Source organism: Trachypithecus francoisi, unplaced genomic scaffold (assembly GCF_009764315.1).
Source record: "Trachypithecus francoisi isolate TF-2019V2 unplaced genomic scaffold, Tfra_2.0 Lachesis_group21, whole genome shotgun sequence".
NCBI classification, from domain to species: domain Eukaryota; kingdom Metazoa; phylum Chordata; class Mammalia; order Primates; family Cercopithecidae; genus Trachypithecus; species Trachypithecus francoisi.
In genome coordinates, this window is record NW_022681467.1 from 15,166,212 (window position 1) to 15,454,569 (window position 288,358).

The 288,358-nt window shown below is 38.7% G+C and overlaps 1 long non-coding RNA gene across 1 annotated transcript; it reads right to left on the reverse strand.

Moving 5' to 3' along the window:
- Positions 1-18,170: 18,170 nt before the first annotated feature.
- LOC117068456 lies at positions 18,171-224,365 on the reverse strand. The gene is made up of 6 exons (XR_004431131.1): positions 223,982-224,365; positions 96,808-97,046; positions 93,110-93,191; positions 24,126-24,164; positions 19,745-19,768; positions 18,171-18,325 (listed from the first exon to the last, which is right to left on the reverse strand). It is a non-coding gene; the product is annotated as an uncharacterized LOC117068456 (long non-coding RNA).
- Positions 224,366-288,358: the final 63,993 nt, after the last annotated feature.

The window sequence follows — 288,358 nt, forward strand, 5'->3', positions numbered from 1 at the left end:
CAGGAACACGGAAACACAACAATATAAAATAATTGATTGGTTAGCATCAGGTTACTTCAGGTTACCTTGTGTTTTAAGGATTAAAACAGAAGGAACTTCATTATCATGCCAATTGAAGTTTGAAATTGACTTACTAGCTGGATGCGGTGGCTCACACCTGTAATCCCAGCACTTTGGGAGTCCAGGGCAGGTGGATCATGAGGTCAGGAGATTGAGATCATCCTGGCCAACATAGTGAAACCCTGTCTCTACTAAAAAGATACAAAAAATTAACCAGGCATGGGGGCACGTGTCTGTAGTCCCAGCTACTCAGGAGGCTGAGGCAGGAGAATAGCTTGGACCTGGGAGGTGGAGGTTGCAGTGAGCTGAGATTGCACTATTGCACTCCAGCCTGGGCGACAGAGCGAGACTCCCCAAAAAAAAAAAAAAAAAAAAAAAAAAAAAGAAAAGAAAACAAAAGAAATCGACTTATTGAGTAATTGGTAATCATCTCTCCTGATTTCTGGGAATATCAGATAACTTAGTTTCAGTTTAGTGACATGGAACTTTAGCATAGGTGACTCCATTTTGATTTTAGTATGATTTGTTGGAACCTAGTGCAGGAGCTTAGTCCAAAACAATGGCCTCCTATAACTTTCATTTAACAATACTTTTGATATGATGTAATGAGATGGGGACTTTATTTCTCTATTTTCATCCTCCCCAAAACCCATAACCCCAGTGTAATCATTAGGAAAACATCACAGAAACTCTTATAAGAGATGTTCTACCTCAGCAGTACTACTCAATGCCTCAGCAATACTTCTCAAAGGGGTCAAGATGATCAAAAAGAAGGAAAGTTTGATAAATTCTCACAGCCAAAGCAGCCAAGGAAACATGAAGACTAAATGTAAAGTGGTATTCTGGATGGGATCCAGGAATATAAATAAGACACCAGATGAAAATTAAGGAAATCTAAATAAAATAGAGACTTTGGTTAATAATATTGTATCATTATTGGCTCATTAGTTATTAAAAAGTATCATATTAATATAAAATATTAATAATAGAAGAACCTGAGTATGGAGTACATGAGGACTCTAGTAACTTTGTAAATCTAAAACTATTCTAAAATAAAAGTATCAAAACAATTCTAAAATGGTAAAAATGTATTTAGCAGAGACAATAAAGAAAACTGGGGTAAAAATCAATAAACCTTGATTACAGATAATATCTCTTTGTTTCAAGTAGGAGATTCTTTGGGGTTTTTAGATCTCACTCCAGTATTTATCATAGCTATGTAAGGTATTAGTAATAGTGGAAACTGGGTATTTAGGAACTCTCTATAAATGTTTTTAGATCCATTTTTATTTTCTGTACATGTAAAACTATTTTAAAATAAAATGTATTTAACAATAAATAAAGCTAGGAGCAAACATATTTTTAACAATGAGCATGCATTTGCTCTCCTACTGGAAGGTCTGAAGGTTGACTGAGATGATTCTGCTTTAGTTTCAGGTTTGCAAATCAGCTGGAGCAGCTTGGATCAACCTGGCTCATTTGGAGCCCTGGTTACCCAGCATATGCTCTTCTCATGGCAATGTCAGAAATACAAGAGAAAGAAGCCAACTAAATAAGCACGTCTGAAGCCTTTGCTCATCTCATATCTGCCAATGTTCTATCAACAAAATCAAGTCAACAGTCGACCCAAAGTCAAGAATATACCTGGCAGGCATCTGGCTATGGTAAATATATAGCTGTATAGTACAACTACAAAAGGAGGAAGAACAGGGACAAGTAATTAAATCAACTATAAGCCACAAATTAAATTGACTATAAACCAAAAATACCCACAGCAATCTTTATCAAGGAGAAGAAATCTGGAGAATTTACACTATTCGTTATCAAGACATATAATAAAGCTATAAATAGTAAAACAGTGTCATGTTGGCATGAGAACAAATAAGTATTTTACTTGAATAGAATAAAATGTTCGGAAAGAGAGTCACTTATTATAGCAAAGGTGACACCAGAGGATTCAAGACATCATATAAGATTCACAATTACAGGTGAATTATAGATCTAAATATAAAAGATAAATTAATGAACTTTCCAGAAGATACTATATGCCCAAATGATCTTTATGATCATTTGTTATGCAAAAGATTTATTAAATAGGGCTCCAGAAGCATAAAACTTTAAATTTGAATATAGTGAGAGTGTGGCATTGTGGCTTAGCATTAACATTTACTACTTAAGTAGTTAAAATTAAATATGATTAAACATTTAAAAAGCTAGAGGTCAAATACATTGACTCTATACATTCCAATTCTCCATTTAGTTCATAGTGTTTAAAATTGTGACTCTCATCTGAGAGTTGTTTTTGTTTGTTTGTTTGCTGTTTTTTTTTTTTTTTTTTTTTTTTGCTAATGGATTCATCACTTTAATTTTAGAAAAGATAGCCAAAGGCGGGAAAGATACAGAGGCATTCCAGCAGCACAGTAAAAGCAATCAAGTTAGCCATCCAAAACACTGAATCGAAAACAATGCCGACCAGCTTTCACATACACACAGGTAAGGTTTCACTGTGTAACAGCACATAAATGAAAATCCTAAATCCTAGAGAGAAGAATACATAGCACTTTGTGCTTTTCCTTGGCAGGTGAACTACATAGGCTTGGAGACATCGTCTCATCATGACCTTTCCTCCTCTAACACAGGGCTAGTTGGTTTCACCTGCAGGCAGTATTAGTTCAGGTCTTGTAGAGGGGATGGCTGTGCTGCAGTTCACTTGGGTGACAATAAAGCACTTTGATATGCTTAGCAGTCCCCCTACATCTTCCAAGAAAGAGATCAAGGTCTCCCTGGTTTTCCACATGGGCAAACCTAAGGTCCAGGTTGTAAATATACACGGTGTGGTTATGCGTTTGACATGTCAACTTGGTGTAAATTTTAGTCAATGTCAGAAAGAGTTTTGTTAAATTTTGAAAAATAAATTAGTAATAATAAAATAGGGAAATTTTAGCTACATAATATATGTCAGGACATTCTTGAAGTCTATGGGATGGTGGATAACTTTTAGTTGGTCAAAGGATAGCGTTTGGAGCTACCATGTGACACAGAATCCTCAGAACACTGTCCGCTTTGACTCTGTTGTGACATTTCCCATAGTCTCAGAAATGTAGATGTCAAAAATTTCTGTGATGTTTTTCATTTCTTTAGATAATGCCAATTTCTGATTTCCTAGGAAACAACTCCCTATCTTACTTGAAAAACCACAGTGCAATGTTTTATAAGCATAATGAGGTCTCCATAGCAAAAGTTTCACTGCTAATAAATCTTTGTTCAGAAGGAACCAGACTGCCAAAATTCAGAGACAAGAGAATTATAGTATTGGATTTCTAGATTAGCAAAAATGACATTGTTCTTTTACTTTTCTCCCTATATGAGCAGCTCCAGTTTAGTAAGTTAAGTTTTGCTATTATTATTATTGATTTTATATTCATTTCCCATCTCACTAGTAGAACATGAATGTTAAAAAAAAAGCAGTAAAAGTTTATTGAATCACATTCTTCATTACCATTGGCAGCCCTGTCTTCAAATCCACTAAACATCTGACCCTAAGGCAGTCTCCTAAACTAGAAAGGCCTGAGAAGTCATAGGCTGATACCCACCACCAAGGCTATGAAAAAGTAAAGACATCATGACTATCTAATGACTCAGTTTTTTTTCTCATCTGATATTCATTTGAAAATAAAGATTTTTAGGCCGGGCGCGGTGGCTCAAGCCTGTAATCCCAGCACTTGGGAGGCCGAGACGGGCGGATCACGAGGTCAGGAGATCGAGACCATCCTGGCGAACACAGTGAAACCCCGTCTCTACTAAAAATACAAAAAACTAGCCGGGCGAGGTGGCGGGCGCCTGTAGTCCCAGCTACTCGGGAGGCTGAGGCAGGAGAATGGCGTAAACCCGGGAGGCGGAGCTTGCAGTGAGCTGAGATCCGGCCACTGCACTCCAGCCTGGGCGACAGAGCAAGACTCCGTCTCAACAAAAAAAAAAAAAAAAAAGAAAATAAAGATTTTATGTCCTTTACAATGGTCGTGATAAAACATCTCTATCATACTCCTGAGATTGAAAAGTTTTGTCATAGTGCAAGTTCTTAGATTATAGTAACCCATGTAATGAAATCATAATACTTACTATGTGTTCACACAGGTAACTATTTAAGTGAGGGTCTATAATTAATAAAGGATAATAGAAGTACAATATCAAACTTAGTTACATAGACTTCACCTTCTAGTGTATAAAGGTTGGTAAAAAATCAACATAGTTAACTTTAAAGTCAATGGCAAATGTAATTCCACTTTTTATAACTTTATAGTTATCTCCACTAATAATGTATTAATTTCCCATCTCACTAGTAGAACATGAATGTTAAAAAGGCGGTAAAAGTTTGTTGAATCTTTTCAATAAACTTTTATTTATATGTGATAGATACTGTTAGTGCCCACCTATATGCAGTTCTCTTTTTCCTGGGTACAAGAAATACTGTTCTACCAACTTCCCTTGCAGAGAGTTGGCCATATGTCTAGTTCTAGCCAGCGAAATGTGAACAAATAGTGATGCATGGCACTTCTGGGCTAAGGGCGTGGATTTTTTATTGCTGTACAGCAAATTAACCATAAACATAGCAGCTTAAAACAATATGTGTGTATCATCACATGGTTTCTGGGGTTCAGGATTCTGGCCATAGCTTAACTGGATCCTGCGCTTCAGAGTCACAGGGCTGTAATCAAGGTGCTAGCTTGAAAAGCCCAGACAAGATCCTCCTCCAAGTTCACATGATTGTTGGCAGCATTCAGTTCCTTGCCAGCTGCCAGACTGTGAGCCTCAGTTTCTTGCTGGTTACCAGCCAGAGGCTCTCTCAGCAACTTGCTGTACAATTCTCTCCATATGTAGCTTATGATATGGGAGCTTACCTCTTCTAAGCCAGAGAGTCTTCTAGCAAGGCAGTTTCAACATCTTATGAAATGTAATGACGCAAAATGATGTGCATTTCCTCGCCTTTGCCATGTTCTAATGGTTAGAAGCAAATCCCTGGCTCTCCTGCACTCAGGGGGGAAGAATTGTGAAGCCCGGAGACAGGGATCACGGGGCAACCCTAGACACTGATCAACGTAAACAGTAAAGTCCACTGAGGGACTTTCAGTCTCTCTCTTCTCTTTTCCTGCATGATGGATGACAAAATGGCAAAGACAAAGGTGCAGGCAGACTGGATTCCCAAATCACCACCTGGAACAAGATTATCTTGATTCTCCTGAGTAGTCAGCTCACCCACAATCTCAAGGGCATGAAATTTGAGGGCTTTTGCAGTCAATATGATAGATAAACAGAGAGAGAGAGAGAGAGAAAGTGACATCCTTGAAACAAAAGGAAAAGAATCAAGACACAGGCAACTAAAATGAGTTGTTTTGTTTAAAGATAAAAGACAGATGGAAAGTATGAAGATGGACAAACATTGAGTCCAAAAAGTTGAGAGCTGATAGAGGGAAAAATGAGGCTGACTGAATGCAATGAGACAGAATGAATATCAGGACAAAAATGAAAAAGCTTGAGGTAATGAAATCCCATATATTATATCTTTCAATATAAAGAATTAATAAAAGAACCTAAGAAATCAGCTAAAAGGAGTAACATTAATAACATGAAAAGAAGTATCCATGGTGAATTTTATACTTTTATATCAAGGTCAAAGTCAATCTTTATTATTTCTTCTGCTCAAAAGCCATTGCCTAATATCCAGAACAAAGGATATGGATGTTCTGGACTGGGGTAAGGCAGAAATAAATAAATCCAAAGCCTAATGTTCAGAATACAATAGAATAAGAATAAATGTTTTAATTCAAAAATATAACCTTGGTATAAGGTTATATTTTTGCATTGTGGTCACTACTTCATTTAATGGTGATACAGAAATACTCAACTCCTTTTATTTACTTATTTTTTTTGAGACAGAGCCTTGCTCTGTTGCCCAGGCTGGAGTGCTGTGGTGTGATCTTGGCTCACTGCAACCTCCACCTCCCGGATTCAAGCAATTCTCCTGCCTCAGCCTCCCAAGTAGCTGGGATTACAGGCGCCTGCCACCACGTCCAGCTAATTTCTGTCTATTTTGTAGAGACGGCATTTCACCACGTTGACCAGGCTGGTCTTGAACTTCTGACCTCAGGTAATCCACCCTCCTCAGCCTCCCAAAGGGCTGGGATTACAGGTGTGAACCACCACACCTGGCAGGCCTCCCTTTATTCTTAATGATGAAAAAGCATTGAAAAACTACCATAAACCAGTAGTTTACAAACTTTTACTCATCAACTTTACCTGGAGAAGTAGAAAACATGCAAATTCCTGGGTTCCATGCTCAGGGATTCCGATTCAGCAGGACTGGTTTAGGGTCTTATATTCTAACCTTTCTAACAAGCCCCCAAGTGGTACTAAAGCTTCTGGTCCACAGTCTGCCCACACTTGGAGTATTGCTGCTGAAATGTTATGAAGAGGCTGAAATACCTTCTTCTGGCACGTTGACTCATTAAGTTAAAGACACTTGTATAGCAGCAGGTGATAAAAGATGACTTTGGCCTTCATGCTGTTTCCTAAGGGCAAAAGATGTAACTCCTGTGTGAGACATTCTCCCTATACCCAAAGAAAAGGCAAGATGTTTGTCTTCAAGAATGAGAAGCTGGGACTGAAAGAAAATGACACAGATCTTATTAGAATAACTTCTCTTTACCTGTCCCCCACATAGTTTAGCCACATTTTCACAGTTTACTATTCTTTGTTCAATCCAGTATATAAGTAATATATTGTAATTGCTTTTGGAGGTCTTTATTTCTTTATGAGGGTCCCCATGACGCATAAAACTTGTTAAATAAATTTGTATGCTTTTATCTATGTATGTCAATTTAATTCTTAGGCTCTGCTGGAACCCTAAGAGGAGGAAGTTGAAACATTTTTTCCCTCTACAGTTACATATGTCAGTTGGTTAGTGACTAAATTTCTTCTATATTTATCCCTAAGGAAAGACTAGTTAGAATTTATGCCAGAATGTCTAGTATGGTTCAAGGGACATTGACAAAAAAATAAATAAATTGTGGCTTATTTCCTAGCCATACATGTTCAAAAATAATGTCCCAAAATAAAGGAATCTAGCATTTCACTTCTGATTATAACATAAAATTGTAAGATCTAAGATGACAGGTGAAAGAGCCTAACACATTTAAGGCACTCATAAATATTTGTTAATACATATATGAACGCAAGTCAGAAATTATGGCTTAGAAATAAAAGCATATCAAGAATTGTCATGAAAAGATAATCTGACCTATTCTGGATCATCTTAAAATAGTGTGTTAGTTGTTTACAAAAATATCTCCAATGCTTCATGCCTGTGCAATATGACTTTGGAACTCTTACCTATAGGAAATGAAATCTATTTTCACTTACTCCACTTCCCTCCAACCCCCTACATACCCAACTCTACTTGTGTCTAGTCTAGTTTGGTGATTTGCCTTGGCCAACAGAATGTGGAGGAAGGGATAATGTTTTATTTGTGATTCTAGGCCTTTGGAATGCTGTGTACTTCCACTCTCTCCTTTAACCCATGTAACACCATGTGAACAAGCCCAGACCAGCAGTGCTAGAACATAAGAGGAGGGGTGGGACAGAGCCCAATTGTCTCAGATAAGGCCATCCTAGACCAGCCTATAGCCAGGCAATGTCAAAAATGTGATAGATTCCAGCCAAAATCAGCAGAGCTGCCTCCCCTCACAGAGTCTGCAGACGTATGAGTGAGACCAGAAGCTTCTGCCTGTGACAGAGACATGACCATAATTAATGCCTGTTGTTTTGTTTCTGAGTCTTCTTTATTACCTCTGGTAAACCTGTCTTTGTTGAATTATCTTTTTAAAAATAACTTTTATTTCAGAGTATTTTTAGATTTACAATGTTTCAAAGCTAGGGCAGAGTTCCCTTATTTCTCATACCCAATTTCTTCTATTGTTGACATCTTATACTAACATAGTACATTTGTTTAAATGAATGCACAATAATAATGCAGTATTATTAGCTTAAGTTTATACTTTATTCAGATATTCTTAATTTTTACCTAATGTCTTATTTCTGGTATAGGATCCCATTCAGGATAACACATTGCGTTTAGTCTTCATATTCTTTAGACTTCTTTTGTCTGTGACAGCTTCTTGGACTCTTCTTGGTTTTGATGACCTTGACAGCAGTAAAGAGTACTGCTGAAGTATTTCACGTAAAGGTTCTTATTGGGATTTGTCTCCTGTTTCTTATAATTTGACTTGAGTTCTAGGTTTTGGGGAGGAAGATCACCGATGTAAAGTGTCATATCCATCATAATATCAAAAGTACATAAATATCAAAAGTGATGTCATAGTATCAATATAACATCAGTATTGATATTAATCTCAATTATCTGCCTGAGGTAGTTTTTGTCAAGTTTCTCCACTGTAAACTTACTTTTCACCTCCTTTCCATATTGTACTTTTGGAAAGAAGTCACTATAGACAGCCCACACTTAAGGAGTGGAAGAGTTATGTTCCAACTCCTTGAGGGTATTTATATAAATTAGTTGCAATTATTCTGCACAACAGTTTAGTATGTTCTCTTCTATTTATTTATGTTAGTATGAAATTATAGATATTTATTTTATACTTTGGGTTACAATTCAGTGCTACATCATGTATTGTGTTGCTCAGATTGTTCTAACTTGGCCATTTGGGGCTCTTTCAGTTAGCTTCCATATCCCACTTACATACCCCATTATTTTTTGTGTGTGTGCGTATGTGTGTGTGTGTGCTTCCTCACTTTTTTGGCATTTCAAGATGCTTCAGACTTATATATTTTCTGCTTTAGTCCAAGAATCAGCCATTTTCCCAAGGTTTTGTTATCTGTTTTTTATTTTTTTTTTTGTTTTGGAGAATGGTATCAAAAACCAAGATCTGGATGTTAGATGTGTTCATTGTCAATGGGGTGTGATTGCTTCTCAGCCTTCCCAGCTGACAGAGTTAGAAAATATATGTAAGCATACTAACTTGTGTGTCTATATGCATGTCTATTACTATTTTCCAGCTAATGATCTATATCCACATTCATTTAAAGATGAATTCATGCTGCAGTCTCAAATTCCAATCCATTAACACATGTAGCCTATTCCACTTTCTTCTGTTTTCTCTCTCACTCCAACAATGAGAAACGTGGCTCTCGCCATTTGTCATCCGTTTACTTAATTGATCAGTTACAGTGTACATTCATAGTGGCTTCAGAATTATTAGCCTATACTCTGTGGGAAACAACTTTATCCACTGAGGTATAGTGTTTGTGCACAGCTCCTTTTGCATTTGGTATTACAGTCCTCACTCATTTTGAAAATTACATAAGTTAGCATTCCCCCGTTTACCATGCTTATTGCTTTTAATCACCATCTTAGTTCATTTTCTGCTGCTATAACAGAATATCACAGACTATGTAATTTATAATGAACATAATTTTTTGGCTTACAATTCTGGATGATGGGAAGTACAAGATTGAGGAACCAGCACCTGGTGAGGACATTCTTGCTGTGTTATTCCATAGTGGAAAGGCAAGAGAATGTGAAAGAGAGTGAGAGGGGGGCCTGAACTTGTCCTTTGATAGCCACTCCCACAATAATGAACTCACTTCCACAATAATGGCATTAATGCTTCTATGAGGCTAGAGGCCTCTAATCACCTCTTAAAGGTCTCACTTCTTCACACTATTGCATTGGGGATTAACTTGCCAACACATGAACCTTGAAGGATGCATTCAAACTATAGCAGTCATTGAGTTAAAGTGATTTGTCAGTCTGTGAATAGCTAACTAACACAGAGAAGGAAGAGGTAAACATATTTGCAAGTTAGTTGTATGAAAGTAGTCTGATATAAAAAATATGGTTAAAATATAATTAAGCTATAACTAAGTGAAAATACAACATTCTATAGAAGAATGTAAAATGTGTATTTAAATAATTTATAAAATTGCAGAAAGACCCTTAAATCTGTCATAATTTTGAAAGCATGTTAGATTGGGATTCTTTTTGGACCTGAGAAAAATGTCAAGTGTTAGAAGTCTATGAAGGGGAAAGGAAAATAAACATATTTTCTCCCTGAGGTTCATGGCTGAGGCTTCATTAACAAAAGACGTTAAGAAGAGAAAAGCAAATCGATGTATTTAATATAAGGTTTACATAACACTGAAGTCTTTGTGAGGAAATGAAGACACAAAGAAATAGATAAATGTGTGTATTGTTATGCCTAGGTTTGATGAAGAGTGGATAGTTATGGAGAAATATGATTGGAGGGAAAGAGAATAATAATGGTAATAAACGAGGGAAAACTTAGCAAGGCTTGTTTGTTCATACTCTTCTCTTCCCTGTGTCATAAGAGAGAAGAATGATTTTTTCCTCTGGGCATAGGGAGGGTCCCTCTCAAATGAGAGTTTTATGACTTGGTTTAGGGGAACCGCTGAAGGGACTGTGAGAGTGACTTTCCTCCTTCTACCATTTTATCAGCTACCGACGTACCATTTTTTGGGGTAGTGTATTCTGAACTCCATCACCCCGTACTCTCAGGTACCTATTTTTTACAAATAGAGGTAATTTAAATAGTAAACAACACTGTGATGTAAGTAAGTTAGTACAGATAATTGTTCAATTTATCAACAAAGAAATTTAGATGAAAGAGATTAAGAGCAAAGTATATAATTAAAATATTTCACAGATAAAGCTGAGTCTTCAAACATTAAAATTATCAAGGATGTGTTTGGGCTATAACCAACCAGTATCTAAAACCTAGCAATTATGTTATCAATTCGTGATTGAAACAAATCCCAGCTCTCCAATGTCATTCCCATCTATGGAGGAAGTAATTTGGTGATTCAACCATCTTAATTTCCTTGTTCTCCTTCATATTTTCTTTACCTCAAGATCCCTAACTCTTACCATACTCGGCACAAAATAAACAATCATTCTGTCATTATGATTCATAAACTGATTTTCTTTCTCTAAAAACATGTTGATCTTGAAAAAATTTAATCGGTAAATTAAATGCAAACTGAATTTAAAAAATGATTAGTGATATGTTATTTTTGATTGATTAAAAGAACAAGAAAAGTAGGGAGTCATCAAGTTTACCTACTCAGTGCAAAGTTAATAAACAGCCAAATATAATATTCATTTTATCTTACATACTAATAATCTTAAAATATCTTTAATTTTATAAGAAATAAAAATTCTAAAAAAGAAAAGTACAATGACCAAATTTAAGAACACAGTGAATGAGTTTAACAGATGCTAAAACATAGATCAATAGGGAATTAGCAAAATGAAAGTTACGTCAACACACACACACACACCACACACACACACACACACACAATTCAAAAATGTAACAGGGAGGGAAAAAGTTTTGTAAATAAAAAAAGATTAAGAGATAAAGAGTGTATGTAAGAAAACCTAAATAATATTTAATTGAAATTTTAGAACTAAAAGAATGAGAGAATGGGTTATAGATATTTTTTTTAAGAGATAGTGGTTGAAAATTTAAAATATCAGTCCATTCAAGAAATTTAACAAATTACAGCAAGATACTGAGAATAATCTCCTCTTATATATTTCATAAAATAAAACAAACAAACAACCACTTTCATGCACGTCCGTGTGAAGAGACCACCAAACAGGCTTTGTGTGAGCAACAAGGCTGTTTATTTCACCTGGGTGCAGGCGGACTGAGTCCAAAAAGAGAGTCAGTGAAGGGAGATAGGGGTGGGGCCGTTTTATAGGATTCGGGTAGGTAAAGGAAAATTACAGTCAAACGGGGTTGTACTCTGGTGGGCAGGGATGGGGATCACAAGGTGCTCAGTAGGGGAGATTTTGAGCCAGGATGAGCCAGGAAAAGGAATTTCACAAGGTAATGTCATCAGTTAAGGCAGGAACAGGCCATTTTCATTTATTTTGTGGTGGAATGTCATCACTTAAGGCAGGAACCGGCCATCTGGATGGGTAGGCTTGACATTCCTGTCTTCTTATATTAATAAGAAAAATAAAACAAAGTAGTGTTGAAGTGTTGGGGTGGTGAAAATTTTTTGGAGGGTGGTATGGAGAGATAATGAGCAATGTCTCTCAGGGCTGCTTCAAGCAGGATTAGGGGCAGCGTGGGAACTTAGAGTGGGAGAGATTAAGCTGAAGGAAGATTTTGTGGTAAGAGGCGATATTGTGAGGTTGTTAGAAGGAGCATTTGTCGTATAGAATGATTGGTGATGGCCTGGATGCAGTTTTGCATGAATTGAAAAACTAAACGGAAGACAAAAGGTCTGAATAAGAGAAGGAGAAAAGCAGGTATTAAAGGACTAAGAATTGAGAGGACCTAGGACATCCAATTAGAGAGTGCCTAAGGAGGTTCAGCATAGCATTACCAGCAAAGATTATTTATTTACTTTAAGAGGGAGTGAAGAGTGGCGGTTTAGGATAGCACCAGGAGATATCAGCTATGATGGCTTGGAGAAACAGTGTAAACTGGCAGTATAAACAAGAGCAGGGCATTTATGAGTAGTTGAGAATGGTGAATAGGAGTATGACTAGACAGAAGATAGTAGGGATGACAAGTTTTTCTGGGCACAGTCCAAGTTGGTCTGGTGTCTGGAATGAGACTGGGGCTTAATAAAAAGGAGTGTCTATACAGGAGCTTAAATGGGCTGTACCCTGTAGCATTCTGAGGACAGGCCTGAATTCTGAGAAAGCAAGTGGTAAAAGTATTGTCCAGTCCTTTTTAAGTTGGTGGCTGAGCTTGGCTGGTGAGGTGTGGTTTTTTTTTTTTTTTTTTTGAGACGGAGTCTTGTTCTGTCCCCCAGGCTGGAGTGCAGTGGCCAGATCTCACTGCAAGCTCCGCCTCCCGGGTTCACGCCATTCTCCTGTCTCAGCCTCCTGAGTAGCTGGGACTACAGGTGCCCACCACCACGCCCAGCTAGTTTTTTCTATTTTTTAGTAGAGACGGGGTTTCACCGTGTTAGCCAGGATGGTCTCGATCTGCTGACCTTGTGATCCGCCCGTCTCGGCCTCCCAAAGTGCTGGGATTACAGGCTTGAGCCACCGCGCCCGGCTGGTGAGGTATGTTTTTAAGACTATTAATCTATTCTACTTTTCTTGAAGATTGAGGACTGTAAGGGGTATGAAGGTTTTACTGAATACTAAGAGCCTGAGAAACTACTTGGGTGATTTGACTCGTAAAAGCTGGTCAGTTAGCAGACTGTATAGAGGTGGGAAGGCCAAACCGAGGAATTATGTCTGACAGAAGGGAAGAAATGACTGTGGTGGCCTTCTCAGACCCTGTGGGAAAGGTCTCTACCCATCCAGTGAAAGTGTCTACCTAGACCAAGAGGTATTTCAGTTTTCTGACTCGGGGCATGTGAGTAAAGTCAATTTGCCAGTCCTGGGCAGGGGCAAATCCTCGAGCTTGGTGTGTAGGAAAGGGAGGGGGTCTGAACAACCCCTGAGGGGTAGTAGAATAGCAGATGGAACACTGAGAAGTGATTTCCTTGAGGATACATGTCCAAGATGGAAAGGAAATGAGAAGTTCTAAGAGGTGGACTAGTGGCTTGTAACTTACATGGAAGAGGTTATGAAATGATGACAGAATAGAATGGGCCTGTGAAGCTGGAAGGAAATATTTTCCTTGGTCTAAGAACCATTTGCCTTGTGTGGGAAGAGATTGATAGGTGGAAGTTTCAGCAGGGGAGTAGGTGGGTGTGGCCAGATGAGAAGGAGAAAAACTGCCGTGAACTATAGAGAAGTTGGTTAGAGAAGTTGCAATGCTAACTGCTTTTTTAGCTACCTTATCAGCATAAGCATTGTCCTGAGCAATGGGATCTGATACCTTTTGATGGCTGCTTTTTTAGCTACCTTATCAGCGTAAGTGTTGTCTTGAGCCATGGGATCTGATGCCTTTTGATGGCCTTTGCAGTGAATGACTCCAGCTTCCTTTGGAATTAAAGCAACTTTGAGAAGCATTTTTATTAAGTAGGCATTAATGATGGAGGACCTTTGCATAGTGAGGAAATCTCTTTCAGCTTATATAACAGCATGGTGGTGGAGAATATGGAAGGCATATTTAGAGTCAATATAAATATTGACGCATAGTCCTTTTACAAGAGTGAGGGCCTGAGTTAAAGCAACTAATTCAGCTTGCTGAGAGGTAGTGGAGGGTGGCAGAGTGGTAGCCTTAATGATAGGTATGGAAGATGCTATAGCATAGCCTGCCTTTGCTGGTGAGTGGCGATTAGGCCTGGTGGAACTGCTGTCAATAAACTAAGTGTGTTCAGGGTGAGGAACACGAAAGAATATGGGGAAATGGAGTGAATGTCAGGTGGATCAGAGAGATACAGTCATGGGGGTCAGGTGTGGTATCAGGAATAATGTGGGAGGCTGGATTGAAGCCCGGGCCAGGAACAATGGTAATTGTGGGAGACTCAAAGAGTGAGTATAGCTGAAGGAGCGGGGGAGCAGAAAGTATATGCGTCAGGTGGGAGGAAGAAAATAGATTTTGGAAGTTATGAGAACTGTAGAGAGTGAGTTGAGCATAGTTTGTGATTTTTAGGGCCTCTAAAAGTATTAAGGCAGTGGCACCCATTGCACGCAGACATAAGGGCTAGGCTAAAACAGTAAGGTCAAGTTGTTTGGACAGAAAGGCTACAGGACACGGTCCTGGCTCTTATGTAAGAATTCTGATCCTACTTACTATGCCTAGGAAGGAAAGGAGTTGTTGTTTTTTAGAAGGGATTGGGGTTTGGGAGATTAGCCGGACATGATCAGCAGGGAAAGCACATGTGTTTTTATAAGAATTATGCCGAGATAGGTAACAGATGAGGAAGAAATTTGGGTTTGACTGAAGTAATGGGGGCTGTCTGTGAATCCTTGCGGCAGCAAAGCCTAAGTAAGTTGCTGAGCCTGATGGGTATCAGGGTCAGTCCAAGTGAAAGCGAAGAGAGGCTGAGGTGAAAGGTGCAAAGGAATAGTAAAGAAAGCATGTTTGAGATCCAGAACAGAATAATGGGTTGTGGAGGGAGATATTGAGGATAGGAGAGTATATGGGTTTGGCACCATGGGGTGGATAGGCAAAACAATTTGGTTGATAAGACACAGATCCTGAACTAACTTGCAAGGCTTGTCTGGTTTTAGGACAGGTAAAATGGGGGAATTGTAAGGAGAGTTTATAGGCTTTAAAAGGCCATGTTATAACAGGCGAATGATAACAGGATTTAATCCTTTTAAAGTGTGCTGTGGGATGGGATATTGGCGTTGAGCGGAGTAAGGGTGATTCGGTTTTTTTTTGTTGTTGTTGAGACGGAGTCTCGCTCTGTCGCCCAGGCTGGAGTGCAGTGGCCGGATCTCAGTTCACTGCAAGCTCTGCCTCCTGGGTTTACGCCATTCTCCTGCCTCAGCCTCCCGAGTAGCTGGGACTACAGGCGCCCGCCACCTCGCCCGGCTAGTTTTTTGTATTTTTTAGTAGAGACGGGGTTTCACCGTGTTAGCCAGGATGGTCTCGATCTCCTGACCTCGTGATCCGCCCGTCTCGGCCTCCCAAAGTGCTGGGATTACAGGCTTGAGCCACCGCGCCCGGCCGGGTGATTCGGTTTTAATGAGATGGTAAGGGGTGCATGATCAGTCACCAAGGAGGGAGTAGAGGTGTCCTATACTTGTGGGTTAAGGTGGGGAGATACAAGGGGAGGATGTGAAGGAGGCTTTGAACTGGAGGGAAAGGTGGCAATGAGGTGTGGCTGTAGCCTAGGAATAGTCAGGGAAGCAGATAATTTAGTTAAAATGTCTTAGTCTAATAAGGGAACTGGGCAGGTGGTGATAACTAAAAAGGAGTGCATAAAAGAATGTTGTCCAAGTTGGTACCAGAGTTGGGGAGTTTTAAGAAGTATAGAAGCTTGGCTGTCAATACTTACAACAGTTATGGAGGCAAAGGAAAAGGGCCTTTGAAAAGAAGGTAATGTGGAGTTGGTAGCCTCCATATTAATTAAGAAGGGGACGGACTTACCCTCCACTGTAAAGCGTCTGTGATGGTCTAGGAGGCTTCCAAGGCAGTAGGGCAGTGTCAGTCTTCAGCCGCTAAGCTGAGAAGATCTGGGAAGGAGTCAGTCAGAGCCTTGGGCCAGCCAGTTGGACAGTCTAATTTCCACTGGGGTCCCGCCCAGATGGGACACGGCTTAGGAGGAATCCTGGGCTGCGGGCATTCCTTGGCCCAGTGGCCAGATTTCTGGCACTTGAAGCAAGCTCCTGGGGGAGGAAGTCCTGGAGGAACCCCTGGCAGACAGGTTCAGATGTTTGGAAGTTCTGGTGTGCTGGAGATGTGGCTGAGGTTTGTCTCAAGGTGGAGGTAAGGAATTGCAACTCAGAAATACATGCTACTTGGCTGCCTCTACTCTATCACTGTACACCTTGAAGGCGAGGTTAATTAATTAAGTCCTGTTGTGGGGTTTGAGGGCTGGAATCTAATTTTTGGAGCTTTTTCTAATGTCAGGAGCTGACTGGGTGATAAAATGCATATTAAGAATAAGGCAGCCTTCTGTCCCCTCTGGGTCTAGGGCGGTAAACTGTCTAAGGGTTGCTGCTAAGTGGGCCATGAACTGAGCTGGGTTTTATATTTGATGAAAAAGAGTCTAAATGCTAACTGATTTGGGAGAGGTAGGATAAAGCAAAAAGAAGCATTAACCTTGACTATGCTTTTAGCTTCAGCCACCTCTTTAAGAGGAAATTGTTGGGCAGGTGGGGGAGGGCTAGTCACAGAACGAAACTGTAAACCAGACCTGGTGTGAGGAGAGGAGGTGATAGAAAAATTATAGGGTAGGGGAGCAGAGTCTGAGGAAGAATTGGGGTCTGGCTCGGCCTGGAGAGGAGCAGCCTAGGCAGAAGGAGAGAGGTCAGACGGGTCTGTAGAAAAGGAAGATTAGAAAGACTCAGCGACGCTTGGGGTTGGGACACAGGGGACAGGCGGGCAGGAAAGAAGGAGGATTTGGGACGAGTTGCATTGGGAACAGAGATTAGGGAGGCAACAATGTGTAAAAGAATGCCTGGAAGTCAGGCACCTCAGACCGTTTGCCTATTTTACGACAAGAATTATCTGGATCTTTTAGGATGGAAAAATCGAAAGTGCCATTTTCTGGCTATTTGGAATCACTGTTGAGTTTGTATTGGGGTCAAGCGGTGTTGCAGAAGAAAATAAGACACTTAGATTTTAGGTAAGGCAAGAGTTGAAGAGGTTTTAAGTTCTTGAGAGTGTAGGCTAAGGGAGAAGAGGGAGGAATGGAGGGTGGAAGTTTGCCTATAGTGAAGAGGCAAGTTTAAAGAGAAGGGTAGAGACACGGAGAAGTGGGTGGGGAGCAGCCCTGGGCTGCAACCTGGGTGAACAGCCAAAGCAGGCATCCCCGCAATTGACTTGCCACCAAGGGAATGTAGGTGAATGACCAAGGCAGGCGTCCCTGCGGAGATCAGACACCAACGGAACGTGGGTGAATAATCAGAGAAGCGTCCCCGCAACGATTAAACACCAAGGGAAGATTGTCTTCCTGAGTCCGCGACTGGCGCCCGAGTTTTGGGTCCATGGATAAAATGCGTCTCCTTTGTCTCTACCAGAAAAGGAAAGGAACTGAAATTAAGAGAAGGGAGAGATTGAAGTGTGGTTGAGGGATAGTGAGAGAGGTTGGAGAAGAGAGTAAAAAGAGACCGCTTACCCAATTTAAAATTGGTGAGATGTTCGCGGGATGTTCCTTGGGCTGGCGGGTCTGAGGACCCGAGGTCGTAGGTGGATCTTTCTCACAGAGCAAAAAGCAAGAGGACAGGGGATTGATCTCCCAAGGGAGGTCCCCCGACCCGAGTCACGGCACCAAATTTCATGAGCGTTCGTGTGAAGAGACCACCAAATAGGCTTTGTGTGAGCAAAAACGCTATTTATTTCACCAGTGTGCAGGCGGACTGAGTCTGAAAAGAGAGTCAACAAGGGAGATAGCGGTGGGACCATTTTATATAGGATTTGGGTAGGTAAAGGAAAATTACAGTCAAAGGGAGTTGTTCTCTGGCGGGCAGGGGTGGGGGGTCACAAGGTGCTTAGTCAGGGAGTTTTTGAGCCAGGATGAGCCAGGAAAAGGAATTTCACAAGGTAATGTCATCAGTTAAGGCAGGAACAGACCATTTTCACTTCTTTTGTGGTGGAATATCATCACTTAAGGCAGGAACGGCCATCTCGATATGTACCTGCAGGTCACAGGGGATATGATAGCTTAGCCTTGGCTCAGCGGCCGGACAACAGCAACCAAGAAACAAAAGTAAAACACTAGAATAAAGTAGAGGGAGGGAGGGAGTAGATTACTTTAAAAGTCAACAGGCTTTCCAATGATTCTTCAATACATCTGTGTAGCCAGAAGACAAGAAAATGACTGTCAAGCTAGAACTCAATATTTAACCAAAGTACCCATCAAGAAGTAAAGAAATATGAAAACATTTTAGACAACCTAAGAGAGTTTCTTTCCAGCAGATCTTTTTAAGACATTGCAATACCTTAATACCTTGTAGGAAGAAAGAAAATGATCCCAGAGAGAAGAAAATAAAAGTAAAGAAAGTGTTAAATATTCAGATAAATCTAAATGAATATTGACTCTTGAAAACAATAATGATAGAGAAGTTAATATATATTTAGATGTAAGTAAAGTTCACAGTAATAATAGCATGTAAGTTGTAAGAGTATCCAAAGTGCTCTGACTCCCTTATATTTTCTGAATGAGGGTAAAGGTGTTAATAAAAATTAAATTTGTTAAGTTAAAGATATATGCCTTAATTTTTAGGGTAACTACTGAAAAAATTAAGAAAATAAAAGAAACAGTGTGTGTCAGTTATTCATCATAGTATAACTACATTTCCACAAAGTTGGTTGCCTAAAATGATATATATTATTTTATCTCATATTTAATGTGTCAAGAATCCAGGCATAGTATAGATATGTTCTCTGCTTCAAAAAGAATAGGCAGTCTGGATTTTTAAAGAATAATTAGAAAACAGTAATCTACTGTTTTCGGGAGAGATTTCTAATATATGAGAATACACCCACATACACACACACAAATGAAAACCAAAGATGTAGAGTATACCATGCATATAATCATTAAGAAAATATTTGTTGGTGTAGCTCTATTCATGCTTTGTAAAATGGACTTTAAGACCACACAGCATTTTTGGAAATTAAGAGAATATATCTGAATAGCAAAAATATTCAATTCGTCAAGAAGATAAAATAATTCCAAACCAAGAATAAGATATTGCTTTTTGAGTAATTCATCAAAGCAGCAGCAAAGATATCAGTAATAATCTGAAAGATTGACACAAAAGAATTAACAAACTTGTCCTCATAAATGCAGAATGCTGTACTCAATTACTGCAGAATGCTTATTTTCTGGCATAAATGGAATATTTACACAAATTTACTGTATGTTAAGGCACAAAACAAATCTCAACAATACCAAAGCATATACTTTGAAGAATGTTCTCTAACAGGAGTAGAGTTCAGCAAGAAACAAATCACAGAACATAAATAGAAAATGATTCAAAAAGTGATTCAACGTGTGTAGGTAAGAAAAAAATCTACATTTTTACTTTCACCAGTTTCTGACTAAAACTCACCATTTCTCTTGGTTTGGGATGGGGCTACAAAAAAAAAAAAAAAGAGTTTGCACTATACATGACTGCAAAATAGAATCACAGGTATTAGAAATAGAAATCACAGGTATTTTATTGTCATATTACTTGTTCCAAATCTCTCCAAGTATTCTTTATACTCATCACTACTTTGAAATGATGAATGAATTAAACGTAGCCTTGATTCTGTTACTGTAGGTATTGATAAAAAAGCACATGCATGACTCTATTGGCCAGGGTTTATGTATACATATGGAAAAATTTAATTTGTAAGTTAGTATTTATTTGTATTTATATATAGAAATCTAAATACTAATATACTATACTACAGTAATAGTATATAATATACTAATATAGTATATATTAAATACTAATATACTCTACTAATACTATATGAATTAGTTCTGTTTAAATATATAAAATTAAATATTTCTAATATATAATTGACATATAAAATCATTAGATAAAATATTATATATATTTATTATTAACCTCATATTATTTATATATATATATTTATCTATTTATTTATTTTTTTTGTGAGACAAAGTCTTGCTGTGTCACCCAGGCTGGAATGCAGTGGCAGGATCTTGGCTCACTATAACCTCCACCTTCTGGGTTCAAGTGATTCTCCTGTGTCGGCCTCCTGAGTAGCTAAGACTACAGGCAGGCACCACCATGCTCAGCTACTTTTTGTATTTTTTGTTTTTGTTTTTGAGATGGAGTCTCACTCTGTCACCCTGGCTGGAGTGCAGTGGCGTGATATCAGCTCACTGCAAGCTCCACCTCCCGGGTTCATGCCATTTTCCTGCCTCAGCCACCCGAGTAGCTGGGACTACAGGCGCCCACCACCATGGCTGGCTAATTTTTGTATTTTTAGTAGAGACGGGTTTCACCATGTTAGCCAGGATGGTCTCAATCTCCTGACTTCGTGATCTGCCTGCCTCGGCCTCCCGAAGTGCTGGGATTACAGACGTCAGCCACCGCGCCCAGCGTATTTTTCTGTATTTTTTAGTAGAGGCAGAGTTTCACCGTGTTGGTCAGGTTGGTCTTAAACTCCTGATTAGCCTCCCAAAATGCTGGGATTACAGGTGTGAAACATCATACCTGGCCTATTGTATGTTATTTATATATTATTAGATACAATTATATATTAGATGAAATTAAGTATATAGAAATACATTTTTTATGAGGGATTGGCTCATGGATTATGGGGGCTGAGAAGTTCCATGATCTTCCTCCCACAACCTGGAGGCCCAGGAAAGTCAGTGGTGGTGTTTTTATCCAGTCCTAGAAGCCTGAGAAGCAAGAGGCTAACAGTGTAAGTCCTGATCCAAGTCCAAAGGCCCAAGAACCAGGAATGCTGATGTCTAAGAGCAGGAGAAGAGGAATGTCCCAGTTCCAACAGAGAGGGCAAATTCACCTTTCCCTGGCTTTTTTTTTTTTTTTTTCAGTTGGGGGTGTCCTCAAAGGATTGAATGATGCCCACATTAGAGAAATGAATCTTTTTGACTCTGTCTACCCATCAAACTGTTAATTTCTTCTGGAAACTTCCTCGTAAAAATACCACTAAATAATGTTTCACCAGCTATCTGGGCATCCCATAACCCAGTCAATTGGACACATAAAACTAACCATCACAATGGCTTTATCTCAAACTTGTTATTTTTCATGTCTTGGGGTAACTGTGTTCCAATGTAATTAGTTTTGCTTATAATTTTATCTATTTTTCTTTATAAAATTATCCTTCAGTATGTGTAGGAGATTGGTTCTGGAATGCTTCTTGGATGCCAAAGTACATGAGCACTCAAGTTCCCAATATAAAATGGCACAATATTTCCATATAACCTATGTACATCCTCCCATATGCTTTAAATAAGCTCTAGATTGCTTATAGTATTTAACAATGTAAATGTTATATAAATACTTTTACTGTGTTGTTTAGGGAATAATGACAAGAGAAAAAAGTCTTTACATGTTCAGTACAGATGCCATTTCTTTTGTGAATATTTTCAATCTGTGGTTGAATCCACAGATGTGGAATGCACAGATGCTAAGGGCTGACTGTACATTGAAGAATTCTGAAAATGGGTCCATCCACCGGGTTCATGGCCTATACAAGATCAATAACCTTTTTATGTGAATGAGTTTTTATGTTTTTCCTTGTGGAATCTGCTCCTTCTTTGCTGTCTGCTCCTTCTAGAGGGGCCGTATATTGAAATACAGTTACTCAAATACATAAAAAATAACAAATTTGAGATATCTCATAACACAATAGAGGAAGTTCTTGTACAATATTAAAGAAGTCTCCATTCTTAAGAAAAACAGGCAGAAGGGGGCAAGGGGAGAGAAGAGGAGAGAGAGTGAGAGAGACAGAGAATCTCCTCAGGGACTTAGATTCACCAGAAGTCAGTATGAAGTCTAAGTCAGCATGAAGGTTTTCAGAAAGTGGCATATGGGGATATCGGGTGCAGCACCTAAGGGAAAACAACTGCACAAAAGGTCCTTTATGAGTGTGTGTGTGTATGTGTGTGTGTGTGACAATGAGGTTAAAAAAACTGTGATTTTTCCTTTAGATACCTCATATTACTGACAGAAATACCGGGTGCGGTAACTCAGGCTGGGTGCGGTGGCTCTTGCCTGTAATCCCATCATTTTGAGAGGCTGAGGTGGGCAGATCACAAGTTCAGGAGTTTGAGAACAGCCTGGCCAACATGGTGAAATCCCATCTCTACTAAAAATACAAAAAATTAGCCGGGTGTGGTGGCAGGCACTTGTAATCCCAGCTTCTCGGGAGGCTGAGGCAGGAAAATTGCTTGAACCCAGGAGGTGGAGGTTACAATGAGCCGAGACCACATCACTGCACTCCAGCCTGGGCAACAGAGCGAGACTCCTTCTCAAAAGAAAAAAAAATACCCACAATATCACAATACTGGGTGTGGCTGCACTTCCCCAGGATTCTGGCAAGAAGTGGCTGTTGCAGCAGGCCAGTGTGCTAAGGGGGGCCACGCAGCATGTATTGTATGGGAGCAGAGACCCCGAGGACAGAGCTGGCCTTGACTACATTATTTAATTTGGGTTTTGAGATCAATCAACCTTTATCTCCAAGAGTCCGAGAAAGTCCTAAGCAACATGCTTCAAATGTAAAATACAGAGAAGAAAGTTACGTACTCAGCAGTAAAATAGATAAATTAACTGTGGAATAGTCACACAATGGGAGATTATATATAATGAGACTGGACAGACTATAACTCCACACAGGAGTATGGATGGCTCTCAGAAACACAATGTTGAGCAAAAAATAACAGACATAGAAGAGCACAAACTATATGGTTTCATCTATCAAAAGGCCCAAATCAGACAGTTCTCATCATAAGTGATACTATTCAAGATAGAGTTTATCCTTGGAGAGGACCCAAAGGTAGTTTTGGAAACAGGTAATGGCTGGCATGTAGCTACCCATGTGTGTTCAGAATGTGAGCATTCATTGAGTTGTATGCTCTGCTATATCATCTTTTAATCACTTAATCTTCAGTTAATATATTAAATATATAGAGGACAGATGATTTTTTTTTTTTTTTTGGCTGATGAAATCAATGGATAAAAGCCTTGCTTCATTTATCTGCCTCAGTTTTTTTATGTTTTTCAATGTTCTGGAGATAAGGGAAGGTTAGGGCAACTTAGGGGAATAAAATGCAGAGAAGAAAGCTACCTAGTCAACAGTAGAATGGATAAATTAGCTGTGGTATAGTCACACAATGGAATGTTATGTACAACTAGAGCAGAGAAGAGTTCTCTGAAAAAAAATGATAGATTTATTACCTTTAAGAAAAATAGTAGTTATGGCTTGAATATTTGTGTCCCCTCCAAAATTCAGAAGTTAAAACCTAATCCTCAGTGTGACAATATTAAAAGGTGGGTCACTTAAGAGGTAATCAAGTCATGAGAACAGAGGCCTCATGGATGATCCCATCCAACATAGCTTATAAAAACTTGAGATTGAAGATAAATGTCTTTCTTGCTGTTTTTTCTTCTTGTACTTTTCTTTGCCACATGAGAAACAGTGTAACTCACTTTGGAGGATATAGCATTCAAGACACCATGGAAAGCAGAGACCAGCCACCAACCATGCTCATAGTTTGATCTTGAGCTTCTCAGCCTCCAAAACCCTGAAAAAATCAATTTCTGTTTGTTATAAATTACCCAAGCTCAAATATTCTGTCAGAGCAGCACAAAACAGACTAAAACAATGGTCAACGTGCACAATGTAGTTAAATAAGACAGATATTTATTGAGGCTTACTAAATGCAGGCATTGTTCTAGATACTTGGGATAAGTCAAGGAATAAATATGACAAAGTTCCTACCTTCATGGAGTTTACACTCTAATGGAGGAGGGACAGACTCTGGAAAATAAAACAAACATGCAAATGTTATTGTAGGTAGAAGATAATCAGTGCTTTGGAAAAAAAACATACAGCTGGAAAGGGTGATCAAGAGTACCAAAAGTGAACTGGTTGTACATTTTAAGAGGTGAAAAAAGATTAAGGAAGGTACTAAAAGATCTGTATCCCTCCTGCTATCTGATTATCATGGGAAAAAATATTTTCTGACCTTTGAAAATGCTTATGGCCCTTCCTCCAGTCCCAGAATGATCAATGCATAAAACTGAATCAGCTTTACAATATCACCTAAGCATATGTGGGGCAAATCCCTGGTGTTGCAACAATAATAAAATTGGCTAAGATGTAGAGCCTTGTCATTTTATTTGCTTTATCTGCTTTTCATGTCTGTTTTGTTTGTTTGTTTGTTTGTTTCTTTGTTTTGAGACGGAGTCTTGCTCTGTCACTGAGGCTGGAGTGCAGTGGCGCGATCTCAGCTCACTGTAAGCTCTGCCTCCCAGGCTCACGCCATTCTCCTGCCTCAGTCTCCCAAGTAGCTGGGACTACAGGCGCCCGCCACCGTGCCTGGATAATTTTTTGCATTTTTAGTAGAGACAGGGTCTCACCATGTTAGCCAGGATGGTCTCGATCTCCTGACCTCGTGATCTGCCCTCCTCGGCCTCCCAAAGTATTGGGATTACAAGCGTAAGCCAAGGTGCCTGACCTCATGCCTGCTTTTATCATTGAGTCCTCTGAAGTATTTTTAAGATATGACAAAGCAGAATGAGAATTTTATTAAGTGTTTTTCAGTATAGCTTTTGCTCTTTATTAATGAGTTGCTAGTTTTATGGAACAGTTCAAATAGTGAATAACAAAAAGAAATAGATAATCAATTTTCTAGAGTTTCTAAGGTTTCAGAGATTATTTCAATCTTAACATATTAATTGACTCTATATAACAATTTGTTGATTGATTGGCTGAATTTACCACTAATCTTAAAACTCATTGCTTTAAACTTGATTTGACATAAAGAAGCATGTGCGTGCTTCAGAGTTATCAAGATGTTAAATTGGAGCTTTCAACTGAAGCACCAAGACATGATAGACATCAGATTCCAATCAGATGCTGAACCATGAGCAAAAGGAAATGGTTGGGAACCATTTTGATAACTTCTGAATTTGTCACAAAAGGATAAAAGGTCAGTGATTGAATACTAGAGAGAAGATTTCTTTAGTGATGAGTTGTGCTATGAGTTCCAGGTCCTATTCTAGAAAGGTGAGGAGACATTTTTTCTGCCCCTCAAGTTTACTGAGAGTGGCTTTGCCAGGACCACTTGAAGAACTTGGAAAATGTTGTCCTCATGGCAAGAAGATCACAGTGACTCGCGTCTGTTCTCCACCTGAGTATTCTAAGGTAAAAGTCTACAACTTTCAGCTCTAGAGGGCAGGACAAGAAGAAGTGAGAGTTGAGGATCAAATTTAGGAAGTAATCACAGTTCCAACAACAGTGGGACAAGAGATGCATTGGTGTCCTATGACCTGTATGTTGGTCAAATGGAAAGGTAGGAACCTAAAGCCACCTTGATTCTTGCCCAAAATGACCATTTGGTAGGCTGTTGGAAATCCGGTTGTGTATGTTGAATGAGTACCCAGAAAACTAGTGGCTGAGGGCAGAGTGAGAGTTAGAGGAAGAGAACACATCATCCACATCACAGGAGGTAGGTTAGCAGAGCCCAGCACGAGAACCAATAAAAACCTTTGAAAGTGTCCATAAAAGTGTGATTTCAACCTCCACCAAAACCAGAGAATGTGAAACTATTTCATGGTAGTGTCTGATAAGTAAGGATTGTCTGCTCTCCATTCCTTCTCTCCTGCCTCCTTCACTTATTGAAGGAGATGTTATTAATATAGCTATTGAGTGGTGGAGAGAAAAGGGAAAAAGAGAAACGTAATGATAGCTTCTCTCCAAAAGCAAGGAGCCAGCCTGTAGCCAGTCCCAGCTAGGGAGAAAATAATGTTAATGTTAGATCTGGTTCAGAGTTTTGATTATTTTCTAGAGGTAGATATTTTAAGTGTTTAATTGTGACTAAGTGGCTTGAAATGATATGCGACTTTCTTGTTATCATTGTTTTTAAGAGATGGGATCTCACTATGCTGCCCAGGTTGGTCATGAATTCCTGGGCTCAAGTGATTCTCTCACATGGCTAAGACTATAGCCATGCACCCACCCCATCTGGCTGATATACTACTTTCTATTAATTTAAAGGTAACTATAAGACCATAATGACTGCCTAGATTTTTGTCTGAAAGTAGAGGAGGTAGCCACTTTGGCTTCCCACCAAACTGGTTTGAAGGGACAGTGAGAGAGAAAAACAAATCTCCCTTTGTGATCACACTCTATGAGTCACACACAATTGACATGTTGACCCGTGAGTAAGGCTTGAAGTACTGACACATGAAGACCAATGTGTGGTGGGTGAGGTGGCAACATTAGCCCATGTTTGAGTACGTGAGACCAATAACCTAACTCACATTGTTTTACCCTGTGATGTTGGACCAGATCCCCAGAGCTGCCTGAGCAGGTGTTCACCAAACCAATACGAGACCGAATACTTTTAATAACTGTGCGTAAGAGTCAATACTTGATTTTTCAAACGTGAAGATTTCCAGGCCTCACCCAAGATATTCTGATTCATAAGGTTCAGAGTAGATTATTAGCATCTCAAGTTGTTATGATGTAGGTAGTCTGGCATCTCTCTTGGGAACCTTAGCTTTAGGGCAGTGCTCCTCAAACTTTAATGGACATATGTATCACCAGGACATGTGGTTAAAGTGCATTTTGTTTCATGGGTCTGGAATGTGTGAGATGCCGTGTTTCTTACAATCTTCTAGGTGATGTTGGTTCAAGCACCTACCATTTGAGTAACAATGGTTAGGACACTGCTTCTCAAACCCACCTTCTTTGTCTTAAGAATACAGATAGAGGCCGGGCGCGGTGGCTCAAGCCTGTAATCCCAGCACTTTGGGAGGCCGAGACGGGCGGATCACGAGGTCAGGAGATAGAGACCATCCTGGCTAACACGGTGAAACCCCGTCTCTACTAAAAATACAAAAACTAGCCGGGCGAGGTGGCGGGCGCCTGTAGTCCCAGCTACTCGGGAGGCTGAGGCAGGAGAATGGCGTAAACCCGGGAGGCGGAGCTTGCAGTGAGCTGAGATCTGGCCACTGCACTCCAGTCTGGGCGACAGAGCGAGACTCCGCCTCAAAAAAAAAAAAAAAAAAAAGAATACAGATAGAACCTACTGAAAACACAGGTTTCAGGTGAGGTCTCCAACCTCAACTTTTTGACTCACAGTCTTCTAGTGAGACATCTAGGTAATGAGGAGAGCACCTTCAAGACCTAGCCGGAGCCTAGATCCATCCTAAAGCCGTGTCTGATGGAAGATATCAGGGACAGCCTCAGACAGTATGAACAAAGGAGCTATGCCTGATGAGTAGGCAATATAGGGAAATAGAGAAAAAATCCAAAGCCACTAGTTCTTCTTCAATCTTCCTGGACCATGGGAGAAAATTCTAAATGTCTCTCTGGGTGGCTCATTACCCAAGTTCACCTCACACAAAGACTCTCACTCTAGCTTGGTGGTTTTCAATCATGAGTGCACACCAGAACTATCTGGAGACTTAAAAAATTATCAATGCTGGCTGGGTACAGTGGCTCATGCCTGTACTCCCAGCATTTTGGGAGGCTGAGGTGGGTGGATCACTTGAGATCAGGAGCTTGGGTTATTGGTCTCACGTACTCAACATGGTGAAATACCCTCTCTAATAAAATACAAAAATTACCCAGGCATGGTGACGGGTGCCTATAATCCCAGCTATTTAGGAGGCTGAGGCAGGAGAATCACTTGATCCCTGGAGGCGGAGGTTGCAGTGAGCCAAGATCGTGCCACTACACTCCAGCCTGGTGACAGAGTGAGACTACTTCTCAAAAACAAACAAACAAACAAAAAAATCAGTGCTGATCCCTAATCCCTAGAGAGTCTGATTTAATGGGCCTAGGTATTGACATTCTGATTTAACTGGCCTAGGTGCTGGAATTCTTAGAAGTTCCTCTCAGTAATGAGCAGTAAAAGTTAAGTACCAGAAGATGTGGTCTGAAAGAGTCCTGCATGAAAAAAATCTTACCCCATTATTTTGTAACTGTGGCTAAAATCCTTTACTTGTAGACATTTGAGGTTAATGTATTGCTTCCAAAAGTTTTCTGTCAAAAACTCTCTTGCCCAAAATTATATCATATGGTCAGTTTTACACCCATTAAAATACTGGCAAGGTTGAGGCCCTTGAAAACCCCGACAACCACTAGCGAAAAACTTGATGCTATTTTTGTGTTATAATAACTACTGGTATGAATTCCATTGCATCATGCTTTCCATTTGTACATATTATCTATTTTTACAATGGTCTTTAAGTGATATTTTATTATTGCTACAAGAAGATGAAGATGCGATAACCCAGGGAGGTTAACTGATCTCTCTTTCAAGCTCTAGTCCTACAGATTGAATTGACTTAGTTAAAACTAAGGATGTTAAAGGAACTTAAAATGCAACATGACTGTAAACAAATCAAAATCTTCTCCATCAACCTGGACCTCTTCCAGCACCTTGTCTCCATTAATGTAGGGGCTTTTGCTCCAGTTTTGCAATCCAGAATCTTAGAATTATCTTTGAAACCACTGTCTCCTCTCCATCATCTCCCATATCCAGTCCTTCACCAAACCCATTTGATTTTACCTCTTGACATCTGCTAAATGTACTGATTGTCGTCATATTCTCTACCACCACCTACTTGAGTTCCTGTTTAATAATCTTTCTTGCATTCAATCCTTCTCATCAGTCTACTTGAATCAATCTCCCTTACCTCTTTCCTGCCCATTTTCTCTTTTCAGACCATATTCTTTGGAAACCCCAAGTCTCTTAGGATAAAGACAAGTCTATTTCTGTTATAATAAAAACAAACATGGCTGACTGTGATTGCTCACACCTGCGGTCACAGTGCTTTGGGTGGCCAAGTTAGGAGGATTGCTTGAGGCCAGGAGTTCAAGACCAGCCTGGGCAATATAGTGAGACTCTGTTTCCACAAAAACACTAAAGAAAAAGAAACATAGCTAGGCATGGTGGCTCCTGCCTCTTGTCTCTAGCTACTCAGGAGACTGAGGCAGGAGAATCATTTGAGCCCAAGAGTTTGGGTTAGTGAGTTATGATCGTGTAAGTGCACTCCAGCCTGGGTGACAGAGAGAAACCCTATCTCTAAAAATAAAAGACAAACTCTTTAACATTACAAACAAAGCCTTCCATGATCTTGGCCTTGCTCCTCTACAGCATCAGCTCTGCCCTCCCTTACATTTTCTTTATTTCAGCCACATGGACCTTCACTCAGTTTTTCACATCGCTGTGCTCTCATCTGCCAAGGTGTATGTATAAGGTGTATATACATCCACCTTACATCGAACACAATTCCTCCTTGTAGTCATTCAGTTAACTTCTACTTATCCTCTGATTCTCAAACTCTTCATCACTTTCTCAGGAAGGCCTTCTTGCTTCTACATTATAAGATAAACTACCTCAGTTACAATGGCATCAAGAATCACCAGCTTGTCACATTTAGTGCAGTTGCAATTTGGCATTTAGTTATGATTAGTTGACTAATGTTTATGTGCTCCATGGGATGACAAGCTCCAGAACAAAAAGAGCCATAAATCTTCCCAATAAATCTCCTGCCTAGAACACTGCCTGGCACATAGTAGGCACAATTAAAAAAAAAAAAAAAGCTGAATGAATGAATTAATGAAATACAAGAACTGAGTGTAATAGAAAAAAATCATGTTATGCAAAGAGTTTACCTGTGGTTTTAGAACATTTAGACATATGAACTCTGTCTAAGTAAAATCTTGTGTTGAGCCAAACCGTATAAGGCAGATAGAAGCTGAGCGAGACTTTGGTTAAACTGAGAGTGAGGGCCTCAAAGACTGACACACAGCTTCCCAGACCCTTGCACCAGCCTCTGGTGGGTATATCCACCCCGTCTTTTCCAAAACTCTAGGGCTTCTTAGGTCACTGTTTACCAAACACTGGTCTAGACTAAGCTATGCATTTATTAGAGGAAGAAGCTGAGTGTAAGACAGGTTAAGGACTTGCTCTGGTAACCAGCTAGCTTTGAATCTGATTGTTCTTTACTCTGCTTGCTCTTTGGATCATGAGGCACCATATTTCATGCTGATATCTCTCCTTTACATTCTATACTCCCATCTCTGAAAACTTCTCCATGTTCTTGAACATACCTTAAAACATCCATACATCTGGACACAGTTTCCTCTCCTTGGAATTCCCTTTTGGCATTTTTTCAGAGAGCCATGCTTAAACTGCCAAATACCTATATTTTCTAAGACCTCACCAAGTACTATCCCCTTCAGTCGGTCTTCCATAACTCCCTGGGATAGACTTGGTGCATCACCCTCATTGTTCCAGTAGCACTTTGCCCAAACCTCTATGTGATGGGCAGAATTCTAAGACGATTTCCAAGATCCCAGCCTCCTGGTGTACTTATCATGCACAAGTTTTTCCAAGACTGTAAATATAATGGGTTTTACTCCAGTGATTAGGTAATAGCACAGTTAACTTTAAGAAAGAGAGATTACCCAGGTGGGCCTGATGTATGTCATGAGTCCTTTAAGTCTGGGTCTAGGATCAGAAAACAGAGGAAGTCAAAGATGGGTAAGCATGAGAAGAACTTAACACACAGGGAATTCTGAAGATGGCGGACCCACATAAGAAGAATCTGAGAGTGGATTGTAGGAGGTGAGATTGCCCCAGCTACTATTCAGGAAGATTATAAGGACCTCAGTTTTATAATCCCAAGGAAATGAATTGTCCCAACAACCTGAATAAGCTTGGGAAAAAAGTCTAAACTCCAAATGAGAACATAGCCCAGTTGACATCTGGATGGCAGCCTTGTGAGGCCTTCTGCAGATGACCCTGCCCAGCCCACCTGGACCCCTGACCTAGAGAATTGCGGGATAATAAAGGGTGTTGTTTTAAGCCCACTTTTATAGGCAATTCGCTACAGCAACAACAGAAAACAAAAACACTGCCTCATCTCTCTCAATTTGTTGTGCTTTCATTTATTTCATATTTACATTTCCCAACAGATTGCAAACCCTTTCAGATCTTGTCATTTATTATTTTAATCTTTATACCTTAGCATATGTTTGACTTTCTCTTTCCACGTTGTTTTTTGCTACTGAAAGTATGGTCATCGGCCAGAAACATTTCAATGACCTGAGAGCTTGGTGGAAATGCAGAATCTCAACCGTAATGAGTATCTACTCAATCAGAAATGCCACTTGAGGGTCCTGTAATTTGTGTTTTAGCAAGTCTTCCAGCTATTTTTTTACATGCTAAGGTTTGAAAAGCCATGGTATGGGGTAATATTGATGCCTGAAAAACTAATGTGTATGTGGAGTCGAGGAGAGAAAGAGAACAAGAGTAAGCTTGGAATTCTTTCTATACTTCTCATTATTAGCTACAAATTCTATTTTTAGGCCGATAATTGATGTTATTACTCAAATAAAGAGGTTCCTTGGTTAAAGCAGCTCAATTGAGAGAGATATTGATGGATTGAAATAAAATAATATATTAATTACATCATCAATGCACTTCTATTATTGTGAAAAGTACAGATTATCAATACGAAAATTTAACAGAATTAATCATTTAAATGTGATCAGCTAGGGTAGAGCAAAATTTATTTTCAACTGTAAGTTAATGTTTGGATGGGTGGACTCTTATTCCAGAGACTGGAGAAGTCAAAGAAATCCAGACTTTTAAACCCATCACCTCATAAGCACTTCAAGTGGAACTGCATAGGAAGAGCTAGAGGAAGGATAAGACTCATCACAACCAAGCGTAATGCAGACATGTTGCAAACATAGTCAACTAGTTGATTTCTAAGACTCCTTCCAAAACATAAATGTCCAGTTTTATGGATCATAGTGGAGAGATATAATTTTAGAAGGCCCACAGATTGCTTTATTTCAAAAATTGCTTCCATTCCTTATGTCTGGCAGGAGGAAATTGCCATTCAAAACGTTCCTTGCAGAGGATTCCATGGCACAGCCACACTGAGAACAAGGTTCCTGGTCCCCATGCTGTGCCAAAGGGAAAAAAAAAAAAAACCACAACAATGTAATTTGTTCCTATTAGTAAATAAATAAGTGCTTGAAGCTGTAGAAAACATTTTGGTGTCTTTGAAATGGCCCATCATTGTCTCCATTTAAAGAGTCTAATCTGTCTGTCAGATGAAGCCTCCCAATTAGAAACACCCAAAGGAGAGCCTTCTTGGCATTGAAGCTGCCTATGGGTAGCTCTGGCATGAAGTTAGATGAGTCATTTAGTAAGGTGGGCCGTCAATTTCGTCATCTATTTTTTTCTTAAAGGAGTGGGGAGAGGAAAATATCCCAATCAACTACAAAGAAAAACTTAACACTTTGAAATAAGCACAAGAGATTACTGGATATTCTTTTAATAAAATGCTACAGTCTCCTGAGATTATCTAGTCCCATGGAATACCCTCTGTATCTTTGACTAGGCCATTGTGCAACTCAGCAGAGATCAAAGTTAGCATGTAGAGAACAGAGTGCAATGCAAATTATTCTTGACTATAAGCATGCAAATGAATTCTGTCTGAGGCAGGGTAAAGGGGCAAATCTTCCTCTGAAAAAGGCGACTTTGTGTCCATTTTAAGTTTTTAATATTCCTGATTTAGAAACATATGTGTTTTTGGATTTTTTTTCTTTGAGCCAGTTTTAACATCTTTTTCAGTTTCTCATTTAATTAATGGATTAAATAAAATATCTGACACATGTTCACTTTATATTTCTGAATGAGAGTCATAGTGTTACCTTTTCATGAAAGTCTTCTTTAAAAGCTACAAATCAGGTAGAGTTAGCAGCTGGCAGGATCCAAAGAAAAGTCACTGTATCAATGATGGCCTAACTAAGCCCATGGGCCAACTCCAACTGGGTGCCTATTTTGGCAGAGCACAAAACTTCTGCAAAAAAGAAATTGTTTTTAATTTTTTTAATGTTTGAAATAAATGCTTTAAAATAATTTTTAAAGTTTTAAAAAAATTTTATTTGAAATTTTTTTTAAATGTTTAAGAGGTAATAAGAATATTTCACAACACATTTCAAGTTTTCATTTTATTTCAAATTTCAAATTCAAATTTTAGTGTCTGTAAGTTTTTGCTAAAAAAATACAGCAAGTCACCGATAGGTTCTTTGAAAATGTAACTTTAAGCAAAACCGCTTATTAAAAAACATGTTTTTTCTCATCATTAGGCTTTGAAAAAAGAAATGTTATTTGAGGACCTGCTGTATGTTGTTTCACTTAAAGTCATAGTGATATGGTTAGACTTTGTGTCCCCACCCAAATCTCATCTTGAATTGTCATTCCCATCATCCCTCCCTGTCATGGGAGGGACCAGGCAGAGAGAACTGAACCATGGGGCTGTTTCCCCCATCCTGTTCTCATGATAGTGAATAAGTCTCGTGAGATCTGATGGTTTTATAAAGGGCAGTTCTGCTGCACACGTTCTCTTGCCTGCCACCATGTAAGACATGCCTTTGCATCTCATTCACCTTCTGCCATGATTGTGAGAAGTCTCCCCAGACACGTGGAACTGTGAGTCAATTAAACCTCTTTCCTTTATAAATTACCCACTCTCACGTATGTCTTTATTAACAGCATGAGAACAGGCATAGTTTCCAAGAATTTATTGACGATGTTAAGTAAGGACTTAAACTCTATGCCATTTATGCATTGTCTTTGGATACTTTCTCCTAAAAGGGCTGAATTGAAAAGTTGTGACAAAGAACCTATCACTCACAAAGCTGAAAATGTTTGTTATTGGGCTCTTTATAAAAAAAGTTTGGTAAAATCTGCTCAAGATTATCTTAAAGCAGTTCTTTCAAATGTTAAAAAGAATATGAGCCTGAGCACAGTGACTCACTCTTATAATCCCAGCACTTTGGGAGGCCAAGGCAGGTGAATGGCTTGAGGTCAGGAATTTGAGACCAGCCTGGCCAACATGGTGAAACCCTGTCTCTACTAAATATACAAAAATTAGCTGGAGGTAGTGGCATGTGCCTGTAATTCCAGCTACTCGGGAGGTTGAGGTAGGAGAATCGCTTGAACCCAGGAGTCAGAGGTTGCAGTGAGTCGAGATTGTGCCACTGCACTCCAGCCTGAGTGACAAAGTGGGATTCCGTCAAAAAAAAAAAAAAAAAAAAAGAATATGAATCATGATGTAGGATCTGGTAACCCGCATATTCTGTTTCAGTTACCTGGGATGAAGTTTGAGATTTTGCATTCCTAACAAACTCCAGATGACCTGAATGTTCTGACTCATGGTCCACACTTTGCAAAAGACTCTTTTACTTTTAAAAGAAGAAAAGAATATGCCTGACAAAGACTGCCTCAGCCAGGTTACCAAGGTCAACATCAACAATGAATAAATCATGTTGATACTGTGTAACCTTGATGTGATGCAACATTTTCTCCTTAAGTTCTTTCTCCCAAAAAACTAATAACCCCAGTCTAATCATGAGGAAAACACCCTACAAATGCCAATAGGAGATATTCTACAAAATTCCCTGAGCTGTACTCTCCAAAACTGTCAAGGAAGGACAGTCTGGGAATTGTCATGATAACTAAATGTAATGTGGTATCCCAGATCCGATCCTGGAACAGAAAACGGACATTAGGTAAGATCTGAGGAAATCTGAATAAATTAACAACCTAAATTAACAATATGGGTCAATATAGTTTCATTGGTTGTGACAAATATGCCATATTAATATAAGCTGTTAATAATAAGGAAAATGATGCAAAGCCCATTGCAATTCTATCTTTTCAAGTTTTCTGTTAATCTAAAACTGTTATTTAAAAAGTAGTCTATCCTTATTTTATCAAATACTAAATAGCAAATTCTAACCAAAAATTTTATAAACGGTTAACTCCAATCTTACAAAAACTCTCAGAATACAGAAAAGGAGGAAACATCCTACAGCTAATTTCTTGAGATTAGGGTAAGCTCAATATCAAAATCAGACAAGGACAGTATTAAAAAAACTTATTGTCTAGTGTCACTTATAAACACAGATATAAAAATATTAAATAGTATCTGTCAAATCAAATTCTGTAATACATTAAAAGTAAATTTTTTTAGGCTGGGCGTGGTGGCTCACGCCTGTAATCCCAACACTTTGGGAGGTTGAGGTGGGCAGATCACTTGATATCAAGAGTTTGAGACCAGCTTGGCCAACATGGTGAAACCCCATCTCTACTGAAAATACAAAAACTAGCTGGGAGTGGTGGCACATGTCTGTAATCACAGCTCCTTGGGAGGAGAATCGCTTAAACCTGGCAGGCAGATGTTGCAGTGAGACAAGGTCACACCATTACACTCTAGCCTGGGCAACAGAGTGAGACTCTGTCTCAAAAAATATAAAAATAAAAAGTAAATAATTTTTGGTTAAGTTGGGTTTATCCCAGGAATACAATAAGTTTAACATTAGAAAGTAAGATTATACTATCTACTTTATTAACATATTAAAAGAAAAAACCTATATGAGTATCTAAGTAGATACGAAAAAGTGATTGGATAAAATTTAACATTCACTTGTGGCTAAGTATATTATATATATGTAAATATACATATAGAGATAGCTTTAGCAATAATAGGAAAAACACAATTTCCTTAACCAGATAAACAATACCCTCAAAAATTTTGGCAAACCTCATGCTTAATTGTAAAAATTTTGAAGATCAAAAAAAAAAAGAGGCTCATTATCATTACATCTGTTTCTCACTGTATTATATGTCTTTGATGTTGTAATTATATCAGAAAAGTAAATAAAAAATAAGGACTTGGAATTTTTTAAAAGTGTCATTATCTTAAGATAGTATATTATATATGCCTACCTAGATAAGGAAATTTAAAAGTTTAAGGGCCCATTTTTAGAATAAATAAGCAAGTTTGGCATTATTGTTGGTTACCAAATCAATATCAAAAGCCAATTGCACTTTTATATACCAGTGACAATCATTTAAAATATAATTTAAAAATTATACCATATAAAATGGCAATATATCTACTGGAGTATGGTTAATATGGATGTTATCATTTGTCATAACTGAATAAATTGTACACTTATATTTTTGAATCTTTACAGTATGTATATTTTAACTCAAAAATAAACTGTAGACAAATATTTAAAACATAAAAATCTTTTTTATAAAAGAGTGTGGCTGGTCTTTAAGTGTCTGGGACACTTGCTGTGTTTATAAGTGAGCATTAGTTTGGGGATGCTAAGCATCATATATAGTTGGTCAGGAGTGGTAGCTGTATCTATTTTGTGTTTTATTTAATATTGTTGTTTTTTGAAATTGTAAGCCCCTTGGCTATTTATGGTCAGGAGTTCGAATCTTGATGGAAGTGTCTGACACCTTGACAAGTTGTTGTACCCTCACTCTGCCTGATCCATTGAGCAGCTGTCATGGAGAAACTGCTGGGATGGGGCAAGGAGGGGAAATAAGCATCAGTAGAATATGAACAAACCTCAGTCAAGATAGCTAGAGGAGATAACAGGAGGTCATTAGCTTACGTTCATCCACGACTATCATCTTGGAATACTTAGGTTTTATGGGCCCACTTCAGTGTTCCTCCAAAGTGGAACAGAATGGTTGTCAGTGAGCCTGTTACCCAAGGGTGTCTTTAGAGCGACAGATGGCTTTACAATTAAAGCATTTTAACAGATGCTTTTAATCTGAGGATGAAAACTTAGTTTCATCTCACACAATATATTGAACATGATTCCTTTCCAAGCATGCTCCTTGCAGTTAAGAAAACATTATTTAAGTGTATCAATATTACAGTATCCAATGGTACTTTTTCTTCAAGTTAGTTCAGCTATAATATACAATAAACCACATAATCAAATGGCACTATGTCATATGTTTGACAAATGTATACACCCTTGAAACCACCATCACACTCAAAATTTAGGTCAGGCCAATCATACTTAAAAGTTTCCTGTGTCCCTTTGCATAAAAAATCTTGCATTATACTTTAATTAGCAGCAGTTTTTCCTAAGTGGTACATAAACAGACAATTTTATAGTTAAACTCATCTTAGATACTGTGAAGTGTGGAAATGCAGTTGTAACAACTGGACCAGGGTGGTACAGGGAGAGGCACAGCGAGGTGTGGCATCTCTCTCTGAAATGGAATTACACAGTGCTCTTAGCCCTTCCTTTAGTTTGGGGTAGTGTAGGGTCTAGGGAGGAGATGAGAAATACATGGAAAACAGGACAATGTAAAGGAGGGCTTCTGAGCTTAACAATGATCTCCACACCTTCTACTAATTATTGTTCATTTGGATTGGCACATTCTCCATCTAATATGAAGAGACCCTCCTGGATGCATTAAATTGCTCAGCCATTCAAAATTTAGGCAATATTTCAGTAAAGTAATTGACACTGGATGCTAGCAGGGATAATCCAACTGGAGAGAACAGAGTTTCTGTGAGAAGAGGTAGAAGATAGAGGGCACAGATATTGCATCATGGGGGAAAACTTTTACAGAGGATTATATAATTAAAGGACACTACAAGGACATCAGGCACTAGGAAAAGGAAAGAGGAAGAGAGTGTCAAGCAAGGGAGGCAGGGAAACACCTCTGCATGATTGTGGCATTAGTATAAGTAATGCTTATCAAATGTGGCCCTGAACTTCCTTGACATTCCTCCCCACAAGACAGCTTATTTATGCCCCCTCTTTCTAAATCTGCATGGGTTTATGACTGCCTCAACCAATCAAGCAATGGGTGTTATGCTAATGTGATTTCTGAGGATAGATGGTAAAAGACCCCACAACTTCCTTCCAGTTTTCTTGGAATGCTTTCTCTTTGGATGCTTCTTAGAGTGCTCCCTCGTGGATCCATCTTGCATGCTATAAGAAGACATGTCAAGTGAAGAAGCCATGTGTAGATACTTCAGCAGACAGCTCTGGCTGAGCCCTGGCCAGAACTTCCAATACCACGTAAGATAGGAGTGGTGAGAGAGGGCCTCCTTGTCTTGTACTGGTTTTCAAAGGGAATGCTTCCAACTTTTGCCCATTCAATATGATATTGATTGTGGGTTTGTCAGAAATAGCTCTTATTATTTTGAGATATGTTTCATCAATGTCTACTTTATTGAGAGTTTTTAACATGAAGGGATGTTGAATTATATCAAAGGCCTTTTTCTGCATCTATTGAGATAATCATGTGGTTTCTGTTTTTGGTTCTGTTCATGTGATGGATTATGTTTATTGATTTGCATATGTTGAACCAGCCTTGCCTCCTAGGGATGAAGCCTACTTGATCATGGTGGATAAATTTTTTGATGTGCTGCTGGATTCGGTTTGCCAGTATTTTATGATTTTTACATTGATGTTCATCAGGGATATTGACCTGAAGTTTTCTTTTTTTGTTGTGTCTCTGCCAGGTTTTGATATCAGGATGATGGTGGCTTCATAAAATGAGTTAGGGAGGAGTCCCTTTTTTTCAATTGTTTAGAATAGTTTTAGAAGGAATGGTACCAGCTCCTCTTTGTAACTGCTAGAATTCAGCTGTGAATCTGTCTGGTCCTGGGCTTTTATTGGTTAGTAGGCTATTAATTACTGCTTCAATTTCAGAATTTGTTTTTTGCCTTTTCAGGGATTTGACTTCTTCCTGGTTTAGTCCTGGGAGGGTGTATGTGTCCAGAAATTTATCCATCAATTCTATATTTTCGAGTTTATTTGCGTAGAGGTGTTTATAAAATTCTCTAATGGTAGTTTGTATTTCTGTGGGGTCAGTAGTGATATCCCCTTTATCATTTTTTCTTGTGTCTATTTGATTCCTCTCTCTTTTCTTCCTTATTAGTCTAGATAGTGGTCTACCTACTTTGTTAATTTTTTCAAAAAATCAGCTCCTAGATTCATTGATTTTTTGGTGGGTTTTTTATGTCTCTGTCTCCTTCAATTTTGCTTTAATCTTAATTACTTCTTGTCTTTTGCTAGCTTTTAACACTGCTTTAGTTGTTTCTCAAAGATTCTGGTACACTGTCTCTGTTCTAATTGGTTTCTAAGAACTTCTTGATTTCTGCCTTAATTTCATTATTTACCCCAGAGTCATTCAGGAGCAGGTTGTTCAATTGCCATGAAATTGTGTGGTTTTGAGTGAGTTTCTTAATCCTGAGTTCTAATTTGATTGCATTGTGGTCTGACAGACTGTTATGATTTCCATTCTTTTGCACTCGCTGAGTAGTGTTTTACTTCCAATTATGTGTTCCATTTTAGAATAAGTGCCATGTGGCACTGAGAAAAATGTATATTCTGTTGATCTGGCGTAGACAGTTCTGTCAGCGTCTACTGGATCCACTTGATCCAGAACTGAGTTCAAGTCCTGAATATCCTTGTTAATTTTCTGTCTCCTTCATCTGTCTAATATTGACAGTGGGGTGTTAAAGTCTCCCACCATTATTGTGTGAGAGTCTAAGTCCAATCTTAGTTTTAAGAACTTGTTTTGTGAATCTGGGTGCTCCTGTATTGGGTGCAGTGATAGTGAGCTCTTGTTGAATTTTTCCCTTTACCATTATGTAATACCTTTCTTTGTCTATTTTGATCTTTGTTGGTTTAAAATCTGTTTTCTTTGAGACTAGGATGGCAAACCCTGCATTTTTTTTGTTTTTGTTTTTGTTTTTGTTTTTTTGCTTTCCATTTTCTTGGTAAAATTTCCTCCAACCCTTTATTTTGAGCCCACGTGTGTGTCTTTGCACATGAGATGGGTCTCCTGGATGCAGCATGCTAATGGGTCTTGAAACTTTATCCAATTTGCCAGTCTGTGTCTTTTACTTTGGGCATTGAGCCCATTTACATGTAAGTTTATTATTGTTATGTGTGACTTTGATCCTGTCATCGTGATATTACCTCGTCATTCTGCACACAAGTTGATGCAGTTTCTTCATAGTATCATTGGTGTTTATATTTTGGTGTGATCTGCAGTGACTGGTACCAGCTTTTCCTTTCCATATTTAGTGGGTGTTTTTAGGAGCTCTTGTAAGGCAGACCTGATGGTAACAAAATCACTCAGCATTTCCTTGTCTGAAAGGATTTTATTTCTCCTTCACTTATGAAGCTTAGTTTGGCTGGATATAAAATTCTAGGTTGAAAGTTTTTTTTTTTTTTTTTTTAAGAATGTTAATACTGGCCCCCAATCTCTTCTGGCTTGTAGAGTTTCCGCTGAGAGGTCTGCTGTGAGTCTGATGGGCTTCCCTTTGTAGGTGACCTGGCCTTTCTCTCTGGCTGTCTTTAACCGTTTGTTCTTCATTTTGACCTTGGAGAATCTGATGATTATGCGTTCCAGTCTGATCTTCTCATGGAATATCTTAATGGTGTTCTCTGTATTTCCTGAATTTGCATCTTTGACTTTCTTGCTAGTTTGGGGATGTTCTCTTGGATAACTCTGTTCTCTTGGATCCTGAACTGTGTTTTCCAGCTTGTTTCCATTCTCCGTGTCTCCTCTGGTACTCCAATTAATTGTAGGTTCAGTCTTTTTATGAAGTCCTATATTTCTTGGAGGCTTTGTTCATTCCTTTTTGTTCTTTTTTCTCTAGTTTTGTCTGCATGCCTTATTTCAGCAAAGTGGTCTTCAAACTCTGATATCCTTTCTTCCTCTTGGTTGATTCAACTATTGATACTTATGTATGCTTCACAAAGTTCTTGTGCTGTGTTTTTCAGCTCTGTCAGGTCGTTTATGTTCCTCTCTAAACTGGTTTTTCTAGTTAGCAATTCCTCAAACTTTTTTTAACGATGTTCTTAGTTTCTTTGCATTGGGTTAGGATATTCTCCTTTAGCTCTGCATAGTTTTTTATTGCCCATCTTCTAAAGCCTACTTTTGTCAATGTGTCTATCTCATCCTCTGTCCTGTTCTGTGCCCTTGATGAAGAGATGTTGTGATCATTTACAAGAGAAGAGGCACTCTGGCCTTTTGGGTTTTCACCATTTTTTGGTTGATTCTTTCTCATCTTCATGAGTTTGTCTAGTTTTAGTCTTTGAGGCTGCTGACCCTTGGATGGGGTTTTTGTGGGTACTTTTTGTTGTTGTTTTTGTTGTGGTTGATGCTCCCCTTGTTGCTTTCTGTTTTTTTGTTTTGTTTTTTTTTTTTTTCCAGTGGTCATGTCCCTCTTCTGTAGGGCTGCTGCAGTTTGCTGGAGGTTCACTTCAGGCCCTATTCATCTGATTCACTCCTGTGCCTAGAGATGTCACTCAAGGAGACTGGAAAACAGCAAAGATGGGTGCCTGCTCCTTCTTCTGGGATCTCTGACCTAGAGGGGCACCAACCTGATGCCAGCAGGATCTCTCCTGTATAGGGTGTCTGACAACCCTGATTGATGGGTCTCACCCAGTTGGGTGGCACAGGGAACTGGACCCATTTAATGAAGCACTTTGTCCCTTAGTGGAGAGGGTATGATTCACTGGAGGAGATCCAAATTTTGTCCCTGAACCTCTGGCTGGGGTTATTGGAGTTCCTGCAGGGAAGCCCTACCCAATGAGGAAGGATGAGTCAGGGTTAAGCCTGAAGAGACACTCTGGCCAGGGACTACCACAGCTGCTGTGTTGGGCTGTGGAGGACAAGTCTTAGGACCAAGTCCAGCTTCTCTAGCTCCAGCAGAGGAAACACATAGCCTGGGGCTACAGAGATGGGTGCTGCCCTTCCCCTACCTAGGGAGCTTAGTGTGTAGGGCAGTTGCCAGTCCCAGTGGTGGCTGCTGCCCCTCCCGCAAGGAGCTCAAAGTGCTTAGACAGCAAGCAGTGGAAGCACGGTGCTGGTGGCCTCTCCCTCTGGGAGTTCCAGAGGCTTAAGCAGATCCCAGCTGAGTGGCTGTTAAGAGTCTGTGCATTCTGGAGTTGGGACGCTGGTCCCCAGTGGCATGGATTCGCAAGTGAGATCTTCTGATCTGTGAGTTGCATAGTTCTGTGGAAAAAGCAGTTTCCTCAGCTGGGTAGCATGCTCACTCACCTCCTCCCTTGGCTGCGAGCAGGAGGTTCCCCTTCCCCGTGTAGCTCTCAGGTGGGCCACTGTACCACACTGTTCTTGCTTCTTCCTGTGGGTCACGCCAGCCTCCTAATCAGTTCTGATGAGAGAACCTGGATACCTTGGTTGCTGGTGAAGGATTCACATGCTGATTATGTTTTCTTTCGATGGAGCCAACGAACACTGCTGTTTCTAGTAGGCCATCTTGGCCCTGCCCCCCAAGAAATGTTTACATCTAATAACAATTTATAGTTTTATTAAAAAAAGGCAAAAATTACTTCTTCCAAAAGATAATGCAGTTATTAATATTAAGTAAGGTAATCAATAATATATCGTCTAAACTGGGACATTTCAGAGAGTGAAAGGAGATGCTATTAATAATTATGCCCAGGGAACGGGCATAAAGTAGCACTGTCCCAGGCAAATCTGGAATATGATCTCCTTAATTTGATGGAGAGTGATCCTTTCAAAGGTAACTAAATCTGGATTAGCCTCTAAGCCCATCCAGAAACAAGGACAACTCTTAAAATATTATATTACAAATTGAAATGGAAACTATAGAAGGGAGGAAACATTGGTAGACATGGCACCATTAGACTCCTATCTTAAAATACAGTTGTAAATTCTGGTATTTGTGGGGAACCGTTTCTAGGAAATTTAAACAGAGTGGCCAACAGAACACTCAAATCATAAGCAAGGTCAAAATAAGTATCACATGAGCTTTTGTTGTATAGCTCACCCATATTAATAACTGAACACTCAATACACATATGCCTCACCTTTATGCCTAGGAAAACAACCCTGACAATTTACTTCATTCTTACGAGTACTTGTGTGTGAATGTGTAGGTGATTGCGAGGTAGGAGGCACAACCCTGGAGGTGGGGCTCAGATAGGGTACCAAATTGAGGACTGGCTGAAACAGGTGAGGGGGGTAAGCACCTCCTCATAAGACATGGCACACTCCTCAAGTGTGCCATGCCAGTTTACTGTTGCCATGGCAACACGAGAAGTTACCACCCCTTTCTTTCCATGGCAATGACCTGACAGCCTGGAAGTTAGCACCTTCATCCTAGGAATTTCTGCATAAACTGCCCTTTAATTTGCATATCATCAAAAGTGGGTATGAATATGAGTGCAGAACTGCCTCTGTAGCTGCTGCTCTGGGCACAGTGCCTGTGGGGTAGAGCTGCTGAACAGAGAACAGCTCCTGTGCTGCTGCTGTACCCAACTGCTTCAGTAAAAGTTGTTGTTTAACACCAACAGCTCACCTTTGAATTCTTTTCTGGACAAAGCCATGAACCATCCTGGGCTAAGCCCCAATTTGGGGGCTTGCCTGACCTGCATCAATTGTACCAAGTAATCAATAGTTGATGTCAATTTTGGCTGCCCCTAAACCAGGACCAGTGCTTCTCAAACGTTAGCTTGCATAGGAATCACAAATAATTTGTCAGAATATAGTTTACAGCCCCCATGTTCCATCTATAGATCCTGACTCAACAGTTCAGAGGTAGGATCTGAGATTCTCATTTTCTAACAAGCTCCTGAGTGATGCTGCTGGTGGTCTACAGACTGCTCTTGGAAAAGCACTGCAGAGCAGTAATTTTCAATCTGCACCACACATTGTAATCATCTGGGGAGCATCCAAAAACACTGATGCTCAGAACCTAACCACAAAGATTTTGATTTAATTGGTTTGTGATGGGACTCACCATTGGTATATTTTACATTTTTCCCAGATGATCCTAATGTACTGTCAGGATTGAGATCCACTGACTTTTTCTTTCTCTTTCATTTCAACATAAATAATTTGAAATATCTATCATTTCCAATAGACTGTAAGATCCCTGAGGATGAGTACAATTTCTGTTGGTTTTCCTACTTTATTCCTAGAATAGCTATCTCAAATCTCATTGGTATCCATTGCATATTTGTCATTAATGATCAATGCTCCTCTATGGTACCCTCATACACATGATAAGGATGTTGATGTCTTCACTTGCTTACCTTTGTGGATGTTGCAGTGATCCAGAAACAATATCTTTCTTAAATATTTGTATCCGCAACATACTAATGTATAACAAACTACCTCACAACTCAGGCACTCAGAACAATGAGTATCTTTCATTGCTCATGCATTTCCATGCATCAGGTGGTTCTGCTGGCCTTAGACAAGCTCACTCATGCATCTGTGGACAGCTGTGGGTTGGGAGGCAGCTATGCTGATGTTGGCTGGGCTCCCTCACATGTTTAGGGGTCTAGACTGGTTTATATTGTTCTTGGCTGAGGCTGCTAAAGTCTCCATGTGCCTCTCAACTTCCAACAGGCTGGCCTGGGCTGGTTCACGTGGTAGCTGTGGAAGCTTCTATGAGAGATAGGAAAAGCACGAAGTTCTCTTGAAGCCTAGAAAAGACCTCCCATTATTTCTGCCACATTCTGTTGGCAAAAACAAGTCACAAGGCAGTCCAGATTCAAACAGTGAGGAAAATGGGCTTCAATTCTTTGTGAGAAGAGTTTCAGAGTCTTAGTGCAAAAGGTTTGGATAGAGAAAGTCATGAATCGGACTAGAAATGGCATCAATCTACCACAGCCTCTAAGGCAAACCCCCCAAATCCCAGACCTCTTCTCTCATTCCAGTCTTAGAAGAATTGCCAATATGTCTAATGGAAAAGCAAGTTGATTTCAGCTCAGTTTGCTGGCTTAAGCTATTTAGTAAATGAAAGGCTCATAGGATTTAGTTTCTAATATTTGAAAGCTGAGGAGGTGAAAATGTCTAAAGAAAAATAAAGTTGCAGTTGATATTTATTTTTATTTAAGAATAGGTTGTAAATTATTGGTGGGAAACTTGGATCAGTGAACATGATGAATGACTCATTGCCAAATGTAGCAAAGATTACAACATGAAAAAGATTAAAATCTAGGAAATTAAAAGAAAATGTACTGTGAAAGTTAACTGTAGTTAAATAAGTGGACATTTATTCTCATTAGTTCCTACCTTTCTTGTAACTGTATAATAAGCAGGGATTGCAGTAGGGACCTGAAGAGAAAAGCCCTCCTAATATCCAAAGATAAAGATTCAATGTAAACATGAGACCAAATCCCTGGGTTTCTTTTTAAATGATCCTGACTGGTGTGCTTTCTTTGGGAGGTGGAATGCCCACCTTCACTGCTAAAGACCTCTCTTGACTGCCAAGAGTTGCGAGAAACCTGTGGTTAAGAAACTAAGAATCTGTGTTCCTGGAGGAAATAATTTCTGTGACACGTGAGAGCAAACCACATAAGTTCAAAGGTTCTTCCTTATACAGTAATAAACATTTGATCAACTGGTTTTAAAAGACAGATCCCATTCTCCCCTGGGGTTTCTCATGACTAGACTTTTTGGCTTCAAGGTCCCAAGCCTTTGCTAAATTTAAAGTGCTTTGTCCTTATTACTTATATCTCAACCTGTTTTAAAATTGTCTGTTAAAGATGTCATTTATTTTTTAAAACTACTCCCTCTTCCTACTCCCCATCCCCCATGATCCACACTCACAACGACACACACAGATGCAGGCATAAAGCCAAGGGCGACTTCTAAGAGGTAGAGACAGGAGTTAACCTGAGGGTGAGAGTTTTCTTCTCATGAAGGGGCCTGAGATAGCAACTGGAGCTGACCAAAATCCCTCTTTCAAGGAAGCCCGTTTATTCCTTACCAAAGATGTTGTTTATGTAACTCTTTAATTATAGCATTATCAAATCACAAGTATTTTGCCATGGGAATATGTAAAGTCATTAAGCAACCTAAATACCACCCCACCCTTTTCAGGCAGACAACACAGCCATTAAGCAATTAATGCATGTTAAGACATTTTCAATTTTTTTGGCACTAATGCCAGTTCAATCATTTGGGACTGGAGAGCATAGGTGAAACCTACTCATTACACTTCTTGATGGGAAGTGGTTTCTTTTTAAAATAGAATTCCAATCTCCAACCCCCACAAGGCCCAGAGCTTTAACCTGATTGCAAAACAAGCTTGGATACTGTTTGACACAGCCCAGCATTTCCAATAGGTGTATGAGTCAGATTTGAAGTTTAATTTCTGTTAATTGGGTGTCTTCTTGAGCTTGTAGATTTTAGGCCTTCTAAATCCTTACATTCTGCTGACGTATTGGGCTGTGGTCTGTTGTGGGTGCTAAAGAATGGACAACTTAATCAACTTCTATTTGTAAAACAAAATAGTGACCTCTTATATGGACTTGTGAAGATGTGGCCAGAGTTGGTAAAAGCAAGATACACTCTCTTAGTGTTAGCAGTAAACTTATGGGCACATATAAAGACAAAGAGTAATCAGGGATTGTTGTATAATTCTTTCATTGAAAATGCCATTAAAAATCTTATACTGTTACTATCCTCATTTGCTCAAAAATCAACACCTTCAATTTAGTCATGGACTGGGGGTACTTATTTTTTTAGATAAAATGATGTTATATCCATGAAAAGCAAGAATAAAACCACTGGTTGAAGAAATTGTAATTGAAATTACCATGTGCCAGGCACTGGTCATTCTGGGGGTACATCAATGAATGAGAAGCATGAAGTCCCTAGCACATTCTTTCGGAGAAGGACAGGTGACAAAGAAGTGAACACATAAATAAACAAGACACTTTAACATAGCAAAAATGTTCAGAAAAGCTAAAATCCAGTAATGTGATAGATCTTAGTAGGCTATTATAAACTGGCTTGTCAGGGAAGGCTTCAATGAAGAACTGACACTTAACTGAGACCCAGATACTCCATGAAGCTGCCTGAATGTAGAGTCCTCTAGGCAGAAAGAGCATCTAATGGAAAGGTGAAGCTTAATGGTTTGTCACTAAATTAATAGTAGAGACTATATACATATATATAAGCCTATATTTTATATATAAGCCTATATTTTATATATATACATAAAATGTATATAATAGCCTACTAAGATTTATCACATTACTGCATTTTTGTTTTTCTAAATGTTTTGCTGTATTATATTATCTCGTTTATGTGTCCATTTCTTTGTAGTCTGTCCTCCACAAGAATGTGCTTTAGGGGAGATTAGGGACTTCATGCTTCTTATTCATTGTCATATCTCTGTCATGACCAGTGGCTGGCACATGGTAATTTTTTTTTTTGTCTTTTTTTTTTTTTTTTTTCCTTTTTGTGGAGAACGGGGTCTCGCTGTATTACCCAGGCAGGTCTCGAACTCCTGGGCTCAAGCTATCCTCCCGCCTCTGCCTCCCTGGGAGCTGGGATTACAGGCGTGAGCCACCGCGCCCGGCCGGCACATGGTAATTTTTGATTACAATTTCTTCAACCGTTGGTTTTATTCTTGCTTCATTTTATACACACATACACACACATATAGTTTTCTTTACCTTAAAATGCTATCAGTATATATTTATATGTGGGTCCTTGCAGATTTATTATTTCTGTTTGAAAACCAAGTTGTTAATTTTATGTTTGTTTTCTTAGTGTTTGGTGAAGTGTCATAGAATTATCATAAAGTTTTTCTTTCTTTGCATTGTTCTCTCTCTTTTCAGATTGAGGTTTACGGACAAAACTGAGATATTCTGGCTTTGAATAAAGGAAGGAAAAAAGGAAATCCTACCATAGAATTAGTTGGCTTAATTCCTAATAACAGGTGAATCAGTTAACTTTTACCGTACAACAAACCACTCTCAAATGTGGTGGGTTAAAACATCAAACGTGTATATATAGTCCATGCATCGGCAGGTTGGCAATTTGTGCTGTGCTCAGCTGGGCCTTTCTTTTGATCTTGATCAGGCTCATTCATGCACCTGTGGTCAGTGGCGGTTTAGAAGTCAAATCTGCTTTGGGAGATTGTCTGACTGTTGGCTAAGGCAATGGGGCAACCTGGGCTGTGTGTCTCCCATCATCCAGAAGGCTAGTCTAAGCTTATTCAGAGTCAGGATGCTAAGGGAGCAAGTGAAAGTCTGAAAAGAAGTCTCAGCTCAGGGTGGATACAGTGTCACTTCCTTGGCATTCTAGGTCAAAATAGCTCTCAGGCCAACACAGATGCAGTGACTGGTTAAAACTGGCTCCATGCCCGGGTGAGGGGAGGTGCAGTCACGTTGAAAATGAGACAGATATAGGGAGGAGTGAAGAACTGGAGACATTTTTCAAATTGATTAGCACAGTAGGCAAATGCTAAAATGACAGCATGAAAATGCCTATATTACAGGGATTGGCAACTATTTTTTTTTTTTTTTTTTGTAACTGACCAGATAGACAACATTTTTGGCTTTGCAGGCCAGTCAGTCTCTTTCACAACTATTCAACTCTGTCGCTGTAGTGCAAAAGCAGCCATTGACAATAAGTAAATGAAAAGGCATGGCTATGTTCCAACGAAACTTGATTTACAAAACAGTAAGTGGGCTGCATTTGGCCCACAGAACCGTAGTTTACTGACCACTTGTCTATTTTCCTAGAGTGAGATAATTTTGCTACGAAAGCCTTTGCATTTCAAACAGGCTGGAATAGAACATAGCCTCTAGTGGCATCTATCAGACACCAACAAAGTCTGAAGAAAGTTGAATCACTCATCAGACCCCAGGCCGACACATGGATGATGTTTTGTTCTAGCAGTAGAGGGAGGGCATTCTTTCAGCTTTTAACACAGCATTTGTTTACTGAGCTACTTGCATAAACCAAGATCTCTATCATTGGTAGCGCTTGTTTGCTGCCTGGGTGTAATAATCATTTATTTCCCTTTGTTTGTTGTGGTTAGTTCACTTTCAAGGAAGAAAGACAAAAATTTCTAAGTAGAACAAATGCTGAGAGGCAGGGGAAGAGAAAGAGTAAGACAATTAGAGAGCTCCTCCAGGGCAGGGATGGGGCCCAGTCCAGGAAGTCAAATTCTCCATCTGGAATTGATCCTGGACTTCTGTATGCTTGTTTTCAGCCTTGAGTGCACATCAGATTCACCTGGGGAGTTTTGAAAATCCTGATGCACAAGCCACACCCCAGGGCAACTAAATCAGACACACCAGAGTTGGGATGCAGGCATCAGTATTTTTTAAACCTCTCCATGTGAGTCCAAAATGCAGTCAACTTTGTAAACCAGGGCTTTACAGTGTTGGTAGCTCTTAGTGACTCCATCTGTTGTCTGGACCATTCCACAAATGCATGTCTCCCACTCACCTAGACTGTAACCTCCCAAGAATCCATCAGTCCCAGGTCGGTCGATCCCAGAAACTCAATAAAAATGTAATTACTTGTTAATCTCTCTGAATTCTTAAACAGCCCTGGACCCTGAAGTTCACCAATATTTGTCGACTTGAAAATTATCCCCTTTTTACAAAATCTCATTTATCTTTTCAGCACTCAGAAACATGTTTATGATCTATACTCAGACTATTCTATTTTTGAAAATCAAGACCATTTTCAACCTAAGAGTCCATTCTGTTCAGGATGAAAAAATGAATAGTCAGAATTGTCTTCAAGCAGACTTCAAAAATATCCATATTCAATTTTCAAATAAAGAAAATAATTTTATATTAAGTGTCCTCTGGACATGCCACCTAAGTTATTATTTTATTAGTTGTCCTTTAAACTGCTCACAGTGGCATGGCAAACAGCTTTAGCAACTTTAATGAATTAGTCATGTTCCCCTGTTACATCGCTTAGGTGATGGGGTCGGGGCAATTTAAGTTAAAAATAGTTTAGAGGTTGGCCGGGCGCGGTGGCTCAAGCCTGTAATCCCAGCACTTTGGGAGGCCGAGACGGGCGGATCACGAGGTCAGGAGATCGAGACCATCCTGGCTAACATGGTGAAACCCCGTCTCTACTAAAAAATACAAAAAAAAAAACTAGCCGGGCGACATGGCGGGTGCCTGTAGTCCCAGCTGCTTGGGAGGCTGAGGCAGGAGAATGGCGTAAACCCAGGAGGCGGAGCTTGCAGTGAGCTGAGACCCGGCCACTGCACTCCAGCCTGGGCGGCAGAGCGAGACTCCGTCTCAAAAAAAAAAAAAAAAAAAAAAAAAAATAGTTTAGAGGTCTATTTTTCTACTAGAAAAAGTATGTTTTCCCACAAAACCCCAATATGTTACTCAACAAAACTAACAATCCTTTAATAATATCTTACACACCACAGTCCACTGTTAAATTTCTCCAGTTGTTTTCAAATATTTTTAACACTGATATTTTCAAATCCAGATTCAATCAAGGAGCACATTTTGGATTGTGATGTTATGAACGGACAAGTACTCCCTCCTTTGTTGAACTGTGAGGGGTAGAGACTGTGGGGTCCCACATCAGTCAAGGAAGACTCTAGATTTGGGGGAGAAATAAAGGACAGATGTTTTTCCGGTAAGGTCGAAGTCATAGACAACTAGGAAGAGATTTCCAAGTAGATATAGCAGGAATGACAATACATGAGTTGGGAGGAGTCAGTGGATCCGTCTAGAAATATTGATATAAATTATTTTCACATATATCCTGCAGGAAGCAAGTGGTCAGAAAACCAAGCCCTGGATATTTCATAGTTTGAGAGGAAAAGGACACAAAGAGGAAAGAGATGATGTTGGAAATGAGACTGAGGAATTAGAACAGTGTGATCTTTCTAGAAAGCCAAGAGAGGGCAGAGTCCCAGGACGTCTCAAAGCCAAAAGCTGCAGAGAAAGGAAGCCTGAAAGTGCTGCACAGATCTGCTCAGAGCGCACCGGATCAGCATAGCTCATCAGAAATGCAGGTTTTTGGGGTCCCACCTTAGACCCACTCATTTAAAATATCCCAAGATGAAGGCCTGGGTATCGACATTCACATGTTCTCCCAGGGATTCTTATGCTTGCTCAAATGTGAGATGCACTGCTGTCCAAAACATCATGTCAAGGTTTTGTCTCATAGCATATCCTGCTTCATCATCAGCATCTTTGGTGCTTCCTCTTGCTTTCTGTCCATAGCACAGATATTTTTCTCTTCTTAAAATCAGGAGAAAGCAAGAAGATAAGGAAAAAAGACAAAAACCAAACCAAAATAATAATAATTTTAAAACTTCCTGTTTTTCACCTTTAACACTTTATTATTTTAAATGTTTCAAATTATGTATAACCTACAATCATGTCATTCATAGTCTCACAAAATACCCTGTGTAGGACCTGAAATCCACCTTCTACAGAACCCCTCCTCCACCACTTTAAGCAAGAGCATACGCTAAAATCATCAAAAGGCCCGATAAGCAGGAATTCTCCATCCTTTTTCTTCTTGCCTATTAGCAATATTCTTGAAACTTGACTCTTTGGGATTCTTAATATGATACCCACTTAATTTCTCAAATCCTGTTTCTCAGACCCTCCTAGTCCACCTTTTCACTAAACAAGTGCATTTCCCCAGATTCACTCCTTGGTGTGTTCTCTCTACTTCCTTATTCTCGCTCCTCCAGAGGTAACATCTGATGTTTCCATTTTGGCAGTTGCCTGAGCAAATGATCCTGATATGTAGGTGTTATTGGCCTCCTGTCCCACACATCAACTTACCTATCGTGGAAAACTAGTTAGATGGTTTCCTGTCACCTGCCATCTTCTCCAAATCCTCAATCCCTTCCAATAAGTTCCTTTCTAACTTCCTTTATCTGTGAACGCTCTTCCCAAACTCCTCAGCCTTAAACCCCATGTCATCCTAGCATACCACTGCTCTACTATATTCCACGATTTACATTATATATGCATGTATTTTTCTTAGTTTTGCTTCCTTACACCTATCAAAATATTAAGTATCTAGTCATAGTACTACTTTTTTAAAGGGACTCGAATAAATATCTAAGAAAAATTCCCTGGTTAGGATGTGGAGACTTGAGTTTAAATTATTAGTCTCCCTCTCAGAGGCTCAGTTTCCTTGGCCATATATTAGTGATAAGAGTGCTGCTTACTTCATAGAGCTGTTGCAGAGAACACAGACTTAATATTCATGAAATTTGCAATACATTTCCTGGCATATATCCAGTGCTTTGTTGCGTTGGTTATTACTGTCGATCCTAGTCCTTCCCTACATGATTCCTGCTTCTCCTTTAGATTGGTATACTAAACAGCAGAGCTGAGGTCTGCGGAAAATTGTGAAATAGACCAAGTCAGCTTCTCCTGTCACTGAGCCCCTAGAGTATTTTTCCGCTCATCAAAGCTATGAAGGTCTCATTATTGGCAGGGCGACAAGAACCAATCTTAGCCACATGGAACTTTAGACATGGGTTTCATGTGTGTGTGTGATAGTGTATGTGTGTGTGTGAGTATATGTGTGTGTGTGTGACAGTGTGTGTGTGTTTATGCATGTATGTGTGTGACAGTGCATATGTATATGTGTGTGTGTGACAGTGCATGTGTGTATATGTATTTGAGTGTGTGTATGTGTGTATGTGTGTGACAGTGCATGTATGTGTAAGTATATGTCTACATGCATGACAGTGTATGTGTGTGTATATGTGTGTATTTGAGTATGTGTATGTGTGTATTTGAGTATGTGTATGTGTGTGTGTATGTGTGTATATGTGCTTGTGTGTATGTGTGTATATGTGCATATTTGAGTGTATGTATGTGTGTGTATGTGCATGTGTGTATATGTGCATGTGTGTATATGTGTATACGTGCGTATTTGAGTGTGTGTATGTGTGAATAGGTGACAGTGCATGTATGTGTTTGTGTGTGCAGTGCATGTGTGTATGTGTGTGTATTTGAGTATGTGTATGTGTGTGCATATGTGCATGTGTGTATATGTGTGTATTTGAATGTGTGTATGTGTTTATATGTGACAGTGCCTGTATGTGTTTGTGTGTGCAGTGCATGTGTGTATGTGTGTGTGTGTATTTGAGTATGTATATGTATGCATGTGACAGTGCAAGTATGTGTAAGTATATGTCTGTTTGCATGTGTGACAGTTCATGTGTGTACGTATGTATATGTGTGTATTTGAGTGTGTGTATGTGTGTATATGTGACAGTGCATGTGTTTGTGCAGTGCATGTGTGTATGTGTGTATGTGCATTTGAGTATGTGTATGCGTGTATGTGTGTGACAGTGCATGTGTGTGTTCGTGTGTGACAGTGTATGCGTGTATGTGTGTGACAGTGAATGTGTATGTGAGTATATATCTGTATGCGTGTGTGACAGTGCATATGTGTATATGGGCATGAATGTGTGTGCGAATGTGTGACGGTGTATGTTCATGTACATGTGAGTATTGCCACAGAGAACAGCTTTGGGGAGCAACCAACTCTCCCAGCATCTCTGAAATTACTTCTAAACCTCTTTCTCTTTCTTCCAGTTCCTAATGAGGTGGCTCCAAAGTTCTTGAAAACAAGGAAAGGAAACGAGTTGGGATTTCCCGTGGTCTCCTCTTACCCATGGGTGCTATGCCTCTGCTTCCGGTACAGTCAGAAGCCAGGACAGGCTGTTCCTGCATATTTCACTCATTTATGCCTCAGGATAATTTTGAAGCAGCTCATTGCTGAGGGATGAATGCTTCTAAGTCCTTAAATTAGGCAAAGTAAGGCTTTGTACTATTTTATTTATTTGTTAAAGTAGTAACTTTACTGCTGTAAAGTCCCTTGAGGAATTTATTGCTCTAAAAGATGGTATAATTTCTTTAAGTTTAGATATGCAGTAACAGCAAAAGAATCAGCAGAAATAAAAGAAAGGAACTAAGCACCATCCATGATGGTAGAATGACATATGAAGTTATAACCCATTTAAGATAGAACATCCAGGACTTGTAATATGCACACTCATAAGTAATAAGATAGGAAGAAGTTAGAAGTTTTTTTCGGAAGCAACATTCAGAATGTGATTTCATGCAATATTGTAAGAAAAGCACTATACTGTGCACATCTAGGAGAGTAAATGCAACTTCTTCCACAGCAAGGAGGAGGAGGAACTAACATTTATTGGGCACAGAGAGCTTTACATATATCTTAAAATGTAATCCTCATAAAGATCATTATAATATTAAATTATTGCCATTGTGCAGCTGAAGAAATTGGTACTCAGAGAAGTCAAGAATGTTCTCCAAGGACACAGAGGAGAACTAGATTTGAATTCAGGTTTATTTCCTCTCTATCACTTTTTCTTAACACCATTTTATTCATGCATATAATTCATACCAAAAACTATGGTAATTTTACTTGTAAAATTCTGCAATTTTTACCTCACAAGCACTTCGTGTAAGCAGCCTCCAGATCAAAAAACATTACCAGCACCCTAGAAGCCTCTTTTGTTCCTGCCCTGACACTTATCTTCCACAGAAAACCACTCTACTTGTTTTTAATACAACGAATTCGTTTTGCCAGTATAATAGCTTAAATAAATGGAATCATATAGCATGTCTTCTTTGGACTTCTTTGGTTTTACCTTATGTTTGTGAAATTTATCATACTGTTATAAAGAGTTGTAAATCTTTGATTTTTACTGCTATATAGTATTTCATCACAAGACTATAAAATAATATATTTACCCATTCTATGATAGACAAACCCATGAGGCATTTCCTGCTTGTCACTATTACAAAAAATCCTATATGTACATTCTTGGTGAACTTGTTTAACATTTCTGCTAGGTCTGTACCTAGAAGAGGAATTTCTGGTTCATGAAACGTACATTCCTCAACTGTATTGAATAATTCCAAACAGTTTTACAAAGTGGTGGTACTGATCTACCTTCCCACCATCAGTGCATGTGAGTTCCAATTATTCTACATCCTTTGGCAATACATGACAATTGTCTGTTGTTGTTGTTTTTTTATTTTCATTTAACACATTTTAGGCATATATTGCTATCTCACTGAGATTTTAATTTAGATGAAAAGTATGCTGTCTCTTAACTGCTTTTTTCCACAGCCTTTATTATATTTGATGGTTTGCATTTTTAAATTAGTCAACTAGAGCACCTAAATTAATGCGATGGCCCCAAATGCATCTAGCCAGGAGAAGCAGTCAGTCCATGAACAACAAAATGGAATTAAGACCAAGGTACTAATAACTGTTTTAAAAAAGAACCAATGGGAGGCAATTAGTAAGAACACAACAGATTGCAAACATGGTCTCAATTCTCCGCCCTCCCTGTTATCATATCCTTAGACAATGTGAACTTTCTTCTCCTCCAATCAAAAAGTAGAGTTTATTTTTCCAGCCTTTAAATACACACTGGTATTTTGATTTGCTTTGGTTAGTAAAATGCAGCTGAAGTAACAATCCATCAGTTCAGCTTAGGCCTCAAGATGTTGTGCGTGCTTATGCTCATTTTCTTGGAATCTTACTGAGCCACAAAATGAACAAGCCTGGGCTAGCTTATAGGAGGATGAGAGATACATGGACCAGAGCAGAGATACCTCAACTGAGATCATCCTGGTGATCTGAAAGGAGATTCATGAGAGCACCTTATCAGGATCAGCTGAGCCTGAGCTAGATTCACAGAACCACTGGTCACCTGCAGATTTGTGAAGAAATAATAAATGACTCTTCTTTCAACTCACCAAATAGAAGGAGGCTGGCAGAGTTGTCTAAAGTTGTCCAAAGTTGTCCAAAACCGTTTGGGGGAAATGGTTCCTATTTCAGTCAGATGCTAAATTTCTCTGCCACATATTATCTCTTCTTAGGCCGAGACAGGCGGATCACGAGGTCAGGAGATCGAGACCATCCTGGCTAACACGGTGAAACCCTGTCTCTACTAAAAAAAATACAAAAACTAGCCGGGCGAGGTGGCGGGCGCCTGTAGTCCCAGCTACTCGGGAGGCTGAGCCAGGAGAATGGCGTGAACCTGGGAGGCAGAGCTTGCAGTGAGCTGAGATCCGGCCACTGCACTCCAGTCCGGGCGACAGAGCGAGACTCCACCTCAAAAAAATAAAAATAAAAAATAAGAAAAGAAACTGGAGGCCAGGCACAGTGGCTCATGCCTGTAATCCTAGTGCTTTGGGAGGCCAAGATGGGTGGATCATCTGAGGTCAAGAGTTTGAGACTAGCCTGGCCAACTTGGTGAAACCCTTTCCTTGCTAAAAAAAAAATACAAAAATTAGCCAGGCATGGTGGTGTGCGCCTGTAACCCCAACTACTTGGGAGGCTGAGGCAGGAAAATCACTTGAACCTGGGAGGTGAAGGTTGCAGTGAGCTGAGATCGCGCTACTGCACTCCAGCCTGGGTGACAGAGTGAGACTGTGTCTCAAAAAAAAAAAAAAAAAGAAAAGAAAAGAAACTTGAATCTTCAGTGTTCCCAAAAAGCCAAGTGAGATATGATTCTTCTCTTTCTTAATCTAACTCTACCATCTTGAAGACCCTTGCAGATGTTGGGCCTTCATCCTTAGTAAAAAGCGACCCTAGGAAAGCAAGCCCTGCTGTCTGACCTAATTTACTCCTGGATGATGGCTACACATCATTTCCCAAGTCCAACCCAAGAGAGCTAGGAATTGCTTGTGTGTGTGTCAGCACATGTAGCTCCCCCTGAACTCTGATGTGCTGCCAAACAGTCCTCCTCCCAAAGCAATCAAACCATCCCTTTGCTGGTGATGAAAATGACTGCCTTTGATGTCTTACTGGATCTGAGCTAAAGTATTTCCAATAAAGAAAATGACTCTGCAAAAATACTTTCTTGGTAAGGAGGCAATGTGTCAGAGTGTGCCCAAGCAGTGCTCTAAAATACACAGTGATCACCCAGGATCTTGTTAAAATCAGAATCTGATCAAATAGTTCAGGCATGGAACCTGACATGTAGCATTTCTAACTGTCTCCTAGGTGACGCTGATGCTGCACTTAAGTGTCTCAAAAAAAGGTGGGGGGATCTTACTCTGTCTTTGTGCCTCCTAAAAAAAAAGGAGAAAAAAATAGAATGACTCTGCCTCAAGCAAAAATATTCAGCAGGTTTTCCAAATCTACTTTCCCCTACAAATCAAATTAATAACAAAAAGAGTTAGGGTTTATGATACTTTTCTCATCAGCTCACTAATGGACCTCTATTAGATATGTTCACTAAAGCTTTGCTACTCAAAGGGATAAGAAGCATTGGCATCACCTGGGAGCTTATTAGAAATGCAAAATCAGAACTCTGATCTCCGTGGGCCTGAGCCCCTACGGGGAGAGGTGGTTGCAGGCTCTGTGGACCAGCAGAACTTAGCCTTTCCTCCTGGTATTTCTGAGGAGTCTGGGCAGCCCAGACGAGTGGGTTTCCCCCCATCAAAGCACACTCCCTTCCTCGAGGGACAGTCAAAGTGCCTCATAAAACAGGTCCTGTTCCCCGTGCTGCCAACAGAGTGAGACCTTCCAATGGGAGTTGTCAGATACTCGATACGGGAGCAATCTTACTGGCATCAGGTTGGTGCCCCTTGTGGTCAGAGGTCCCAGAAGAAGGAACAGGCACCCATCTCTGCTGTTCTCCTTCTCCTTGAGTGACATCTCCAGGCAAGGAAGTGAACCAGGTGAATAGGGCCTGAAGTGAACACCCAGCAAACAGCAGCAGCCCTACAGAAGAGGGATCTGATCATTGAAAGAAAAACAAACAGAAAGTAACAATAGCAGCGGCATCAACAACAACAAAAAGCCCCCACAAAAACCTCATCCAAGGGTCAGCAGCCTCAAAGGTTAAAACTAGACAAACTCATGAAAATGAAAACCCAAAAGGCCAGAGTGCCTCTTCTCCTCCAAAGGATCACAACATCTCCCCCAGGAGGGTATAGAACTGGACGGATGTGGAAATGGATGAATTGACAGAAGTCGGCTTCAGAAGACAGATAACAAAAAACTCCGCTGGGCTAAAGGAGCATGTTCTAACCCAATGCAAAGAAGATAAGAATCCTGATAAAAAGTTAGAGGAACTGGTAACCAGAATAACCAGTTTAGAGAGGACCATAAATTACCTGATGGAGCTGAAAAACACAGCACAAGAACTTCATGAAGCATACACAAGTATCAATAGCCAAATTCATGAAGTGGAAGAAAGAATATCAGAGTTTGAAGACCACCTTGCTGAAACAAGGCATGCAGACAAGACTAGAGAAAAAAGAATAAAAAGGAGTGAACAAAGCCTCTATGAAATATGGGACTAAGTAAAAAGACTGAACCTATTATTGATTGGAGTAACTGAAGGAGAAGGAGAGAATAGAAAGAAGCTGGAATTATCCAGGAGAACTACCCCAATCTAGCAAGACAGGCCAAGATGCAAATTCAGGAAATACGAACATCATTAAGATACTCCATGAGAAGATTAACCCCAAGGTACATAATCATCAGATTCTCTAAGGTCGAAATGAAGGAAAAAGGGTTAAGAGCAGCCAGAGAGAAATGGCAGGTCACCTACAAAGGGAAGCCATTCAAACTAACAGCAGACCTCTCGGCAGAAACTCTACAAGCCAGGAGAGGTGGGGGCCAACATTCAACTTTTTTTTTTTTTTTTTTTTTTTGAGACCGAGTCTTGCTCTGTTGCCCAGACTGGAATGCACTGGCAGAATCTCGGCTCACTGAAAGCTCTGTCTCTCGGGTTCACACCATTCCCCTGCCTCAGCCTCCTGAGTAGCTGGAACTACAGGCGCCTGCCACCACGCATGGCTAAATTTTTTTTCTTTTTTGTATTTTTAGTAGAGATGGAGTTTCACCGTGTTAGCCAGGATGGTCTCAATCTCCTGACCTCAACATTCTTGAAGGAATTTTCAACCCAGAATTTCATATTCAGCCAAACTAAGCTTCATAAATGAAGGAGAAATAAAATCTTTTCCAGACAAGCAAATGCTGAGGGGTTTCATCACCACCAGGCCTGCCTTGCAAGAGGCCCTGCAGAAAGCACTAAATTTGGAAATGAAAAACTAGTACCAGCCACTGCAAAAACAGACCAAAATATAAAGACCAATGACATCATAAAGAAACTGCATCAACCAGTGTGCAAAATGATCAGATAGCATCATGATGACAGGATCAAATTCACACATAACAATACTAACTTTAAATGTAAATGGGGTAAATCCCCCATCTAAAAGACACAGACTGGCAAATTGGATAGAGAGTCAAGACCCATTGGTGTGATAGGCAGGAGACCCATCTCACATGCAAAGACACACATAAGCTCAAAATAAAGGGATGGAGGAATATTTACCAAGCAAATGGAAGGCGAAAACAACAACAACAACAACAACCAAACAAACAAAAAACTCAGAGATTTCAAACCTAGCCTAGGACAAAACAGACTTTATTTTTTATTTTTTATTTTTTTCTTTTTTCTTTTTTTTTTTATTATACTTTAAGTTCTAGGGTACATGTGCATAACGTTTATATCATGTATAACTCCCCAATGCAATCCCTCCCTCCTCCCCCCTCCCCCTGATAGGCCCCAGTGTATGATGTTCCCCTTCCCGAGTCCAAGTGATCTCATTGTTCAGTTCCCACCTATAAGTGAGAACATGCGGTGTTTGGTTTTCTCTTCTTGTGATAGTTTGCTAAGAATGATGGTTTCCAGCTGCATCCATGTCCCTACAAAGGACGCAAACTCATCCTTTTTTATGGCTGCATAGTATTCCATGGTGTATATGTGCCACATTTTCTTAATCCAGTCTGTCACAGATGGACATTGGGTTGATTCCAGGTCTTTGCTGTTGTGAATAGTGCCGCAATAAACATACGTGTGCATGTGTCTTTGTAGTAGAGTAATTTATAATCCTTTGGGTATATACCCAGTAGTGGGATGGCTGGGTCATATGTACATCTAGTTCTAGATCCTTGAGGAATCGCCATACTGTTTTCCATAATGGTTGAACTAGTTTACAATCCCACCAACAGTGTAAAAGTGTTCCTATTTCTCCACATCCTCTCCAACATCTGTTGTTTCCTGACTTCTTAATGATTGCCATTCTAACTGGTGTGAGATGGTATCTCATTGTGGTTTTGATTTGCATTTCTCTGATGGCAAGTGATGATGAGCATTTTTTCATGTGTCTGTTGGCTGTATGGATGTCTTCTTTTGAGAAATGTCTGTTCATATCCTTTCCCCACTTTTTGATGGGGTTGTTTGTTTTTTCTTGTATATTTGTTTGAGTTCTTTGTAGATTCTGGATATTAGCCCTTTGTCAGGTGAGTAGGTTGCAAAAATTTTCTCCCATTCTGTAGGTTGCCTGTTCACTCTGATGGTAGTTTCTTTTGCTGTGCAAAAGCTCTTTAGTTTAATGAGATCCCATTTGTCAATTTTGGCTTTTGCTGCCGTTGCTTTTGGTGTTTTAGACATGAAGTCCTTGCCCATGCCTATGTCCTGAATGGTACTACCTAGATTTTCTTCTAGGGTTTTTATGGTATTAGGTCTAACATTTAAGTCTCTAATCCATCTTGAATTAATTTTCGTATAAGGGGTAAGGAAAGGATCCAGTTTCAGCTTTCTACTTATGGCTAGCCAATTTTCCCAGCACCATTTATTAAATAGGGAATCCTTTCCCCATTTCTTGTTTCTCTCAGGTTTGTCAAAGATCAGATGGCTGTAGATGTGTGGTATTATTTCTGAGGACTCTGTTCTGTTCCATTGGTCTATTTCTCTGTTGTGGTACCTATAGCCTTGTAGTATAGTTTGGTTACTATAGCTGTTTTGGTTACTATAGCCTTGTAGTATAGTTTGAAGTCAGGTAGCGTGACGCCTCCAGCTTTGTCCTTTTGACCTAGGATTGTCTTGGCAATGCGGGCTCTTTTTTGGTTCCATATGAACTTTAAAGCTGTTTTTTCCAATTCTGTGAAGAAAGTCATTGGTAGCTTGATGGGGATGGCATTGAATCTATAAATAACCTTGGGCAGAATGGCCATTTTCACGATATTGATTCTTCCTATCCATGAGCATGGTATGTTCTTCCATTTGTTTGTGTCCTCTTTGATTTCACTGAGCAGTGGTTTGTAGTTCTCCTTGAAGAGGTCCTTTACATCCCTTGTAAGCTGGATTCCTAGGTATTTTATTCTCTTTGAAGCAATTGTGAATGGAAGTTGATTCCTGATTTGGCTCTCTGCTTGTCTGTTACTGGTGTATAAGAATGCTTGTGATTTTTGCATGTTAATTTTGTATCCTGAGACTTTGCTGAAGTTGCTTATCAGCTTAAGGAGATTTTGGGCTGAGACGATGGGGTTTTCTAAATATACAATCATGTCATCTGCAAACAGGGACAATTTGACTTCTTCTTTTCCTAACTGGATACCCTTGATTTCTTTCTCTTGCCTGATTGCCCTAGCCAGAACTTCCAACACTATGTTGAATAGGAGTGGTGAGAGAGGGCATCCCTGTCTTGTGCCAGTTTTCAAAGGGATTTTTCCAGTTTTTGCCCATTCAGTATGATATAGCTGTGGGTTTGTCGTACATAGCTCTTATTATTTTGAGGTACGTTCCATCAATACCAAATTTATTGAGCGTTTTTAGCATAAAGGGCTGTTGAATTTTGTCAAAAGCCTTTTCTGCATCTATTGAGATAATCATGTGGTTCTTGTCTTTGGTTCTGTTTATATGCTGCATTACGTTTATTGATTTGCGAATGTTGAACCAGCCTTGCATCCCAGGGATGAAGCCCACTTGATGATGGTGGATAAGCTTTTTGATGTGCTGCTGAATCCGGTTTGCCAGTATTTTATTGAGAATTTTTGCATCGATGTTCATCAGGGATATTGGTCTAAAATTCTCTTTTTTTGTTGTGTCTCTGCCAGGCTTTGGTATCAGGATGATGTTGGCCTCATAAAATGAGTTAGGGAGGATTCCCTCTTTTTCTATTGATTGGAATAGTTTCAGAAGGAATGGTACCAGCTCCTCCTTGTACCTCTGGTAGAATTCAGCTGTGAATCCATCTGGTCCTGGACTTTTTTTGGTGGGTAGGCTATTAATTGTTGCCTCAATTTCAGAGCCTGCTATTGGTCTATTCAGGGATTCAACTTCTTCCTGGTTCAGTCTTGGGAGAGTGTAAGTGCCCAGGAAATTATCCATTTCTTCTAGATTTTCTAGTTGATTTGCGTAGAGGCATTTATAGTATTCTCTGATGGTTGTTTGTATTTCTGTGGTGGTGGTGATATCCCCTTTATCATTTTTTATTGCGTCTATTTGATTCCTCTCTCTTTTCTTCTTTAGTAGTCTTGCTAGTGGTCTGTCAATTTTGTTGATCTTTTCAAAGAACCAACTCCTGGATTCATTGATTTTTTGGAGGGTTTTTTGTGTCTCTATCTCCTTCAGTTCTGCTCTGATCTTAGTTATTTCTTGCCTTCTGCTAGCTTTTGAATGTGTTTGCTCTTGCCTCTCTAGTTCTTTTAATTGTGATGTTAGAGTGTCAATTTTAGATCTTTCCTGCTTTCTCTTGTGGGCATTTAGTGCTATAAATTTCCCTCTACACACTGCTTTAAATGTGTCCCAGAGATTCTGGTATGTTGTATCTTTGTTCTCATTGGTTTCAAAGAACATCTTTATTTCTGCTTTCATTTCGTTATGTACCCAGTAGTCATTCAGGAGCAGGTTGTTCAGTTTCCATGTAGTTGAGCGGTTTGGATTGAGTTTCTTAGTCCTGAGTTCTAGTTTGATTGCACTGTGGTCTGAGAGACAGTTTGTTATAATTTCTGTTCTTGTACATTTGCTGAGGAGTGCTTTACTTCCAATTATGTGGTCAATTTTGGAATAAGTGCGATGTGGTGCTGAGAAGAATGTATATTCTGTTGATTTGGGGTGGAGAGTTCTATAGATGTCTATTAGGTCTGCTTGGTGCAGAGATGAGTTCAATTCCTGGATATCCTTGTTAACTTTCTGTCTCGTTGATCTGTCTAATGTTGACAGTGGAGTGTTGAAGTCTTCCATTATTATTGTATGGGAGTCTAAGTCTCTTTGTAGGTCTCTAAGGACTTGCTTTATGAATCTGGGTGCTCCTGTATTGGGTGCATATATATTTAGGAGAGTTAGCTCTTCCTGTTGAATTGATCCCTTTACCATTATGTAATGGCCTTCTTTGTCTCTTTTGATCTTTGATGGTTTAAAGTCTGTTTTATCAGAGACTAGGATTGCAACCCCTGCTTTTTTTTGTTCTCCATTTGCTTGGTAGATCTTCCTCCATCCCTTTATTTTGAGCCTATGTATGTCTCTGCATGTGAGATGGGTCTCCTGAATACAGCAGACTGATGGGTCTTGACTCTTTATCCAGTTTGCCAGTCTGTGTCTTTTAATTGGAGCATTTAGTCCATTTACATTTAAGGTTAATATTGTTATGTGTGAACTTGATCCTGTCATTATGATATTAACTGGTTATTTTGCTCATTAGTTGATGCAGTTTCTTCCTAGCCTCGATGGTCTTTACATTTTGGCATGTTTTTGCAATGGCTGGTACCGGTTGTCCCTTTCCATGTTTAGGGCTTCCTTCAGGGTCTCTTGTAAGGCAGGCCTGGTGGTGACAAAATCTCTAAGCATTTGCTTATCTGTAAAGGATTTTCTTTCTCCTTCACTGATGAAACTTAGTTTGGCTGGATATGAAATTCTGGGTTGAAAATTCTTTTCTTTAAGAACGTTGAATATTGGCCCCCACTCTCTTCTGGCTTGTAGAGTTTCTGCCGAGAGATCTGCTGTTAGTCTGATGGGCTTCCCTTTGTGGGTAACCCGACCTTTCTCTCTGACTGCCCTTAAGATTTTTTCCTTCATTTCAACTTTGGTGAATCTGGCAATTATGTGTCTTGGAGTTGCTCTTCTGGAGGAGTATCTTTGTGGCGTTCTCTGTATTTCTTGAATTTGAATGTTGGCCTGCCCTACTAGGTTGGGGAAGTTCTCCTGGATGATATCCTGAAGTGTGTTTTCCAACTTGGTTCCATTTTCCCCCTCACTTTCAGGCACCCCAATCAGACGTAGATTTGGTCTTTTTACATAATCCCATACTTCTTGCAGGCTTTGTTCATTTCTTTTTCTTCTTTTTTCTTTTGGTTTCTCTTCTCGCTTCATTTCATTCATTTGATCCTCAATCGCTGATACTCTTTCTTCCAGTTGATCGAGTCGGTTACTGAAGCTTGTGCATTTGTCACGTATTTCTCATGTCATGGTTTTCATCTCTGTCATTTCGTTTATGATCTTCTCTGCATTAATTAGTCTAGCTGTCAATTCTTCCACTCTTTTTTCAAGATTTTTAGTTTCTTTGCGCTGGGTACGTAATTCCTCCTTTAGCTCTGAGAAGTTTGATGGACTGAAGCCTTCTCCTCTCATCTCGTCAAAGTCATTCTCTGACCAGCTTTGATCCATTGCTGGTGATGGGCTGCGCTCCTTTGCAGGGGGAGATGCGCTCTTATTTTTTGAATTTCCAGCTTTTCTGCCCTGCTTCTTCCCCATCTTTGTGGTTTTATCAGTCTCTGATCTTTGATGACGGTGATGTACTGATGGGGTTTTGGTATAGGTGTCCTTCCTGTTTGATAGTTTTCCGTCTGACAGTCAGAAGGACTGTGTATTGGTCTGTTGGAGATTGCTTGAGGTCCACTCCAGACCCTGTTTGCCTGGGTATCAGCAGCAGAGGTTGCCGAAGATAGAATATTGCTGAACAGCGAGTGTACCTGTCTGATTCTTCCTTTGGAAGTTTCCTCTCAGGGATGACTCCACCCTGTGAGGTGTGGGGTGTCAGACTGTCCCTAGTGGGGGATGTCTCCCAGCTAGGCTACTCAGGGTTCAGGGACCCACCTGAGCAGGCAGTCTGTCCGTTCTCAGATCTCAACCTCCGTGTTGGGAGATCCAGGGCTCTCCCCAAAGCTGTCAGACAGAGTCGTTCGCGTCTGCACTGCCCCCGCTGCTTCCCCTATTGGACCTCAGCTGTGGGCTGTCCCCAGAGGTGGAGTCTACAGAGACAGGCAGGCTTCCTTGAGCTGCTGTGAGCTCCACCCAGTTCGAGCTTCCTAGCGGCTTTGTTTACCTACTTAAGCCTCAGCAATGGCGGGCGCCCCTCCCCCAGCCTCGCTGCTGTCTTGCGGATAGATCGCCGCAGACTGCTGTGTTAGCAGTGAGGGAGGCTCCGTGGGTGTGGGACCCTCCCCGCTAGGTGTGGGATATATTCTCCTGGTGTGCCTGTTTCCTTAAAGCGCAGTATTGGGGTGGGAGTTACCCGATTTTCCAGGTGTTGTGTGTCTCAGTTCCCCTGGCTAGGAAAACGGATTTCCTTCCCCCTTGCACTTCCAGGTGAGGCGATGCCTCGCCCTGGTTCAGCTCACGCTGGTCAGGCTGCAGCAGCTGACCAGCACCGATTGTCCGACACTCCCTAGAGAGATGACCCCAGTACCTCAGTTGAAAATGCAGAAATCACCGGTCTTCTGTGTCGCTCGCGCTGGGAGTTGGAGACTGGAGCTGTTCCTATTCGGCCATCTTGCTCCGCCCCCTAGTTTGTTTCCAAAACAGACTTTAAACCAATAAAAATTTAAAAAGACAAAGAAGGGCATTACATAATTGTAAAAGGATCAATTCAACAAGAAGAGTTAACTATCCTAAATATACATGCACCCAATACGGGAGCATCCAGATTCAGAAAACAAGTTCTTAGAGACCCACAAAGAGACTTAGACTCCAACACAATAATAGTGGGATACTTTAACACCCCATTGTCAATATTGGACAGACCAAGGAGACAGAAAATTAACAAGGATATTCAGGACTTAAACTCGGCTCTGGATCAAGTGGACCTAATAGACACCTACAGAACTTCCCACCTCAAATCAACAGAATATACATTCTCAGTGCCACACGACACTTATTCTAAACTTGACCACATAATTGGAAGTAAAATACTTCTCAGCAAATGCTAAAGAACTGTAATTATAAGAAACAGTCTCTCAGACCCCAGTGCAATCAAATTAGAACTCAGGATAAGGAGCCTTACTCAAAACCAAGCACATGGAAATTGAACAACCTGCTCCTGAATGAGTCTGGGGTAAATAATGAAATTAAGGCAGAAATCAAGGAGTTCTTAGAAACCAATGAGGAAAAAGAGACAATGTACTAGAATCTCTGGGACACAGCTAAAGCACTGTTAAGAGGAAATTTATAGCACTAAATGTGCACATCAGAAAGCTAGAAAGCTCTCAAATTGACATGCTGATGTCACAATTAAAAGGGCTAGAGAGGCAAGAGCAAACTAATACAAAAGCTAGCAGAAGACAAGAAATAACTAAGATTAGAGAAGAATTGAAGGAGATAGAAACATGAAAAACCCACCAAAAAATCAACGAATCCAGGAGCTGATTTTGTTTTGAAAAAAATTAACAAAATGGATAGACAGCTAGACTAATAAAAAAGAAAATAGAAAAGAATCAAATGGACACGATAAAAAATGATAAAGGGGATATCACCATGAACCCCACAGAAATACAAACTACCATCAGAGAATCCTATAAACACCTCTATGCAAATAAACTAGAAAATCTAGAAGAAATGGATAAATTCCTGGACACCTACACTCTCCCAAGACTAAATCAGGAAGAAGTCCAGTCCCTGAATAGACCAATAACAAGTTCTGAACTTGAGGCATTAATAGCCTACCAACCAAAAAAAGCCCAGGACCAGACAGATTCACAGCTGAATTCCACCAGTTACAATGAAGAGCTTGTACCATTCCTTCTGAAACTATTTCAAACAATTGAAAAGGAGGGACTCCTTCCTAACTCATTTTATGAAGCACCATCACCCTGATACCAAAACTGGGAAGAGACACAACAAAAAAAGGAAACTTCAGGCCAATATCCCTGATGAACATCAATGCAAAAATCATCAAATACTGGCAAACCAAATCCAGCAGCACATCAAAAAACTTATCTACCACGATCAAGTCAGCTTCATCCCTGGGATGCAAGGCTGGTTCAACATATGCAAACAAGAAATGTAATCCATCACATAAACAAAACAAAAGACTAAAACCACATGATTATCTCAATAGATGCAGAAAAGGCCTTTGATAAAATTCAACACCCCTTCATGTCAAAAACTCTCAATAAACTAGATATTGATGGAACATATCTCAAAATAATAAAAGCTCTTTCTGACAAACACACAGCCAATATAATGTTGAATGGGCAAAAGCTGGAACATTCCCTTTGAAAACTGGTAGAAGACAAGGATGCCCTCTCTCACCACTCCTATTCAACATAGTATTGGAAGTTCTGGCTAGGGCAATCAGGCAAGAGAAAGAAATAAAGGGTGTTCAAATAGGAAGAGAGGAAGTTCAGTTGTCTCTGTTTGCAGATGACATGATTCTATGTTTAGAAAACCCCTCATCTCAACTCAACAACTCATTAAACTGATCAGCAACTTCAGCATGTCTCAGGATACAAAATCAATGTGCAAAAATCACAAGTATTCCTTTACACCAACAATAGACAAGCAGAGAGTGAAAGCATGAATAAACTCCCATTAACAACTGCTACAAAGAGAATAAAATACCTTGGAATACAGCTAACAAGGAATTTAAGGATCTCTTCAAGGAGAACTACAAACCACTGCTCAAAGAAATAAGAGAGAACACAAACAAACAGAAAAACATTTCATCCTCACGGATGGGAAGAATCAACATCATGAAAATGGCCATACTGCCCAAAGTAATTCATAGATTCAATGTTATTCCCATCAAACAATCACTGACATTCTTCACAGAATTAGAAAAAAACTATTTTAAATTTTGTATAGAACCAAAGAAGACCCTGTATAGCCAAGACAATCCTAAGCAAAAAGAACAAAGCTGGAAGCATCATGCTACCTGACTTCAAACTATACTACAGGGTTATGGAAACCAAAAGAACATGGTACTGGTACCAAGACATATAGACCAATAGAGCAGAACAGAGACCTCAGAAATAACACTACACATCTACAACCATCTGATCTTCGACCAACCTGGCAAAAACAAGCAATGGGGAAAGAATCTCCTATTCAGTAAATGGTGCTGGAAAAACTGTCTAGTCATATGCAGAAAACTGAAACTGGACCCTTTCCTTACACCTTATACAAAACTTAACTCAAGATGAATTAAAGACTTAAATATAAAACCCAAAACCATAGAAACCCCAGAAAAAAACCTAGGCAATACCATTCAGGACATAGGCATGGGCAAAGACTTCGTGACAAAAACACCAAAAGCAATAGCAATGAAGTTAAAATTGGCAAATGGGATCCTATTAAACTAAAGAGCCTCTGCACAGCAAAAGAAGCTATCATCAGAGTGAACAGGCAACCTACAGAATGGGAGAAAATTTTTGCAATCTACCCATTTGACAGAGATCTAGCATCCAGAATTTATAAGGGACTTAAACAAATTTACAAGAGAAAAACAACCCCATCAAAAAGTGGGCAAAGGATATAAACAAACACTTCTTAAAAGAAGACATTTATGTGGCCAAAAAACATATGCAAAAAAGCTCAACGTCACTGATCATCAGAGAGATGCAAATCAAAACCAACATGAGATAACATCTCACACCAGTCAGAATGGTGATTATTAAAAAGTCAAGAAACAATAGATGCTGGTGAGGCTGTGGAGAAGTAGGAATGCTTTCCCACTGCTGGTGGGAATGTAAACTAGTTCAACCATTGTCGAAGACAGTATGGCGATTCGTTAAGAATCTAGAACCAGGAATACCATTTGAACCAGCAATCCCATTACTGGGTATATACCCAAAGGAATATAAATCATTCTACTATAAAGACACATGCACAGTTATGTTTATTGCAGCACTATTTACAATAACAAAGACATGGAACCAACCCAAATGTCCATCAATAATAGACTGGATAAAGAAAATGTAGCACATATACACCATGGAATACTATGCAGCCATAGAAAAAAATGAGATCATGTCCTTTGCAGGGACATAGATGAAGCTGGAAGCCATCATCCTCAGCAAACTAACAGAGGAACAGAAAACCAAATGCTCTCACTCATAAGTGGGAGTTGAACAATAAGAAAACATGGACACAGAGAGGGGAATATTACACATCAGGGACTTGTTGGGGGGTGGGGGATGAGGGGAGGAAACTTAGAGGACGGGTCATTAGGTGCAGCACACCACCATGGCACACATATACCTGTGTAACAAACCTGCACATTCTGCACATGTATACCAGAACCTAAAGTAAAATAATAAAAAAGAAATTTTATAAGCCTCCAAGTTATCAAATTAAACTCATCAATTACAAAAAAAAGAAATGCAAAATCTTGAGTTTCACCTCAGCACTCCTGAATCAGTACCTCTGGTGTGAGGTCCAGGAATCTATTTTTTAATAACCTCTCCAGGTGATTGGGAGACATGCTAAAGTTTGAGAAGCATGGCTTTAGGGCCTCAGCTTAACACCTCGGTTTGGTCCCCTCCCAACTTGTTAGAAAAGCAAGAACTTAGTCCCTAACCAATGACCTATGGAACTAGAATCTGTATTTTAACAAGATCCTCAGTAGTTCAGTATGCTTATTAAAATTTGGGAAATGATGCTCAAGTCTACAGCATAGCTTTGATCCAATCTACTCTAACAGGAACTGATTAGATAGAATAGAGAGCTAGGCAAAATATAAATAAATCATTGGAAAATTGGGAAAGCCAAGTAGTGCTGCTTTTACATTGGATTGAAGCAAGTAAAGAATGAAAGCTTCAGGATTTAATACTCTGCCATTTATAGGGCTGCTTAATAAAGGCTTGGGAATGCACCAGGCTGAAGTGAACTGAGTTATAGACAGTGTTCTTGCTGGAAGACAATTGGAATCAATTCTCATCTTGGCAACAGCTGTGAGGAAAAAGAAGCATAATGATTTCCCTGCTCCTACTCTGTTCAGTTTGGATCAGCAGCTGAGACCAGCAGGAAGGGGGAGAAAGTTTTGTCCTTTGGGTGTGGGTGAGGTATTCCTTCCCAAATTTCTACTCAGGGCCCTGGATTTAAAACAATTTATTTCTGCCACTTCTGCTTTCCTTCAGGCTGTAGGTATAGAACGAGATTTCTGTGATACAAAAGCAATTTGGACAAGATGCTTCCGTGGGCCACGTCTTCCATTGTCTTTTCTTGTTCCCTACTTGCATGGTACAGATTTGGTGTATCAGCCTGGGTCAGCGGCTGTGCCTAGGCTCTTGGAGTCTTTGTAATTTGAGGATAAATATGGGAAGAGCAGGCGCTTATTGGTATCTGACCAAGACCTCAGAGTAGAACCATCATCAGAATATACAATAATCTTTAAAATTGATTTTTAGTATCAAAGTTACTATATCAAAGGATATATACATATAGCGGGCTGCTGACTTAAATATATAAAACTCATCTGCTTCCTGCCAGTTCCTCCAAGAAGACCAAGATGCTATTAACCATGCAAAGATTTTATTAGAATAAATATCTTGAGAAAAATACAGTGAGTCGGGGAAGGCTGGGAGAACTGATAGATTGAGATGCAGGCTGGAATCCCATGAGGCAGAGAAAGAAAGAAAAAAGATTATATGGAAGCATCCAAGACAACTGTGTAATCTAAGGAAAGTTTGGCAAGCTTGGCAAAGAGGTCCTGAGCCAAAGTTGGCTGTCAGAGGAGCCCCATGTCTTCCAGAAACTGGCCTCCCTTAGTATTCCTGCCATGCTCAGTTATTCGTGGGGAGTAGCTTCAGTGCAAAGAAAGTGATGGATGTCAGTCTACAGCAGTTGACATCCTTGGTCAATGACTCTCCCTATAGTCAAAGGTGTGCAAGGCACAATCTCAAGGCCATAACTTTCCTCCTTACCAAAAATATACAGTGGATGCTTAGTGTTCAAAGAGCCATATACCAGTCTACTTGAGATCTCATGGAGCATTTCATGAATATGACATACAGCATATATATACACATACACTGAATACATATATATATACGTTCACCTTAGGCATTCTGCACTCTCAGAGCAATTGTCAACTGTGTGTTTACAGGAAGGCTCTATGTTTCCTTTGGAGAAATATCGGGGCAATGGGGCCTTTGACATTGTTAGGTGAAACTTGGAAAATGGTATTGTGATTTGCAACTGAAGTGTTGAGTGTTGTTGAATAGCCTTCAAGAAGGCAAGAGCTCAGTGTGGTATAGAGAGAGTGAAGTGATATGTACCCTGCCTTGAAACATCAACAAACTGCTGACAGCAGGACTTTTTGAGCAGTTCTGTGAGGCTCCAAATTCTCCTCTGACATAATCCCCAAGATGATTGGTGCAAATTTTTCAGTACTGAAAATTGAGAGACATACTATGTGTAGCCTACTAAAAATGTTCCAAATCATTTTTTTTAAACCCCAAAGTTCTTAGGACTTAGTAGTGAGAGAACTAAGCTTAAATGTTATTATCTTGTTGTATGACCTTAAGCAAGTCACTTTATCTCCCTTCAAAGCTATACATTTATTCCTCATGAAATGATAATAATAGTAATAATTGACTGCAAGTCCCTTAACAGATTGATTTTGTTTGTGAAATGGCAATACTATTATTTTTAGAAAATAAAATGCCATACAAAGGAAAGGTGACTGGGTGAACTGAACTCAAGTCCTCTTAAGGAAAACAGAGTTTAAGGACATGAATGCATTGGAACTGGAAACAGAAAGTGCCAAAGTACAGAGTAGAACCATGGATTGCTTATTATCTCTCTCTAGGTTTTCCTTTCATGTTCTTCAGACTCACAGATTCCCCTCTCCCTCATATTTTCAGTTTAAATCCTGGTCCAGCAAAGAGAAGGGCCCTGGACCTGAGATCATCCATCATCAACAACCTCTCTGCCAAGAAAAGTCCAAGGCTACTTCCTTAGGAAGGGTCTTTGGACCAGGGCATTTCAGTAAGAAGGGGAAAATTGGACATGACTGGCACTTAAACAAACCCAACAGGTGCAGACTGTAAATTGGCAAAGTGACATCATCAATAGAAAATCAGACTGCAGAAATCGAGAAACTTGGCATAGCCCTTCTCTTTCCAGTCCACTTGACCTGGTGCTAACCACACAACTGCCTTAAGCCTTAATTTTCTCATGGAGATGGAAATGGGTTATTGGGAAATTCAAATCAGATAATTTATGTGAAAATATGTCATAATCTCTGAGATGTAAAGCATGACCACCAGAGTTTAAAAAGAACAGAAGCAAGAAAACAAGCTGAGTCCCTAACTTGCAGGGGAAATGAACACACTCCAGGAAAGAAATTCACTCAATGGTGAGTAGAAAATGTACCATGTTTAAGGCTTTTTTTATTATAACATCCAACATCTTTGACAAATTACAAATAGAACACAGTGGTTGATTAAATAAGCGGTGCTATGGTGATGGTAAAAGCTATCCACTAATCTTTTCATAAAAGACAAATGGCAAAGTGGGGATTTCTTTTAACAAAGAATCAAGGGGACCTTTAGAAACTGAAGAATCAGATTGTAAAGTCGGAAGCATTGGTCTCTGTAACTGTAATCTCCCTTTTTAAAGCTATGTTTTCAAAGTCTTGCTGGTTGGCAGACAAGCAAAACTCAGAGCATATTCATGAAAGAACAGACTGAGGACTTGCAAAGACTTTGGAGACAGGAGACCTGTGTCCTGTTCTGCTCCTGACTGGCAGGGTGATATAATGGTACTTGTTTCCCCTCTCTATGCCTCCATTTTCTCAGTCAAAATTCTGTCTATAGTTGAGGACTAATTCTAATGTCCTGCTCTCTTTAAAAGACTCTAATCCTAAGGAACTTAATCTAATCACGGCCTCAAAGACCACTTTTCTCTTTAGAAAGGTGAAATAACATTGAAAATGTTAAAATATGACAACATTGGTTTAGCAGTCATCTATAGTCATAATAATCTTGTAACAAATTACTCCAAACTTTGTTGCTTAAAATCAGCACTACTTACCATTTTCACAAATCTAGAAGTACACTAGACAATTTGGCTGATATTGGCTGGGCTTTGTTGAACTTGACTGGATTCACTCACATGCCTGTCGTAAACCTGTGTATAGCTGGGGGATGGCTGGTCTGTGTGGGACTCAGCTGGGACAGGTAGAATGGCTCGGGGTCTTTCTCCAATGCCTAGAGCTTTTCCTCTTCCAGAGGCTAGTGCAGACTTGTCCACGTTTCTCTAAAAGAATGGAAGTACACAAAGCCATTTGGGCCTCGGTTCAGAACTGGCACATCATTGCTTCCAATGAATTATACTGCATGCTTACATTTACAAAGTAAATCATAAGGTCAATTTATAGGTGTGGATATAGACATCAATTTTTGCTACAAAATCATATTGCAGAGGTGTATGGAAACTGGCAGCAATGAAAAAATAGGGGAAATTTTGGCCATTAGTCAAGACAACCAGATGATTAGATAAGTCTACATGATTCTCTCTGAAATGTTCTCAAATGTATTTTTTAAGTTAGATGATTTAAAGCTTCACTCATTAAGTTAGACAATTTAAAACCTCATAGCCAGGTAAATCATAAGCAGTACACAAATATTGATATTTTTTAAATGGAAAATCCTCAGAACAAACACAAGAACAGGGACGTTACATTTGTCTAAGAACTAGCAAGTTACTAGATGGTTTACATGTTATCCAATGAACTGTTAGTTTCACAGATGACCCTAAAGATTCTTTGCTCTTTTTCCCAGTTCATAAGTGATAATGAAACAAGAGAGTTCCCTGATTCTTCTCAAATTCTAGCGACAGGGGTGTGGCTCGAAACTCCTTGAGGGACGGGGGACCATGCAGACAGGCAGGTGCAGAGGCTTAGGCAAGCACTTCGGGCTCCAGCTCCAGCTCCAAGGTAGTGTTTAAGAGTGGGTACCTGCAACTCCAGCGTTGCAAAGCTCTTTCAGCTTTGCTGGCCACAGACGGCTTGAGTGTTAACCGTCTCAATAGACCCTCTGCCTTTTCACAAAAGCAGAGGGCCAGTGTAATAGCTTTCCGTATCCTGAGCTCTTGTCCAGAGTTCCAGAAAAATTGGGTCACACACGGACCCGAAGGATGAATATGAGGTTTTATTAAGTGATGGAGGAGGCTTTCAGCAGGAAGGATGGGGATCCGGAAATGGGAGATGGAAGGGGAGGGTGATCTTCCTCTGGAGTTGGGCCGCCCAGCAGCTGGACTCCTCTCTGACCAACCCCAGCCGAATTCCCCTCGGAGTTCAGATGTTCCTCCTCTTCTCCCTTTCTCTGCCGCATCATTCTGCCATCTGTCTGGTAGTCTGCTGGCTTTCTGGTCTGCTCTGGAGCTTGGGGTTCAGGGTTTCTGTGGGTGCAGGATAGGGGGCATGGCGGGCCAAAGGGCCATGAAAACAGAAATGCCTATCCTCATTTAGGGCCACGGGTTTTCAGGCTTGAGGGTGGGATGTTTGCTGGGGAACTGCCCTTTTCTACCCAGTATTTCCTTGTCTCCTGTATGTATCAATAACCTAGAATTTTTTTCTAGTGCCATCTTCCTGAAAGCTATGACAGATGCAATCTGTTTGGCAGAACGGTAGCTAAGATATTACCATTATGCAGAATTATCCAAACAGAAGCCCTGAAGCTCCCCTTTTCATGTTAGAGTTGAGTGATTAACATGCACTAGAGATGAGGCTCTCACTCCTCCTCCAGCTTTCCAGACCCACCAGCCTCATTTCAGGTGCTCCACAGGCACAAGTGGTCAGTGCACACATAGCACATCTCTGCCAACACCAAAAGTCCTGATGGAGGAGGTGACTTCGAGAATGTCCACAGATATCCAGAGAGGGATGGTCCTAGGGAACATAGGCCAACTCCAGGACATAGGTGAAGAACTAGGTGCCTGGAAAAAGGAGATTGTTATCCAGTATGAACAGCTTGACTCATGTAACGCGTTGCTAGTTATCCTAGCTACTAATTTACTGAGTGACTTTGGGAAATTTGTTTCATTCTTATTATTCAGGGAAAAAAGAGATTAGAATAGATCAGGGCCTCTCAAATTCTCATGTGCACACGAATTACTTGGAGATCCCGTTACAATGCAAATTTTGATGTAGCAGGTGGAAGTGAGGCCTAAGATGTTGCATTTCTAATCTATTCTCATATGGTGCCTGGGATGCTGATGTTTCTGGTGTATGGACTACTATACTCTTCGAGTAGCAAAGGGTTAGGTCAGAGAGTCATGGAATATTGGCTTAAAAAAAGCCCTTAGGAATTCCCTATCCAGTCCTGTCTCTAAAGTCCTATTCAGCTCCTAGAATCCTTGAGGTTTGGGGGGAAAAAGGGCCCATTCACATTCCTCAGGGGGCTTTGGTGCTCATAGCTCTGTAAGAATTTAATGGCCATTTGACTTGTTCTATAAAACAACAAATATGACTTCAGAATAACGCCACAGTTTCCTTATAAGGAAAGGCTTAATTCTTGCCTAATGGCCTGCAGTTAAGTGAAGAGATCTTTTAGCTCCTATTTTCAACTCAGTAGAGGCAGGATGATCTTTACATCTGCTTTAATTGACCTCCTCAAGCCACTCTCATCAAGTGTTAATTCTGTGTAGCAAAACATGGCTGGTCCTAATAACTGCTGTTACATAAAACAGGAAAAAAGAATATCAGTGGGGCATCAGAGAATCATACACTGAGTTGAAAAACTTTCTAGCTTTTTTCATGTGGGTGCATACGGTGGCTGGTGGAAAAATACTACATATTACCACAAATATGCTATACTATATATATAGTTTATATAGATAGATATATTACAATATATTACTTTCTTGCACATCTCCATGAAGCTCCACAGTGTGCTCTGAAGTTCACAGATTCTTAGTTTCGAATACAAGACCTGATACTTTCTTATGAACCAGGCGATGAGTGCATTTAGTGAGCTGTACCACCAGACACGGTGCTGCCCTCTACAATTGGAGTCATTCAGTTTGTCCTAAATGGGTGGGCATGTTTTCTGCATTTGCAATTTGGATTTCAAGACTGGGAATACTAGAGCTGAGGAAGCCAGAGTATAAAAGGAAAGAATAAAAGGGCAAAGGACTAAAACCAACAGAGAAAGGCAATTACAAGGTGTATAAATATACACTGTGCAGAGGTAAGGATTTATTACACTGTGCGTGTGTGTGTGTGTGTGTGTGTGTGTGTGTTTGTGTGTTTTGCATGAAAGGTAAGGGAAAAAAGCTGACATTTGTTAGGCGGAATTCGATAAGTGCAGTTGCAAAGAATAAAGGGAGCTTTCAGAAAGCAGGCAGCTGCGGTGGAGCCTGAAGCCATGGTACTTGATACTGCAATATACTCTCTCAATGATTCTAGGCAGCTTTTGAGAACAGCAGGGAGGCATTCAGGGTGGAAGACAATGGCAAATGTCAAGAATGAAAGAAAGAATCTAGAGTTTAAAAGACTGTTGAGTGACAAGAAGGCCAGATCAAAGAAAGAAATTTATCAAGTATTTATTATTATAATGCTAATAGAGATCAATAATCATAAAGAGAAACCATAGCAAAAAATTAAAAAAAAAATAAGCCAATGACTTTCAATCTTAAAAACAAATTCCCTCAACAAAAATACAGTAGATGAAGGAATTGGTGGAAGATACAAACATTCACCTTTTCATCCATTCTGATTTTTCATTTTACATTTTGTTACTCAAGTCATCAATGAAAAGAAAGTGTCTTAAGCTAGTTTGAATTTCTTTGTTTTGAAAATTATATAGTGAAAAGATTTTTAGAGAAGCACAAGATGGGGCTGGTGTATAATCCACTGCAAATTGAGCCACAGAGACCATGTCTAAGCAAGAAATTTTGATCCACAGGAAATATTTTGGGAGAGGCAACATTCTGAAAACATATCACCTGGGTCCTCTGGGCTTGTTTTCAACTTCCTTCTCACTTCCATGCTTGCCCCACACAGGTGTGCATATGCAGAGCTCTCTCATGGCAGATTGGGAGGTCAGGCTTGAAGGAAAAACCCTGTGTTTGGAAACTTGCTTGGGCTTGCTAAGGACCAGGGTGGTTTAGAAGCCCAGGGAGAAATGTTGAAATCAGTCATTGCAAAATCACTTTTGCAATAAGTAATGAATAAAGACTGAAGAAAAATCTCTTTCCTCCCCAAAGTAAAAACCTACCACTTAACTTGTCTAAACAGCTTGTCATAATAGAAGCTTAAAGGCAACATGAAGTGCTTCCCACAGCCAAGGCCAGAACCTCCAGCCATCATTGATTGATTGGTTCATTCAGTAAATATCTGTCAAGAAACAGTATATGGCAAGTACAGTCCTGGACATTGCACCGAAGAACAGAAACATGACAACTCCCTTTATAGCTGTCAGCCATCAAACCAAGACATCACCTCCTCAGAGAGCTCACTGTCTGGCACTTTATCTCCCCTGGCTTCACCTCAATTATTCTCTATGTTGTGGCTCTGATTATTTATATCATAGTCCTTGATACATCTGAATTCTGTTATACTTAAAAAACCAGGGTCTGTCTCCACCCACTACAATATCACTGCAAAGACCTATTCTGAATTGTTCACTGTTGCATACCTAGCTTTTAGAACAATGCCCCATATGTAGTAGTAGCTCAAAAAAAATGTTTCTTAAGGGAACAAGTGAAGATGATGTAAACCATCTGACAACCCCGCTAGACAGAGACAACGTCATACACAAAGAGAAAACTTCAAAGCAGTAAGTGAAAGATCTATAAGAAAAATCAACACATTTCTATTGAAGTTAAATTTTAAAAGATCACTTCTAAAAAAGTCCATTGGAGGAAACTCCTAAAATTTTCCATTTGGTTTTGGATCCAAATCAGCATTTAAAAAAAAATCCCGTAGTAACTCATTCATTTTTTTTTAAATGACATCCTGGCAATAACATGTTCTGATCAATACAACATAATGGAGTTCAGAAATTATGCAAAATGCACACAGGAGTTGAACGTATATCAAAGGCAGCATTTGAAATCAGTAATGTTGTATTGTTTAAGAAAAATCTGGTTTGTCTTCTCAAAATAATTTAAAGTTGGATCTTATTATTTATCTCAATATAAATTGCACATTAAATTACTCTTTAATGTAATTAAACATAAAGTTCTAGAAAAGAATCTTGGTAATGTGTAACATAACTTGTAGTGAGAAATGTATAAAACTTTCTAATTGTTTTAGGCTACTCTTGCATCGCTATAAAGAAATACCTGAGACTGGGTAATTTATAAATAAAAGAGGTTTAATTGGCTCACAGTTCTGCAAGCTCTACAGGAAGCATGGTGCTGGCATCTGCTCTGCATCTGGGGAGGCCTCAGGGAGCTTTTACTCATGGCAAAAGGCAAAATAGGAGCAGGTACATTACTTGGTGAGAGCAGGAGCAAGAGAGAACAAGGAGAAGATGCCACACCCTTTTAAACAATCAGATCTTACGAGAATTCACTCACTGTCACCAAGGACAGCACCAAGGGAATGGTACCACTCCATTCATGTGAAATACACTTCCATGATCCAATCACCTCCTACCAGGCCCCACCTCCAACACTGGGGATTATCAATCAGCATGAGAGTTGGAGGGGATGTCTAAACTATATCACTGATAAAAAAAAAATTATACCTAAAGAACAAAGTCAGAAGAGAGGTGATAACAAGCAAGGGAAATATTCATAATACATATTACAAATACCCTCAATTTGTAAAAAGGTTTCATAAATCAATAAGAAAAAGTGAGCAAGGATTTAAACAATAAAAATAATGCAAAGATTTACAATAAATGGATCAATGTTGAATATTATACAGAATTTTAAAATCCAAAATAAAATAGCAATATGACATAATTTCCTACCTTAAAAATGAAGAACATATTTTAAGTATATTTTTTACGCCATGTTGGTAACATTGTGATAAAAATATATTCAAACACTAAAGGTAAAAATAAATTGCTATAATATTTTTGAAGGGCAATTTGGCAATGTCTTCGAAAATTAAAGCGTGTGCCCTTAGTCCCACTAAATTGCTCTAGATTTTTTTAGATATACTTTCATATATACAAAAGCATGACAATGGAGAAAGAGAAGGAGAATGAGAGAACAAGAGAGTGAAAAAAAGAAGGAAGAGAAGGGGAAGGAGAAGGAGAAGGAGGAGAAGGAGAAGCAGCAGCTGCCAGGTGCTCACTTACAGAGCTGTTTATCCAGATAATGGAATAAACTGCAACAAAGAAAAGAAGTAGATCTGGGTTGATTCAGAAAAGTCTTTAAAATACCAGCAAAAGACAAGGAGGGAATATTGTGATATTAAAACAAACAAATATAAGAAAATAAAATGCCCGTATACTCTGGAAGAAGGTACAAGAAATTGTGCCCAGTATGAAGCAATTGTCTCTGAGCTGGAAACTTACCCTTTCATGCTCTGCTTTGATGCTGGAGTTGGAACTCCACAAACCATGTTTCTCCTTGGCCATGTGACTTCCTGTTAAGGTTTGGTGATAGATTATGGATAGATTATGGATATCTTTTCACTGTCCTAAAAATCCTCTACACTCTGCCTTTCAGAAATAGGCCCTTTAATATGTAATGCATAGGTGGTTGGATAATGTAACGGTATAATGTGTGTAGAGTCTGTAACCTGCTTGGCTCATGGTTAGCAGCAGCAATCCACTTTTTCATTCACTGAACAAAGATTTATTAAAGGAAAAAAATGTGGCTCCCATCCTCATATACTTTGTCTTCTTGCTGTGCAGGCAGTAGGTTGAAAGCTGTAATTTGATTATGCTGCCAGGACATAGTGCAAGGCAAATTCACTGTAGCTTTTTATAATTTGTCACACACACACAAACATTGAGGCCCCTGTTGGCATGCAGACAGGAAAGAGTAAACCAGGTAAACAGGAGAAGCCATTTGTCATGGAGTCTGATTCTATTAGTCAAGTGGTTTTCAATCAGAGATGATTTTGTCCTACTGGAGATTTTAGGCAATGTTTGGAGACATAAGTGGGGGGATTGCTACTGGCACCTTGTTGGCAAAGGAAAGACGTTGCAAAACATTCTACAACACACAGGACAGACCCTCACAACCAAGAATTATCTGGCTCCAAGTGTCAATCGTGGCAAGGTAAGGAATGCCTGGGTTCTGAGAACTGAACCACTGTGATTATCGGGGGACAGGGATGTCTCCAGGAGTCTTGGTGTGAGAGTCATTCTCACCTGCTTAGGCAAGTCCCCAGAACTCCCAGTTTCAATTTCCTCATCTGCAAAATGAGTATAATAGAATCTTCCCACCTCCATAATTGGTCGTGATGTGCAAATCAATCCAAAGATGAAAAGATTTAAGAAGTAGACCAGGTGGACAATTTAAAACGGGTACCTTTCTGTTATTATTACTGGCCTTTTCATAAAATAAAAAATTGCCAGCAAACTTCAAAGATTCTGTTAATTAAAAGAGACTTATCAAAACCAACATTGGTATAATTATGGCACCAGCACCCAATTTTCATCACTAGGAATATGGCTCATTTCGGGGGCTTGCATTATAACATCACAGGTTCAAAAGGGAATGAAAATTAAATGAGTTTCTTAATAGTGCCAACATTCCAAACATTTGATGTAAAAATAAACAAAGAATATATTATGGCTGCACATTATTCATTCTGTTTATAGATACTTCTCCTTTCAATACTGTCCCAGGCACAGGGAGCCAATAATACAAGCCTTGCCAAAAATCACAAATTGTGTCTTGCTTGGTACTTGACAAGTTTTCCAAAGTTATCAAGGTTCATTTAATAACCAACTTGCCAGTAGCTGTTAAGGAGCATGAGGAGATGAGTCAATGGTTTATTTTCTCTTGTGAGTTAGCACCTCAATCGTGGTCCTTAGCTTAGAGGACCATTTCTCTTGTAGCTTTATTCCTTAGGCTGGCTCGCTCATCTTCTTTCTAACTCCAGCATGTATGGATTATGTATCTATTATGAGTCCAGCGGGTGAAGACCTTGTCTCATCCATATTGTAGCTTTGCAAAAAGTGAGTGTGCAATGTAATCAAGTAAGTTAAGTTCTATTAACATTTCTCAAGGGAATTCTCCTTATGTCTCAGTCTTCCATTGCATCTGCAGAGATTCCTGGTGAACATTTACTGAAGGACATGAACGTGATCTTTCATGTTACAATCAGTAAGCTGAAAACTGCTACTTGATCGTGCCATCGGATCATAACGAAAATCAAGTTTACCACAGCTTTGTACAATTTCTGAAAAGAGGACCCTATTAGCCTATTCACTACAACACAGCAGCATCAACACAAACCCCACAAGGCAGAGAAGTTCGAGTGATTTCCTAAATCTCATTGCTGTGGGAAGAACAGGGCCTCATGCTAGGGGTCTGTGGCCTCACCAATTGCATAGACTAGGATGGTGGTGAGGAGAAACTAAGGTAAGAGTTGATGAATATATGACTTTCAAAAGCTACATAAGCCAAGAGACAGTATACTTAGTAGAGTTTAGCTGTTCTTTGAGACCCTTTCAAAAAATCTGATTAAAATATAAACAAGGAGAGCGTTGATCAACAGAGCCAAGCTTTCCTTCAGTGTTTACCAAGCACTAAGTCCTGCAGTCTGGTGAATTCTGGAATTATGGAGATGAATAAAACTGAACCCCTTTACTCAAAGAACTCATGGACTATTTGATGATTCAAGGGTGTCTACAAAACAATGATCTAAGGTGGGTTTTTTATTCAGGAAGCTGAAAAGATAGCAGACATTAAGACAGAGTGAGGCTATCAAAAACAGACAACCATCTTTCAGAACAAAAAAATTCCTGCTGAGAGACACTGGCAAGGAGAAGCTCCTGCAGTAATACAGGAACATTGGTTGGGGCTTCAAGACACCAAAAAAGGACACTGAGGGCACCTAGACTGACAAGAAATTTCCCTTCGCTGGTAGCATCTCCACTTGAGAGAGGATTCTGTCTGGCATGGTGAACAAAATGAACAGTCAGAGAACCATTGTCATCTGCCCAGACTATCTGCACTACACGTCCAAGTATAATTGTGTTGAGAAGTGCCATGAGAATATGCCTGTTCACCTATTCTCCCACTCAGGGACATCCAGATTGGTGACACTGTCATAGTGGGTGAGTGCCAGCCCCTGGGCAAGACTGTACACTTCAACATGCTCAAGGTCACCAAGGTGTCCAACACCAAGAAACAATTTCAGAAGTTCTGAGTATGGACATCTTCTCATTCACCAAAAGGAAGTACAGTTATTTTTCTCATCCACACATACACAAAGATCTAAAGTGGTATCAATGTTTATAGGAGAATATGAATGCATTGGCTGTGTCTGAAAAATATCAGGCATGGCATCCTCAACCAGGAGATACTCGATAAGAGTATCTTAAAGGGAAGATGGAACAAAGAGTCTTAAAGGGAAAATGGAACAAGGTGTAGGGCATGACTGGAACATGGGCATATGTTAGTGAACTGCAGTGACACAAACTGAGAAGTAAGACTCATACTGGGGGTGTCCATAGATAACCCTGGAGATATTGGCCAGGTCAGAGCTTGAAGAACCATGTGATGATTCTGGCTGTGATCACAGCTACCCTGGCTGTGATGTTTATATTTTACAGGATGCATCAGTAGTTCCCAAATTTTGACATTTCATTCACCAAAAAATTATCCCTAAATGAGTGGAGTGCTCACATAGGATGTTAATTTTTTTCTATCATCATAACATGGCATTAAGGAACAAATCTCTGCAGCAGAGATTCCCAGTGAAAAATATTTTATATCTCAAGCATCCCTTCCTGGACCAACTTAAAACTACACTTTTCTCTCCTTGACTTTACCTCGGGTCACAAGACTTGCTGCGGCCAGTAGTCTGATAAATTGTTCTCTCAGCTTGGAAGATCTTCTCCTTCTTTGGATATCTTCATTTTCATGTACACACACTACGTGTGAAGCTCTGCCTCATCTTTGCCATTTCACTCTCAGTGGCTCAACTTCCAACGTGTCAGCACTTGCCTCTCTTTGTCTGCGGCCTTTCTCTGGCCAAGGAAGCCAATTCTGACCTTGCACAGGCAAGCAGAAAATGCCAGAGAATTAACACCCTCCTCCCCCAGGAGCAAACTCAACCTATGGGTGTCAGGAATAATGCATAAAAACCACAGCTTTTTCATTGTTTGAAGATAATTCTTCTAAAGTGCTTGCTCAACAACCCTTCCCAGGGCTTCCCATAAGGACTTAAGTTACCCACTATAGTAACTTTCTTCATATTTGAGCCTGAGACTCATTGACTGTTCTCCCTTGGTCTCACTTCTCTAACTCTCTATTGGTGTTTGACTCCTTATTTCACAGTCTGCTTCTGGGGAAACCCAAACTAACACACACACACACACACACACCCAGAGATACCTTAATTACAACTTCTGAAAGGAAGGTTCCTCTGATGAATCATGCAAAAGATGATCTCTCCACCATCTTAATTCCCAAAGCACAGGATCTGTACCTTTCTACTAGACATTTCACGCTTTTGTGTCTATGCCAACTTCTCTTAAGGGCAGCAAACTCCTAAAGGGCATTGTCCACACTATTTCTAAAGTGTGTTTTCTATAACATCTGTCTCCATGTTGGCAAAGAAAAATTCGATAAGTCTTGACTTTGAAATTTGAAATATAAACCCTACCCATATTGCCGTTGAAACTCAGTTGGCAAAGAATGACCATTCCGAACAAAAACAAATCTAGTATTTTTAAGAGAGTTCTTTCTAAAGGCAATGCATCTTGATTTCTGCAAGGTATTTGACATTATGCACAATTTAATTATGGAGGATTTAGGGAAATCTGGACCAGGTGATGTCACAGGTACATGAAAGTATAGTGAGTTGAACAATCACAACATACTGGGAAGAGGTTTAGTGACGACCTGAGTGAAACTTCCTGAGGATGTGTCAGGTCCCTGACATTGATCTTTGACTGTTAAAAGACATTTTTAGTGAGAAAAAAAATTCTGTTTCTCACTCACTATGGATTTGCTTAAGTTTGGCTGATGTTATCTGGGCTTGATGAAATTTGGCTCTAAGCTGAGGTCTCCTGTATTTTATATCAAGAAATAATACAAAGATTGATAAGTATATTTATTAGATTTATAAATATAAAAGATGGAAGAGAGAACTAAAATATTTTCTGGTAGAATCATGAGTTAAAATATTCTTCATAAATTGGAATAACTGGCTAAAATCAACTAGATTTAAGAAAGGCCAATGTAATATGTGTGACTGAGATCAGGTAATTTATATTAAGGTAGAATAGCCATAACAGACTTCATGTCTAATCATACTAATAAAGACTTGCATGGTTAATGGAGTTAATATTATTCTATAAGAACCAAAACATAGAAGTTAAAAATAAAACCTAATACAATCTTAGAAGGCACTGATAGACATGAAACTTATTTTTTTGAGAACCAGATTCTGGATATTAATAAAACATGCATTCCTTGAGCTCTTCCCAGTTTTTCCAAACTCTGCACAAATAGTTCTGGGGGTCCTCAGGGAGAGTCTCATAAGCTCTCAAGCAGGAGGTGGAATCTGCTCTTTCCATTGCTCCTTCACAATCCACCAGTACTGCTCCATGTTTCCTGGAGATTCTGCCTTATATCCCAACAATGCCTGCATAGTCAGGTACCTAAGCCCTCTCGTGTTTCTTTTCTTCTCCAGATGTAGCTCTCCCAGAGCACAGCTCAGAGAATTACATCAGTGCTATGCTTCCACTGCACCCCACAGGAAGAAAGGGCTCTGTGTGCTTGGTTACAGAGACCATACAACAAAGCTACTTCATACCCTGGGTGCCTTAGCGAAATCATAGCCCCTGCACAACATCACTACTCACTTTGAAGAGAATGGACCAGAGTTCATGGGTGGCAGACTGTTGTCTAAAATGCTAACATCTGACACTGCCTCTTGTTCTTGCGTGAAATTTTATATAATCATCTCTTCCTGTACGATGTCCCGTGTAGATAGATCCATCATAGGTGCTTCCTCAGACCTGGCCAGGAGGCCTGAATTCTAGATTAGGCATAGCTAAGACTCAAACTGGGACTGTATGCTGGAGTCAACCACAGTTAGTTTAAATCGTAGCTCCAGAAATTAGTTAATTACTCTCTTTGGGTGAAGTTGATTTATCTTTCAAAGCCTAAGCTCTCTTATCTGTAAAATGAAGATATCAGTACCTATTTCAGAGATATTAAGTGACTTTTTAGGAGGACTGAAGTGATACACAGAAAATACTTAGCACAGCACTGGACACATACTGTTTTATCAAAGGATAATCACTGCTATTATTATTATAATTATTATAATTATACTTCGATAGATTATGCTGCATGTACTGACCATGGAAGAGTCTGCTAACCACAAAAACTCCACATTTAAGAACATTGATCTATAGGATGATTTCTGTACCAGTCACCCGAGAGTCTTTGCTGGCAGATAATTTAGGGCATACACTTTCCAGAGCAATCTTCGTTGGCTATGAGGAGAAATAGGAACAGGACAACAAAAGATCTCTAAATACCTCTACTGAATAAAATTTAGTAAATTCTGGAGTTTAGTAACATAATTAAAAATGGAAACAGTACATTTATGAAGCACTATTGAGTAAAAAAATTTTAAATAGCTCATTTTTTAAAAGTTAGCATTTTATTAAAACTATTTTTAGATAAAAATGATTGATGTTATTATTATGAAGACGGCCATCACTCTCTCTGCTCTGTGAGTCAGTACAGACTACCAAATTGTCTCTAGAACCATTTAAGAGGCCATGATGAGGTAGAAAGGATTTTATAGAAGTAAGTGAAGATAGCTGCAGTTGGCAGATTCGGAGATGTAGAAATCACAGGGGAAAATTGCTAATACATTAGCTTGTCTAATGATAGAAGGGACAAATGAATATCCTTTAGACTTCAAAGGAACCTTGTAATCAACACAATTTGTTTGCAGTCCAGGAAATGAATCTAGGCGGGTTAAATGATATTCAGTTCTTCTTAGGAAATATCAGAGGCAGAACGAGTACCAAATCTCCTGACTCTCTGTCTAGTGATCTGCCACAACCTAAGCTTACTCCTCTGCCCCAGAGTCACCTCCCTGGCAAGAGAGTTACATCGCTGTAACAGGGCTTCTCAGATTCTGTGTTGAGGAATGAGTTTTCTTTCCAAATCCCTCATGAGCCAATATTTTTGTTCTATACCCAGTTAATGAGATGAATCCATTGAACATGCACTTGGATGTCAAGTAATATCAAATTTCTTAAGGTCTGTTTTCAATTTCTGTACTTACCTCATGCAGATGGCTAGCAGTTTCTTTCTTTATTTTAATTCACTGAGGGTCTACACATTGGATGTCATGCTAACCCAAGTTCAGTGCATCCTAGAGTTATTTTTTTAAAATTTTAAGAGGTATATTTGATTGATTGTGCTTCAGAATGGTCCTACTAATTTTTCTTCAAAAATGTTTTTAATTCTTCTATGAGGTAGGCAGCCTCTAAGAAGGCTCAGATGGTCCTTACCTACTGTCATCAAGCTCTGTACAGCTCCTCTCTCCTAGAGTGTGGGCTAGAATTATTAACTCACTTCTAATGAATAGAAGATAGCAGACCTGAAGAGATGTCAATTATGCAATTAGGTTATAAAAATACTTTGGCTTCTGTCATGGGTTCAGGTTCTCTCTCTGTTTTGTTTCTCTCTGTGTGTGTCAGGATCTCTCTCTCTCTCTCCACTGTCTTTTTCTTCTCTCTCTTTTTCTCTCTATTCCTCTCTTTCTCTTTCTTCTCTGTTTCTACTCTCTCTCTTTCTTGTCTTTCTCTCTCTCTTTCTCTCCCTGTCTCCCTTTCTCATCTTTTCCCTCTCTCTCTTTCTCTTCTCTCTGTTTCTTTTCTATCTCTTCTCTCTCTCTTCCTTCCTGTCACCCTCCTTCCCTTCCTCCTTTCTTCCTTTCTTCAGATTCCAGCTCTGGCAGCAGCTAGCTGCCAAGCTGTTAGCAATCCTGTGGATGAAGCCACATAGCAAGCAAGCGATTGTTGCTTGTCCAGCAACAGCCAGTGAAGACCTAAGACCTCCTACCAGCACCCACGTGAGGGAGCTTGGAAGCAAATCCTCTTCAGTCAAGTCTTGAGATGACGGCAGCCCCAGCTGACATCTTGATTGCAGCCTCATGAGATCCTGAGTCAGAGGCACTCAGCTTAAGCTATAGCCTGGATTCCTGACTCAGAGAAACTAAGATAATAAGTGTTTGTTGTCTTATGCCATTTAGTTTCAGGTAATTCATTATACAGCCATAGATAACTAATAGGTCCTGCTATGAACATAGCCAGAGAAATCTTCAATCAACATCAACAATGAGCATAAATAAGTACACTTTCTTTTTCTTAATAGTTACATAGTTGAAATGCAGTTGAGGAAATGTGAAGCCCTATCTACATCAATTGAGTATAGCAGATGCTCTTCAAGGGTAGCATACCCATTCTCCAGGTGCTGGAAACAGTGAATACTGATGGCTCAGCGCTTCTTCCCTTATTGGAATTTCTCCTGACTTTAAGGAACTATCTCTTCCAAGATTACACTGTCTTCCAGGGGATAGCTGTGGACATGACTGATTAATGTAAAAACACAGGAGTCTGGCCCCCTTGTCTCAACTGCAACAGCTCAGAAGACCATCCCAGTCCCAAGCTCCCTGAGGGGTCAGCTGAGACCCCCATCATAATGGCACTGGGGTCAGCTTTTCTGTTTGCCCAATATTGCTCATCACTTCCTTACAGGTTCACCTCCTAAGAGCATCCCTTAGTAAATCTTCTACATACAACTACTGATATATTCTGGAGAATCCAGTTTAAGACATTTGTGTTTCTGGTAAAATTCTTCTCCCAGGACATTGTGTGATAAAATCTTTCTAAGTAAATATTTTTCTCCCAATAAGCTTATTGGCTTTTATTATTTTCCCAGGATAGATCCCAGTTCAACCTTCTTTATCACCATTAGCATGACTTCTTCCTTGCATGCCTACAGCTCAAGCTTGACACTGACAGGTGAACATCACACAGTTGGGGAAATAAAGAGGGCTAGTGGCCTCAGCCACTTGTTTGTAAAAATCACTGAGCCTTTTCAGTCTCCAGAGATGTTCTTATAGTTCAAGTCACATCTGGCAAATGAAGTAAAGACATAGCTCACTCCATGCTTGTCTTGGCTGTGCCAGAGAAGCCCCAGACCAGATCGAACATCCCAGCAGGACTTTTATCACACTAAGAAAAAAATAATGTGGGCAATTGTTCTTTTCTCCTTGAGCCTCCTGCTGTTTAAGTCAGTCGATCTCTGCCTCTAACTTAGGCAAGCAGCTTTATTTTCTCAAGCCGATTTTGTTCCACACAATATGAAATCATCTCTCACCTTTTTGAATGAGAATAAGAATACAATGAAAGTTGGAAAGAATAAATATTTTTTGAATACTAACCCACTGAATGCTTACAATACTCCAAAGATCTCTAAAAATGATCGCTATTCAGCAAGTGAGGAAACTGAAGTATAAGTAGCTTGGATAAGGTCTATGAACTATACGTGATCTGAGAAAAATGATTCAATATTCAGATATAATGTAAATAGTCAATGTACCTTTTCAAAGCACTACCTGAACATTGTCTAATAGGCCCACCCAAGATTATTTAATTTTCTAAGGTAAGCTAGAGCACACTAGCCAAATCTGAACTTTAACATGTTTTGTAAACAAAATTTTATTGGAACACAGTCACATTCGTTTATGTATTTTCTGTGGCCACTTTTGTGCTGCAATGGTAGACTTGAGTGTTTGCAACAGAGAACATATAGCCCACCAAGTCTTAGATATTAACTATCTGGCTCTTTATGGAAAAGCTTTGATGTCCTCTGCTTGAGTTAGTATTTGCTACTGACTATGGACCAGTCTCAAAGATACCTGTACAGGATTTGCGTGGAAAAAAAAAAAGAACTCCAAAAGTTTCAGTCTTTTTGCCTGTGGAACATTAACCAGGGTTCAATCAAAGCTAGGATTTTTATCTCAGAATCATTTTAGTGCCTATATATATGTTTAGTCTCTTAAATTCTCTTTCAACCACTTTTACCACCTTGCTGATTCCTTTGTTAGTAAATTAAATAAATTTTTGACTCATGCACACTATTTTCTATTTATTTATTTATTTGAGACAGGGTCTTGTTCTGTCATCCAGGCTGGAGTGCAGTGGCACCATCTTGGCTTATTGCAACCCGGACCTCAAGCCATCCTCCCCCTTAAGCCTCCCAAATAGCTGTGATCACAGAAGCATACCACCACACCTGGCTAATTTTTTGTAAGACTTTTTTTGCATAGCTGGGATTCTCACTATGTTGCCCATGTTCATCTTGGACTCCTGGGCTCAAGTGATCCTCCTGCATCAGTCTACCAAAGTGCTGGGATTACAGTTGTCAGCTACTATGCCTGGTCCTCACTATTTGTATCAGATAAGTATTCTTAAGTTTGTGAAAAGTGTACCTTGACATAGACCTGTGCTTTGAAAAAAAATAGAGTATATGATTTTTTAAAACCTCTTTGTATTCTGTTGCTTCTTCATCTGTGGAAATTAAAAAGTAGACATGTTGATGAGCCTTTCACTGTAACGTTAAAATGAAAGAGCCAGAGATCATGAAGATTTTTCCCCCTTCCACTGAGTGTGAGTTCTTTGGGCAAGAACTCTTATGTAAGTCTAATAAACACATCTTAACAAATAGCTTCATTCAATGATGGCAAAAAATAATAAGCATGTTTCCATTCAAGCCCTAGCAAGCAGGAATTGATTTGGAAGAGAAATTGAATGGCTCAGCTCTTTTTGTTGTTGTTTTATTTTCTATACTCAGAATACTACCAGGTTCACTGTGATGCGGAAAAAAAAGCCTTTTGAAGAAAGAAGATCACTTTCATGCAAGCAACTTGTCATTGAACAACGTCAGGAGTTTAGGAGACAGGAGGTCAGATGATTCTTCTCACAGCAAAGTCTCTTTTTAATTTACCTTTGACCAGCATCAGATGAGATGTAATTGTCCTCTTTTGCAAAATTAGTATTATAACCCTTTCTTTGAAAATCTTTGAAAAACCTAAATGATATATTCACATTGCCTATAGTTTAGTAGGTGTTCAATAACGATCAGTACTGCATATTCTTTCCCAATCCCCCTGCTCTTAATCGGGTTATGTCATGTATACAAGTATATATCGTCTTAGTACATTTCATCAGAATAGGAGCAAATATAAGTTTAGTAGGAGTTCTGAAATACACTTTAACAGAGAACTTGGGGGGCAAGCAGAAGTTTCTCCTATTCTGCCAGGAAGATCTCTTAGGCTGTAGCATTCTTGTTCTATTAATTCTAAAATAGCATGCATGCCTTAGCACAGTGATGGCTTCCTGACCAATTAAAGTCTTAAGATGGATCATGAAAACACTCCCATTCTCTCCTTTCATTCATAGAGTGAATTTATATATACTCTGTTGGCAAGAATGAATCTATCAAAGTTGTCATCCTGAAGTCATCCACAGAATAAAAATGATTCCAAACCACCATAAACTCTCAGCACATGTTCACCTGTATTTTACCAAAATGCAAAAGTATATAAAACCTTTTCTTCTTGTCCCAGGCCTTTTTTTTTTTTTTTTGCATATATTGTTGGCTCTTCAATTGCTAAAAGGACTTTCTGGCATCTACTTTCTACTTGACAGGAACATATGAGCCAGTGTAATATAGAGCTATTTCTATGTGGTTCTTTTAATCCATTTCAGCTTTTGTCTCAAATGCACTGTGCTAATATGTAATCTAACTCTGCAATCCCATTTCTTTGCACCATACATCAGGAGACCAAAAGTCTCAGAGATTTCTTGCTAAGCCATGTTCTCAAGGCCCTGTGAGAGGTGAAGCTGTCTAAATGCCTAGAATGCATATTCTCACTGAGTGGGTGTTTTTACTCTCTAAAAGCTCTTGACCTAACCTTCTATCCCTAGGGCTAGTAAAATCACATCCCAGGAAAAATCCTGGTGATTCCCATCTTGAAATTGCTCCTCAGTGAGAGTGGGGGAAGGGAGTTAAGTTTTCTTGATTACCTGCCAGTTGTTTAACACATGTTATCTCATTTTATCTCCACACATCCCTGTGAAGCAAGTCATTATTGTCTCAGGTTTGTAGGACAAGCAACAAAAACTCAGAAGGTTTAAGGAACTTATCCTGAATCCTAGCTGCTAGGAGGCAGGGATACTAAACTATGTTGCTTTAGCAAATATACTTTCAACAATCTTATAGCTGCTTCCAAATCTCAGAATTGAATCCTTAAACTTCCATAATTTGAGTTGTATTTAATTGCAAACTCAGTAGGGTGAATACCCATTAAGGAATATGAATATTGCCAAGTCACTTGATGTAATATTAATAACAATATTCTAAAATTTGCAGAAACTTTAGGGATTATCTAATTCAACCTCTTTGTGTTACATAAAAGCATCCATGACATGTTCAAGTGTATTGAAAAAATAAATTTTCTGATTCAATAAAGTTGTCAGGAACACAACTAATGACCGTTTTCAAGTCAACTGTTTCTCGCCAACTGAATTCTTCTAAAACCAGAGCAGAGTAATTTGCTCCAGATTGTGATTAGAGCCCAGCTTGTATAATAGTAGTCCTGGAAAATAGATGTTTGTGAATTCAGCCTTTCCATTCATATATCAAGCAGAGAACATGTGTGGCCTGAGATGTAATTTTTTTCAGAAATTGGTCATGGAATCTCTTTGACTGGCATGTGTGGGAAGAGGCAGGTGTGTGCATCCACACAAGCTGTAGGGAATTTTATTATGTTTGTTCTGAACCTAGTCCAGAGATCCTGCCTCAGTCAGAATTTCTCATCAATAAAATTTACTTTAAATCTTAATACTTTAAATAAATATTTATTTTTATTTATTTATAAAAATTTGTTTTTATTTATAAAATACTAAAATAAAATTTGTATTTATTTATAAATACTAAAATAAAATAAATAAAAGTAATTATTACTTTAAATTTTTAAGTCTCATTAATGAAATTACATCAATATAACCCTGCCCAAACCCTGTTTTTCATTTGCCCCATTCCCTCTGCTCTTTCTCTTGCCTTCTGAATTATATCCAAACACATCCAAAAAGATTTATTCGTATTTCTTTATTTTCAAATTCAGTATAAGCAACTTTTTTTTTTTCATGGATAAGCTAATTTAATAGACTTCACTCTTTTTGGTTGCCCAAGTTCCACATTAATACTCTACTCTTGGTAGTTCTCTTCCAGGAATTTGGAGACTGGATGCTGTAGGGGTCTGATCTGAGTTATCTAACTGGGAATAGAGAGTGAGTCTAAATAAAAGGAGAGTGAGCCTAAATAAAAGGGAGAGTGAGTCTAAATAAAAGGTTAGTGAGGTGGATTACCAAATATCTAAAACTGAGGGGATGCTTTGAACCAGAGTATAGAGGGGTTGGGCCTCGGGAGGTTTTCTAGGATGCCAGTAATCATTGAGGATAGGAAGGAGATTGCGAAGTCTGCTTGACTGTTTTGGACACAGAGAGAAATAAAACGTAATTTTGCAATGAAATGGCAGCGTTACACCCAGGGACAAATTATGATTACAAGATAATCACTAAGACATTTGTAACAGTGGTAGCCTTGAAGTAGAACTAGGAGATGAGGGATTTGGAGTAAGAAGGATGCTTATTTCTACTGTAAAACTTTGGGAAATGATTTGTGTTTTTAATATATAAATATATTACCTTTTTCAATAAAGAAAAACCAAAGTTTTATTTTTACAGAAGAATAACCACAGTTATAATAGTATGAGATGTGAGAGTGAATACAAATAGACAGCAAAAGAAACATCACTGGTTACAAATGAAAAGTAAATGACTGAAGGGTGATACTCACAGTCTTCCAAGCCTTCACAGCATCTTAAAATTTGCCTTGTTGGAGCACACCATACCCAGGGTTACCAGCATCTATGATTGAACTTTAAGCATGTATGAGGCACTCTAAGGCATTGAAATATTAATTTAAGTTTTAGAAAACATGACACATTCTCATTACAAAATGATATTCGGAAATATGTGAGACTTCTGTAAGTCAGAGAAAAGGGAGCTCAAATCTAAGAGGGGAGTCCCATAATGTTTGTGAAACCACAGAGACAGAATTTAAATAAGCCCTTGAGGGCTGGTGAAGTAAGAGCATGTGGGTGGAAGGAAGCCAGCGTTTGAGGGCATGAACCCTACACCAAGATGTGTAAGAACAAGATGGTAATGTCGATTCCTATTGGGCTATTTTGGAATAGATTGATTTATAAAGTCAAAAATACTTCTTGGGGCTAAATTTGGAGTTTTGGAGAGGGAACTGAATGTCAGTGATGGCATTTGAATAAAACCATGCATAGATTGGGTCATGGGAGAAATGTGACCACAGTTGTATCATTAGTTTGATTATGTTGTCTCCCATGTGTAGGAGAGCTTGGAGAAAAAGCAAGTGGAAGCTTGGAGGGAAATTCCTCTTTCTGGAGGAATAATTGGGGTTCAGTTACTTAAGGGGGCATTTGGGGAAGATGAAGGAAGAGAGGTAGAGTTCCAGGCCCCTAAATCCTGTCTCAATAACAGCAGCAGTGATTATTTGACTTGTCAAATATATTGGATTTCCTCCTGATATGTCATTTATGGAAAGCATTGTGTCCCTAAAGGTGTTAATAGCTCCATCATCTAAGTATGAGCCCAGCACTGTCTGACCTAAGCTGGAAAGAGATAGGTTTGGAACACATTGAGGAAATGTGAAAACTCAGCAGGAATTTGTGACTGACTGGACATACAGTACAGGAAAAGAAACCATAAAATATGACACTGAGGATTGTATTAAGGTCATTTGGTAGCCATTTTGATCTGTATAAAATTTATGTGGTGTTAGAACATCCAGCATAAATGTCTTCCACAAATTTGAGAACATGAAAAGAAGCCGGGAAGACACCTGTGGGCAAAAGACATAATTTAGAAATCTTGAGTAGGAAAGATCAGGAATACATGGGAAATGGTTTTCAGAGAGAGAGGAATGAGAAGATCACAATAATGGCCATAGTTGAAATACACTGAACACATATATGCCAAACATACATGGATAATTTCATTTGATATTATTATCATTATCCATATTATAACTAGGATATGCATATTGTTATCCGTTTTTATTTTATAGCTGAGAGGCTGTGGCACAAGAGAGGTAAAAGGATAATGCCCATAGTAACAGAGACATCATAAGATTAAATCTAGGCAGTCTAGCTCCAGAGCTTGTATTTTCTCAGAGGGGAGGTGTGATAAGCATTTTTAAATGGCATAAAATAAAGTGGCCAAAAAAGTCCAAGAATCTGGACACTACCAGTGAGGTGGAGGGCACTCCAGGTGTCTGTTACGGAGTTGAGGCTTTCATGGCAGTGTAGTTTACTATAATAAGAAATTGGACACAAACTAAGTGTCTGTCAGCTAGAAGACTGACAAAATAAAATGTGACTCATACATTCAATGGAGTATCACATCACCATAATAAAAAAGATGAGGCATGTCTGTATTATTGAACCGGATCGGGACACTTGGCCTGCTGATAAGTGAGAGCAAGAGACACATCATCTCACTTTTTAAATAATACCATTTATGTAAATCATATAGATGTTCTTTCTTTAACGACTAGAAAAGTATCTTGGAAGATGATCTTTAAAATGTTGAAAATGATGACCTGGTTACTTAAGGGGGAAAGGGATGATGATTAGAGGAATTTTGATGGTTCTTACTTTCTTTTTTATTTTTTTCCTGTATTGTATGAATTTTCTAAAATCACTACGAATTTGCTAAGTAACAAAAAACTTAACAAAGCTGTTTGTGCTTTAAAACAAGAATGGTCAAGTGCATTAAATGTTGCGGAGACATCAAGAAACATGAAGACTGAGGGAAAAATTAAATTTGCTTTCAATTTAGACAGTGTTCCTCCTTCTCCAGTGAGATGGAACAAGTCAATTAGCCATTTGTTCCCTTACTGTCCAATTCTTTTTCTGTGAAAAACAGCAATAAAATTTAGAACACAATTCTATTCATGGGAAGGCCAAGACGCAAATGATCTCAGCACTTTGTAGACGACACTTATGACAGAATCCAGGAGTTAGAGAATGTTTCTTCTAGGGTCCTCATTCAGATAATTTAATTCCCCAGGTGTATTCTTCTGTCTGGTTGGTTTGTTTTGTGTATGTGTGTGTGTGTGTGTGTGTGTGTGTTGACTTGTTATGCCCCTCTGGTCACAGTGCAAAGCTATTTGATCATCAGACATTAGACAAAGTGGAAGGATTTTCAGCAGATCACAAATCCATCAATTGTTTTGAAGGATCTCCCATCATCTTGTTCTTATCAAATATGCCTTCTTGACTTAAAATCAACTTTGCCAGCTCTGTTTACCAAAATAAATCAGTGTGTCTAGGGTGTTCCCACATTTTACTTCTGAGCCAAATGCTGTCTTATTCTTAGATTCCCATTTAAATTACAGTTTAGGACTATAAAATGTGTCGATTAACATCATTAGAGAAAATCTTAAAGAGCTCCATTAACTGTGATACATGCCAGAAGATATACACAAAATAAAGTGTGGACTCCTTTAAGCCCATTCACTACTGCTCCAGATAAAAAAGACTCATGTAGAAGTTGTAGATTATTAGATAAAAGCTCTTATACCTCAAGGGAATGTTGCCATTGCAATCTAGAACCAAATGACATACTACCATTACAGGGAAATGCCCTTTTTTAGGGACTAATGAATCACTTTTGATTTTACTTTTCTTATTGTTATATTATAATTTCAAAAGCTATTATTACCAGTTCAACTAAAGTTATTTGATAAGCAACATTTGTGGGAGCTGGTTCAAACACAGATAGATTTGTAATCAGCTTTCTAGGTTGAGAAGGGGCTGTCGTGTTAGAGCTTAGAGAAATATTTCTCACAGATGGGAAAATATTTGAGTCTGATATTCTTAGCCCAAAAAGTGGAAGAATTTTCCAGAGATCCCATATCCATCAATTGTTTTGAAGGGTTTCATGAGTATGAGAAAGAGATTCATCTACTAGGGTCGCAGCCTTACATGACAATCATCCTCTATGTTTGACACATATTTTATAATATAAATTTTCCATTATTTATGCATTAGCTAGGTTGTAGCTCCCAGAGAGTAGACTGATTTTTTTTTTTCTTTTATGTAACCTGATTCCTAGAGTCTTTTCTTTTCTTCTAGGCTTGTTGAGATTTGAGAACACATTAATAGAACCTGTAGGAGTGGCAGTTAGGCTGACAAGCTTGACTGAGTCATCCAATAGTTCATCTCACATCATTAACACCATGAAGTAAAGTCTCTGTTTATACTTACACATTGGCTTTTGTCTTTATATTTTTGGTGCTCCATTCGTATTTTTTAAAGTTGGCTATCCCTGAGCATATTCGGAATACCACTGAAAAATAGCAAGGCATACCCATGCTATCATTTTTAAGGCACTTATGTGGAATTTGGCATTGGAATTGACGTTACAGAATGAAATGGTCATATTGTGCATGATACTTACATGTGGTTACCTGGTAAAATATGTCCCGTGTAGCTCATGATGTTTCAGACCCCATGTTCCGCGCCTCTTTGGTTTAACATTGTTAACTTGCCTCTCTTGGTTTCAGTAAGCACAAGTCTTTCTGGGTGTGGTGACAGAGGTACAGATTCTCTCACTCTCAGCCAAGGGCTGCCACCGTGCCTTCCTTGTTCTGCTCGACTGCCAAACAACACTGGGGATTTCCGTGATTTTCCTGGTACCTCAAGGAAATGGGTCAAATAACACTTTTTCAATGTCTCTTCTTTATTTATGCACATTTTCATTCCAGATTCTACTCTGAATGGGCAAACACACACTCACATACACACACTCACATGCTCATAGTCCATGAACCTCTCCTAAGTGATTAATTCTTTTATCATACTTTGGTATTTAAACTTTACTAATTTAAGGCTAATGACATGTTAAGCCATTGCTAATACTTTTGTAGTGATTTTCAAACAACAAGATCGTTTTTCATTTTCTGAAATATACTGTGAACCAGGCTTTATATATATTTCTTGTTTAATTCTTAGGCAGGCAGCGAATGTTAGGTGTTTGCTGTGGTTCAGAGAGATGTGGTTCCAGAGTATGTAGCTCAAGATTGATAGAACCAGAACTGTGGGTCTCCAGACCCTTGATCACTGACACTTGCTTACAGTATGGTTTATCTCTATATTGTGTTTTTAAATTTTGAAAAATAAACTCTTGCTCAGGGAGGAATAAAGAACTGGATGCTTCTGATCACCAGTCCCCTTACCATGTTATCCAACACTTGATTCATTTCTCCCTTTCAACCTTCCTCCATCAGCCCCTACTTTCCCCACTCCAAACCTCCCTCTTTTCTTTCCTCTCCTTCCAATCCTCTTTCCTTTTCTTTTCCCCTCCCCTCCATCCCTCCATTCATCTCTTTTCCTTCTTTTCATCCTCTATCCTTCCCTCCCTCCCTCATTCATCTTTCCACCCTTAATGTCCCATATCTCCAATGCTCCATGCAACACTATTCACACACACACACACACACACACACACACACACACACCATTTACAGGGGACTGAAAATATGCCAAGTAGTGTGCTATGCTCATTATATGAGAAAATTTATTTAATTATCATAGCACCTTTTTCTATGTTACCTGTATGGAATTTGACCTTAAAGATTAGGTAACATCACAAAGCCAAGTAGTGTGTAGGCGGTAGTGCCAGAATTTGAACACCAAAAATTTGACTCTTGATCCTTCAATCTGAATGTTGTAGTATACTCTAAAATTTTTACTAAGCAGAAATAAAGTAAATGTAAATTAAAATGGCATGATATTGGTTTCTCAACACCATCTCCCCACTCCAGTTAAATAAGCATAGGTTGAAAAAAAACATAGTATTTGATACTGGTGAATGTGCAATGATTCAGAAATCTTTACATTACGGGGAGTGCAGCTGGTGCAGTATTCTTAGAAACTATTTTAATGCTGTATCAAGAACACTTTAAAACTCCATATGGTTTGGCCCAGTCTTTTCTCTTTCAGGAATCTATTCTAAGAAACAAGTTAAAGAATACACATGAAGATTTGTCTACTGAAACACTATTTTGAGCAGGAAAAACAAGAGGAGGCAATGTAAATATTTATCAATGAGGTAAATCGTTAAGTAAAATGCAGCCATTAAAATAATATCGTTTTAATTTTTTTGTTATTACATGTGGCGTACTTACAGAAAAGTCCACAAAAACTGAAGGTACAACTTAATGATTTATTGTAAAGACAATACTCATGTTTCTACTATGCAGATCAAGAAATGGACCAACACCCCAGAAGTCCCCCACCTTTCTGATCAGAGCTTCTTCTGAACTTGTTATCATTAGTTCCTTGCCTTCTGACTATGGATGCAATCTTAAACAAGGTAGTTTTATTTTTTCTTGTTTTTGAGCCCTATGTAAATGAAATCCAATCTGCATGTATTGTATTGTGTCTGCCTGTTTTTAGTTACTATTTATTTGTCCATTCCATTGTTGATTCAATTTGGGAAATATGCAAGTTTTGAACTATTAAAAACAAAACAATGCCACTGTGAATATTCACGAACTTCTGTCCTAGTGCACTTGAGCACACAGTTTTGTATCTGTATTGCTATCTATTGCTATGCCATTACTTGGTCATAGCTATATCTTCAACTAGACTACATGCTGACAATCTATTTTTCAAAGCAGCTGCATCAGTTTATTCTCCTACCAGCAAGATTGTAAAGTTCCTATAACTCAAATCTCTTGCCAAATCTGTGTACTGTTATTAAGGGTCTATTTAAGTCTTTTGGTTTCTTGGGCTGGTTTTCTTTTCTTTATTAATCTGTGGGTGTTCTTTACACATTCTTAAGGCAAGTCGTTTTGGCTCTATGTATTGAAACATCTTCCAGATGTGATTTGCCTTTCCTCTCTCTTAACAGTGACTTTTGATTAATCAAAATGGATTATTTTGATGTAGTGTATTTATCAGTTTTTTTCATTTCTCTTATGTTAAAAACCATTTTCCTCCTATATTATTAGGAAAAAATGTTACTTATATTATCTTCTAAAATATCTGTATTTTTCTTCAATTTACAACTATGCTCCAACTTAAATTAATTTTTAAGGATACTGAGAGGTAGGAATTCCAAATCGTTTTTTCCCATGTAGATACCCACCTGTCCAATGGCCTCCACTAAAAAGATAGCCACTTTCTTACTCCCTAGAGTGCCACTTTTATAAAGTGTGTTTTCAGATTTTCTCTTTTGCATCATTAGTTTGTCTATCCAAATCTTAATGCTAATAATATCCTTAACTCTATTAATTCTATAAAATGCTATCCAACCCTAACCCAATTATGAAACCTAGTCCTAACCCTAACTTTAATCCTAATCCCAACATGAATTCTCACCATTAACCTAATAATCATTCTAGTACTAACCTTAGCACTAAAACTAACACTAGTCTTAAAACAAGCAAAATGAGAACTGCAGTCTTAAATCTACCCTAATCTGAATTAGATATATTCTAAATACAAACCCTACATCTAAAGCTAACCTCAACCTAAAGATAGTGGTAGACCCAATTCCTTACTTCCAGTCTAAACCTAACAGTTACCTTAACTCTATACATAACTATAAAACTAAGTCCAACTTTTTGAAATTGTTGAAACTTTATAGTCCTGTATAAGGTCAATTTTTATAAATTTTCCATGAAATTGAAACAAAAGTATATTTTGCAATTGTTGGGTATTGTGTTCCACATATGGCTATTGGGTCAAATTTCTGAAATATATTGTTCAAATCTTCTCACTAATAATATGATTAAATATTAATTGTATTGTTCAATTTTTTTATCTTTGTCTAGTTTTTCTACCTGAGAAATATGTATTAAAATGTATGATTTTAGCTCTGAAGTATCCACTTTACTTATCCTATGTTGAGTAAAAATTTGCTATTTGACCCTCTGACATTTTCAGTGTGTGTGTGTGTGTGTGTGTGTGTGCGCGCATGTGCATTTTGGAGGAAGGAGAAATAGAGCTGAGGATGGAAGAGCTGCTTATTCTTTCAGAACTGCCAGTCCCCATGTGAACAAGCGTGGCCTAATCAAATGATGATGAGACCATGTGGGGACAAAGCAGAGGCTATCCATGACCAGCCAGCACCCAGCCAGACACCAAACAGGGAGCAAGCCGAATTAATATCAGCAGAATTGTTTTCCTAGCCCATGGCTGACTACACATGCAGGAGGAAGCCCAGGAGAGGTCATCCCAGATTGGCAATCCACTGAATTACGAGCAATGATAAATGCTTATTGTTTTTAGCCACAGGATTTTGTGATGGTTTATGATGCAGTATTGGCTAACTGATACAATAATACTATCACAATGAGCTTTTGTGGTCTTTTGAAATAGAACTCACATTTCAATGGATGCATAGTGTCTTAGTCAGTTCAGGCCTCTAGAGCAGAATACCAGAGACTGGATGGCTTAAACAACAAGCATTTATTTTTATGACAGTTCTGGAGCCTAGAAATCTAAGATCTGGGTGCCATTATGGTCAGGTTCTTGGTAAGGGCCCTTCTGGTTCACAGAAAACCATCTTCTCCTTATATCTTCACATGGCAGAGAGAATGAGCAAGACACAGAGAGAAAGAGAAAGAAAGAGAGAGATCACCTGCCTGTTCTTTTAAAGGCACTAATTTTATCATAAAGGCTCCCAAGGGCTCCATCTTTAAATTCCATCACACTGGGAATTATGGTTTCAACAATGATTTTGAGGGGACACGAACATTCAGTTTATAGCAGGTAAGTTCCTCACGAATATACTTACATTTGCAAATCTGCCTGCCTCACAACACTTGCATCAATGACTTGACTTTCACCTCTCTCACTCTGAAAATTTAAGGCCATTCAACTATCCACTTCAGAAAACAAGTCATCCAGTTAGTTCGGTCATGGTTACTATGCCACCAAATGCTATTCCAAGTCCTAACTTAGAAATTCCCATTTCACAGAGTAAGAATTGAAGGTTATTTTCCACAGACTTCAAAATCCTTGGAGAACTTAGTTTTAAATTTCAGGTTTCACCTGTGTCATATTCTAAAGTTGCATGTGTTTTTTGGTGACTAATTTCTCCCTTTTAAACTAATGAAAGACTCCAACAAATCAGGAGCCATATGCCTTATTGGGTGGTAGTAACATTTTAAAATATGTTAATAAAAAATACGAAGAAAAAGAATAAAAAAGAAACTCAGTTAAATACTTAATGTCACTTCTAACAATTGTTTCCATTTCTTGGAAAAACTCCTAGTATAATAAATGAAGCAAACATTTTCATCATAAATGCATTTATTATTTCCACATGGCATGCGTATGTAAAGTATGTGGAATTATGTTTGCTTTCAAATTAGAAATGCTTTAAATCTCACACAAGGAGTCATTTCTCTTTCATCAGGGGGCCCTGCCAGCCAAGATTTTCTCACGGAAACTAGAGAGACCCAAAGCAGCCCTACAACTGTGCTCCTTGGAGAATTAGGGTCAGATCTTTGGTACTTTCATAGTTTCTTCTATTTTTTTAAACCGTGAAGGAATGTGTCTGTATCTGATTCAGTAGATTTCCATATCCATACCCATCCACCTTACTTTCTGTTTTCCAAGTTGCCTTAGTCCTTCAAGGATATTTCTCTTTCCCTAGTATGTCTACCTATGGAGAATCTATTTGTGCCAGGTTCCTTTAGACACAGCATCGATGGTCTTGCCAGAATAAATGGCATTACCTCATGCCCTTGCCTCTGAGTAAACAGAGTGATGGATCACCACCCTGAGGAAGTAGGCTAAGGACCATCACTCCACAGCTACACTTGAATTCAGGAGCACACTGGCTTCGAGTTCCAGAGATTGTCATTTGGACCCTTGTGACCTTGGAGTTCTTCAAGTGGATTTTCGTATTTTTCAAAGAAGGGTAATGCCTGCATGGCAAGATTGTTCTGAGAATGAAAAGTAATACTTTTTAACTGATATAGAAATTAATAAAATATGATTATTTTTAATTAGTAATAGTTTTGTTGATGTAGAGAGATTTATTTTATATGTCTTTTACCGAAAAGAACTATGTTTCCTGGGCTACACTTTGAAATCTGTGACTTTGCTAAGTTGGCTAACACTCCAGCTGGAGAATGGAAGTGTTTTCTAGAGGTGACTGGCAACACACCTAGGGTTCTGGATAAATTACATCATTCTAGAAACCCTCTTTTTCATGCCTTCACCAAGCTCCTCACCAGTGGTATCTGCTCTTCAATCCACTATTCTTCCACCTTCTATTCATTCTGTAGTTGCGTGTCTCCACTGAGCCCCTGAACTTGCAAAATTATGATGTAATCCACATCTCCAAGTCCAATGGATGGGTTTTATTTTCCAACCTAAGTTTTCCTATTTGACAGTTGGTCATTATTTTTGAAACCATTTTTAGGCATAGGGTTCAGTGGACTAAGTACGTTCACATTATTATGCAACCATGACCATCATCCATATCCAGAATTTTTTTCACTTCACAAAACTGGAGCACTGTACCCATTAAACAGTAGCTCCTTACTCACCCTTCCCCTAAGCTCCTGGCAACCACCATTCTTCTTTCTGTCTCCATAAATTTGACTATCCTAGGTACCCTATAAGTAGAATCATGCAACGTTTGTCTTTTTGCAACTATCTTATATAACTAATGATAATGTCTTCAAAATTCATCCATGCTGTAGCATGTGTCAGAATTTCCTTTCTTTTAAAGGTTGATTAATATCTTAAACTACTTCGATTTTGTTCCTTGTGCGTTTGATGTCATATCCAAGAAATCATTGCTGAAACCAATATCATAAAGTTTTCCGTATGTTTTCTTCTCAGAGATTTACAATTTGAGGGAGGGTTTATTTCTTAAGTCTTTATTCCATTTTATTGTTTGATATGCCTGTCTTAATGTCATTGCCACACTTTTTTGATTACTGTAATTTTATAGTAAGCTTTGAAATCAAGAGGAATTAGACTTCCAACCTTGCTGTTCTTTTTTTTTTTTTTTTTTAATTATTTGGCTCTTTGGGATCTCTTGAAGTCCCATAAATATTTTAGGCTGATTTTTTCCATTCTTCAAAATGTGTCATTGGAATTTTCGTAGTGATTGCATTGAGTTTGTGGATCACTTTGGGTAGTATTGCCATCTTACCAAGATTAAGTCTTCCAAGCCATGTCCATGTGATGTCTGTCCATATATTGGTGTCTTTAACTTCTTTCAACCAACATTTTATAGCTTTCTGTATACACATCTTTTTCTTCCTTAGATAAGTTTATTCTAAAAACTAATTTTTGTTCTATTATAAATAAAATTGTTTTCTTAATATTTTTCAGATTGTTTATTAGTGTATAAAAACACAAATAACTTTTGTGTGTTGATTATGTACCCCGCAACCTTGCTGAATTATTTTATTAGTTCTAACATTGTTGTGTGTAAAATTTTCAGAGTTTTCTACATTAAATATTATGTTATCTAAAGATCATTCTAATTCTTTCTTTCCTATTTGGATTCCTTTTATTTCTTTTTCTTGTGTAATAGCTCTATGACTTTCAGTACTATGTTCAATAGAAGAGGTGAAAGCAGATATCCTTCTTTCATTCATGATCTTAAAGGAAAAGCTTTCAGTCTGTCATCTGTGGGCTTTTCATGCAGATAGCTTTTTAAAAACACCTAGTTCATTGCAATTTTTTTTTTTAATAATGAAAAGGTGTTGAATTTTGTCAAATGCTTTTTCTGCATCAACTGAGGTGGTCGTATGTGTGCATGTCTGTTTTCTCTTCCTTCTGTTAATGTTGTGTGTTACATTCATTGATTTTCACATGTTGAGCCACCCTCACATTCCAGAGATAAATTCTACTTTGTCATAATGTATAATCCTTTTAATAGGTTGTAGAATTCTGTTTGATAGTATTTTATTGAAAAATTTTCTATCACTATTCTTCAGAATTATTGGCTTGTGGTGGTCTTTTCTTGTAGTGTCTTTGTCTGGCTTTGATATGATAATACTGACTTCATAGAATTAATTAAGAAATATTCCCTCCACTTCACATTTTTAGAAGAGGTTTAGAAGCATTGGTGTTAATTCTTCTTTAAATGATTGTTACAATTTACAAGTGAAGCCATCTAGTGCTTGGCTTTTCTTTGTTGCAAAGTTTTGATTACTGATTCAATCTCCTTACTAGTTGTAGGTCTGCAAAGATTTTCTGTTTTGTCATGGTTCAGTGTGGTAGGTTGTTTTTCTTGAAATTCATCTTATATATTTTTGTACCTCTTTTATTCCTTGTCTTATTGTCCTCTTTTATGTTTAGTATTTTTTTATAGTGACATATTTTGATTCCCTTCTCATTTCCATTTGTATATCCTATAGATATTTTCTTTATGGTTACTTAAGTGATTACATACATCCTAAAGTTATAACAATCTATTTTAAATTGATAGAAATGTAGCTTCAATTGCATACAAAGCTCCAATCCTGTGTAGCTTCACCTTTACACTTCATAATATTGAGATCACAACTTATATTTTTATATATTGTGTATGCTTTAACTTATACAATTATTTTTATGCTTTGCCTTTTAAATCCTATAAAAGAATTAAAAAGCCAAGTACAAATCATGGCAATAATACTAGCTTTTATATTTGTTTATGTGTTTACTGTTACTGGAAAACTTTATATTTTCTTATGGCTTTGAATTATTATCTAACATTCATTTATTTCAAATTGAAGAAATCCTTTCTGTTTGAGACACAACAGAAGTTAGGAAACTTATACAATGTTGAATACCTCATAAGTGTCAGACAGTATTTGACGCCTTCCTTTTACCTCAACGAACATACTTCTGTGAGTTCACATAGCCTACTATTTTATACCTTTCTGCCTATGCTCAAATCTAGATTTCCCTCTTTCATATTTACTTGCCAGATCAACATTTATTTTTTATTCAATACATGGAATATGGAAAAACATTACTAGTAAGGACAGTAGTAGTAATAATAGTAACAATGGAAATAATTTTAAACAATGATAATGGTTAATGATTGTCAGATACGTGTAACACATGCTTCTAAGTACTTCAATGGCATATTTGTTAATTCTAAATATATATTCCTCTTACAGCAAACTCGTTATTCTTAAAAATATCTTCTCTAAATCTCATTGATATTGCATTAAAATATATGATGCACTAGGCTTCCAAATGTGAAAACATTATGAAATTGAAATATTAAAAATTATCTTATATATCTTTCTTGAATTGAGATTACAAACTCCTTGTGAGTGGAAATTATCTTAATCATCTTGTGTTTCCAATAGTGCCTTATATGTATTTTAATAAAAAAATTGTCTTTGTGTCTCATTGAATAAATAGAGATAATGAGACATGAAAGTGTAATGTCCAAAAAGTTAGGTCTTTGCTAGTCACATAGTATTATTTCCTTAAAATTGTCAGCAAAGATGTTTAGAAGTAATTTTCAGCTTTTAAATGATAAAATACCAGTTAATCTTCTCAAAGAGAGAAAAATAAATCTATGAAATGGAGGTTATGAAAAATAGTATTGCAAGCTGAAATGAGCATCAGATTGGCTGTTCTCATCTGACCATCACTGCATTGGAAACCTAATATCCAGATTCCTTTAAAATCTAAAATACAATGATGATGATGATCAAGATGATAAGGAGAGTGACAAAAACAATAAAGAATACCTTGATTATTATGGCCAAGTCCATCATATAAGATATATCTTACTTTCAGCAGCTTTCTTTTCTGATATTTTTCTCACTTATTATTGGGAAAAATGTAACTTTTGTCCACTAATGCAGAGTTAAGAAAGGAAGATATTTGCCAGCCAAATTATTTTAGCAAGTTTAACATTTAGAAACCTAAGACTGGTAGATTGTAAGTCAAATAAAAGCTTAATAATTGTTCAAGTGTTAGGTCCATCATATCTAGGGATGTTGCTCAAGTCCATGACTTTCAAGTCATACTTGACCCTCTTTTTTTTATAACTTGTATCCAATCAATCAGGGAACCCTATGGATTTTATCTTAAAATTAGACTTAAAATCTAACCACTTTTCACCACTGCCATCTGTACCACTCTGGTTCAAGCCTCAATATTCTCTCATCCAGGGTTCTTTTTTAAAGAAATAGTTTCATTGAAGTGTAATTAATATATACTATGCTGCATATATTTAATTTATACAATTTGATGAGTTTGAACATATGCACAAACCCATGAAATCATCACTACAGTCAACGTAATAAACATATCCATCACCTCCAAAAGCTTTCCCTGCTTCCATGTGTGTATGCTGGGGGCTGGGTGGGAAAGGAGGGCGTTGGTAAGAACACTTGAGATCTACTCTCTTAAATTTTTGAGTGTACCATACCATATTATTAACTATAGGCACTATGTGGTTCAGTAGATCTCTAAATTTTCATCTTGTATTACTGAAGCTTTATAACCATTAAACAACTCCCTATTTCTCCCTTCCCCCCAGCCCCAGGCAGTCACTATTCTATTCCGTTTCTATGAGTTTGACTATTTTAGATAGCTCATCTGAGTGGGATCCTGCAGTATTCGTCCTTCTGTGACAGGCTTATTTTACTTAGCATAATATATTCAAGATCCATTCATGTTGTTACATATAGCAGTATTTCCATTTTTTTTTAAAGCTGAATAACATTCGTGTGTGTGCGTGTGTATTTCTTTCCATTCATCTACTCATATACATTTATATATTGGTTTTTATGAATAATGCTTCAATGAACCTGGGAGTACAGATATCTCTTCAAGATCCTGATTTCAATTACTTTGGATAAATACCCAGAAGTGAGTGGAATTGATAGATCATATGGTAGTTCTATTTTTAACTTTTTGAGGAACCTCCCTACTGACTTCTATAATGCTGTACTGATTTACATTCCTATCAACAGTATACAAGAGTTCTGATTTCTCTGCATCAGTGCCAACACTCATTATCTTTTTTTTAATAATAACCACACTAACATATGTGAGGTGCTATCTCATTTTAGTTTGGATTTGCATTTCCCTGGTGATTAGTGATGTTTACTGCAGCACAATTCACTATTGCAAAAATATGGAACCCACCCAGATACCCATCAATCAATGAGTGGATAAAGAAATTGTGATTGCATATACATATATATGTGTGTGTGTGTATATATACATACATATACACACATATATATACCATGGAATACTATTCAGCCATAAAAAGGAGCAAAATAATGGAATTTGCAACAAATAGATGGAATTCAAGACCGTTATTCTAAGTGAAGTGACTAGGAAATGAAAAATCAAACATCGTATGTTGTCAGTCATAAGTGAGAGTTAAACTGTGAGGATGCAAAGGCATAAGAATGATACGATGGACCTTGGGGACTTGGGGAAAGGGTGGGAGGAGGGCATGGGATAAAAGACTACAAATTGGATACAGTGTATACTGTACACTGTGAGATTTTGGTGAACCTGTCACCAAAATCTCACAAATCTCCACTAAAGAACTTACTTAACTCATGTAACCAACCACCACCTGTTCCCCAAAAAAACTTATGAAAAAAAAGGAAATGATCCACCCCCAAAAAAGAGCATAAAATAAAAAGTCTCTGAACAGCCAAACTAATCTTGGACAAGAAAAATAAAGCCAGATGCCTCACACTTTCTAATTTCAAAATGTATTACAAAATTACAGTAATTAAAACAGTATAGTACTGGCATAAAGACAGATATACAGACCAATTAAATGAAGTAGAAAGCCCAGAAATAAACCCACGTTAATATGGTCAACTGATCTTCAACGAGGGTGGCAAACATACACAATGAGGAAAGGATAGTCTCTTTAACAAATGGTGCTGGGAAAACTGGATGTTCACAAGCAAAAGAATAAAACTTAGACCATTACACTTTATAGAAAATCAGCTCAAAATGGAATAAAGACTTAAATGTAAGACTTGTAATTCTAAAACTCCTAGAAAAAAAATGTAGGGGAAAATCTTCTTAGTATTGGTCTTGGCAATGATTTCTTTGATATGGCATCAAAAGCACAGGCAACAAAAGCAAAAATAGACAAGTGGGACAACAGTAAACTAAAGCTTCTGCACAACAAAGGAAGCAATCAACAGAGTGAAAAAGCAACTATGGAAAAGAACTGCGAAAAGAACTGCAAACCATATATGTGAGAAGAGCTTAATATCCAAAATATGTAAGGAACTACTACAACTCATTTGAAAAAGACACAAGTAGCCAAAATGAACAAAGGACTTGAACAGATATTTCTTCAAAGAAGATACACAATTGACCACCAGGTTTATGCAAAAGTATTCTCTCATTTAGGTTTCTAAGACAACCTTTTGAGTGAGTGAATTGCTTCCATTTTTATCTACTCTCATCAAAATGGCCTAAATAGTTCTCGTAGGTCATCAGTCAAATGATGTCACTGTTCAAAATGTTCAAAACCTTCCAGTGGATTCATGTTCCAGTTGGAGCAAAAATGAAAGGCCTTAACTTCTTCTGCCTACTCTCCTCCTATAATTATTCCTCTGAACACTTCTCTTATTCGTCTCCTTCTCATCCTTTCTATTCCTGTCACACTGGCCTCTTTTCTGTCCTTGAAAAAAGTAAACATGTCCCCTGACATACTTTGTAGGCACTGGCTGTTTAGCTAGCAATGTCTTCTCCAGATATCTACACAGCTAACTCCCTCCTCTTCTCCATGTCTCTGCCCAAAATCCAACTGCTCCATGAGGCCCACTATTTAAAGTTGAAATCTACATCTTCCCAGATCTCCTGCCTAATATTCCTTTAGTCATTGTTTTTCTTTCATTTATGGCACCACATTCTAACATCATACATCAGAACTACCCAATGTGTAGTTCCCTCACCAGCATCATCAGCATCACCTGGGAGCTTGTTAGAAATGCAAACTCTGGGACTCCAGCCTAGACCTGCTGAATCAGTATCACCAGAGTGGAGCACAGGGATCTGTATTTTCACACACCTAGTTTCTCATATACAGTAATGTCTGTAGAAGCACTGTTTTCTGTTCTTCACTTATTTATCACATTTATTACTCACTGCCTCTCCTGATGGAATGCAAGCTCCACAAGGACAGAGTTTTTGTGTATTTTGTTCACTGTTTTTTAAGCACTTAGAGCCAGATCTGGCACATAGTAGGCACTCAATAAATGTTTGTTAAATGAACAAATTCTCTAGTACTTCATTTGGGAACAAATAATTTCCTGTTAACATTTCGAAAGTCACGATTTGAGACATAATTTACATAGAGTAAAATTTAGTCTAATGGGATAGTTCTATGATGTAGAGCAGTTCATCACCTCCAGATATTCCCTTTGTAGCCAAACACCCCACACAACATGATGATTTTAGTTAATAACAATGCATTGTGTAGTTGAAACCTGATAAGAATAGATTTTTTTTTTGAAACGGAGTCTTGCTCTGTCACCCACACTGGAGCGCAGTGGCACGATCTCGGCCTCACTGCAAGCTCCGCCTCCTGGGTTCACGCCATTCTCCTGCCTCAGCTTCCCGAGTAGCTGGGACTACAGGCGCCCGCCACCTCGCCCGGCTAATTTTTTTTTTTTTTTTTTTGTATTTTTAGTAGAGACGGGGTTTCACCTTGTTAGCCAAGAGGGTCTCGATCTCCTGACCTCGTGATCCGCCAGCCTCGGCCTCCCAGAGTGCTGGGATTTCAGGCGTGAGCCACCGCGCCCGGCCAAGATAGTAGATTTGTTGTGTTCTTACCACAAATAAATGCTAAGTATCTGAGCAAAACAAACAAAACACCCCATACACATACCCAGCTCCTGGTAACCACTGATAGTTTCTGTTTCTATAGTTTTCCTTTTTCCAGAATGTTATATAAATGGACTAATGTAGGAAGTAGCCCTTTGGTTCTGACTTTGCTCACTTAGCATACTGCATCTGTGATTCCCTATGTTGTTGCATATATTAATAATTCCTTTTTTTATTATCGAGTAGCATTCCATTGTAGGGCTAGGACACAGTTTAGTTAAATATAACACAGTTTGGTTAAACGTTCACCAGTTGAAAGACTTTTGTGCTGTTTCCAGTTTTTGAAGATTTAAAGTATAAACATGTATAAATAGGTATTTTTGTGAACATAGATTTTGATTTCTCTTGGGTAAGTACCTAAAAGACAGATTGATTATATAAAAAGTGTACGGTTAACTTTGTAGGAAACTGCCAAACTACTTTCCAGAGGGGCTGTACCATTTTGCATTCCCACCAGCAGTGTTCATATGCATAGGAATGTATGTATGTGAAAAATAATGATGATGGTGATGATGATAATGTTGATGACAACTTTAGCTATTCTAACAGATGTGTATTGTTAGTTCTTTTTAATTTGTATTCCTAATGGCTAATGATACTTGGCATTTTTTGTAACTAGGTCATCCATATATCTTGTTTGTTGAGTGTGTATTCAGACCTTTTGCCCATTTTTAAAAAATTGGATTATTTCTTTGTTTTATTTACTTTTTATTGTTGAATTTTGAGAGTTCTGTATTCTGACTATAAGTACTTTATCAGATATGTACTATGCAGATATGTTCTCCTGGTCCGTGGCCTGGTTTTTCATTTCTTTAAAAATGTCTTTTGAAGAGTAAAGGTTTTTAATTTGGATTGAGTCTAATTTATTATTTTCTGGATTGCACATTTGTGTAATATATAAGAAATCTTTGCTTATCCCAAAGTCATATAATTTTCTATTTTTCTATGTTTTCTTCTAGAGTTTTTATTGTTTTAGGTTATAAGTTTAGGTCAGGATCCATTAAAAAAAATTTTTTTTGCATATAAATGGGCATCCAAATATTTTAGAATGATTTTCTTAAAATGCTATTAGTGTTTTAAAACTCAGGTGCCGTGAGAAATTTCAATAGGTATACATAGACTTTTTAAATAGATTCATTGAACAGAATTAAATATATGTGTTCAGCATACCAAATAAAATGTAAACATGATCCTACTGTCCCAGTGTTAAATGAGGTTTTGATAAAACTTCAAGAGATGAGTAAGAGACTTTTGAGAAAAGAGCAAAGTGTGGAGAACAATTCTTGAGAAATCATAAAATTAACATTATTAAAAAGGAAATGAAAATTTTAGAAATGAAACATCAGTCAAAGCTCTTGGTGGCAAAACAAAAAATGATCTTTTTTTAACTTAAGTAGGAAGTAAATGTAACAACGTATTCTCAAAAACATTCAGTAACCCTGGAAAGGAGACTTAAAGAGGTATCAAGAGGAGCAAGGGCTTAGCCAAGACCTGGTCTTGACAAGTGGTCCAGGAAGGACCGCTTGTACCATCATGGTATTTGTACCATCATCTCTGGGCAGTTCAGCTGCACTACTGCACTATATATTTGTCCCTGTGCTGCTAAGTCACCATTCCCAGACACACAGTTCAATATAACTGAACTATCAACTCTACGATGGCTATCACAATGACTTTCTGACCCTGTGCCATTCTATCACATCCTTACAATTCACAGTCCCAAGTGGGAGTCAGTCTCTGATTGATCACATTCCAGTGTTAAGCATAGTCTCCAGCAGACATGAAGTGATGAAAAAAATATCCAGGTACCTTTGACATTCATAGCAGTGGGATTCCTTCTGAATATAAAGCCATTTGGTCAATTTGAAACTGAAACCCCAAATTTCCACCATGATAATTTTGGCAAATGCCCTAATTTTGCAAGAAAATTGCATTAAAAAACAAACCCCTTTGAGACTCTATAATAAGAGAAGGCTTACCTAAAATAAATTCAATATAGCTAAAGTATAGCCCATTTGACCCAATCCCCATCAAATGTTACTCTGGGAAGAGACTAGCTTGGTGTTTTCCACCAAAGCATTGCCAGTTGCTCAAATTGGCAGTCAGGCTGATCTACCTTGTGTGGCAACCTATGAGGTATTGGGAGGAACTAGAGGCCAACATTTTGAGAAGAGCTCTATGAAAATACCCCCTGGAATGTAATATTCTCAGTGTGCCTATAAAAATTTGTTCTGGCATTGGTCAGCTAGAAGCAAGCACAGCTACCCTTCTTTCCAGGTAATTGTCGTCTTTGGCCAAAGTCTGAGAGAAAGAAATGCCAGACATGAATACTTTCTTGCCAATTGTACATATCTGAAAAAAAGGAGAAGACGAAAACAATGTCTGGGGTTACTGCAGCTGTTGCATAATTTAGTTTTTTCTATAAGACTATAGCTCACGGCTGTGTGTCTCACTAATTCTGTTTTTTTGTTTGTTTACTGATGGATGGATGTGGCAGTTGATGTGGAAAGCTGCAGACAAGTCTTCACAACTATGACTTCTTAGACATTTGCTTTGCTGAAGACTGGACACCTTTGCTAATCGAAGCAATTTTTTTTTCCTTAGGAGGAACCTTGGAACAGTAAGGCATTCAGCTTCATATATCAGAGAAGAAATAAAGTTCAAGAGGGCCAGCATTCTACCTTCAGGCAAGAAGATTTTATTCCCATTTGGCAGATGGAATACCTGAGGTCTAGGGAAGTTAAATATCTTGGTTAAAATCTCCAGTCACGTAAATGGCAGAAGTTTTTGTTTTTGTTTTTTTTTTTTTTTTATTCCGTACTATCACATATAACATACTACATGGCTGGTATCATCAGTCAGACTAGCCCCAAATTTCAATGTCTTACATCAGTAAAGGTTTTCTATTTGTAGCCCATTCTACCTCATCCAGAGCTGTGCGTTTGTTTTAGATGTTTTTATTCACAGGTGCAGACTGATTGAGATACATCTATTACTGGTTCCACTGCAGAAGAATAAAGAAATTATGAAAAGATATATGTTGGTTCCCAAGCCTTTGTTAGGAAATTACACATATCACTGCTGCCCATTTCATGGCCAAAGCAACATGCATGACCAAGCCTGATATCATAGGGTGGGGAAAGGATAATTCATCCCACAGAGGAGAAGCACATTGTGAAGAATAATATAATCTCCCAACTTGCCCTTTAAAGTGGGGTCTATGGGGTCTATAGACCAAGAAATCAATATCGCCTGGGAGCTTAAATGCATATTCTGAGAACTCACCCCATACCTGATAATCAGATAATGCATTTTAGTAAGATATCCAGGTGATTCATATACCATTAGACTTAGAGAAACACTGGTTTAATACACTGTTCAAATGTTACTGTTACATATTCAAAAACATTGGTATTTTTAGTTTTGCTAATTTCTCATTCTACTTCTCTTTCCAGCATGAACTTATAGGAAAGGTGAATGCAGAACTGGATCCCCAGCCTAGTCTATATATTTACCTTGAACCCTTAATTTAAAGTTTCATACACACTATAAAACCTCACACTTGACAGACTTTGTGAAGTATGCTTTGGGTGGATTTTTACTACAGAAATTGTGCTAAGCCTCTGTTTATTTCAGCAAAAACATGCAGCCTCCAAAATGATAACTGCTTTACAACTGATGCTCTGCAAAGGAAAGATAATAGGGCATTCTGAGTTGCAGAGTTCCAAGCCTTGTGCTTTGTTATTTTGTTATTCTTGAATCATTGGTAAAAGCAGAGGCCAGACTTACAGCTCTGAGAAAGTCTCTGAAAATACACATATGGATATTGGCAGAAACTCTTGAGTGAAAAAGACATACCTTATTGGGGGAAAGGTCCTGAAGATGAGAAAGAATTATTGTAAACACTTATTTCTAATATTTGTTTTATCACCTAGAGGAAAACTAATAGTCTCCGGAGTACTCAGAAGGCCCATCAGCCCTTCAATTTATGGTGAAGAGGCTCCAAGCAAAGAAGATAGAGCATCAGTTTAGTGTCCAGAACAGAGGAGGTCCAGCCTTCAAACTTTGGCCAGCCATTTAACCTTTAACAAAAAATTCACTTTTCTGGGCTCAGAAGCATAAAAACTTTCATGTTCCAATTGGTTCTGTTACCTTCAGAATACAAACTTTGAATGAATTTCAAAAAGAATTCCTTATTTTCTCTCAGTTTTATCAATTGGCTTCTGCTTAAGATTTCCTTCACACAAAATATTCTACAGCTGGACAAAAACAAGACCTCCATGTTCTCACGTTAATAGTCTAAGAATCCGTGATTTTCCATCAGCATGAAGGGTCACATTGTGGTAATGGCGAAGATGATGTTCTCATCCGCCGGATGTAGTGGGAGAAAATAGAAGTCAGCTTAACAATTAAGAGTATTATTTATCTCCAAAAAGTATGCAGAACCACTTTTTCCAAATATTCAGCTTCTACATAGGGTAAGAACAGCAGGAGAAATAAAGCAATTATATAAATAGCATCAATAGTCGTCCAAGTATGGGTTCAGACTGAGTCCTGGCTGTGCTGTTTACTAGCTAGTGACTCTAGCTAATCCCATTATATTTTTATTTTGAGTTTTATTTCTTATACAATGCAAATATAATAGTTCTTAACTTATAAGGCTGTTGTGAGGAATAAGCAGGGTACTGCACATAAATTACTTAACAAAGTTTCTGGCCCGTAATATGCACTCAATGCATGTTATTGTAATTATTATTTTAACTGCTACTAGTAAAATTATAATCTTGCTAGCATTGTGGTTACTACATGCTATGGACTGAATTGTGTTCCTTCTCCCCCAACTGAAAGATACGTGACTTTGTGTAGAAATAGGCTTATTGTAGATGCAATTCATAAAGATTGGTCCTACCCGAGTAGGGTGAGTTCCTAATCCAGTGTGTGGTCATTCTTACGAGAAGACAGTTATGTGAAGACATGGAGACACACAGAAAGATTGCCATGTGACCAAAAGCAGAGACTGAAGTTATGCAGCTACAAGTCAAGGAATGTCAAATATTTCTAGCAAATTGCTACAAGCTAGCAGGAGGCAAGGAGGGATTCCCCTACTGGTTTCAGAGGGATCATGGTACTGGTGACACCCTGATTTTAGACTTCTAGCCTCCAGAATTGTGAAAGAATAAATTTCTGATGTTTCATGATACCTAATTTGTGGTACTTTAAGAAACTAATGCTCTGTATTTATGTATTCATCATCAGCTTTCTATGCAAAATATAAACTTGATGTTTTCAGTCAGAAGACCTCAGTTTTGTTCTTGGTTGCTCAGACTCACTGGTTGTGAAAACTTGGACATACATAATAACTCCAGTGAGTCTCAACTGTCACACACACACACACACACACACACGATGCTCTCTCTCTCTCCATATATATATAAATGAAATGAGATATAAATATGATATGGGATATATGGATAATTTATACATAAAAAAGAAGAAATAAATACAATTCAATTCTAAAACAATAAGACTAGGCCTTGAAACAATTGTGGATCACATGCCTGTGGTAGACCATTACATGAATAACCCCCATAGAACCACAACTCTCTGTGTCCATGCCCTTGTGTGGTCCTTTCTCATAATGATTCTGGGATTGACCTTGTTGATATTTTGGCCAATGTAATGGCAAGTAACATGTTGCAAGCAGAAGTGTGCATCCAGGGCTCATACTCTTAGAATGCTGTTGCCATGTGAAAAAGGCCAGACTGGCTGTTGGAGCACCAACATAGACTCACTAGGCTCGTAGGTCTAGTCAGCACCAAACACTGGACCCTAGATTCTTCATCTCAGATCATCTGGCAGCCAACGGCAGCCACATGAGCGACTCCAGGTGTGACTAGCAGAATTGCTTAGCAGAGCTCAGTTCTTTTTTTTTTTTTTATTGTCAAGTGCTATTTATTACTTTTTAAAAAACAGATACATATTTTGCAATTTTAATAGATTATAGTAAAGTTTGGCATTTGGGTGTACGTTTCACAAGTATAACATCAAGGTCTGAAGTTCACTGTCCAGTAGTGTCTTATACATAGTAGATAGTCAAAACAACACAATTGCAACTTCATGCTTTACTTTGAATAAGAAGTAGGGTAGTTTGAAAAAATAACTTTGAACTCTTCAAAGACACTACTCATATTTTTAAAGCAGTTCTCTTTTTTTTTTATTATTATACTTTAAGTTCTAGGGTACATGTGCATAATGTGCAGGTTTGTTACATATGTATACCTGTGCCATGCTGGTGTGCTGTACCCAACTCATCAGCACCCATCAATTCATCATTTATATCAGGTATAATTCCCAATGCAATCCTTCCCCCGTCCCCGCTCCCCATGATAGGCCCCGGTGTGTGATGTTCCCCTTCCCGAGTCCAAGAGATCTCATTGTTCAGTTCCCACCTATGAGTGAGAACATGCGGTGTTTGGTTTTCTGTTCTTGTGACAGTTTGCTAAGAATGATGGTTTCCAGCTGCATCCATGTCCCTACAAAGGACACAAACTCATCCTTTTTTATGGCTGCATAGTATTCCATGGTGTATATGTGCCACATTTTCTTAATCCAGTCTGTCACAGATGGACATTTGGGTTGATTCCAAGTCTTTGCTGTTGTGAATAGTGCCACAATAAACATGTGTGTGCATGTGTCTTTATAGCAGCATGATTTATAATCCTTTGGGTATATACCCAGGAGTGGGATGGCTGGGTCGTATGGTACATCTAGTTCTAGATCCTTGAGGAATTGCCATACTCTTTTCCATAATGGTTGAACTAGTTTACAATCCCACCAACAGTGTAAAAGTGTTCCTATTTCTCCACATCCTCTCCAACACCTGTTGTTTCCTGACTTTTTAATGATTGCCATTCTAACTGGTGTGAGATGGTATCTCACTGTGGTTTTGATTTGCATTTCTCTGATGGCGAGTGATGATGAGCATTTTTTCATGTGTCTGTTGGCTGTATGAATGTCTTCTTTTGAGAAATGTCTGTTCATATCCTTTCCCCAATTTTGATGGGGTTGTTTGTTTTTTTCTTGTATATTTGTTTGAGTTCTTTGTAGATTCTGGATATTAGCCCTTTGTCGGATGAGTAGGTTGCAAAAATTTTCTCCCATTCTTTAGGTTGCCTGTTCACTCTGATGGTAGTTTCTTTTGCTGTGCAGAAGCTCTTTAGTTTAATTAGATCCCATTTGTCAATTTTGGCTTTTGCTGCCATTGCTTTTGGTGTTTTAGACATGAAGTCCTTGCCCATGCCTATGTCCTGAATGGTATTACCTAGGTTTTCTTCTAGGGTTTTTATGGTATTAGGTCTAACATTTAAGTCTCTAATCCATCTTGAATTAATCTTCGTATAAGGAGTAAGGAAAGGATCCAGTTTCAGCTTTCTACTTCTGGCTAGCCAATTTTCCCAGCACCATTTATGAAATAGGGAATCCTTTCCCCATTTCTTGTTTCTCTCAGGTTTGTCAAAGATCAGATGGCTGTAGATGTGTGGTATTATTTCTGAGGACTCTGTTCTGTTCCATTGGTCTATATCTCTGTTTTGGTACCAGTACCATGCTGTTTTGGTTACTACAGCCTTGTAGTATAGTTTGAAGTCAGGTAGCATGACGCCTCCAGCTTTGTCCTTTTGACTTAGGATTGTCTTGGCAATGCGGGCTCTTTTTTGGTTCCATATGAACTTTAAAGCTGTTTTTTCCAATTCTGTGAAGAAAGTCATTGGTAGCTTGATGGGGATGGCATTGAATCTATAAATAACCTTGGGCAGTATGGCCATTTTCACGATATTGATTCTTCCTATCCATGAGCATGGTATGTTCTTCCATTTGTTTGTGTCCTCTTTGATTTCACTGAGCAGTGGTTTGTAGTTCTCCTTGAAGAGGTCCTTTACATCCCTTGTAAGTTGGATTCCTAGGTATTTTATTCTCTTTGAAGCAATTGTGAATGGAAGTTCATTCATGATTTGGCTCTCTGTTTGTCTGTTACTGATGTATAAGAATGCTTGTGATTTTTGCATTTTAATTTTGTATCCTGAGACTTTGCTGAAGTTGCTTATCAGCTTAAGGAGATTTTGGGCTGAGACGATGGGGTTTTCTAAATATACAATCATGTCATCTGCAAACAGGGACAATTTGACTTCTTCTTTTCCTAACTGGATACCCTTGATTTCTTTCTCTTGCCTGATTGCCCTAGCCAGAACTTCCAACACTATGTTGAATAGGAGTGGTGAGAGAGGGCATCCCTGTCTTGTGCCAGTTTTCAAAGGGAATTTTTCCAGTTTTTGCCCATTCAGTATGATATTGGCTGTGAGTTTGTCATAAATAGCTCTTATTATTTTGAGGTACGTTCCATCAATACCAAATTTATTGAGCGTTTTTAGCATGAAGGGCTGTTGAATTTTGTCAAAAGCCTTTCCTGCATCTATTGAGATAATCATGTGGTTCTTGTCTTTGGTTCTGTTTATATGCTGGATTACATTTATTGATTTGCGAATGTTGAACCAGCCTTGCATCCCAGGGATGAAGCCCACTTGATCATGGTGGATAAGCTTTTTGATGTGCTGCTGAATCCGATTTGCCAGTATTTTATTGAGGATTTTTGCATCGATGTTCATCAGGGATATTGGTCTAAAATTTTCTTTTTTTGTTGTGTCTCTGCCAGGCTTCGGTATCAGGATGATGTTGGCCTCATAAAATGAGTTAGGGAGGATTCCCTCTTTTTCTATTGATTGGAATAGTTTCAGAAGGAATGGTACCAGCTCCTCCTTGTACCTCTGGTAGAATTCAGCTGTGAATCCATCTGGTCCTGGAATTTTTTTGGTTGGTAGGCTATTAATTATTGCCTCAATTTCAGAGCCTGCTATTGGTCTATTCAGGGATTCAACTTCTTCCTGGTTTAGTCTTGGAAGAGTGTAAGTGTCCAGGAAATTATCCATTTCTTCTAGATTTTCTAGTTGATTTGCATAGAGGTGTTATAGTATTCTCTGATGGTAGTTTGTATTTCTGTGGGGTCCGTGGTGATATCCCCTTTATCATTTTTTATTGCGTCTATTTGATTCCTCTCTCTTTTCTTCTTTATTAGTCTTGCTAGCGGTCTGTCAATTTTGTTGATCTTTTCAAAAAACCAAGTCCTGGATTCATGGATTTTTTGGAGGGTTTTTTGTGTCTCTATCTCCTTCAGTTCTGCTCTGATCTAAGTTATTTCTTGCCTTCTGCTAGCTTTTGAATGTGTTTGCTCTTGCCTCTCTAGTTCTTTTAATTGTGATGTTAGAGTGTCAATTTTAGATCTTTCCTGCTTTCTCTTGTGGGCATTTAGTGCTATAAATTTCCCTCTACACACTGCTTTAAATGTGTCCCAGAGATTCTGGTATGTTGTATCTTTGTTCTCAGTGGTTTCAAAGAATATCTTTGTTTCTGCCTTCATTTCACTATGTACCCAGTAGTCATTCAGGAGCAGGTTGTTCAGTTTCCATGTAATTGAGCAGTTTTGATTGAGTTTCTTAGTCCTGAGTTCTAGTTTGATTGCACTGTGGTCTGAGAGACAGTTTGTTATAACTTCTGTTCTTTTACATTTGCTAAGGAGTGCTTTACTTCCAATTATGTGGTCAATTTTGGAATAAGTGTGATGTGGTGCTGAGAAGAATATATATTCTGTTGATTTGGGGTGGAGAGTTCTATAGATGTCTATTAGGTCCACTTGGTGCAGAGATGAGTTCAATTCCTGGATATCCTTGTTAACTTTCTGTCTCGTTGATCTGTCTAATGTGACAGTGGAGTGTTGAAGTCTCCCATTATATTGTATGGGAGTCTAAATCTCTTTGTAAATCTCTAAGGACTTGCTTTATGAATCTGGGTGCTCCTGTATTGGGTGCATATATATTTAGGAGAGTTAGCTCTTCCTGTTGAATTGATCCCTTTACCATTATGTAATGGCCTTCTTTGTCTCTTTTGATCTTTGATGGTTTAAAGTCTGTTTTATCAGAGACTAGTATTGCAACTCCTGCTTTTTTTTTGTTCTCCATTTGCTTGGTAGATCTTCCTCCATCCCTTTATTTTGAGCCTATGTATGTCAGCAGAGCTCAGTTCTAATTGCTGCCCCACAAAGTCTTGAACAAGTAAAACGGTTGCTGTTTTAAGCCACTAAGTTTTGGTATGGTTTGTTAAAAAACAATAGTAACTAACACACAGGCAAAAACAGACAAATAAAGCCCAATCACTTACATAGCCTTCAACCTTCTGAGCAGTGTTGATTTTATGACTGAGTTTGTAAAGGGTTTTCTCCTGCTTCAAAGGGATAAGGACTAAGTAACTGCATAGAGTAGTACAAAGTAGGCCTTAATGCCAAATTCAGTCATTCTCATCCCTTTTTCTTTATTGTTGCAATGGGCTTTATGCTTATGGAATTTTAACATATATTTTTTGATTTGGTATTGATAATATTCCTATAAAATGTATAATTTTCTCCCTTACAATGAAGACAGTGAGGCCACAGAAAACTCAGGTGACTTGACCAAGATAACAGGACTGATAAACTTGAGAAAAATTTAAGAAATTAAAATAATTTTTCCTAATACATTATTAATTTCATGACTACCCAGTCAACCAGAGTGCTGAGTCTTTACTGAGATTGAAAACAAAAGGAAATACAGATACATTGACAAACTGATGGGCCACAGGTACAAAGGTCAACCCCAAACACTAACGGGAAGACCACAGTCATATTTTGTACTGTATTAAACTCTTAGTCATATGAGTCCATATTTTCCAATGGGTATCTGCAAATTGTTTCCTTTGTTTTCTCCGATTTTAAAGCCAAACTATGTGGCTAATTCACTGAAAATTTAAATTCACATTACTTATGTTACTATATTCTCTGTTACATGAAGATATCACTTTTGAAATCCAACTTTTATAGACAAGAAAAAACAATTGGAACATAGAGTGCGGTTCCTATTTGCAGAGAGACTTGAAAGTCCCTTATGAGGCCTCTAAAATATGACAACCTTTAAATATTGAATGGTCAATCTGGAGTTTGAATATCTCTGAAAGAGCCTTCTTATTGTGTGCACTAAATACAGTTACATTTTATAGCATAAAAATTGCCCAAGTGAATATCAGGAGACTTGGGGATAACTCCGATTGTGACCCTTACTAGTAAGTTACCCTGTCTGCATCAAAGTTACTTCATGTGTAAGATGAATGGCAATATTAGGCCTTCATGAGTGGTCGTGTATGGAAATCATGGAAGAGCCATATGTGTATCTACTGGAATACCTGTCTTACGGTAGGCTTCCAGTAAATGGCAACTATTTCCATTATATTACTACTCACTTTATATAGTGGATCAAATGTTAAATTTACTATCTGTTAATCATGGACAATAAGGCTGAGCAAAGTTAAGGAACCTATTCAGTTTTTCACAGGAAATTGGTGTTGAAATCAGGGTTGGAGTCCGAGTCTTTCATCTTCTATACTCAACCACATTCTTGCCAAATTACTTGGTCATCTGATTGTAAAATACAAAAATAAGTCTCAATTAATTCAGAGTTTACATAGTAAATATTTATGAAGCACCTACTTTGTGCAAAGGATTGCGGTAGGCATTGTGGTGGCTATACACATTATTAGACATCAATTCCAGGGGAATTACTGCACAGTGGGCAAACACATGACCTCTAGAGACAAGATACTCAGCTTTGACTCCTTCTTCCTCCCACCAGCTATGTGAATTTGGAAAAAATAATTAACTTTTCATGACTTGATTTTCTCATACATAAAATGGGAATAATGACATTTATTTTTCATCACAACTTTCCAAGGTAGAATTAGACAAAGTGTGTAATGTCGTAGCAGGACTCACAAATCACACTTGTTAATATTGCTTTTTATATTTTCTATTTGTTCTGATCTCAAAAGTCTGTTTTTCCCCCATGCCATTACCTCAAGGAACTTGTTGTCTGGAAGAGGATATAAAACATAAACATTAAATATATAACAAGGAAAAATAAAGTAATGCCTTTGAACAAAACAGTTACGATATTATGAGGATTGAAGAGAAGAACATACTACTTCTAGCTGTGGATTTGGCAAGGTTTCCTGAAGGAAATAGGATTTGAGCTAGATCCTATAATACAAATGGATTGGATAGATTTGGGGGATATGGAGACTTTAGTGAACTCATTTTTCTTACATAATTATGCTTCATATTGGGCCTGCTTAGATTTTCAAGAGTTCTATATGGTAATGTATGTGGTTGAGAGATGTTTTGCAAGTAGGTGAACTGAGGCATCAGGACGCTGAAACAGTTCATGTTTATGTAAAAAAAAAAAAAAAAAAAGATGCAAAAATTGGAAAACAAATCTCAGTTGTCCACTTCTGTTCTGTTTTTTGACCCAATATCTTCACTACATGTTAGCTCCCAAAGAAATATCTGTTGGTACAGGAAGTGACCGTATACTACTTTTGCCCATTAGAGTATTGTAGCATCTTAAAAGAAGATCGTAGAATCACATACATGCTTAGACTCAGTTTCTTCCATCTGTCATTGGGGAATCAAACATGCTATAAATAGAGGGTGAGATTTCCCTGGCTTTGGCCAATGTAATTACTGTTGTTCCAGAAATCAACAGGGTGGGACCTAAATGACCCTTCACTCTCCAGCCAAGTCACAGCTAATAAGTGAGACTAAATTGCTTTTCTCTCCTTCATGCGTGTGGCTCCAACTGTGCAGGCCAAATAGATTAGCCTCTAATATCTCAAAACAGATGTCTGTTGTTGGAATTGTCATATGTGTACAACATGTTCCTCAAGTCGGTAGGGATATTTTGGGCCCCAGGGTGTGTAGCAACATCATTCTGGGTGGGGTTTTCCAAACAATCAGTGTGGGTGAGGGTGTGATGCTGGCAAGGGTTTATTCTATGTAGCACCTTCCTCAATGGGAGGACCATGTACAGGAAACTATGCCAGGCAACTCCAAGGGAAAAAAATGAATGCGTTTGAAGTTTAATGTGTGTATTAGTCAAGGCTTGGTCAGGAAAACCAAAACCATACCAGCTATTTTAACAGAACGTACTTAACATAGGAAATTGGGTAAGTATGAAAAGGCAAACAGAAACATTAATGTAACAGAGTAAATACAGGGACAGCTACTTGTCCTACTTTTTGCAGGAAAGTCCTGCAAAGCTGCAACCCAGACACTTGAGATGGTGGTGCTTTCTAACTATTCCTGATTCCTCAGAAATGCAACCAAGTGGCCATGTGGAGCTGATACTCAGACCTATGACCCGTTGGTGCTGGTACCCATAAGGGACTGCACTGAACTATTCCTGGGAGCAGGAAGGAAAAGGCAACTGGAACATTTAACTGTCTTGAATGTGGATACCAGGGCCCCATTCCAGACCTGTTAACTCAAAATCTTAGAGTGGGTAGTCCATGCCTGTATATTTTTAATAATCTTTTTAACAACTGATTGATATTGTCAGCACAGGCAGGACCATCATGCCCTCAGCCTCTTTCCCAAAGGATTTACAGATGTTCTAAAATGATTTTATATGTCTATGAATTATCTCCAGTTGTGCTGGCCTAACTGGCAATTGGTTATACATATATAAAAACATATTTGAGCTGTCATCAGCCATACCTTTTCTCAGTGGATACCAGATAGTCAATTGCAAAATCTGTCTGGGTCACCTCGCCAACGTTATTTCCAGTGCTTGCATCAATCCAGTGAATTAGCCAGGGGGTAATTAATTAATCATTCACTTAGTGCCTCTTATGCCCCCCAAAATAGGCTAGGAACAAACATCCAACTTAAGAAAAAACCAGCATAGTCTAGGTGCTTTTGTGGCTTTCATCTAGTGCAAGAGATTGACATTGACAATAACAACCAGAGCACATTAATCAATATGCAATTGCAAATCTAGGTAGTTTAAGAAGAAAAACAGAATATTATGACAATTACTTGCAAAAATAACCCTAATTGTTCCATTCAATATAACCACACAACTTGTAACATGACTTTGCAGCTCCTCTCATTAACAGGTAAATTCTATTTCTTCATCCCCTTTAAATATGAACTGGCCTTTCTTTAGCCAGCTCACGAGACTTGCTTTAGCCAATAGAACCTTGTGGAAAGGCATTGGGTAATGGAAGCAACCCAAGTGTCTATCAATGGATGAATGGATAAGCAAAATGTAGTATCCACATAAAATAGACTGTTATTCAGCCTTAAAAAGGTGGGAAATCCTGACGTATACTACAACATGGATGAACCTTGAGAATATTGTGCTAAGTGAAATAAGCCAGTCACAAAAAGACAAACATTGTATGATTCTACTTGTATGAGGTGCTCAGAGAAGTCAAAATCATGGAGACAGGAAGTAGAATGGTGATTGCCAAAGGCTGCAAGAACAAGAGAATGGGGAGTTGATGGGTATGGAGTTTGAGTTTCATGAGATGAACAGAATTCTGGAGATGGATGGTGGTGATGGTTGCATAGTAATAGGAATATATTTAATATTACTGAACTTTATACTTAAAAATGGTTAAGATAATAAAATTTATGTTATAGGTATTTTAGCACAATAAAAGTGAAAAGCAAACTAATAAAACATTGTCTCCTGAATTATCTGATTCAATTATCTGATTTTATGAGGGGCTTTTAAACCTTTCATTGCTTTAAGCTATTTCATAATCTTGTGTAGAACGATTTTATAACTCTCTATGCTGTACAGAACTAAAGGCAATACAATTAATTCTTATCTGTACACATGCAAATACATTTTATATGTGGACGAAAAACCCCTTTCCTGTGAAAAAGCCAGATTTGAACAAATTGCAATTTCATTTTTGTATACTCAGTATACTTGACCAATAGTCTGTTATTTTGATTTGTACTCATTTTTTATAGCTTTACTGGAATAAAATTTATATACCATAAAATTCACCCATGTTTCAAGTGTACAATTCAATATTTTTATATGTTTATAGAGTTGGGCAATCATCAACAAAATCTGTTTTTAGAATATTTCCAACACTTTAGATGGTTCAAGGTTTTTGTTTGTTTGTTTTTTAAATTTCCAACACAAGAAAAACTTTGTACTCATTAGCATGGCTCACCAAACACTTGCCCCAAGTCTCACCCCGGGGCCTTGACAAACACTAATCTAATTTCTGTTTCCACAGATTTGCCTATTGTAGACAATTCGTATAAATGGATACATACCACATATGTTTTTTTCTGACTGGCTTCCTTTATAGTATAATATTTTTTAGATCAATCCATTTTGTAGCGTGTATAAATCTTGCACTACTTTTTAATGGCTAAATTATATTTCATTGTATATACAAAACTACATTTTATTTATTCATTTATCAACTAGCAGACGTTTGTATTGTTTTTACTTTTTGTTATTATAAATAATGCTGCTATGAACATGAGTGTACAAGAGTTTGTATGACATATGTTCTTATTTTCCTTGGGTATATATTTTGGAATTGCTAACCAATATGGTAACTGTACATCTGACATTTTAAAAAACTGCCAAAATGCAGTATGTACAACTGCACCATTTTACCTTCCCACAGAAATGTATGGTGATGCCAGTTTCCCATGTCCATGCCAACACTTGCTATTGTCTGTCTTTTTTATTATAGTCAACCTGAGGGGTATGAAGTATTATCTCCTGTGGTTTTATTTTGCATTTCACTAATGACTAATGATATTGAGCATCCTTTTATATGCTTAATAACTGTTCGTATATCTTCTTCAGAGAACTATCTATTTGAATCCTTTGCCCATTTTGTAATTGAATTATTTGGCTTTTTGTTATTTAGTTTTAAGAGTTATTTATAGATTCTAGATACAAGTTCTTAATCAGATACATAATTGGTCAGTATGTACTCCAAGACTATATAATCTTTCACTTTATTAACTGCATAGTTTGAAACACAAATGTTTTTAATTTTGATGAAGTCTAGTTTATCTATTTTTTCTATTGACACTTTGGTGTCATCTATTAGAAACCACTATCTGATCTAAGTTCACAATTTATACCTATGTGTTATTCTCATAGTTTTATAGTTTTAGCTCTTATAGTTAGGTCTGTGATCCACTTTGACTTATTTGTGCATATAGTGTAAGATAGATACCCAAATTCCTTATTTTGCATATAGATATCCAGTTGTACCCTCATAATTTGTTGAAAAGGCTCTTATTTCTCCAGCAAATTGCTTGCCTACTTTGTTGATAATCAGTTGACTATAAATGTTAGTTTATTTCTGGTCTGTCAATTCTGTTCTATTGATTCATATGTCTATCCTCATGTCAATACCACAGTGTCTTAGTTACTATAGCTTTGTAGTAAGATTTGAAATTGGAAAATGTATGTCTTTCAAATTATTCTTTTGTGTTTTGTTAGATTGTTTTGTGTATTTGGGGTCCTCTACATTTCCATATGAATTTTAGGGTCTGTTTATCAATTTCTTAAAAAAAAAAAAAAAAAAAAAAGCCAGTTGAGATTTCAATTGGAATTGTGTTGAATCTGTAGATCGGTATTAAGACTAAACCATGTTGTAAGATTTACCTTGTTCCATTATTAATAATGAGTCAATAAAGTCTTTAACTTGTGTTCATTTACATGTTTATAAAAGTTATGATTTTATGTCTTCATGAAAATTATTTTTAATACCAAATAAATACTAGAGTATCACACAGCTCATCTCTAGACTCACAGCAATCCTTACTCTATATTTTTTTCCCGAGCTACTTCATTTACACCCACAACTTCAATTAGCCTCAATCCATGACATCAGTGCCTCCCATATTTATTTTCTCTATCTAAAACCTTATTGTCTAAGCTCCAAACAGACACTAGATTTTACCTGCCTGTTCAACATTTCCACTTGTATAGCTCAAAGGCACTTCTAGCGCAACAGGATTGAGCTTGAATTTATTCCTTCGACCAGTGGCCTATGTCCTGTTCTACTGTTGATCTCTATATCATTAAAGGAGGACATCTTCTATCTAGTTGCACAAGCTGGATAGCTAAGAATCATCCCTTACTTCCCCTTCTCTCTGCTTCCTTTCCCACCAAATTCACCTTTAAAATATCCCGCAAACCACTTTATCTCTCCTGAAGTGGAGAGCTTCTGACACCCCTTCCCAGTTCAAGGTACTATTCCCTGTTCCCTAGACCACTGCAGTAGCTTTCTAACTGGTTTTCCAACATCCACCATAGCTACCTTTGCTCTATCCTCACTGTAGGGTTACATTTCAACAATCAAATCTGATTATGTCAGCATGATGAAAAACTTGCCATGGCTTCTGGTTTCTCTTAAGATAAGGCTTTAATTTTTTTTCTACAGTCTATGGGGTCACATAGGATTTGGCTCTTTTCAGCCCCCTCTTATACTATTCTTCTACCAAGTACCTTGAAATTAATTCATTTTATTGGATACACAATTATTCCTTTTGCATATCTGTTGCCTCTATCTGAACCACATTTTATCCAAATTCGATCTACTTAAATCCTTTTTATCCATCACATATCTGGTAATTTTTACAGGAAAGAATTCCTGATTCCCCTCCCAGGGAAAGTTTTGTGATATAGTTTTAAAGATAAAGAGACAATGTCTCTTTCCTCAGGGCATCTACAAATCTTCATACTAGTCATTTTGGTGTGTAGTTTATTACTGCCCATCTCCCTATTAGACTATAATCTTCGTGAAATCAGAGACCCAGTCTGTGTTGATTACCCTTGCATAATGGCCAGACATCACTCTTCTCTTGAAATAAGACATGAAGCCAACTTAAGTTTAAAAAAAAAAAAAAAATGAACTCTTATAACTGAAAAGTTCAGAGATTCAAACAGAAGATTCAGGTTAGTCAGGATTAAGGCACCCAAATGGTGTTTTCTCCTCATCTCTTGGCTCTGCATTTTTCCCGTCTGCACTTCTTTCTCAAGAAATCCCTTGCCATGTTTCAGAAAGATGGCTAGCAGCAGTGTAGGTTTAAGCTCTAACACCTTAACTATCCTAGCAAAAGATGCTTTTCTTTTCTAATAGTTTCAGAGAAAAAGTTCCTTGCCTAACAGTCAATGATATGTATTGGTTCACATCCATATCACTGAACCAATTTCTGTGGCCAGGAAGGCTTGACTGCCTCCAGATCCACAGGACAAAATTGGGCCCACTCAGCCAAGATGGTGCCACTTCACTCCAGCCTGGGTGACAGAGGGAGACTCCACTGAAAAAAAAAAAAAAAAGAATATTAGGCCCACTCAATTCACATGGACCAGGGTTTCAGGAAAGGAGGCTCTCCAAAGCAAAATGAAAGGAAATGAGTGTTTAATAGAAAATGCACCAGCAACTCTTCAGTCCCTCCCATGCAGTGTCTGTCGTATAACTTTTGCTTAATAAATATTAGCTGAATGAATTAAGCAAATCAAGCACAGTTGCTGTCACGAGAGCAGGTGATGAAAAGAAAGAGGATGATGGAGCCGCTTGGTTGGATGAATGAACTTGGTCTTGAATCCCATTTCTATCACCATCTGGGCGACAGGCAAGTTACTTAAACACTATAGGTAAGTTACTTAAACACCTTGATCTTCAGTTTTTTTTCACCTATTGAATTGTGTTACTAATCCCTAACAACCAGGGATTCTGTGAGACACATGTATTAACAAATGTAAAGTGTCTGTATTTGGGTTGGCAGAGAACAAGCCCACAAAAGTTTTTCATTCTTTCCTTTTTCCTTCTACTTCCCAACTTCGGCACTGCCTATGAGTCAATTCTTCCTTCTTTGTGTTTTGAAGTGGGAGCTTCAGTTGTTTGGATTCTGAAGCACTATTTCCCCAATGTTTTCCTTTCTTTATTTACTTATTTTTTTTTGAGACGGAGTCTGGCTCTGTCGCCCAGGCTGGAGTGCAGTGGCCGGATCCCAGCTCACTGCAAGCTCTGCCTCCCGGGTTTACGCCATTCTCCTGCCTCAGCCTCCCGAGTAGCTGGGACTACAGGCGCCTGCTACCTCGCCCGGCTAGTTTTTTGTATTTTTTGTAGAGACGGGGTTTCTCGTGTTAGCCAGGATGTTCTCGATCTCCTGACCTCGTGATCCACCCGTCTCGGCCTCCCAAAGTGCTGGGATTACAGGCTTGAGCCACAGCGCCCGGCCTCCCCAATGTTTTTCTATGGAAATCTGAACGCCTGCCAATCAGACAGGTAAAACGAGAGAGAGAGGGAGAGACAGAAAGAGACAGTGAGAGACAGAGAGAGAAAGGAGAGGGAAGAGGACTGAATCTGAGGAAAAAACAGGGGAAATCACAGTTATGAGTCAGGTGAGGTTGATAGATATACCACGTGCTCTCCTTTCTACCCTACCCAGAGGAAGCTTGAGCCGATAATATCCTTTCTATTCAACTCACACCTGGTTCTCAGGGAGCTGCAGCTCAGTTAACACAATGAACTTGGCTCTATTGTTCCGTGCTATTTCCTCCTGTCCTAGCCTGAAATCGCATTTCAATCAATTGCTAATGTCAGCGTGGGAGTCATAATCCTAGTTTAGAGCTGCTGCAAGTTACCACATCTCCATGGGTCAGAAAAGGAGTTTGACTGTTGAAGGGAGTATACCTGAGAGACACAAAGCTTTCTGTTTCCTCCCAGGCAATGAGCTACAGCAAGATCCAACCCAGTCAGTCTCATAAAATACCTTCCTTCTTGCCAGGGAAGAAGTTAACTCTGCAGCTAGGACCTCTGCCAGGTTATCAAGATATCTGGAAATTAATGTACCCCCAATTCTTGTAACCTTTCTTTACGTAGCAATCCAGCCTAACATCCACACCTTACAGAGGTATGTCTAAAACTGAAGTGGCTTTTTTAAATTTGAATTTTGAGGCTGCATGAAGCATGGAATGTGTATTTCCATGCCACATTATCGAACACGTCATCATGAAAATAGTTAGTGGTATGATAAAGAGCTCCAAGGAGAACTCTGAATGATGTTTGGAGACAGTACAAATGAAGATCTAATTCCCAAGTGGCATGGCATGACCATCTCCATGAGATGTGTCAAAGTGCATCAGCATTTTCAGTGTGATATTATGTGCTTGTTAGTTTCAGCTTTATCCCTAGTGATAGTCAATTATCCTAAGAAAAAATGCAGATCCCATGGGTGCTCAGTTGGCACTAATCACAGAGTTCCAGACTGCAGGGGCAGCTGCCACAAGCTCGTTTCTAACCTCTATCTTGATCGTGGCTTTTCTAGTTAGTAAACTGAATGTGAGACATATTGGTGAAAACAAGTGGCTTGTTGACAAGCAAGGTGAAAGCCAGAAACGGGCAAAACTAAAGACTATAGATACATTAGAGTCATTCCCAATCATACATGAACAGGGAATTTGAATTCAATGAGTGTAAATAGAGGGCTCAGTTGCTAAGTGATGCTGTGTCCAGCCATTAGTCTTAGAGGATACCTGAGCCCAATACCAGAAAGAAAAGATCTCTGGAATGTTATGTCTCCCTGAAATGAACTAACATGCAAGTAGTGGTCAGGGCACCTACAAGAACAGAGAGCTGGAATGTCATCAAATTTATAGACAAGTTTTATGAACTGCTTTTATAAATTAATATCCACATGTGTGATGGAATTTGGTTTAAGGCCTGGTTTTATTATAGCTTGGCAGTGAAGCTATGGGAGAGTAACTAACTCTCACTTACCTTAAACTCTTTAGTGGCTGCCACCATCTACCCAAATAACTGATAGTAGGGCATAATTAATTTAGTTCAGTTAATAACACATGAATTTAGGACATGTGTGCCATTTTTATTTTTCACCCATCTTCACTTGATTGAGTCAGCTATTCCTGAGTCTTAGAATATTAATTCAGTAGTAAAGTTGGCCTAGACATTATAACTATTAGGATGATAATTATAATATGAACATCAACTGATGTTTGTACAAAAGCCATCAAGATCACAAAATACTTTGTCCACATTCATGAACCTATACAATAAAGAGAGCTGAAGTCAATCACTAATGGACATATTTATTCTCCTTACAGCACACAATGTTCTGGTGTTAAGGAGAATATTTTTCATTTGGCAAAACATTGGTCTAGGTGGATAGAGTATAAGGAGAAGTAAGGCCACGTATGCAGGGCTTTTTCAAGCCTTTGCTGGCTCCACATTTGTTAACATCTCATTGTCCAAAGCAAGGCACGTGGCTGGGCCAGGAGTCACATCAAGATGGCTCTACACAGTCACATTTGCTGGCTAGATGGAGTCAGGGCAACCTTGCAGCCATAGAAGGTGTGGCCCCAATGTGGAAACAGCCTGGGCCTTGAGTTGCCATGGGCAGGAGAGACACCCAGGAGTGCTGTCCAAACTGCATCACACTGTGAAGTGAGCAAAAAGTATTCTCCTACTGTAGTAAGTCTTAGACACTCATTTTTTATTGTTGTGTTTTTTTGTTTTTTGGTTTTTTGGCCTGTTTTTCTGTAACCTCAGCCTAGTTAAGCCTGTTTTGACAAATACAGAAATTGTAAAATTTCCCTCTTGAATATCTCTTCGAGATTGTGACAGAGCTTTGTGGTATAGTTGCTGGTTTCTAATTGTGTCTGTTTGTTTCAAGTTATGCTTTTGCTCAGTAAATTGATATATTGTAGCATAAAATCATAAGATTTATAATAAAAAGGTGTGTGTTTGAGTCTTAGGTCTGCTACTTCATAAGCTGTGTGATGTTGGATAGTTATTTTGCCTCTCTAAGAAATGTCTTTTTCTAGAAAGTTGAGCCAATAACACCTACTTTACCATAGTTGCTATAAGGCCATGAAAAGCATAGGTGAAAATAGCTGTTAATTTTTCTCTTTGATGGTAAAGTACCTTGAAAAGAGTAATTCTTATTAGTAGTCAGTTGGCAGTTAGAAAATATAATGAGTAATAAATACTGAGTTTTTACAGTTCTAGGAACACATCCCTTACATTTGGTCAATTCGAGTGTACTGGACTTCAGTAACAGTTTTATACCCAGGATTCCAGCTTCTGTGTTTCCCAGATATAGGAGATATTCCTGCATTAAGTGCTCGTCCCATATAAGCAAAGGCCAAAGGCTTCCTTCAGTGGGGTCACAGGTGCTTTCATATTGAGACCAATTTCTACATTATCCCCATCCCATCACCAACTTCCTCTGCATGCCCTTACCAAACCTCCCAGGGGTCTCAGGTCTGTTCAGTTTCTGCACAGAACTTCCCTCAGACTGGAATATTCCCACTTCCTTACCAGGCCACCGGCCTCTGCTCATCCTGGGATGGCAAGCTACTCCTTAATACTGAAGACACAGGCTTCCAACCTTGCATTTTTGGGAAAGCCTCAGCTGTCTCTCCTCCCACCCTCCAGGCAGACTTACTCATTCTCTTACTGGGCTGGAACAGGGCCTTATACATTCTTCTTATAATACTTCATTGATTTTGTTTACGTGTCTGTCTCCTCAACAAGATGCTGAGCTCTTGGAAACAAGGCTGTGTTATTCATCTCCACCCTCAGCACCTAGCCCAGTTCCTGGGATGTTAACAAAAGCGTATGGGTACCCCGAGAAACTACCTTGAGTGTCATATCATGTATTAGGAAAACTGGGAGCTTAGATTTACTATAAGTAAACCATCTCTCCTGTGAGGGTTTTTGAAGTGTATTTGAAATTCTAATTTTACTACAAGATAAAGAAAATACATTTCCCTAAGAACTTAATAAAAATGCAGAGTTGAGATTTCCTACCTCAGATCTAAGGAATTTTTGCACCTTTGAAACAGATGCCCAGTCACCTGTATTTCCAGAAACTTCCCCAAGCAACTCTGATGCACCTCAAAGTTTGAGAACCATTCCATTAGGCCAATCTGACTTATAAATTGCTGGTTCCAATTGCTTCAAATGTTTCCTGTTGTGAAAAGGAGCAGAAACAAAGTGCCCGTTCAGAGAGCTGGCTGCCCTCTCCCCACCTGGTCTCAGGTGCCTGGGTTCTCCCTGGAGAGTTCATGTTGCCTTCCTTATCGCTCAGAAGCCTTTGATCAGGAGCTTCTTCATTCTGGCTCATTCTTTACTTCAAAGCTGGGAAACCCGATCCACTCTTCTCTCTTCCCTCCACCCAGGGCCCAGCCAGCCCCACAATTGGGTCGGTCCCTTGGGAAGACTGGGCAGACCGGCTTCTCCTAGAGGCTAGAGGAAAATCCTTTGTGTGGCACTCCTGTCTCATTATCCCCCAACACAATTGGTGCCACAGAGAAATGAGGAGAGGAAATAAAACTTTGTTCTAAGCCTGCCGCCATGGGTGTGAAATAACCACACTTAGGGTGCAGGTTTAGGAACAGTTTTGCAGTGTTCCATCTTCTAATCCCTGAGGCAAGTCTTCCTGGGTTAAACAGCAAGGGTGCTTTATAGAATCCAGTCACTTGGAGGTTCCAGAATGAGTCTCCTTTTATCTGAGCATTAAAATTAGTTCTCAAAGGGAAAGTTTACAAGGGAAGATGATAAATGATTTAGTTTTGTGAATATGGGAAGAATGATAGTCCAGTTTCTTTGATAAATTTTTTCATTTCAGAAGACTGGCATGCACTAAGGTAAGATGCTGTTTTAAATCCAGTTTAATAACCCACAAGCTTCACATTTCCGCTTCCCCAAATACCCAAGGGATGACCCAAACTTTGCTTTTAAATAAGTACAAGTAAATCAGGAGGGTCATTTTAAAAACAGTTTCATTGAGCTATAATTCACATATCAGAAAATTTACCCATGGAAAGCATGCACCTCAGTGATTTTTGGTGTATTCACAATGTTAAGCCATTATTACTACAATCTAAGTTTAGAATGTCCTCATCATCTCAGGAAAAAACCCTGTACCCATTAGCAGTCACTTTTCTACTTCTTCCCCCTGCACAGCCCTGGGAAACAGTATTCTACCTTCTGTCTCTATAGATTTGCCTATTTGGGGCATTTTCTATAAATGGAGTCATATAATATGTGGCTTTTTGTGACTGGCTTCTTTCGATTATGAGAATATTTTCCAGATATTAAAATGATGCTGCTATGAATGTTAATATACATGCTCTTCTGTGTATAAGTTTTATTTTTAATACTAAGAATGGAATTACTGCATCATACAGTAACTCTATAATTAACGTTTTGAGGAGCTGGCAAACAGTTTCTGAAATGGCTGTACCATTTCATATTTCACTAGCTATGGATGAGTGTTCTAATTTCTTTTTATTCCATTGTTTTAATTATAACCATTCTAGTGAATATACTTTGGTATCTCATGGTAGTTTTGATTTGTATTTATTTCACTAAAAGTTAATGATGCTAAGTATCCATCATGTCCTTATTGTCTTTTTTGAAGAAATGTCTATTCAAATACTTCATTCACTTTTAAGTTGGGTTACTTGTATTTTCATTACCAAATGTAAGCGTTTTAAAATGTATTTTGTAAATAGTCTCCTTCTCAAATATATGATTGTCAAATATTTTCTCCAAGACTCGATTGTTGTTTTGTTTTCTTGATGATGTGGTTTAAGGATGAATGTTTTAAATTTTCGTTAAGTCTAGTACATCTATTTTTTCATTTTATGCTTTTAGTGTCATATTTAAGAAAGCATTGCTTAATTCAAGTGATAAAAATTTACTTCTGTTTTATTCTAAGAGTTTTAACATTTTAACTCTTAAACTTAATTCTATGATCTACTTTACTTTTTGAGTATGATGTGAGGTAGGGGTCTGAAGTAATTATTTTGCACAGTGCCTTAGCTTAATTTAATTAAAAGAATTAAATTTTCTTGACAATCTTGTTGAAAATTAGTTGACTGTAAATTTGAGAGTTTATTTTTGGACTACTAATTTTACTCTATTAATCTATATGTCTATCATTACATTAGTATTACTTGGTCTTTATTACTGCAACTTTGTAGGAAGACTTGAAATTAGGAAGTGTGAGTCTTCCAATCTTTTTCTTCTTTCAAGATTGTTTCTCCTATTCCGGATACTTTGCAACTCCATATGAATTTTAGGGTCAGCTTGTCAAATTATTCTTAAAAGACTAGGGTTCTTTTAAGAAGAACCCTAAAGACTAGTTCTTAAAAGAACTAGGGTTCTGACAGAGTTTGCGTTGACTCTTTGGATCAATTTGGAGAGCATTGCCATATTAACAGTATTGTCTTTCAATCCTTGAACATAGGGTGTCTTTCCATTAACTTAAATCTTTAATGGTTTTCAACAATGTTTTAGATTTTGTAATGTACAAGTCTAGAACTCATTTTGTTAAATTTATTTGTATTTTAATATTTTTAAAAAATTGCTTTATTTTCATGATTTCATTTCTAAATTGTTCATTGGTATTGCATAGAAAAGTAATTTTTATGTTAATATTGTATCATACATCCTTGCTAAACTCATACATTAGTTACAATAATTTTTGGTGGGTTTCTTAGGATTTTCCGTATACGAAATCATGACACACAAAAATAGAGATAGTTTTACTTTCCTTTCCAATCAGGATGTCTTTCATTTCCTTTTCTTGCCTAATTGTCTTTCTTACATATCCAGTAAAACATAGACTAGAAGTGGTGAGAGTAGGCATCCTTGTCTTATTTCTCATCTTAGGGAAAAAGCATTCAGTCTTTCACTATTCAATATTATATTAACCATGGGTTGTTCACAGATGCCTGATATGATTTGGCTCTGTGTCCCTACCAAAATGTCATCTTGATTGTAATTCCCATGTGCTGAGGGAGGGACCTGGTGGTGGAAGGCAATTGGATCATGGGAGCTGTTTTCCCCATGCTGTTCTCGTGATGGTGAGTTCTCATGACATTTGATGATTTAAAAGTGGCATTTCTTCCCCACCTCCTGCTGCCATGTAAGATGTGCTTTGCTTCCTCTTCCACCATGATTGTAGGTTTCCTGAGGCCTCCCCAGTCATGTGGAACTGTGAGTCAATTAAACCTCTTTTCTTTATTAATTACCCAATCTCAGGTATTTCTTTATGGCAGTGTGAGAATAGACTAATACAATTCCCTTTATCAAACTGACAGAGTTCTCTTCTATTCCTAGTTTACTGAGTTTTTCAAAAAAATTATGATGAGAAGATGTTGGATATTGTCAATTTTTTCTTCCTCTATTTGAGATGATCATGTGGTTTTTGCCCATTATTTTATTAATATTGTGTATTATATTGTTTTATTTTGAAATACTAAACCAAACTTATATTCCTGAGTTAAATCTAATTTCTTATGATATAGTCTTTTATAATGTTGGTGGATCTAGTTGACTTATAAGTTTATGAAGATTTTTATGTGTCTATTCAAAATAGATATTGGTCTGTCGTTTTCTTCTGCTATCTTTGTCTAGTTTGGGTATCCTTGTAATAGTGGTATTATTGGATAAATTAGAAAGTGTTCTCTATCTTCTATCTTATGGGAAGTTTTTGAAGGATTGGTGCTAATTCTTTAATGTTTGATATAACTAACCAATGAAAATATCCAGACCTGGATTTTCTTTGTGGGAAGATTCCAAATTACTAACAAAATTTCTTTACTCTTTACAAGGTATACCAACAAGTAAAGTATATCGATATATATTATTTATTTTCTCTTTAGTAAATTTTTGTAGTGTGTGCCTGTCTGGAAAAAAAAAATGTTCATTTCGTCTGTTACCTAGTTTGTTGACACACAGTTGTCCACAGTATTCCCTTATAATCATTATTTTTGTGAAGTCTATAGTGATGTTCCCTCTTTCATTCTGATTTTAGTAACTTGAGTCTTTTTCTTCCTTGTCAGTGTAGCTAAAGGTATATTAATTTTGTTATTTTCAAAAAACAAAAAGCAAAAAAAAAAAAAAACCACAACTTTGATTTTGTTGACTTTTTCTTTTTTATTTCATTTATTTTCTTAAGCTTTACTATTCTCTCCCTTTTACCTGCTTTGGGTATAGTTTGCTCTTTCTTTCTAGTTTCTTAAGGTAGAAGCTTATATGACTGATTTGAGCTATTTCTTTTTTTAAAAAAATAAGCTCTTATAGCTATATATGCACTCCTGAGCACTGTGTTAGTTGTATGCCATACATTTTGTGCATTGTGCTTTCATTTGCATTCGCCTCAAAGTATTTTCTAATTTTCCTGTAATTTCTTCTTTGACCTATCGAATTGATTTTTTCAAACATTGTTTTGTCTAATTTCCAAATGTTTGTAAATTTCTCAAATTTCTTTCTCTTTTTTTTTTTATTCTCTCTCTTTAATTTTATTCCAGTTTGGTCAGAAAACATACTTCATACAATTTCACTTCTTTTGAATTTACTGAGACTTCTTTTATAGCCTAAAAAATGGTCTCTCCTGCTGATGGGCCCATGTACCCCTGAAAGGAATGTGTATTGTGCTGTTGATCTATCTTAGATGTAATCAGAGTATCTGGGACCCTTACAAATCTTTGTTTAACAAACTCTCCAGGTTATTCTGATTCATGCTCCAGTTTGAGAACTACTGATTTCCAATGGGTACCTCTCTGCCTTGCCCATATTTTTCTCAGATGTAATTAATCAGGAATTTCACATGCAGGTTGTCTGGAATTCATTGCTGTTCTCTGACCCTGGTACACAGTGAGTCCTCCAACTACATATTTCTCCAACCCTGCAGTGTTGGTCTAATTTGGATTATTAAGCTTAAACCTTTATTTGCCACTTAGCATTCTGTTCCTTGTAGGACCAGGAGGCCTTTTGATCAGGCTCCTTGTCTAAGGTTCTGATGCAATGCTTAGTTCTTTCAAGCCCTTTCTTGCAATCCTGGAATCTACTTCTTTATTCCCAGGAAATAGATGGGCTTGACTCTGAATCAAGTGATTATTTAGAATCTTAACAGTGGTTCTTCCCCCATCCCTTGAATCACCACCATTATTCCCATTTGCTTGGGACCTCTGTTGGTCTTATCCCACTCTCAAGAATGATTCTTTTTAGATTTTGTCACTTACAAAAATAAGTTTCCATTATATCATGCCTCTTTCTTTACAGTTCTTTGTACTCTTTTTCGGGACTATCATCTAGGTACTTTAGCAGTGCCCTCCATACCTGTGCCAGTACCTTCCAGCTCCTTGGGGCTCTCTTTTCTCACTATGACTCAACAAGTGAGGTTAAGTTTCACTACAATGTTTTATAACCAAACTTGACCTAGATTATTTGGTTTACTTCTGAATGCCATACTTAACTAGAGATATTCAGTGAAATAAAGATAAATTGCATGTTCCTAAAACTGGACACTATGTCATTAGAGAAGTTGGTTTTATGGGAGAGCATCCTCCCTTTAGATGCACTTATGTAGCGAACACTTCAGATTCTCCACACAGATCCATGTATCAGGCCTGAACACTCATCTCCCTAGTGCTGCAATAGGCTCACCACTGATCCCTCTTCAAGTACTTATCATCTACTGAAAGGATCTAGCCATGCCCCCAGGGAATGTTACCCTTTCCTCTGAGGGCAGTTTGCAGCATATGACTGTCAGCTCCTTTGCCTCAAGGTAAGACAGTTCTGCTTGCTCTTCATGCTCCATAGCTCCCCGTGGGATCAGGCAGAAGCCAGACTATACAGCTGAGACCACATTCTTGCTTAGCTTTTTCTTTTACCCCAGTCTCCCTTAACAAACCGCCTGCACATGAATCTCTTTCTCAGGCTCTGCTTCCGGAGGACCTAACCTAAGACAACCCAAGACCTCCTACTTAAGGAAATTAGTGTTACTTGTGATCACCATTTTCTATTATCTATGAGAGGGTCTTTGAGCCCCTTCAAATCCACGTATTTGTAAGAAATATCTGAAAATTAGCTCTTTATTTCCTCTTTATTTAAATATCAATCTTACTGGATTTTTTTTTTTTTTTTTTTTTTGAGAGAGAGTCTTGCTTTGTCACCCAGGCTAGAGTGCAGTGGGGTGATCTTGGCTTACTGCAACCTCACCTCCTGGGTTCAAGTGATCCTCTTGCCTCAGCTTCCAGAGTAGCTGGGATTACAGGTGCCCACCACCATGCCCAGGTAATATTTGTATTTTTAGTAGAGACATGGTTTCACCATGTTGGCCAGACTTGTCTCCAAGTGCTGACCTCAAGCAATCCATCAATCATATTGGATTTTAATATTTCTGTAACAGAAGAAAGAAAAACCTAAAAACCTATCCCCCACTGCCCCATGTGAGGTAATAAAATTTTGGTTAGATGTCTCCATACGTCCATAAAGTAATGGAGTTTTAATTGTTTGTCATCATAAGCCTATAATTTTTTCCGTGAGTTAAATAATGAAGGGCATCAGAAGACCGCATTTACTTCCATTTGGTGTACAGAGCTCACACTGGTCAGGGTCTCATGGAAAATGACTTTGTTGGGAGCCCCATTGCTGGGTGAGTCTCACCAGCTTGAGTCCAGATCTGCTTAAGCAATTGGGAAATTCCTTCTTCAAGCAGAAGGCAGGGTCAGGGAGGATAACACCAAAGCATTGCCCAGCATTGTATTTTCTATGGCGGGCTCTGCCTTTGAGATCTGTAATTTTAATCTTACTGACAAGAGAAAATATGAAAGTATGGTCTTGATCAAGGAGGGAAAGTATTCTTAATTCTATGAGTCCTTAGAAAGCTCTAGGATTCTGTTAATTCTGGAAAATAAATGAGCCAAGGAAGTCAGAGACTTAACTCCAAATATCTAAAGGTTAGTCATATCAAAATAGTAAATTATTTCAGCATTGTTTCCAATAGAATAGAGTTAAAAATAACAGTTGGAAGAAACAAAATTATGTACAGGTTACAGTGAGAGAAATGCACAAATGAGGGGCATTTAAATCAACATGAAAAGCAGATGTAGAGAAAGTGACATGGGCTGAGTGTTGACAGATGAGTAGGATTTCACAAGCGAAAGAATATACCAGGAATAGACATGTGTGAAGACACCAAACCAGACATCCCATGTCACACGATGTATGCTACGAGTCATTCAGTGTGGCTGGATATGAGATATGTGGTAGGGGGTGGAGAATAGGACAGAGTCTGGAAAAAAAGCAGAGATGGAACATTTCGGGCCTCTTATGTTGATCTAGAATTTGAATTTCCTCCAGAAAGCATATGTGAATTTATTGGAGGGTGTTAAAAAGAGAAATAAAATAATTAGGATTTTTGTTTTTTACTTACTCAAGTACTAGCAAAAAAGACAGACCAGGCCAGGAGATGAATGGAGTGAGAAGAAAGCCCAGGGGAATGAGAAACTAATGAGGACCTAAATGCAGGCGATGGAGGTAGGTATGGGACAAGAGAAATTAATGAGATGAAATCTACTGAGAACTGATTGGCTGAAAAGATGACTGAGAAAGAAGAGTCCAGGATTATATGCAGTTATTGAGAAAGAGAGAGAGAGAATACAGGGGAAGACAGAAGCAAAAAGGTGCTGGGAGAAAGAGAAAATAGATAAAGGGAACAAGAAAAGAAGACACACTTTTTGAGGACTGTTTCTGCAGGTTTTAGGGACCTGATCTTGTGGTAGAATTAAGGGCTGAGGACAAACCTCTAGAACAATATTATCCAGTGGAAACACAATGTGACTATATATATATTTAAACTTTTTAGTAGCTACATTTTTGAAATGTAAGAAGAAACAGACAAAACTAATTTAATAATATGCTTAACTCAGTATACTCAAAATACCATTACAACATGTTATCAATGGAAAATATTGATGACATATTTCATTCTTTTTTTGTACTAAGTATTCTAAACCTGTTACATTATTTATGATTACAGCACATATCTATTCAGATATTAAATTTTTATCAATACTACTTGATCTGTATTTATACATCATAAAGTATACGGTTGAAAAGATAGATCCACATATCCAAGTGGTTTTAAGCATAAAAGTTTTCTGATAATAGAATCAAGTATTGTTTTAAAATTTAAATTAAATTTAAATTAAATGTAAAACATATTCCTTTATCTCACTAGCCACATTTACAGCAGTCAATAGTTACATGTGAGGCAGTGGCTACCATACTGGACATACAGCTCTAAAATCTTATTACTTAAAGTGGGACCTGAACACCACAGCATTAGTATCCTCTGGAAGTTAGTGAGTCAATTTAGAATCTCAGGTTCACCCCAAAATCGACTGAATCACAATCATCATTTTAGCAAGATCCTCAGGTGATCTGTGTGCACACTGAAGTTCAAAGTTCAAGATGTATCACCTCAGAAGACAGAAAAGATCACATGAAGACTTCAGGGACACTGAGACACAGTATAATGAGGTGACTTAGCCAATACTTCGCAATGAGAGCACTGGAAGAACATATATAGAATTTAGAAACTTAGAGTTTGTTTCTTGTCTGAACACCCATATGGTACTGATTCACTTAGTCCAAACTTATTTTTCATCTAGGCATTCACATTCATAAATCCAGTATCACACAGGAGGACCCATTAGCTTAAGGATATACAGCATTCAGATAGACATTCTGAAGCAGAAAATCGGTGAAAGGGTCCCTCAGAAGATGATTTCTGCACAGTGTTTAATGAAAACCACAATTCGTTCTATGGGGACGAAACCAGAGTTTATGATTGGTCCTCTAACATACAGAGGATTTAATTACTCCCATGATGACCCTGTTTTAATTTACTCTTGTTCTCTGAATCCTTCTGTCTTTTAATTGCAGGTCAGGACAAAGGGATATCTTTAACAACACCAGGAGAGAGAAAACTGAATAGACAGTAATGCAGGGTGGCTTTTGTATTGAGCTTGCTTGTGCCTATGAACCGTGATGAATGACAGATGCAATTGCATGCTGAAAACCGGGTTGAGTGATCCAGGCTCAGTTATCTATCTGAATACCTATAATTACAGAACTTTAGGTACTTAATTTTATTATGAGAGGTGGGGAGTTTACAAAACTCAATATGGGCACAAATTAAAATAGTTCAATTATTTTAAGAAACTCAAAATTATCCAAAGCCATTTATAATTCATATTCAATATTAGCATAATCAATGCTTAATTTTTTCATCTGAATAACAAAATATTTTGAAATTTGGAATTCCCAGAGATACAGAAAAGCTGGTAGACTGTGCTTTTCCCACGAGCTATGTCTTTACCACCCACATTGTCCATGTTGTAGCCATTCAATAAATTCAAATATTACAAAACTGTCGAATCCACCATTTTTACATTCAAATGATCAGAAGCTTCCAAACATCATCTGAATTTGGTTTTCTGGCATAATAGCTATTACAATTAATAAACTTATTTGCATGATCATTATAAATTGTCACAGAATCGCAAATCTGCCGAGAGATTGAAAGATGTGATTTAGATAGTATTGAAACCCTAGGGAGTAGTTGATGTAGAATAATACAATGACTCATTGGAAAGTTAAACTGAGTACTACTCTATATAACTTCCAACATTCTCTCATTCAATTTCAATTCTGAGCTCAGAGATTTGTATTATTGTCTGATGAAGCTTATCTAAGCCAAATTTCAGCTAAAGATCCTTTGTTGAAGGCATCTCTGCCCCTCTCAATTTCCTGAAATAAACATAAAAATAATAATGATGATGATGATAATATTCTAGAAAACTACAAACCCTCGGAGAAGTTAGTAAGCAGCAAAATCTCAGACCATGGTTTATGAAAGAAGGGTTGAAAAGTTCAATGAAAAAGAAATCTGGTTTAGAAAAAAAGCCAAGAGTTGAAAAATAGATCTATACAAAATGGTTACCTAAAAGTGGTACCTCCGGACAGACGGTCCATACTAAAGCCCCCTCTACTGTAAGAAGCAGCAAGATTTGTTGCATCTTGAGTCACATCTTTTAGTGTGAAGTGGCAGAGAAGGTGTATAGAAAGAAAGACACGTACATGTAAAAAACAAACTACCACCACCAATCACAAATGCAATTGTATGGCAAGATGGAGGAGGAAAAGTGAGTGATCAAGAGCTCTGCAATGACATTAAAAGGAATAGTCTTGAAATCACTATACACATACACAGACACAAACACGCACACACACTTAAAGATGTTCTTGTTTTGTTTTTGGCCAGAGTGCAGTGGCACTGTTACAATTCACTGCAGCCTTGAACTTCTATGCTCAAGCTGTCTTACCACCTCAGCCTTCTGAGTAACTGGTACTACAGGCATGCACCACCATGCCAGGCTATTTGTGTATGTGTTTGTGTGTATGTGTAGAGACCAGGTCTCACTATGTTGCTTAGGCTGGTCTCAAACTCCTGGGCCCAAGTGAAGCAATCCTTCTGCCTCAGTCTCCCAAAGCCTGTGGATTTGGGACACATCTGTGGATTACAGATGTGAGCCACCATGCCCAGCCAAGAATAATAATTTTAAGGACTTATGGATACTTGATGCCCCCAAGCGCTGAAGAAGTAAGCGTAAATATTTCCTCAAAGAATTTCCACAGGGAAATTTTCAGTATTTATTCTCTCTCTCCATCTCTCTCTCTCTCACACACACACACATACAAACACACATACACACACCATCCCAATACACACACATATACACACCATCCTAAAGCATCCATGGGAGCAATACCCTGTGAGAAAGAGATATCAAGACAGCTTTAGTGTCAGACCCACAAAGAAGGCAGAAGTTGGATTTACCAAATGTAAAATACAGAATGCGGAGTATTTGTATCTAAAGAAATAAAAGACCAAATTTAAAACATGAGTGAAGCTTAAAAGCTGACATAAAAGTATCTGATACATTTGAAAATAAACCACAGAGGATTCCAAGACATACCTAGAGTCTTCAAAGTACAACTGTAGAATACAAAAGAAAAGAATATATATTTTAGAAGAAGTTAATTTAAATGCAGGTCACAAACAGAGAGCATCTTTCTCTATTTACAGCCTTGTTCTCCTGACTCTAAATTTAGTTCTTTTTTTGACTTTCCATAGTTGTACAATTACTAAAGTAACTACTTGGAGAATAAAAAATAAAAAAAATTAACAAACAGAAATGAGGATGTCAAATTGAGAGGAAGTATAAACAAACGTTTCATTTTTCATGATGGAGTCTACAAAGGAGTATAGGAATAAATGTAAAATACTGGAAAAAAGTTGCAAATTTAATTCAACAGAATATGATAATGGTTTGCAGTGACAACTGGAAATGCAAAGAAGTTTTAATATTTGAAAAATATATTAGCATAATGTATTATATTGTTAAGTGATAGAAGGAAAGAGGCCACCACAATAGCTGCTGGAAATATATTTAACAAGCTTTAATATCCATTTTAATAACAGCAAACTAGCAACTAGAATGGTTCTTTTTCAACTTGATTAAAAATATAAATCTAAATTATAGAGCAAGTTCAATATATAACAGTGAAACACCAGAGGCATCCTCATTAAAATCAGGAACAGCAGAGAATGGCTGCTCAGTTATTTTTCCATTAACTACAGATGTTCCAGAACTTTCTTGGTCAAATTCTTCTCTATAGGCCTGAAACTTCTTGAAGCTCTACATATATTTGCTCATCTTTTTAATCTTTTATTGAAGATACTTATAGGAATAAAAAATGTCTTTCTGTTAAGTGTTATTTGAAAGTGAATCACACCAAGATGTAATTTACTTGCAAATAACAATTATCTTTCTCAGAAATATGAATTTCATATTATAAGTGAAATGTATAACGTTTACAAGCTCTTGTGCGGAAATTATCCCACATTTAATCTTGTTACTGAGAGAGAGAGAGAGAGAGAATGTCCATTAAACTCAAGGTAAAAATCAGATTTTGTCCTAGATGGAAGCAAATAATTTAGTGTACAACAGTATTATGGATGCTGATAGAAGATTTTACAATCTACTCCTGGGTGAGAGCCAAAGAACAAATTTTTACTCACAGTCATAGCAATAGCCAGAATATTAGTATTTTTGCATGGTTTTTCTGAATCCCAGCTCCCACGGGGAGATACAAAGAGAGCCGGATGACATCCAAACAAACACTCAGTGTGCTGCATTATAGGAAGGGAGCCCTGAGCTTAGGGAACCTGAACGTTTTATAGTGGACAAAGCCTCACTTGCTCTTTCTTCCAGGAGACGTTCTCTTTATTACACTGGACAGTGTGCCTGTGCTTTTGTCTAGAGGGAGACACTACCTCCCAAAGCTGTTCACTATACAAACAATCTTGAAGAGATAGTCCAGGGAAAAGGGCAGTCAGTGCCCTTGGTCACAAGGCATGCAGAAACACAAGAGACCAATAGAGAATTGTCTTCCCACAATAATCAACTCTGATTGTCATTAGATAGCTATCAGTATGACATTTTATTTGTTGTCAAGCTTTTACATTAGACCCTTATTTCCATGAAAGTATGAACTATGTTTATTTTTTCCACTACTGCATGCATAATAAAGAACTCCTAGCTATAAATGGATAAGATTGCAGTGTGAATCAATAATTTTAAACAAATACAATTATCAATTATTTTAATCATGTCAACTCTTTCAAAATATGTATGTACATATGTGTATATTTCATATAATCACAACCAAAATCTATACATCTCTGTATGTTTGACTCAATAATTGAGAAGTACAAAATGAATTTTGGTTATAATATGCATAAGCTCATGATTCATTTCACCTAAATGTATGAGTATGGAAAATGCAAACATAATTTTAATAATATAATATCAAACATATATTCATGGAACCAGTCTGGTATATCTCTCTGAAAAACTATAATATACAGCTATGATATGACATAGAACAGCTCTTAAAATCTACATGTCTAGAAATTCTGCCAAGTTTTCCTTGATACTTGACCATAACATTGGCAATTACATAACATTTCTTCTGCACACCATTTCACAGATGCAGCATGAATCAAAAGCATTATTCTTTCCTGACACTATCAGATGCAGCTTCAGATTCCTTCTGAACATTGTATTCCAGCTGGCCACTACCAATTGGTTGGACATGAAATGCAAATTGAACATACTTGCTCTCTTGACAAAAGTGTCTCTTTGATTCTCAAACTAAATGAAATCCTCAAGATGTCTCAGTGCTACATGTCACTTTCAAAGTTGATGAGTGTACAATATTAGTTCCCTGGTTACTAGTAATAATATGTAAAATTAATTGTCTACCAGGACTGTTCTAAACATGGAATTCATTTTATACTCCAATAACATTATGAATGGGTACTTTAGTATTCCCATTCCACAGATGAAGAAACAGGGACACGAGGATGTTGATTTGTCTGTCAAAGTCCACACAGCTAGAAAATAAAAGAAACAAAATTCTAATGCTGAAGCCTGGGGCAGTCATATTCTTAACCATTACTGAATACAAAAATTAGTGAAATGAGCCTAAAGTTGTTTACGTAGTAAGCTGGAAGTTACCACATTTTCCATATAAAACTTTCATCTGGCAACCCAGTTTCCTTGTGATATTTCACAAAGCCAACATCATAATATCAGGGAGGAAGCAGGAGACGCTAAGAGCCCTTGTTTCATTTATTGGGACATTGGCTTGCTGACCACATGATGGTTAGAGTGACCAATGACCTTACTTTGCCTGGAACTGAGAGATTTCCAGGGGCATAGGATTTTTAGTGCCAAACTTAGAGAATGAGAACCAAAAGAGAACCATTGATCAATGCCCTAGTGGGACTCTGCTCCTCAACATGTAATCTATCAAGCAAAGAGGTTCCAGATGGATTATTACGGTCATCAGGTCACAAGGATCCATCTAATTTGCCAGGAATCCTTTTGTGTGCCTTCCCTCAGTCACCTTAATCACTCTCAGAATGCACATCCATGTGTGCTGTTATTTAAAGCCATGCTTCTTAAACTTTTGTGTGTATAAGAATCATCCGGAGGGCTTGCTCAAAGTCTCTGGGGTGGCCCCAGAGATTCTGAGTCAGTAGGTCTAAGGTGGGGCCCAGGTTTTAGCATTTCTAATAAGCTCTAGGAATGTTGCTACTGGTGATTCAAGGAGCTAAATTTTTATGAGCATTCACTGATAACTAAACAAACCAATAAACTAATAGAAAGGTAAAAGGGGATTTACCAGCAAAATTCTATTTGAGCCACAGTGACCTACATCCTCTGATTCATTTCTAGTGAAACTATCATAATTGGAAACTGAAAATTCAATTTTTTGTAACTGAAATTTTGCCCAAATCTTTTATATTCACTAGAATAATTATATCCATTAGGGCATCTAAAATCTTGGTTTCTCAGCTCTGAAACAAAAACAAGTTTATCAGTAAAAATTTTGCCCTAGAACATGCTAAAAACAGAGAGTATAACTACTTTGTTGGTGATAAACATTCATTTAGCCTCCTCTAGCTCAGTCCTAATCCCATAGTAATGTCTTTCCTGATGAATATACAAAACACGCTTTCTTTTTTCATGTAAGTGAAATGAGATGGAAACTCATGACTCAGGGTTAATTCAATGCAGTCCTGCTATTTTACAGAATTTCAATTATGCTGAGCAGAATTGTTCACTGAGAGTGAGCAGCTGCCATCACAGTTTTAATGAATATTACAGAGTATTATCTGTATCCCCTTAGAGTATTGGGCTAACTATAATCATACAACTGAATCTCAGCTCTTTTCTGTGAAATGCAGTGTACTTAACTAAAATCTATTGTAAAGGGCTAGCTGGCACCTATCAGGTGAGACGGTCACTTTATGCCGGGTAAAATATTGAATATATTGAAAGAAAAAGACCAGTTTATGAAGAGCAGAATGCAAATAATACATCGGGAAAATGCAGTTATACTGTATCTAGTATCTTCAGCCTAAAAAAGCACCGTCTACTGCAAAGTCCTTGAAGAGATGACAAACATAGCAATGTGTTCACCCATTTAGCATCACCAGATGTGTGACAAGCAATATGAGTGCCTTCTGATGTGCTTCGTGTTGATGAAGCGCACGACAACAGCAATGAAAGAGTTTTTGCAAAAAACAATTTAGACCTAAATCTAATCAAACCTCTAGAGCTAGTACATAGCATTATATCTTCATAGAAAACACAGGGAATGGAGACACATAGACAACCCATAAGCAAGTAAAGAGACAATTCCAGAATGTTAAAATCTATACGGGAATTACAGTGTCTGCAAGCCATTGGTATTAAAAAAAAAAAAAAAAGTTGAGTAACTGCTCTAGATGAATAAACAACCAGATATCATGTATAAACCCTGTTTGGATCCTGATATAATCACACAGAGGGCAAAATGACATTTTTTGAGACTGTAAGGAAAAAGTAAATATGTTTTGGGTATTAGATAATACCAACAAAGACAGTAATTGGTAGTTTCATTAGGCATGATGGATTGTGCATGGGTAATGTTTTTTTACAAAGTTCATAATTTTAGAAATGCCAAGGTGAATAAACATTGATTTAAAATATATTCGGTTATAAATAAAATAAACGTACCACTTGTTAATACTGTTTGAATGTGAATAGTGGATTTATAAAACATCATTGTACTATCTTCTGTAATTTTGTATACTTTTGAAATATTTCAAAATATATATGAAAAAATGTCCCAAGAAATCAAGGCCATTGATAAAATTAAAGACTGTGCTGATGGCCAATGGGACACCAGATGGCTCCTGGCATTGCCGTCCAGGGATTATTGTGAAAGCTCTTCCCAAGCAGCTGTTCTCTCCTCACCACTCCCAGACTTCAGAGAGAGCATACGACCTCTTCCCTCAGCAGAAACACCCTTATATTACATTTGTGTTACAGTTGGGAACAAACTCCTATCAAGTACAAAGTATGGAACAGTTGAGTGTAGGAATGGTGACATTCAGTCACAGTAAAGAAGTATTCATCTGAACCAAAAGCTGAGGAGGTCAGGGGGCTCCCAGAAAGAAAGCACAGCGTGGGAACTTTACTGCCTCTCCAGGTCTGCTGAATAAGACATGGAACGTGGATGATCAGGAAACAAAATAAACCAAAGCTCATCTTTGTATGATAAGGCCACAAGTGGAAAGCAATGAATTAACGTCTGATTAAAATGTGCTCTCAGAATAGCACAAGTATCTTCATGTACAGCAGAGTACAGTACAAGTTATTTTGGATCAGGGTTGGAGGATTCAAAAGATTCTTCAAGAGGAGCCCCTGACCCAGAAATAGGAAAAGGAAGTTGAATAAATTGGCATGATGGTAAGTGTAATCAAGATATAAATATGTAGAAACTTCCCATGAAATATAACTAGAAAGTGATATGACTCTAATTTTTTATAATCAAACAACAGAGTTAATATGGACCCAGGAAGGCTGTCCTTCAAAACAGGTTGTTTTGGAGCTTCTGCTCCCATTACAGAGATATTATTGCTGCTTAAGACATTTTGGGGATTCTTGACCCCTTTGCCCGCTGCAAAGGAAATGAGCAAATAGGTTAAGCTCATTTTCACCATTATAATTGTTGGTATTACTATATATTAAAATATATGACATCATTTCAAGGCTATATTTTAACATTATTATCAGTATGATATGTTTTCAATATCTAATTTGTTAACTGAGGACAAAGTTTCATTTCTCTATTCATCAACATATAATATAATGAATAAAACTATTATAAATTGGACAAACTTATTCCCCAGAGTTATAAATATTGATTAAGATACATTGTTCATAAATTTAACATATCAAACTCTGTTTCAAACATCTTAGAAAAACAGTCTGGACACTTCTTCAAAACCAGTGACTAAAGGTTAAAAACATTGATTTAAAATCGTTTACCTTCTCTGTGTGTGACCTCACCTTGCTTCTTTCTTAATATAACATTTTACACTTAATCCAAAAAGTCAAGGCACTTTCTCCAACTATCTAACATTGCATTCCAAGGTAATATTTTTCCTGAGTGAATTCATTTTGTGGTGGCTAGATAGATAGGCAGATATATATCATTACAGAATAAATTTTATTCTCCTTTTTGAGCAAATTTGATCTTAAATTAAATACATTTTTAGGCTTTTTGTAGGGTTTTCAAATAAAGTGAAATTAGATTGCTATATTAAATTATACATTTTGTCCTACAAATCAGGTCATATTTATTTATAAATTTATACATTTATTTATTTATAAATATATACACAGGTTGCTGATTTATTGTATTCATTGGATTTGACCCTGAATGGATTTTAATTATTAGTGATATATCAACTCGTAGTTTCTGCCATTAAAGGAAGTCAAATACATGCATGAAATATGCTAACTAGAATCCCCCAGACTCTTTAATGAATGATTCAGTGCATTGCAAGATGACCGGGAAAGCCTGTTAAGACACCAGATATGAAGGGGAAAACTTTTATGTGAAGATGCCTGTTGATATAATTAATCCTATTACTATACAGTTATAATGGCATTAGACATTAAAGATGAAATTAAGGACATCATGAACTTTGAATTAATGCAATACAGAAAGGCTACTCGCCGGGCGCGGTGGCTCAAGCCTGTAATCCCAGCACTTTGGGAGGCCGAGACGGGCGGATCACGAGGTCAGGAGATCGAGACCATCCTGGCTAACACGGTGAAACCCCGTCTCTACAAAAAATACAAAAACTAGCTGGGCGAGGTGGCGGGCGCCTGTAGTCCCAGCTACTCGGGAGGCTGAGGCAGGAGAATGGCGTAAACCCGGGAGGCAGAGCTTGCAGTGAGCTGAGATCCGGCCACTGCACTCCAGTCCGGGCGACAGAGTGAGACTCCGCCTCAAAAAAAAAAAAAAAAAAAAATGAAAGGCTACTCAAAAAAGTGGGTTTTGAACTGTTTTAAGGAAATTGATAGAAATGTTGCTAATTTAACTTAATTTGAATATATCAGGAATATCTACACAATCCCCTCTTCTGTTTTTTGCACTTCCTGATTGTATACCAAAAATGTAGGTACAAATGTTTCGTGTCTGCCCCACACGGTGTGAAACTTCAGCCTCACCTTCAAGTATGGCAACATTAAAGTCATGAATGATCTTTACTTCTTTGCTTACTACTCTTTAATTTATTTTTTCCACATTTTTCAGATATAATTGATGAATAAGAATTGCATCTATTTACAGTGTACAATGTGATAGTTTTGATACATCATACATTGCAAAATGATTGCCACCATCAATCTATTAATCGGTCACCTGATTAACATATCTATCATGTCACCTCACATAGTTATCTTTGTGTGAGTGGTGAGAACGTTTAGATGTACTATCTTGGCAATTTTCAAGTACATAGTATTTTATACATTATTATTACATTATTATTAACTATAGTCACCACGCTGTACAATAGATCTCCAGAACTTATTTATACTGCATAACTAAAATTTTGTACCCTTCGACCAACATTTGACACCATCCCTCCTCCAGCCCCTGGCAACCACCATTCTACTCTTCAACTTTTAAATATCCCACATGTGAGATTAAGCAGTATTTGGCTTTCTGTGCCCGGCATATTTTGTTAATAGTGTTCTCCATGTTTATCCATGTTGTCACAAATGTCAGAATTTCATTCTCTTTAAAGGTTGAATAGGCCGGGCGCGGTGGCTCAAGCCTGTAATCCCAGCACTTTGGGAGGCCAAGACGGGCGGATCACGAGGTGAGGAGATCGAGACCATCCTGGCTAACACGGTGAAACCCCGTCTCTACTAAAAATACAAAAACTAGCCGGGCGAGGTGGCGGGCGCCTGTAGTCCCAGCTACTCGGGAGGCTGAGGCAGGAGAATGGCATAAACCCGGGAGGCGGAGCTTGCAGTGAGCTGAGATCTGGCCACTGCACTCCAGTCCTGGCGACAGAGCGAGACTCCGCCTCAAAAAAAAAAAAAAAAAAAAAAATTGAATAATATTATCCATTGCATGAATCTATTCACTTGTTTCTCAATGAACACTTAGATTGAACTGTTGTCTTGGTTATTGCGAATAATGCTGCAATGAACACGGGACAGCAGGTATTTCCTCAACATAATGATTTCATTTGTGTTGGATATACACCCAGAATTGGATTGCTGGATCATATGGTAGTTCGATTTTAAATTTTTTGAGAAACTGCCAATCTGTCTTCCATAATAGTTGTACTAATTTAGATTCCTACCAACAATGTGCAAGCATTCCCTTTTCTCCACACTGTTGCCCAGGCTGTAGTGTGGTGGCACGATCTCGGCTCACTGCAGCCTCTACCTCCCAGGTTCAAGCCATTCTCCTGTATCAGCCTCTGGAGTAGTTGGGATTACAGAAGTGTACCACCACGCCTGACTAATTGTTGTAATTTTAGTAGAGTTGGAGTTTTGCCATGTTAGCCAGGCTGGTCTATTACTCCTGACCTCCGGTGATCCACCGCCTTGGCCTCCCAAAGTGCTGGGATTATAGGCATGAGCCACTGCGCCCAGTCTATGTTTTGTCTTTTTGATCATAGCCCTTCTAACAGTGTAAAGTCATATCTCACTGTGCATTTAATCTGAATTTCTCTGATGACTACTAAATCATATTGCACATTTTTTCATATACCTGTTGGTCATTTGCTTGTCTTCTTCTGAGAAATATCTATTCAGGACCTTTTTCCATTTTTAATTGGGTTGTTTCCTTGATATTGAGTTGTTTGAGTTCCCCATATATTTTGAAGATGAACCCTTATCCTGTGTATATTTTGCAAATATTTTCTCCCATTCTGTAGATCATTCTGTCACTCTGTTAATTGTTTCTTTTGCTGCGGAGAAGCGTTTTGGTTTGATGCAGTTCTATTTGTTTATTTTTGCTTTTGTTGTGTGCTTCACTGCTTGCCATTGGTTCAGTTTAATTTGCCATTAAGAAGATCTACAAATATAAACAACCTTGCAGGTGCAGTCATAAGAAACTTTGCAGCATGGGCGTCTCTCTGTGTAAATATACACATTCTGTTAAACGCAGGTATTCCTCAAGATTTGTCCAAGTTATCATTCTAATGCATTATTAAAATCACAATGAAAATCTGACAGACCCCCTGAGGGGTATCCCCACTGAACGATCTAAACAGAAGACATCCCCGAACCAGTTTGAGCATTTCTCAGTTATCTGCTGAGTCTACAGAGGAGGGGACTGATTGTACGCCCACCATTCCCCTTTCCACACTCCCCCTTCACAGATGTCCTACAACTTCCTGTGCGCTTCAAGACTGCTCTTGCCGTTCATACCTGGAGCAGGAAGCAAAGATCAATGTTATTCATCCTCTGCCTTCATCCATTTCCAAGAAAGTTCCAAGAAGAAGAATTTGGCCAGGGATCCTATTGGGTTGAATGGCATACAGAATTTTTTGAAGCAATTATTTCCTATTGAATTTTTCAATCTTTAAAGGCAGCCGCCCCAGGATCCCTGACAATGTGACTGTGGCTTCTAAGATATATCTACTCCCAAAAGCTCAAGTGACTAGCCTTATAATGCAAACATAAGAAATGCTTTTTTCAGCAACTCAGTATTTCTATCATTTTTTTTTGAAATGCCTTTTATAGTCCCTACATCAGCATTTCTCTTTGCACATGCTTTTATTTTATTATAAGAAGAATAGTTTTATCCTCCCTATTTTACTTGATGGTTGATAGAACACCAGACCAATTTTATTTGGACCAAACACAGTCAATCAAATAAAATTACAATTACCTTAGATTACTTTGTTATAAAAACGTTTTTCTTCTAAGGGCTTAAGTTGAAAATGTTCAGTGGAAGCAAACATTCTAGCAATCCCATCAAATGATCCGTTTCAGGGCTCCAGGATGCATCCCACTAAATAGAATGATTTAAACCGGTGCTGTAGTTATGTACACAGTGCATAGGAAATGTATCAGTAAACCACATTATCTTAAAGCGAGAATGTATTTTTAAAAAAACAGGAATAAAGTAGATCAAAGTGGAGCCAATAAACATTATATGTCATGTACATAGTACAAAGGTGAAGACTAAACCTTCAGAATAATCTGAGTTATTTTCATTTGGGGATGTTCTTTTGGCCTCTGAGAGGCTCACTTGTGAATTACACTGACTTGGGAAATTTTCCAATTTCAATCAACCCACAGATTTCTTTGCGTTTCAAAATATAGGTCCCGTAAGAAGATGGGAACCCAAAAAGAAACTACTAACAAACCATTCATCTTATAGCTAAATAATTTTAAATATATTTTGTTACTTATAAAATACATTTTAGAATTATTTTAATTATATTTCTCTGTCTAGGTTCAATAATGGAGTTGGGCCCAAACCTCCAAATATCTCTACCACTTTCTTACTATAGAAAGTTTATCACTCTGCAGTGTAACTAGTTGTTTAACTAGTTGTCTCTTTAATAGACAGCATGTTTTTTGAAAGCAAGAATTCAATCTTATTTCATCTGATGTAATTAAAGTGTTCAATTAATATGCTTGAACAAATGGAAGAAATGGAGGAATGCATTAAAGCAATAGTTATACACTGTTTTAAAGTGTGCAAAACATTTTCCAATACATATCTTCATTTAAAACTGAAAGTAACATTGGGAAGATTATTCTCATTTTGCTGATAAAGAAGCTAGGGGTTAGGAGTTTAAGTTACACATCAAAGCTAAGAGGCCTGTGGCACAGAGGATAAGAGCATGACTATGAAACTATCCTGTCTGAGTTTGAATCCTAACACCTTTATTACACATCATGTAACTTACATAAGTTACCTAACTTCTCTATGCCTTAGTTTCCTCATCTCCAAAATGAATACAGAATCATAACTTCCTCACAGTGTTGCTCTGAGGATTAAATAATATATGAAAAGCTTAAAACAGTATCTGACACATAGTTATTGGAGGGGCAGACTGACTCTAAAGCTAGTACTCTTGTTACTAAACTGCAATAGAATCTTAACTACTGCTTCCAATGTTCCTAAAGAAAAACAGACTCTGAATATCAAACAAGCAACTCACAAAGATTTTTTGAATTGAATAAAAATGAATAACTGAGTCCATAATACCTACCAAGTACTATATTAATTTTATGAACAACAATGCTATGATATTTGGTGTACTTTTCTTTTTTTTTTTTTTTGGCACAGAGTATCACTCTGTCACCACGCTGGAGTGCCGTGGCACCATCTCGGCTCACTGCAATCTCTGTCTCCCAGGTTCAAGTGATTCTCCTGCCTCAACCTCCTGAGTAGCTGGGATTACAGGCATGTGCCACCATAGCCAGATAATTTTTGTATTTTTAGTAGAGATGGGGTTTCACCATGTTCACCAGGATGGTCTCGATCTCCTGACCTTGTGATCTCCCCACCTCGGCCTCCCAAAGTGCTGGGATTACAGGCGTGAGCCACTGCGCCCAGCCCCTTATCTTTTTTTTTTTAATATTGTGAGAGAGGCTAGTGGGGAAATTCATCTTCACATGAGGAACTAAGATGGGAACACAGAACGCAACCATTCCACACATAGGCAGAGCTCCTTGCCCCCATGCTTGTATATACAAGAGAGGATCAGGAGGGCTGTGTTGTAGGTGGTGGCAACTTGTGGTGCTACATAGGGTGATCTGAGCAAGCCTCACAGAGGAAGTGATATCTGAGTGAAGCCATGGAGGTGAGGAGTTATCCAAGTGGTTGTTTGTGAGAAAAAGTATTCTAGGCAAACAGAACTAGTGCAAAAGTCCTTAGTGGGAGAATGCCTGGAATATTTGCAACAGAGCAAGGGGGCCAGTTTGGCTACAGCAGAGAGTAGGGGATAGAGGATGTCATAGAAGTGCACCAGGCTACATGGAGCCCTGAGGTCCTGAGGCCCAAGGATAATGGCCTTTATTCTGAGTGAAATGAAGAATTACTGTGGACTTTTAAGAAGAAAAGCTATATGATTGAACTCATATGTTAAATGGATCTCTCTGCCTGCTTGGCTAGGGGTACACTAAAGGAGAATAAGGGAGGAAATGAAGACCACTTAGAAACCTATTACAATGATCCAGGTGAGTAAGACGGGGCCTGGACTGGGGAGGTGACAGCAGAGGTCATGAAAAATGATGGATACTGAATATTTTGAAATGGAAAGCACCATGGTTTTTTTACAGACTGGACATGGTGAGAGAAGGAGGGCGTTCGAGGTATTTACTCTTCAAGGGTTTTATCCCTTCAAGGGAGCGATCAAGTCATCAATGAGATGGGAAAATTAGGAGGGAGCAAGTGGAGTAAGGATGATCAGGTCTATTTTTGGACATGTGAAATGTGAAATGTCTGTTAAATCTCTTAGTGAAGATGTCAAGGAGAGAGAGGTTTCAGCTGGAAATGAAAATGTGGGTATTTAAATACATGGGACTGGGTGAGATGAGCAAGGGAGAGAAAGAAGAGGCTGAGGACAGAGCCCTGGGGGACTGTGATATCAGAGGTGGGGGAAATGGCGCTGGAGGACAGAGTAACCAGGGAGGTAGAGGAGAGCTGAACATTTGGGCAAGAGAAGATTAAACTTGGGGAGGATATGAGATGCTGGAGGAGATGCTATACGGAGCAGGTGCCATTTGAGTGGGTTTTGAGGCAAAAGTGAAAGTTTTACAAAGAGATTTGCATGGACAGTGGGAAGCCCAGTTAAAAGACAAGATGCAACCAAGTGCAGAGATGTAAAAATAAATGATTGGATCACAAACAGTCTGATGTAAATTAAGGGCAAGGTGGATGTCAGGATAGAGTGAAAAATGCTAATGGAGACCTAAATAATTGTCAAATTATGAAGGAGTTTGAATTTCTAACTAAGGAGCCAATAAGAATTTTTGAGGAGGGAAAGTGCATGATTTAAACAATGTTTTAACAGCACTTTCTTGTTGCAGGGTTACACATAAGGAGTGGAGTGAATGGCCTGCTATCATTTCAGCAGCTTGCCTTCAAAATAAAATAAAATAAAATAGGAGGTCCCAGTAACCCATATGGAAACCACAGAGTGGAGACAAGCCTCTCAGCTGAGAACAGGCATTACTGGGTCTCAGCTGAGCATAGGACATTATGGGTTAAGTCGTTCCAGTCTCTACACACAGTGTCTGGAACCGTGGATCTGTGAAAGCTTTCAACAATTGGTCCCGGGACAAAACTAAACCAATGAGTTAATAAAAGGGAAATGAAGTAGTGGAGGGTAGTGGGAGGGGTGATAATTTTTCAAGGAAATCTCCAAATTAGTATTTTGCAAATGTAGTTAAAGTGGAAGAAACTTTTTTTTAGTCAAAATTCATAAATGAAATTCCAAGACTCTGCTTGAGGGGACTATGAGGCAACCCCAAACTCCTTCTACCCACCCCCTACTCCCGGCAACACCTGAAGTGGGTCCCAGATCCCTGAGGCTCTGCAGACCTCAGCTCAAATCTCCATTCAGTAGAAAATCAGTTTCAAAGAACTTTTCCCAGGTCTTTCAGACAGTAGAATTATAGGTGAAAAAGTCACCTGGCAAAGTTAGTGTGTGTTCAGAACCTCAAAGGAAAGACATTTGGAAACAAATACAAATGAGGAAAAAAAAAAAAACAACTAAATTCAAACAAAAGCAGCAAGCCTTGAAATCTAAATTCTAAGACAGAGTGTAAGTGAATGTCTAAATGCAACAGAAACATAGTTTTTATCATAAATGTCCACATGAATTGCCAGCTTTAAATAAACCATATATATGTATAAAAATTTGTATAAGGCGAATGATCAACTAATAATTTACTTTGTGATAATGTGGTATTTTTACAAATGTGTTGGTTATTTCTTTGTACAACTTGACTACAGGATTTACTATGAGAATTCTTTACATGCAAACTCCCTTGCTGTATCAGCAATTACTAAATTTTCAATCATTTAATTCACAAGCAGTATTTCAGAAAAACTCAGAATGCCTTCATCAGGGCTAAGCCATGCTGTATAGCTAGTATTTTAAAGATACACCTTTAAGCCTAATTTGTTTAAAGGAATTTATTGCTTATAGACTTAATTTTTCCATGCGGAAAAAGAAAGAGAGCCCTGAATATAGAAATGACAATTATTGTAAAAAAAGAAAAAAGAAAGAAGAAAAGAAAGATGAGGGAGAGACAGAGAAAGAAAGAGAGAGAGGGAGAGAAAGAAAGAGAAAGAGAAAGAAAGAAAGAAAGAAAGAGAAAGAGAAAGACAGACAAAGGAGAGAGGAAAGGAGGGAGGGAGAGAAAGAAGATGGAAAGAAGGAAGGAAGCAAGGAAGAAAAGAAACAAGAAAGGAAGGAAGAAGAAAAGAAAAGAAGAAAGAGAGAAGAAAGAAAAAGAAAGAGCGAGAGAAAGAGAGAGAAGGACAGACAAAGGAGGGAGAAAGGGAGGGACAAAGAGAGGGAGGGAGGGAGGAAAGAAGGAAGGAAGCAAGGAAGGAAGAAGAAAGAAAGAAAGAAAGAGAAAGAAAGAGAGAGAGATAAGGAAGGGAGAGAAGGAAGGAGGGGGAGGGAAGAGAGGAAGGAGGGAGAGAAGGAAGGGAGCGAGGGAAGGGAAGGAAGGAAGGAAAGAGGGAAGAAAGGGAGGGAGGGAGGGAAAGGAATGGAAGGAGGAAGGGAGGGAGGAAGGAATCGAGGGAGGGAGGAATGGAGGGAGGAATGGAGGGAGGGAGGAAAAAAGAAAACCAGTTTTTGTTGTTGTTGTTCCTGTTTTTGAGATGGAGTCTCGCTCTGTCACCCAGGCTAGAGTGCAGTGGCGAGATCTTGGCTCACTGCAACCTCTGCCTCCTGAGTTCAAGCGATTCTCCTGCCTCAGCCTCACCAGTAGCTGGGATTACAGGTGCCTGATGCCACACCTGGCTGATTTTTGTATTTGTAGTAGAGACAGAGTTTCACCATGTTAGCCAGGCTGGTCTGGATCTCCTGACCTCAGGTGATCCACCCACCTCATCCTCCCAAAATGCTGGGATTACAGGTGTGAGCCACTGTAATAAAATAAACTAGTTATTTTTTCAGCCACTTTGTAATTCATTTTGAGAATATACTGGCAATCACACTGTTTTTAATAATGTTGTAGCCACATATGGATAAACTGGTCCATGGTTTACTTACAAACTGAGTCCCAGGCAATTGTAGATACCTTTACAAAGTTTAAACCGTCTCCATATCCCACATGGTAATTTTCCTTTTGCACTGGAATATATAAGAAAAGGTAGGATATGGCAGAACTACATAAAAATCACCTGGGTGTTTGCTCAAAATTCCGACTCCAGGGCCTCACTGCAGTTCACCAGAATCTGTGAGACCTCCAGGTGTGGGTTGCACTATCACTGCCTCCTGAAGGGTCCTATAGGGTGAGGATGGTGATTAAAAACTGGAGTCCTTGGCAGGACAGTATTAACCTGCCTCCAGCGTGGCTAGTTAACATCTGTAGATTTCACTTTCTTATAACTCTACGAAGACAAGACCCTAAGTTCCTGTTATACAGAGAAAGTTGTGATTTTGTATATATTTTTTCATTTGGCTTAAAATCCTAAAATCTGACACAATGAAACAGGAAATATTTTATTATGGCCTACTCCAATTAATCTAAAGTGGATTTCAGCTAGATTAAGACAACTTGGAGAGTTAGTTAAATCTTTGTCTTGCCTGAGTAACTTGTATATGCATATTTTCTAACCTTTTGGACATGAATTTCAAGCAGCACATTCTACTCATCTTAATGGATTCTTTTCTTGGATGATGTCAGTGGTTCTTCAAAACATTCCACACAAACTCTGTGTCCAAAGCATTAACAACAGTTTTTACTATGGGCGCACAAGACAGAAATAAATCTGTTTTAATTACCTGTTTGGATTCTGATACCAGGGCAGTTTGCCAAACCTTACTGATACTTCTTGTATTACCTCTGAACATATTCGGTGTAGAAACTGGTGTATCTGTTTTGCAATCTCAATAGATGCACGAATCTACAGTAATGACAGCTACTGTGTCGTTTTTGTGGAGTCTCTGGAGAAGAAAGTGTCCTTGGAGCCGGTTTTATTTTCTTTGTCACTAGATGTCACTGCATACACAAGTGTGCTACTGTCGCTCAGGGTAATCTGAGCCCTGAAAGCTGAGAAAAAGGCAAAATAGATTCTGGAAGCCTTCACTGTGATCCTACTTGGAAAGTATCTGCACTTTGGATCTCTTTGAGGCTTTCTCACAATCTCATTTAATTAGGCTAATCCTCCCTAATACTTTGTCATTTTACAGATTGTGTGAAATCTAATTTAAATATGTGCAAATCTTTTGCTATTCAACGGGACCTTTGTGGGGTGCAGCCAAATGTGGTAAATGTATCTTATTCACGTTTCTTCCTGGTTTGGAATTATAAACAGAATGTAAATTGACTACTTATATGCTACCTCTAATTCAAGGATATATCCTGTTAAAACACCAATTTGTTCTCAATCAGAATGAAATATTCAATAAGTACTCAAAATTGCCCGCTTGCTAGCTAATCGCATTACATATCTGCTTCAAGCTATTTAATAAAAAAAAAAAAAAAACTTCAAGTAAAACTTGCAGTCCTTCTCTCTCCAATGTTCTTGCAAATTCCACGCTTATGTTTGCATCTATCGAGACGAGGTATGCTTGGTTAGGAAGAGGACCCTTGTCCATGATGTTTCCTGGCCTGGTTTGCTGTGTTTGCAATATGTGCTTGAGAGATTAATTCAAGTTGATATTACAGTGTTCTAGGGATGCACGTTTATATCTTCACTTTTTATTCTTAGCCTCCAAAAGGATTTGTGACAATCTTGTCATCAGGAAAATCCTTCTGGGTCAGTAGTGGAAGTTCACCTCCACATTTTTATTCACCCAGATACCATGGAAACAGCAGTTTTACCTAAGACAATTAGCATTTAGAATTCTCCAACTCTCTTCTTAATCTGCCAGACCAGACATGAGGAGATCTTACTGAATCTTGGACAAGTGGGTCTCTAAGTTAAGGCCTTGAACCCCTGCTTGGGATTTCATCTCATAAATAAACACAAATAAGTGATTAAAAATCCAGGTTATAATCCCAAGTGCTTGGTGTGGCTTATGGAAAATGTACACCTCAGTTTCCTCATCTATGAAATGAAGCTAAGAAAATCTGCCTTTATCTACCTCATGATGTCGTTAGGAAATTCAAACAAGATAATAGGTTTGAAAAAAAATTGAGACCATTATACAGATTCATATATTATCTTCCTCTCTCCTATAATTTATTTGTAACATATGAATTTAAATAGATGACAACAGTGGTGAATTCATATCACTTTCAAAAGTTATCTTCCTTTTTAAAGTTAATTTAATATTTTAGCCAGTAATTACACATAATTAGTGACTTTGTGATCAGATGTTCATTTTCTTCCACTTAGCCAACAGGCAGCATGCGGTGAATTAAAATAGCAGGTGGCACTTTAGAATAGGTGACAGGCTCCTGAGCACCCATGAAGGCTAGATTCAGATGACAGGCACAGCTTTTCTTTATTATAGCAGAAACCTTGGGATGCTTGGGACAAAGACAAGGTTGGGGAGAGCAGAGTAGGCGAGAGCAACTGCCACCGCAAAGCCTGGGCAAGTCTCAGGGTGATAACTCTACATGAGTTTTTCTTTCCGAAAAGTATAGCCCAAGTTATGCAAATCTGTTAGATACGAAATCATTCTTACAAAACAGCATTTGGGTTTGTCCCAAGTAAACAAATCAGACCCACGCAGATCAAATTTCCATTAAAATGCATGATTTTAAGAATGTGGTAGGGGGAAAGAAGCTGAGAAATCAAAGGTGACTTTAAATCTTAAATTCAGTTTTTGCCCCAGGTCTATGTCTTATACAGCTTTCTGTTTTTCTTTTTAAAACGTTGATCCCACCAAATAAGCTAATTGTGCTGATGACAGCGCATTTGGTAAACGGTGGCCTACAGACCTCAGACGGCTCCTCTCTGCCTTAGTTCAGATTTCTATGAGCACCACAATGCTGAAGGGATCCTCTAATTATGGGCGGGATTAGTGCTCTATAGCCGATGTGTTGCTCTTCGTGGCTTGCGGCCCTCGTGGTTTCTCTGCTCCTTATGGTCACTGTGGCCACCTAGAAATTCTTTTCAGGAGGATAATAACCAGATCAGCTGCTGCAGGCTGGAGCCAGGCGGAACAAAGGGAGGCGGAGGGTGCTCCTGCCGGTCTCTGCCTGCTCACAGATCCCCGGCGGGCACCCCCGGGGTCACAGCAGACAAAACCATAGTCCAGTCCCATTTGATAGGGCTCCATCCCACATGACCTACTGCCCCTACTTAAGGTCTGGGGGATAGGCTCCAACAGCGTGCACTATTTGCCAACAAAAGTCCTAGCAGTGGAAAGAAATACGCACCCAGGCAGTACAACACACAGGAAGACTCCTCTTGTTCAATTTTCCCTTTCAGCTATTACTCCCTGGAAATCTTGAAGGTAGCTATGAGAAGTTTATTACTGAGCATCTGTTTTTAATATTAATCTTGTACCAGGATCATTTTAATAATCATTAATGAGGAAACAGGAGGTGGTGGGCATTTATTTTATTGTCAAGTGAGGCAGTTTCTTGTTCTGTTCATCATTCTTGAAGCTTCTCTTGCTCCACCCATTCCCTGATGCCACAGTGTGGACAGGTTTTCCCTAAGCAGCGTCTGGTCTCCCTCGGAGGATTCCACAGGCGTTTTGTCTCTTTCAGATTTTCAATAGTGGCCTCTGGGGGCGCCGGGGGGAGGAACCATCTGGCCAGGCGTCACCTGGCCAGTTGGGCCTGCCTGGCCTCACGCTGCTCAGCATTCCTCTGCATCAAATGGCTCAGTGCCTGCCGGGGACCTGGTCAAGTGCTGGACAATGGGCCACAGAGTTTAGCACCGAGCCAAGAATGTAGTGTTAATAAGAACACTTTTTATTCACAATAAGGACGGATAATATAGTTTGAGAATGTGGGATACTAAGTAACAAAATTGCGTTTCAATGTTGATTCATTTATCTCCTAGCTGCATGGCCTTAGGTGACTTACTTCAGAGTTATGCAAAAGAAGAAAAATAATAACAATTGGATTGCTGTAAGGTATTAATGAGACTACCCAGATATAAAGGTATCACTTCTATCAGGCAGGAAGCAAAGCGGGTATTTTAATGGGTGAATCAAGGATTGTTTAGTAACGGGACTTCTTACAAAGGTGCAGGTGTGATTTAGGAAAAGCAAGACGGGATTGTCCAGTATCCCAGGGCTCTCGACATCCCAGAGCTGTTAGCGTGCCAGGGCAGAAGGGGCAACGTTAGAGAGCAGTTACTGGAAACCAGATATGGAGTTGCAGGGGGAAGGACACCCTGACACAAGCTGTGGGCTTCCTCAGGGTGCAGCCAAAGCAGGGCAAGAGGAGAGGTGGGGCAGGGGAGAGCAATACCCTGAGAACTCATCCCGGGACCTCACTCTCCTACGGCTCTCTGAATCTCCTGCTGGTGCCACTCATCACCTGAACTACATAGCAGCCCTGCCCACATCCCCTTGGCATTCACATAAACAGGGAAAGCTTTTTACTCTTGAGGCATTTGGCCTGAGGGTTTTTAGTTTTTTGGTTTCTTTCTAGCAGACAAACGTGTTTGGCCCATGTGCACAGCAAATGCATCAGAGAGCTGATGTACCTGAAACCCATAACTGACACGAGTTAGTGAAGAAATGAAGAAATAGCAGCTTCCTCACCCTGCACCATCTCCCTGAGTTCCAGCAGGATCCTCAACAGTTGCCCGCAATGAGAACTTGGCTTGATTACACACTCATTATTGGATTTAGTCCCTGCCCTGTCTCACTTCCCTGCTTCTCTGTTGATGCCTCCAGAGATCATCCCCCAAGTAAATTATACACACTACAATCCTTATCACAGGGCCTGGTTCTGGGAGAACCTAATGAAGACAAAACTCACTTTCATAGTCCAGGTGGGTCAGCCTCCCATGGCAGAGAACAGGGTGAAGAGAGGGTGCTTAGTCTGCCTCACACACTTCAGCTAGTAGTGTAAGCCTGGCAATAACAATTGCACAGTCGCTTCCTGATTGTGTTCCTCTTTCACAACACTGCACAATCAGTCACCCCATTCCCTGAGGTTGACTTCTTGTATTTAACTTTTTGACTTACTGGTGTCTACTGGGTCTTGGTGCAGCATTATATACGTGTGTGTGTATCTTCTGTAAGGAATAGACAGGAACCCATTCTAGGTAAGATGAGGGGTGAGTGGCGGTAGGAAATGGTAGGGTTATAAAAAAGTAAAGTATTAATAAAAGTTGGATGGCATGTGTAAAAAAACAAAACCTTAGAACTTGAATGAACACATATACATTTGAAACCATCAGTTAGCAATTGAGAGAGGACTGCGAGGGTGGGGTCAAGAGAAAAAGGAAGCCTACCAAGCCTCCTTTAGATTAAAATATATAGGCAGTAAATCCTACCACCAATACAAGAGGCCAGATCTGCTAGAAAAACTAGAACCGGGTATCCACATGAAGTGAAATCAAACCTGATATATTGTAGCACATCTGAACACTTCAGGTCCCAATAAAATCTCAGCATATTGTATTAGAGTTAAAAAGGATTAGTAAAGGATGAGAAGGATGTCAAAATATCATTTATTAGAACACTAGTAACTTGAGGGCCTATAATGGAGACTGGCATGTAGTTGGTACTTAGTGAATATTTAATGTATGGATTGATAGGTGATGAGTTGAATAGACAGGTTAGGATAACAGTATAAAACTAAAAGGAACTTAATGGTACTCATCCATAATCTTCTTTGTCCAAAACAATCTTAACACTTTCCTCACAGTGCGTGTCTGTGTGTGCGTGTGTGTGTGTATGATATATACATACGCATATACAGACACACACATATAATAATATAAAATATTAATATAAAGTTGTTTCATAGGCCAGAGCAAGCCACATGGATAAGCCCAGTGTCAATGTAGGAGGGCGCAACAGAGTATTTTATAAGGAAGCATTCATCGATTAAAGCCATGATTACGTCAACGGAGGAGTCCCTCCTTTCTCCTGTGCAGTGAAGACTTCTGAGGCCCGAACCTACCACCTCAAGGTTCTTCGTCTCCTGAAAGGCAGGATGAATTTCATCCTAAAGGAGGTCTGGATGTGTCCAAATGATAAGTGAATTTCTGGAAAACTAACCCATATCTCCTGAAATATCGTTTCCAAGAAAGAGCCTCAAAATCTCTATTTTGATTAAGCATAGCCGGGTGAGGGAGCAGGTATGTGTGCTTTTGCAGGTTTCCATTTCAGTATGGGAATAAGGCCCAGTGATTTGGAGGCTGATTACAAGTGTCCCGTGTCTGTGTGGTCACTTAGTGTTGTTAACTGGCATGTCTTTTACAGGAACATCGAAGGCCCTGAGAAGCCGAAAGTTATGAAATGCATCAGCAGTGGGTTGAAGACAAGACATCTCATTTTCCTGCTGACATTTCTTCCATGAACAGTACCCAGACAGCCGACAGAAAGAGCCCAGGAGGTAACTGGAGACATGAGATGAAAACTCAAGATGCAAGGGTGTCCCATCTTTTGACTTCCCTGGGCCACACTGGAAGAAGAATAATTATCTTGGGCCATGCAGAAAATATACTTACAATAACTGATGAGCTAAAAAAAATCACCAAAAAATCGGTTAATGTTTTGAAAAAGTTTACAAATTTGTGTTAGGCCACATTCAAAGCAATCCTGGGCTGCCTGTGGCCTATGGGCCATGAGCTGGACATGCTTACAAGGGAGAGGACAGATAAAGATGCATAGAGAGCATCCTCCTTAGAGAAAAGTCAGTGTTGAAGTCACAGGGTAAGAGAATTCTTTCAAAAGAAAGATAAAAAAAATAAAGATAATGAAGTAAATCATGTGAAGTCTCTATAGAGTAAGGGCCAAAGGGAAGACATAGTGGCTTAAAACCACAATATTGTTTTTGTTCCTATTTTTATTTTTCTCATAAAGCTACAGGTCAGCTGGACAGCTCACTATTAGGTCCTCACAAAGCTACTGGTCAGCTGGGCAGCTCAACTGGATCCTCATCAATGGACCAAGGTTGGCTGATTTCAGCTGGGCTCACTCAATTTTCTAGAGTCCACTGGTCTGTCTGCTGCAGTGTGGCTGGTCTAGGACAGCCCTGGCCTTGGTGACCTGGCTCTGCTGCATGATGCTGCCATCCTCTAGCAGGCTAGCCTATCACAGCAAAGCAGAGGCACAAAAGAGAGAGCAGGAGAATGCATCGCTTCTTAAGGCCTAGGCCCCAAACTGCTGCATCACTTCTTGGCAACATTCTGGTGACCAAAGCAAGCCACATGTCCAACCCCAGACTCTAAAGGAGGGAAAAGAGACCCGATGCCTTAATGGGAGTAAAGTCACAAGGATCCGAAAAATGGAGGCCATCTTTGTAATCAATCAAAGTTAGATTGTTCTCATTGGTAAAAATTGGAACCACAATATCATTGTTACCTTCAAAGAGTACACCTAACTGAATCCCCCAGACAATGCAGGAATTCCCCCAATTTAAACACACACATACGCATAAACCCTCAAAGATTCCCACAACTTGACCATTTGACCTAGCTTTTCTCACTGGGCAAAAAAAGCAAGAAAAAAAAAAAAAAAAACAAACCACTGCAGCTCTCTCCCACTCCTGCCGTTCAGCCTTCAGTTTATCTGGCCTCTGCTATGACTCACAGCTGACTGAAGGGTGGGGGTGCGTTGTGAGTCATGGCCTAAAACAAAGATAGAATTTGATGGGGGTGGACTAGCAGGCGGGAGAGAAGACTCGGCAAGTTCAGGCATTCTCTCAGTGTTTAGGGTGATGGCTTCTTTCCTGCAGCTGGGGAAGTTGGGCAGAGTGCCCCCGAAGGAGGAGATTCCACACAGGCCCTGTGTGTCTGAGCATTGAGTTGCTGATTTCAGAGGTGTTTGTATCATTGCACCAAATTTGTTTCTGCTCCCCTCCCACCCAAGATGTTGGTTCAACAGACCATTTCATCCTACCATTGTATAGAACCCACAGGAGCTAGTTACCTGGTTAGCTTGAGAAGTTAATATTTAAAAAGACTAATGGTTGCATATGGCTTCCACAGGAAAGAAATAATAAACTAATGTTATCTATTGACTCAATCCCACATATATTTACATTTGACAACTTAAAAAAAAAAAAACCTTTGGCTCAATGATAGTTTAGCTCAAGTCACTGTGTTAGGATATATATTTCTTTCATCTATGACTGTTTTTGTCTGCACAGTAACCTGCCTCAAGCACACAAACATTTGTGTGTCTGGCCTCAAGCAATTATCACGTCTCCTAACATGGGATAAAGATTAAATGAAAATTCTGTCACCCCGAAATAAACCTGGAAGCAGAATTCCTGAATGTTTGCCAAATAAGGTGACTATCAGCCTTAAGATGCTGAACTTTGAAATGACTGTCACAGAAACAAAGGCAAGGCATGGTTGGCGCCCATTCAACCTGGTCAATAACATCCTTAATTACAGGACATGGCATCATTTTGATTCACAGTGGAATAAAAGGCATCTATTTGTATATTTGCAAGTTTGAATGAGGATTTCCTGATGAAGTCATTTCTGTCTTACAACAGCTTTGCTTGTACCACTAGAGTTAAAACTGGGTCACCATTTTTATGTGAGTGTATGGATGCATACACATGCATACTCGAACCCCAAACACACACACACACACACACACACACACACACACTTCATTTCAGAGTCTGATTAAAATTCTATTATACATAATTTTCTTCCAGATCAATACTGGTGTTGGATCAAAATTTTAGCTCACAAGAAAACTGCTGTAAAGGAACCATATTTTTCTGTGCTGCCTGCCAAAATGAGAACACCATTTGTTAAATAATTTGGGACACAGGTGCCCCGGATGTACTATTTAATGGAGAAAGAAAGAGAGAGAAACAGCGGCTGCTAGTATCCAGGAAAAATGCCACTAACTTCTTAAGCTTCTTCACCCAGAAATCGTTACAAATAGAAGGGAATCTGACTTTGAGCTATGAGTTATTGCTTCCCCGTGACTGAGTTCCCCAAGAACTGAGTTATTAGTGACCTGTGATTTGTTCACCATAAGGTCTCACTGTAAATTACTGCTCTCTGCTCTGCAGAAACTCTGAATTCCACCAAAGGGTATTCCGAAGGCTTCGATGTTGAGAAGCGTGAATTCATCCTGCACAACCTATATCACAGAGATGGGACTGGAGGGGGCGGATAAGAAGGGGGAGAAGGAACAAGATGTAGGCTGCAAAACCCCAAGGGGTTCTATTTGTATGGTAGCCCAAGTGAACAGCAATTTCCCCCAGGGGTGGTTGCAGCAGATATTGTGGGTACCCTCCCTACATCCCTTACTCCTCCTTACTCCTTCCTGCCTTACTCTTTCAGGGCAGAGCAGCCCAACTTTCTCTTTGCCTAAGGGCAGTCTCTGGTATCTATGTCTAGCTTAGCCACTCATCGCAGGCCAGATGAAAGATTGATAGGAGTCTTGCATACACACCCCGGTTTCCTTGCCACCTGGATGGGAGAAAGGTGCTTCACCCCATTTTCCAGCAGAATCCAGCAAGTCTAAGTTCCACTTGCTCACAGCAGCAGCTGATTTGATAAAACATCCTTTCTGGGCTGCCTTCCTTTCCTTCTCTCACTTTCCCTCTCCCATCTCTGTATTTCTTCTACTTCTCCAAAAATATTAATATTATCTCAGGGATGGCTTTTGGGAACCCCAATCAAAGAAAGGAGCAAACTCAGTTAAGACCCTCTGTTTTAGGTAACTTCGGGAAACTGGTAGAGCATCCTGACATTACATCCTGAACCAGAGTGTATCCCAAGATATTTTTGGATCCTGCCTTTGTGGAGACAGAATCCGCAACACAGCGGAGAGTTCCTCACTCAGGAGGTACATTCTTCTTACTGTCTGGTTCACTCCCTAGACACATGCCAGCTTGCTCATCATACAGAGCAGCCCTTAGGATGAAGGCAAACTTCTATCTGGAGTCCGAGCTTTCCAAGATAGAGCTAAATCAACCTCGCTCTTTTTCCTTGTGGTTCATTGCTGCTTTCCAGATTGAGAATAGCCTCAGATTTCTTTCTGGCTTCCATATACCATGCATCCTATTGCTTTGCTTATACTCTTACTGCTGCCCCCCCATGTCAAAACAGTCCTTCTGAAGTGTAGACCAGATCATTTCACACATATGCAGAACTGATCATGTCAATTCAACCTTGGCTCCAAGAATAAAGCCGTAAGCCCTAACCACAATCTGCAAGGCCTTAGGGTGACTTGATTCCTCCAATATTGTTTCTTCTCATTTTCCTCATCACACCTTGCCTTTCCTTGAACATGGTGACATATTCCTGCTGCAGAATTTTGCATTAGCTGTTTCCTCTGTCTGCTGCAGTCTTTATTGAGGGTGCACTCTTACCTAACCTAACTCATGCCTTTATGCAAATGTCACCATCTCAGACAGGCCTTTGATGACCATCCCAGCACCCCTTTAATTGATTATTGCTTACTTTAGTGGTTTCTCTGTATAGCTGTCAGCACCAACTGACATTATATGTACTCGTTTGGCTGGTTTTTGTTAGTCTTTCCATGACAACGTAAGCGCCACCGGCTCATCACTAACGTCATGTGCCTGGCACAAAGAAGGTACTCAATTAATATTTATATGGTTGCTGAATTAACATATGGTACTACCTTTAAAGAGAAGCAAAGTAACCTGCAAATACTTTTACTAGAATAATCATTTACATGCAGACCAGGTATTTTAAACTATAATCTATTTTCTGTTACAGATTGATTTATTTTTAAAGGATTGTCTCTTTACTCTTTAAAGATACATTTTCCCTGTTTTCCAAATTAGCTTTTTTTTAATCTTTCTGATTATTCAGTCCCAAGTTAGGAGAATGTCTAAACCTTGAGATGTACTGACTGATAAATTAACTAACAAAGAACAGAATATATACCTCAAACTGCACTGCTATCATTTATGATCATTCATTTATTCAACGGATATTAATTGAGCATTTACGATATCTCAGAAACTGCTGTACATATTCAGAGAATACAACAGCCAAAGATTTCTGACCTCAAAGAACTTATACAGAGAAGACATGTAATAAAATGTGAACATGATAAATGAATTATTTAGTATGTTTGAAGGATACACTAGGATGGTCAGGAAAGGCTTCACTAAGTTGACTTCTGGGCAGAGATTGAATTAGTGAGTGTGAATGTGAAGCCATGTGCATGCATGTTGGAGGAGCACTCTAGACAAAGAGGAAGGCCAAGGCAGAGCTTCCGAGGTGGGAGTATGCCAAACTTGTTATACAGGGCAAGTTGGAGGCTGCTGAGCAAGGAGGAAGAGGGGTAGGAGATGAAGCCAAAGAAGACTCAGGAAAACAGGCCATATAGGCCCCTGGAAGCAATAAAAGGACTTTGATTTTCACATATGCCCATAATTGTTAAAAGGCAATAATAATAGCTGTTGCCATCCCACTCAACTAAATAGTATTCCCTGCTTGTTCCATATAAAGTTACTGCACGTAAACATAGACCCTGTGATCACTCTTGTTGATCATGATTTTATTGTATTATTGTTTCTCTATAAGGTGACTATTGTTACATTTTTCTTAATTACATGGTAGTGAAACACTTTATTGAAAATAAATACAAATGAGAAAAAATAATTTATAAAATAAAAATAGAGGTTTAATGAATTGGCTCTTTAGTTCTTTTAGTATAATAACTTTACTGAGATATAATTCACACACCATTCAATTCATCTATTTCAAGTGCACTTTTCAATAGTTTATAGTATACTCACAGAGTTGTGCAACTATCATCATGATGAATTTTGGAAACTTCATCACCCCAAAAAGAAACCCTATATGGGTTTTTTAATAGTCACTCCTCATTTCTCTTCCACCCTTCCTCTCAACCCCAAGGCAACCACTATCCTATTTTCTGAACACTTCATATAAATGGAATATGTGGTCTTTCTGGCTGGTTTCATCACTTACATAGCGTTTTCAAGATTCATCCATGTAGTATGTGTACTTTACATATTTTTATAGCTAAATAATATTGCATTTACAGATATATCATAATTTAGTTAGCTACTCATCAGTGGATGGACCATTTTTAACCAGTTTTTGGTTATTACAAATAATGCTGCAGTGAATATTTATGCGCAAGTGTTCATGGGAAATATGTTTTCATTTCTCTTTGGTATACACTTAGGAGTGGAATACATTGGCTCTTAAGGCCCATGATAGGGAATACTAATATTGCTAAGATCAAATAGTAGCAATTAACTCTCTAATCTGGGTCAATGAATCAATTAACAAAGAACTACAAAACAAATGTAAGAATGACTTGGAGAAAAAAAAATGTCTTAGATTAGAAGAAATCCTCAAAATGGCTCCACATATCAAAGCTAATAGATGAGCTGCTAATGCCTTACAGAACTAGATAGGCTTTGTGCAAAACTACAGAGATATTGAAAAAATTATATATTGAAAGTTAGGTTCCACCATGGAGCTGAAGCACATAGAGGAAAAAGAAATGATTGAAGGATACGCTAGGATGGTGAGGGGAGGCTTCACTAAGTTGGCTTCTGGGCAGAGCTTGGATTAGTGAATGTGAATGTGAAGCCATGTGCATATATGTAGGAGGAGCACTCTAGACAAAGAGCGTACACAGTTATCTTGACCACTGAAGCATATTGTATTATCAAATGAGTTTACAGAAGAGCAGATCTCACTTGTAGTGGAGGATCGAGCCAGCATCACTGACCGACACAGTCCCAGCCATATCACTAGACAGGCAACGGCCATCTCCCAGAGGGGTCACACATGGGAACAGTAGGGCCTCACAGTGAAAGATTTATTAAGTCATAGGGACCCACCAGTGCCCCTTTGTGACTGACACTGATAGAAGCAAAAGAAAAAGGAGGCTACGGGGACCTACAATGAAGCTGAGAGACAATATTATGAGAAGTCGAAGCCCAGGGATGCTAGGAATTGTTTGCGAAGTGTGAAGCAATTTTCATCTGAAGGCATAGTGCCAACTCTCAGCTTGTTCTTAAATCTCAATTCCCTCTGCCCTAAAACTGCTTCTTTCTCTGCTCAAATCCTCCCAAAGCCCTGGGGTTTCCCACCAGCAGGAGCACTCAGAAGGTGGGTGGACTGACCCCCCAGGGGGTTTGGGAACTGAACTGAGGAGGTGAGGAAACCTTGGCCGCAGAAGTCTGACTATCCTGCTTTGGTGGGCCTGAGTCAGACTCCAAAGTGTGTGTGGTGAGAGTTCTGTGGTAGGATGGGTCATCCCAGGCAGCTTGTGTCTGACTCAGGGAGATGACTGCCCCCTGGTCTGCTCTGAGGAGGTGAGAGCCCAGCCCCAGTTCAGCCAAGTGGGGGCAGAGGCAGTGGTAGCTTCTGGCCTTGGAGCAGGAGGGTGGGCAGTGGAGGGGAGGCAATCGGGAGACTGCCAGGACTGATCAGTCCAGGTAACTATTTACCCAACAAGACCTGAGGCCCCTTTTCTCTCATCTCTGCCACTCCTACCCCCTGCTGGGATGTTTTACCAGAGATAACAATCTCTACACTTGAACAAAACAGCCTGTTTCTGGTCACCTGCTGAAGCACAATTTGTGTGTGCATTCTTTAAAATTCTACAGGAACTTAAAGTGCCAACATTTTCTTTTCAATGTGATCTGTAACAAAGAAAGAAGCTACAAGGCATGGGTCATAATCTCCCCATGAAAAATCATTCTCCTTACATGAAATTCCCTCCTTTTAAAGTACAGCATCTCTCAGACTGGCCACATCCCCCTGAAATTCTCTTTGTCAACAAAGATAATGGAGAAGATACATGGACTGTCTTTCAGAAGTGTTTCTTTTCTCTGTTTTTTTTTTCCCTATGAGCTGGAGGTCATGAAATTTTGGAGCTATATAAGATCCTTCGTATTATCTATATGATCCTCGTATTTTCTACGTAAGTAAAATTGAGGTTCAGGAGGGTGACATTGACTTAAACAAGGTCACCAGACAGCAGGCAAATGAGCTGGGCTTGGCCTTCTAGTTTTCTGCCTCCTGAATCAATATTCCCTCCATCACAGCACAGTCTGCCAACAAGTCAGATTAAAGGAAGCCTCCTCAGAAAATATTTGCACCAGGTTTCCAAGGTTGCCTCATTCCCTCTATAGTGTTCTCATTCCATCCCTTGCCAGACCATGAGGTAGCTAAGAATTACAATGACCCCATTCTGTAGTTAAATCTGATGGCTTTTTCTTAAGTGTGTTTGACTCATCAGTAGATTGTTGAAGAAGACTATTTTTTCTTGAAGAAGTGTAGATAGTTATAGCCAACTTCCCAATATCATAGCAAAAGCAGATAGGAGATAACGTCATTTCTAAACAAGTGCAAAATCAGCCATGTCTTTCTAAGTGCAACTGGCAGAATCACGCAAAGGTATGCTTAGACACATTCAAAGGTATGCTTAGACACATTGATCAACTGGTTTGTCATAACAACAACAAAAAAATATGATTTGTAGAATTTGATGAATTCTCTGGTATATACTCTCACTATGGCCCTTGTCATCAACCAATGTGGCAGCTCTGAAGGTGGAGTGGGGAAAAGATGCCCTGTTTACATAACATTATATAGTGTTTCCACCATGCAGATACAATTGATGTAAATAAGCTCAAGAGAGCGGGTAATAGCAAAACATAGTAAAATAATTAAGAAGGAATAAGCTTTGAGGATTTACTATCTTTGTTTTAATATAACTTATTTCATTTTAAATTTAAATTTAAATTTTTTTTTTTTTTTTTGAGACGGAGTCTCGCTCTGCCGCCCAGGCTGGAGTGCAGTGGCCGGATCTCAGCTCACTGCAAGCTCCGCCTCCTGGGTTTAGGCCATTCTCCTGCCTCAGCCTCCCGAGTAGCTGGGACTACAGGCGCCCGCCACGTCGCCCGGCTAGTTTTTTGTATTTTTTAGTAGAGACAGGGTTTCACGGTGTTAGCCAGGATGGTCTCGATCTCCTGACCTCGTGATCCGCCCGTCTCGGCCTCCCAAAGTGCTGGGATTACAGGCTTGAGCCACCGCGCCCGGCCTAAATTTAAATTTTTAATAGCAATTGTATGTAACAACTGACCTTACAAAAATACTGAAAATTTAACAATTGACTCTTATCAGCAGGTACAGGCTGGCTTCAGCACACTGCTTGCCCCAAACTTTGTTGACTTAATGAAGCAGCCTGCAATCCTGCCCTCATGGGAATATGTAAACACTAACCATAAATGAACTAAGGACTCTTGGCCTCTTTATTTTTATTCTTAAGGTTACTGGTTCTCATTAAAACTGTTCTCCCATGAAAACAATGCAACAAACAATAGTCAGAAATAAAAATTGTGGCTGTGAGTACAGTCTATCTTATTTCTTTCATTTAGTATGGTAATTTACACAGTGTACTTCATCTCCAAGTGAGATAGCAAGAAGTGCATACGATCTTTTATCTTGTGATTAAGTCTCATCAACTTGTGAAGCATAAGGGACTATGATAAAAGCTTTACACACATTACTGCATTTAGTTCTCAGAACAGTTTGTTCCCATTTTATAGAAGAGAAGGTTGAGGCCTAGCAAGTTGAATTAGTTGACCCATAATTGGGGCTATTAAAAGGCAGATCTGGAACTTAAGCCCAGGGCTAATGGATTCTTGGCCAGGGTTTAGTTAAAACTAAAAAGTGATTAAGGGTCGGGTGTGGTGGCTCACGTCTGTAATCCCTGCACTTTGGGAGGCCGAGGTAGGTGGATCATCTAAGGTTAGGAGTTTAAGACTAGCCTGGCCAACGTGGCGAAACCCCATTTCCACCACTAAAAATATAAAAATTAGGTTTGGTGTGGGGGGGTGGGCACCTGTAATACCAGTTACTGGGGACACTGGGGCAGGACAATCACTTGAACCTAGGAGGTGGAGGTGGCAGTGAGCCAAGATAGCGCAACTGCACCCCAGCCTGGGTGACAGAACGAGACTCCATCTCAAAAAAAGAAAATAAAAAGGTGATTAAGAATCTGAGTGTGAATAAGACTCTAAACACATCTTCTAAAGGCAGCAGAAAAAAGCATTGTTGATATTGCTATTCATGAGAATTGAATTGAAAGTCATTTTGCAGCCAAAGCTGTCATTAAAGTATAATAGCCCTATGAGGTTTTAATTGAATGTGGCTGAGGGACATGAGAGTGTATCAGTTATCTACAACAACAGTACTGTGTAACAAACAATCACAAAAACCTCACTGGATACAAAGTAACTGTCTATAGTCACATATCGTGAATAAACTTCAGGCAGGTTAGATTCCAATGATTTTGCCTGGTATTGCTCCCACATGGAGAGTTTAGCAGGCTGAAGCTATAATAACCCTAGCTGGAGTGACGAGGATGACTTGGCTCTGCTTTAGGTATTTTTTTTAATCCTCCAGCAGGCTAGCCAGGGGATGTTCTCATGGTTCTTGAGCCTTGAACTGGCATACTATCACTTTTACCTCCTTCTATTTAGCTTAAGCAAATTGCAAGGGTGGCTATTTTCAAGGGTTGGTAAAACAGGCTTTATCTTGTTAGTGAAAAGAACCACAAAGTCACATGGTAAAGGGCATGGATACAGAGAGGGGTAAAGAATTGGCACCAATAATGCAATGATAAATCAAAGTGGGAGCGGTGAAGAATGTGGAATGATCACCTTCGGGTAGTTATACACAATCAACTCGATACACTCTACTCCCTGCTACTCACTTTTGAAAAGTCTATGACTGGTCTTGGGGTAGCCACATGATAACCTGAAAGAAGTTGTGAACTTTGAGTCCTAGCCCAGATCAGCCACTCACTAGCTGAATGCAGAGGTCACTTATCCCATGCTGAGGCTTTGAATTCTACCAATCTGTAACATATATCATAATGTCTGTTGCTCACAGTATGTATTTATTCCCTACTGAAAATTGAATTGTGAATGTATGGAAGAAGGTGTAAATAGAAGACTACATGCTTGAGTTCTTTATTCTGGTCAGTGAAGCACCCTTCTTTTCCTTCTTTCCCATGTTATTCACATATTTTCTCTTTGCCCCTCCAGATTTGCTGTCCCCATTCTGTATCCAGCTCTCTGTACATAGAATAGTTATTTATAGACTGCATCAAAAGGCTTCAGTGCCAGATGTATAGATTGTGAAGATTTTCTCCTTCTCTGTGGCTTGTCTGTTAACTCTGCTGATTACTTCTTTTGCTGTGCAGAAGCTTTTTGTTTAATGAAGTCCCATCTATTTATCTTTGTTCTTGTTGCATTTGCTTTTGGGTTCTTGGTTATGAAGTCTTTGCCTTAACCAATGTCTAGAAAGGTTTTTCTTATGTTATCTTCTAGCATCTTCACGGTTTCAGGTCTCAGATTTAAGTCTTTGATCCATCTTGAGTTGATTTTTGTATAGGGTGAGAGATGAGGATCCAGTTTCATTCTTCTACGTGAGCTTGCCAGTTATCCCGCACCATTTGTTCAATAGGGGGGTCCTTTCCCTACTTTATGTTTTTGTTTGCCTTGTCAAAAATCAGTTGGCTGTAAGTATTTGGCTTTATTTTTTGGTCCTCTATTCATTTCTATTGGTCTATGTGCCTATTTTTATATCAGTACCATGCTGTTTTGGTGACTATGGCCTTATAGTGTAGTTTGAAGTCGGGTAATGTGATGCCTCCAGATTTGTTCTTTTTGCTTAGTCTTGCTTTGGCTATGTGGGCCCTTTTCTAGTTACATATGAATTTTAGGATTTTTTTTTCTAGTTCTGTGAAGAATGATGGTGGTATTTTTGTGGGAATTGCATTGAATTTGTAGATTGCTTTTGGCAGTATGATCATTTTCACAATATTGATTTTACCCATCCATGAGCATGGGATGTGTTTCCATTTGTCTGTGTCATCTATGATTTCTTTCAGCAGTATTTTGTAGTTTTCCTCGTAACAGTCTTTCACATCCTTGGTTAGGTATATTCCTATTTTATTTTGTTTTGCAGCTACTGTGAAAGAGGTTTAGTGCTTCTTGATTTGATTCTCAGCTTGGTTGCTGTTGATGTATAGCAGAGCTACTGATTTGTGTACATTAATTTTGTATTCTGAAGCTTCGCTGAATTCTTTTACCAGTTCTAGGAGCTTTTAGAATGAGTCTTTAGGGTTTTCTAGGCATAGGATTATATTATCAGCAAACAGCAACAGTTTGACTTCTTCTTTACTGGTTTGGTTCCCCTTTATTTCTTTCTCTTGACTGATTGCTGAGGCTAGGACTTCCAGTACTACGTTGAATATAAGTGAACATGGGCATCCTTGTCTTGTTCCAGTTCTCAGGGGGAATGCTTTCAACTTTTTCCCTTTCAGTATAATGTTGGCTATGGGTCGTCGTAGATGGCTTTTATTATCTTAAGGTATGTCCCTTCTCTGTCAATTTTGCTGAGGGTTTTAATCACAAAGGAATGGTGGATTTTGTCAAATGCTTTTTCTGCATTTATTGAGATGATCGTGTGATTTTTGTTTTTAATGCCCATGCATGTTTATAGCAGCACAATTTGCAATTGCGAAAATAATGAACCAGTCCAAATGCCCATCAATCAATGAGTGGGTAAACAAAATGTGATGTGTGTATATATATATAGGTGTATATATATGTATATATGCATATATGTATATACATGTATATGTGCATATATGTGTATATATATATGCACTTAGAATAATACTCTCCAATACACCATGGAATACTACTCAGACATAAAAAGGAATGAAATAATGGCATTTGCAGCAACCTGGATGGAATTTGAGAGTATTATCCTAAGTGAAGTAACTCAGGAATGGAAAAACCAAACATTATATGTTCTCACTCATATGTGGGAGCTAAGCTATGAGGACATAAAGGTATGAGTGATACATTGGAATGGGGGACTCAGGGGAAAGAGTTGTGTGGCAAGGGATAAAAGACTACACATTGGGTTCAGCGTGCACTGCTCAGGTGACGGGTTCACCAAAAGCTCAGAAATGATCACTAAATAATTTATTCATGTAACCAGTACCACCTGTTCCCCCAAAAAACTATGGAAACAAAAAATTAAAAGATAAAATAAATTATTTATCTTGAAAGAAAAAAACAACAACAAAAAAACTTCAATGCCCACTGGCTTACAGCTGGGATCACTAAAAGGAAAGACCCAGGAGACCTACGGGTAGGAGGAGAATGAGGTCAGGGTATTTATGCCCTGGTTCTTTCCCTGTGAGGTCACCTTGGCTTTCTGAACCTCTTGACATGACAAAATGAACCTCTTGACATGACAAAATGACTCAGTCTTCTCCCCTTCCAGGTCCTGGTAATCATTCCCACCCTCCTTTGGGCCTATGGATGACAATGGCCTAGGTTTCTGTAGTGTACTTTGTTGTTTCCTCAACACTCTACTTACATTTTTTTAGCTAGTCTCTTTGTCAGTAAGCATTCCTCAGTTTATCCTAATTTGGGAGTGCCTCCTGTTTCCTATAGGAATTCTGCCTGATAGGCTTAGATGTAGAAATCACTCAACCCCTCCTCACAAGAAATGATCCATCTTATTATGGTATCTGGTTCAAAATCCAGAATATCCATGAGATAATAATATTTCTATCATGTCTGAATGCAGTTTCTCTTAGTTCAGAAATGTGTGACCTATAAACACAGTTTCTGCTGACTCTCCATTATGTAATGGAGAGGAACACAATTAACCACAAAACAGGAATAATGGAAGACAAAAAGTCGCCATTTGTCTCCTCACTCTTTCTAGACAGATGTTTGAGAACTTGAAGATGCAGAATTTTACTTGATTAGATCCTGATTCTATTTTCTGGGAGGTGACCCCTTGCCCATTGTTCTTCAGTGTCCCTGGATCTCTTTTCAGGGCACTATTCTTTGTCTATTATATTCCTTGGTCACATTAATGGAACTAGGGAATATGCCCTCCTTTGAGACTACCCAACTTTCTCAGCCTATTTCCTGACCATGCATAGTTGGGGGACTAAGAATTGTTTAAAACCGCAATAGTCACAGATGTTTTAGACAGGGTTTACTGCTTCTTCAGCAGTAAAATTTTCTCAAAAACTCAATAGGCTTCCAATTCACTTCTGGTAAGTTCCATATATTAATAATCACACTGAAAGTAATTTTATATGTAATCTAAAATGCCCATTTCCTCACCTTCTCAGCATGTGTGTCTAGCTTTTAATTTAATGGACGCTATTTAGAGACTTGGCTGTAGTGAAAAAGTCACAGTAAAAAATACATTTTCTGTGAAAGATCTTATTGGTAAGTTGACATTAAAACCCCTTTTAAATCTCAACCTCTACGGCATGAGAGTTTTTCCCACAGTACAAGGCCTCACATTTCTGTGCTATTTCTATTTCATTTAAGTTTTTCCATGCACCTTTCAATTCTCTCTAAAATCACCCCCTTCAAATCAGTGATCCCTTGTCAAATCTAGCCAAAGGAAAGCAACAGCAATGCTAAGATTCTATTTTTCAACTTCTTTCCTGAGAGTTTCTGGCTCAGAACCCACAACATCTGGTTCTAAGTAAAGTTCCTCAGATGACAATTTTACCAAATATTTTGTTCCTGCAAAACATGGATTGCCATGTTTCAGCCTCTGATGTAAGCTTTATCACTGTGTGCCACAAGTCACAAAGCCAAAGCTACCTATTTCAGGTTTTGGATATATAACATCCCACTTCTGGTAACAGTTCTGTCATTAGTTAGGGTAGTGCTAGACTATGTCTGGATTACAAATTAACCTTGCAAACAAAGTTGATCAAGGTGACAAACATTACTCATTCCATGTGTGCAACAGAGGTGTTCTCATAATACTCCATGGTGGCATACCAGGGGAACAGAATACATAGGTACCATAGGCCAGCTTAGTAAATGACCAGAAATGATAGTCATGGTCTCCACTCACTCATCATTGGAAAGAAAAATTATCTGTGGGCTGGGAAAGGTAGGGGAGTATAGATGGCAATTCCATGAGCAGCTCTACTTCCATTACCACTTTTGCATGAGGCATACTCTCATCATTCAGACAACAAAAGGCACAGTGTAGACTCTTCCACAGCACACCATCTATGTTTTCTTTTGTTCATTTGTTTTAGTACAAATTGCTTATCTAATATTAATTAGATAATATTAAGAAATTTTACACAAGAACATTACTGATAATATAAAGAGACCAAAAAAAATGTAGCAAATGTCTTTGTGAAGCAATGTCTCTCTGTGGAGTGGTGAACTAACAATTGGGACTTATTTCTGATTTTTTTTTTTTTACCAAGATTCACAAAGTCTGTGTTGACATTCTCCACAGCATCCTCCACATTATTTTTTAGGGATGCTATTCAAAATAAGACTCAGTTCAGCACGGGTACCAGCCAGTCAGAACAGATGTGATCCTATCAAAATGGATGCTAGCTATAGGCATTTGCTATGTTTATACCAGTGTGCACCAGTACATCGTTCTGTCTGTCTACCCCAACACCATCAGCCTTTCCCAATACATCAAACTTTCGTTTCCCAAACTTTCAACATGCCAAGCTCTCCTCGCCTTTACACAAGCTGTGCACCAGCCTGGAATGTTCTTCGTCATCTAGAGAAACCCCTTTGCAAGTCTAAACTATGATATGAACCCCTCTGCAAGTCTAAGTTCTAATATGACTTATCTGGGGAGGAGTCACAAATGCTTCCTCCCAACTCTTAGTTCCCCATTCCTGTGTTTTCCAGAGTGCTGCATCTACATCTCTGTGACAAAACTCATTGCACTCTGCTACCATTAATATTTATAGGGTGTCACCTCCATTAGACATTGAGCTCCTCTGCAAATAATAACAACAATAATGATAACTTGTAATTATTCAGTATGTACTATATACTAGGCACTATTCTAAGTGATTGACATGTATTGACATATTTAATCCTGGATAGAACTCTATTATTATCTCTATTTTGCAGATGAGGTAACTAAGCTCTAGAAAGGTAAGTTTACTTGCTTGAGGTTAAGGTTGTCATCCAAACAACTAGCACAGCCCTGCAAACTCAAGGCTGTTAAGTAAATGAAAGGATTACTGTGGCTATACATTTTTGATATCTTCTTTCCCATTTATTGTATGAAACCTCTACAGCCCACTACCATCTCTGCTTCTCTATGTAAGACTACTGTTAACAACTGTGACCCGCCCAAATCTTCCCACCTCAGAAACTTGTGCTACAATTTACATTCCTATTTTTCAGTTTAAGTTTCCATCACTCTTGGTTTTCATCTTTATCTGACTTTGCCAATGAAGTTCATTTAATAATAATAAAAAAAAGTCTCCTGAATATTTTGAATACTGTTTATCCCAGTTCTCATCAGAAACCAGGGGTTCCAAACAGTGCCTGTTAATTGAGCAACGAGTGAGGAGTAACTGGACATTCTGCCATTTTTGTTTGGGGTGACATCCAATATTAAATATTTGATCCTTGTGCAGAAGAATCGTGTAGAGTCACAGCGGAATTTTGTGCAAGCTGGAAAACATATGGTAATGGGGTTTGCACCCTCTCCCTATTTTCCTCAAAGTAATGTTGGAAGTCGGTCCCTGGGTTTCACACAAAGAGGCAGCAGATACACCCTCATAATACAGATCACTGCTTGATATACTGCAGGAAGATTCCAGAAAATCTGATAATCATTGAATTTCAGAAGGTAATGCTGAGTGTGGTTATTTTAGTTAAGCTTAAGTTCATTCTGAAAAAAAAAAGCAAACAATTTTAATAACAGAAAATACAGGCATATATTGTCCTTGTCATTTAAAAATTCTGAATATAACTTAGTCCTAGAATTATGGTACGATGTTCCATGGTGTTTGGAACTCAATGTTTTTCTGTTGTGTCATTCTGCTGCATGTAGATATAGTTGGCATGGTTGAAGATGGCTATAGGGACTGTGGGAGCTCCTGCTTTTCCTACCACATTCCAACTAGAAAAGGAGACGATAAGTCAAAAGACACTTTCAGTAATGGGCATACATTTCTTCCAATTACATCTTATTGGTGGAAGTTAATTATATAGTCACTTAATCACAGGAAATGCTGGAAAATACAGTAGGTAGGAAGCCATTTGCCTAGCTAACTTCTATTACTAAGGAAGAAGATGAAGACAGATGTAGAGGAAAACTTGTGGGGTTTTGATTCAGCAGGTAAAGATCTCTTTGTTCAAAGCTAACTGTGTCAGTTGCCATCTGAAAGATGTAGATGGGTCTTATACAAACATGATCAAAATGAAACAGAAACTGTATCCTAGGTCTCCTCCTAAGTTTTGTCATTCAATCTACTGTTAGTATTATGTTGATCTTTGCTTTACTTCATAGCAAGACACATTTGAAAATATGCTATTTAAGTCAACAACTACAAAAATCAATTTTCAAAGTAGATTCACAATTCGTCCATGGTCACAAAATTTCCAAGGAAATAAACTGAACCCTCGTTCAGTTTAACACTAGGTTTTTAACCATCATAGGAATGCATTCTGCTACGCATTATTACATATGCATTAATGCATTGTTGCAATGCATTATACACTTTCAAATGATTTGGATTTTTTCTTTGATTTTTTTTAAGTAGGATCAGTAAATGTATATGCTCTCTTGAGTTCCACAATGAGAGTGGTGCTATTATACGGAACTGTGAGGATTACTGTCTACCTTCCATATGTTACATCCTCAATCTGTGTTTTTAATGATGTTTCCAATGCAAATTTCCCTTTCTTTTCAAAGCAAAAATTAGCACTTAAATACCCCTACATATGTCCACTTGAATGCCTATAGGAGCAGCATATCCTGACACAGGCAAACCCCAGTCATTGACTTGCAAGGGACATGTGCAAAAATTTTATCAATCACTTCTCCATCACAGTAGGGCAGATGGTTTTCACCACCATTATCCCAGTGGCCCTTGAAGCAGTTCCAGGGGTGGACCTCTGGGAGAAGGGTGGCAAATACATCCTTACAATGGAAGTCGATCAGCTGGTCTCCTCCCAGGCCACCGGGAAGACTTAGATTACACCAACACTATCCTGGAGGTATGAGAATCCATCACAGATACGAATTTCAGATTTCACAAGCATGTTTATCAAGCTCCTATCTTTGCAGAAACTCTTCCTTGTTTCTGCAAATGGCACTATACTAAATGGCTAAAATACATTATGGTAAATTATTATGAAAATCTTGGAAGGCATTGTTATCCATCTTGAAGAAATAATATCTCAGAAAAATTAAGAAAATTTCCTAAATATTAAGGAATGGAACAAAGATTTGAAAGCATGTGCTCTTTATTCTGTTTGACCCTATGCTATATATCTTAAGGATTCTTACATACAGAAAATGCAAGAGAAGAAACCATTTGACTTTATAACTAAAGCAATTATATAACTGTGTGCTTTTCTATAATAACAATTCTCTATTTTCCTTTGTATACAAACCAACCATTACACGTTAAATTATTGTTGTTCACCTTCTTTCATGGGACCCGCTAGCCATTTATTATCAGTTTATGTAAACAGTACTTCTTAGGCCCATAATATGTACTATATAGTGTTTGTGTGTGTGTTTTTTTTAAAGTTATGTCAATGGAAAAAAATATGTAGACCTGAAAATTATTGTAAGAGCAGAATGTTGGTATACTTGAAAAAGTGAAGAGACATACATAGCAATACATTAATAATGATCAGATTGATGAAGTAGAGACGGTGAGGACTAAACTATAGTTTTCTAATTTCCACACATTCTTGGATGAGCAAGTATTTAAATTAATAATTAGAGAAAATAAAAGGCATTATTTAAAAAGATACGGGCATAGACCCAAATTTGTTACAGACATTTAAGGATTACAGGCTCTAAGAAACTTTTGGAGTTCCATAGCATCATGAAAAAAGAGAGTTGGATGGAATCTCAGCCATTTGTCAGGCAAAGTAGGCCCTTTGCTCATCAGCATCATAATTTTGCTGACCATGTATGACTTCTAGTAAATTCAAGGTCTTGTGTATCCCATTAGACAGTGTGCAAGGGAGAGTAGGGAAGTCCAAAAAGCTAGGATTTCAGGGTGTATCTAAAAGGTCAACTAACCAGAAAAACAGGAAGAAAGCAGATTAAATGAGGATAACCCACTTCATTATTAGAGAAATAGGGAGAATGAATCCTGGATCCCAGAATCAGGGTCAGGGGAGGCAGAGGTCTGAGAATTACAGATGATCCTTTTAAAGGATTCTAGTAAAAGAAGAGATTTTATGAGCCAAGGCATATCAAAATGAAACAAGTTGAGAGCTGTGGATGACAGAAACTGAGCTGCAGTGAAGCATAGCAGTATGTGAGTCTTTCTGCGAGCTCATTCAGCAAGATCATGTGCTTTCTTGGACCTTTGCATGAGAAAGGGTTAGTTCACAGACTTGCTGTGTGACTTTGGACAAACCTCTTCCCCTTCTGGGTTTCTTCCTTTAGAAGAAATGAAGTGATCAGTCAGATCCATCTATCCATAAGATCTTTTCCAAACATATTATGCTATAAGCCTATTGGTTCATCACCAAAAGCTTCTTTTGTCACATATCACATTGAGGAATGCCTTCCAAGACAGGAAATTCACTCTTCCCTAGAGAAAATCCCTATGTCACATCACTCATTCTGACAAAGCTAAATCCCCTCTGCGTTCAATTTAAAAACATAAACACCATTAACCAAAATTAGCTGTTTGAGCACATACCTTCAGACGGCTAAATTTCTGAAGGAAATTGAATTACTAAATTTCTGTAACTTCCCCAACCATCAGCCACATCTCAACAGTGTACTCAGTGACAGCTCTGTCTAGTAACAGTGGCTGAATGTTTCCAACAGAAGGTGGCTGGATTCTGCATTGCAAAATAGAGTATCTGAGAATTCAGTGGGTGGAGGGGCCGCATGTTCCCAGGACAATGCTTTCCAGCTTTTCTCAGTGGTTTGCGTAGTGAAAGGAAACCTCTAGCATTTCATAGGATAAAATGGGAACATAATTATAGTGACTAAAATAGCACTAGGCTCAGCTGATGATTTGGAAGATGGTGCCCATTCAGAGTGAAAGGAAGGTAAAAGACACTAACTAGAAAGGGTATAGAGGCAGTTTCCTTGAAAGACCTGAAAATGAGCAGCAGGGAAGAGAAAGGGATAGGGGCTGTACACAATAGCATATTCTTCTCTAAACCACCTAATTCTCCTGCTCTGTATTCATCACTGTCAGCCTCTGCAGAGCCCTCAATGAGGGCTTTATGTTGAGCCTCATTATCGGCTCAAAGATAGAGGGCACGCCATGCAAATGAAGCCAAGCCCACAGATAGGCTGTTAAAATACTGCAATTTGTCAGCATTTAGATAAACAAATGAAGGGCATACTGTGTGTGGGAGTTGGACCCCTGGGAGCTTTCAGCGTATTTTGACACTTGTTGTGGGAAATATCTTAAAGATCCCTGCACCGGATCCCTCCTTATCATTTAAAGGGAGGATAAGGAGTTGCTAATTTACTTATGGCTAAGGTAGTTGGGAGACTGGAGGAATCTCTGCTTTCATCCATTGGTACTTGGGTGGTTAATTAATGCCCTTCTCATTAGGCTCAGTCTTTCTTGTTGTCTGCTGCTTACAAGCCTCTTAGGAAGAGGAAAGTTTTAAGCCTCTAGGAGCAGTTTGTAGGAGAAAACACACACACACACGCGCGCGCGCGCGCACACACACACACACACGCCCTTAATAAACCTTTTAGTAAAAAGAATCTTATGGCCAACCATAAGAATGTGGAATGATTCTTCTCACTTCAAGAAGATGGTGAAATAAAGATATTTTTAAAACCCTCTCTTAGAACGAGCATTGCTTTGATTCTCCCAGTAACTTTGCATTGTTGATTAAAGAAAAATGAAATTATCCTTGTTAATTGTCCTGAGCTTATAGGCTTTGCCCCTTCTGTCAGCTGGAAGGGAACACACACTAAAGAAAGAGAGAGGGGGTGACAAAGCCGCCTTTGGTGATCTAGTCTATTCTCCAGTTTCTTAAAGGACTTTTAATGATGCTCTGGTGACAGCACCTTAGAAATCAGATGGAATCAATTGTAGCACAATTTCAAAAGCAAGATTATGTAACAATGGGGTCTGCATCCCCTCCCCTAGCAGGCCTGGCCACAGGGCTGCCTGCCTAGGCTTATCCACAGCTGTTGCCCCAGCCAAAAGCTGTGGAGACGTAGTCCCACCCTGCCCCACCCGGGAGCCAAACCTTGGTGGCATGAGCCCTTCATCAATCTCCATTTCTCCCATAAAACAAGAGTCACTAAAACCTCATTTGTGCCTCTTGGCCACTCGGGGCTCTGCGCAAACTTTTCTGTTCTTTGGAGGAGAATGATGTGGACTTAATTAAGTGTGGTAACTTATGTGTAAGGCTGTATTGACGGAGGAAATGGGGTGCAGATGTGGTGTGAAATGATGGCGAATTACTCTTGTGAAGAACACAAATCAGGGTGAGTGCCCATTATCTCAGGCCAAAAGAAGTTATTGGGCACTCAATTATCGCCTTCTTTGTCACTGCAGCACACCAGATGGTTACAACACTGAAGAGTTTTCTATTATCATAACATTTTCCTAGAGCGTCTTTTCTTCTTCTCCAATTCACCATAAGATGATTACCTTCTTATGGGTAGTTGATTGTTGAGAAGGGTACTGGGGGGTCATGCACAGATTTAGTGGGGAGTGGCAGATAAAGAGACAACAGGCTGTGTCTTTAGCACGAGAGCCTGTTGATGAACACTGCTGGGATTTGGGCCACCCCATAATAGCTCGTGTGAAATGACTGCTTGGTCCCCTCCTCCCTCTGAATCCGCCACTCCCCCTCTGTCCCCAAATCTAGAAGACACAGTGTTCAAATGTGACCGGCTGCTCTACCTTCTGTCAAAGCATTTCCAGCCAAGTGAGCAGTTTTCTTTTAAGGAACTGAGTGGCCCTCAGTAAAATTAATTCCCACTCATTGGAAGCATTGAGGCGCCAGGTGAGGACAAAAGTAAATGAGCTTGTGAATATAGGGCTAGTCATTAACTCGGGGCACCCAACTCTATCATCTGCTCCTCCCTCCCTGGCTCCAGAGAAGGGGGAAAAACAACAACTTCATGGTAAATAAATAAATAAAATCACACCATGAAAACCTCTGAAGCAGCAAGCCCTGGATGGATGCTTACCAAACTTGGGATGACTGGAATGAACCCGGGCCCTGAAGAATCTTCTTTATAAGAGAAAAGACAAGACGAGGACATGTTGAAATCACAATTTAATGCTTTGCTCATTGCTGGATTACAGTTTGGAAAAAATGACTTTCCACAGAAGTCAAGGTGACGCTTCTAAACATGGATTCCAGATTGGCTAACTCTAGAACTCACAAGAAGATGGGAGAATGATTTCCCCATCCACCCCCACTACCTAAGCCTATGCCCTAGGTTCTCATTGTCTCTCTTTGAATGCCTCTTCTCTCAGTAGAGATAATATGGAATAGCTCAGGTTCTATGCAAAAAGGGTAAAAGACCCTCTCGACCTCTCTCTGTTGTAAACTGTTGTCTCTGAAGTTAACTGTTGTTATGGTTGCATCTGTTTGCTAAACATAATGATGGTACTACAAGGAGTATTGCCTTGGTGACTTTCTTGCTTAAGACAAAAGCATAGCCCTGGTGCTGTCTGCTGGAAACCTGATCATGTGGTTTTCAAGGCTGGCACCCACATCCTACTTTGGGGTTAGCCAAATAAAACTATATTTTGGTTTAGTATTGCTAGTGCTGAGGAAATGGTGGGTATGATCTCTGGTTCAGAGTTTATGTTTACTTAAACTGCGGCTACCATGAGACACACGTCCATTTTCTGTGACTGAACAAAAGCCTCCCCTTCCTGCCCCCTCCCCTACTGCTTCCAAAGGGAACATTTTTGCCCCCTCATCTTTGTAGGTGTTTTCTTATTTAAAGTTACAAACTCCACAATGATGTGGGCTCATCCAAACAGAAATCAAAATGATGCCAATTATAGCCTAGAAAGTCAACACTGAACACCCAAGGCTGCTTATTAACTACAGACACATAAAGCCACGAACATGCATTGAATAGATCCAATTTCAACCTTGTCTTTTCTTTAATAAGTGAAACAAGCTATACCAGTAAATAAATAATCAAGTGGTGATAATGTCTGGTTTTCTAAGCTTGCAGCAGAAAGATTCATTTTTCTTTAATAACGATAACCACAAAAAGAGCTCATCAGAAACCCTCAAACCTGATTTTGGCTGCAACTAGAAAAAAATGTATGTACATGACCTCAGACCCAGTTACATGTTTATAGCCAAATGCTTCTTTTACTTAATTCCAAAGAGGAATCTAAATATCTTTCAAGTATCTTTTCATGTGACATACACACATTCAAACCATGTAATTTATCAAACAACGGGAGAATTTAGTTCGAAAAAGACAAAATTAAAGAGAAGTTAAGATTGTACTGCTCACTACTGCCAGATAAATTCTTGAGATTGAAGCTTGAGATGCATACCATTCTTCTCTCTATTGTACTTATAATCTTTATTGTATATAAAGGCAACAGATTTTCAAAATTCTCAATGAGAGAAAAATCTTCTGTGCCACTGGACAAGCTCATGATTTCCACTTCCAATGGGTGGTTATTGTCTTGGAGATCATCCCTAAAAGTTATCTCCTAACTTTAGTAACGGATAGAACAAGAGAATTGTTGGCTGCTGACATATGTTCAGAGTAGAGTCCCAGGAATACAAAATGTGACAAAGACATGATGTAGCCACAGGCCATTAAAGAGCTTCATTAGTGGCTGTATGCTAAAAAGACCTCAAAAACTACTGTGAAGTCAATTAAGAATTCTCAGATACACTCTTTGTGGCTTAAACTTTGGCCTGCTTATCATTTGAGGAAGAAAAGTCATAAATATCTCTATTGTCGGTGATAGATTTTGATAGCATAAACAAATCAATGAAGGAAATACAGTGTGGTGAAGACTGTGGCACCCTGGGGGCACATACCTTAGTAAAATGCACAACCCATGCCTAGACAATTCTTGTCATCAGGACAATGTTTTAAAAGAGGTTGAGAATCTGGAATTTTATATAATTTTTTTTTAACTTTTAGACATTGGCAACTAAATACAATGCTTTAGAAATATTGCATATGTTAAATAAAAATGACTTTGGACAGCGCAATTTTTATCTGAGCCAGTCTCTTTCATCCCAGTCACCCAAACAGGTCAAAAGCAAAACCACAAAAGGAAGGGGCATTCACAAAGACCAGTGCTAGAGCTTGGATGAGTCTGTATTCTGCAGAACTGGGAAAACCTTAAGATGTGTTGTTCTGAAGAAAGATTGCATTCTGAGTTTAGTCCTAGTGCAAGGGTTCACTATATTTCTACATTTAAAAAAATGTCTTCTGTTTACTGACAAGTCCCTATATATTGCATTGGGCTGCTCTCAATTTGTTCCAAATAGGAACATCAGGGCAGTTATTTATCTAGCCCTGAAGAAATAGTATGTATACAGTGACTTTATATTTTGAAGCAGAAATCTGTGCACATAGTCCACCAGAGGTTTCTTGTATCACTTCCAAATGTAAGAAATATCCTGAGAGAGCTCATTTGGACGCCAGCAGTCTAAGGATTTTGGAGTGGTTTTATAGGAAGGGCAAAGAGGTTATTTGAAACCCAGGACCGGAGTGGCTGCATGTATACAGCTCACAGGAAGCTTTATGCAGTTAGTTACTAAGATTTTTGTAGAGACCACTTTTCACATTTCCCTTTGGCAAATGCTTTTCACCTTCCAGTTTTTAGATATTAGGACCTATTTTCTCAGTAAAATTCAGTGTCCTTCCCCTTTCCACTCCTATCACCAAAACTGTATGTTTCCCGCTTTGAATCTCTAGTGATTGCTATCAGGGGAACAGAAACTTTTAAAGAGAATGTATTTAATCCACCAGGCCGATAGAAGATTATCTGTTCCTCATAAAGTAGAGGAGGAAAAGAATTGGGCAACACCCCTCTCCACTTCCTGTGACTTCTGACGGATCCTCCATTCCGTTCTCAGCTTGAGTCTACTGATTGCAGTTCCAGAACATCTTCACATTTGAGGGTCAGAGGCATTAAATCCAGGCCATAACCACTGCCTTGGTTTTTATTCTCTTCTAGGGGCCCAAAGGTACACAGACCCTTAATCTGCCTGTGCCTTTGAAAAGAAGTTTAAACGTAAACACTACTTTGCCATTCCCGCTATTCCTTCACTCAACAACTATGAGTGATGTGCCTGTTACACAGTAAACATAGAATACTGGGAAAACTAGATATGGCTCTTGTCTTTCTATGAGAAGAGCAGACATTAACAAATAATTGATGAGATATTAAAAAGCACAAAAATAATAATATCACAAATAAAAATAAAATTGTATTTGAGTTAACTACACAAAGAAGAGGTGCTATGGGATTTGATTTGGTCAGGAGTGAGAGACATTTAATTGAGAAAGTAGGCCTTGAGTTGAAATCTGAGGGACAAAATAAGAGTTAACTAGGTATAGGGGAGAAAATCTAAGAAAGATGGAACACCAGACCACGTGGGAGACCCTGTGATGGAAAGGAGCACTAAGAAAAAGGAAATAAAGATTGGTATGGCTTACATGGAGGAAGAGAGAGTTCACTGTACACTACAAAGCCTGAGGGGTGGACAGAGACCTGGAAAAGAAGGCCTCTGTGGGGTTTAAATGTGTGCTGTTTATCCAGAATGCAGTGAGAGACCATGCATGTGTTCGAAGCTGGTGGTAATGAGTCTACTTTGAGTATCCCCAAGGGAGTAGATTGGGGGAAGGTAGGAGCTAAAATAGGTGAGGCTAGACCTATTTGGAGTGTTTGCAGTTTTCCGTAAAAATAAAGGGATAGCTTAGGTTAGAGTAGCGGTTATAGTTTTGGAGAGAAGTGAACAAAATGGAGATTTATTAACAAATAAAGTTGGAGTTGGTTTGGAGAAGGGATAAAGAAGAGAGAGGACTCAACTGTGATTTGCATTACAGGATAAATGTGCACGTCATGACCTGGAATGTGAAGACTAGAGGAAGTTCAGGTTATGAGCTCATAAGTTTTGGGTTTTGGACTAGTTAGATTTGGACTGTCTTTGAGACATTTAATAAAAGTTAACAAGTGGGTAAATGTCTAAAAGTTTAAAGATATGGGCTGGAGATAAGACTCTAGCTCATAATAAGTGGGTAATTGAAGGGAAGCGTGTAGCTAAGACCCCCTGAAAAGAGATTATTGATTAAAAGAAGAGAGCTAGACCTGTGCCTCGGAAAAGCCAACATCCAGTGAATGGGTAGAAGAGATGCCAGTACCAAAGGCAGAGAAAGGATTTCATGAAGGTAGGAGGAAACCTGGAACACTGAATTATGGAAACTACAGGTTGGTCAGGTACCAAGAAGGGAGGAGGAGTCACCAGTGCAAACATTGCTGAGAAGAGAAGAAAGCTAATGGCTGGGAAATAGTCTTTGGATTTAGTAAGAAAGTCTTTTGCCACAAAAACAAGAGCTTTTTTAGTGGAATGCTGGAGCCAAACATGTATGGGATAGTAATTCTCTTGGTATATTTTCCAGTCCTTTTCATACCAGCAGAGAGTCATTTAAAGAATATATGCCTAATTTGGTTATTTAGTAATTGGAGATTGGAACCAAAGATCAATATCATTTGACAAAGGGTTGCCATAAGCCAGCATTCAAGTGATTGCCCAGCTCCAGCTATCCTCTGATTCCCTCTTCCTACCACCACCTCCCTGCATGTATTAGAATGCAATATCGACTTTCAAATATATTTGTATTTGTATGGGAAATAAAATGAAAGGGATGATATGTTTGATTTTTCTTTTCACATTGCCTACTTGTTTTAGAGTAACATTAAATCTTGGAACTCTAGCTTCGGAAAATGCCTAGAAACAGGATTTCTTCTTGGTTCATTAACATGCTTTAAAAATTACGTCAGCTATCAAAAAGAAAGAAAAATAATTGGAATTCATGTTGAACACAGGGCAATGAATGGGTAAAATAAAGGATACAAAAATTTGAAATACTAGTATTAGAAATTGGTGAGTTGTACGATAGGAAGCTGATCCAATGACCGAAGCTATTGTTTTCCAAATAATCACTAAGGCCTACAAATTTGTCTTCCTTCAATTTTAGATCTACTCATCTATGAAAAGAAATGTTTTTCTATCCATGCACACTTAAACAATCGAATTAATTTAAGAAAGGCCTTTTGAGTGCCCAAGTATATTTTGAACAGCTTAGATAAAAGTATTTTAAGTCTTCCTTTTTATTATTTATTATTTATTTATTTATTTATTTATTTATTTTGAGAAAGGGTCTCACTCTCGCCCAGGCTGGAGGGCAGTGGCAAAATCTCAACTCACTGCAACCTCTGCTCCTGGATTCAAACATTTCTCCTGCCTCAGAGTCCCCAGTAGCTGGGATTACAGGTGTATGCCACCATGCTCAGCTATTTTTTATATATATATTTTTAGTAGAGATGGGTTTTTTTCCATGTTTGCCAGGCTGGTCTTGAACTCCTGACTTCAAGTGACCCTTTTAGCTCAGTGTCCCAAAGTGTTGGGATTACAGGTGTGAGTCATCGTGCCCGGCCAAGTCTTCCTTTTTGTATACTAGAAGCATCATTTTACCAAAAGCAGTTGAATCAAACTGACAAAATTTAAGATAAATGAAAGAATATATGAGAGCTTTTCAGTGTGATACAGATATGGGAAAGTATACGTGTTCATTACTGACACCTAATGTGACACAGGAAAAAAAGATACTTGGGAAGACCCAGCCGTAATCTGCTTAGCTCAAAATATACACTGTCTTACTATATACACGACAAGCTATAGATTCACTCAGTGACCACATATTTTGAGTATTTACATAGTTCTGCACACTTTCTAGGCATTAGAAAACAGGAGCGAATCTATGAACAAATACCTATCCTCACTGAGTTTATATTCTAGTGGAGAAGACAAGTAATACGCAAGGAAATGTCAGCAGAAGGTAGTGAGAGGTTTCATGAAGTAAACTCAAGCCAGATGGGAGAAAGAAGGATAGTGGCAGGTGCTACTGCAGATAAGTTCATAAAGGGAGTGCTGTGTGAGGAGATTGTGCAGGGGCATAAAAAACTTAAAGGAGCAGGTCTTTATGAGAGCCAAACAGCATTTTAGGCAGTGAAGAATATAAAGTACCAAGGCTCTGGAGCATGCATAATGTGCACTCCTCAAAGCAGAGTCCTGCCAGCTCCACATTCCCCCAAACCTTTAGGATACAAAGCATGGTTTGTTCCAGTGCCCCCTTGAAGATGCTCCCATCAGCTATGACATCCAAAGAAGAAAAGTCTGCTTTCTATTATCATCTTGTCTTGGTGAGTTTAGTTTGCAAATTTTTCTGTGGTTTCTTTAAACTGAACCAAAAGGAGTCTCTGAATAGATCTATTGCTTTGGGAAACAATTCGAAGCCAGCTTGAAGTCTTGTTCCTTGGAGTACAGCCAACAACCCTAGCTCACCTCTGGTGAGACTAATTTTTTTGCCTCCCTTACAGAAGGCAAACGCAGGAACTTACCATTTCCAGATGGCTCAACCCAAAGTACACAGGTAGTCCATCCAGACACAGCAAGGTGCACACGTGATCTCATCAAACTCAAATGCCTCAATGACAATTATAACACAAGGGCAGGACAAGACAAAATTCTGGCATATTGACAACCATGTTTCAGATTTTTGGCATATTGACATCCAAGCCTCAGGGATATTTTGCCTCCTCTTACATAGAGTCATATGGACTGGTAGAGCTATCAGGCCCTTCTCTGGATTTTAAATGCTGGAGAAAGGACCTTCTGGTTCACCTTTTACTCAACTGGCCTGCATCTCCATGCAAGAGAAGATACCGAGGGTTTATCTCGGCACAGCATTAGATTCCTTGTTCTGGAAACCCAGTTGACTGTCCCAAAGCCATATCTCATCCAATGGCATGTTTTGTGTGATCTACACATTGTTTATAAGGGAAAGAAAAACACATTTAATTATTCCTCAAGATTAAAAAAATTGAGGGAGTTTACCTTAAATCTAGATTTTTATATACCCTTGAAAAATTTGAAAGTGCTGGCTATAATAGGACCACAATCCCTCATGGCAACAACTGGCTGGGATTAACAGCTAAACCTCTTATGTGGGGCATTTGACCTTCATTTCACCCTAGTGCCCACCAACGCCTATTACATTTCATTTCATATCATAGTTTCATCTCCTGCTTGGCCTCTGTAGGCATTGATTCTTATGTCTCCTCCTTTAATCCATTATAGTAATCTTATCACACAATTCCTTGTCTCCACACATTGAGAACAGCAAAGGGAATGAAATCATCATGGTGGATACATCCAGTGACTACTGCAATCCGATGCCTTAAAGTAAAAGTGAGGCAAAGGCTTTCCTGTTTCTTTACCATAACATCATAGAAATTTGATAGAGTGATAATAGGCGTAAAAGCATAAATTAGTCAAGAGTGGTAGGAAATGTAAGATGTTGTGGGTCTTAGAAGGGAAGACAAACTATCCTGGAGAAGAGAACAGAGGAGACTTTCTCCATACGTGACAGTCTAACAAAAGGGGGCACTGGTTTCATGTCTACTCTAGTATATTCGTCTGTTTTCACACTGCTAATAAAGACATACCTGAGACTGGGCAATTTACAACACAAAAAAGGTTTAATTGGACTTAGAGTTCCATGTGGCTGGGGATGCCTAACTATCACGACAGAAAACAAGGAGGAGCAAGTCCCGTCTTACATGGGTGGCAGCAGGAAAAAGGAGAATGAAAAAGACGCAAAAGCGGAAACCCCTGATAAAACCATCAGACCTCGTGAGACTTATTCACCACCACAATAACAGTATGGGGGAAACCGCCCCCATCATTAAATTATCCCCCACCGGTTTTCTCACACAACACATGGGAACTATGGGAGTACAATTCAAGATGAGATTTGGGTGGGGACACAGATCCAAACCATATCATCTAGGTAATAAATTTTCAAGCTTTTTTGGCAAAAGAAAGTTTCAGGCAAAGGATTCAGCCACTTATCTCTCCCATAGACTGTAAGCTATTGAGGGCAATAGCCAAATGTCTTTTATTCACCAGTATTCATCAGGAGTAAGTCCATGGCATATGGGAGACCCTAGGTAGACACGTTTTGGGAGGCATGAAAGTCATAGTCCCATCATGCAAGAGATCTCTTAGCAGCACATGCCCCTAGCCAAGTCTGTTGTGTGGACTTCCAAACAATGGAGTCATAACAACCCTTTACAGTATCTTGAGTGACTATAGAAATTCCACTTGGATTGTGGTGCTCACAATGGTTGTGGTACAGAGAGAGGAAGAAAGGTTTTATGACAGAGGCCAACTATTTGTGCATCAAAACACCATTCTCCTCTCACTCAGCCTGGAAACATCTTCCTTTAATTAGTTATTCCTGCATTTGTTTCCTAAGGCTGCTGAACAGCTGGCCTGTACGTCAAGTTAAACAAAGAGCTGAGATTGAGAACACACTTTAGTATCCACTACTTCATCTGATAGCTCTGGGGCGTATTTCAAACATCTTGTTATGAGCCTGCCTATGTTATTACCAACTGTGACCTTCCCTTTGCTAGCTGACAGTGCTGATTGGAATTCATCTGCTTCTTTCTGAGTGACAGCAAGGGAGGAAGGAAGTTAGGAAAGAGGAGATGAGAACAAGATCTAGATCTAGTGCATACTTTGAAGAATACCACACGCTTCTTTGAAAATATAAGCCATGGCAGGGTGACTTGGAATAGAAATTTGGATGTTTGTCTCCCTACATTTTTCCTTCCCACAATCAAAGAAATGTGTTGCTGAAATTTACACACCAAAATGTCTTCATGGTTTCTGAAGTCCAGGAACCCAGGCAGTACATTTCTTTTTCTTTCTTTCTTTCTTTTTTTTTTTTGAAAAGAAAACTCTGTCACCCAGGCTGGAGTGCAATGCCACGATCTCAGGTAACTGCAACCTCTGCCTCCTACGTTCAAGAGATTCTCCTGCCTCAGCCTCCCAAGTAGCTGGGATTACAGGCACCTGCCACTGTGCTCAGCTAATTTTTGTATTTTTAGTAGAGCCAGGGTTTCACCATGTTGGCCAGGCTGGCTGGAACGCCTGACCTCAAGTGATCCACCCATCTCGGCCTCCCAAATTGCTGGGATTACAGGCATGAGCCACTGTGCTCAGCTCAGTACATTTCTTAACCCTAAGTACCAGTCAGTAAGTAAAATGAACATAATACTAGAAAAATAGTGTCTTTGGAAACAAAAGGTCTCAAGTTTCTGGATGTCACTTTTCACTCCTATTCAAACAACAATGGAAGAAATTAGCAAGAAAATGATTAGTCCAATGTTAAACCTTGTAAGTGGTACAGGAATAAAGAAAACTGTTATCCTCCAGGTATTTATTGTTAATTTGGAGATACAATCAGTGCTCTTATTAGTGAGATAGCCAGGAAGGAAGGGGTCCCCAGAGAAACTCCAATCAGCCTGTACACTGGGGTGGAACCACAGAAGTCCTTGCCATTTGCAGTGGGGAGGACCCTGGTCCCTTCTCTTCCTGGGTGGAACCTGGAATTCAGTCTACAATGTGGGAAGCCCACAGGCAGGAAACATTCTCTCTCTTCGCTAAGAGTCTCTGTTTCCCCTTTTCTTCCTTTCTGTCCAATAAATCCCGTTTTTCTCACTCTTCAAATTGTCTGCTGCCTACATTTTCATGTTTGTGTGACAAGGACCCTGTCTTTAGCTGAACTAAGGAAAAGTCCTGCAACATTAGTAATCCTTAATTAGAGAACTACTGAAAGCAAGGGACAGTGTGGTAAACATGATGCAGAATTTCTGGCCTCAACAAATTTGCAGAGATTGATTGTAATAGACTGATTGCAAAAATAATCCCAATATTCAGAACCTCCATATATCCATATCATTTGCAACATGGCTTCACAACTGTTGCCATCAAGATACAGGGTCTATTTCAATACCTGCCCTATCTGGGCTGGCTTTTCAACTACTTTTAACAACTAGAATACAGTGGAGGTGATATTGTGTCCTTTCTGAATCTGGCTTCAAGAAGTTGTATTCTCCTCTCTCTCCCAGAGAACTGTATCGTCACCATGAGAACAACACTGGGCAAGCCCATTGGAGGATGAGAGACCACATGGAGCAGAGCTGAGTGGCTCTCTACCAGGTCATCCTGGACCAGCTGGCACCTACCTACTGACCTTAATCATGTTGTGAGCCCCAGTGTAATCATCCAAGCCTGGCCCAAGTCGGCAGAACTTCCCAGACCAATCATAGCCTTAGAAACCTCTTAAATGGTGGTTGTTTTAAAACACAAAGTTTTTGGTAGTTTATCACACAGGATCACTGAATCAATAGCTAACTGATATACTGGAATAGTCAGAGACATCTTTCTGCAGGAGGAAGGGCTTCAAAGACTTAGTCAAGCAGAGAGAACTAGGGTAATCATTCCAAGCAGGGAAAATAGTTTTTCCTGACTTGGTGTCAGCCATTCCAATTTATCAATCAGAATTCTGGCTCTCTTAGATTGTCTCTTTCTCTTCTAGCTTCCTTTTCTCACTTTGTCCCTCTGGGTTCTGAGGAAGTCAGAGAGGCTGTAAGTGTGGGGCCTAGGCCTGAATGAGAATCCTGGGCTTCTTGCTCTCCCTACTCCAGTTCTGCTGAGCCAACCTTGGGAGCTTTCTTTCCCTTCATCTAAACTCTGGAGATCGGGACACTTGGGCCCTTTTGGCAGATTTATACAGTGTTCACCAGGCCCAGGAATCTCCTTGAGTGCCCAATAAAACAAGGTATTTTTGCTGTTGCTTTATTCCCAGGACCCAGACTTTCATTACAGAATAAAATTCAGAAATAAAAATAAAGCTTCCCTCACTCCTGGGGCCCTGCCCCTCTGGTTCTCAGGCTCTTGGGCTGTAACTCCTCAGGATTTCCAACTTCCTGCCTCTTTCCAAAACTGATGCCACTTTCCCAGGGACCGGGAGTCAAGTTTGAAAGGGTCAGTCCTTGGAATTCCTTGTGGTAACAGTGGGGAGACAACCATTCCTGGCTGTTAATTGGCACAGGAAATGAGCAAAGTTGAGTGTGGTTCTCCTGTGATTAGAAACCTTTTAAAACAACAAGCTTGGCTGAATCTTTCCTTACGAGGGGGGTGGGAATAGGTCTAGAAACCTGAGAGTTATCTAGGTGATTTAATGAAAAAAATTAGATGGGGGTCTTCTGATTTTGTAGAATAAAAAATGAAAACTAAACATGGGTAAGACTTTCCTAGATGTTAGAGACTTGAGAGTATCCCTCGGTTTTTTTTCCCTCTCTGGTGTTGCTAAAATAAAACATACAAAATACATCCCATTTAGTTTATTTTCCCATTCTTCTTTTTTTTCCCCCTTAGGTCTTCATAACAGTCCTTTTAAGGATCTGAGATTCTTTTTCAGTCCTGCCTCATCTCGTTTTTGCTCTGTCTGACAGATGTTGATTTTTAATGATTCCTCCTTCTTAGGTTTCAAAACCTTCAGTGTGTCTGTTCCTGAAACTAATAATTGAAACAACCAACCTGCAGGAAAACTCTTGTTTGGTTTTGTCTAAGGGGGAGGTAGGGTGGAGGTGAGAAGGCCTACCTACAATATGAGTAAGATATGAAGAAGGTAATATATGCACAGGGGCACACACCTCCCGTTTTACTTCCTTCAGTAGAGTCTGTTCACACTTTTTGCTTATACAGCAATGCACTTATATTTTCTCTTTGTTCCCCTAAGTGCTTCACTCAGTCCTGGGCACAGAGTAAGCACTTAATACATATTTGCTGATGCGAATTGAAGGCCTGGGGTATTTCCTACAGATTAAGCAATTTTGACACTATAATCCCTAAATAATTCCCAGGAAGTGCCTTGAACAATGGTTTCTATTGCAGTCACATTGGGGCTTTTGATTCCCGTCTTTTGCTGTTTGTTTCTGGTTCATGTGTCAAGCCACTCACCACTGCCTCTTGGTTTGGCTCTTTAGACAGAGAGAGGAAAAAGGGTGATAACTCCAGAGCAGGTCATTTTTATTCTTCATATCTAGGAAACTAGACTCCAAAACAGAGGAATTATTTTTTCACTTTACTGAGGAATAGAATTGTTATGACTGGCAAATATTTGGAGAAAGGCAGTACGATGTGGCAAGGAGAGATGAAGGTGCTTTCAATAGCAATGAAACAGTTCTAGTTCTGAGGCCTACTCTGAGCATGGAGAAATGTGAGTGAAATATTATAGCAGCAACAGGAATGGTTATTGACCTGTGAAAAGCATTTGCTACATAAAGAGGGCCTTAATTCCTTTGATGTTATCAGAGGGGGATGTATTAGGTTCTGCAAAGCAAGTGGCAATGATCAGCAAATGCATTTTTAAAATGTTCTTCCCCTTTAATATCAGATGACTATAACTTAATCTCCGGTTTGTGTGTTATTCTCTTTACTTCCCAAAAAGAGGGTGTGGTCAGGGCAATTAAGGAGAGTAACAGGGACTTTGTTTTTTTTTGAAAGTTAACTTTTTTGTTGTTGTTTTTTAAAATTATATTTTAAGTTCTAGGGTACATGTGCACAACGTGCAGGTTTGTTACATAGGTATACAAGTGCCATGTTGGTGTGCTACACCCGTTAACTCGTCATTTACATTAGGTATATCTTCTAATGTATATACATTAGGTATATCTTCTAAATTCTTGAATGAGTTACCTCTGCCCCTTCGCTTTTCTGTGGCTTTCAGGTTTATCAGAAATATGTTAACACTGGGCCCTCTAAGCTAATACAAATTATACATCAATTACTACTCTTACTAATTGACATAGTAGACTATGATAAACCCTGAAATATTAGCAATCATATACTTAAAAATCTGCACTAATTTGAATTAAAATTTTAAATTAATACTTCTATAGAATTAAAAAAATTTTAAGAAGTTATTTTGTAAAATAGAAGCATAGAAAAATTACTACATTTGATTTTGAAAGAACAAAAACATGTTTTAAAAACACTCAACTTTTTGCACTTTAATTTGTGCTAAAGAGTCAGTGAAAGAAAAACGAACATCTTATTTCTTCCAAACCGTTTCAGTTGGTAAAACACAAAATGGTGCTTAGTGTGGTAGTTAAAATGAAAATAGATTCAATGGGTAAAAATTACAAGTTGTATTGATAATTTGCAGTATGAGCAATTTAGAAGGATCAAGGCAATATTAAGGTAGCTAGTTTCAGACTGTAGATTTGTTCTTAAAAAGAGGATCCGACTCATAAATAGACCCTAGAGGGATGCCAGGAATGTGCTTTTGCTGGAATGCTAAGATACATGCCTAACTAGGGGATTTAGAGAAGGAAGCCATTCCTGTTTCTGTTCCTTTCTTTTGCCACTGTTTACAAATAACATGGAGGTGTGACGTCTGTGTGTCTTGTCAATGCGACTACAGGAAAGAGATTTTGTTCATAAATTCCCTCTCCAGGAGCCATGCTGTTTATGTCAGAGCCTGATTCTTATCCAGTCTATTGTTGCTGCTTATTGGAAATTGACATAAAGAATAACCCAAACGTAGACACTTGTCTGGAATCCTCTTAATATCATAAATTGCATCTGTTTACCATCCTCTGTCAGTTTCCGCTGGAAGTTTCAACACTCCCCTGATACTGACCCACCTAGGGTAATACATGATTCCCCTTCCCAAAAGCCAGGGGGAATAAGGAAAAAAGTGCAATGATAAAGGCCCATTACCATTCAGGAGAGATGAAAAAAGGGAGAGAACAGAGCCGGAGCCTCCCCACATCACATCCAGCAGTTGTTGGGTTTAAAATTTCACTTTGGCCTCTTTCTTATTAGACAGCCTAAGCTGGCATCAAGGGGCTATCGACTGTCAAAATAGCAGCCAGAGAAACAATTGACAAAGCCATCCCTTGAGAATGTTGAGTAAACTGGTGAAAGTACCGTCAAAGGAGTTAATGTGCAAGCTGGCACCCAATGCCAGGTCCAGCGTGAGAACCACTTACATGGTCATTGTCCCTCCTGGTGTCCCCAGCTCTGTCAAATACTGCCCGGGCTTGCCTTTCAGCGCAGGAACTGATCTCTTTCTGACAAACTGAAATACACACCCACCCTAAAACCCTACCAGCTGAGGGTGGGGAGTTCAGATGGGAAAGCAGGCAATTCTCTAGCAACCATGAGCTGGTTCGGTTTCGTCAGACTCCCCGAGGGTCGGGCAGGCTGGGCAGACTGTTTCTTGGGAACACAGGGTGGTATTCATGTGCAGTCCTAGACTCTAGGAGAGATAAAGCCAGACACCGGCTTGAGTCTCACAGACCCCTGATGCCCAATCCATCCACAGGAGGGGTTCCTCAGACCCAAAGTCCCTGCACCCTCCTTTGTGGCAGTTAGTATACACATCCACAAAAGAACAAAGAGAAACTAGTCAAACTAAGAGCAAGTATTCCACCATTGCAGTAGCATCCTAGGCACGTGGCTGCCAGTTAGTTGCAGACTCTTAACTGGCCAGTAGGCAGGGCTGGCTGCCACTGTGTGAAATACTTTCGCAAAGTACTGGAGACGAAAGTTAGTGTCTTTATGTTTGCATAGTGAAAACCTGCAATTTGAGATAATGGAAAATTGAATAGAACAATAGAAATTTCAAGAGAGCTTTTCTCTTATGGGGCTTTTTGAACACAGACAGGCATCCCTAGTACATTTGAGCTGAGGCCTAGACTACAGAATCCCTTAACATTCTGGAAATCATGCCAGTTCTCTATTCTGCTAAATTCTCCAATCACCCCAAAGAAGAAGTAATCTGGGTTTAAAAATATAAATAAATACAACTATTAGAGAAAAAAGCCCCCTGGGAATAATTCTGGCAAATAATGTATGAATAAACATAAACTTAATGAAGACACTCAAAACACAAGTATAGGTTATAAGTCGGCAAATCAGAAACAAAAAAGTTATATAATCTCTAGTAAATGTGGAAAATGAATTAAATTCACTCCAAATTTTAAAATACACTTGTAAATACAAAAAGCAAAGTTGTATTTTTTGCCCTAATCAGCAAAGACGTAAAGAATGATAATACTTAATGCAACTCATTAAACATGGTTTGTGTAAATCTATATCACTACAAACTATCTGGGAAGCAATTTGGCAGGAGTAGTCAAAAGTGTTCAAAATATTGGCATACTTTTGTCTAGTATGTCTACTGCAAAGACAAGTTTCCCCTTGAGCCTCTTGGCCTCCTGCCATTGGGCAGTGTAGGACCAAGTCTATAGGGAAACCCTCTGTTTCATGAATGAACCACTCACAGCTTGGACTTCCATCATTCAGTTAAAAGACACTGGTATGTCATTCAGGAGCCTCTCGCTTGCTTCCATAGAAATCTAGACTTTGCATGGGGCTGTGCAGGGAGGGCACATACTGGTGTCCTTTATCCTCCCTAGATTTTGCCCAAGTGTCAAAGTATCATTCTACTCATCGATGTTTTTCACACTTTTTCCTCATTTTAGACTTAAAGAACTCCCAACGTCATTGGCAATGCAGATTCCTTTATTTTTGATTTCTTTTGTTTTTCTTTAATGATGACTGGAGAGCAGTTAAAGGTAAAATGCCTTTATCTATTTAAAATATTTTCATATTGTTATTCTTTTCTGGTTATTTCTAAATTTTTAACACAGAGCATTATTTTGGCAATTATACAAATAGAATCTAAACTATTTAATGATATAAATTTATTATTTATATTAGGAAAAAACAAGGTAGTAATTATATAAAAGCCTTTCCCAAATAACAATAAAAAAGATACTAATTCTAGCAAGACCTGGGAGACAGCAATCAATAAAAGTTATTTCAAATGTTCAGTAAAAATGCTATGTTGATGCTTAAATTTGAAATGCTGTTGGGGACTCATATTGCTGTTTTTTATTCATGTATGAGGGTTTTAAAGAAAGCCTCTATTAAACAAAATGTTGCCTCTCATAGATAAGAAAATCAAGTAGAACTGATTTTCAGGAGATCACCTTCTATGAAACACAGCATCGTGCAGTATTTTCATCAGGAAATATTTCTCTCCTCCCATGAAGGTATCAAATCTCATGGTGAACATAGTGCAGTTTTGCTAGAAATGAGATTACCACAAGGTTGTTTAATTTCTCTTTTGTACAACACAATGATAATCTCTAGCATATTAAGGGAGACCAACTTACTCCCTTTTACCTGGGGGACTTTCCAGGTTTGATCACTGAAAGTCCTGCACTAGGTATGGGAAACCCCTCAGGCTCAGTCACTCTGTGTCCCAAGGGCCTGCCCTGTACCAAATTGTTCTCCTTATCTATGGTTGTGTAACAAACTACTCCAAATCTGAGTGACTCAAAACAATACCTATCTTATTATATGTAATGACTCCGTAGTCAGGAATTCCAGCAGGGTTTCTCTGGCTGATTTTGCTGCTCTATTCGACGTCACCTGAGGTCACTCTTGGTATTTGGCAGGCAGCTGGACCAGCTTGGAAGGTCCAGGGTGGCTTTCCTTCCATGCCTGGCTCATTAGTGGGGATTTCTGAAAGGCTGATCTCAAATGAGACCGTCTCCCTCTCTGCGTAGTCTCTGGGCTGCCAAATATTCTTCTCAGCAGGGTAATTGATCTCCTCATGTGGTAGCTCAGGGCACTGAAAGTGAGTTCCAACAGACAGGAAGTGAAAACTAATGGAAAGGAGGTGGAAGCTGCCAGTGCCTTAACATCTGGGCCTGAAAACTGATGCAGCATCCCTTCCATCTTATTCTGTTGGTAAAAGCGATCATAGAACCTGCCCAGATTCAAGGGAACAAGACATAGACGACACTTCCCAATAGGAAAAGGCTAAAAAAGCTTGAGACCAACTTTAAACCAGGATACAAATAGTGCTTTAACATAGTAATCGCAAGGTGCCGGTTAATATGGTAAAGCAAGTATTATTTTTCTCATTTTGCATTTGGGAAAAAATTGAGCCTCAAAGAGATGGAATAATTTTTCTCAAGGTCACACAATAACAATATAGGTAAAAACCTAGTTTGTTCTAACTGAAAATTATGCTATTTATTTTGTGCCACATTGTCCATAGAGAAACATTTTGTGGTATGTTTGCACATAGGAAACATCCATGTATTGAGTCCGTGGGTGTGTTATACATGCACAAGAGGAGTATAGATAGAAACTCCCTCTGCCATGCTTGTGACAGAAAAAAATGGCAGAATTTTCTGGCATATGTTTTTTTCTTTTCTTTTCTTTTTTTTTTTTTTTTTTTGAGATGGAGTCTCACTCTGTCGCCCAGACTAGAGTTAGTGGCGCAATCTTGGCTCACTGCAAGCTCCGCCTCCCAGGTTCACGCCATTCTCCTACCTTTCAGCCTTCCGAGTAGCTGCAACTACAGGTGCCCGCCACCAAGTCCGGCTAATTTGTTTGTATTTTTAGTAGAGATGGGGTTTCACCGCGTTATCTGCCACATGTTTTAATTCTTCTTCTACTAAGTCACATCCATACGCTAAGTAGAGTTAGAATATTGGGTCATCTGGGTCTCATGAGTTATTAGGTTACTCATGAAGCCTGCCAAGGAGAATGCTGAGAGTTGCAACCGTCAGTCCTATGTCAATTAGATTCTGCTGTGCAAAACCATCCGAAAACATAGTTGCCTGGGCAGTTTTCCTAGGCTCAGCAGGCTATCCTGATCTTGGCTGTGCTCACTCATGGGCCTGTGCTGAGCTGCTGCTTTGGCTAGGAACTGACTGGTTTAGGATGGCCTCATTCACATGCCTCCTAGTTGGCAGGCCACTTGCCAAGGGCTGGCTGATTGTTGGCTGGTAAGCCTTGCTCCTCTTCCACATCACTTCTTATTCTCCAGCAGGCAAAATCAGGTTTGTTCACTCAGATGCTGCTTGACTCACTTCAAGAGCAATAGTGTGCAAGGCTTCTCAGTATCTAGACTCAGAACTCACACAACATTGCTTCCATTGCATTCTGTTGGCCAAAACAAGTTGCAAGACCAGCCAAGATTCAAGGTGTAGGGAAATGGACATTAACTCTCTTGATTGGATGAATTGCAAAATCACACAGAGAGTCTGGATACCGAGAAGGGAATAATTGCAGCCATTTCTGTATTCTAACATAAGATCAATTTGTGGATGTCTTCCATACGATTTAGAACACAGCCAGATGTAGCCTCTCACAACTCTGATAAATTGACTTCAATGTAAAAACACGGGCTTTGTGAATTTAACTGAAAATCGTATCCAAATAATTCTTCTATAATGAAATCAGTAAACCCAAAGGACATTCTGAGGTACTTTTTATCATCACAATTCAACCATAGTTTCTTAACCTATTGTGGCCCATTGTGATGTCTACATATGTTAATGTTGCCCCTCAGGTTGTTTAAAAGTGGCCCCCACTAGAAATCAAGTAAATCCTTTAGACTCACACATCAATATTCTGGAATAAGGTAGTAAAAGAGGAGAAGCCATCTGAATTAAAGCTGTATAGCAAAAATGGAGGGAAAACTTAGATTTTCCAAGAGGTTAAAGAATGTTCTTTGCATCTTAACTGCTGCAGGATTCACATTTGTATGTAAACAGTGAATAATATCAATTAAGTACAGTTTAGTTGTCAAGTACTGTACTGAGCACTTAACATATTTCATGCCATTTAATTCTCACTCCAAATTTATGATTCAGAAACAAACATTAGCAACCTCATTATTCATGTAAGGATACTAAAACTTAGAATACATGGTAGATTGTGCAAGATTCCTTCCTGTTAATCAAGAAGTACAGTCAATTTCATATCCCTTAAATCTTGGCTCAGCCGTGTGACTTGTGTTGGTCCATGGGCCATTACTAAATGTGATGCAGGCAGAGGACTAAAACACATTTGTGAACTGGGGCTTGCTCTCCTGCATACTTGAGACCCTGGGACCACCATGTTAATGAGCTCACACTATCCTGCTAGAAATGGGAGACCATGTGGAAGAGATCCAAGGTGGACCAGCTGAGAGTCAACCAGCTCTTGGCTGATCACCTGGCAACTGCCAGACATGGGAGTGACCAAGCATCCTCCAACTAACCCTTCAGCCATCCCATGCTACTGGGAGCAGAGCTGGAAGTCAAGCTCAGGTTATGACATTTTAAGTTTATATTCTTAATGAGAACACTGTGCTCACTTCTCACAAATGTGTACTCTCCCTCAGAATATGTGTACTCTTCCTCAGAAACTAACAGCTGTTAAAGTATCTGTAAAGACAGCCCGGCATACAGCGAAACAGGTAGAAATTAGCCTTACCTATAAACCCCAAGTGCCTTTCCGCACAACAAAGACCTATGGAGTAAGCCTCAGGGCAACAAAAATCCATGAATATTTTAAATGAGGAGTGCTAAAATAAAACTGCAAGCGAATGGCGTGAACCCGGGAGGCGGAGCTTGCAGTGAGCTGAGATCACGCCACTGCACTCCAGCCTGGGTGACAGAGCGAGACTCCATCTCAAAAGAATAAAATAAAATAAAATAAATTATACAATAAAATAAAAGTATAAAATTAAAATAAAATAAAATAAAATAAAACCGCAAGCGGCAGGGATATGGACTGGGCAAAAGGGAAGCATAGAGGCAGGTGAACCCGAGGCTGAGGTCCAAGTCTGAATTCATAAAGTTCTGAGTTGAGATAGTGATCATGAGATTGAAAGGGAGTCAGGAGCTGCTTGGAAGCTTTAGGAGAAGAATCTGCAGGATGTGATTGCTCAGTCTTGTGCCTCTCTAGGCAATGCCTTCAAGCATTCTGCTTCAACTCCCATGGGAATTCTGAGTTATACATATGCTAAGATCATTGATTTGAACGTGGGGGGAGAGAGAGAGATGGAGAAATATAGCTACAAAGACAAAGAGACAGAGAGACAGAGACTGAAATACAGACGCAATGTAGTTCCTATGAAAATCTTTCGGCTGGGCGCGGTGGCTCAAGCCTGTAATCCCAGCACTTTGGGAGGCCGAGACGGGCGGATCACGAGGTCAGGAGATCGAGACCATCCTGGCTAACATGGTGAAACCCCGTCTCTACTAAAAATACAAAAAACTAGCCGGGCGAGGTGGCGGGCGCCTGTAGTCCCAGCTACTCGGGAGGCTGAGGCAGGAGAATGGCGTGAACCCGGGAGGCGGAGCTTGTAGTGAGCCGAGATTGCGCCACTGCACTCCAGTCTGGGCGACAGAGCGAGACTCCGCCTCAAAAAAAAAAAAAGAAAAAGAAAATCTTTCATCTGGGGTCAGAAAATCTGAGTGTTGACTTTTCTGTGACATCATTTACTTTGGAGCTTGAAGAAGTCACTTTACTATGACCCTCTGGCTTCACTTTCCATCTCTGTCCAGAGGGAGTTCTTTGAAGGATGGTGCTTGTTAAAGTTAAAAGTTATACTAAATGTAATATATTGGTGATTTCTAAAATAGTTTTCTCTATAAGCACTTCTCATGCCAGAGTAATTACAAGATCAGAAAAAGTAAAATGGAATTTACCAGAACTCTTTTTATTAGTTTCACACACAGTGCCAACTCTTAGATTAATTAGCAATCCAGATCTTCTGCAGGGTCGTTTGGGAACTTAATCTGAATGTTTAGTAGCCTGATCTTAAGTGAACTGACATGCAGGAGAAATGTCTCTGTCCCAGTAATATATTTACCAAGAGATTTAAAAGTGAATGATCCTACCATCGTCTTATGCCCATTGAATCAAGTCACAGATTCCTGGTTTTAAATCCTAGGTTCATCTCTTAATAGTTGCATAATCTTGGTCAACCTACTTGACTACTCTGTGCTTCAGTCTCCTTATCTGTAAAATGGGGCTCTAATCCCTATTTTGTAGAATTTGCTGTGTGAATGAAATGAATTCTTATATGCCTCGTGCTTGGCACATTGTAAGTGCTATGTTAAAAGGTTACCATTTACTATTACTGCTTGCTAGTGTGCACTGAAACCTCTTTCTTTCCCCCACAAACTTACTGTAAAATCAAGATAAAACCTTTATCATGGACATAATTTCTCTCCCCCCTTGGCTGATGCTTCTGGTCCTCTCTATGCCATCATAGCAGCAAAATATCAAAAGATGAGGATTCAGCCTGATTGTTATAGGAAAGCAATCTTCAATAAATCAGAAATTATTATGGCCAAGAACAATTTCATTAACAAAAGCAGAATGACTGGGACCACTTAAAGGTTTGTTTTGGTTGCTCCAGATCTTTGGGTTTCAAATATCTTTCAAGTATTTTTATTTTTAAACATGCGAATCTGTGAAACCCACCACATATTTTATGTTGAAGGAAGTCTAACCTTCCTTCATTATATTAGTCTACCTTACTTGTAGATTAGACAAGGCCTAAGTAGATGAAATCCCTCTGGTGGCTGTAAAGCTGCTTGGTGGCAAAGCCACGAAGGTGATCAGACGTTGGTTAGTTAGAAGCCAAACCTGAATGTTCAGAGTTTCATAAGAAATGGCTGCAAGAGAGCTTTTCACATCATGGGACCACTCAATTCCATGAAAGAGATTAGATGAATCAGGGAGTAGAAAGGGAGTGACCAGTGAAAAGAATTATTTGTGGAGAGCCGTGGGGTTGTGAGCTCCCCACCAACCGCCAGGCTGGTCACAGCACCTCTGATTGCTGCTTCTTTCCTCTGCTTGTGGTTCTCTCATTCTCCAGCCATTATCATCAGTGAAGGTGCATCTAGTTCACGCCTGACTTGGGCACCCCACTCTGTTTGTTCAGATTCATACCATGTTCTTGGCACCCTTTACAATTATCTCTAAACAAACGCAAAGCAGTCCTCAGTTCTGCTTCCTTTTTCTTATTTTGTGGGTGACTTCTCCCTCCACAAAGTCTGACAGCATTTCTTCAGTTTCCTAATTCCACTTCTTTCTGCCTTCTAACCACATATAATACCTTTTCTTTGATACAACACAATAGACGCCAACTATAAATTTCCTTTTTGATCAATTCTTATCACTCAACACTTTCCACTTGCAAAATCCCTTCACCGTATCCTCTCCTGTATGTCTTAAATGTCATATATATATTTTATGCAATGCAAATCCCTGTCAGACTAAGCCATGAGTACTCTTTATGAAATGAATTGCCCAAATCCTTCCCAAGCAATTGTTGAATAATAGCTTTAATTTGGGGCAGCACATGGATGTCTGGGCATGTGTTGGGATGGTAAAGATGACAGACGAGGAAACAATTGGTCTATTATTTGGGGGATGACCTTGAAACACTATCCCAGATAGAAAGCTCGGAATTCAGGGACAATATAAATGTACTAGACTCCAGGGGAAGGTGGAGAGAGAGAGGAGATCCCTAAAAGGTAAAATCAGTACTTGAATAAAGATCTTCACTCATATCAGGACGATGCCGGATCTCAAAGTCTCTCCTTACATGGTCCACTACTGAGCTATTATTGACTCCTCCTCTTATCACTGACTCTGAGTACAACCAAGAGCCCCTTTCTAGCCATATGGGAAAAGGTAGGTCATTACTCCTAACCAAGAATGTGGAAGAGAATAGAAAAAATAAATACACACAGAACAAAAACCAAGGTGAGCTTCCTTGAAGGTTAATTGAAACCTGTCTCTCAGGAGTCAAATAGCTATTATTGATTGAGCCCTGAGATTTGATGATATTTTGAGTTAACTTGATCCCAATAAAGATAGAAGCCTTGATCCCAGCTATTTTCAAATGCAATTGCACCTGGAAGGTGCATTTTCTTTGGATGTTACCATCTTTTTCTGAGAACACTGTGTTGTCCAGATGTAATTTGGAGTCAAAGTCTCCATCAATATTAAATCTGACTGGCCCAGACAGACAGCAATCTTGGACACTGAATCAATTAATTACTGGGTTTTAATGGTGAACTTCTTTCCGAGAGCTGAGGCCTAATGGAATCTTACGTAAGAAATTAAATAACACAGCTAGGTGAGGAGATGAATTTAAAAAGCAGAACAGAAGATATCTAGGAAATGTCTCTCAAAGTCCCTTCATCTCTCTTCCCTATTTCTCTAGGAACTCTTCCTGTGCCTACTAATCATGCCTAGGACGTGATTCCCTCCTCTACCCACAATTGCACCTACCTTGATTTTGAAATTAACCTTTGACCATCTTTCCATTTAAAAAAAAAATGCAGAATAAAGTTCAAAATCTGTACTATGAATAGCAGCACTTAGAAATGGCCTTTATGACTGCATTCAATTTTCATAGCTACTTTTTAAAGACTAGCTATTCCTTTTATTCCCTTTTACTCATATTTCTTGTGCTGTGTTGATGCCTTACTGGCTGTGGTGACTCTCTATTGCTGAGTGTGCTCCAGTTGGGTTTCAGGTCATGTAATTTTTATTATGTACAACATCGCCTGAGAAATTATCAGGCAAGGACATCAAAAAGGCCTGTGTTGCTATAGCAGCAAAGCTTTGTCAGCCCAGCCATCCACCCGTGATTCCTGGAGTGATAATGGGCTTAATAACATCAACACAAACTCAGGGTAGAGATCTGTCCCCCCTAATGGTGGCCCCCCTTATCATGTGCTTTGTTACCTAGGGGTTACCACCTTTTTCAATGATGAGTAGGGATGCTGAGGGTTGAATGATATGGGGCGTGCAAAGCCTTTAGCATAGATTCACTCAATAACAATAGTAATGATAGCTTTCTTTGTGCCGTGTTCTATCCTTACTTTTCATGGATCATATCAATATTCACAACAACAAAAGGAGGCGAGGTTGCTATCATTATCCCCATTCTATAGATGAGGAAGTTGAGGTTTAGTGTGGTCAAATGATTTGCCCTTGGCTACAAAGCTGGAAAGTAGTTTATTTCATTGCTACTGGGGAACTGCAGGGCCCTAGTTCGTGTAATATTTTGTCCTTCATCACATTATATCTCTATACCTCCTCACCCATTTCTGCTTTGTCCTCTCAAATCACATGTTCTTTAACTTTCATGTCATCTCTTTCTTCCTCAAGCTCTACCTTCCCTCTCCCACTCCTCACTTCCAAATTATTTCCTTGGAGGGGTGATAGTAAAAATATCTAACACAATATTTAAGAGACAATGTTCATGCAAAGATCAATTAGGTTTGGAACACAAGCAAGGTCTTGAAAGACCCTGAAGCTCCAGAAATTAACACCTTAGCAGCTGCTTTGTTGGGGACATGGCTCCACGGAAGAGGGTGGATTGAGGATATGATTTAAATTTAGAGTTATTTGAGAATGTCCTTATATGAAATTACACACTTATCTAGTAGGAAGTTGGGCTAGAATTTGGGTCTAAATGTATCTGGCTGATGATTATGTTCCAGATGACACCCGTTTGAATCATTTTGTAGAAGAGATCTGCTTTTCGAATCACTTTAAATAAAAAAATTATTTTGAATTGATTTTTCTACTAGTTAGAGAATACTAGAGTTGGAAGCAACTCTCAAATTTTTCCTATAGTAAGATCACTTGGTTGACAGCCATTTGGTGTGGTTATTAAGAAACACCTTAGTGGTCAGGATCTCACCACCTCAAAATATATCATATGCCACTCTCAGTAGCATGCATAATTTATTACAGACTATCATAATATGCTCAAAGCTGTTTCCTTATTATTTCCATCCACTCATCCTGGCAAACCAATAGAGACAGAATTCACTTCTTCCCATGATGCTCTTCATGATACTCTCCCAATTTGCCTTCCTGATGATATCAGGGCCCCCTTCCTCATCTTTTCCCTAGTTAAGTATCAACACTGCCACTTTCCTTTATTGTGAACATCCATCTTCTCCTCCTCTGGACGTCCCTCTTAAAATGGTACTCCCAAAACTGAGCAAAGCAGTGTCTCACCAGCATACAGAGTGTCAGGGTTTTCCTCCTGTGATCTTGTTCCTTTTCTTTCTCTAGGACCAAGTTTGTTTGTTTGTTTGTTTGTTTTTTTTTTTTGAGACGGAGGTTCCCGCCATTCTCCCGCCTCAGCCTCCGAGTAGCTGGGACTACAGGCGCCTGCCACCGCGCCCGGTTAGTTTTTTGTATTTTTAGTAGAGACGGGGTTTCACCGTATTAGCCAGGATGGTCTCGATCTCCTGACCTCGTGATTCACCCGCCTCGGCCTCCCAAAGTGCTGGGATTACAGGCTTGAGCCGCCGCGCCCGGCCTAGGACCAAGTTTGATGACAAATGGACCACAACACCCTATGTTCACCTCTGTTAAAGTGTTTGACATTGTCACTACTTACTAATGTGATCTATGTTTTACTTAATTGATTATAAACTCCCTGGGGCAAGCTCTTACCATAGGGGTCAGCACACAGCAATTTTAGCTGAATGTTTTTCAAAATAATTTTTTGGAACGGAGTAAACTCCTTTGTTTACATCAGAAGATCTGTCTGAATTCACTCCTTAAAATCAGAAGCTAAAAACCAGATCATATCAGCATCCAAATTTTGAATGCTGCCGTCTGGATTGAGACCATCAGAACATTTGCTTGATGGAGGAATCCTGGTATTTCCTACTGAGGGTGTCTTATGAGGGTCATTAATTAAGGATCCCAAAATTTTTATTTTTTATTTAAGGACAATTTTAAATTCCCTTTATGTTTAGATTCAATTAAAATCTTTTTAAATTTTTATATCTACTTTATTATCTTGCCCTGCCTTCAGCCATTTTCGGCGTGTTTACTATACTCCCAAGTTCTTGCTTGTTTTTCATCATTTTGTCCTCCTGGAACAAATGCCAGTTGGGTTTCTTTCCTTCAGTACTCATTGTTTCCTCTTCAAAAGCACAATCTACTTGAATTTTGTTCTACGAGCAAGCTGGATCCAGGCTCCTCTGCCAACATGTGGGGAAGAATATGACCTTGAGAACTGAATAAATGCTATTTTCTGAAACCAACAGAATTAGCTGTAGAATGAGAACAAAAGGAGGAATGAAACCATCAGAGAGTTAGGCAGCCCAGTAACAGCAGCAGTTAGCATTTCTACAGTGCTGATGGTATGCCAGGCACTCTTCTAAGCATTTTTCATTTACTCATCTAATCTTCACAACAACTCAATGAGAGAAGCCAAAATATCATCCCCATTTTACAGATGAGGAAACAGAAGTTCAAAGGGGTTAAATAATTTACCCAAGATTACACAGATAGTCAGAAGTGGAGGCTGAAAACAAAATATGAGCAGCTCTGGCACCAGAGGATGTACTTCCTCTTAATAAGGCTGTTTCAATGCTACCTGCTAGGTCTCTGCCTACATTTTCAGAAAGCATCTAGTCCTAATACCTCTCCAGTCTCTTCTGCCTAGAGCAATGGACCCAGAAACATAATTCCATAGAAAGGAAACAAAGCTACCCTTAAGTCTTCTAAGAGAAGCCATTGTTAGACTGGTAGGAGCATTAGACTACAGTTGGGAGTCATTAATCTCTGTCCCTATATTCTATGTTTGAATATTTTGTCCAAAGTCTTAGATTAGAAGTTTGCTAACATCTCTTTCATTCCTAAAATGCTATTCTCAGAGAAATAAAAACAAGAATGTTAGGCCCTCTGAGGGTGCTAGTCATCATCTCTAGCCCTATGCTTCCCAATGTGTGAAACAGATGTGGTATTAAAACAATTATAGTCATTTAGTGAAAAGGTTACTCACTTTTTATTCTTCATCAGTCACCCTGCTAGTGTCATAGGGGAAAGTCTCAATGTGGTGCTAGGATGTCTTCAACCCCTCTCTAACACTTGCTAATCTCCCTTTATAACAGAGAGAGAGCAGACTCTAGATTGAGAACCTTTAGCAGACAATATTCATTGTAATGATTTTATGTTGCCTGCCAGGATAGACCTCCAGCAGGCCTAAAACTCGGGCTTCATAAGGGCATGGTTCACCTGGGAGAAAGATCTTCCACCAGTGTCCCAAAGCATACATTTTCAGCTACGTGCACCTATTGGACAGGCAGGCAGGTAATGAGAGCATGAGAGCCTATAGAGATGGTGGGAAGGGCTAGAAGGAGGAAAAAAAGAATTTTTAGCAAAGACTGATCCCTGAAGAACCTAATCAGACCCTCATCCTGATCATGTCTTTAGCAGTGGGACACCTTTGTGACTAGCAAAGACCAAGAAAGTGTGGCCTTCCATAACAGAGGCTTTCTGTGCCTCTTTGCAAATCTGTGCATAGTGAACTGTATGCTTTATCAATGTTAAATAAGCCTTTATTTTTTACTTACATCTTTCAGCTGATCTGTCCTGTTGTGACAACCATAGCATGTTTCTTTCCATTGATAGAAAGTAATACTCATTCTTTATTTATGGATACAACAAAAGTTTTCTTGTAAATTTAGTTAATGTGTGTAAATGGAAAGACACAGTCTTTGTTATCATTAAATTTGCCATGTAGTGGCAAAGATAGATGTTGGTGATTTTCATCCAGTAAAGATGCAAGAGCCTCTGTCGGGTAGAAGAAAAAAAAAAAAAAAAAAAAAACTCCTAAGGTGACTATTTGATTGTCCTGACATTAGCCAGTTTTGTGTCTAATCTAAACATCTTATTTCAGTATTCTTTTTCAAGTGCCACATAACCTGATTTTCTATTTGTCTTTGGAACTAGATTTTCATGCTATCGATGCCCTCATAATAGAGTTGAAAAAACTTGCTGACCAATTTTCTATATTTGTAGGTGAACCACATTTTATATTTTTGAAAAGATTTCTTTGACACTAGACAAGTAAAATTCAACAAATATGTGTTGATTAGGTCCAGTGTGCCAGACACACAAATAGACATAATTTAAAATGGTAGCAAGCACGTTGAAGGAAAAAGTAGAAGTGAGATGAGTTCAGTTTTTATTTCAAAGTCAAAGAAAGTGAAAGAAAGGAAGTTAAAAATGTGTAAGTAATTCTATATGTGGTTCATAGACATGGTAAAATCGTGAAGGTAACGTGATTGGCTGAAATTCCATGGTGTGTGTATATTTCCGCTTACAGATGGATTCCTAGTGACTCAAGAATGCCAACCACCTACCTTAAGCTCCTAATCCCTGAAGCTTCTCCACCACACAACCACTGCATTGACCTTCTGTGAGAAAAGACCCGGAGTCCTACCATGCCCATGGGCAAGTCTGCCATCGTTTTGGACATGTGGTAGCATGCGGATGGAAAAAGAAAGAGACGGGTGGCCTGGACAGAGAGGGTAGTTGCCCATGGGAGAGGCAGAGGCCACCTCTAAAAATGAAGACTGCAATGTTCCTTTGTGTTCTCTTAGTGGTACAGAGCTAGGAAGGCCCAGGGAGCAATGTCCCATCAGGCCTCAAATTATTTTCACTATAGACAAATGGATAAGCTTGCAAGTGATTCTCAAACTTTCTTTTGCCTCCTCCGTGCTCACATGCATAAGAAGATTCCATCAGGAACCTCTTTCTAACAACAGAGGTAGACTGCAGAAATTCTAGGGTGAGGGGAAAACTTAGGACATTGGGAAAAGCTGCCACACCCCAAGATGCTTATGTGTTCAAACTAAACTCTGAGAATCTCAGGCTGCACAGACCAAAGGACTAACAAGGGATAAAACATACACTGCCCCCAAACATATTAGGAGAATGTTGACTTTTGTCATTGACACCTTCTTACCTTCTCTGTCAAGCCTTCCCACCACTATCTTGACACCCCTCCCATCTTAGAATTAGTGGCTTCACAAGAAAAACACATCCCAGTTAGTTATCACATTTGATGAAACACCTCACCCTGAAGTGTAAATATCTCAGTGGCTCCTCCTTTTGCAGAGATATTTGCACCCTTTAGCTCTATACAGCCCTCTCAAACAGTGGAATTTAAGCTATCAGAGAAAGGCAGATAAGGTGGATATTTTGGGAAGGAGGACTTCCCCAAAGTCTGTTTCTCAAATGAAATCACTTTGGGACAATTATGACAGTGATTTATTAAAGTAAAAAGGCTATTACTTTGTTCTTGCCACATAAAATGTCTATGTTTGCTTAGCTTAGCTGATTTCCTGGTCTATCTGAAATACACTGACAGAATTCCATAGAGGAATGTTTGTCTTTTTTTTTCCCCCTTCTTTTTTTATATTGCTTATACTAAATTTCTTCCCCTTGGGAAGAAATTTTTTAAATACTTCACAGCTGCTTTGAAAACAGCTGTATAAATGCAAGACATTAATAAAGAAGGCCAAAACATGCACCAGCGCAAACTAAGACCAAAGTTATTAAACCATAACCTAAAGGTAGTCAAAGTAAAATATACATACATATTGAGTTCAAAACATATGTGATTTAATTAAAAATCTAACTTGTGTTTAAAAAAGAATGGCAGGCAAAACAATAAGTCTGACACTTAAAAAATCATAAATCATTCACACACGCACCACACACACATATGTACACGCAATCATTTTCTGAACGCTCAAGCTAAAGCTGCCTGAATATGAAAACAGAACAAGGACTTTAGCGCACAAAGCCTGGGAGTTGAAAATGACATTTTTATGAGAAGTTCTGTCTGCTTGCCTTGTACATAATTTATTCATAGCAATATCAATTAGTCATCTTGTCCCTATTCACGCAAAATGATTATCTACTTCTTCACAAGCAGTAGTGTGCAGATAACACACCAGAGGTTCCCTGGTGACGGACTGTACCCATTTGTTTTCCATTCATTCCTGGGACAGGGGAATTACAAAGCTGTGTGTAGGAAATGCAGTATTTGTCCTCCACAAACTTCTTTATCTTTATTTGCCCCACTGTTGGCTATATTTTTTAGCCTACTGGCAGCCAAGGGTCACATGTCTATGAAGATAAATTTCCTACTGAATCTGCTGTGAGCTGACGTCAGTGCAAATCTGTGCCAGGACAGATTCAAAATGATGGTGAAGAGGACATTTCTGTATTTTATTTCTGTATATATTGTCCTGTTTTCCTGATCATGGAGCCAGGGAAGACTTGGAACCAGGGCCTATTTTTTCTGCCTTGCTCATCTCTCAGCAATGGATAAATAAACTCAGCCCTCCCTGTTGGCCAGACTTCAGTCTGATTTTCTGTGTGATGTCCTTAAATGCTCAAGCACCGTGATCCAGCCTCCTCACCTGCAGGCTTAGTTTTGTTCATGCCTGGGGTGACTCAGGGTTAGAGCAATTGTGTTTCCTCCAGGCTTTTGCTGCCAGTGAAGGCCGGCTTGCTGTGCCCGCAGTGGTGCTTCCTGTCTGTTATCAGCCTGGTTGACATTTGATGTGTGTCCATTTCATGTGTCCACTGGAAGCCAAATGGCATAGCTCGCAGATAACATTTTGCCCTGCTTTCCTCCCATTTCCAGATGAATTCAAGCTTTCTGTATGGATAAGCTCAGTTCGGAGTCTGGGGGGAATTCCAAAGTCAAGAATGTTCTGTTTGTGAAGTAATCCTAGTAACGTGTGGAATTTTCATAGTGATTTTTTTTCTTACAAAAGCTAGATGTTGAAGAAAAATGCAGGAAACTGGCAATTAGAATCCATCCCCTTCATAACGACAACAGGATATCAGCTAGAAAATATGTCCTTTAACTGGTGTAATAATTGTCAGCAGTACAAACTTGGGAGTGGCCATGGAATCCACAGACTGACCTAGGAGACGCTTGAGGTATGGTTCTATCGCCAAAGAGGTCGTGTTTCAAGGGCTGGCTCATATGTTGGTATTTGGAATTCCAAACATGACTTCTGATTAAATGCATGGCACAGGCAAAGATCTCAGGTTAAGCTCCACAACCCACAACATGCAAAATATAATCTACCTGCAGCAGTTACAAAATAAACCAGAACAAATACGATACAATAAGATAAAATTGATTCTTAAGCCAACAAGTCTATTTGTAAACAATGAGGTTATTACATCAATGACTGACTTTAGTATCAGTATATATTCCTGCCTCTCTCTGTTTAGTTATTCAACCAATCCAGCAAATGCTTAGTGAACACCTACTATGTGCCAGACACTATTCTAGGTGCAGTGAGCCAAACGGACAAAAATCACTGTCATGACAAAAGGAGAAACAGAGGCAGAGAGAAGACAGAGAGAGAGAGAAAATGAAGTACAATGTTCAAGTTCAAAGAAGAATGTTAAAACAGAGAAGGGGTTTAGGAAATGTCAGTAAACGTGTCATAGCAGTTTTAGATTTTAGCAGTGAGAAAGTACAATTTTAGTCAAATCCTGAAGCAGGTGAGGAAGTACTTGCCAAGTTTCAGTGGGAGCCAATGCCAGGCAGAGGCTACAGCAGGTGCAAAGGTCCTGAGGAAAGCTGCAACTGCTTTAGAACAAATGTGTGAACACTTGTTGCCCCTACTTCCAAGGAAGATGTGAACTTTTTGATTAGAGGGACCCAGGGTTGGAAACACCCACAAGATGAAAAATATTTCAGTTAACTTCTCCCCACCGTCTGGGTGACTACTGAGCTTATGTTGTTCTCTTAGAGAAAATCAGTTGGGCAGAAAGCTGGGGGATATTTATGTTCATCTCTTTCCTGTGTACTCTAATTTATGCATGAGACAGGATCTAGGAATGCATGTGATGGATAATCCTTTCATGAATCTGTAAGCATGTGTTTTTATATGTGTATTTTATAGTATCTTTTAAGGTACAGAAGTTTGGAAAAATTTTGTTGTGAAATGCAACATATATACAGAAAACAATGACATGGAGCTTAATGATTTCTCACAAAGCAAACACCCATGTTGCCACTTGCCCAGGTCAAGAAACAGAATACGGCTGGCATCCCTGGTGCCCTTCTGAGTACCACTCCTCCCTTCCTTGTAAAGGTAAACCACCCTCTGACTTCAAAATAACTGCTTCTTTGCCCGTGGGTTTTAAAGAGAAAATGGTAAACGGACCCTCACGTACCCTAATTATCAATGACAGGGCAATCATGTATCACATCATCCTCATTCCTTCCCTTCAGCATTCCTATCTAGCTGAGTTACTTAAATTATGTACTTACTTTTAAGGAGGGATAGTCTACGTGAAGCCAAATGCACAGATCTAAAGCCTACAGTTACGTGAGTTTTACATGTATAAATTATACACGTATACTTTATGCATGTATAAATTGATATAAACATTGAGCATTACAAATTTGTTTTGTATGTGTGAGCTCTCTTTGATAACTAGGAACTTGGAAGCACGGAGTAGACTTCAGTGTCCCTCTGTGTCCATGTGAAAATCTGGAAGCAGCTTAGCTAGCAGTCAGAGGCAGCCCCTGAAGCATGCTGCTACGAGTCTTTCTAAGCCCTTTCTAAATGTAGACTGTTATCAGCTACCCACTGCTTTTCCCTTCCCCCCCCCCCCCAACTTTTCCTTCTGTCGGCAAAATAGTTTGTTATGGATTGGTGATAAAAATCAGTGTCCACTGAAAGACACATCAAGACCACCACCGTGGTAGGCCATCAAAGCATACCAGCCCACGTTATGCCACAGTGTGAAAAGACCGTCTGTCAGGGGGTCACAGGCCATGTCCACCAACTCATTTCTCCTATTTCCCATGAATAAAAGTGGTTTGTCCCCAATCCAACCAGAAGGCTTACTTCCTCGAACTTTCCCCAGTGACTGGAAATGTGCAGGGTGTGTAATGTGTAGGCTCGGGAGGTTAGCAGAGCCAGTGAGCTGAGCCTCTGGTTAATAACTCCCCTTGGTGACACATGCAGGTTTTCCCTGGTGGTACGCAGTAGGATTCAGCTCTCTTTCTCTCGCTCCTACTTCCCTTCTTCCTGCATCACTCATATGGCTTCCTCTGCTGCTTAATGGGTAATGGTGAGCCAGAAACCCATTTTTGCCCTCTAGTTACAGGAAGCTTAGGAAGGCAAAACTCTTTATTTCACATTCCTCAAGAGGCCTTCTAACAAAATGTGCATATGCTGATTCTCAACACCTCTTTGCTAATAAACGGTGTTTGCAAACTGTGTCAGAATTTATACATGTTATAATTATATTCAAATGTGAACTGCGTGTTTGTCATACTCACCAATATTTTATTAGTCCACATCTCTGCCTCAATTTATTTATTTTCACTATTTTTTTGACACGGAGTCCCACTCTGTCACCCATGATGGAGTACAGTGGTACGATCTTGGCTCACTGTAGCTTCGACCTCCTAGGCTCAAGTGATCCTCCCACCTCAGCCTTCCCAGTAGCTGGGACTAGAGGAACATGCCACCACACCCAGCTAATTGTATTTTTTGTAGAGACAGATTTTTGCCATGTTGCCCAGGCTAGTCTAGAACTCCTGGGCTCAAGTAATCTACACACTTTGGCCTCCCAAATTGCTGGGATTACAGGCATGAGCCACAGTGCCTAGCCTCCTGCCTCAGTTTAAAAACAAACAAACAAACAAAAACAAACTAAAAACTAAAGAAAAGGTATCCCTAACTGTGCTTAAATTTTGTGTGAATTTTTTTCATCCTTTAATTTACTTGATGTGGTTTAGGTCAGTCAAACAGTATTCATTTTACCCAGAGGCCCGTATAAAATTGTTCCTACAAGAAAACAAAAGTATGGTTTTCAAAGCTGGCCTGAGTTACTCACAGGTAAGAGTGATAAAATCCCATTAGACAATGACATATAAAACTGCAAATATCACTGCATGTACATGCAGGTTTTCAGTGAGCCTACACAGAACTTAAAGCCTTTGATGAACAATCCACAGCTCCAAAACTCTCAGACTAAATTTTCCACCTGGACCGCTTGGTGTTGGGGTGTTCCTTTCTATCAAATATTTTTTATAACAGGAAAATAAAAATGAAAGATCCACAATAAAAATGGTTTCGATCAGATTCCCAAGATTAGGAAATACAGCTTTGATATGGTCCGTCCACATGGATGCCAGTTCAAGTACTGCTTCCCCCGTCTCCACGATGCACATGAATCTCTGGGGATCTTGTGAAAATGCAGATTCTGATTCAGCAGGTCTGGGTGGTTCCCAATATTCTGTGTTTCTTTCTTTTTTTTTTTTTTTTGAGACGGAGTCTCGCTCTGTCGCCCAGGCTGGAGTGCAGTGGCCGGATCTCAGCTCACTGCAAGCTCCGCCTCCCGGGTTCCCGCCATTCTCCTGCCTCAGCCTCCCAAGTAGCTGGGACTACAGGCGCCCGCCAACGCGCCCGGCTAGTTTTTTGTATTTTTTTTAGTAGAGACGGGGTTTCACCGTATTAGCCAGGATGGTCTCGATCTCCTGACCTCGTGATCCGCCCGTCTCGGCCTCCCAAAGTGCTGGGATTACAGGCTTGAGCCACCGCGCCCGGCCAATATTCTGTGTTTCTAACCAGCTTCCAGGTGTCATCGATGCTGCTGGTCCATGGACCACACTTTGAGTAACAAAGTGTTAAAGCAAGTTATCTCCCCATGCTAGAATTTTTCAGGTAGCAGACTTCAGTGGGAGGGAGGAAGTTGGGGGAGAAGGGGAGGGTCGGTTAGAGTAAAGGTGAATTGCTTTTTGTTTCCTGTAGTGACTTAGGCAGCCTTTCATGGGAAAGTGAATCCAAGGTATGGGATTCCTGTCTTTTAAGCACCGTCTCTCTGACATAAAGTGTCCCAAGTGAATTTTCAAAGACTTGTCCAGGGTTTTGCTTTCTTGACTCATGGAAATTAACTATGGTCTTGCCAGTTTATGCTTTGAAAAAGGCATCTCGCTTTATTTTTGTGGGAACCTGCATCCCATAATAAAAGTGGTTCTCAGGGGGAGGAAGATGAAAGCGAATTAACCCTTTAAATTACAGGGAGCAGGGAGCAGTAAATTCACCCTAGTCTGAGGCAGCATCTTTTTCTCCTTTTCACAAGGTACAGAGCTCCTTTTAAGGCAATGAAATGTCTGCTGCAAGATGAAGGCCAACAGGTCTTGCTTCTAGGAGACTTGACTCTCTCCATGTGGCTGTTATTGATCAAAATAAGGTAAGGTCTTGGGATATGAAAGAGTTCACTTGTCAATCACAAGATAAAAAGGGAAAAGCATCTAATTTCTCTTCAGCACCTCACTTGTTCCAGACTCTCTACATATAGGACGCCATTTACGTTTCATTCTTTCTGTGTACAGCAGGTGCTATTCTTCCTTACTTCCTCATTGAGAAATTGAGACCTACAGAGGTTAAGTTTATTGCCATGATTCTACATTAATTAAATGGCAGAGCTTGGAATGTGAACTCAGAGCTCTCTGATTCCAGAAGTATTGAAATTGTTTCCCTGTCTCTTTGGCTGAGAGCTTCCTGTTAATTTATAGGCAGAGCCATCCTTGTATACTTTGCCTGGTACCCAGGACTTCAATCACAAATTGTAATACAACTAAATGAACACATTCATATCACCTACATCCCAGGTGCCCCATACAGGGACGCATACTGCAAATTACATGTGCAGATCTTGATATATGCGGATTCAACCTTCTGCCCTCCTTAAAATCTGATTCAGTGGTTTTACTCTCTTTCAAAAGCTCAGAGGAGTTGGTTCCCTCTGCCCCTGTACAAAATAAGAGCCCCGGTAAAAGGAGCTAGACAAAGTTCCCACTAATGTCAGTTCTCAGGTGCCCTAGTATTTTATAGGAGCTTTAATAGGTTTCCTTGAAGCAATGAAGAGAATGAAGGAGACTGTGGGTGGAAAGAGGTTTAACTAGGAGAAAAGCAGGACATGGGTCAAGGGCAGTGATACGTGCCTCAGTTGTTAACATGCACGCCATAGGAGAGCCCCTGCCCTACCTGGACGCAACAGGAAAAACAATTGAAATTAAAAAAACAGTCATGGTTCTATGATCCAGAAGTATTAGAAAACACAGCACGGAATGTATCTTCTGAATTAAGAAATAAGGTCGCCACCTCTGCTTTTTTTTTTTCTTTTTTTGGACACTAGTGTGAATTTCTTTCCTTGGAATCACTATGAACAGATGATGTTCATGTTCAATATGCAAGAAGCACACACATGCACACAGGTACATACCCATACATGAACAAACAGACACACAGAAATAACAGGAAGCAAGTGTCACCACCCTCAAAGAGAGTGATGCATCAGAATTCTCAGACAGTATTCTGGTAATAACACTACAAAAAGATATTCCATGTCCTCATGTACTTGATTGCACTCTCCATACCCACTAAAAATGTGTCTCAAAATGATTACAGGAAAGTGACTGTCTTAAAAACCTTGACATAATTTTCTAAATAAGTATTTGGATCTCCATAAGAACAGAGAACCCAGGTGTTTGAACTGTTCATTTGTAGAGTAAATTAAGTCTCATGAATTTGCTGTTACCTATCCTTTGGTCTGGTACTTAGTAAAGCCTCAATTTCTATCTGTGGGATATAGGAAAGAAAAGCTGAGAAATGTTTGCTGTGAAAACCAAAGGAATAGGATAATTTGGGAAGAACTAGTGCTTACACAAAAAGAAAAATCTCAACACATTAAAGATCTCTTCTATTGTCCTACTGACACACCTATAGAAATAAACAGACTACAATGCTCCATTACATTGATAGAAATACCTCTTAACAATTCTTTTGTTACCTGTGTCTTCTCAGCGTGGGGCATCTTCATGCCACTTCCTCCTTCCTGTCTCTTCCAATTTCACCTACTGAAATATATTATGACTGTTTAGTTTGTGTTAACTTGGGGCTGGAAATGGTGCTCCAGAAGTAGAAGCAGCTGAGGGCATGTGGTTTCTAAGATCAGCATCCACTGGACAGGATGAAAATACCGAGCCAACCACATGGATGCCTGAGACATCAGGCTGCCCACACATAAAAACTAACGATCAAAAAGACCTGTCGTTTGGTTAGAATGGAAGTTTGATCCGTGTAACTCTGGTTAAAATCTCAGAAAAGCAAAGACTGGGCCTTTTTGGGTGAAGGTGGAGATGCTATCAGCCTGTTTTCTTTCTCTTGATGGGCAGCTCAACTTCCCTCCTCTCCTATCTTGTCTTGATTTGAGTGACTCTGCTTTGGAGATCTCCCCATCATGATCACTTTCTTAGAATTTCAAGAAGAATTTCTGCCACTTCAGGAGAGCATCATTGTCTGTTTATTTTGATAAGTCTGTCACTGGGACAATAGAAAAAATTACCAATGTCTGAGATTTATTTCTTACAAGGGCAATATCTCTTCCATTATAGATCCCAGTTCATTGGATTTCAGGGCAAGTATTTCTTGGGTTTTCCTTCCTAAGTCTCACAAATCTGTTTCCTACAGAAAGCAAGATTTTTTGAAGACAAGTATAAGAATCAGGAGTTGTAAGACAGTTTTATTTTGCCTTGAATTTTAAACTTCTATGGGAGAGAATACACTGCGGGGTAGCTGGGAGTAAGTAGGGGGTCACTTACTTCCTCCCAGAACCTCTTAAAGCCACCCCAATTAAACACAACCTAAGTAAGTATTGTGTGCTTACAATGCAACCACAGCCTCAAGTCACTGGAAACTAGAATGCATTTGACTGTATTGAGACAGTGAATTGGTTTTAGATAAACAGCCCTGGGATAGGGGCTCTTGCTGCTCTGCCTTACCTCTGGAAGGGTAGAGGAACGGAAGGGACAAGAGGACAAACTCCAAGTAAGGGAACGAATGGGAAAGTATGGAAGCAATTATTACAAACTGAGATGAGCCAGGGAAGCAAGGACCAGAGAGCCCATCTTGGCTCATGAAAATGAGCAAACTCAGTGTGACGTTGGAACTGCAATCCAGAAACAACAATCTCAACAATGTGACTAGAGTGTTATTCTAATTGAAATAAATAAAGGTACATCGTCATCCTCCTCTTCAGCTCATTGTTCCAAAGCCATCTATTGCCCAACTCTGTTTGGTAGAGGAGGATTTGATTTAAGAAGACTCAGAAAAAATTTAAAAATTGTGTTTGAATGGAATATGGTGACAAGCCTTTTACGTGAGAGCATCAAATAAAAGAAAGCAGCTGAATTGCAACATATCCTGCATCCCCTTTCATTGAATGTATCTAAAATATTTTGAATTTTAAACATAGGATAAATATAATTTCTTCTAAAAATAGTTTTTGGGTCTTAGTTTTTAAGCCAGCACAAGTAAATTACCCTGTATAAAGGCTGAATGAACCCAAACTCTTGCTACCATCTTTAAACAGCATATACTATGTACTAAAGCTTTTCTGAAAGAAGAGCAGGTGAACTGCCAAGTTGGGATCCTACAACAGATAGAGTCCCATCGAGATATCATTAGAGAAGCAGCAGCAGCAGCAATATTAAAAATCTCAGAAGAAAAATTGAATTAATTTTAGGCCTACTTTCAAAAGTTAAGTGCTTTTGAAAATTTACTGATTCTCCAATTTCAAAATAATTCTTCACAGTAAATAGGTAGATAAAACAGCATTCACAGCTAGCTCAAGTCTGAATGCATCCTAAAATAATAGAAGAATATATTATATAAATCTTTTGGTTTTCTAGAGCACTTTCACCCATATTTGTTCCTTTGTTCTTCAGAACTACTCAGTGATGTGTGTTCGCGATGGAGGCAGGGCCTCCTTTTAAGAAATGCTATTCCATCTCTTCTAATGTCCTCAAATCATGTTTTCACCATAATGGATGATGCCTTCCTACATGAGATATAGCAGAGGTAGAAATGCCCTGTCCCAGTGGCTCCCAAAATTTGTCTGTACTTCAGAATCACCTGGGAAACTTCAAAAAATATGATGTCTCTGTCCTGCTCCTAGAGACTGTGATTTATTGGTCTGGGCGTGGTTTGGAGTTGGAATTTTTAAAAGATCTGTAGGTACTTCTAATATACAGACAAGCTTAGGAGCCAACAGCCTAGACTCTTTGGATCTCCTTTTCCAGACTTGTAAAGAGCATGTGTGGGTGGAGTTGAAAGGGCTTGAAGGTGTTGGGTAGTCATTAAAGAGGTTCCTGAAGTAGGTTCTGGAGAACTCTGGTCTTCTCTGAACCATGTGAGGAAACAAAAGGGGTTCTCTGATGATATCAATTTGGAAAACAATATGAAAACTACATTGATTGAATACATAACAATTGCCTTAATAAATGAATCAAACTATCAACCCAGAATCAAGAGTGCTGGCTCAAGTTCTACATCACCACCCACTAATTATGAATCACTGGATGTCATTTATCGCACCAGAGCTCAGTTTACGCATCTGTAAAGAAATGGGTTGACCAGATCTCCAGTGAGATGACTCATACTTCTAACATTCCACAAGCCCTGAACCAGAGAATTTCTGAGATCCCATTTATTTTAGGATCCCAAGAGTCAAAGGGAACCAATGATCTTATCTAAGCCACTCAAGACTACAGTATGGGGGGTATGCTTAATTGGTCTAATTTGCAATGAATCATCATTAAGCCTCTAGGCAATGTACCTGCAGACTGTGATTCTTCTCTCTAGTGGTTAAGACTCATTTTATTCCTGAAAGCTTTTTAAAATATTATCTTCCTTACTGTTGCAAATAAAGACAGCAGAGTCTCAGACAGGCTGATTCATAGTTACTGTTTCTCAGGCTCATAAGTACAGACGACAATCGACACAGGCCTTCTTGCCTTTAGCCTTCTTGCTGCCAGCAGACTGTCTGGACTTTGCCCGGGACGACACTGGGCATTAATGAATGCTGCATTCACTCCACTGGATATCCGAAGTGACTAATGCATGGAATATTTGGGCTGCCTTCAGTACATTCAATGTCCTCTTATGCCATCTACCCATTTTCCTCGTATTAGGCTGGAAACGAGAATAGCTCATAAAATACAGCAAGACCAAAAGGAACTTAGTGACAGGGAGGAGAGAAAGTCTAAAGGCCTGGTTGGTCCTGTACACCACCTATATACTGATGACTTGTCAGTAGAATAGTTTAGGTGAATTGTGTTTCCTCTGAGCCGATCCTTTCATGAAGTCTTGCAAATTATTAAAATACCTGTAAGTTAATTATTTATTTTGAGAGAAAAGTGCTGCCCTTGATGCCTCAAATCACCTCTTGACAAAGCATAACTCATGGGATAAATTCAGCCCATAGACTCTTTTTGTAAATAATGTTTTATTGGAATACAGCCACACTCATTTGTTTATGCTTTATCCATACCTGTTTTTGCTCTAAGGCAGAGTTGACTAGTTGCAACAGAGACTGTATGAACTGCAGAAGCTAAAATATTTATGATCTAAACTGATCATTGTTTTAACTTTATATATGTCATTTGGTACAGACATATTTTTTATTCACTTATTTCTTCCTTTCTTCATTCAATTAATTAATCATAGGTATCTAGTAATGAAAACAATTAAGTAAATATTAAAGAAACAATACAATAAGAAACAACAAATTAAGTTTCTGTCCTTTTAAAACATACCTAAATATCAATAGTTATCTTGTTGCAATCATTCATCTACAAAATCTTTTAGAATTTCATTCTTACATTCTTATATGCTTGGCCTTCCGGGGGAAAAAAAAGAGAATTATGTACATGACCTGCTCATGTGCTCCACTGTATTATGCCAATCAAATAAAATATATATAAATGGTAAAAATCATTCAATCTAAAGCTAAAGAGAACCATTATTTCAGGTCCTTCCTTTCTAGTCAATGTCATAAAACTAGAGTTGGTGATAAATCTAAGTTTTATAATATGCAGGAATCTTTTCTATTAAGCTTATCATAATAATATATGCATATATATGCAAATGCACATATAAACAACCCATAAACATGAATATTTGTGGTATATTTCTAAATGTTTCAACATGCTAGGTATTTTGCAATTTTTAGGATAACTCTTATCCTCTCTTAGGATGACTGTTGCCAGAATATGTTTTCTCTTTTTGTAGTCTTAGAGTGGACAAAACAAGTAAATGCAGGAGAGGTTTGGTCTGGGATTTCCTCACTTAAGGGGGAAGAAAAGATTCTAGTTGTACTTACGTTTTAAGGCAGGTTGAAAACATATCCTTGTTCAACTAGCTCAATCCTGGGCTCTTCTATCCTGAAGCTGTGATGTACATTGAAACCAAAATATGGTTGATTTTGACTTTGAAGTAAACATTTATTTTCCTAGCACACAACAGCAAATCTGACACTTATATATGTGAAAAACAGAAGGCAGAACAAATTCAAAATAAATGTGAGTTACTAACAGTTATAGATTAGGTAGTTCTGTTTCCACAAGTCCTTAGCAAAGAGGATGCTCACAAAGCATGTAATTATACTAACAACTAACATGATAGATTTCTTAGACTCAAGGCCACACAACAAAATAATAATAATAACAGTACTTTTATCTCTGGGGCACTGCTTTTGTAGTGCTGGGATCTAAAATTCCTAAGTCAACATCTTATTTATTTGCTGAGAACCAATCCTTTCACTTTTCTAAATTATCCCATATTAGGATTTCATGAACTAGTAGATCGGGTTACTATTGCTTATAGAAAGCTGCTGGAAAGAGCAAACTAAAGTGCTGGAATTTTAATGCCATATTTTAGAGGAGTAAATGCATGGTAGAGGAAGATTAATTAGGTTTAAGACAGAAGGAGAGTCCAATTTAATTTTGCCCCATTACTCAACATGCCTGGAAATTATACTTAGTGTGTGGGATTCTTCCCCTGAGGGGAATAGCAACAGAGCCTCCTTCCTACCCTGTCAAGCACCGGAAGCTGTGTAGTCTTTCTGTGCTCATCCTGTTCTATGCCCACAGAGGTCTGTCTGTGCCAGGATGGCTTTGCAAGGCAGTGGAAATTCTTTTCTGGCACAAGATTTGCAAGATGGGGAATGGGCCTGTATGGTTAAGATACGTCAGCATGAAAATCCAGCTTTGACTGAAAAGTCTCAAAGGGGCTTAGGCTCCAATTCTGTGTCAGGAGGGAGAAGCAGAGAGAAATATAATGTCATATTCCAATTATTTCCAAGTAGTTTCTTGCCTTTGCAGTTCTGGTTTAACCAAAGAAGAACTTCCAGAGCTGAATCAGGAAATGCTCCAGAAGAAACACTAGGCCAAAAATGCACCTTGCTTCTTCCCCTCTCAAGTTTCATGTTTGTTAGCCTTGGAAAAGCCCTCTTTTTACCTGCTGAAACTCTTTAAGCCCCAACTCTAACTTACTAATCCTTCCTTAGTCCCTTTCAATATCTGTCCTCTAAATTCTTACAGTATATAGCCTGTGCCACAGAACTTGGCAGTGAAACTCCACAGCTTTACACCTTGCAACCTTCAGACTTTGAAAGACAGAAGCAAAAGTCTGTGTGAGGTCAGACTCTTCAACTGTGCTTACCAACAGAGGGCGTAGCAGTTGGAAAAGTGGTCTTACGAACCAACCTCCTAGTATTTGCTAGAGGATATTCTACGGTTTTGTAACTGTTCTTAGCCTCTCATAGTAGGGCACAAACTTTTGAGACCTGGAAGTAGTCTTTGTTAATATCTTGATTGTGTTATGATCTACAATTTCACTTCTGGTCTCCTTTCCCTTCCAACGATTGTTAAGTCCTCTAGGCTAACTGTAGTGCCAGGTGTTACCCACAGGCACAGTTTCCGAGCTAGTCTGGAGAACCCTGGAAACACTATGGTTCCTTGACGATAAGATGCCTTAAATTTTAAGATAGACTATCAACCTAGTAATAATGAAAAATAACATTGCATTAAGTGTGCTTATTGATTATAAAATGAACTTCAATTTTTAAAATATTGTGGTGTTGTGTATGTGTGAAGTTTTTTGTTTGTTTGTTTTTTAATGGTCACCATAGAACTGATAAATGAGGCATATCAGGAACATCACCACCAAATCCAGTGGAACTTGGAACTGAGTTGCTTCAATCACAGATGGACTTGTGCTCATGAGTCCCAAGGGTGGTAATAATTCCGCCTGCTGAAATATGAAGCCTTGTCTTAAGCTTTGCAATGGACAGTTGGGGTTTTACTATTATTAATACTGCTTACCTATAAAGCTAGATTTTCTCTTTGAATCCTGACTTGATTTACTGAAATTTTGTGTCTTGTCAGTTTGCCATGATCTTGTTCCTTTTTCCCTACTGGTTCTGTATTTTCCTCTCATAGGATTAAGAGAACTTATGCAAATGGGCAAGCATCCCCAAAATATAAAAAGACTTTTACACAACCATCTCTAAAGATTTCATTGTATTTCATACTATAGTTCTATTACTCATTTAATTAATATCTTTGTTGCTGGACATTTATAGTACATGCCTAAATATAAACAAAATGAAATAAAAATAGATTTCTCATTTTTCAAAAAAGTGAATTTAAAAAAAACAATGGTTTGGTCCATTTGACTCTATTTTTTAGCTGTTCATCAATAGTTTCAAACTTGATTTGGCCCAATTTTCTCTTTGAATAAATAACTATGTGGAATGTGTTTGTACTGCAAGGTTGTTGTTGTTATTGTTTGCATTTAGGCATAATTCCTTTGAAAATTTACCGAGAATTGAGGCTACTAAGTAAAAGTATATGAACATATTTAAGACCTTTTACAATTGTTTCTAAAATTCAAACCACTGTAGGTTCCCGTTAAGTGTATATAAAAGTAGTAAGATGAGTCAGGTTATATTTTTCTAAGATTGTTTTTCAAGTTTTTTCTAAAATTTCCATTTTATTTGCAAGAATGTTCATAATATCTTAAAAATGTCTGCATTATGTGTGTGATGGCCTCCTTGTCTTCCTGATTTTGATTACTTGTGCTTTCTTTTTTTCCGTTTTCTTCAAATTAATTTTCTAAATGTTTTAAAATGTTGTTTGTCGTTTCAATGAAACAAAGTTTGGCAATGTTTACCTTCTCTGCCCTGTTTTTATCGTTTGTACTGCTTTATTTTACTTTGTGAAGGTTTAGTTACTCCTTGTAATGAATGCTGATATCGTTTGAATATTTGTCCCCACCCACATTTCATGTTGAATTGTAATCCCCAATGTTGGAGGAAGGGCCTGGTGGGAGGTGACTGGATCATGGGAGTGAAACCCACATGACTTAGTGCTCGTAATAATGAGCACTTAGTGTCCTCGTGATAATGAGATCTCCTGCGATCTGGTCATTTAAGTGTGTAGTGCTTTCTGACTTCTCTTGCTCCTCCTCCTACCACGTAAGACACCTGCTCCCCCATCACCTTCCACCACGATTGTAAGCTACCTAAGGTTTCCTCAGAAGCAAATGGTGTGCTATGCTTCCTGTACAACCCGAAGAACTGTGAGCCAATTAAACCTCTTTGCTTAGAAATTACCCAGTTTCTGGTATTTCTTTATAGCAATGCAAGAACAGACTAATGCAAATACCTAGTTTGTGCATTTCAGCCTCTATTTTTTACTTTATTGATTTTTCCTTGCAATTCTATTAACTACTGAGCAAGATAATATGCTAAAATTCTGAGTGGTTATTTTTGGTTGGTTTGTTCCTTCAATTCTGAAAGAGATGTGTTAAAAGTCTCTCATATGAATGTAGTTTTGCCTATATCTTCTTCTGATTCTCTTATTGTCCACGTCTTCTTGTGGTTCCATCAATTTTTGATGTATGTGCTGTGAATCTCTATCATTAGGTGCATAGATAGGTAAAATCATTACATCTTCTTGTGAGTTGAAGTTGTTAACATTATAAAGTGACTATACCTTTTGCCTTAAATCTATTATGTTTAGTATTGCTGTTTTTACACCACATTTCCTTTGTTTTACACTCAAATAGTATATATTTTTCCAAGCTTCTACTTCTGTTTTATTTTTCTGTTAGATCCAGGAACGCATAGGATGTACACTACACAACTTCAGGGAACACCACCCTCATAAACTAGAACATGAATTCCCCACTTCCAGTGATTATGGATGTACCAGATTTCACGGGAATTTTCCTTAATCCAAGCTACTATTCTTTACTTGTAATTATTCAGTCTATTTGCATTTAAATATCAGTCTATTTTCATTTAAATGATTACTAATACATTTGTATTAGTATTAGTTTAAATTATTAGTATTGTATTAGTTTAAAATATACTACCTTACTTTTTATTTTTCTCTGACTATTCTACTGTATTTCCTTTCCTTCTTATAATATTTCAGTTTAAATGTTCTTATTCTGATTTTTAAATATTAATTTGAAAACCATACTTTACAAATTAAACCATTAATATACATCAAAGTAGAAAATTAATCAATACTTCAATTTTCCCTTAGAAAAGACAAGGTCCTTAGAACATTTCAACTCATTTTTATCACATTCAAGTAAATCTCTTAATGTTGTTTTGCATTTAAATTCTCTCTTAATCTTTAATACCTTATTATCATGTTTAATTATTGTTATTTTGTATATTTTGTTAGACTTACCCATATATTCACTTTGTTCCCTTTTCTTCATTCCCTGTTCACTTTGGATCTTCTCTCTGAATTCAACTTGATTCTGCCTCACGAACATTCTTTACTAATTCTTTTAGTGTAGGTTTGCTGGTGGCAAATCCTCTCACTTTTTGTTTGTCTGAAAATAATCTAAATTTCTTCTTCACATAGAAGGTAATTTTCACTGGATATAGATTTTCAGGATGACACTTACCATCTTCAGCACATTAAAGTCACCATTCCATTGCTATTGGCATTCACTGTTGCTATTAAGTCAGCCGTCAGTCATTTCTTTTAAAAAATCTGTTTTTATTTTCTCTATTTTCAAGATTTTTCTTCTTCATTAGAATTCTGCAGTTTCATGATAGAATGATTAGGTGTAAATGTCTTTTTATTTACCCTTCTAGAGATTTATTAACTTTTTAAAAAAATCTCTAGATGCTGTCCTTAAACAGTTCTAGAAAATTTTTATTTATTATCTATTTAAATATTATCTCTACATTAAACTCTTATTCTCTCCTTTACAGAACCAAATTGAGGGTATATTAGTTCACCTCAATCTATCCTTTTTGCCTCTTGACCTTCTGTGTTCCATCCACTGTCTCTCCATGCAACATCCTGAATAATTTATTCTGAAATTTCTTGTAGTTCTAATTCTTTCTTGGATTGTGTCTAATATGCATTTAAACTCATACTTTAAACTTTCAAACTTTTAAGTATTATATTTTGTATTTCTAGAAATAATACTTTTTAGTTTTTAAAAAGGAGTAACCAACGGGATAGAAATATTACTTTGAAAAATATGCTAGATCACTTCTTAAACTTTCCTGTTCTCTGCAAACATTTTCAAATGTGGCTTTAAGTCTTTAAATCCAGCAAACAAATTGTTCTCTAATGTGTCTAATAATTCTAGAATGTGACAATCTTGGCATTTGTTTTCTTTTCTTTCACTCTTCATTTTTATATTCAGTTTTCTGCTGGTTCTTGCTCACATTTCCTTGCTTCCGTAGGTACTTGGAATTATTTTACTTTGTGTTTCTCATTTTATTTGAAAATTATTTTTTTAGAAGTATTTTGAGGCTATGACAATGTTATCCTTCTTTGGTCAAGATGAGTATTATTTCTTTCATATACTCATTGTTACTACCAACACTGGTACTACTCTAAATTAAAATTAACTGTGTGTGTGTGTGTGTGTGTGTGTGTGTGTGTGTGTGCGTGTTTTCTGTTTTTCTAAACAGGCACCAAGGAATTGCAAATTTGTTGACAAATCCATCTAAGTTCCACCTTATTTCTTCTTCACTTCTGTTCTGATGGTACAATCCTTTAATGCCTCATTGCAGTTGATGATTCCTCAGCCTTAGAAGGCTCTGAGTTTAATTTATTTCTCTTTTTTCTCCTCAAGGCTAAAGTTCCCAAAACCAATGTTCACATTTCTCAGTTTTGACCATTGTCTTAATGTAAAATCAAACTTCGTTTTCTGTCTGTCTTTTGAGTTGCATCTTTCTCTACAATTTCTGTCTTATGAGTTATTTAACACTTCATATTAATCCTTTAAAAATATTTTATTCAGAATTTTAAAATTATTTTTAGCAGAGAGATCAATATGAATAACCTACCTTTCAATAGGAATACTCCAGTTAAGCTCTTCCCAAGTTAACAGCATTACTCCTTTTCTTCTTTCCAATAAGTATTCTTTGAGATAGCTTTTTATTTATCTTTTCTTAATAGCTGTTCAAAAATGGAATAGATTGCTTCCTGAGTGAATGAACTATGAGCCATATAAAATAATCACTCCTTAACTGATAAGATCTCAGAGAAATCATTAAAAAGGTTCTTATCATTAACAAAAGATTAATCTAAATGACTGCTGAAATGCTGCCTAAATAAAAAAAGTAGAGATTCTCTTTTCTACCTTAAAATTGATTTCCAATAAACTATATTTTCTTTTCACACATTGTAAAAAGAAATAGAGAACCTATCACTTCTCTATTTCATTAATATTTCTATTTGATTTTACTTTTTATTTTGTCTTGAATAATTGCCCTATTTAAATTCTTTACATATAATTCTTCCTCTTAAACTATTTTGTAAATGAGGAATGGCTTTATGTATACATTTTGAATGTCTCATAACCTCCAACCACTATACTTATTCATTATTAGACCTCTGAAAACTGCTGCATTGTATTTGAGTTGAAAATATTTGTAGCAAATGATTAAGGCATTGATTTTCTATGTGCTTCACACATATAATTTTATCTAATCTTCATAAAAACTCTATGACATGTAAGTTGTTATAACTTTCATTTTATAAATGAGAAAATTAAGGAATAGGGAGCTAATGTATCCAGACCCAAAACAGAAAGTGGTAGAAACTGGGGTTTGGTTTCAGGATGTTCAGCTCCAGAACTCTCATTTTTAATCACTTCACTGTACTACATTTTCAAAAGTGGTTGAGGTAATTGCTTAACTAGGATTTTGAAAATAATAATAAAAAAAAAACAACGAAAAGTGGTAAACAGCAGTTAAAGAGAGTCAGATCTTTTTGGCGATAGAACGGAAACATTCATTCCTTGTAGTCAATAACCTGTTCTGTGTGTTTGTGTGTGTGTGTGTGTGTGTGTGTGTGTTTGTGAGTGTGCATGATGGTGATGTTTTGTCTCTTTTTCTTTAATAATTTTTTCTTGTAAAATCATATTTTCTCATTCTATTATTCTCACTGTGCTGTGAAAATGGCCATGCAGGAAGGCCCTATGCCCCTTCCTGGCTGCTGTAGTCCCACTTCCTCTCCCTCACTGTCTCCTGAATGACATTTTCTGTGCCGTTCCAGCAGTTCAATGTGCTCTAACCTTGACAACACCTGCGTCAAGAATGGAGGGTGTGTGCTGAGCCAGGCCCAAGCAGGCAGGCTTTGGCTATCAATGCTTCCTCTAGAAGCCGGCTTTTTTCTGGCTTATGTATTCTTTTTCATTTCTGGCCTCATTCCTCCTTGCCATCCATCCCGCCGTCTATTCATATGTCATGTAAATCCTTTATTGAACTTAGACACTTCTTGTTAGCTGCATGATCGTCATCAGTGACAATAGTTCTACCAGGCCAGTCAGGTTATAGGACTGCAGTCTTGCCATGCTCCACAAACATTGCAGTGCCATTCCGTTGCATGTGCAATAGCCAAAGTTTGACATGATTCTTTTTGACCACAAGTGAATTCCAAGGAGGTTCTTGTTGAGTAGAAAATGAGTGGAAGCTCACTATGGGTAACCTCTCATCCAAAATTATCAGCAGCAGTGCCCCATCACCAAGAGACACTTCAAAGCCCTGAACTGGGGACACAGTAGCAACTTTAACACCCAAATACTAAATCATCCTTCAGAATTAAGATCTGGCAGATGCTTAAAGGAGTAAAGCCCTATAGATATAGGATAGCTCTGAGAAAGCAGACTAGCTCCTTCTGGATTTGGGACAGAAGGCACAAAGACTCAATGAGGAAGAGAAAAAGTATTGCTTGGATTCCTAAAGCGTGTATTATTTTCTACCCCTTTGTATTATTCTTTCTCTCTCTCTCTCATCTTTGTAAAGAATTAGAGGAGATTATAAGGGATGGTGAGGAGGGCAATATTATTATCACAATTATTTCTTCTTTTCTTTCTCCTGCAAAACTCAGTGTAGCACCAGCTACATAATCTCATAAAACCGTAGAATGACAGACTTGGTAGTTTCTTTAAAATGCATCTCATTCAACCCTTCACTTGCCAGATGAGAAAAATCAACCCAGAGAAAATAATGACTTTGTCAGTGCTACATGACTTTCTTGTGGCAGCATAGATGTAAAAATCTAGCTCTTTAGACTTCAGGCCCAGCAGGTGCTTGCTAAAGTTCTGATACTAGAAGGATTAAGCACGTAAAGGATTGCAAGCCCTGAAATGCTACCTCCTTCCCACAGTGACCATGGATGAGTGGCACTTTATTGGGCAAGTCATGGTGATTCTTTATGTCCTACATGGTGATTCTTTATGTCTCCATATCAATCCTTGAAATGGGTAACCAGGGGAGTGACCTACATGTCCTTCATCCTACTCCAATATAGTCTAGAAAAAGATCAACTAACCTAGAATTTGTTCACATGCCTCCTTCTCCGAGAGGCCTTGCCCAGGGACTTTTTATGAAAAAGAAGCGCCCCTTTCCCCACTCAGCACCCTTCTCCTCAACTCTCATTATTTGGCACATGCTGCTTAATTTTTCTCCATAGCACTATGTATCACTCGATGCATCACAGATTTGTTTATTGCTTGTTTCTTTCTGTCAAATATCAAAAGAACCAAAAAATGTGGAAGATGCTTGAGAAGAACTGAGAAAAAGTCTCTATACTAAATACAGGGCTGTCTGGTGTTAACTTAAGAGTGTCATAGAAAAACAAAATGGGTTCTTACATAAAGTGAGTGGGAGTGAGGAAAGAAAAAGAGAATGAAGGTAAAGCCAAATGAAGGACTGAAAAATCATGTGAGATAAAGGGCACTATCAGACTGGCTCACTAGCAAAGATGTAAATGAGTGACCAAAAAAAAAAAAAAAAAGTGAGACTTGGAAAGAGAACATTAAGCAGAGGCACCTGCATCAGTTATTTATTGCTGTAATAATAAATAACACACATAACAAACCAGTCCCAAACTCTGGCTCAAAGCAATAAGATTTACGATTTACTGAGTTTTTGTGTCTGTAGGTTGGTGATTTAGCCTTGGCTCTGCTGGGCCCATTCATATTTCAGGGGTCAGTTAGCAACTGGCTGATTTAGGACAGCCTTGGCTAGACCCACTGGGATGACGTGGCACTGTCCCCTCATGTCTCATCCTCCAGAAGGCTATTCAGGGCGTAGTGTCATGGCTGCAACTTACAGGGATTGCGTGGGCAAGAGGAAACACACAAGACATCTCGGGGCTTAGGCAAAACTGACACAGTGTAACCTCCACTATAGGCCCAGGAGTGTCACAAGGTCAGCTAATAATCAAAAAGTAGAGAAATAGACCCAGACCTCACCTCTTGATGGGAGGGGCTTCCAAATAGCATGGATAGAGGAGAGGCAAAGAATTGGGATCATAACTGCAATCTATCTTTGGTCTTACGGCATAGAGCAGGATAATCTCTGACCCTCTCTAGCACCTCTCTCTGAAGGTGAGACTATTCCCCAAGGGAGATGGATTTTTAGGAAACTGTCTTTCTATATGTATATATCCAATATCTTTGTTTCATACATGTATATGACACAAATACACACACACACATATCACTTCCTTTAACATTGTCTTACAAACAGCTCGTTTCAATGTACTCTCCAAAGATGTTGAGTGAGGTAGGCTTCAAGCCCAGTAAAATGAGATCATAAGGAAAATGTAACTTGGGTCTATTTTGGCAGTGTCAGCAAGATGACATGAGAGGCTGAAGTGTACATGGATGAAGAGCACTCCATCATCTCTCTACTTCAGTCTCCAGAACTTTTCTGGGGTCTTAAAGTATTTATTTTCCACTTTAACTTACCCTTCCCCAACCCACAACTGCAGAAACAAGCCTATTTATTCGTGTTAAAGACACTGTGACACTATTGGACCAGAATCCCAGATGTCCTCTCAAACTTGAGGCAGCAGGTCCAATAATTTCCCCCACCCCAGTGAAGTGGCTGGCACCAGTGTGTATCCTGTGGGCCTGCATGTCCCTGGGACTACCTTTTAATCAGGCCAAAACTCTAAATAGGCCCCACCATCCAGCCACCAGCATCCCTCAGTAGCCTTCAGCTTGATATATGGTCATTATTTAGAAAGGAAAAAACTCATGTAGGCCTCTCTGTCTCCTCTCTGCATGCTTATTATTGTAGGTGCAAAATAAAATATGAAAAAGGAAAACCAAAGGCTTGCTCATCCTCTATGACTCTACAGGGGAATTCCAATCACAGAGAGAACACCCTGTCCCTTCCTCCCACCTTTTCCACCCAGCAGAGGAGCAGGAACTGGCCTTGGGGAGGGAATCTTTTTCCTGTTCCACTATCTGTAAGCACATTTTCCAGGTCAGTCCTGACTTTCCAATTTCAGAACTCCTCCACGTCCAAATGAGTCCCAGTATTGGACCAGCCTCACAATGGACTTCCCACTTCTCATAGTAAAATGTTCATCTGCCTGAAAGGAAGTGGTAGGGAGAACATGCACACTGTTGGCCAATAAACAGAGCTGCGCTCATGGCAGTTTGGGTGGCAGGCAGTTATTTTCCATGGGCTGTTAAACAGGAAACCTCACTGCAGTTAATGTAGCAGGAGAGTTTGGCTAGTCTCTTGAAATAAACTTTTGAGAGCCCTTAAGATAACTGTCGCTCACCTTCCAGACTCATTAATCATTGGCAAACTGAAGCTATCCAGTTAGGGGAAATCAAGGGGGGGCTGTAGAATTCATGTCAAACAAATCACGCTCTTGAACTGGCACCAATCTCTAGAAACTCCAGTGAGAGGCAAATTGTAAGCCAAGGTGCCAAGTTAAATCCTAGCACTGTGATTGTGTATGTCTGTGGGTGTGCATATGTGTGTGTGAGAGAGACAGAGACAGAAAGAGAAATATGGAGTGTGTGTACTCTGTAGAAGTATAGAGAGTGTGTGTGTGTGCATGTGTGTGTGAGAGAGAGAGAAAGAGAGAGAGAGAGGAGGTGAAGAGAGAGGATTGAAGACTAAAGAAATAGTATGCCTCTAAGATCAAACACTTAAGACCTTAACTCTCAATTCGCTCTTCTTTACTCCCATCTCCAATGAGAATATATTACCCTGTCTGGGGGAAATAGAGTGAAAAGGTGGGAGAGACACAAAAAGAAATAAAGCTACAGAGTCCTGTGCTCCTGACTTCCTTAGACAGCAAGGTAGATGTTGAAGGACTTCATTTTTCTCCATTAACTTTTATGAAGCCTGACTTGGTTGTAATGTTTTGTAAATGCCAGCCAGTTTCCAGCCAGGCTTTCCCAAGTGCGTCTAATTGCCCACTTTATCACAGGCACTATCAGGTAAATGGTGTTCTACCTCCGCTGGGCCTGCCTGAGGTTGACACTCAGGACTTGTCAGGCAATGGATCACAGAGCCGGCATGAGGGCCCCTCGCCCTGCATTCCTGCATGGGGGTGACAGTAAATTATGACATCTGCCAGGAAGATCAGAACACGGCTGTGCTACCGGATGCACCTAAGCTACACAACTAGGAAGGCTTTTAGGATGTGACTAGAGATGTGTCTGAGAGCTCTTAAAGGGACAAAGAGCCTCTTTTCCCAGCAACAGTGCAGCAGAGATGATCCCTGAACATTTACTTTTCCCTTTGATGATGCTTAATGACCTATTTTTATGTTTGAGTGAATAATGCTGCCTGGCAGTTGTAAAGCCTCCAGAGTTTAAGTTGCACTTATATCCATCCTCCGAAGATCCTCAGAACCACCCAGAGGAACAGTCAGCATCATGCCCATCACCCAGGATTAAAAAAAAAACTGAAATTACAGCAGGTTGAGTGATTTGGCTTGGGTCAAAAAGAACATGATAGTGCTGTGGCTAGGCTTCCAACCTAGATCTCAAACCCCAAAAAAGTTGTTCACTTTACCAAGATTTTTCCCTCCAAAAGTGTTACTGCTTATTGTAGTTTTGGGAGTATGGATTGTATTGTACATGTATAGCTTCTATCTTACATCTTCACAAGACTGACACTGAAGTTTAATATCAAAACAAAAACAAATGTTTTAAACAAGAACAAGAAAGTACACCAAAAATCAAGAGGCAAAAATGAAATAATCTCATTTCAGTGAATTGTCACACACAAAAATCGTCAGCCTATGAGTTTGTAAAGAGAAAAGGAGGTAGGTTCGTAGGCATGAATACCATACATGTTGATCTAAAATGGCTAAACAACACTATTTGGTTATAACACAAATTGCTCATTGGAGGCCTGAGACTCAACATTCAAGATTGTATGCCTGGCACCCTGACTTAAAAATGAGAGACAGACTTTTGACTTATCAACTCTACACAAAAAGTGGATGATGCAAAGGCACCAAATTTGGATTCATTCCCTTCATGATGACTTATTTGTTGATGACCCTGAGCAAGTCATCTAACTTCCCTGGGCGTAATTTTCTCATCTTAAAATGTGGATAAAACTACTTAGTTTGTAGAACTATAGTAAGGACTAAATGAGATACTGGATACTTAAACACTTTGTAAATTATACAGTAAAATTATTTTCAGTTGAAATCACCTGGTATTTACTGAAATATGTGCCATGCCCTTGGGGATTAAAAAAGAAAGTGTCAGTATTGATTTTATTCCTCATTCAGCTATCATTTATTGAGCACTTGGTATATGCAAGGTGCTCTAATAACAACATTGGGATGCTCTAAATAGAATATTACATGATTATGGACAGTAGAAGTTAAGTTGGTCAAGGTCAAAGCTACTCCAGGTGTATGGATAGGTCTGTATTTCTTTCTTCCAAAATTTATTGAATAGCCACTGGCTATAAGAAATTTATAACATAGGCCGGGCGCAGTGGCTCAAGCCTGTAATCCCAGCACTTTGGGAGGCCGAGACGGGCGGATCACGAGGTCAGGAGATCGAGACCATCCTGGCTAACACGGTGAAACCCCGTCTCTACTAAAAAATACAAAAAAATAGCCGGGCGAGGTGGCAGGCACCTGTAGTCCCAGCTACTTGGGAGGCTGAGGCAGGAGAATGGCATGAACCCGGGAGGCGGAGCTTGCAGTGAGCTGAGATCCGGCCACTGCACTCCAGCCCAGGTGACAGAGTGAGACTCCGTCTCAAAAAAAAAAAAAAAAAAAAAAAAAAAGAAATTCATAACATGATGTCTGATGTATGGTGTGTGTGTGTGTGCACACAAATACAAATAAACAGATTATATTACATCGTGATATACGTCATGACAAAATAATTTTATGAGCTTATTTAAATGATAAAATTTTCTGAAAAAGAAGTTCCAGAAATTTTAATATAGGCATTTTGTTCTACACTTGGAACTATTTATACACAAATGCTAAGTATTTCCTAATAATAGTTCAACATATAATGGCTCAGATAATGTTTTTCCTCCCTGTAGATTTGGGCAATATTGGAGAGAAGCAAATAAATGGATACACTTAACTTAAGTGACCAGGGAATGGAAAAGCTGACAAGTCATTGTAAGCTTGTATGACTGATAGAATGAGGTTGGTTCACCACAATTAGAAGCCAGAAGAATCCTAGCAGAAAAATATGAATGGATGTGGCATCTTCTAGCCTTTCTTGAGTCACAGTCACTATTTCAAAACACGAATAAAAAACCACCTCAAATACCTAGTGAAGATTTTGAAATACTGTGTGTGTGTGTGTTTTAAAGATTAAGTGGTTTCCTTGCCATTCACTCTCAAGTTGCAATCCTGAGGTACATAACTACCATCCCCTGTCTCCCTTCTATCAGCTAAACCTTCCCAAAAAGAATTATTATTACCTATAAGATGTGCAGTAAATATATTGTCAATGCTGACAACTGGTGTAGCTCAAGTAGACGTGTGAATATAGTTAATATGCAGTATGTTTTTTGTTTGTTTGTTTTGTTTTGTTTTGTTTTGTTTTGTTTTTTTGAGACGGAGTCTCGCTGTGTCACCCAGGCTGGAGTGCAGTGGCCAGATCTCAGCTCACTGCAAGCTCCGCCTCCCGGGTTTACACCATTCTCCTGTCTCAGCCTCCCAAGTAACTGGGACTACAGGTGCCCGCCACCTCGCCCGGCTAGCTTTTTGTATTTTTTAGAGACAGAGTTTCACCGTGTTAGCCAGGATGGTCTCGATCTCCTGACCTCGTGATCCCCCCGTCTTGGCCTCCCAAAGTGCTGGGATTACAGGCTTGAGCCACCACGCCCGGCCAATATGCAGTATGTTTTATACTCTATTGTAAACATTTGTTTGAAGTTCTACTAAAAAAATGCATGTCTGGTTCTCAGTTAAGATACATTGTGGACATTATTTTCATGCTAAAGCACAGGCTCCTGCAAATCTTGTCACTCAGGAGGCTGGTATTTCATTGAAAACATTCCACCCCAATCCACAACTGCCCATGTCCTTCATTGCAATTAACACATCACAAAAAACACAATGGTATGACCAGAATGGAGGCTTTAGTTTTTCAAGTGGTTTGAAAAACATTGTCCTTTGATTCTTTTATGAGGGTTCCATCGTTTCTTGGGGTTTCCCAATTCCCAACTGCTTTTTGATCACTGTCCCTGCCAGCTGCTCTTCCCAGACAGAGACTGGGATACTTGACAGTGGTTGTGGTAAATTAATAAGGGGGAAAAAATAAACAAAAGGTCCTTTTCCCATGTTTTCTTTTTTCTTTCTTTTTTAACTTTGCAGATCTGTTCACTCTAGAGTTAATTTGGAGCTTGCAGTGCAGGAACCCTGTCTGGCTTCAGTCATTTATCATTCTCTTCTGATGTTGTTTCTTCCTTAGAGAGTCCACAAGTGAGACTCGCAGCAGGCAAGTGAATGGATGATCCTCTCTCCAGGTTCCCACATTTTTCCAGGACATCTGGCTGGCTGGATGCAAAGACAAAGCAAAACTTTCTAGGATTTGTACAGCCCAGTCCCGTAGGTTTAATATCATCTAAATTAATAGTAGGCAAAGTCTTCCTATAAATAGCTGTATAGTAAACATTTTTGGCTTTGCAGGCCATATGGTCTCTGTCACAGATACTCTACTCCACCTTTGTAGTATAAAAGTAGCCATAGATAATACATCAACAAATGAGTGTGGCTGTGTTCCAATAAAGCTTCATTTATGGACACTAACATTTAATTTTCATATGTCATAATTTTTTTGTTTTGATTTTTTTCCAACCATTTAAACATGAAAAGCATTCACATAGTCATAAGACAACAGACAGTGATTAGATTTGGCCCACATGCAAGGGTTTGCTAACCTCTAGTCTAAATGCTCAGTTCTTCAAATTTATGTCTTGAGACAATATCTAACATTCGGATCTCACAATTGATTCCTGATATCTCTATTTGTCCCTCAAAAACCTTCAGTGTCCAACATTCTTTTCTCTAACTGCTTTTATTTGTCTACATCTTCCCCATCTGAGAAAAATACTTCCATGTCTTTCATAGTCATTATAGCTAGAAAACTGCTAACTATGCTTGAGGGCTCTTTTCTTATACTCCACATCTAGTTCATCACTGAATTCTATGGATTCTCTTCCCAAAACAAACTTGAAATCTATTTATTTCTCTCCATCCAAGTAATAGATAAACTACTCTTATCTATTACTTGGAATCCTGTAAAAAATGTCCAGTTGCAAATTTCCCCTTTTCTGTCGTGTATGTGTGTGTGTGCGTGTGTGTGTGTGTAATAGAGTTTTGCTCTTGTCACCCAGGCTGGAGTGCAATGGCGCCATCTTGGCTCACTGCAACCTCTGCCTCCCAGGTTCAATTCTCCTGCCTCAGCCTCCTGAGTGGCTGGGATTATAGGCTCCTGCCACCACGCCCGGCTAGTTTTTTTTTATTATTACTTTTAGTAGAGACGGAGTTTTGCCATGTTGGTCAGGCTGATCTCCAACTCCTGACCTCGGGTGATCTGCCTGCCTCGGCCTCCCAAAGTGTTAGGATTACAGGAGTGGGCCACCGCGCCTGGCCCTTTTCTGTCTTTTCTATTAGCCAAAATTGTTGCAAAATAAGTTATTGTTATTGGTTCCGAGATGAAACTGCAATCAATACAGACAAAATGTTTAAATAAAATAAAAGTCTCCACTCTGGCCTTCTCTTGGTGCATTTTGCCATGCAGTATCTGAAGTGAACATGCTAAAGCTTTAGTCATATAATCACTTTGATGGCTTCCCTTTCTCCCTGACCCCGAAATAATCCAAACTCCTAGTTACGTCCTACAAGATTCCACCTGAGATGAGCTCCACTTTCATATCCATCTCCTCACCACCAGAGACTGCTTCCACCCTTACTCACTGTACTTCTACCCATGCAGGCCTCCTTCTGTCCCTGCTGTAGAAGTCACTCTTTCCTGGGTCAGTGCCTTCTGCTCTCTCTTTTCTCTGACTGGGAGGTCTTTCCCCAGTTCCTGGCTTAGCTGATTCATTCTCATCCTTTAAAATGAAACCCAATTGTCACTTTTCTTACACACTCTATCCAAAAGAGTCATCTTTGTCTTTACCCTGATAAATTTCTTTAGGGGATGTGCCCCAATATTTAACAGCTTTGATTGTCCCTTTTTAAAGCCAGTTTATTATCTGTCTTCCATGTAGAATGTAAGTGATATTGAGTGTAGATAATTGTCTGTTGGATTCACTGCATCCAAAGGCCCAGTCTAGCACTGAGTAGCTACCTAATAAGTATTGAATAAATTGCTAATAAATGAATCTATCGATTAAAAGTTTTAGATCAATGTTTTGGCATAATTTTTTAAATGTATGCAAAGTTTCTGTTGAACTATAAATTATACTCAGAGAAATGCATCAATCATGGCACTCTTTATTTTAGTTTTACAGCTTTGTTGCATTTTTCAATTTTCTACAAAAAAGTGAATAACTTCTGTTATTAGAAGTAACAGAAATGCAAATATTAATAAAAGGAAACTCAAGGAAATGCCATCCTACTAAAATTTTTGTCTAATTTTCTAAATTGCATCCTTGAAATCTGCATGATTACACTGGAATATGGAAATGTTCTGTGTCTAAGATAAATATGGAAAAGGTAATATGCCATCAGAATGTTGGCATTGAAAAAAACTGTTAAAGACCAATTTATCCTTCAAATGGAGTTCTGGAGGAGTTCGTGGGGGTTGTTTGAATAATTAAAACATCATTTAATTTGAAAGATTATTAAGTGGCAGAGGTGATAAAATGTGCATGGATGGGGGCTCTGGTATGGGTTGAAATCCTAACCCTGTCTTTGTGGCTTGCAGAATGTCACCTCTGAGTCTCAACTTCCTTCTCTGCAAAATGGAGCTCCAAAGTAACTTATCAGTGGGGTATTTTAAGACTTGGAAATATTTATAAGGACCTGGTAGAGAATATAACACAACCTGATATTTAAAAACAAAGTATCAACCTATGTGTCCTAAGTATTATTTTTAAAGGAAGAAATTTCACAATGTTGAAATGTTTTGTATGTTTGCAAAAATAATAAATAGATAAATATAAATCTAGCTTGAGAAAGATCTTGGCTATCACCAAGTTTCTAAGAAAATGTTTTTTCTCACTACGTTCGGAATCCTTGCTAAACGCGTAAGCCAATATTTACCATATTATGCTGCAATAACCAACAGCTTCCAAAACCCAGCAGCTCTGAGCTACAAAGGTTTATATTGGTTACTTTCTTCTTTGCCTTATATTTGGGCTATAGAAGCTGCACATTAACTACAAATCTGCTTGATACATACTCTTCATCCCAGAATCCAAGATGTAGAATCGGCCCTTCTTGGGGACATATCCTTCTCATAGCAAAAGAAAAATGAAGATGATGGAATCATAAATGACTTAAAACTACAGATATGGCATGCATTACTTTGGTCACATTCCACTGATGAAAGCAAGTCACACGGGCAGAGTGATGTTACTGAGCTAAGGAAGTCCTCCCTCCAAGGGAAGTCACTGCAATTTGCATGGCAGCAAGTTGAGGATTATAACTTTCTCACAAGAGGAGACTGAATAATGGGTATGATACAACAATAGACCACAATAATCTAGTTCCTTTTGTTTCTAAAATTAAAGGGGAAAAAAGAATATTCTCTAGAGTTACGTATAGACTGATTCCTCCACGTGAAATAAGCCAATGTTTAAAAATAAAACATTGCTTTGCAGAACGAACGGCTGAGATGTTTAGCCTAATGGAAAATGCTGATTTTTTTAAAGTAGCAATTTAAATAGCACAGTCTGGGAATACAGTTTCCAATGATTGATATGGTTTTAATAGGGCCGGTCAAATAGGTGGATTTAGTGTTAGACTGATGCGTCTGGGAAACGCTGATCATCATTCTCCTTAGACAGCAACCAGCTCTCAGAACTGCGGTCAGCATGATTACATTGAGCCCTGGGCTAAGGCATTTTCAGTCTCCTTTATTCAAACCACAATATATCGATTAAATATTTGCTTAGGGTTTATTCAATTTGGTCTACCCAGAGTTGTCTGTATTAATAGCCATCAGATTAAATTTATCTTTTCATGCACTCAGTCATCAGCAAACCATGGAAAATTCCTCTTGCCCCCTATATTACTTGCTTTGCCACCATAAAAATCAGATAACTTATTTCAGTTCCACAAGTGGTACCTGTGTTATGGGTCCACATCTGAGGCTGACTTTATACCACTTAGAAAGAAATGAAACAAGCAAAAGGGTACAAAGTTTCAGTTATCAGTATTGACAATTGGTGTAACTGAAGTCAAAGTATAAATATAGTTAATATGCAGTATGTTTTATACTCAGGATTAATAAGTTCTGGAGATCTATTGTAGAGTATGATGACTCCTGTTACTAATAACTTTTTGCCTGAAAATTGCTAAAAAAAAAAAAAAAAGGAGATTTAACCAGAAAAAAAAAAAAAACCAATAAGTATTTGACGGAATGAATATGTTAGTTTGACTTAATCATGTTACTATGTACACATATATCAAAACATCAAACATCACGTTGTATACAATACCTGTATAATTTTTTATTTGTTAAATATACCTCAATAAAATGGGGGCAGGGGAAGAGAGTACGAAACAAAATGAGTTTTCTTATTCTCATTTTGAAATAAAGAAACTGACATTCTAGGAGCAAAGCCTTGTCTTCTAACCCTGAGTTCATAACAAGAAGACAAGAAAGCTGCCCTGTCTTCACAAAGACCAGCGTACCAGTATCACTTGGTGTTTCAGTTTTCATGGAATTCCATAGTGGTGGAAATTTAAACAGTTTTATTACAGAAAAGTAACAGTTTTTTCAAAGAAAAAATTAGTCAAGACAGTTTTTCCCTCAGAGAGTCAATTTGTGATATTTTACATATTTGTGTGTGTCCATACATAGTTCCTGACTTACAACTCCCATAACCCTTGCCATGGTCTTTCATTATAATATTGGGGCACTTTAGGCCTCAGGAAACAAAATCTCTTTCTCACTCTCTTTCTCTCTGACTTTCTTCTGTTCCCCCTTCATCAGCGCAAGGCAGGACTCTAATCTGATTGTGAGTCAAAAGATCCTCGTTCCATCCCGAGTTCTGCCCCAGACCCTAGAGGAAGGAATGCTACCCAGAGACCAAGAAAGTGTGAACAGACAGGCTTTGCTGGGTTCAAATCATGCACTTTTTGTCCAATCATGTTTCTACAGTGTTGTCAGTTATGCTTATGTAATGAAGCCTCCATAAGAACCCAAAAGGACAGGGTTCTGAGAGCTTCTGGATGGCTGGACAAGGGTGGCTGCCCAGGGAGGACATGGAAGCTCCACACCCCTGTCCCCTACCTCCCCTTACTCATCTCTTCATCGGTGTCCTTTGTAATGTTGTTTATAATAAACCAGTAAATATGTTTCCCTGAGTTCTGTGAGCTTCTCTAACAAATTAATCCATCCCAAAGAGAGGGTTGTGGGAACTTCAACTTGAAATCAGCCAGTCAGAAGTCCCAAAGGCCTAGACATGAAACTGGTGTCTAAAGAGGTGGGGGGCAGATAAAAAAGAATGAGATCATGTGTTTTGCATGGACATGGATGGTGCTGGAAGCCATTATCCTCAGCAAACTAACTCAGGAACAGAAAAACAAACACTGCATGCTCTCACTTATGAGTGGGTACAATAAGAACACATGGACAGGGGACTGGGGGAACAACACACACTGGGGCCTGTCAGGGGGTGGGGAAATATTTTTCCTAAATATTTTCCTATTTAGGAAAAATAGCTAATGCCTGCTGGGCTTAATACCTGGATGATGGGTTGATAGGTACAGCAAGCCACCATTGCACACATTTACCTATGTAACAAATCTACGCATCCTATACGTGTACTTAGCAACTTAAAATAAACATAAAATTTTTCAAAAAGAATTGGAGGCAGGCAGGCTTGGAGACAGAGCCCCCACTCTGTGGGATCTGATGTTATGTCTAGGTAGATAGCATTGGAATTGAACTGGGGGACACCCCGCTGGTGTCCGCTGCTTGGCGTGTGGGGAAATAAAAATCCACATCTTTGGTTACAGAAGTCTTCTATGTTGATGATTGCTGTGGTGGTGTGAAATCAGAGAAATTACACAGTTCAAGAAAGTCTTTCCTGAAAAACAATCTTAAATTATTTTTATTGTTATTGATATTGTTGTTTTTCAAGTACTGTACTTGTGTGGATAATGCCATTGAATTAGGCCACGCTGGCTCAAAACCTTAATTAAAAGGGGCAATTATTTAAATAGATGATTGAGAAATAACTGATTTCTTAATAAGGTTTAGTAGTGGTTTACTGGTAAATTAATGATTCACTTCAATAAAAAATTCCAAGTCAGTTGTGCGTGTGGATATAAACTATAATGACAGGAAATGGTAAAATGAACTTTACACAGAGTATGCACTTTCAGGCTAGAACAAGAATAAAGGCATGAAAATACATGTGGAATGTTTGTCTTCAAAAAAATTTTACTTTGCATGCATTCAGTGTGAAGTAATTAAATGCACACAGAAAAGAAGATATCAAAACTACCCGTAAAAACTAAAGAACTGTCTCTCCCTGTCCCCCCATCACTGAACTGCCTTCCCTTAGAATCTCCAGTTTCTCATGGAGACTTCCAGCAATAAGCCAACATGTTAATGTAAGTTAGTGCTTTTATATCAGCTAAAGAGTGCTAAAAGAGAGTAGGAAGTAGACACACTTTTTTTTTTATACTTTTCCATTTTTCCAAGTGTTACCATCAAGGTCTAGGAAAAGGATGATCAAGAATAAAAAGGAAAAAAAAAATACACCTTAAAAAACTGAGAAGTATCCCAAAGAACTTCTGGGTCTCTTGGCATAATAATTAATATTTTGATTTTTTAAATGTTTTAGTAGGAATGAATTTAAGCTTGTCCATTCATAGAAGGAAATTTATTGAGCACTAAACATGTATCAGGTGCTGAGGATGTAAAAGTAAGCAACATAAATATATAATCTCTAGGGCTGCAGATTTCCCCAGAGTTAAACTAGCCAACCATTACATGATGAATAATTTATATTCTAAAAAGATGTTGAATAACCATTTATACAATTTATGAATAATCAAAAATTATTTTTATTAATGATTGCTATGTATGATGCAGTAGATTGATTATAAAAATGATCATTAGAGAAATGCAAATGAAAATAACAATGAAATGGCACTACACACTAATTTCAATGACTAAAATCCAATAACTGACAATACCAATTACTGTAAGATTGTGGAGCAACAGGATTTCTCATTCATTGGTGATATGAATGCAAACTCGTACAACCACTTTGGAAAACTGTTTGACAGTTTCTTACCACTAATTGTGCTCCTAGGGATTTTATCCAGTTGATTTGAAAACATGTCCACATAAAAGCCTGCATGCGAATGTTTATAACAGCTTTATTCCTAATCTTCCTAAATAGAAAGCAATAAGAATGTCCTTCAATAGATGAATGGACAAACAAGCTGTTCTGCATCCTTCACAGGATATAAAAGAGTGAGTTATCAAGGGATAAAAAGAGTGAGTTATCAAGCCAGGCAAAATCATGGATAAATCTTCAAAAGCGTATTGCTAAGTGAAAGAAACCAGGCTAAGTAGGCTATAAATTTACGCTTCCATTAACATGACATTCTAGAAAAGTCAACACTATAAAGACAGGAAACAGGCTGGTGGTTGCTGGTCATCTGAGTGGGAAGAGGGTTGAATAGGTGAAAATGTATTTCTGTTTGTTTGTTTGTTTTTTAGAAAGGTGAAAGTATTCTGTAGGATAGAGTAGTTGTGGACATATAACACTTTGCATATGTTAAAACTCCTAGATCTTTGCAACACAGAGTGAACCTCAGTGCATGCAAATAAAAAAATTAGGAGGTCAGGAAATTCCAGAATGGAATTTACAATGTGGCAAAAGAATCTAACCATATTACAAATGTATGAAACAATCTAACTGAAGAGGATAGAAGAAAAGGTGCTGACCTAACTAATTTTGGAAGTGAGAGAAAAGGTGAAAAGAACTGCACATAAGCACTGTATTCTACTTGATAAAGCTGTTTCCCATAAGAGTTCAAGTTAACAATTCTGAAACCACTATACATTTATATTGAAATTGAACAATCAAGTAAATTGATAGCAGATGGAAACTGACAGGTTTCTTAGCGTTGGAGTAAGAGGTTACAAATAAGCAAAGAGAGGAAGCTAAAATGATCCAGGTCATAATAGAGTTGGAGATATGAGTAAGAACTCATGTTTAGCTTAATATAGGTATACAGGGTTGCATATAGAAATATTCAGAGATACAAGGATATGCACAGGTTAGTATACACCCATGCATTTTATCATTCTGTTGGCTGAAAGGGCCTAGCAGCAACAACACTCCAGCAGTAATTGAGCACACCCAGGACCCAGCTTTTAGTTTGTAATACTAGTCTCTAACACAAGGAACAAGTTTTTCGTGAAGAAATGATTGATTCTGGAACTCAGAAAATATAAAAGAGAAGGCTGAAGTCTCTGTAATGCCAAAAATTAAGGGAATGCTAAAAAATAAACATTTTTTAAAAATGCTCCACAATAATAGAAGTATGACAAAGAGACACAGAAGAAATGGAGAGTTCCCAACAGCCAAAGCTGGAACAACTTGAGAAAGAAAATAATGAAAATAGTATTAATACTGTTAAATGATAACCCAAAGTAGAAAATAAATACTTGTATGTCTATATTGTTATAAATAAATAAACAAGCAAGTAAATAAATAAATAAATAAATAGGGAAAATAGAGAACTCTCCCATGCAGGTGAATTACAAATAATTCATTTATTTGGTTACTTCACTTTCAAGGAGGCAGAACGTAACTTTCTACTCTTATTCGTGTTTTGTACAAGGCGACTCCCTTCCAACAATTACAATATGGAAAAGGGGAGGAGAATATCTTTATAGCAGAGAAAACTGACAAACCTATGCTGCTCAGGTGGACAAGGTCAATATCAAAAGTGAGGGCATGTCAATAGTATGTACTCTTGTTTTAATGTAATAAGACTGGCAGTTAACCTCTGTGGTCTTCTTTCCAAAAACTGATAACCTCAATCTGATTATGTGAAAAAAATTAGACAAATTCCAACTGAAAAACATTCTGGCCGGGTGCGGTTGCTCATGCCTGTAATTCCAGCACTTTGGGAGGCTGAGGTGGGTGGATCACCCGAGGTCGGGAGTCTGAGACCAGCCTGGCCAACATGGTGAAACCCCGTCTGTATTAAAAACACAAAAAAATAGTCAGGCATGGTGGCGGGTGCCTGTAATCCCAGCTACTCGGGAAGCTGAGGTGGGAGAATCGCTTGGACCCGGGAAGCGGAAGTTGCACTGAGCCCAGATCCTACCACTGCACTCTAGCCTGGGTGACAGAGTGAGACTCCCTCGCCAGGGGAAAAAAAAAAAAAAAATTCTACTAAATACCTGAGCAGTACTCTAACAAAAACTGTCAGGGTCATCAAAACTTAGAAAAGGCTGAGAAATTGTCACAACCAAGAGGAGCCTAACAAGACATAATGACTGAATGTAATGTATTCTAGATAGCATCCTTGGAGAAAAGTAACATTAGATAAAAATTCAGAAAATTGGAATAAAGTATGGAATTTACTAGTGATAATACATTTATATTGGTTCTTTAGTTGCGAGAAATGCACAATGGTAATATAAGAAGTTAATCATAGGAAAAGTTGGGCTTGGAGTATATGTTTCTCTATTATCTTCATAATTTTTCAGTATACATGAAAGTATTCTAAAATAACTCATTTTTTAATCTAAAAAGATTATCTTTTGTAATATGATATCTAGGCTTCTGCCTTCAAGTGGTAGGGCCTATTTCCCTTTTCCTTGAATTTGGGCTCATCTGGTGAATGGCTATGATGAAAACAGTGCTGTTGTGCAAGTTCCAAGCCAGGCCTCAAGACGCCTCACAACTTCTGCTCTGTTTCTTGGAACCCTGTCACTGCTATGTGAACGAGCCTAGTCTGTCCTGTTGAACAATGAGAGATATGGACGACAAACCAATTACCTCAGCTGTAATCATTCTAGGTCAGTCTACATACATCCAGCTGCATTCCAAATAGGTGGAAAAACCTGACTGCAGATGTATGAGTGAATACAGCTAAGAGAATAAAAACCACACAATCTTTCCATATACTTAAGAAAATAACAAATCTTATTATTTTAAGCCACTGAGATTTGGATAGGATTGGTACACAATCATTACTATTTGACACATATAACAATTTACATTGTGATTGTACTGCCCACTGTCATTTTTGAAATGGCAACTTCCAGTGCATCTTAACTTCCAGTGTTTTATATATCACAAGTGTAAAGAATAGTAGAAACTGCAGGATGGTTTTCTGTCTTCCTTTGTATTATGTTATATATGCTGACCTACTTAATTCATCAGGCTCATGCCCCTGACTGCATCCATATTCATGTTCACATGAAACCTTCCACTCTTGTTTACAAATACACACCCAGAATCAAGTAAAACTGGTATATCAGTAATGAAGCTCCATCTTCTTCTTCATTTTTCTATATCCAGGAAAAAATAATGGCATTTAAGAAAAATAATTTTGTATTAGATTATATTGCTGTTCTCAATTATTCATGCCTCCTTGGCCTGTAAGAATATGTACCATCATCTGTTGCTATGTGATTTCTGTGCCTTTCCAAGGGAGGAATGTGCTTTGCTGCCCCCTTCATTTTGAACCTTGTCATGACTTGCTTTATTCAATGGAATATGAACTGTCATGACATGTAAACAGACGCATTAGGGGATACTGCACAAATGACTTTCATCTTTTTTCCTTTTCCAAGAGAATAGCAAAGCCAAAAGAGCACTTCTCCTTGATTCTCAGTGCCAAAATGAGAAGAAATGCAACGGAGCAGTCCCAAATTAGTTGACATGAAATGTGAGCAAGGCATAAATGTTTGTGGTTTAAGCCACTAAAATGTAAGGATCATTTGATATCTCAACAATGCTGACTAATACAACTTCTCATTATTCTATAAAATGGTAAATGATTGAGAAGAGTTTACAAATCCAAAACACTAAATTAATCTACATTCAATTGAACTGTACTATTATCTATTAAATTTATAGAGAAAGTCAGTGAATTGTGTTAAAGATGGTGTGTTGTGTGTATTTATTGTATTATATAATTTATATTGCTTCTTTGGACCACTGATATTTTCTGACCACTGTTTGGAAAGATTTGGTTTCTTGAGATTTATTTGTTGACTTATTTACTTAATTATTTGCTTATTTAAATTATATACAGGTTGCATCACAGTAGAAAATAAGAAGTAAAAAGACGTGGTGAAATTACTTATACTTTGTAAAAAGTAAAGTACAATTAAATTGCTTTGATTTAGTAATGTGTTAATTCTTTTTCATGCTGCTGATAAAGACATACCCAAAACTGGGCAATTTACAAAAGAAAGAAGTTTAATGGACTTACAGTTCCAAGTTGCAGGGGAGACCTCACAACATGGCAGAAGGCAAGGAGGAGCAAGTCACATCTTACATGGATGGCAGCAGGTTAAGAGAGATAGCTTGTGCAGGGAAACTCTCCTTATAATACCATCAGATCTCGTGAGACTTATTCACTATCATGAGAACAGTATGAGGGAAACCACCCTGATGATTCAATTATCTCTCACTGGGCTCCTCCTACAACATGTGGGAATTATGGGAGCTACAATTCAAGATGAAATTTGGGTGGGGGCACAGCCAAACCATACCAAGTAGTGATTTTCAGATAATACAGGGTAAGAAAAACATAGTTCTCCCATTTTAAGAGCCCTAGATAGTTCTTGAACAATCAATGTACATATGCAAGTGGCAGCCAGATTGGCTCTCAGCAAATTGGTTGTTTGGAGAGTGGAATTTTTCATGTGTTAACTTACATTTCAATGAATTTATATTCTTCCCAATCTGCTACCCCGGTGCTTACATTCTAGATTCAGAAGAAACTCAGCTTAGTCCAGGGATTTTAAGCTACAAGGGAATTGTTCGATGTGTCCAACTGTATATTTTTACTCAGATCATCTTTAGAACTATCTCCAAGAGAAGCCAACCTGTATTTCCAAAGAGAACTTGGGGCTATAAAAAATGGAAAAATGAATTAAATGTGAGTGGTTATGCTAAAAGAGTTATGCCAAACTAAGTCACCAAAACTTCTGTGTCAGAGACCTGATCAAAATGATTACAAGTTAATGCTAGAGGGAAGAAGAGGGAGTTCTCACCCTGAACACAGCAATGTGACAATGGCATGGAAGATGCCAAGGACAATAGGTGGGAAATAGATGGAAGCCAGCCTGGACTATCCACAAAGCCCTACGATGTCAACAATGCTAGAAATGTGGTCAGCAAGGCTAAAGTCTTCGGGAGTTTTTTTGTTTTTTTTAATTGTTGGGGAACTGGAACCGGCATCTAATGTTTCTATCAGGCATCTTGCCTAATGATGCTCTGCTTTCACTACTGTCTCCAGGGGAGGGGAAGCTTACGATGTGGTTTAAGTTATTACAAACAATGTCTTTTGTAGGTTGTACGAATTCTAGATCACTATCTGATAACTGCACACTTCCCAGAATTCATAGTCAGATCAGTGGCCCAGAATGAGCTCATATTGAATTTTGGAGGAAGATGACTTGAGAGAAACATGGCAATCTTCTTCCATTGATGGTAAGAGCCTAACATCTCCTTGTTGTGTGGGGACACACTCAGAGATACAGTATATAAAGAAAAGTCTTAGAAAGGCAAGACCTAAACAGAGTGTTAGAACAAAGACAGTGAGGTTTGCCACTTTCCTGGAAAGTCTAAGAGCCATGGTAGATGGGCCACTTTATAATACCCCTGACCAATAAATAACCTTTCCATCTGCATTAGAAATGTGTTAGCCTTGAGAACCTGTCTAGGAATGGAGTACGTTTCTTCTAATGTTAGTTTCCTTAATTCAGATGCTCAAAACAATTTGAGACTTTAGCATTGACTTGGATGACTGCATGGACAACCCAGGGTGACCAATGGGAAAATCAAAATTCTTTCCGGAATATATAATCATCTTGACAAAGCTTTCCTCATACTATATCTTATGGGTTTGTGCTCAGTGGCTAAGCAATGCATGAAGACAGGAAATATTTGGATTAAGAACATTCAGAAGCCACAAGTTATAATTTGATTTTGATATATCCCTAACTCTCTAAATATGTCAAAATAAAGACGAATAAATGCAAGGACATATATGAGTGTTCAGAAACCTCTAAAGATGATATATTTAATATTGTTCTTGAGAATTACAAATATTAAATTATCCTAAAAATATATTTTGGAGTCACCTCTACTTTGCTGGTGCAATTAGCATGGCATTCATCCACCCATGTGATCCTCTAGCAGTGAGACAGTCTCATCTTGGCCTCTAGTGGGACACTTACTGTGAATTTTATCTCTATAAATCACTGAGCTTATGTTTTCTAAACTGTAAAATAAGGCTAAATATTCCCAGTGATTTCAGAAGTTTTTAGAGAAAGACTGGAGCGGGAACCCATGATGTATAAGGATGATCAAGTTGGTTTCTGTAACATTCTGAACGAATTTCTAAACCAGAGGGGAAAAGTAAGGTGATAGGCTACCTGAGAGAACGAGGCAGTCAAGACTGAATCACAATGACTCAGAGAAGGGAATGAGCTCAGTCCAATCACATAATACTTGCTATTGTGCTCTGGCTTAGTTAGAAGCCAGATTCAGGAAGCACATTCCATTTGACTAAATAAAGCTTCGATCATGTGTAAAATTTCCAACTTGAATAAGCAGCCGTCCTATCACTCATCAGGCTAGGTGCATTTAATGGGTGTAATTTCTTCCTCATATTTCTATGCATTTATTGTTTCATTTTTATTATAGGAACTTGGGCATTTTATTAGACTTATTATTTTCTATTAAACCTAGACTTAAGTAAATACTGTTCTACAGGGTGTACATGCAAATATGTTTCCTTTAGATTGTCAAAAGAATAGGGCAATCTGATTCAACTTATCTATGAGATTAGAAGAAAGGAAAAGTGAAAAAAAAAAAAAAAAAAAAAACGACTATCACGCACCAAGGCAATATAACCTGAGAGTATAAAAATTATTTTGGGGGAATTGTAAAACATTAATTCCTCAATTTCAAAGGTCCTGATTTTACAGATTTGAGATAGAATTCAGAGAAATGTATTTTAAGAAAGCTTTATTATATTTTATTTTGGTATAGCTGAGCATTGCCTTGAGCCTTGGTAAACTAAGTTAAACTTTTCCTTAAATTGCTTAGAGGAAAAGGAAAGAAGATTAAATATGAACGTTATTTTTACTCTATTAAGGCCAATTATCTGGAAAACAATATCAGAAACTGTCTCTGCAACATTTTAATTTCAAGATTGAATTGCATTTACCAGAGCCGCTGAGCTGTACAACTTTTGAAGTTTGGAGCATCCAGGTATCAGCAGGCTGCTAGCCGGGGCTTCAGAGCAAGTGTTCATTAAGTGTGATTAAAGTGAGCTGTCATTTTATATATATTTTGGCAGATTTTCCAAGGCAAAAATATGCCACAAAAAATACCTAGAAAATACGTCTTAAGGTGGAGACATAGCCCTTGCATAATTGGGGATGAGAAGTGGCTTATTTAGTTTTTTTAAGGGGGAAGAGTAAAGCCAAAGATGTTTCTATTACAAATTATTCAGAATTTCCCCAGATGTAGACTTAGATGTAGACCTTGAGACAAAGATTCAAGAAGAAATTGTTTCAGAGGTGATTTTAGGAAATACTAGTAGGAGAGGTGGGCAGTCAGACTAGCAAGGGAAGAGAACCAATAGGGGTGCTTTGTCAAGCAAGTTATCACTGTGGACAACTGGAGCTCAGTCTTATTGGGAAACTCTAGAAGCCTGTGGAGCACATGCTTCCGGATTAGCTTCCCCAATGGGAGAGAGAGCTAGGGTATTTATACACTGACTTCTTCAGTCATTGACTAAAGACTTCTCCAAAGGATCATTAATTTCCTGGGACTTCCAACCTGCCTCCTGCATGGGCAAACAGGCTTCGGGATCCAGGGCAAGTCCTCAGGCAAAGGAGTAAGCTCTCTGGTAGTCGAGATTTGGGCAAACATGTACCGAAATGGTAAAGACTAAGGATGTGGGAGAAGCCCTGAAAACATCAGCTAGGGGATTTGGGAAACTTATGTCTTTGAAACCAGCTACTCTTCCAGTATAAAGAAAAATGGAAGAAAAAAACTCGCTAGGCAAGAGCCGAGGCTTATTATATTTAAAATGTCTCTTCTATGAGGAAACTAAGCCAGGTTAAGGGAGAGAAAACTGGTCGGCTGCCCTGATCACCAATCCATACAGTATATTATATTATCACAGTGATAAATTGGATTAATGGAACCACTTCACTTAGATTTCAACTTGAGAGTCCTTCTGTAACTGGTAAAATGTAGAACTTTCCTTAGTCCCCAAAGTAGAGAATGCCCTCAGTGGAAATTTTAAAAGCACTTCTTGCTCACATGCCTTAGCTCTATTAAAATTTCTGCTCCACTTAAGTGTAGGTTTCATGGTACAATCTGAAGCAGTTGAGTGTTGCAAGAAATATAATTAAAGTGAGCAGAAATTCTAAAACTGAACGACACATGGCAAAAGTCTGTTCACCTGGCATTTGGCATTTATTTTCTAAATGTAAATGGTTTGATATGCCTCTTATTAAGAAATTGTTCAGGACTGGCGTGGTGGCTCACACCTGTAATCCCAACACTTTAGGAGGCCGAGATGGGCAGATTGCCTAAGGTCAGGAGTTTGAGACCAGTCTGGCCAACATGGAGAAACCCCGTCTCTACTAAAAATACAATAAAAGTATCTGGGTATGGAGGCATGCGCCTGTAATCCCAGCTACTCGGGAGGCTGAGGCAGGGGAATTGCTTGATCCAGGGAGGTGGAGGGGAAGGGAAGAGAAGGAAAAGAAAAGAAAAAAGAAAAGAGAAAAAAGAAAAGGGAAATTGTTTGGTTCAGAAAATACATATGTAAGAAATTATGAATTTATGTTAAACATAAATTTTTAAAAATTAATTGAAAAGTTTCCTTCTGGCTCTACAAAGTAAATGATGATTGAATGTGTAAACACCATCATCTTAGTGAGATGCCAGGTTTTTAGCCCATCGAGAGAAATCTCATGTGGCTTCATATGGCACTTTGGAAAAACCACCAAATTTTGTTGACAAAATGAGTAATAATATGGTATTATTTTAAATATGCCTCATACCTTCTCCTAAAATATTGAAGGAGTGTCCACAGATGCACAAACTACAGCTTTGGAAAGAATTAAAACTATCCTTTTTTCTATGGAGGTCAAACAGTTACAGTACTTAAAAACTTGATACCCTAAAGCTATATGAATGGAATAAATACATAGTTTTTTTTTCCACTGGAAGTTTGCAAACTCATCAGATGGAGACACTATAGAGTGTAACATGCCAGATTCAAAGTTTGTTCTGCCTTTGGTCAGTTCTGAAATTCAGAAGACTTGCTCTTGTGTGCTCTGTGGATCTGAGCAAGTTGCATTTACGTTTGACACACACAGACACCACTGTTTAGTTGTGACTTTAAATTCAATTTATTACCACTTCCACTTTTTGTCCTCCAGCAAAATTTACAAATTGTAGAAGAGTTCCCTGACCACATTTGTGCCTGGGAATGCTTTCTAAAGTAATTTAACTTAAATCTACCAGATTGTCACCAGGACAATTAATATAAAAAGATATTCTAAAGTAAGTGTCAATTTCTCAAAGCTTTTTTTAGGTTATGGTTTCTGTTACACATAAGTGACTCTTTGCTGTCATTGAAAACTACTGTTGAAAATGTCTTTTCTAAGGGAAAAAGAATCTGACTACCAACATTGTAATTTGAGTATGGGTATAATTTTGCAACAAGGGCTTATATTGCTGATTTGGGCACTTTCCATATTGTTTTATTTTTGAGACTAAAAAGCCAAAAATATGAGCTGTGTAATCCTAAAAATCACCACTGGCTATTGAAACCTTTATGTCTCTTAATGATAAAACCATATTGAAAGTGTCCAAATTAAGAAAAACATGAGATGATAAACTGAGAATAGTATGAGTTGAAAGAGATGCTGATTAAAAGACATGACAGAAGAAAATTTATGTATACCCCCCACATTTACGTTACACTCTTTCTGTTTCTCTTTGGCTATAAAGTGGAGAGTGACAAGGGAAATACAGAGGGGAGTAAGAACGAGAAAAGAGGGATAGGAAAATAAAACAAGAAGGACAGGCACCATTTGAGGGTTCATAGTAATAGAGATAGTGACAGAGCAAGTGTCTTGGTCATAGTTCCTTCATCTATAATATGCTGGTGTTGACAAGGGTGGTCTGCACATACTCGAATAATATCAACGTTTTTTAGTTCTTACTTTTATGTAAGAATCTGACTTTAGCCACCAGACAATAAAACATGTCAGAATGACTGCTTCTCATATCTTGGAATAAAAATAGCTCCTTGAAACATGATTTGTGAGAACAAGTTGTCTTCTAGTTTTTTGCATTTTTTTTCTATACAAAGACCAACTTCTCAGGCCATCCAAGCTTCTGAAAGCACTTGAGCAAAATTACCAACTGGTGGAAACAGGCTCCAGGTCAATCAGATTACTGGAGAGCTCTTTGCACAAGGAGCTTTGTGGGCCATGATGCGAGTCAACCCTGTCACTGAGCCCAGAAGTGGAGGCATCAACTGCACAGAGGCAATCAATTTCCAGGTCGAGTTTATTAGGGCACTGCCCAGAAGTTGAGATGAATCTTGCCTTATGATGCAGATGTTAGGCACCACAGAAATAACAAACACCAGCCACTGGTCAGGTATTTTAGTGGTAGAACTGATGTCAGTGCAAATATAGAGTCATGCATGACTTCTGCTTCCAGCTCTGAGTCAAGCTGGTGCATCTTACACTGCTTTGAACAGAGGCAGGGTGATGCTTCCAGCCACTTTCAATTGGAGGTGAGAGTAATAAAGCCTTTGTCAATGGATTTACATTATGTAAGTTTCTGAAGGACTTGGAACACGGCCACATCAGCTTTTTGTCCCCACATAACTGCGTGAGAAATAATGTCCATCCTGGCTTCTTCATACAGAGCACTTGCGTGTCCCAAGGAACATGAGCCCTGCATGGCCATAAAACTGACCTTGCCTCAGTTAACTGAGTTATGTCAGATACATAGCCTAACTAAGGACCCACATGGCTCTGCCGTCAAAGTTTAGATGTCATAATCACCATTTGTTTAGGGGCTTCTAACTCCAGTTTGTCCTGAAGACAAATAGACTAAGAGTATAGAGTCATTCTTTCAGCAATAAGTCACCAAAATGCCAAACTAATTCTGAAAACAAAGGAAGTAAATTTTCCTTAAGTTCCAAAAAATCTCACCAAACCGGTTAACTAGTCATAGTCATTCTTAGAGTCTTGAGACCAGGATCCAAACCAAGTCATGCACGTTATGCATAAAGCTTGGAAAACTCTCACATATGGAGATCACGTTCATAAGCAGCCAACACTTCAATCAAGACAGAGTTGCTAATGTCCCAAAAGCTATGTTTATGATGACTTCTGGTCACTATCACAGCCCGTGTCCCCAAAGGTAACCACAACCCTGAATTCTCACACCATGGGTTCATTTTGCTTGCTTTTGAACTTCATGCAAATGGAAACATACATTATATAGTCTTATGAGTGGGTACTTCTGCTTAACATTATGTTTGTGAAATTCACCCATGTCATTGGATAGTTGTAGTACATTCAGTGTCATCACTATGTAGTTTACCATTGTATGAATAGACCACAATTTCTTTTTCAATATATCTGTTGAAAGGTGTCAGAGTAGCCTCAGGTTTCTGGCTATTGGAATAAATCTTCTATGAACATTCTTGTATGGTGTACAAATACATGCATTTCTGAGGGGATATTTAATCCTTGTAGTAGAATTACTAGTTTTGGGGGAATTCATATGTTCACCTGTAACAAACATTCCCCAATTTCCAAAGGATCTGTATCAATTTACATTCCACAAACAGCATGTAAGACGTTGGAAGGCTCATCAATACTTGATATTATTTGTCTTTTTCATTTTATGCAGTCAGCTGGGAATACCATCAAGCCACACTTTTATATGGGTAAAATATATACAGGTTAAGTGAATGCAGGCAAAGCACTGATCAAAATAACAGGGTAATTAAAAACATTTAAGCAGCATGTAGAATCATTCATTCACTTATTTGTTTGTTTAACAAGTACAATCATTCAAGAGAGATTTTATAAAAGATGAAGAAGTGAGAGCATAAATTTCAAAATTAATATTTAAAGGGATATTTTTATTCAGTTGTAATTATTTTTTACCTGAACACTGTTGCTATGTCCTTCTCAGATGGATGCAAACTATCTCTCAAACTTCCAGGTCCAGGATGACTTCACTATTTTATTTTTCAGCAATAATAATAATGATATCAACAAAAACAACTAAAGTAACAGCAACAATCGTTTAGGTAAGTGGGCTCATTGCCTTTTACAACATGCTTCTATTCATATTTTTCACTCGATTCTCACAAATGGGAGATAAAAGTAGATTTTAGTCACGTTAGCGAACAATGGAGAGGATGGAAGTTCTGAGATAAGAAAGGACTTGCACAGATGATTGGAACGAATAATAAAAGATGCAATGGGCCTGGGATTTGAACCAAGGACCTTGGATTTCTCAAGATCACAATGCTTTTTTTTTTTTTTTAACCCTCAAAATAGGCCTGCTAATAAAGACACTTTATACTGAGAGAGATTCTTTGTACAACAGCCACTTCTTTTTCATTTTGTTTAATCATTGCTTTAAAGACAAAATCAAGTTGTGTTTGTCCGTTTCACAAATGGAGAAAGAAAAGCCCCAAGGGAATTTAAGAATGTCCATTTTTTACGACCAGTTACCTAGTGAGAGAAGCACATAGAAAAATCCTAACCTAACCTACTGATTAATTTCTTAAGTTGTGTCTGCTAAAACAGAAGTGCTCAGGAGCCAGGGAGCACAGGTAGCCATAAATATCAGGATACTCTTGGCGGACTATTAATAATAATTATTGCTATAGTTTTAGAATTGTGCATTTCTCTGTATTTGAACTCATAATTTCTTCAATATAGTCAAAGAAAAACATGCATCTATAACACTAGCATTATAAACCTTTAAGGCTCCGATATGGATTCATATTCAAAATTCTAGAGGGTTCTCTGATTTCAGTTAAGCAAAATTTATTTTGCTTATTTTAAATCTTAATCATTGCCCCAGTTTGTTCTCTAGTTCACATCTTTAGTAGATAAAAATGTAACGCTAATACCAATTAATGACCACTTTTTGAGTCCAGGCTTCCCAAATCCAGGGACAAAAATACAGATCACCTTTTTTTTTTTTTTTTGGTAACAAAAAAATTAAACTTCACGTAGTTTAAAATGGGATTCAGATCTTTTTAGTTTCCTCTGGATTTTGTTGTTTGGGGTAGGTTGGGTAGCAGGAAAAGAGTTTAGGAAATATATCAATGAGTCCTTCTCTCTAAGAACAAAAAGACAAAACAAAACAAAACAAAACAAACAAAAACTGGAGAAATAAAAAGAAAAAAAAAAAAAAAACCTCAGTGTTTTCTGATGTTAAGGCCAAACAACAACCAAAAAGCTTTATTGTTTCTTTGTGAACCTTTCCAACTGCAGTGGAAATCTCAAGGGGAGATTTAGCCTAAATCAGTTAAGCTGTTGCATCTAATATTTTACAGAGTCCAAGTTTGGACTCAGTGTCCTGACACGTGAACATGTCTAGTTAGAGGTGTTTGGGTTAAAGTACATTCTTCAAGTGGTTTGGACTACCTCTGTGGCCAAACTACTCCTTACCACTCCACAGTGGCAAGTCTTGAAATTCACCAGACAGGTCATAAAATCCTTAGGACAATCAGAGGATAAAGAATTTAAAAATAATTCAGAGTTATACATTCTGATGAATTGTATAAATCAAATTTATTACTTATAAATATGTCACAACGAAAAAAATGTATTGGTGGTCTCATCCCAGTTTTAGGCTACCTAATTTGAAATCAAATAAAAAGAAGAAAGCCTTAAAAACACAGTGAGATTCTGTCTCTACAAAAACAAACAAACAAACAAATAAAATAACTGGACAGTATATTAATGTAGTCCTAGCTACTCAGGAGGCTGAGGCAGGAAGATCGCATGAGCCTAGGAGTTGAGGCTGCAGTAAGCCATGATTATGCCAGTGAACTCCAGCCTGGGCACAGAGCAAGTCCCTATCTAAAAAAAAAAAAAAAAAAAAAAAAAAAAAAAAAAAGAAGAAGAAGAAGGAGGAAACAATTTGAAACATTTGACCATAGAGAAGTCGGATATTAATTTTTAAAAGAATTACTTATAGACAAGATAAATTTCCTGTACACTGAGCCATTTTGTACATTTAAAATAAGATTTGATTTATCCAAACCTAATGTATATGCAGCTTTTACAAAAATTATGTAACAAAAATTTCTTCTGGATCTTACAAAAATAAATTCACTTATATTTAACTTAAGTCATAAAGTAAAGCTCCAATGAGTTGCAAATGTAATAAAACTTGTTCCTGGTCCTAAATATGTTTGGAAAGCAAGAGAAAGCAAAAATAGTTTTTTTTTTTTTTTTTTTTGTTGAGACGGAGTCTTGCTCTGTCGCCCAGGCTGGAGTGCAGTGGCCGGATCTCAGCTCACTGCAAGCTCCGCCTCCCGGGTTTACGCCATTCTCCTGCCTCAGCCTCCCGAGTAGCTGGGACTACAGGCGCCCGCCACCTCGCCCGGCTAGTTTTTTGTATTTTTAGTAGAGACGGGGTTTCACTGTGTTCGCCAGGATGGCCTCGATCTCCTGACCTCGTGATCCGCCCGTCTCGGCCTCCCAAAGTGCTGGGATTACAGGCTTGAGCCACCGCGCCCGGCCACAAAAATAGTTTTATTCTGTTGTGTTTACAACTCGATATGAATTCAGAGAAATTTCTCATATTTGGGTTCTGAAATAATGAATTCCTCATTATCTATAAATGTACAATATATCTGTTGAAGACCAGAGAGGACAAATGGATAAATACAAGGTTGAATAAAGCAATATGCTGGGCAGAGATCCCACAAGAAGAAACCAAATGTCTGTAGCATCTGACAGAGCACGATTAGGCAGGAAAAGGCATTTCATTTGGGATATTCTAGAAAAATGCAATCTTTGCATTGCTTAGATTCATTAGAAATGTACCCACCCCATCCCCCAAAAAAGCATGAGAACAAACTGTGATCATGTTTTAGAAATGTTCCTTGAAGAAGCAGTCATTTAGGTTGGAAAGAAGTCATAAGTAGCACTTGGCCATTTGGTCCCGTGTGCATCAAAACACATGGAATCAGCTAAATTAAGCATATGAACTGTGTAGACTTATGTTTTTACCTCTGTGGGTGGTGTTTTTGTATGGGATGGGCATGGGGAGAAGGAGGGAGGATAGAAAATGAGCAAGGAGAAATTCTATTCCTAGAAGGAGATAGTCTAAAAAGAGCAAAGGAAAGAAAACAAGGTTGACATCCAAAGAAACACGTTAAGCATGTCAAAAGAAGTAATAAGATTGACTCTAAAAGTAGGAGAAATATAGAGTGTTCGGGAATTGGCTTTGCTTCTGTGAAGTGATATTTGTGTTGGAAAAAGCCAGGCGAAAGTCATGAGAGTCAAAATTATTACATGTGAAAGGAAATGGGTAACAATGGGCTAAGAGCATTCAGGAGAAGGGAGGTTTGGTGGTTAATTTCAGGAACTAGAAGACATAAAAGAAAACATATGAGATATTTCAAACAAAAGGAAATAATGTAGCTTCCAGCCAATGGAGATAAAAAGATTGACAAACCTCCCTTTTTTCACTTCTTAGTTTAGATTAAAACTTTGTCAACATTGCTTAGAAAGGCCATCTTATATAAAATTTGTACTCACCCACCTATGTTCATTATACCCCTATCCCATCCTAATTTTACCCCATAATACAACATATTCTCATATACTATATTAGTTACTCATTTATTTTGCATATTGAATGACACTATTCCCCTATCTACAGTATAAGCCCACTGAAAGCAAATAGATGTTTGTTCAGTGATGTATCTCAAGCATCTAGAATTGTTCTGGCACAGAGCAGGCACTGGAAAAACATTTGCTGAATGCATGAAACAATAAAAAACACAATATTCAAAGAGGCAAGTTGGCATGCAGAACTTAAACTGTGAGATTCCCCATTATAAAATAGGTGCATTTGGTATTGACATAGAAAGAAAAGACGCCCAACATTACATTTGTTTTTAGAACCAAACTAGTTTATAGGAATTTGGCAAACATTAGAGAAAAATTGGAAAAAATAAAAATAAAAAACTGTCCTAGAGAAAGAAGAGTATGAGAAATGTGATTGAGTGCCGTGACAACTAGGAGGCTGAATTTAGGAATTTGCCTTTGTGGTAGATGTTCCAAACTGCATAGATGTCTAATATTCCCCCAAATACAATGTGCTTGAGTATTCAACCTGTGATACGGCCTCATCAAATTCATGAAACTCCTGATAAACAACTTCCATTAATTGGTGTTGTAAAAATATGGTGACATTTAATCCTGGAAAAGTTTAGTTTTCATCTGTTGAGTTACTTCCTTAGGCTCCTTAAATCTTACAAGACTGCTAATATAAATATGTATTTAACACTGACATTAACACCACTTCTCAGTTATCAGCAACCAACATATCAGTGAAACAAGAATGTTAATACATGAACTCTGTAAACTGGAATGGAGGAATTCGATGCATGTGTCATTCTTGTCTTCCAAAAGCTCAGGGCAGATATCCCACCCATATCTTCTCAACTTTCACAGACTTCTTATTGTGAGAACCTACCTCTATCAGCTTAAGTATGTTCTCTGATAGGAAGAGGTTGGCCTATACACACTAGTAGTACCAAAGAGTTAGCTGTCCAGGTGAAGCCTTCACTAATAATGAACAAGAGTTGGAAGATAAATGTCCCATTTCCTTCACCTTGGGTGGTACAATTTTAAGATGTGCACTGAAGACCATCCCACAAGTCCTTGGTGGAATTATGTGCCAATCATTGACGGTGGTAACCTTGGCAATGTACTTTGAATTGCTTGTCTCCCCTCCCCAGTCTCACTTGAACATTTTTCTACTAGTGCTTCCTGGAATCACATCCTTACACTTAAATCTTCCTCTCATAGTCTCGTGGTCTGGAGAATCCCTACCTAAAGCAGTCTTATAGTCTATGTATGATGATAATACAATACATCTCAAAAGTGAACAACACCAGTAATTAAATGTTCGACTGTGTGTCAGGAGCTGACTGCCATAGAATAAGGAGATAAATTTGGCTGAAGATGAGAGACATACTTTGGATTTTGGAGAGAAGGTGAGATATTTTGCCAGATTGTGAGAGATATAGTAGATTATTAGCTGGATATAAGAGGTGAGTGATATTAGGAATCAGGAAAAGAGCATAGAGTGTTTGTGAAACTGGGAGTTAAGTGAGAAGGGACAGATTTTTTTCCAGAACGAGTTTGATAAAAATTGGCCAGATACCTATCAGCAAGCAGAAGATGCCATCATAAAGTAAGACCAACCAGACGTTTAGAAAAAAATGGTCCCCCTACTCCTATGCCCTGGAGAAAGGCCTCTAAGAATCACACTTTGTATGCAGCAGATGCTGTTACCATCCCCAATTGGATTCCCTTTCCTGACTCATGTGTCCATCCCTTTGCTTCTATTGGCTACTAATGGCTCTCAACTGTCCACTTCTCTGAAGAAATATCCTTGGCCAAAAGGGAGTGTCCCTGCCTAAGAGATTGCACATGCCCTGTTCACTGGCAGCCTACATTACAACTGATGACTAATTGACATGAATGACAGGAGGGTACAGAATGCTGGCCCCTAAGCCTCTGGGTCATGCGATTTATGTTCTGGAGCTCCTCCTTCTGCTATAGAAACAGGCAAAATGACATGTTTGGTATCTTCCACTGCCTTACTCTGCTTCACTCATTGCCTTCTTACAAAAGCTCACCCTCATTAAGTCATGTGCACCCAAATCTGTCTCAGGCTCCGCTTCCAGCAAAGCTCATCCAAGACCCCATATGTACAACAAGAGTGGACCTTCTTCATAAGCTGACAGGGAGAGGCATTATGACTCATTTAGTCCTTCCCAGACCTTGATCGAGTCTCTGATAAAGATAAGTGAGGTCTTTCCAATTTCCTGAAGACACCCATTCAGTCACCCACAGACTTTCTCAGGATCTGCTGCAAATCTAAGCCAAATGCATCACCTAAAGTGGCCCCTTTCATTGAAGGGCCGGCAGGCCACTAACTGATGAGGTGGACGTGACCTCAGGCAGAAACAAATCTCCAATAATAGTAGCACAAAGACATTGGAACTGTCCTTCAGGCCAAACTGCTCCACCCATGCACAGTGGAAATAGTGAGCAGGTGACCTTCTGAGAGACCTAAAATTGGATCCTTCAGGAGACTTTGGAAGAAAGAACCATAACACTTTTTATATACCAAATCTTAGGATCCAGTGGAGGGACTGATGTGTGTGGGGGGGGGCCCTTGTTCCAGATCCTGAGTGTATTGTCTGCAACCTCAGTTAAACTAAAAACAAAGCAAAACAAAGTACAGTCCCGCCGTACCTAATACCCCCCAGATGACTTTAAATGGGATTATTAGCAGAACATGATGTTTTTCTTTCTTTCCTGTTTTTTTTTCTTTTAAAGAGACATTCTTTTTTTAACTCATTGTGACTTTGCAGCTCCTATTGCTACTATGTGGTGTAATGAGGGTCTCTCTCCTTCTGCCACCATGTGGTTTGTGTTGAATGAACAAATGTTTCAACATTAGCCTAAGTAAACTTAAGCAGAAAGTTTATTTGTAGTTCAGATAGACGTGCATGTTTCTTTCATGCATTTCGAACCCAAAAGCAATGATTTGGACCCCTGAGTGCTAGAACATATCTAGGACCTCAGCACAGAGCAATATACCAATTTCTTACGAAGCAATCAAACAACAATGTGATGTACCTCATGACCGAGCAATTCCTCTCTTAGGAATACACCCAGCAGAAATGCAGATATATGTTATCAAAAGACATATGAGTGGAGTGTTCATAGCAGCATGATTTGTAAGAGCCTCAAACTGGAAACTGCCCAAATGCTAATCAACATTAAATTGTGACATACATATACAATGAAGTGCTATACACAACTAAGAATGAACAATCTCCGTTTCACATTGCCATGTGAATGAAATTTCAAAACATAATATCAATAGAAGACAAACACAAATATGCATAAAAATAAGCAAAATCTAGTCTGTAATATTGCAAGTCAGAATAAAGGGAATTTACCCTTAAGAGCGTGGGAGATCGTGGGAGCATGCCAGGTGGCACCTGGAGGCACTTTTAATGTTCTGTTTATTGATTTGACTTGACTGCTGGTTACATGGACACATTCACTTTGAAAAAAATCATCAAACTGTATAGGTAAAATTTTTGCACCTCTCTGCATGTTATTTTTCAGAAAAAGATGTAAGAGAATAAGCTTACTCAACTGAACTGAATGATCTATTATTTGGGGTCATTCAGATTTATCTTTCTTCCATGAATGTCACTACTGAAATGCTGAGAGACTAAACCAAGTATAGAGTATTAGCAGGAAGCCTCTTTTAGTCCACATTGAGAAACACTGGTGAACCAACATAAATTATCTTAATACATGAAATTCAGGACAAAATACAACATTGGTTATATTTCAGTTTTTGGCTTTTGTTTCCAGGGAGAACTTTACCTTGTTAGGTGCTTTAGAAATATAAGAAAATTCTTTAGATTATATTAAATTATAGAGTTTTATATTGAGGGTGGACTTGGAGAATAAATACAGTCCATGCATTTTACAGATAAGAAAACTGACCTCAAGAGGTTGAATAATTGGCCCAAGGTCACATGTGTGGTTAGTAGCAGCCCTGGGAGGAGGTCCAAGGTCCTGATTTCTTTTTCTGGAGACCACACAGCCTCCTTATTTTCTAAGAAAGTCCATGAATACATATAAATCGTCTGCTACAGAATTTTTAAAGATCAACTCATTTAGTCCTGTTGGTACAATGCATAGGCTGTGAACTGGCTCTACTTCCTCAGCTACAATCTGTCAACAATCAACAAGTCCACAGACTGGCATTTCTGCTTCAACTTAATGGTTGACTTTAATTAATGCATTGTTTTTGTGCTCATGAAAACTGGTTAGCTCACACAAACAGCTTTAAAATCAAAATAGATTCTCAGAAACAAAGACAATGGAAGCCCTCAGGGTTACTTTTTCAAAAGCAATAACTTTTGTCCATCCCTTGAGGGAGTCATGAAGTCCTTGGGACAAATCTATCCTAATTGTCTTAAGTTTACCACAGAGCTTCCCAACCCTGGCTCTTTTTCAGTGCTGTCTGTAGGGGTCTGAGGCACCATGATGCTATGGCTCCATCCCAGACCTCCCAAGTCAGATTCTCTGGGGAAAGGGTCTGGACATCTGATGCTTTAAAAGCCCACAGGTGATTCTGATGTAGCCCTTGTTGGAATGCCTGGTCCATTACACCTCTGTGACACAGCTCTTATCATCCTCTCCATGATCCTTCAGATAAGTGGAGATTTAGTAAATAAAGCAGTAACTTGCAAATGGTTGTCTGATCTACACCAAACCTGAGTGTCTATTCTTTCTCGAAGTGTCATTGATTACATGCCACAAGTTGGTATATTGCCCACTTTAATGGCTACATACATGCAGCCAACAAACAATTAGTTTTATATTCATGGGTGCTGTAAATTTCTTAAAGAGCAATTAAACTATACATGTTTCGGGGACCAGGGGAGGTCACAGAAGCATTGGTAAAGATTACACATACATTAAAAAGAAAGAAAATCAAAGCTGGATATGAGAAAGGTCAAATAGGAGTCAGAGACTCAGTCAAGGTTCTGAGTCCAAAGTCAGAGACAGCTGGGAGGCAAGGGGAAGGCTGCATAAATGAAATAAGAATAAAGTGTCAAACCAAAAATCATCTTATTTGAATTTTAGTTACAAAATAGAACAATTCTACAGTCACATTCTACCTTATATGATGCACATCACTATAAAATCATTTGAGCTCTGTAAACAAGGACCTAAAAGCTGTAAAGGGATATATTTAGAGAGATATAAAGTACTGACATTATCAAGCATCAGTAATTAACTAATTATTGGGGCCTGGCGCTGTGGCTTACGCCTGTAATCCCAGTACTTTGGGAGGCCAAGGCAGGTGATCACCTGAGGTCAGGAGTTCGAGATCAGCCTGGTCAACTTGATGAAACCCTGTCTCTACTAAAAATACAAAAAATTAGCCAGGCATGGTAGTGCATGTCTGTAACCCCAGCCACAGCTACTTGGGAGGCTGAGGCAGGAGAATTGCTTGAACCTGGGAGGCAGAGGTTGCAATGAGCCAAGATTGTGCTACTGCACTCTAGCCTGGGCAACAAGAGCAAAACTCTGTCTCAAAATAATAATAATAATAATAATAATTAACCAATTATGGACCCTTTTTAGTTAATTCATTAACTGATTAATTCATATGTATTGTATCTACTATGCAGTAGTTATTACTATCACAGGTTTTTGAAAAGATCCTGTCCTACGAGTTTGTATCTAGTCAGATAACAGATAAATAAATAGATACCATAATATGCTGCTGAGATATAATTCAAAGATGAGGGCTATGGATGTCCAGACCTAGTCGTGTGAAGTAACACTTGAGGTAAGTCTTAAAGGATAAGCGGGAAAAGGTAGAAAAACAAAGGAAAGAGTTGCAGAGAGAAAGAAAAAGGTCACATTTATGCAAAGGCAGAAGGCACCAAACCACAGAATGGGAAAGATGCTTCTGATTTTATAAAATTTAAAAAGTTCAGCTGGGAGTGGTGGCTCATGCCTATAATCCCAGCCCTTTGGGAGGCCAAGGCAGGCAAATCACTTGAGGTCAGGAGTTTGAGACCAGCCTGGTCAACGTGATGAAACTCCATCTCCACTAAACATACAAAAAATTAGCTGGCATGGTGGCGCACACCTGTAATCCCAGCTACTCAGGAGGCTGAGGCAGGAGAATCACTTGAACCCGAGAGGCAGAGGTTGCAGTGAGCCGAGATCACACCACTGTACTCTAGCCTGGGTGACAGAGCAACACTCTGTTTCCAAAACAAACAAACAAACAAAAAACAGAAATTTAAAAAACTCAATATGATATGAACACAGAGCTCATGAATCTAGGAAAATCCTGTCTTCTTAGCTCACAAGTTCCCACTGCATTCTATCTCTCATCTACTCAACTTATATATGTATCTTATGAGTTCCTGGAGGACAGGACTCTAATCACACAAGCATATCCCCTGGTCTACCAGCATCTCATACATACTTCTGACTGAACGAATTTCTTCCAGATCTAGCCTATTGTATGTGAGAAAACTGAAGTTCAGGGAATTAAGGGGGACCGTCTAAGATCACACACTATTTAGTGGCTGAACCAAATAATAAAACAGGATCTGGGGAGCCACTGTTTGCCTACACAGCAGCCCCCATGCAAGTCTTGAGTTAAAGGAGTCTTTGCAGCTTCAGGTGAATGTATCCATAGAATGTTAAGAATGGAAAGCTTGTTTGAATCCTAATTTCCTAAAGTAGGTATTGGCTGCTGGGATTATAAATTAATCATAGAGAATGAGTCTGAGCCAATGACTCAATAATTCAGGATTATTATAATAACAACTAAATCCATTTGTAAAAGCTGTTCACTTTTTCCTAGTACACAAATAAGTAATGCTTTAAAAAATTGTAACTTTACATTTTATAAGCATAATTAAATACATAATTAAAGCAGATTATAATGGGAAAAAATGGATCTTCACTCATCCTTAAAGTAATGAATTATTACCCATTGAGTTCTAAGAATTTACCAAAGACAGAAAAAGAAAGGGATTCAAAATCTTGGGTAAATATTCTCATAAAACCATGAAGACAGAATCAATAATGTCCTACCAACCCTCAAATCTAACACCCAGATATTAATGATATATTTCTCTCAGATGCATGTTGTCATAAAAACAACACTTTTCAAGAAATGCCATCTGCCAAAGAGGGAAGCTGGTAGTAATTTTCAATCAGTGCTTAAAATTTTTAATGTTGAGGCTTAGTACTTTTTCCTCTCTGTTCTGCATCTGGTATGCATAGCTCTATTATTTACAACTGACCTCTTCCCCAGTTTTTTTTTTAATTGGTTTATAACAAAACCTTTCATCATGATCATTTGCCTGGACTCCATTGCTAAACCAACCCCTGTGGCCTTGCCCTGGTTACTCAAAGTCTAACACAATTCATGTGAACAGGCACTTAGTGAGTGCTGGCTATACCCCCAGCTCTTTGCCTATTCTGGGACTGTGGGGGATGCTCAATGAGCTCTTCAGAGCACCTAGCATCTATGAATGTAAAGGAATGAAAGGGCAGTACAGAGGTGCAAAGTAGGAACCTGTGTGCAGAGGGATGACGAAGGCTGACAAGCAGGTAGAGGTCAGTTGCGAAGGAGTTGTTATTAATATTTATCTGGTCCTTGAATATTCAGTAGGATTTCAAGTAGAGTGCCTTGAATGCTCCGCACATGTGTTTGGATTGTTTCTATAAGCCATGGGGAACCATTAATAATAACTAAGCAGAATTATTTAAGGGAACAGCTCTGGCAGCAGAGCTGATGGAGGAGTGAGGGTGAAAGGCAGAGAGAAACAGTAAGAGGTTCTGTAGGAGATACAGCAGCAGCTGCTGCATCACCTGGGAGTTTGTTAAAAATACAGAATTTTAGGCCCCATCCCAGACCTACTAACCTAGAATCTCCTGTTTCAGTCAAATCCCTGGAAGAGTAAAGTATGAAAGACACTGGTCTAACAGACAATGTTGCATATTCCCATCTTGGCAAGGTTAGGGACCATAACTCTGAGCAACACTGGATTTCAGAGAGCTAGACCTGTCCCAAAGCTTTGAGTGAAGAGCAAAGGAAATGTGAAATTATTAATAATATGCAGGATGGGGGCACACTCTGGAAGTGAGGGATAATGCAAAGGCTGAAGGACCTCAAGTACAGGTGGGAAATAAGAATTTGCTAAGAAATGAAAGGGCCACGAAAGTGAGTAGAAGAGATAAAGTTATGGCTGGAGTTAGGACATCTGAAGAAACTGCAGAAGGCAGCTGAGAGGGCAAAGGAATCTCATATGGAACAGCTGCCAAGAGGCTTTGAGTGAGAGGTGGATCCATGTGGGAGCAGGAGGTGGGGGCATGAGGATGCTGGTTTGCACTAGATGCCAAGTAGTTTCAACTTGGCGGACAAAAAGGAGGCAATTTCAGAGTCACAATAGAGGGATGGTCTATAAGTTTGAGTGGCAAATTGTATGCCCAGAGGGAGGAAGAAGGAGATTCTGAAAATGATACCTATTTTTCCAACCTGGCTAATTGCAGAAAGGCAATGCCATCTACATATGAAATTAAATGCATGGAACACAGAAAATCTTAGATCACTGATAAGCAAAACTCTAGAATATTTTGTTCAGAAAGTACACGCAATCTACACCTGGTGATTTTGGTGTCACTGAAGTGTCACACCTTTAAGAACGAGTAAAAATATCTAATTTGTATTGAGTACTGGTAAAAAATGTGATTTAAAATGCTTAAAATGCCCATTATAAACCTCATAACTCCATGAAGCAGGCTCGGTTATTACACTCATTTTACAGGTAAGGAAACTGAGGCATGGAAGGGCTACTTAACTTGCCAAAGGCAAAAATTATTATTAACATCAATATTTGGACTTGGCTAGTGGTATCACAGCCAATAATCATCATCACTACGCTAGGCGGTGTCCCCTTCCTCCCTGACATCTTCATCCTATTATTTAACCTGCAGACCATTTCTAAGGTCAAACAGGTACCAAGTTTTATACAACAAAAAAATCTGGGTATAAAGATTGTGGAGTTCCTCAAAAGATGGTGTGTCTCTAAATTCCAGAAATTACTTTTCTGAATGGAAAAACATTAAAGGGAAATATGTCTTAGAAAGAGTAAGATGGCTGTATAAATTAGGATAGAATCAGTTCCTGATTATATGCATTTATTGATGATAGTGTTGGCAGAAACCATTGAAATCCCCTAATATCCCTCAAACTTTAACAGCCATGTCAATGACTGATTTCTCCATATTCTCTAATCTAGATCCCAGGTATTTTCAGAGTAGCTTCATGAAAAGGGGAAAAAGTAAAATATGTTGAGAAACTAAGGCTAGATTAATAAAAATGTTGGGTAACTACTAGGCACGTTACTTGGATGCAGCCTTCCTGAAGTTCAGATCCATCTTCATTTTTCCTACATTCCAACCATATATCAATGGCAAACCACTTATAGCTTATCCATCAGTTCTCCTATCTGCAAATTGGGGTCAGTAACAGCATTTACTTGTAAGTATTGTTGGAGGGAACTAAATGTCACAATTAATGAGGGGCATATAGTAAACACCCAATAATACGATAATCATCAGGTCAGTCATCAAGACCAATACATAAAAATTAAATTGAAAATGACTACTCCTCTTTTACAAATTGTCCGCCAGACTGCAGCATATCTGTCTCAGTCTCAATCTCTCTTAATTGTGGGTTGAAAGATGAAGCCCAGGTTGGCAGGAAAAAAACTCCTTTCATTTTTCTTTAAATGAGCTCCAGAGGTCTTTTTTCCTTGGCCACTGTTATTTACTCTGGCACTCAAAGTCAGCAGCAAGAACTATTAGCAAAAACCCCCAAATCACATGGATATCAATAGAATAAAACCTTCCAAGATTCCATATCCTGCTTATGCCTCAAATCCAGAAACATCACTGACCTCCTTTTAGCACTGACTGATGACAATGCAGATATTTCAGGCTGCAGTTCCTTGCACACTACGGCCTGTCTGAGTTTGTTTTGCCCCTGGATTATTTTTGCTCACATGGTTGCTCTCAGCCGCAGACACTCAAATGGAAACCAGAGTGATCCAAATGTTTGGGAGGAACCTATAAACAAATGTAGGAAGAAGCATCTCGTCTGACCACGGCGCCCACAGCAGTTTCTGTAGACAGAATATAAGGAGCTGGAAATCCAGCCCCTTCTAGTTAAGAACTTGCCTTAAATCTTTCTTAGATATTTTGATATTTCACACTAGGATGGAAGGATGGAAACTGAAAGGAGCAGGTTGGGAAGAGCTTATTAACAGTGTGTGTGTGTGTGTGTGTGTGTGTGTGTGTGTAGCTAAAGATTTTTTTTTTTTTTTTGGCGGGAAAATGTGGCCTGGAAGGGCTAGGTGCCTGCCATTTTCTGCTTGGACAGAAAATACAGGACCAGGCATAGTGGCTCACACCTGTAATCCTAGTGCTTGGGGGGCTGAAGTGGGATGACTGCTTGAGGCCAGGAATTAGAGACCAGCCTGGGCACCAGAGTGAGATCCTATCTCTACAAAAAATGAAAAAATTATCCTAGCATGGCCTCACATGCTTAAAGTCACAGCAGCTCAGGAGGCTGAGGTGGGAAGGTTGCTTGAGCCAAGAGTTCCAGTTTGCAGTGAGCTATGATCATGCCACTGAAAACAAAACAAAACAAAACAAAGGAAGAAAATACAAATAGGGTACTTTTTAAAACTAAAAGGCACCCCCTTCCCCCACAAAGAAGAAAAACAGAAATAGGTCTTTAGGTTTAGAAACTTCCAGAAAAATCTCGGACTAAATTCAGGTGTCTTCCTTCTAATTAAGAAAAGAAAATGCTTGAAATAGACTCTAAACATTATGTGAGTGGTATTTATTTGGAGATCATTAAGGACCCCCAAAGCCACCTTGCAAATATCCAGACACCATTAACTTAAACAGAATGCCTTAATTCTGTAGAGCTCAGAAATGTGGGAATAGACATGATGCAAGGCCTTCGAAAATTCTATCCTTTCTCTCAAGGTACCTGGCTCTTTCTTCTCTCCTCCCTGCTCCACTTCCTATTGGACCATAGTCAGTCAAGGAAGTGGTGCAAAATAAGGAAAGGAGGTGGCCCCAACCATGAGGCTGCTCTGGCAAAGTCCTCTAATTGGAGCATAAACTGAACCTACCAGTAACTTCATTCATCCAGTCTTGGTTCATATCAACTCATTGGCATATTGTCACCGTTGAAGGATTTCCAACCACAAACCTCCAATGCTTGCACCCTAGAGAGAAATAGAACAGACAGTGTTATCTGGGACCCTGCTATCCTTGATCAGAATGTTAGGCCACTGGATCTAAACAGATAAAAAAAAAAAGGCAAAAAAAAAAATCCCACACAAAAACAGTAAAAAAACTAGAAGGAATCCTTGCTTTCACAAATGGCCAAATCTTTAAGCGTGTGTCTATTAAATACATCTTTTAAGACTAAAAAATGACGTGCAGCCTGCCAAAACAAAATCAGGTTATAGAACATTTTCACCTTCCAACAAATTGCTTGTTTTCCCATCAGAACAATAACCTTATTGTTTGCACTAAAGTACAGTACATGACTAGTCATGTTAGGAAGTGAATGAATTGTTGTGCTGTCAACATGATTTTTTTTTCCCACATACCTATTATATCTAGGAATTCCTTCCAAAGTTAGAAACTTTGAAGAAAATGCACACTGCTTTCATCTGCTTGTATTATTTAGAGTTATATTGACATTTAGATTAGAGCTGCTTAGTAATGTGAATTTTATTACTATTATTTGCACAGGTTTCTGAATATACACTCCTGAACCCTTGTCAAAGTCTGATGAGAATTTGGGTTTATAGTACCTTGCATGTTTTATTTAAGCCCGGGCTGTAACCTTCCGTAAAACTTCAATTTACTTACTGGTACAGGAGTATATGAAGACATCATAAAGGCTTACACCTGAAATGAGACACCCCTTTCCATCCCTTTCCTTTCTTACTGAACTTAGTAACTCAGGAGTCTACTGACAAAGAAGAGGAGGTATAAGACATCCAGCTGGGTCTGATCTGGATGATCCTAGCTTTTCAATTAACCTGGCAGAAATGGAAACAAATCAAATATTCTAATTGTAAATCAGAATGAAAAGTTCTGTTGCTAACATGTAGAGCTCAGATATTAATTCAACATTCTGTCAAGCATGGCAAACAAAAACGTTCATGTCTTCCTACTCTGTTTGTTGATGGCTGTAAATAACGAGTCAGAGAGTCATAGAAACTTGGACATGCAGTTAGGTGAAATAAGTTCCATTCAGTATTCATTTCCAAACTCAGCCAATCTCATGACCACACTAATGAACACCTAAACACCCTCACATGTCCCACTTAAGATGCCCATAAAACTTTTACCATATGGACCAACCAGCCTTCAGCACACACTCTTCATTTTAAGCTTTTTATTCTATATTCCCCCTTGTCTTTAAGTTTCAAAGGGGTAATGCAGTATGAAAAATAAATTTACCCTTAGGTTCTTGGTATGCTCAGAGTTCTAAGGCCAGATCAGATTTGCATTAAGACTGCAACATACATGCATCAATATGCTTTCTTGAACCCCTGCCGAAATCTACACACAACAGAAGAGTAATGAGTCTTGGAGAAAAGTAAAATCTGTCAATCTGATTATTTTTTCTCTTGAGTGAGAGACAGGAATGCATAAAACCTAAATGCTGCTCCTCGCCTCACTCTCCCATCCCTCCAACAGGCCAGCCCTGGCATGTTTTCCTAGCAAAGGCAGAACCACATAGTTAAAAGCAGAAACATAGAAGTGAAGTTGGTTTTCAAGCCTCTGCATGCGTTCCATCTGCTAATATCTCATTGGCCAAAACTAGTCACATGGCCACAGTCGGAATCAAGGGGTAGGGAAATAGGCTCCACCATCCTTTTTTGTCAGAGTTGTGAAAGCAGGAAGGGGAAAATAATTGGAGTCCTTAATGCAATGAATCCACCACGGTCATTGATGTATTCACAATCACAGGTAATAGAAGGACCCAGGGATAGTTTGAGTCAGAGACAAAACTAGCACTCAGGTCTCCAGAATTCTGGTTTACTCCTCGTTTCCTGACTTCCCACTGCCTTTTTTGATTAAAGAACAATGAAATGACTCATAAAAATGTCCCATAATCAATTTCAATATTATCAAATATGACTCATACTCTCTAAAATAGTGCCTAAGAATACTATGTCTATTAAGTAAATGTAGAGAGCTTTGAACCAAATTTAAAAATCTCTATTCTTAGTAAGATTTTATATCATTAGAGGTAATCATGCAAGCCGGGCAAGTATTAGACAAAGAAAAGCCTAAACTCTGATGGCTGAAGACATTTACCATCTATTTAGAGTTGCTAGATTAAGCAAATAAAAATACAAGGTGCCCAGTTAAATCTGAATTTCATACACAAAGAATATTTTTGTCCTGTATATTTCTAGGGATACGCTTACACTAAAAAACCCTTATTTATCTGAAATTTAATTATAACTGGTCATCCTCTATTTTATCTGACAACCCTAAATCTACTACAAACCATGAATAACAAGGAGTTATATTCTTGAAGATTTTTTCAAGGAGAATGACTGTAAGTATTCAGAATAAAGACACTAATTTTATAATGAAAAGTGTTGTTGAATTTGGCATATAAGTTAATGTTTTCCAAAACAAACTTTTCCATAAAGTTATATTAATAAAGCACAGTAGGATTTCATATTTCATATGCATATATGACAATTAATTTCACCATAGGGAGTGAGTGAATAGAAATCGAACCTTATAAGTGTTCATGTAGTCATTAATGTTCTGGGGCTACTCTGTGCCTTTGATGGACTTGACAGTGAAAACCGAGCAGGAACCCTTGATTCCACAAGCCACTGTGGAAAAGTCTGTCCCACAGAGTAGATGTGATAAGAGGATATAGATTTTATAGCCCTAACAATTTATTCTCAGTGTCTTTCAAAGTGTTCACTGGCAAGAAAACAATACTTGTGGATTCAATTCTGTACACCCACCTCCTAAGAACCCCAGCCACAATGCCCATGACCACCATATCAGAGTTCATTGTTTGAAGATAAGAAGCAAATGAATATCTGGGAGAATCCAAAATTGTAAAAACAATCCATAAATAAATTAAAATTTAAAATAAAAAATTAAGTAGATGCAAGAGATGTGTGTTGCTATGAGCTGATAGACAAGATGAAGAGTTAATATTTGTCTGCTTTTGTAACAGTTGTCAGTGGGAAGGAATTTTTTAAAAAAAATCATCAACAAAAAAACTTCCTCCTCAATCTGGCCAAGCTATCTGTTAAACCTGGTTTCCCTTAAATGTTTGTTAATTCAATTTATAAAAGCCAAAGCCCAATGGCCACCGTCTGTGCACACAATAGAGGCTGTATGTGTACAGATTGGCATTCTGCCAGTATATAGTGTCCTATGGACTGGTATCTTGCATGTAAACATTGTTCAAATCTCTAATAATCAAAAATTTTTAAAAAATAGTTTTATGGCTCCAATAGTCTTATAATGCAAAACAAATATTGAATTTCCTGTGCTCAGTTCCTGTGTTCAAGCTGTGGACCTTCTTGTTGGCAACTGAATGTAAGTGGGGGTTTGTTTTACCATTTCCTTAGGTCAAAGTTTTCACTTCCGCTAGGAAGGCAAAGGAAGTTGCCTTTGCGGGAGAATCAGCTCCATAAGTTTTATTGTCACTGGACTAGAGCATTACATTTAGTAAAATTTCTCATATTACAGGATGCTGACTTTGAAGTTAAATGTTGAATATGTATAACTTTTACGCATAAGTATCTAATGGATATGTCGTGTATTATTTATAAATGTGCTATAATTATACACAAAGAAATGTAAAAATAGTGGTAAATAATAACTGGTATAAGTTACATAATAAAACATATCCCAATACAAACATTGATTATTATAATTATTAATATATGCTATAAGAAAAATCATTGAAGGGAGAGGTAAAAGTGAAAATATTCACTTTTTTCCTGGCTTCCATTTACTCCATACATATTTGCTACACAACCTTTCTCCCTTCCCACTTCACCAGTATCAGACAATGAAAGCAGTTGACATTGGTTCTCTCACTCTGCCAGTCAGGAAGTCTAATTGAACATCTTCTAGGTGCTAGATATGTTAGATAGTGTTAGAGAGTGTTAGATAGTGTGGATGATATAAAGCAAGTGTCAGACAGGTCTCCAGATGATTACTACCCACTTATAATGTCCCCACAATGGCTCTGTCCTGGGATTTTGTCACTTATATAAAGCCTTTTCCTCACCAGCATAGTGACCCATGGTCAATGTGCATCTCATTGGGTGGCTATGGTGAGAATGGCTAAGACAGAGGCAATCTTATTGATCTTTCTTCTTCAATAATTATTTATCAAGTATTCACCATGCCCCACTGCATATGTCAATATTTGTTCTAGAGTATGTATGGGGGTGTGTTTGTGTGTGTACATGTATAAGAAAGACAGAGAGACTGAGACTGACTGTATTTGTCAGTTTAACTTAAATTTCTCCAACCTGAAAGGGTCAATGCAGCACTCCACATGGTCCACAAATGAGTTCTTTCTCCATCAAATAAAGGAGGCAATTAAGATATTTAAAATCAGAATAAATGTTTGAGAAAATGTGGAAGAAGCAATAGGTTAATTGACTATTGCTGTTGATTGTTTTGTTTGGTTTTGCTTCCCAGTGTTAACTGCTCCCAGTGTTAACTGTTGTCATGATATTCAGTGGATGTCATTTAATTCCTAGTCCAGGACGTCACTAAGGCATGGGGATAATGCAGTTTGTTGGTGAAAAATTATCTGTATGCAATACTCATGTGGACTTTATTCCTATTAAAATAACATGCTTTGTTTAGCCAATGAATTGAAATTTTTAGAAAATTCCTTTGTGTTAAAGTCATCTCTGTATTTTATTTCAAGACAAACCCAAATACCTTATAACCAAAGAGAAGCATTCAGTTAGCACTTTGTCAAACTCTGGCATATTGATTTCTTAAAACAAACGTGTTTTGTTTTGCTTTCTTACACATACCTTTTACTTAGTTATTATTCAGCCAACTACTTTACCTTTTGAACAAATGGCAAAGTCAAGAGGCTGTAACAAATGAGAAAATTCAGGCATACTATACGGAGTTGTGCTCTAGGAGGATAATCGTGGATTTGGGATCTAAAGACCAAGTTTCAATGTCAGTTCTGCATCTTCCTTGATTGACATTGGGCAGGTCATTCAAAGTCTTCTAGGCCTCAATCCTCAGCCTTTAAGGTAAAGATGGTGCTTATAGTGCTTTGGGGAAGGTTGAATAAGAGAAGGTATGCAAAAACACTTCACAGGATGTGTAAAGGCAGAGGAATACAGTGATACTGTTTCTGGGACTCTGTGTAAAGGAGCAGAGCTACCCAGAAGTCCTCAGAAAAATAATCTTTGTTCTCTTTTGACCTCTACATCACCTTGCCTTATACCAGCTCCAAGTTTTACATGCTGAACCCTCAAGAAGAACCTGAATCAACCACAGTAATATTGAAGAGTATTCAATATTTTATTAAATGGTAAGAAGATATTGATGGATGAGATAATTTAAGTCAATAATAAAAAATCATTAATAACTCATCCTCTACCAACTTAAAGCTATAATACTGCAATGTGCCTTATTTTTAAAATCATGATTCCTGGGCAAGATGGCCAAAAAGGAACAGTTCCAGTCTGCAGCTCCCAGAAAGACCAACGCAGAAGGTGGGTGATTTCTGCATTTCCAACTGAGGTACACAGCCCATCTCATTGGGACTGATTAGACAATGGGTGCAGCCCATGGAGGGTAAGCAGAAGCAGGGCAGAGCATTGACTCACCCTAGAAGTGCAAGAAGTCAGCTAACTCCCTCCCCTAGCCAAAGGAAGCCATGAGGGACTGTGCCTTGAGGAATGGAGCATTCCAGCCCAGATACTACTCTTTTCCCATAGTCTTCACAACCCACAGGCCAGGAGATTCCCTCAGGTGTCTACACCACCAGGGCCCTAGGTTTCAAGCACAAAACTGGGAAGCCATTTGGCCAGACACTGAGCTACCTGCAGGAGTTTATTTTGTACACCAATGGCACTTGGAATGCCAGCAAGACAGAACTGTTCACTCCCCTGGAAATGGGGCTGAAGCCAGGGAGCCAAGTGGCCTTGCTCAGCAGATCCCACCCCCATGGAGCCCAGCAAGCTAAGATCCACTGGCTTGAAATTCTCACTGCCAGTACAGCATTCTGAAGTCAACCTGGGATGCTCGAACTTTGTAGGGGAAGGGGCATCCACCATTACTGAGGCTTGAGTAGGCGGTTTTCGCCTCACAGTGTAAACAAAGCTGCCTGGAAGCTTGGACTGAGCAGAGCCCACGGCAGCACTGCAAAGTCATTGTAGTCAGACTGCCTCTCTAGATTCCTCCTCTCTGAACATGGCATCTCTGAAAGAAGGGTGACAACCCCAGTAAGGGGTTTATAGATAAAACTCCCATCTCCCTGGGACAGAGCACTTCGGAGAAGAGGCAGCTCTGGGCACAGCTTCAGCAGACTGAAACTTTCCTGCCTGCCTGCTCTGAAGAGAGCAACTAATCTCCCAGCACAGCACTTGAGCTCTACTAAGGGACAGATTGCATCCTCAAGTGGGTCCCTGACCCCCTTATCTCCTGACTGGGAGACACCTCCCAGCAGGGGTCAACAGACACCTCATACAGGAGAGCTCTGGCTGGCATCTGGTGGGTGCCCCTCTGGGAAGAAGCTTCCAGAGGAAGGAGCAGGCAGCAATCTTTGCTGTTCTGCAGCCTCCGCTGGTGATACCCAGGCAAACAGGATCTGGAGTGGACCTCCAGCAAACTCCAACAGACCTGAAGAAGAGGGGTCTGACTGTTAGAAGGAAAACTGACAAATAGAAAGCAATAGCATCAAAATTAACAAAAAGGATGGCCATGCAAAAACTGCATCCAAAGGTCACCAACAGCAAAGACCAAAGGTAGATAAATCCACGAAGATGAGGAAAAAGCAGTGCAAAAAGACTACAAATTCCAAAAACCAGAATGTGTCTTCTCCTCCAAAGGATCACAACTCTTTGCCAGCAAGGGAACAAAACTGGATGGAGAGTGAGTTTGACAAATTGACAGAAGTAGGCTTCAGAAGGTGAGTAATAACAAAATCCTCCGGGCTAAAGGAGCATATTCTAACCAAATGCAAGGTAGCTAAGAACCTTGATAAAAGGTTAGAGGAATTGCTAACTAGAATAACCAATTTAGAAAAGAACATAAATGATCTGATGGAACTGAAAAACACAGCATGAGAACTTCGTGAAGCATATACAAGTGTCATTAGCCAAATTGATCAAGTGGAAGAAAGGATATCAGAGATTGAAGATCAACTTAATGAAATAAAGTATGAAGACAAAATTAGAGAAAAAAGAATGAAAGAGGAGGAACAAAGCCTCCAAGAAATATGGGAATATGTGAAAAAACCAAACCTACATTTGATTGGTGTACCTGAAAGTGACGGGGAGAATGAAACCAAGCTGGAAAACACACTTCAGGATATTACACAGGAGAACTTCCCCAATCTAGCAAGACAGGCCAACACTGAAATTCAGGAAATACAGAGAACACCACAAAGATACTCCATGAGAAGAGCAACCCCAAGACACATACTTGATAGATTCACCAAGGTTGAAATGAAGGAAAAAATTTAAGGGCAGTCAGAGATAAAAATAGGGTTACCCACAAAGGGAAGCTCATCCGACTAACAGCAGATCTCTCTGCAGAAACCCTACAAGCCAGAAGAGAGTGGGGGTCAATATTCAACACTCTTAAAGAAAAGAATTTTCAACCCAGAATTTCATATCCAGCCAAACTAAGCTTCATAAGTGAAGGAGAAATAAAATCCTTTACAGACAAGCAAATGCTGAGGGATTTTGCTAACACCAGGCCTGCCTTGCAGGAGCTCTTGAAGGAAGCACTAAATATGGAAAGGAAAAACCCATACCAGCCAATGTAAAAACAAACCAAAAAGTAAAGACCATCGACACTATGAAGAAACTGCACCAACTAATGGGCAAAATAAGCAGCAACATCATAATGATGGGATCAAATTCACACATAACAATATTAACCTTAAATGTAAATGGGCTAAATGTCCCAGTTAAAAGTCACAGACTGACAAATTGAATAAAGAGTCAAGACCTATCAGTGTGCTGTATTCAGGAGGCCCATCTCACATGCAAAGACACATATAGGCTCAAAATAAAGAGATGGAGGAAAATTTACCAAGCAAATGGAAAGAAAAAAAAAAAAAAAAAAAAAAAAAAAAAAAGCAGAGATTGCAATCGTAATCTCTGACAAAACAGACTTTAAACCAACAAAGATCAAAAAACACAAAGAAGGGCATTATGTAACTGTGAATGGATCAATGCAACAAGAAGAGCTAACTATCCTCAACATATATGCATCCAATACAGGAACACCTAAATTCATACAGCAAGTTCTTATAGACTTACAAAGAGACTTAGACTCCCATGCAATAATAGTGAGAGACTTTAACACCCCACTGTCAATATTAGACAGATCAACAAGACAGAAAATTAACAAGGAGATTTAAGACTTGAACTCAGCTCTAGGCCAAGCAGACCTAATAGACATCTACAGAACTCTCCACCCCAAATCAACAGAATACACATTCTTCTCAGCACCATATAGTGCTTATTCTAAAATCGACCACGTAACTGGAAGTAAAACATTCCTCAGCAAATGCAAAAGAATGGAAATCATAACAAAGAGTCTCTCAGATCACAGTGCAATCAGATTAGAACTCAGGATTAAAAAACTCACTCAAAACTGCACAACTACATGGAAACTGAACAACCTGCTCCTGAATGACCACTAGGTAAATAGGGAAAAGAAGGCAGAAATAAATAAGTTCTTTGAAACCAATCAGAACAAAAACAGCACATACCAGAATCTCTGGGACACAGCTAAAACAGTGTTTAGAGCAAAATTTATAGCACTAAATGCCCACAGGAGAAAGTGGAAAAGAGCTAAAATCAACACCCTAGCATCACAATTAAAAGAACTAGAGAAGCAAGAGTGAACAAATTCAAAAGCTAACAGAAGACAAGAAATAACTAAGACCAGAGAGTAGATAGAGACATGAAAAATCCTTCAAAAAATCAGTACATCCAGGAGCCGTTTTTTAAAAGATGAACAAAATAGACTGTTAGCCAGATTAATAAGGAAGAAAAGAGAGAAGAATCAAATAAACACAATAAAAATGATAAAGTGGAGATCACCACAGATCCCACAGAAATACAATCTATCATCAGAGAATACTATAAACACCTCTATGCAAATAAACTAGAAAATCTAAAAAAAATGGATAAATTCCTGGACACATACACATCTTAAGATAAACTAGGAGGAAGAAGTCAAATCCCAGAATAGACCAATAACAAGATATGAAATTGAGGCAGTAATTAATAGCCTACCAACCAGAAAAAACCCAGGACTAGACAGAATCACAGCCAAATTCTACCAGAGAAGCTGGTGTCATTCCTTCTGAAACCATTCCAAAAAATAGAAAAAGAAGGACTCCTCCCTAACTCATTTTATGAGACCAGCATCATCCTGATATCAAAGCCTGGCAGAGCACAACATAAAAGGAAAATTTCAGGCAATATCTCTGAGGAACCTCGATGTGAAAATCCCCAATAAAATACTGGCAGACCGAACCCAGCAGCACATTATAAAGCTTATCCACCACGAGCAAGTCATTTTCATCCCTGGGATGAAAGTCTGGTTCAACATACTCAAATCAATAAACGTAATCCATCACATAAACAGCACCAATGACAAAAACCACATGATTATCTCAATAGACGCAGAGAAGGTCTTCAATAGAGTTCAGCACACCTTCATGCTAAAAATTCTCAATAAACTAGGTATTGATGGAACATATTTCAAAATATTAAGGCTTATCTATGGCAAACCCACAGCCAATATCATACTGAATGGGCAAAAGCTGGAAGCATTCCCTTTGAAAACTGGCATAAGGCAAGGATGTCCTCTCTTACCACTCCTATTCAACATAGTATTGGAAGTTCTGGCCAGGGAAATCAGGCAAGAGAAAGAAATAAGGGGTATTCAAATAGGAAGAGAGAAGGTCAAATTGTCTCTGTTTGCAGATGATACGATTGTATATTTAGAAAACCCCATCATCTCAGCCCCAAAACTCCTTAAGCTGATAAGCAACTACAGCAAAGTCTCAGGATACAAAATCAGTGTTGAAGAATCACAAGCATTCCTATATACCAATAATAGACAAACAGACAAATCAAGGGCAAACTCCCATTCACAATTGCTACAAAGAGAATAAAATGCTTAGGAATACGATTTACAAGGGATGTGAAGGACCTCTTCAAGGAGAACTACAAACCGCTGCTCAAGGAAACAAGACAGGACACAAATAAATGGGAAAACATTCCACGCTCATGAATAGAAAGAATCAATATCGTGAAAATGGCCATACTGCCCAAGGTAATTTGTAGATTCAATGCTATTCCCATCAAGCTACCATTGACCTTCTTCAAGAATTAGAAAAAATTACTTTAAGTTTCATATGGAATCAAAAAAAAGCTTATATAGTCAAGACAGTCCTAAGCAAAAGGAACAAAGCTAGAGGCATCATGCTACCTGACTTCAAACTATACTATAAGGCTACAGTAACCAAAACAGCATGATACTGTTACCAAAACAGATATATAGATCAATGGAACAGAATAGAGGCCTCAGAAATAATGCCACAGATCTACAACCCTCAGATCTTTGACAAACCTGACAAAAATAAGCAATGGGGAAAGGTTTTCCTATTTAATAAGTGATGTTGGGAAAACTGGCTTGCCATATGCAGAAAACCGAAACTGGACCCCTTCCTTACACCTTATACAAAAATTAACTCAAGGCAGATTAAAGACTTAAACGTAAGACCTAAAACCATAACAACTCTAGAAGAAAACCTAGGCAATACCATTCAGGACATAGGCATGGATGAAGACTTCATGACTAAAACACCAAACGCAATGGCAACAAAAGCCAAAATTGACAAAAGGGATCTAATTAAACGAAAGAGCTTCTGCACAGCAAAAGAAACTGTCATCAGAGT